Source organism: Sceloporus occidentalis, unplaced genomic scaffold (assembly GCF_023333645.1).
Source record: "Sceloporus occidentalis isolate IW3139 unplaced genomic scaffold, rSceOcc1.0.p SCAF_50, whole genome shotgun sequence".
NCBI lineage: Eukaryota > Metazoa > Chordata > Lepidosauria > Squamata > Phrynosomatidae > Sceloporus > Sceloporus occidentalis.
The window spans coordinates 3522244-3810601 of NW_028317030.1; the positions used below are offsets into that span (position 1 = coordinate 3522244).

At 38.9% G+C, this 288358-nt stretch overlaps 2 protein-coding genes across 2 annotated transcripts; both read left to right on the forward strand.

Annotated features, from left to right (window-relative positions):
• Window positions 1–27260: 27260 nt before the first annotated feature.
• On the forward strand, window positions 27261–193324 carry LOC149288665 (adhesion G protein-coupled receptor A3-like). Its single transcript, XM_089491379.1, has 19 exons — window positions 27261–27493; window positions 42756–42827; window positions 54827–54898; window positions 58943–59014; window positions 61168–61239; window positions 61669–61832; window positions 67918–68131; window positions 72329–72493; window positions 74028–74226; window positions 76224–76373; window positions 81236–81391; window positions 84135–84344; window positions 133572–133773; window positions 134463–134671; window positions 166303–166430; window positions 175122–175245; window positions 183619–183764; window positions 190833–190928; window positions 192100–193324. The coding sequence occupies exons 1-19, from the start codon at window positions 27261–27263 to the stop codon at window positions 193322–193324; spliced, it is 3909 nt and encodes a 1302-aa protein (XP_089347505.1).
• A 23624-nt stretch (window positions 193325–216948) lies between these two features.
• Window positions 216949–267448, forward strand: LOC149288666 (kinase non-catalytic C-lobe domain-containing protein 1-like). Its single transcript, XM_089491380.1, has 32 exons — window positions 216949–217042; window positions 231305–231348; window positions 232054–232146; window positions 240763–240961; window positions 241944–242002; window positions 243075–243221; window positions 243796–243913; window positions 244098–244972; window positions 245114–245228; window positions 248388–248459; window positions 248991–249052; window positions 249800–249958; window positions 250567–250644; window positions 250945–251017; window positions 251115–251265; window positions 251466–252214; window positions 253048–253192; window positions 253866–254089; window positions 254397–254803; window positions 255313–255406; window positions 256412–256509; window positions 256947–257152; window positions 258190–258303; window positions 258905–259049; window positions 259645–259809; window positions 262177–262392; window positions 263477–263559; window positions 264917–265067; window positions 265443–265565; window positions 265656–265715; window positions 266576–266733; window positions 267217–267448. The coding sequence occupies exons 1-32, from the start codon at window positions 216949–216951 to the stop codon at window positions 267446–267448; spliced, it is 5709 nt and encodes a 1902-aa protein (XP_089347506.1).
• Window positions 267449–288358: the final 20910 nt, after the last annotated feature.

Genomic DNA, 288358 nt, shown 5'->3' on the forward strand with positions numbered 1-288358 from the left:
AGGGATAATCATCTCATTTCGAAGGGCCAGTAAGCCAAGCTTTTATTCTAACCGAAAACCAAACGTATAAACACAGCTCTGTTATTTACTTGCTTCTTATTTCTTTAAGTTAGTTATTCATCTTTCTTTTCAAAACGGAACTGCGTAGAAATGTAGGTTAATAGCTTAACATTTCCGAAGTTCCTTTGCAAACAATCTTTTATAAAAGGTTTTTTTTGTTCCAGAGAAACTGCACTCCATAATTGCCATTTTTCTTTCTACTTTTTTGGTAAAATGTACAATTTCTATCGTCCTATTGATTTACTGTAATTATTTCACTAAGAGTGGCAAAGAGAAATGTAAACGGCAAAACATTTTATACAAAAAAAGTTCAATTTTTGGTTTCGCTCCGAGTATCCTAACTATTCACGGCTAGGCACTTTGTCAGATTTAATACTTTCACATATGAATATATCATAATTCACCTTTGATATTTCTTTTTTTTTAAGCTGCCAATAACATAACACGGCCTATTTTATGGCAAAGAGAAGATGTTTATGTAAACAAATACATTTCATTTCAATTAACCGAACTGGGAACGCTCTGGATTTTGCAGGCTTTAGGATGATGGATCTCAATTGTCTTTCTCCAAGCCAAAGGAGGACTGGGGAGGGGAAGGTCAATTGTCTCCTGGGCTGCTATGATACCTATCGGCCCTAATTGATGAATGCGTATTGGACGCGACTGCGTAACGGGCACTGAGAATGTTGTCTGGGTGATTTGGACCTGCAATTCTGCTTGGCTTGCCAACAAGGATGGGCTGTAATGGGGGCAGTGATGTAATTGGACCTCATGCCTGTCTAAGTTCTTCAAACCTCCAATCTGAGTGGGTGGGAGTGCAGAGGAATCAAGTGGAGTGATGTGACCCCGCACCTCACACTGTGGGGTGGACAAGGTAAGCGTGTGTGTATGTATGAGCGTTTGTTAGTATGGGCATTAGAATGAGTGTGTGTATGTGTGGTTGAGTGTGTGAGATATGGAGCAGAGGAGGAGGGAGAGGCTGAGGGGCACTCAGCTTTAGTTGCATCCGGAACCAGAAGGTGGCAACCCTCCCCTCCTTGCCAACTGGAGCTTTTCAACCTCCGTTTCTAAGAGCTAAAGGGAATTTCTGTACTTCTTCTTACCCCTTGTAAGCTTGTTATGTCCAGTCTTCCTCATAGTAAGCCGGTCTTCGGGTTTCTCATTAACTTAAAGTTCTACGTCTGGAAAAAGCAACCAATGACATTTTCCAAGCATTTGATATTATTAACCAGAATTTATCTCTTTTACCCTATGCATGTTGCAATATATACTGTATATACTATATATATATATATATATATATATATATATATATAGTAACATGTGTTTAATATGATGATTCCCCGAGTAAGCCGACACCATATATTCTATATATATATTCTGGCCCTGGCTCATCCACTGTATTTTACTCTACTTGGTTTCTGAGACACTTTTGTTTATAAATTACTCTTCACTTGATTAATTTAGGTCCCTGAGGTCTGTTCTGTACCGGCACAATTTGATATTTTGACATTCATGCTGGCGGAAAATTGCAGAATGCTTCCATTGTTTTAGCAAATGTTTTGTGATAGGTACAGTATATATTTTTAGAATTTGTCTATTAATAGTGGCTTTGATTGAAAGATGCTAAAAGTAACAGTTTTTTTGTTCGTAGCCATCTAGAATGAAAAGCAAAGTTTAGGGCTATTTTGTTTGCCCTAGTGGGGGGTGATACGCACTCGATGAGTTTCTCCTCAGTACAAAGAAACACAGACATGTTGGAGGAACCAGCACACAGTGCAATCATTTCATATAAGAAATGATAATCTTCCCTATCCTGACCCTATGTCATGACGGAATCTCTTTAAATGCATATTGTGGGTTTGGTCCTACAATAATTAATAGCGCCAGAATTTTGTATATGTGATAGAATATTGGTTTAGCCTATTTTATCTCATTAATATCCCGAACAGGTTGGTCTGGTAGAATCGCCTGGGGTCCTGTTCTAGGTCAGGCCTATGGCAGCAACCTCCATAAATACAAGAATACCATTCCCCATTCACAAACATAAGATAAAGTTAAAATATAGCGAGTGTGAGAGATTTTTAGAAGCCTGATCTGTAATTTAAGCCCTGGAAAGTGTATCTGGAGAGAAACCTCTTGGTAACTCTGTTTATGTCGAGGGAGAGGGCATCTATGTTGGTTAATCTTTACTCATGGACTTCTAAACTGATAGTAAGAAGGACTATGATACAAATCTAGAGGGCTTGTCATGACTGTTTTTTAATGGAAAAACAGATATTTGCCTCTTTTCTTGATATTGACAGCCAGTCTTTCTAACAGGCTTTAATTCCATGGTCATCAATGCAGATCTCAGCTAAGGAGGCACACTAGGAACTTCAACATTCAGCAAGCCCAGCCTAGAAGCCCAAGAATAAAAATGGCAAAAAAATAAAATCACCAGAAAACATTGTTGCGCGGTGTACACAATCTGCTCTTATCGAGCAGAAAATCCACAGAAGAAGGATTGTATTGAAAAAAAAAAGACAGGATGAAGTCTGGGTCTAAATGTCACCTAAATCTTAGTAGCTATTTCTTGAAATAACATACACCGGGATGCTTACATACATATGCAAGTGTGTGGCTGTCAAAACAGTACATTGTAAAAAAAATCACTTGTTTTTAATCAGAAAATGATAATATTTGTAAAAGCTACTTTAAAGTGGTAAATTTAAAAAAAAGCCTGTTTCGCAACTGTTCAAACATTTTTTGTTAGTAGTCATGAATTAGGGATATTTTATCTGGGGCTCATCTCAACATGTGACTGTTGGCTGATTGTCAGCTGTTATTCAGAGTACTAAAGAGCTTAGAACCCCTGTCTGTGTCAATATTACAATCACCGGCAGCCAGGTTCAACCTATCAATGTTTATTTTCACATAAATATAATCGTCCTTAATCCTACTGTCTGTACAAAAGCCCCGAGTTAAGTCTGCCTTTCCAGAACTGGCCAATGGACGGCTGTTCGAGCCCCTCTTAAAATATGACATATTTCCAATTAAAACAACATAGCAAATAAAATAAATAACCTTTCAGAGAATTGTTATTGAAGGTCTACAGACTGGATTCAAACTGCCTGATCATCCCATAGGCTTTATTCTATTACATTATTGGGTTAACAGCGTACGACCACCCAGTCAGCGCTTGTTGTACATGTTATAAAAACCACTGCTTTAATATAACAGGACAAGAACTCAACTGAACTTTATAAAGTCAATAGAATCTAATAAATCCAATTTCCACGTACACAAAAAAATAAAATGCAGCTTGCGTAAGTGCCAATCTCAGAGACTCCTACTCCATTTTCAACTAAGTCCCCCGTAAATAGCATAAAACAAATGGATTATACAAATGCCTTGAAATATTTGTTTTTCAACAGTAGAGGGTGGTCCAAACAAGCGCAAAGGAATTGTACCAGCTTAATAAAAACAAAAAGCCACGTAAATTGTCTACGGTTACAAGACCAATACTACGTCAATGGCACAGACACGGTGTGCATTATTGGAAGCACTTGTATCAAGGAGAATTAGAACAATGCAAGCACATTACTCGTCATTAGGAGTACTGTTCAGACCTTAACATAGTTCATAAGGTTGAAAAAAGACCAAAGTCCATCAAGTTCAACCTATATACATATTGTGTCCCTACTGTGTTGATCCAGAGGAAGGCAAAAAACCCTTATGAAGCAGATGCCAATTGCCCCATACCAGGGGGAAAATTCCTTCCCGACTCCAAATATGGCAATCAGAATAAATCCCTGGATCAACGTTCTGTCCCTATTAATCTAATATCCATAACTTGTAATATTATTGCTTTCAAGAAACACGTCCAGGCTCCTTTTGAACTCTTTTATTGAGTTTACCATCACCACTTCCTCTGGCAGAGAGTTCCATAATCTCACCGCTCTTACTGTAAAGAACCCCCGTCTGTGCTGGTGTAGAAACCTTCTTTCCTCCAGCCGTAGAGGATGTCCCCTTGTTATAGATACAGTCCTGGGTATAAATAGGTCCTGGGAGTGATCTCTGTACTGTCCCCTTATATATTTATACATAGTTATTAAGTCCCCCCTAAGCCGTCTTTTTTCCAAACTAAATAACCCCAATTCTGATAATCTTTCTGGGTACTGTAGTCCTCCCATTCCCCTTATTACTCTGGTTGCCCGTCTTTGAACCCTCTCCAGCTCCACTATATCTTTCTTGTACACTGGTGCCCAGTACTGTACACAGTATTCCATGTGTGGTCTGACTAGTGACTTGTACAGGGGTAGAATTATTTCCTTGTCGTGGGCATCTATGCCCCTTTTGATGCACCCCATGATTTTATTTGCCTTAGCAGCAGCTGCCTGACACTGGTCGCTACAGGTAAATTTACTGTTAACTAAAACTCCTAAGTCCTTTTCCATGTCAGTCGTCCCCAGTGTTTTCCCATTTAATACATATTCCCAGCCTGGATTTTTCTTCCCCATGTGCATAACCTTACATTTATCTGTGTTGAACCTCATCTGCCACATCCCAGCCCAAGCCTCCAACCTATGCAGATCCATTTGTAATCGTGCGCTGTCCTCTATTGTGTTAACCACGTTACAGAGCTTAGTATCGTCTGCAAAGATTGATACTTTACTATGCAATCCCTCTACAAGGTCATTAATAAATATATTAAAAAGAATAGGACCCAAAACTGACCCCTGTGGTACCCCACTAGCAACAGTCACCCACTCAGAGTATGTACCATTAATAACCACCCTCTGTTTCCTATCACTGAGCCAGTTACTTACCCACATACACACATTCTCCCCCAGCCCAAGCATTCTCATTTTATGTACGAGCCTTTTATGTGGCACCGTATCAAATGCTTTGGAAAAATCAAGATATACGACATCCAGCGATTCACCCCGATCCAGTCTTGAGCTCACCTCCTCATAAAAGCTGATCAGGTTAGTTTGACAGGACCGATCCCTTGTAAACCCATGCTGATATGGAGTCATACACTTATTTTCATTGAGATACTCCAAAATAGCATCTCTTAGGAAACCCTCAAACAGTTTACACACAACAGAAGTTAAACTAACAGGCCTATAATTCCCCGGGTCACTTTTTGTCCCCTTTTTGAATATTGGCACAACATTTGCTATGCGCCAGTCCTGGGGAACAGACCCTGTCACTATAGAGTCCTTGAATATTAGAAATAGGGGTCTGTCTATTACATTACTTAACTCCCTTAGAACGCGGGGGTGAATGCCATCTGGACCTGGTGATTTGTCTATTTTGATTTTTTTTAGGCGGCACTGCACTTCTTCCTGGGTTAGACAGGCGACATGTACTGGGGCATTTATCTCATCCTGCTGTATATTACCTGGCATTTCATTTTCCTCTGTGAATACAGCAGAGAAGAATATATTTAATAGATTAGCTTTTTCCTGATCCCCGTCTATAACTTCTCCCTCATTACTTTTTAAGGGGCCAACGCTTTCATTGTTAACCTTTTTACTATTTATATAGTTAAAGAACATTTTGGGGTTTGTTTTACTCTCTTTGGCAATGAGTCTTTCTGTCTCCAATTTTGCTGCTTTTATCTGATTTTTACATATTTTATTTTTTTCCCGATAGCTTTTTAGTGCTTCCTCACTGCCTTCCTGTTTTAGTAGCTTAAATGCCTTTTTTTTTGCCATTTATTACCCCCTTTACATTTTTATTTATCCACATTGGTTTTCTCTTGTTCCTGACTCTTTTATTCCCATACGGTATGTACCTTTCACAGTGAGAATTTAAGATATTCTTAAAAATCTCCCATTGAGCGTCTGTACTCTTGTTTTTGAGGACATTTTCCCAATTTACAGTGTTAAGGGCTTCTCTTAGTTGATCAAACTTTGCCCTCCTAAAGTGCATAGTTCTTGTGGCTCCTCTAAGAGTTCCCTTATTGAAGGACAAGTTATAATGCATCATATTGTGATCACTATTTCCTAGATGTCCCCTGACCTGCACATTAGTTACTCTGTCAGGTCTGTTGGTTAATATTAAGTCCAGTAGGGCGCCCCCTCTGGTCGGGTCCTGTACCATTTGGGACAGATAATTATCCTTACTTATAGTCAGAAACCGGTTTCCTTTATGAGATTCACAGGTCTCGGTTTCCCAGTTTATGTCGGGATAGTTAAAGTCCCCCATAATAACCACCTCATCGTGATTAGCTGCCTTGTTTATTTGCTTTAATAATTGATCTTCTGCTGCTTCCATTATATTTGGTGGCTTATAGCAAACCCCGATCAGTATTTTATTATTTTTCTTTCCATATATTTCTACCCGTAATGACTCCACATTATCATTTCCCTCACATATATTCTCCCGCAGTGTGGCCTTTAGGCTGGACTTTACATAAAGGCAAACTCCTCCCCCTTTTCGTTTTTTCCGATCCTTCCTGAATAGACTATACCCCTGTATGTTAACCGCCCAGTCATAGCTATCATCCAACCATGTCTCTGTTATACCCACTATGTCATAATTTTCTTCAGACATTATTAACTCCAGTTCGTCAGTTTTATTGGTCAGACTTCTGGAATTAGTAAGCATACTAATACCTTAGCCAGAGCTATTTTCTTTGTTCACAGTAAAAAGCCCTCAAAGGAGAATAGAATGTCTTTTTGAAATTTCTAATAAATTAGTAATTAGTGACAAATAACTGAACAGATGCATAGAACCTATTTTCCTTAGAAGAGAAGGTTTTATGTTGTACAAAACCATAGTTTTTCATTCTAATGTGGAAGGCTCAGATATGTTTGTAATTATATATGATAAATTATTGTGACATCATGTTCATAAATTATGAGGCATCTGCAAGTGGACCAAAACCCTTACGAAAATTTTTTCCTTTCGTTCTTGGTCTATTGGTTTTTGGACAAGTTTTTTCCTGCCCTTTCAGTTTGGGCAAATTTCAGAGGGCTTTTTTATTGGAATTTTTTTTTTTTTTTTATTCTTGCTCTCTTGCATACTCTCTACCTTCTCTGACAAGCGCTTTCCTATATGGATAGGGGAACAGGTTGTCCCTGTGGTCTGTGCCGGAGGCTCTGCCCTGCTGCAAAAATATTCTGAAGAGTGATGATGGGGAAGCAGAGACTGAGCAATGGAGGATGGGAAGCAGAGACAGGGAAGCAGAGACCGATGGGGAAGCAGAGTCCGATGGGGAAGCAGAGTCCGATGGGGAAGCAGAGTCCCACTGGGAAGCAGAGTCCCACGGGGAAGCAGAGTCACGGAAGAGGGTGTCAGGGAAGGCAGGGAGAGAGTAAGGAAACAAATTTCAAATGCAAAATCTGAGTTTTTTTTCTTTTGTTTTCATTGGAGCTTATTTTTGGACATTAGTATGAATGAATGAATTTAACATACCGTAATTCATAAAATTTTAGATCAGTACAAATCAAAACATATAAGTCTATAAATTAAATAGGGCAAAAGAAATCCATAATAAGTACCTTTTCTAAGCCCAGCAGACATCATTGTAAGTAGAAGTTGATGTCAAATAACCTAGAAAGGTTTGTATGTGTCAGGAATCAATTTTTCACTGCCTGAACCATGGCTTTTTTATACCTGCGGTGTTTACATCTGCTACCACTAGTGGCCACCCTCTGCCCTCTGGAGCACTCAGAACTCTATTACTAGGATCAGGTGTGCCTTGTTACCTGGGTTGAGCCCTAGTCCATACATCCAGCTGGGCCTTGTTATCTGGATTACCCTGCCTTTATGAACCTGCCCTGCCCTTCAGTCAGGGCCTTTGTATTGAAGTCTATGGACCTTCCTGCTGTGGCTCTGCACCGGTACTGTTCCTGGTTCCCTGCTTTGTGTCCTGATCAAGTGGACTCCCTGCCTTTGTGTCCTGATCAAGTGGACTCCCTGCCTTTGTGTCCTTCCAAGTGGACTCCCTGCCTTTGTGTCCTTCCAAGTGGACTCCCTGCTTTGTGTCCTTCCAAGTGGACTCCCTGCTTTGTGTCCTTCCAAGTGGACTCCCTGCTTTGTGTCCTTCCAAGTGGATTCCCTGCTTTGTGTCCTTCCAAGTGGACTCCCTGCTTTGTGTCCTTCCAAGTGGACTCCCTGCTTTGTGTCCTTCCAAGTGGACTCCCTGCTTTGTGTCCTTCCAAGTGGACTCCCTGCTTTGTGTCCTTCCAAGTGGACTCCCTGCTTTGTGTCCTTCCAAGTGGACTCCCTGCTTTGTACCCTTCCAAACGGGCTGTGTGCCTTTCGTACCCTTCCAAGCGGGCTGTGTGCCTTTCGTACCCTTCCAAGCGGGCTGTGTGCCTTTCGTACCCTTCCAAGCGGGCTGTGTGCCTTTCGTACCCTTCCAAGCGGGCTGTGTGCCTTTCGTACCCTTCCAAGCGGGCTGTGTGCCTTTCGTGCCCTTCCAAGCGGGCTCCCTGCCAAAAGACTTATTACCTGTATTTTATTTTGCCAGATGTCCGGTTACTTGCTTAGACTATATTACCCTTATTTGCTGGTACTGTTATATACATGAAATACACTGCATTACCTGGATTTCTGTTTGTGGTGTCTTTGTTTGCATAATCATGCACCGTGGGTTACATACTGAACCCCAAGTATCCCCTGCGCATGGGCTCCTACCTGACCTGATCACCCGAGTCCTGACAGTATGATGTTAAAAAAAGAACACATCGGTGTTGATTAGTATAAAATGGTAAAAAATGGTGTACGATATTAGGATCCATTGCTGCTTCATTCCTGTGGCTTTCCCAACCTGAATGGAATTCTTCCTACGAATCTCAACTCTTTTTCAAGCAAGGATAAGGGATAAATATGCAAAACCTGTTAAAACCGTTTGAGATATCCTGATATCATTTAAAAATAAATGGAAATGTTACTGTATACCAGCTCCGACGTGCTAACACATAGTTATTATCATTAACAGATGCTCTAGATTTTAGGTTGATGTACTGCACAATTACAGATGTTAACTTTAATGCCGTAAAATGCAATTTGTGCCATAAAGAAATAACTAAATGTGTGCTATTGCTATTGAACGTCTAATATAGCAGTCGTCTGATGTGCCATTTCAAAGCAAAGTAGGATATTAGGCATTGTGTTATAGATTGTTTGCGAGACTTTATACATTCTGTTATTTTGTATCGTGCTTCTGCAATGGGGAGATTACTCCATGTAAATCGCATATGCAATTCTATTATATTGTCCAAAAGTAAACGAGCATGATGTATGGATGTATCATTTGTATGTCATGCAAAAAAAACCAAACACATACAGATTTCTGTATTGATTAAATTTATGCTGAAGTTTGCCAAGTAAACCGGAATTAGAAAATTACAAACTCGCAGGGCCGGCCCAAGGCAAAATGCCGCCTGGGGGGAATTTTAAAATGCCGCCCCCCCCCCTTATCTACCCTTCCTCTCCCTCCGTCCCTGCCGCCCCCCCCATTATCTACCCTTCCTCTCCCTCCGTCCCCCCCCCTTGTACTTACCTTTCAGCAGTCCTGCGGCGAGTCTCCCTGTTCGGTCTCGGTGCCGGCTTGTAATGCTGAGCGCCGGAAATCTTCCGGCACTCAGCATTACAAGCCGGCACCGAGACCGAACAGGAAGACTCGCCGCAGAGGAGAGAGAGAGGGGCGCCGAGCGGGTACTGACAGCTTGGTAAGCGAAAACCACTCGGCGCCCCTTTCTCTCTTTCGCTTTACAAAAAAAAAAAGGGCTTGGAAGGACTTCAAAAGTGCCGCCTGGAGCGGTTGCCCCACTCGGCTCCATTGTCGGGCCGGCCCTGCAAACTCGCAGTAGGTCAATTCAAATTGGGCAGACCTTGTATCAGTTTCAGCTAAGGGTAAGCATTGGTTATACATATAGTAAAAGGGTACACATTTCATATATATATATATATATATATATATATATATAATCATCCTGTTGACTGAATTAGTAATAAATATGAGTTTATAATTTTATTTTTAACCACTTGTAAGCTTATAAGACCAGGACCCTCTTGTCCTTTTGTACCAGGGTGTCTTAATGTGTGTTAATGTTATTGTCAATTTTGTATAGTGTCAATTTTCTTGTTAAACATTTACTCTCCCTATTCTAATTGCATCGCAGAATCTGCCGACGCTCTGTAAATAAAATGTGATATAATTGTGTACAACATGCACGTGTGATAAATGAAGCTCATTTATGGCAGTGTTGGGTCCATGCGAATGCCTGGTTCATATTAGTGACAAAGGACTATAGATGGTGGACATTGGTGTCTTTCCCTGTAACCTATCTGGGAAGTCATGTGTGGTCCACATGAGACCTTACTATGCCTAGGACATTCTTTATAAAATGGGCAATCTAAACCTACACAAGTCACCACAAATTAAATACCATGTTACCTTTTGTTACAAGTTACCATGTATGTGTCAACTACCTGCATCGGCAGCAGCCACCACAGAGAAAAAGGGAGAACCCCCTCCGGCAGCCGGCATCAGCAGCCACCACGGAGGAACGGAAGGCCACCAGCCTCCACGTGCTCTCTGTTGGCAAGTCATGGGAATCTTGGCATGCTGTGTCTATAATGAGGTCTATAGCGTAAATAGGCTGGTTGGGGATACCAAAGATCTCCCTTGTAACCAGCTCTTTGAGGGTCTTTTTGAAAGTCGATTTATATACATAAATAAAACGTATGTATATGTAACCTGAATCTGTATGCAGTGCCAACACCAATCGCATCAATTCTTACAATATCTTTCATACATTAGGAAGGATGTTCGCCCATATTTTAAGAAGGGATACAAGAAGCCACTTTCTGCAAAGTTTTGTAAGAAAATACATTTTGTTCCCATACATATGTGCATTACAAGGTTTACTCCACAACATGCGTGATGTTTCAGGAGTAAGTAGAATTGCTGAATGCTCATATTTCGAGCCTCCGCTCTACTTCAGGATGTTCCCTTTAGGGACTGCATTTCACTATTTTTGTGCCCAGCACATTCAATCACAGTATCATAGCCGTTAAATCCCCAAGTTTTATGATCCTTAACCCCTTAAGGACAATGGGCGGTCCCTAAACCCATTGAAAACAGTGCATTTTGAGCCCATACATGGACAGGCTTTGTCATTAAGGGGTTAATAAAGCTTTCTCTTGCAGTCGGCAGCTTTCTGTGCCGAACTGGTGGCAGAAAAGTTCAAAAACCTCTTTCCGCAATGTCTGCGACGCTTTTGATTTTCTCTGTGCCCTGTATGTGTTCAATCATTAGCTGAGTTATATGCTACTGTCGTTTCAGTGTATACAACTAGGCTAATAGGTTATTCACAGTAAAATAACACATTATATAACTGTTATGATAAACAGACAAAACAGTCGAACCTTTGCCCTAACATTTTTATCTGAACATTAATATTGTGACGTGTGGGTACCGTTGTGCTAGGCAGGTCTCATGGGCAGTGCTGGACTAATATAAGTATTAGGAGCTGATCAGATAAACTCGTTACCTAAATCACTTTTTTAGGAGTCAGGATTAAACACATTTATCAATATCAAGTGTCAGAAGAAAGTTACAAGCCAGATCTAAACACTTAGTCAGATGGCTCAGGATTTGTCTTCCTCTGCTTATGAACATCCTGACATTGGTTGATTTGGTTGGTTGACATTGTAATGACATAAATGTCAACCAGAGGAAAAATCCCTTCTGTCCAAAGGCAGTTCAGAACCAAAAAACAAGGCAAATACCTCTGCACAAAGGCACCAACAACCCCAGACATACATTTCAGCCTTCACGGGCATTATTAGTGGGGTACAGTTTGTGTCCCTCTGGGTACACATGCGCAAGGAAGATTCACGTCTAGATTCACCTTTACACTTGGGGTGGACCTAAAGAGATTCCCGGAGGGTGAAATTACATAGAAAAAAGGTTTCAGAACAACTTGACCGAGAACAGCCAGCAATTTAATAGCCTGCCTTATGAGTGTCTGAAGTTTTCGGTCGCTTTTACCATTACAGAGGAAAAGTCACCTGATTGTACAGATCTGCGGAATATGATATATTACGCTTTATAAAAAAATAATAATCTCCACCGTCAAATTTTTCCCGCTAATACATCTTGAGAACAAAAATAACCAATACTGTAATAAGCATAACATCTAAGAAAAGCATATTCAGACCACCACTAGTGTCCGCACATAACTTTTTTTTACTCCAAACCACTTCCCTTTTGCTTTGAATACTTCTCTGGAATGGCGAAGGAGACACAAAAGGCTAATTGTCACATTTTGATCAGCAATTATGACTTATAGCCAAACTTCGGGGGGGGGGGGGGAAAGACCCTCTCTTCCACCCCTACAGGATCTACCTGCAGTCTAGTAATAATATATTTATAATATAATAATATTATATATAATATATATATATATAATATATATATATATATTATATATAATATTATATATAATATATATATAATATATTTATGCTGACATGATATAATTTAGGAGCATAGAAAGGTACATATTAGGATTATATTATAAATACCAGGTCTTATAACACATTCTCATATATGTATAAACGCACTCCATGCTTCCATTAAGAGGAAGGACTTTGGCTGACTCCTCCGGAACATGCCATGATGCCTCTTACAGCATCGTAAACAGGAATAAAGTGGGAAAGGCCGATTGGACCTTAAGAAAGACATAATAAACTTTAGCGCTGGTGTTTATTGACTGTGCATGCGGAATTGGTAGAAGCTGATGATCTGAAGCTCATGCTTCTTTTGCACCCACGTTAATGTTGTAATAACATAGTCAGTGAAATCCCAGGAAATTCTTCATCGCTTTTTATTATTCTTAGTAAACTCTACAAATGCGGTTTTCCAAAGAAGTATTTGTGATGGATTTTCATGTCTCCGTCATATGAAAATGTATTCCTTGTGGAAATATCTCCCACCGATTAATAAACATTAAAGTACAGCATCAGGTCACATTCATGGGAAAAATACTTACAAAACAATGAACCCTGCAAGAGAGCAAAGAACTGGAATAATTAACTCTTTAGGGTAAGTCTTCATTTACCTCCCAAGAGAGACTAGCAGTAATTAGCCCCAGTGAGCTTAAACTTACGATAAGGAATTGTGATTTGAACTATACATAGAAGCACAATTTGACAGCAGATAAGAGCCATTTGGTCCATGTAACCCTGCCAAGTTTTCTTTTCCATATTTGAGCACTTTGGCCAAACTTGTCTAACTTAATACAAATCTTTAGAGCAACACAGGGAGGGGTTGTTAACCCTTATCATTCTTCACTTGGGAGTTTATAAAGTCCACACACTATAAACTTGTAAGAAAACACTTTCTTTATCCCCAGTTGTAGGAACCGAAAGGTTCAGATGGCCATAAAAAAAACCTCTAGGTTTCACAAGAAAGGGAAGAGAGGGATTTCGGAATAATTATTTCGGATGACAATGCAATGAAGAATCTGAAAAGGCGAGAGGAATAAGGAGGTGGTTCTACAGATCTCTGGTCAGACCTCATCTGTATTGTGTACAGCTCTGGAGAAGGATATTGACACGTTGGAGAGTTCAGAGGAGGGCTACAAAAATGGTGAGTGGTTTGCAAAATAAGAATTATCTAGAAGGATTAGGGGACCTAAACATGTACAGCCTCAAGTTGTATGCACGCCGCGCTCAGTGGTGTAGTCGTGGAATAGGCCGCATCCATGACCTCAAGTTGTACACACGCCGCGCTCAGTGGTGTAGTCGTGGAACAGGCCGCATCCATGGCCTCAAGTTGTACGCACGCCTCGCTCAGTGGTGTAGTCCTGGAACAGGCCGCATCCATGGCCTCAAGTTGTACGCACGCTGCGTTTGGTGTCGGCCTGACAGAAAAGGCCGCATCCCTGGTCTGAAACGCTGCAAATTCTATGTGAAGTGAAGTGTTTGAGCTGTGGCGGGTCCAACTGTCCCAGACATTCCCTCATTGGCTGATATACATAAAAAAAACATGCCAGGCCAATCCTGCTCTGAAAAAGTTAGTCATCTGAAACTAATGGGAGGAGCTGGTCAACTGTAGCCCAAATTAAACTGTGCTAGGCCTTCATTGGTTGCTAAGCTGGGGTGTCTGTACAGTAACCATTCCCCTTGTAGCCCTGCTACAGCTTGTTACCCTCACTTTAATCTGCTTGACCTTGTTTGACCTCTTGACCTTTGAATTGCTTCTGGGTATCCTGTCTGTCTTCTGTCCCACAGCCCATGGCTTGTTAACCAAGTGTGTTCCTCTGCTCTGATCTTCTGGCCTGATTATTGGCCTTAGTTTATATTGTGTTATGGACTGCCTGCTTCTGGGTTTCTACACCTCCTGCCTTAAAGCTCCCAACCCAGTCCTGACAACAAGAGGTCATAATCTAAAACTAGAGGGTCAGAGGCTTAGATGTAATGTAAGGACGTTTTACATTACAGATAAACAGCCACCCAGCTGAAGTGGTAGTCACATTGTGTAAACATGCATGGAATACGCATATGGCTCCTAAATATAAGACAAGACTAAGGACTGATTAAGGTTTGAGTCTCTACATCAGGAAAAAGGGGCAGAGTAGACGTTCCGAATGGCTTTATTCTATTTTTCTATGTATGATAGTTGCCCCTTTCAGCTTTGTTGGTATTATTATTTATTGTTTTATATAGCGCCATCATATTCCGTAGCGCTGTACAATGGGTAGACAAGACATAACAAGTAGTATATAACATAGCAGGGGCCTGCTCAAAGAGCTTACCATCTAGTACTGCTAAGTATTTTGCTACTCTTGTAAATTTTAAAGGCAAGATTTTTGCGCCGGAAACTACAACTTTGTTAAAAAAAAACCCCGAAAATATCCCAAATAGAGACATAAAACCCAAGCGCCCCCGATAGATCCAATAAGGAGAGCTCAATGAAATGTGATATATTCCACCAGCATATTTCATCAGCAACAGCAATGAAACTGGCAACAGTAATTCATCTACTATATATAAAGGGATCAGATCTCTCTAGGCACAATTTGCATTAAGTATTATGTGCGCTCGCAAATACTTAGGACAATAGACACATAATAAGAAACAGCGAGACTCCAAGGAACGAAAGCTGCCGTGAAAATTATTTTCCGAGTAGGATTTCACAGGAAGATGAATATATGGGACCTTTTGGCTTCATATTTTAAAAGTGCCCCTGGGTCTGGAGATTATGGAAAATAAAATGCTCCTGTTTACTGCTTATATCACATTAGAAGGGAAAATATTTGATTTCTGTAAATCGGTCCCTTGACTGGTTATTTACACATTATAGTATGCTTTTTGAGGGGGGGTTGCTCACCATTTTTAATGATTTATTTTGAAAAAAAGACAGTTTTAGTTTTTGCTGAATATAATATTTTCAGGCAGCGACATATTATCCATTTGTATGCGCAGAATGCCTCGGTCTTAATCACCCAGGCGGACATTCTGACTAAAGAAAGTCTATTGAGGAACAGACATCCTTAGGATCAGCCCAGTGTGCTGTTTGAGCAGGGAAAGTGATCTAAAATATATCCATGGAACTTTCCCTTTCTAGTAATAATCTAGTTTATTAACGTTACATTGCAATCTATCAAAAGTAAGAGGATTTTAAATTTTGTGTTGTCAGCATGAATTGAAGAAATGGCCCCGCTCATTTGCTTTCTTTATGTTTTAGTAACATCACAGACAGAGATGGAGCGATACAACAACATGCTCATTTGGGACCAAGAGTGCCGTAAAAAGCTTTGGTCTCTGCGATTCTTTGTTACCTTTCCACCTGTTGGCGATGCTGACTTTATTTCCATAATTCTTTGTAACTCTCATGCATTCAAATATTTAATTTTTTATATTCATTTCATCACTTCCACTTTTTTTGATTATAATTCCTATCCTGAGAACCAGTTTTTATGACCTGCTTTTTGGCACCGGTTGGTATCATGACCCTGAAAGCCCGGGGATAGAAAGTGGTGGTTGTTCCATATAACGTGGCATTTGTCCCAGTGCTTGCCACCTGTATACCAGTTCTTTTGGCGTCTGCACAGACACATCCCGTATAATATTATCATTGGATCCTTGTTCTTTAAGTGAAGGTAATTTGGGGTTTGAGCTCATCTTATTGATAATGAGCCCGGAAAAAACAGAATATCAATCAAGGAGAATACTTGCCAAAACGTTTAGTACTGATATTCTCTTTCTAAATTGTCTTCAGTACCATGGTTGAACTTGACATTGAAATCATCCCTGGTATTTTAATGGTGTTGGTCAATGAAATTACGTACTATCTACTGTCTGATACCCATAGGCGTGCAGCTGCTCATATGCCCGTCATTAGGCAGCCGTTGGCCCTCAAGTGCCGGGGCCACCTATTGATCATCAGTCTTCCCTGTGTCTGTTTTTTCTCGATGGCTGGTTCATGTACTATCATCAGTCCAGGGACAATTTCTGAAAATAAATCATATGGATATGTAGTGAATATTTTTATCTTCAAACATTACCTTTCTATTCTGGATGCTGGATAACTAAAACAGATCTAACAATCAATCTCAGTTTGAGGACAAAACTACTGTACCAGAGAGTTCTCAAACCAAAAGGTTTTTGCTGGCTTTTGGGGCTACGAGTGTATTTTCTATGACACTCAAGATGAGGCAAATACCATCTTATTATCCAATTGAACAAAACTGACAGCAAATCTCAGGCAGACATTAAAGAATGAGCATGTGGCTTTTTAAGTACACACGAGTTTGGGAGTAGGTCTACATACTGCTGATAAAAAGCCAAAAATAACCAAAAATGCAGAGGATTGAAGGAAAAATATGGACAAAATATATATTTTTTTAAACTGTGATCATCTTTATTTTTATTATTAATTACAAATTAATAATTGAAAACAATAATGAAAACAAAGAAAACATTCACATGCTGCTTGGAAGCAAGATCTGCCTAAAATTCTCCTTTTTTTATATACTTCACCTTCTCGGATAGCTTAAATTGCAGGGTCTTTATATACAATGCGCAATAAAGACTCTTGAGTTTGGAACCGTCTCTTTTAAACTTGTTGGTAAAATCTTAATGGCCTTAATAAAGTTCTCAAATAGCACAAATGAGGTGGCAAGAGAAATAACACGCTACATAGCTCATAAAAAAAATACTTGGCAAGGTAACAAGAATTCATGCCCATATGGTTTCAGTTATTGTTCATTCGCTTTCCTCTAGGTAGCCGGTAGCTGAATCCATTAGTATGTGAAAGAAATTTATAGGAACCGTGATTGTGATTGTAAGATAGTATGCGAGCCAATAAGATCTTCCAGACTATAATACGACACCGGATATAAAATGATAATTCATAAAAAACCCAGGCTACACAGTAAATACCTGTATTAGGGGCAGGCAAATGCTTCTATTATTAAGGCAGGCTTTTTTTTTCTTTTTTTTTTTTAGAGCCAATGATGTCATACATCTACAAAGTTCAAATAGTGTTGAGAACTTGGAAGTTTGATTTTTGAAGCCGTATGACCTAACAAAACATGAGGGTAGAACAACCACGGGATAGATGTGGAAATAAAATCAAGAACAGATGTTGGCTTTTTTACCCGGAGGATCTGTAGACCAGATTGGGCAATTGGTTCTAATCTGTCATCAAATTTTATGAGGGCCAGGTATAAAAATGTCATCATGACTTATGTATCAAACGATTATTGTTAAGAGAAAGAAACAATGTAGCAGCCTCTAAAATCAGAAAACTTTGAAAGGTTTTATTGTTCTTTGAAGATGTCTACTGTGTATAAAAAAAATGCAAATAGAATTAAGTTATAGGCCTGTCTTTTTATAGCAATAAAATGATTACACAGTGGATTAGACATGCCCATCCAGCAAGAGGTTAAAGCAAGAGATCATACAGTGGTGAAGTATTAGAATTGCTAAGTTTAGTTTATTGACACTTTCCTGCATTGTGCTATGAATTAAAATTTTGCTTTCTCCACTCTGAACAAAAAAGGTTAGTGGGAAAAGAGGAGCCCATGCTGGAGCCAAACTGGCTAAACCTTCTTTCCTTCATTTGTCTTTAGGTCCTTGTATGCACTCAGAAAGACCTACTCCAGAGCCCTGTAAATCCTGTGGGTTGGATTGGCTAATTCATGCTAGGCTTGCGACATGATGCAGCTGGCTCATCCACCACTAATCTATACTCGTTAATAGACTTGTACACAAGGTCAAAAATCATTTTGGACAAATTATTCGTTTCGGTTTTTTGACTAATTCGAAATGTCTTTTCGGAGGAAATCCAGGGCCTTTTTTTAATAAACATGTCTCTCTCTCTCTCTGCCCCCCCAGCCTTGTCTGTGCTCCCCCACCTGCTCGGCTTACTTCTCTGCCCCTTTTCGTATCTCCACAGATTTCCTGGCAGATGCGGAGACCACACACACTTGCTAATACTTAATAATCAGCACCTGTTAGATTTATTGGACTCTGTATGCTTAACACATGTACCCACTTTCAACCTTAAACACATTTTCTGAGAATACTGCAATTTTTTTTTAATAATAGTGTGTTTAAGCCTGTGTGACCCCAGATAAAGCAACATCTTATAATTACTGGTAACCGTCCCAGAAAATGTGTGAGAGGAAGAGATCACTCATATATATACCAGGCAAACAAATGAAACAACATTTTGGCACTTCATTTTTATTAGTTTCATCTGGAATCGCCCTCGTTTTGGGGGATTTGTACGAATGTAAGAAACAGTCAATTTTCATTAAAAACCAAGTTCATATGAATTCGAATGCACAAGTATACTCGTTAAGTATATTCTGATTTAGGGCTCAGTTCTTTGCAGGATTCCCTTTGGCTGTTCTGCTTTACCATTAATACAAAACTTACTTAATGACAAGAGGGTGGTGAATGAATTATCTCAGATGTTGAAGGTTTATAGGAAACCTAAATTAATTTGTGGAACCCGGGAGTTCCTTGGTGAATGGTCAATCCCTGAACCCTAGGGTGTTAATATTTGAGCATTAAGTACAATGTTGCATAAAAAATGTAGTTAAGCATCAAACAAGAGTGGATTTTATTTCCTTCTGTTCCAAGAAACATCTTTTATCTGCAGACCTGGAGGCTGCCATTGTAAGCGAGCATGTGATATTGTGAGTGACTTTCCCTGCTCAAGCACAACATTGTTTATGACAATGCTAATAAACCACTCTAATGCGTAGATTATATATATACAAAAAAAGGGGTAAAGGTGCTGGGTAGGACCCCTGGTAGAAAGGGTAATCTTCACTCAAACAGCACATGATCCAGAATCTGTATTACTTCATCAGTGTTGATGCATTCATGCCGAAATTGGGGCTTAGCCGTGGGCCATTTTGATCATTTTTGGTCCAACATGCATTAGACGTTCTCTTTTGTCCCCTGTGGTTTTCTCTACAATGTATTGTTGATGGAGTAATAAACTGTCAGGATTTCTTATCATTTGCCCTATGATGTTCTGTCCTCTCTTTTCCTCCCTTGCATAGATCTGATTGTGCTTACAGCAACGGGACGTGCGTGGACATATTATGTGGTATGGAGAAAGTTAACCAATGGTGCCTTTTCCTTGATAGACCTTAAAGGGACACTCCAGACATTCATGGAAGGAAACTGCAGAGTCCCCCAAATACATTCGCCTCTCAGAGAGGGTTAGGGCTAATCACAGTTTATTTTAATAAGCATAGACTACCCCTTTAATCACTAGACTGAGACATTCCAAGGATTATTACACGGCAGTATGGTAAGGATTATGATAAGCGTATGTTTCTAGTAGACTGAGCCAAGATAACAAGAGCCCATATATATGACAAATATGAAACTGTCTAAAAACATACTCCAAAAAAATAAATCTTATAAAAGGGTAAATAATGCAATATGCTTTAAAATATGTTTCCATCTGATACTAGTTATGGAAGTTTCCCATTAAGTTACATTGTATTAGTTGTCCATGCATGTCATTAAGACCTAAGACTCTCTTTTTTGGAACATGCCAGGGTTTCATTTTAGGACTCACAAAATATTGGAGAGTGAAAGATATCTTCTGTGCGTTCTTTGTCCTTTATTAATACCATTCACTTTGGAGTTTATCTGAGCTTTCCACAGATGAGCTGGAGGTTTGTGATGTGTCAGATCTTGATCATATTATCAAAGGTTTATCCTTTTTTTGAGGCCAATAATGATGCAAAATACATTAGAAGGGAAAGCAGCAAAAGCTCAAGTACCCACCGGGAGCTGGAAACATTTTAAGATTTGGTTGCTAAGTGAACATTTGAAAATTGCAATTCTATCATTACTTATTAAAAGTTTTTTTTTTTTTTTATTTAAAGCTCCACAGCGGGATTACGATGGTTTTATTTTCCATGCTTGGTTTTCTATTTTGTAAAATGTAGGAGTGTTTCATTTTCACATTATTCCTTTTTTATTGTATTTTTTTCTGCTTTGAGATGAATGCACTAAAGCTGAAAAGTGTTCCGTGTCTGCTCTGAATGATGTACAATGGAACAACAATTTGACCTTTTACTCAACAATTACAGCAGTAGAGGTTATTTATGGTATCCGATTTTGTCAAGTTCCAGTACAGATCAAGTCTTCCATCTGCTGCCTCAGTTTTATATATTGCGAGCAGGGCCCTCTCTTCCTAATGTATTGGTTTGTCTGTCAGTACTAGTTTTGTCATACGCCTTGACTGTTTATATTGTAAAAATCACTGCTTAACCCCTTAATGACAAAGCCCGTACATGTAAGGGCTCAAAATCCATTGTTTTTAATGGGTTTAGGGACTGCCCATTGTCCTTAAGGGGTTTAATTGTTGGTGTTTTATACAGATTTTTTATATATATATATAAATATATATATAATATAATATATATACTTACTAAAGGAAGTAAACCCATTGAGTACCTCTACAGAAAAGGGATAAAATCAATATGTCGCACTTCATTCTCTTTGGTTATGGATTAAATCCAATGGAACCTCCTTACTGCCACTTACTTCTTAAAGCATTTTGGTTCCAATCACAATCTGGCTATAAGATACTCATTCCTTGATCTCTTTATATGTCCAGCTCACCATCTGTAGCCTTTACCCATTCATAAGAGGCCATATAAGTCAATTGAGTAATCTAAATTTTAACGAATTAAATAAAGTTTTGGAGATGCTCTGATCCAGTCGTCTCGCCATCACAAGTTGGTCCTTGTCAAAGTCACTCAGATCCTTACACTTGCCGATTGTTCCGTCTTCTAACACAACAACTTTGGGGATGAAATGTTCACTTGCTGCCTAACCAGATATCGGTGTCATAATGTTATGGCCGATCGGTGTATTTAAAGAAAATTTTAAGAAAATTGTGCACTCCACAAGGTCTACTAGCACTCTCCCTCATCACATTTGATGGCAATCTCTGTAAGCCCTTTCCAAGGCTACAGCGTATTGTAAGACTCGGAGACATACATTGTAGCTTATTAAATAGGTCTTGACGAGAAATTATACTCACTATCATTATTTTTACTGTATGCTGGTTCCATTTTTTATATGGAGATGTCTTCTGCATAACCTGCTAGCTTACACTGAGTATATCACTTTACAAATAGTTCTTGAACAACAATTCTAGTGTATTACAAAAATATGCATTTTTATTTAACATGATTCTACGTGCACAGGGAGGTAGAAACTCTGCATACGACTCTCTCACCTGTGAGAATTTTAGGTCTGTTGTAGGTGGGATGCCTTCATAGTTTGGGGAAGGACTCAAGAGCGGTGGAATTAATGGTACTGAGATGACCATGACTGAAAGTGACCAGGGTTTAGGAATAGCCATCACCATTTGCCTAGGATCAGTAGTCTAGCATTTTATATGGGAGATATGTAGGGTTCGTTTCCCTGATTAACCATTTAGTATCAGTGGGTCGTTTGTCTTGGAAGCTCTTGGTGGAGATACAGGGAGACATACCATGGTTTGAAGCTGTAAGAGACCCCTTAAGAGTTTCTTTCCTTATGAAGGGCAAGCTGCCTTTTGCCATTGCATAGTTAACCTTGACATTTTTCATAATGCTACAACTCACAGATTAGTAAATTCAGCCAGTGCTATATGAGACACGGGTCCTTTGTCAAAGCCCGCGTATCTCTAATCTTACCTTCAAACTGTGATTTCAAAATGACAATAGCTCTCGCAGAATTGATTACATCTTGGCAAACTCTCGACAAAGTACATGTCAGTTTAATGTATTTTACATTGCGGCATTTTGATTTACCTCGGGCATCAAGAGCTGAAAGGCTTTAGTTTCCTAAAGAAATGAATAGCGTTCTGGTTTTACATTCAGAAATGTGACGGTAAGATTGTCTTTTCTGTGTTATAATTTGCATGTGAATGACCCATAGAACACTGCAGTACAATAATCTCCAATTTATCTTTATCGGAGAATACCTTTAAATTGCATTTTTTTTTTTTGTCTTTCTTTCACCACAATGTCCCGGATTATATTAATGTTAATTTTGATTTGGGAAGACTGCTGGAATGATACTGTCTTTCATTATTTGGATAAAGGCGCTTTTGTTCTGATGATTTTGACAATATTGATCATGACATCCTCTTTTGTATTAGCAGGTAAAAATATCAAAGCGTAAAAAAGACTTTACATAAATGTGAAATGCTTTGGGAAAAGTATTTCTATGTTTTATTAGATAATGCTGGTGCTCACATTTTTACATGTTTTGTATCTAAATAATTAGATAAATGTATTTTTTTTTACCGAAAAATACACTAAAATACAGAAGTTACATGGCTACTGGTCAGATTTCTAGATTTGTAAGATTGATTGAACAAGGTCCTCCTAACCTTTTGTGATGTGATGTCCTCCTAACATATGTGATGTACAGCTTGACCTCTTTGGTCAAGTGGAATATGATGGCGCTATATAAATTTGTAAATAATAATTTTCATTTGTAAAATTGTATATTTTTTTAATCTGAAACTAAATTATAGGAGTAAAGCAGGGAAAAGTTGTTCCAGTCTCAGACCCTCTAAATCTGAGAGCCTTCGTGGCTCTTCTGGGTAAGGAGTGTAGGTTGTCCAGCCTCTGGCCAAAACCTGTCCCACCTCTAGCCCCATCCATCTCTGCCTCCTGTCCCACCACCTCTAACTACCCTCCACACCTCTAGCCACCCACCAAAATGGGCCTCCTGATCTGTACACCTGAAATGTTGGGCTGTATGCTGATAAAGGTATCATCTATCTAAAGGAAAACACAGAAACATAGAATGTGACAGCAAATCAGACCCATTTGGCCCGTCTAGTCTGACAGTTTTTCCTGTTTTAAAGACACAACCTTTAATCAGTCCTTGGTCTTGTCTTAGATTCAGAAGCCATATACCGGTACTTATCTCATTCATGTTTAAATTAGCCTCTATCACTTCTCCAGGGGAATTGTTTCACTCATCTACCACCCTCCCAGCCAACATAAACTACAGGCAGAAAGCAGGTCTCATAATTAACCGGTTAGGACACCAGCAGCCAATGGAGTTGCTGATAACGCCGTAACTTTCTACCAGAATGACCTTCATCAAAGTGTAAAGTAAATAAATAAGTAAACAAATAAATAAACCACAAGCCATTGAAGTGAGCTCTAGTGAATGATGCGGAGATGGATAATTGTGACAGACATAATTAGTCCTGAGCACTCATTGTTCGCTCCCTGTGCCATATCTGAGAGTTATGAGCTGTGAAGAATAATTCCGGCAGAAGCTGGGATTCACCTGTCACCGCTGCTACGTTGTATCGCCGGACATGTCTGCTATTTTTATTGTTGCAGATCACTCCACATTTATAACGCTTCCTATAGACGACGGGAAATCAATAATTCATTCGGAACATACATGGGAAATTGACAAATGTGCTGTGCATTACCATGGGATATTGATGGAAATGGACATAAAACGGACTCCCCTCTACAATCCCAGCTGCTTTTAGCGGTGACAGCGCTGTAGGCACCATTTCCGTGCCTTATGGCTAAAGGATTGCTACCACTTTGTACAATGTTTGCGCATGAGGGTCTCCACTTCAGCCAAGGTGGCATATTTATTTTATACTGTGAAGTATACACAGATCCACAAACTTATACTCCACAGAATAAAGTGATATGTGGACAAGATCGAGAGGGTAGTAGATCACTTGAACAGCCTCCCAGTAGTAGTGGTAGAAGTCAAGATCACGATCACAAATAATGGCTTGGTTTCTTTATTACACTCTAGGGGGGAAGTTATATGAGTCCCAGAAGACTTCAGAGGTTTCTGTGTCTCATATCACATATCAACCCACCGCCAACGACGCCATGAACTATTATTATACTACTATTATTTCCCTGCCAATGTTAGTGATTTTAATTTTGGAAGAAAGACTGAAATGATGGTTTTATTGTTCTGATTGACCTTGGTCATCACTAAATGCCAAAGAACTAACAAAAAAGGGGAAAAAAATGAATTGCATAGAAATCTGTGTCCTGCGCATGGAACTTTATCACAACCAAGATGGATCCATCGCAGATTCTTATTCTGATTATGAAAGCAACCGATAGATTGCGCTGTTAAGGAGAAAATTGATTTCAATGTAATGGACTATTTTACTGCTTTACTATTTTAATGACAAAATCCACATAACTAATTAAATTTCTACCCTGAACTAACCTGCTTTCAAAGGAAGGAGCAACCATATTCCATACAAAAGTGGGGAGGAATAATCATGCGCAAAAAGTGAAAATAGAAACATGGCTTAATAGATAGATATACAAATATATTGCTTAAAATATTGCAGCAACATATAAAAATATAAAAAAAAATATATATATATATTGCTTATTTGTAAATGCATTCAGCTGTTGTTCCATTAATAGCTAATTGATCTTAGCATGTTTGTCATTTTATTCTTTATTCTGAAGGTTAAGCCTCATAAAAACAGAACACACACTTGTAAGAAGCTTTTTTTTTGGTTTCTATGGCGACAAACCATCACTGCCTGCTTTAGTGTCAGATGAAAAATAAGGATTCCCTTCAAAAATATTTCATTTGATAATCATTTCTGGGAAGGTTTTGCCTTAAAGTACCTAAGCGACCTGTAATGCGTTTGGAAAAGGAACAGATCCACTTTGATATAAACAATATTCTCCTAATGCTAGCAAAAGTCTCCATTGTTTAGACTGCGACTGGGAAAGAGTCAGCGTGATACGTTGGTTGGAATGTTAAAGTTCTAGTATCAGGAGGTCAAAAATGATGAAAACCATCACATGAAGGTATGAGTTTCATTGAAGAAAAAAAAGATTTAGTATTTCTATACTGCGAGGTATAATTGGCTTTACGTGCTATTTGTACAAAACTACTTAAACACTGAATGATTAAAATACTCCGTTTAAAATATTCAACTCGCATGAAATTAGTAAAAATTATGATTATACTAATTTGTTATTCTATATATTAAAGAAGACAAAAAATGACATCTAGTGCAAACAGCACATGCAGAGAACAAAGCCAATAAAAAATCTGTGAAATTATATTGTGTCTTTATTTGCATGTTTTTACCTAATAAAGTGCAAACATAATTGCCAAAGGGTTTTCTAACGACAATTTAGCCTTTTAAACTTAATCTTGGATCAGGGAACACAACTTGTTATTGGAACACAAAAGTGATGGGAGTGATAAAGGGCCATTGGAACACAGGAGTGATGGGAGTGATAAAGGGCCATTGGAACACAGGAGTGATGGGAGTGATAAAGGGCCATTGGAATACAGAAGTGATGGGAGTGATAAAGGGCCATTGGAACACAGGAGTGATGGGAGTGATAAAGGGCCATTGGAACACAGGAGTGATGGGAGTGATAAAGGGCCATTGGAACACAGGAGTGATGGGAGTGATAAAGGGCCATTGGAACACAGGAGTGATGGGAGTGATAAAGGTCCATTGGAACACAGGAGTGATGAGAGTGATAAAGGGCCTCTGGAACACAGGAGTGATGGGCGTGATAAAGGGCCTCTGTACGCCTATGAAGATTAACAATCAGCCGTTTCCAGCTACAATAGTCATTTACAACATTAACCCCGTCTGCACTGAATTTCTGATCCATTTCATGTTATTTTAATGGAAAAAAATGCGTTTCTTATAAAACCAAGGACATTTCTAAGTGACCCAAACTTCTCAACGGTACCATATATATATATATATAAATAGTTGGTATACAATAGTATATATAAATGCTATACAGTATAATACCCTCTGTTTTGTAACTACAGTATGATACATATGTAGATATCCAGCTAACACAATCATAGAAACACAGATTCAGCCCATCTAGACTCAATGACTCAAACCTTAATCAGTCATCGGTCTCGTCTTAGATTCATGAGCCATATGCCTATCCCATGCATGTTTAAATCCCCTCTCTGTATTAGTCCCTACTGCTTCTGCTGGTTGGCTGTTCCATGTATCTTCGACCCTCTCAGTAAAATAAAACTTCCTTACATTACTAAGCTTCAGATGACGACCTCCTGTTATAACAATTCTCCTCCTTCTAACACAGCTTTTAAATCTAAACCTTTCATTGACTTTTTTTCTAAGTCAAATTGTTGCGTTCTATATTCATTCATAATTCCTGATGATCCGTTGTGCAGCTCTGCAGAATACGATGGCGCTATCTAAAAAAACAATAACAATAATAATTATTATTTTGCTAAAAAGTCTGCTTTTGACATTCACTCGATGAAACAATTGTAGCGAGGCAGTGAACACAACAGTGTCAGCCGTGGCTCAGAGTAATAAGTGTCGCTGAGATCGGGGACACATACTGGATGATGGGAAGCAAAGCTTTAAACATTCGGAGGAGGGACGGGAATGAGTGATCAGGAAAGAGGAGGAGGTGAATGAGGAATGGAGTGTGCTGCTGACAGCAGAAGTCTAACACACTTTTTCTTTTTTACAACTTTTTACCCCCTCCCCTTGACTGGTTCTGATAAACTTTAACATACTTCTCGGTTTTCTTCCAGGCGGATGACCGGAGCGAAGATGAAATCACTTTATTGCGTATGTAATAAAAATAATTCCCGGCAACTTTTTTGTTTTTCCGAAGGAATGAAATTTTGAATTCTTCAAGTTCCGAAGATGTCCTAACATGGATGGTGCGCAGCTGCTCCTTCTGTACTGTGTCTCGCTTTTAGCTCTCGCAGGCAGCTTGCCTGCTAGCCGGATTTGCCCGGACCTCATTATTGACAGCTGCCTGTGCTCGGCCGAGCGCTCCAAAGGACTCGGGAGGCAAAAACCCATCCACATAAAGGTCATCTGCAATGGAGGGGACTTAATGGAAACACTACAGCCTTTCTTACTGCCCAACAAAACAGTCACCCTGTGAGTAGATCATTATCATTCATATATATATATAATTATTATTATTAACCATTTTTTATATAGCAGCAGCGCTTCTTACAGTCCATGCATTCAAAACTAGAAGTGACAAGACAAACCGGTATATCCTGACAATCTGAAGGATATATATATATATATATATATATATATATATAGATATTGAGATTTTATCATTTGCACAACCTTATTTTTTGTTTATTTATGGACAGATCACAATGCTGGAAAATATCGGGGAAGTGTCTGTAATGTTTAAATATGTTGATTTTATTTTTTATCCTTTTACCCGTTTGCGATACCCCCTGGTTGTTTTTTTTTTATACAGGGGCAATTTTGGAAATAAAATGATGTGTGTATTTAACATAGGGTTGGTCTTATTGCCACGTGATTCATGTAGCTGCCTGACCAAGGGGGGCACTGGTGGTCTCCCCAGTAAATGGCTAGAATGTGTGGGACTAGATGTGGCACCTGCTAGGGGTGCAATAGTCTGCCACGCATGGGGGATCCACACAACAGGTAACACACGGGTGCTCTATATGGCTTGTGTGGTTAATACTCAACTGACCACTCAACTTCTTAGTGAATAGAACTGAATAACCCATTTCTAGTTATATTATAGGTGAGGGAGATATAGAAAACTCAAGACATCAGAATAGTGGCACTAGTGAACGCAGCACATAGGGAAATAAAAGATTGTATTGGTGTGAGCTCGAGAAACTCACCATAAAGTAAACGTAGAATCCTTTGAACTGGACCATGTACATAATCTAATTGGAAAATTAAAATGTTATTATAATAGTATATATTATAATATGGTATTTAAATCTAATCTAAAATAACACATGACACCACGGGAGGTTTGATAGGGGTTAACATGCCTATATTTTCTCATTATTAATATTATTAGATAATGTAACATTTTAAATAAATGAAAAGAAACTTTTAAATTAGTAGTTTTCCTCTGAGGTAGCGACACTTTAGCACGTATAAAATGGCAGGCCGCACTATGCTGATGCACTTTGGAGAAGACCATTGTGTCAGCTGGAATTATTGAGATGCAATGCTCAGGACTGGTCTTGAAAGGTACGATTGGACCTGGCACTCTAAAGCGCTATTCATGTTTTTTTTATTTTGAAGAAAAAATAATAAAAAACAGGTTAATTATTTGAAAAGTAAGGCTAGCACAGTTGAAGAAGCTGGTCTCCAGCGTTACAGGAGCTGGCGCTCTAGCCACACAGCCGGCCACATCGGCCTCTGCGGAGAATGAAGAGATGTTAAGTCTTTACCTAACAATCAGGATCCAATTGCGCAGCATGGAGAGAACGGGCTCCTGTACTGCCCGAGAGGGTCTTCCTGTTTTGTCGATGAGTCACCAGTTTCCCCCCCCAAATTGAAAGTTATAGAATTGAACTTAAATTTGCTCCATTGCTGTGGTCTTCTGTATGGTCGGGGTGATAGCCATTTAATTTGCTAATATGAGTGCTATTATTGTAAACCAATAAGAAAACTAAGCCCAAAAGTAATTGGTTGTCACATCGAGGGCCACCGACCCGTCATATAACTCTGCAGTTACATGATACATGATAACGTACATAACAACATGTATGCACGGCACCAAAATTCCACAATAAAACCAGGTGAAGTAACTGATTTTGGAATGTTGCCTTCTGACGTTGAGACTCAGCAGCCTTGCTGTTTTGATGTTCTTTATTGGCTTTGGACTTTCCGCTTCAGATATTGTGCTTTATCATTGGTGGTGTAAAAGTTACGTTATTCCGTAATTCTAAATTCTAAGTATTTAAGTGAACACTCATTTTAGTCAGAGAGCAGATATATTGGGTGTTCATTTACTGAGCCCTTGGTGGAAGCAGTAGTACTTAGTTTTGGGGGTGCCCCAGCTGACGCCAGCATTCACCTCCATGTCGATGTTCTCTGTCTGCTAAGCGCCAAGATATTACATCATATCTCGGTCCTCCACCTCTTAAGAACATGATAGACAGATGTTGTGTGTTATGGAGGCTGTTCCAGCAAGGCCACAAGAGAGATCTCTGATCTCCCAACTGACCCATTACGTAAGACTGATCGCCTAATGGGGGGGATTGGCCCACAGTTTTGTGGCATGGGGCCTACAACTGGCCAAGGTCTAGTTAGCTGGAAAATGCCCTGGGTGTTGGTAGAGAGTTACTAAAAACTAGTCTAAAGTAACAGTAACAGTAACAATGAATAACTCAAACAGCCCTGGTCTCACCGAGTTCATTCATTCACCCGTAAGCATATCGGCTTTCATACCCTCCATTTCTTATACACAACTGTAATGTTTTGGCATTAGAAGGGTTAAATTACCCCTTGTTAAAGAGCTATCTACACATTCTAAACGATAGGCATTCCAGTTCTGGCTAATGGAACTGGTGTCTCTCCGGAAAACACCTCATTTAAAAAAAAAGCTCTTGAAATGCTCTTGAAATCCAGCTGATGGATGTATATGAGGTTTTATGTCCACATAATTCATTCCAGATTTGAAAATTGAAAACAGCTGCCTAAAGGTGTTGATTTTATTTTCAGTAATTGCATATATAAAAAAAAAAAAAATGCTTTGGAATCATATATCTGTGAAATAAGATGTGAAGGAATGACATTTTATACGTCCATGGGGCAAGACAATTGCCCCCCTCCAGAGTACCCCACTTACTGCAAGTCAGCCCCAGCGCTGGCTCTTCTGCGAACGTTGCAGAGATTGAGACCCCACTGCACATGCACAAGAAGCGCTCCCATTTCTAATCAACATTAATTGGTTGCTTCACTGCAGGAACCGTTAGATCACGGAGGAGGAGGGAGGCTGCAGCTGTGCAGCTTCAGATTCTCCCTAAGCTAAATGCATATCAAAGTAAAGGAAAGGAAACAAGTAAAGTAAAACTTGATTGGCTCAGTAGAAGAAAATTTTAACCTCTTCTTCAGGCGTCTAACTAAATATCAACAGCACATACAATGTAAAATTTGTTCTCAATTATCATTCATTATTCACTTGTCATAGCCGCCGATTGGTTCTTGCCACAGGAACATAAAAGCCTTCTTAAAACTGTTTTAGTTCTTTTAATTTGATTTAAACTTCATAAAAGAAAGAATAAAATCACAGATCCGCTAAGGTTCATTTAGGTAATATAACAGAGGTTAATGTTCTGTGCGAGTGGGACAGCACCTTTAAATTCTGGGAAAGCTTTGGGCATTTGCCGTCACTGGGAAAGATGATGCCGTGTTGCGTTAGAAAAGACTGGGTTCTAAGTGAAGGTGGCAGATGCTTCCAAAAAGATACAATTATAATGTATTAGGAAACGTGGCTCTTTGATAACGTCTCATCTGCAGAAAAAAGTTTCACAAAGACCATGCTGTGTGAAGTCCTGGAAACTCCAGCCATTAGGAGAATATTACATGCCTCATTTATTTTTTGGTCCATTATAAACAAGAAAAGAAAAAAAAAAGCGTAACGGAACAATCAGCAGATTGTCTGGAAACTGGCTCCTAAGTTTGTTTTTTTTCCCCCCCGACTTTAAATTTATTTAGCAAATCAATTCAAACCAGCACCGAATGAAGATAAAATGCAGCTTAATGTACCCCGAGGGGGTAGAAACGTGGCTAACAGGATATCACTCAATCTAACTGCATTATTCAAACACAAGATTTAATCTGCAGTTTCTTGGTAAAAGTCAACAAATCGTGCTGTTTCCAATTTTTACCATTGAAAGGTTCAGGAAATTTTGTTGTAAATATAACTACATGACAATAATTACTGAGATATTGCACTCAATAGATATAATTTCAAGATTACAATTTGGAAATTATTGTTTCTTTGCCTTGGATTTATTGGGGGAGACACAAGAGGTATGAAGACATACTGGCAGGTTATACAGCATAAATCCCATCATTATATATTGAGCCACACAATGACAGTGGTACAGCACAACTCCCATCAATGCATAACAAGCCAGGCACTGACCATTCTAAAGCATAACTCCCATCATTAAATAGTAAGACTGAGGGTGGTTTGGCCTAACTCCCGTCACTATATCCTGAGCCTAAATGTGGTACACCACAACTCCTATCATTACAAAGTGATCCAGACACAGTCAGTGGTACAGCTTGACTCCTATCGTTATACTGAACTAGATACTGATACAACTCCCATCATTAGATATTGAGCCAAACAATGACAGTGGTGCAGCATAATTCCAATCAATATAAAGCAAGCCAGAAACTGACGATAGTACAGCATAACTTTCGTCATTTAATAGTAAGCCAGTCACTAAGGGTGGTACAGCATACTTTCCATGATTATATAGTGAGCCTGAAGGTGGTACAGTATAACTCCCATCAATATATACTGAACCTCACAGTAGTACACCACAACTCCCACATTACATAGTGATCCAGACACAGACGGTGGTACAGCATAACTCGAATCATTATAGAGTGAGACAGACACGTACAGTGGTATAGTATAACCCCTATCATTAAATGGCAAACAAGACACAGACAGATGTCAATATATATCTCTTACCCGTAAAATATTGAACTATTTACCACTGATTGATGCATGGAATATCCGAACAGACACTTACAAAGGCCGGAAAAGCACAAAGGACAAAGTAGAGGTAGTTTTAATAAATAAGTACGTGTTGGGACAGAGCCTCTGTAGTTTCCATCTACTTAATGCCTTGCGCCTTTAAAAGGCGGAGCTCTTGGATATGATGTCATATGACATCGCTCAGCACTAACAACGACAGCGTGTAGTAACGACGCCGGCATGGAGTGATAAGCTGGTGGCTGAAGATAAATGCGCCACTGTCTACACCTACTTCTTTTAACCACAAATAGCCATCAACATGGTTTCTGATCATTACTCTGACTTTATACTATTTTGCAGAAAGGAAATGGAATTGACAAAACCGTAGCGTTAAAGTGTTGTTTCCAATATAAATTCCCTGTGGCTCTAAAGATCTTTTTTTTGCCGGGAGAAAATATTTATTGACTTGCTAGTGGTAGCGAGCCAGCTGCACAATATGCATTGCGCATGGACAGCAATTTGCTACTTTAACTGCTTGGGAATTACACGGAGAAAGAATTTCCTCGCAGACAGCCGGCCTGTTTTCACTCACTTTTATTGGTCCTCAGAGAAGGATTTTAACCATATGGATTATAACTGTTTAGGTCTTTTTTTGTCAGGAAATAGGCTTTATAGAAAATAAAAAATGGAGCATTGTTACATTTGGGTAGCACTGCGACGTCTAATAGCTTTATTTAATAAAAAAATATTTTAGTGTCACCCAAAACTACATTTCTATCGCTTTTAACAATTTAAGAGCATTGATAGATAATTAATATGCCTAAATAACCCTTTTCTTGTCTGTGTTTATGTTGAGACGCACAGTGAATGTTGAATGCTACGTAAAAACATATAACCACGCATCGCGCCTTAGTGAGCATGAAGAATATAAAAGGTACAAGAAACATGAGCCATCTTAACGGGTCACCACTATGTTTATCTCTAAAGAGGTCATAATCTAAACCGAGGATTAGACGCAATGTAAGGAAGAATACTGAGAGGGTGGTTGATAAGTGGATCGGCCTCCCAGCAGATGTGGTAGAGGGGATTTGAACATTCATGGGATTGGCATATGGCTCCTAGATCTAAGACGAGACTGACGACTGATTAAGGTTTGAGTCTTTAAAGCAGGAAATATAGGCAGACTAGACGAGGGCCGAACGGGACTGATCTGCCTCTAAATTCAACGAACCCTATGCACAAATCCTATATACCCACCCCGGTATTCCGGTTTTCTAGATGCCTGTGAGTGTGTCGCACATTCAGAATACAAATGCCTACCGCGGCTGTTATAGCGTGTCTGCTATTTATTAGTAATGGATGTTACTGTACGATCATCACCAATTAGCATCGATGGAATGTTTCCTTCCATATGTGCCAAAATGCCTTTTTTCTTTCATGTTTACAACTTCTGCGTTGTTGGATTGAGATTCCGCATCTGCTGAACTAGGGATTAATTATCTAGACGCCATTTAGGAAATCTTTATCTAGTGTTAATTTGCAGCGCTTAATAACTCGCGTCAGCCTCGTACCCATGAGAAAATGTTTCAGAAAACATACCCCTGACTCAAGCTGCGTCAGTTCAATAAAGCAGCAGACATAAAAGTGTTGAATATTTAAAACATTTTTAAGTATTTCAAAAAATATTTATAGAAAAAAAATACAAATTCTATGTTTTGTAGTGTTCTAAAATCATGTTGTTTGTTATTTTTTTTATTATTTATTACTTCATATAATGCTATCATATGATGTTCAAAGACAACCCTGCTACATTCTGGATCAATACTACTTAATTTAACCTAGTATTAATTTTCAGTGAAAAATTAAGACCCCTGCACAGCTCTGCAAAATATGATAGGGCTATATAAACCAATACATAATAATTAATAAAAATATAAAAAAAACATACATTTGTCTTCCTGATTGGGGCATTCACTTTTGATGTATCAGAGAGAAGTCTTTAATGGCCAAACCACAAAGAAGGCATTCTCTGATAGCTCTGGAGCTGTAGCTTCTCCATAATGTCATTTTTTTTTCTTTTTAGACAATTATTATAAAGTACTTTATATGCATTCTTTTGGCAAGGCTGTGTGGGACCCTCTAATGTCTATCCGTTAATAGGTAGACATTATGTTTTACACGTCTTAAATGTTTAAGATAGCACAAACCTTTTTGTGAACATGGAATAACGTGGCTTAGTTGCAAGCAGCTTATAAATTAGATTTTATGTGTAATGATATAACCCACTTCATTAAGTCCATTTACGTCGGAACAATAAGCACTATGTATCAGATGGGATGCGTAACGGCTTCCTTCTGCCTGCAATTTAATATTACTGCAAACTGCCTATCAATAGCGTCGTTAGAATACCTGGCACTCTGAAAGCCCACATGGTTAGTCTTATTAAATGTTTCAGCATAATTTATCTCGAATTAAAATTGAATTTCCCTATAATCAGTAATCCAGTTTACAAATATTTTATTGGTGGTGACAAGATTGACAAGACATCTCAATAGCACTTTATGGAAAGCGATCATAATTAGTTGGTGTATGGCCAAATAACACTGCTGAAACACTGCTCCTAACGAAGCAGATACTTGATTGTTTAGTGGCATGAAACAGAAATTAAAACGTAGATATTAAAATTCTGTCATCATTTTCCAAGAGATCTGGATTATTAATCAAGTAAGTATTGATTAAGTAAGAAGACATTATGGTTGGCATCTCTAGTGGATAGAAAGGTTGGAGTACTCGCTTGCAACAGCGCCACCTGTTGGATGGAGACTCTTATTTCTTGTTTCTTTCTGTATAAGAACTATTATTATTTTCTAATATTTAATTATCTAATGAGTTCACTTATATTCTATTTTTCCCTTGTGAATTTTCAAGGACTTGGCAGCTTTCTCCAAAGGGAGCATTTAAATTTAATGGGTTGTAATAATCAGGCAGCTGCCAATATTTTTACTTAGGTTGGTCACTGAAACCCCTACTCCTACTTATGAGATATTCAGGACGTTTATTTAATTTACTAGGGTGATGTTTTTTTCATACCTCCTAACTGTCCCTCTTATGGACTCTCCTTCTTCTGATGCCCCTTTTTCCTAGGAACTCAAAGTGTTTGCTGAGTGTATCACAGTGTTCTACAGTCCTAAAGGTCCCAATAATGAGTACAGAAACCACATAGAATGTGTTTATTAATTTTAACACAAAAATATAGTATAATATTCTCATAAATACATTTTTATCTATAACTACCAGTGTCTCTGAGCTACACCTCCTAATTGCATCTCCTAAACCAAGTATCCCTATTTAGTTTTCCTAAATATTGGTAAATACAACTGTAATGTTCGGCTTTTTTTCTGAAGTCTTCTGCAGTAGACATCTTGAGGGCTCTGGTTCGATATTTAGAAGGTTTATACACTTTTCATAAGTTTCGAACAGTTCTTACCTTCCATGCCACAGTCACTCTACTGGTCGCCCTACTGTGGATGCCTATCCCCTACACATGGACCTAACCATTTTTATCCATGATCCCACCATAACCTTCCTACAAAACCTTTTTACATTTTCAGTATTAGCCTTATTTTATGGGGTGTAGTCATCTCTGTGCCCAAGAAAAGCCCAATATTTTTTTCCCCCATAAACCTGATAAATTATTCATGTTAAAGGGCTTTTAAATGCATAACACTCTAATATACTTCACGTGTTTTTTTTGTTTTTTTTTAGAATGAATCATTAATAAAAAAGCTTTGCTAGTGTTTGTGAAGAAGCAGGGAGCGATTTAAAGAATATAAATAATCACCCAGCTTTAAATACTCTGAAAACATCACTTTAGTTCTAAGAAATACTATTAGTGGAATGTTCGGTATTAATTAAGGGCACCAGACTGGATTGTCCTTCGTGTTAACTTCATATATTAATGAACATTAGAACATCATTAGAAGTCATCTGCAGTTTTTTTCTATAACGAGAAGCTGGAGATGATTTATGAGACAAATCGGTAGCATAATCACAGTGTTAAAGAGATGAAAGACGTGAACTGCTTGTTTTATTATTCGGATATAATGCTTTCTTTGATCTTTTAAGTTATGTAGTAAACTTGGCTTCTTGCTGCATGGTTTCTTACGCGATCTGATAAATAACAACAACAATTCAGTGATTTCTTAAATACCTTAATTTAGAATGCCCTGTTTCCTGAATTTGGATGTGTGACCTTTGGTCAAATTAAAAGGAACATCAATATTATTTTTACTTTATCAGACCAGAAAAAAAAAACCCAGCAGCAATAATGAAGCTTTGTGGAAAAAGGGCATCTGTCATGTAGTTCAGCAACACTTCTATTTATTAAACAAGTGAGATTTTTCACGCAAACTATGTGTGTATATATATATATATATATGTGTGTGTGTGTAATGTATGTATGTATGTATAAGTGTGTGTGTACACAGGCTCATGCACACCCAGATTAGGCTGTTGCCTTATGATGTCATCATGACAGATTAAATGACAGGTAACTTTTTATGCATGTTAATTTTTCAATTAGCTATGAATAGCTTAATATTACACCACACTTTTTATCTTTAAGGATATTCATCTTTCTGTCTTTAGTATTCTTTAGTATTACTCTCTAGGAATAGTCTATAGTATTAAAAAACATTTCCATCCTACAGTACTAGATTTTTCTGGGTCTCTTTGCATCAATTTTACCCAACCGTGAAGCCTTAGCTTCCGTCAAGGTGGTTTCCTAGTTGGCTCCGGGGGAATTTCCGTGTGCTGAAGTTTGCCGTTAAGTGCTGTATCTTCCAAGGTATCGATGTAGGAGTCTTTTGAGAAAGTGAACTCAGCCGGAAAGTACCGGTAGAGACACGCAGTCATAAATTATAGACATATTGTATATGTATATTTAAGTATTTCCTATTTGTTTAAAAAAATGTATTCCATTGATACATATACATGTGGTCTACACATGCTGCATACTAAGTCGTATTCATCTATAAGACTTGAATGGGAGCCGCTTTTAGCATTTACTAAAACTACTTTTTGCTTAATGTCGATATGTTTCATTGTTGTGGACACATTGAATTTAAAAGTTTACCTTCAGCCAGCATTATATAATGAATTTTCTGGCCTGAAGTTCTCTCTCTTCTACTGACTTTACCTCTAGAAAGGCTGCCTGAACCAATAAACAACAATCAGCGACTTAATAGAGAGAGATAACAAGAAGGGCTAATCATGCAGACCCTGTCAATAGGAAGTTAATATGGTGGCCCCCATAGTTTACACATAAGGCACCCGATACATTTATTTTGCCTAAACTTTTGACTTTAATCTGTGACATCATTACATGTGTTGGTTTTATGTATACATACGTTTTATGTATACTTTTTTACTTTAATCTGTGACATCATTACATATGTTCGTTTTATGTATAAGACTGAAAAATGTATTATTCTGGAAAATATGCATTGTTGCTTTCTATCTGTAATTTAAGAGATGGGAGTTTAAAGAGCTTTGAATTTAATGTTATGGCTGAAATGGGCAGCCGGTTACTAATTTAAATCAGAGTTCTGAGGGTGTTTGCTATGGTCGTTGTCATTTAATCCTTTAGGGTTTATTCACTAAAAGGGGAATTGTTAAAGAGTTTGCAAGAAAGTTGTGTTCCGGCTCCTTGACCTATACATTATGAAGAGCAAACCACAGTGAGCTCCTGCTGCAGGAAGGGGCTGGCCCTGCATAATGTATAGTAAAATCAGTGATATTTCATGTGTCTCCTCGCCCGTTCTGGACGGGTATCTTCTAGACAGTGGCTACTATGTCTGCAAGACAAGACTAGATGAGAATTCTCCTCTTTTGTTAACGGAAAAAAAAAATGTTTTGGGGCTTTTTGGTGATGTTTCCTTTCGGAATAAGATCTGACCCATTTCCTCTCATTATCGTCATTGCTGTAATGCATACCTTGCTTCTAGCACTGGGTTTCAATGTCTTTTAGATGAATGAACAACATACTGTTTGGATGGAATCCATGGCGCTGGGAAGTAACTTAATGTAGCATAAGTGACATTCACAAAGACATTTTTGCAGCCATCATGATATTTCCAAAGGCTGCATTTTGGTCTAGTAAACATTAAACGCCTATGTTAGATGTCTTCTGACAAAGTGGAAAAGGATTTTCAATTGAAATGGTGCCCAGTGGCCATTATTGATTTAGGACTTTCTCTTTTAAAAAAAAAAAGCTCAATGATTTAAAAAGCTAGATGGGACACTATATCAATATTTCCATATCCAGTCAGTTTCCCGATGATGCTAAGTAAAATTATATCATTTCTTTTTTTATTGTGGATTAATGGACTCGTTTTACTGTTAGTAAAATGTCAAAAAAACATATTTTTCTGCATTTAGATATACGGTCAACACACGAATATTTAAAGACACAGTAGTTATGAAAACATATATTTTTTTAATTCAAAGAGATTTAAAACTTTGTACCAGACTTCGCTTCAACGATAACAGCTTTTCCATCTGTTCTGCTGAATGTGACATGTTTCAAACAAAATAATAATAATAATAATTAAAAATGACAATAAATAAGGCATTGGAAACATAATTCCAAGTACTGTTAAATACCCAGACCTTAACCCAAAATGACTCTTTCATAATATATTTTGCCACATTCTTAATTTTTGCTGGGAACTCTTAATTTGTCATGTGACGCAAAAGCAGACACTCATTGGCTGTTGCCATAGAAACTAACATGACTTCTTAAGTGTCTGTGTGATTTACAGGAACAAATAGAGTGCTCTCTATGGTTTGTTTGCTTAACATACTCCAGTGCTCACTTTTATCCAAGTAAAACAGCGCCTTTAACACAAGCTTAATCCACCTGTTTTATCCAAGTTTACAGCATTTTGTGTTCTTTTAAAAATATTTGAAATGTTTCCTTTCCATATAAGGCTGGCATTTATTGTGGAGCGTTCTTATGCTAATAAATAATGCTTAGTTAAAGAGGATTTTTGACAGTAATTTAAAAAAACAAAAACTGTGTCATTCACAAAGACCCAGAATGTATCCCTGATATTTTCACACAATTTAGGAAAATATAACTGAAAAACATTGTTGTTGTTATATTATCTACTACATGTTACGTCCTGTCTACCCATTGTACAGCGCTACAGAATTTGATGGCGCTATATAAAACAACCGCACTCTCAAAATACTCTTCTAGCACTCTAGAAGAATAAGATTCAGGGCTGCGGAATATGATGGCGCTATATAAAACAATAAATAATAACTGAAATCTGTTTTTTTCTGCAAACTATCCTGATGTTAGTGTGAGGTCCTTTTTGTACAAGCCCAATTTCAAATAATCTACATAAACTATTTACATAACTATTTACATAAAATGATTTATTCGTTTTTGTGTGTTTATTGCTCCTAAGCAATGTTCATCGGATTACTTATCTACAGTGTCTGCTGTTGCTTTATAGAAAGGTCACTGAAAATCAAAAAGAGAAATGGTTTTCTAAGATTTCTTCTGGGCATTTATGCATTTGAAAATAGAAATCTTGGAATCATAAAATATATATGGGCCAAAAAAAGCATCAATAATTGATTTGGAAATATGCAGAGTGAATGTTCCACTTGGCGCTTCTTATGTTTATTGACATTTCTTTATTGTACAGTTTTGAATAGCATCGACATATAATACCGCGGAACAAAGTGCGATCTTGCGTTTTACTTTTGTTTCATATTTTTAGTCATATCCTCTGTGCGAATAGAGAGTTAAGAAAAAAAGGGAAGAAAAGAACAGAAGGAAGACAAGTAAAGAGTTGGCTACAATAACGATAATAGCAAACTCTTTACTTGTCTTCCTTCTGTTCACACAATTTAGGAAAATATAGACAGACACCAGAAGCCAGAAATCTAATGGTGCTGACACAACCTCAAGGGATCCTGGGTAGGCACATGCAAATAAGGATAAAAATTATCTCATTTTGCCTCTATATCCACTTTATACACGGACCCCTTGAAAGTAATTGTTCGTTGTACAGGACAGCCTTTAAACAAAACTCAGGTAAGAGATGCAATCGCCAGATCAACACTTATCAGACTCATCAACATGAGGTTGTGATACTGGCTTAATACTTGAGGCTTGGGGTACCCAAGAAATACCCTTACATAAGTTATGGTGGGTAAAGGTGATGGGAAAACCTTCCATTTAAATTTAAGAGGTAGTAGACGCATCTACAGACACCAGACAAGCCAGGATGCTTGTTTTTCCCTGAGAAATCTCATGGTGCTGCCACAACCACATGGGATTCTGGGTAGGTGCATGCAAATAAGGTCAACAATTTTCACCTTTTGCCTCTATATCAACTTTATACATGGATCCCTTGAAAGTAATTGCACCCTGTACAGGACAGCCTTTACACAAAAGTCGGACAGAGATGCAATTGGTTGCATGAAGTTGTGATACTGGCTTAATACTTGAGGCTTCGGGTAGCCAAAAATTACTTTTATATTTACATAAGTTATGGTGGGTAAAGGTGATGGAAAACCCTTCCACTAAAATTAAGCGAGTAGTAGAAGCATCTACAGACACCAGACAAGCCAGAATGCTTGTTTTTCCCTCAGAAAACTCACAGTGCTGCCACAAACACAAGGCATTCTAGGTAGGCACATGCAAATAAGGTTAACAATTTTCACCTTTTGCCTCTATACTCATTTCATATATGTATCCCGTGAAAAAGAAAAAAAGACAGAAGGACAGAAGGACAGAAGGACAGAAGGACAGAAGGACAGAAGGACAGAAGGACAGAAGGACAGAAGGACAGAAGGACAGAAGGACAGAAGGACAGAAGGACAGAAGGACAGAAGGACAGAAGGACAGAAGGACAGAAGGACAGAAGGACAGAAGGACTTGAGAGAAAATGCAACAGCTTGCATGAAGTTGTGATACTGAGTTAATACTCAAGGATTGGGGTAGCCAAGAAATAGCCTTGCATAAATTATGGAGAATAAAGATGACGGAAAACCCTTCCACTAAAATGAAGGGGGTAGTAGAAGCATTATTAAACACTGATCTACAGACACCAGACAAGCCAGAAGGCTTGTTCTTCCCTCAGAAACCTCATGGTGCTGTCACAACCACACTGGATTTTGGGTAGGCGCATGCAAATAAGGTCTTAATTGTTAGCCTTATTTGCATGCGCCTACCCAGAATCCCTTGTGGTTGTGGCAGCACCATGAGATTTCTGAGGGAAGAACAAGCCTTCTGGGTTGTCTGGTGTCTGTAGATGAGTGTTTAATAATGCTTCTACTACCCCCTTAATTCTAGTGGAAGGGTTTTCTACCACCTTTACTCTCCATAACTTATGTAAGGGTATTTCTTGGCTACCTCAAGTATTAAGTCATTGCCACAATCTCATACAATTTATTGTAGTTCTTCCCAAGTTATTCTCTCTAAGGTCTTGTACAGCAGGCACTTGCTTTCAAGGAATACATGTATAAAGTGAATTTATAGGCTAAAGGTGAAAATTGTTTACCTTATTTGCACGTGCCTACCCAGAATCCATTGCGTTTGTGACAGTGCCATGAGATTTCTGAGGAAAGAATAAGCTGTCTGACCTCTGTAGATGAGTGTTTAATAATACTTCCACTGCAGATGCAAACTTGGGAAGTGTATATATATATCTGCTGAGTGCCGGCACCGGAAGTTGTATACGCGTATTGTGTAGATATCCCTCGCCGGCCCCGCAAGACACCCGGGAGTCTGCTCTGGTAAGTCGGCAGAGTGGCAGCATATCTCGGGGGGGGGGAGTAGGACAGTGGCAGCATATCTGGGGGGGGGGGAGTTGGACAGTGGCAGCATATTTTGGGGGGGGGGGAGGAGGACAGTGGCAGCATATCTCGGGGGGGAGACAGAGTGGTAGCATGTTTTTTTGGTGCTTTTTTAAAGAAACAAACTTTTTCTTTAAAAAAGCACCAAACTTTATACGGGGGCGGCCTATATCCGAGCCAATACGGTATATACACAGAAACTCAGGCACAAGAACAAGGGTTTTACCACATATGTTTCCCTATTATTTTTTTTGCTCACACACTTCTTTTTTACTATTCATTTCTGTACATTTGACACATAATGGAATCTTGTTATCTTATAAAAGGCACATTGATTCAGCATTTTTTATATCATCATTCATGCATTGGGCATTGGACATGCTCAGCGGTGCTAGTATTCCAGTAAAATGCATTGAGTTCCATGAAAAATTAACTTTAACATCCATAAAAAAAAGAAAAAGAAAATAAAGAGAAAACTGCTCCTTTAAGATATTTTTTTCTGGTAAATTTAACGTTTTAGAATAATTTTATTGTAATTTTTTTTAACATTTATACTCGGAAAGGCCAGAAAAAAATTGTGAATTTTCCAGCATTGATAATATTGGTGATTTTTTGTGGTCAGTTGAAGGTTTTAACTCGTTGAATGGTTGATTAAATGAGAAATGGGGTGAACATCTGGCTGATAATAAATTACCAATATTTGTCTTGAGCAAATATATATTGACATAATTATTTCAAGTGTATCATTTTTGCACACAGCATGTTCTAATTTGTTTCAATGCTAAAAACAAAAATGCTATTTTTTCCCCCCAGGATTCTCAGTAATAACAAAATCTCACTTGTGAAAAATAGATCCTTCTTCGGATTAAACTCCCTTGAGAAACTGTGAGTAAGAATTTTATCCAATTCCCATCGCAAATGTTTTCAAAAGTTGAGAAATTGTTAAAAATATACTTGATGAACTTTTGACTCTTGTTTCCGCCTCTGATTGAGTTACACGTTACATGTACATGCCCAAATGACTTACATATCAAAAAAACGCTGTGAACCTGAAAGATCGCAGGTCGCGATGAGATAGTTCTATAAATATAAGCATAAAATGTGGTCTCGAAAATTGGTTTTTGGCAAAGCAGAAGAGACAGCATTGGAAAAATGTTAACTGTTTATTTATCTAGTTCATCTTCCATATGCTCCTTCATGGAATGGAATAAATAGAATTCCGGCCAGTTGACATTTTTTTAATCATCCGTTGTATTGGATGATTTTAAATCTTTTTAACTGTTTAAGTTGTTATTGGTTTGATATTTTTTACCCAGTGACCCCATTAATTCTTTTTTATATGGCTCTTTATCTTCAGTAAATTTCCTTCAAGGATACAAAGAATTCCAAGACAGCATGGAAAATATTGAAAGAATAAATAAAGTTATGACTAAGGTTACTGATGGTGCTTATCTAATTTTCGTCGATGTTTTTCCATCCTTATAACAAACTAATTGATCTTGAATTGTAGGACATTTTAACCTCACTTGGGACAGGTAATAGTTTTCAGAAAGACCAATATTAGAACCGGGCAATCCTTACTCATTACAATAGAACTTTGTGATTTATTGAACTTCATTCAAATGGTTATTCAAGTTAATGGCTACAAATTATATACCCCCCCCATGCCATGTCCATTGAGATTGGAGGCTTAAGTGAAATTAACCCTATGGAGACACAATCCTACTTTGCTAGCAGCTTAATGGTTAACAAATCCAATGAAAAAAGGGCAACATTTTCAGTACAGATACCTGACGAGTGATAGTTTTAGTAAATTTGTATTTTGTGTGGTAGGTGGGTTTGATATAAAATATTTAGTTTTTCTGTTCTTTACTGTTCCTTACATAGAAAGAGAACGCAGATCACATTTATTACCCGCCGTATTCCCACATATGGCAGTCATTATAATAACCATTAAAATATCTATCAGTGTTTTCAATCTCTGGAGTTTCCGTGTGGGAACCCGGCCATTACGGACATATCTAAACTTTGCATGGATACCAAAAATACGTTCTTATCTCGCGATGTTAGACATTGATTGTATTTCCAGTGGCATGACTCCAACCACCATCATTGTGAATTAACCCATCGCTAACACAATTTCATGCCCATTGGAGAATGTTAAGCGCAGCCAGCCCCCTTCTACGTCTGATACCCTTTTCTCATCCTGTAGTCACCTAACAAGTTTACTTTACTAATGCTATTGGGACAAACTGCACCTAGAACCTTCTTATAATGCAATCTGTTCCTTGCTTTCCCTGGTCACCTTTAAAAAGTAGTCTAGCAGGGGTTCCATTTCCATTAGTGTCTGGTGTATATTGTCAGGAACTCCGTGGTCGATGCTCGGAGCGCATCACGTGCATGTCTGTCATTCAGGTCACCTTCAGGAAACTGTCTGAATTGCCTTGTACCCCACTACAGATCTTCTTTTCATGTCTGGATCATAATGACTGGCTGTACTCGTGGCTGTACTATGTGCAAATATTGCATCTGATGATTGCGTAAAGTATCCTGTAGGTGCTTAAGTCATCTATATAGCGTTCCCAATAAACTCTCTTTATCTGCAGACCTAGATGCCGCCTTTGCATTAGGCAATGCTAATGAAGTCCATTTCATTAGTCAGAGTGTCCAGCTGGGTGATTAAGACTGAGTCATTCTAGTGTTTATCGCAGAGTATGTGATAAGGACTTGGAGTGTTTGCCTAGTAGATTGGACAAAGATAACAGAGCGAGAACTCATACAAATGGCTAATTTACAGCTGCGTGAAAACATTATATTATGCAAAAATGAGAACTGATTGAAAAAGTAAACAGAACATTATTGAGAATTATAAAATATATAAAACATATTTTTTATCTGATACTAATAATACAAAATTGGGGGAGGGGGGATCTCCATGAAAGTGCTGGCTGCATGAATTAGTCACATCTGCAGAGCTGCCCTTCGGACCTTTTATAGCAAGAATTGGTAGTCCGTTTAGGGAAACAGCCTTTATAATGCATGGTGTAATTGAAACAATATAATTTCTTTGTAATTGTGCGGTATAATTAGGTTGTATAATTGAAGCTGCATAATGCAGTGTATAATTGAATCCAGAACCCAAAAAGTAACAGCTGGATAGGTAGAGGAGGGACAGATTAGTGAAGGAAGAGAATTTTCTCTTAGTATAATTAAATAGGAACACAGTCTGGCATAGAATGCACTATATATTACGCACTATATATTATTGGATTATAAAATCTTCTCCAAAAATATCTGAGGTCTCATTGGTACGGTATCTTCAAGATCTGTGTAACTTAAATCACTTATGTTTGTGATACCCTTACAATTTATAACATAGCGGGTACATTATCTAAATCTAAAGAGAGAAATGGTTCGGAGACCCCGGGAAGCAATGCTTCGCCCGGAGACTCTGGGTCAAACCCAAAGAGTTCCTATAAATGGCTACTGCATATAAAGTGTGCTTATTCAAAACAAATGCCATCTACTAACAATGTTATCTTAAAATAATGTGTTTTCCTGATTATTACTCTAATGTCTGACCTACCCATGGATATTAAACATTTTGCTCCACTATTCAGATAACTTTCGTGGGCAATCATCAATTCCTTACAGCCGGCTTATATTTTCATACATTGATGTGATCCTGTTCCATTTTTTTTTTGTATTTGCATTTCTGTATTCCCTGAACGAATTAACACTGATTCTTCAGAAAATATTTCTTCATGCGCACCTATACCTTCAAACAGAAATGGTGAATTTGGCATGTGGTGAAAATGGACCGAATTACAGGGACATTCCCTGAAATTACAAACTATTCAATCCCAGTTTAATCTACAAATTGAAAATTTCAACAACTTCAAAGCACTGTATAGATGCAAAAAGGGGCATTAGATCATATATTGTCTTAATGTCTATATCTGTGTTGTTCTGGGGATTGGGGTTAAATAAGTGACTTTGAATGTGAATTATTAATGGCCCAATGTAAATGGTGATACATTTTACTGGACCAGTGTTAATCGAGTAAATTGCATACTCTGTAAACATATCACGGAGCAGGGAGTAAACATTTACATTTTTTTATATTTTCTTTCACTGCCTGTTGTTACTAACTTTCAATTCAAAAGTCAGTACTTTTCTCACCTAAATATCTGTTTAAAAATAATTGTCTTTCCCTCCTTCCTTCCGTCTCTTTTCTTTCCTTCCGTCTCTCTTTTCTTTTATTCCCTTTCTTTTCTATTCCTTCCCTTTTTTTCCCTTCCCTTTCTTTTCTATCCCTTCCATTTCTTTTCTATTCCATCCCTTTCTTTTCCTTCCCTTTCTTTTTCTTCATTTTCTTTTCTTTTCCTTCCCTCTCTTTTCTTTTCCCTCCCTCTCTTTTCTCCCAAAACACAGAAGCCTTTCACAATAATCTTCAGTTCTTGTACTATTATTGTTGCCTGCTCTTGGCTCGCGTGACAATTAAGTAGATTTTACACAAGTAAAGAATTCTGGGAAAGGTTTGGGCATTCATAAGTACGAGGAATCATGTTTCTAATACAATATTTAGTTACTTAGGAGAGTGCATGGAACAGCAACTTACAACAACCTTATTTATTAATGTATTTTCTTAGTGCAAACAATCCTGAGCAAGAAATACATCATTCATATAGGAGCCGCATAAGGTTCCAATAGACGTCTGAGCCGCGTCGAGGTGAAATCCACTAACAGTCACAAAGGGCTTTTAAGGATAGGTTGACTTGATACTTACCAGACCTCCTTTCGTCTCTCAATTTGTTACTTCTATCGCAGACTCTTTGTTTACGATTTTCCACCAGTTTAAATAATAAAAACGAAGGTCCTTATGGCAATCTATCCTTTAAATGAATGTAAAATCTAAATATTTAGCTACAATGAAAACCTGCCTTATGTCACCAAGCGATACCGTGCAATGTGTTTTCTGGTGACTCGGAATCTAACGCATTTCATCTCCCTTACAGCTGTCAGAAGGTTCCACGTAGTAGGAAACAGAGTATGGTTTTGCAAACACATTTTAAAGACGAATTTAACTGATGGGTATCTGCTTTCTTCCAAATGACAATATATTGTGGTCCCTGTTATCAATGTTTATCTAAAAATGATTCACTGATGCTTATTTTAGATCTTAACACGGCCATTTTCTAGCTGGCTTAACTGGGTTGATGAAGGTTTATTGCAGTGGTTGCTTTTATTATTATTATTATTATTATTATTATTATTGTTGTTATTATTATTATTATTGTTGTTGTTGTTGTTGTTGTTGTTGTTGTTATTATTATTATTATTCACTGTAGATAGGATATACTAGACCATAAAAATACATTCTATATGTTATAAATAATATTTAGCATCTTTTTTTTAAATATGCTAATTTTGTATTATTTGAAAGAATTTTTTTTAATTAAAAAAAAAAACATACGTACAAAAATATATAAAATAGACAAATAGCTTAGGGGGGGTGTTCGATGGAAGCAGGGCAATCTGATCACACTATATTTCAATACTTCTGCTAGTTTGAGTAATATCTGACCAATTAAATAAAAATTATTCGTGATAAACTTTTATTAAAATAGATTAATATGTGTACTTTGTTATTACCATTAATGGTTACATTTTCGACATTTGAAGACATGAGAAGGAAGGCGAGTCTCCTTAGAAGAAACATAATTTATACAAGCATATGGAGACATTTTAATCTCGCCACGTAGTCTGTGTCTTATTTTGCATAAAGCCATTAATTTTTGTTTAACCCCTTAAGGACAATGGGCGGTCCCTAAACCCATTGAAAACAATGAATTTGGAACCCGTACATGTACGGGCTTTGCCACTAAGGGGTTAAACATGCAATCCAATGCATTACATTGTAATGTGACAGACGATCCTGCATAGCAATGAGCAGAGAATGGAAAATACTTTTATGGAGCTTGTTTTGAAGCTAAACTATGCAAAAAATATTCATTATCACAGAGCTGTAGGTGAGAAATGAATACCGCGGAGTGGTATGTTTATTCATAGATTTAAAAGGGTTATAAAAACAAGCCGTTAGGACATGAATTGCTGCAATGAAAACACAAAATCAGACAATCCAAAATATTATGTTACTCAAATAAATAACACAGGTGTCATTAAAACGCTTGTAAAACAGCCTATAAAAATGATTCGTTACATTGTTGCTGGATTTTGAGTCCACTCATTTAGCAAAGGGCCCTTTAACCTGGCCCTCCGAAGTTTAGAATGCCTGTTTTATTTTTCAAATGCATTACTTTATTTTGATCTTTGTTGAACTTCAGGAACTTTAGGAGGAAAATGGGTATGCCTAAATGAACATATACATATATATATAAAAACTTCAAATAGATCTCAACCTTCTAAGACCTAACAAACCCAGATATTCATAATATTGAGGGAGCGGGTTAATTATTAAAGCACAAGCAACAGGGATTACTTTATGGGATAATATGTTAATATCCACCTCCTTCTCAGCCCGTCTTTTCATTACTTCATCCGATGATATATTAAGTATTGGCTGTTCTTTAAAATATCTTATGACGGTGGTATGTTTTGGCCTCGGCCGGCAGCCCGTCTGCCGCGTAACAACGAGCCTGTACCCTGTAGCACCAATGTTTAGCTGGCGGGTTATAAGGGTGATCACTTCCTTACAAAGAAATGACGTCATACCCTGGGGCTTAGCTGTAGGGAAGGCAGGCATGGAGGGGGCAGCTGGTGGCATCGCCCTGGATTAGGCCTTGGGCATCACTGGAGATAGGTACACCACTCCACCCAGTACCTATTAACATTTCAAATCGCCAAAGAGGGGCAATATATGAGGTGGGGTTGGAGGAATGGTCCAGGGGGGTCTTTTCCAAGACTCTTTTTGCGACGTTGTTACCTACTGACCGCTGGCTACCAAATTGAGAAAGTTTCTTAGAAAAAGTGATTTTTAAAAATTAATTAATTAATTAAGCTCTAGTCTGATCCTGCATTCAGATTCTCGGAATTCTCTATATTTGCGGATAGTTCTGTTACGACACTCTGCATAGTTTTTTTTTATTGTTCTAGGCACCTGTCTCCATCGCCTCCTGCGTGACAGATTCTGTTTAATCAAAACAAATATACATTAGAAATAGATTCATTTTTTTTTGATTTCCAGTTACTCCTAATCAGTAGCATCTGCGTCTTTACAAAACATAAACTCATTTTATTACTTGGGTTTCCATGGAAAACGCCTCCAAATAATAGCGCCTACATCTATGTTTACATTACGCTTCCAGTGATTGCATGATCTACGTGTTAATGCAGAGAACACCGTATGCAGGTGTTTAACATGATATAATGGAACAATGCATACATCGGAAGAATATCTTTAATTACATCAATGATGCTAGTTTAGGTTGGCATGTAAAACAGATTGTTTACATACTAGAGCAGGGGTGTCCTCCAGCTGCTGAAAGAGCATTATGGGAGATGTAGTCCTGCAGCAGCTGGAGGGCTGCAGGTTGGACAACCCTGTACTAGAGAATAACCTCTTTGGAACCCAGCTGAGTATTATTTTACATTGAAAATAAGAAGACATGATGGGTGATTATTGCTTTAACCCCTTCAATAGAGCCTTTGATAAATACCAATGTGGCCACGTGTAATTGCAAATAACATCTTTAAATTGATTTTAGTGGCCAAAATTCTTTAAACTGTTAACAACCATTGACATAAGGGGCACATCACAAAAAAAAATCTGTTTTTAGGGTCCAAGGACATTTTTGCTAAATCCCCGCCGGTGAACAAGAGATGGGGCTGTCGGATTGAATGTAACGCAGCTCTAATTGAGCATGGTTACATTAAACGGAGATTTAAATGCCCGAAATAGAAATTTTGGGCATTTCCTTCCAGTAGCATCATCTTTGATGATTACTGTGGAGGGAACATTTACATGAGAACTGTCTACTGCAAAGGGGAACCCTAACAAGTGATGTCACCAGTGACATCACAATTTGTCCCACATTCTAATAGAGATCCTTGGGGTTAAAATAGCCCCTGAAGTGTATCTCTATACAGTGGGCTCTTTAATAAAGAGCAGGCTGAAAAAGTAAAATAAATGTTAAAAAAAGCCCTGGTTCTTTAAAGGGTTAAATAAGACACATTGGAATTGTTTCCACAAAAGACCTTTGAGTTGCTGAAAGCGTATGTAACTTTACATCTTTTTCTATACTGACCCAACTACTGACCCTGACTAAATATTCAATTTTCTTTCGGGCTGATACGGCCAGACCCATTTCTCTTATTCTTAAAACAATCAGAATTTTGAGCGCTCTGTCTTTCTCTTCTATTTTTTTTTTTACAAGCCGGATAAAGTGGATAAAACTCATTTTGTCTGCGTCCTTGGTACAGATGTTTTCATGCTAAATAAGCATTGAGTTCAGGAAGGATGGCCCCTCGGGTTTTGTCTTTGCAGCGGTGGCAGATACAGTGACTTAACTCTGTAGTGACAATGCCGTCAGAACTTGTATCAGAGATCAAGGGTTCTTCTTTTTATCTGGAATTGGATTTTTTTTTATCTGTCTTTGGCTCAGATGTATGAAATGGACATTGCTAAAACTGTGCAGAAAAAATGTATTTAGGACATTTTCTAATTATCTGGGAACATTCCCAAGAAGACATCAAGCAGCTGATTGTAAATATATGACAGTCACACCTGGAACGATTCCGAGTTGGACCCAGAATCTTTGGGTCAGTTCCTGGGGTCAGTTTCTTTTTTGGGGGGGGCAGGAAAAAGGGTATTTGGACATGCCCATTCCCCACCCACTTCCCTCCCATTCCCCAACCACAAAAGGTTATCTAGGGCTAGCCCTGCCCCTACAAGAAGAGAGAGCGCCAGGTATTCTACCTTGGGAAGTTCTCAGGTATAATGACCGTCCTACCTTCAATACTTTCTTTTTCTATCAAATTATTTCCTTTTGGATACTTCTGTATCATTTTGTTTGTGCCTTGCTCCCTCTATGTAAAGGCCATTACAAAGCTGTCTAAAAAATGTTTGTGTTTAGAAATTGGTATTATCTGAGTCTGAGCCCAGTTAATATTAACCATACAGATCCAAATAGAGTCAATTAAATTGCAATTATGGCAAATATTTGAAAAAAAAGCATGCCATATGGACATGTTCGGCTCATGTATAAAAAAACCCAAAACCTAAATTTTGGTGAAAAAAAATTGAGAAAATTTGAGAAAATCAAATACCATAAAAAACACACAATATATTATACATGAAAAGAGATTGACAATTACTTCATGTATAATGTCACTGCCTTAAGCTTTCTGGCTGTAGTGTTTTCTGGTTATATAAAAGTATAAAAAGGTAAATCACAAATTTAAAAGCTAGAAGATTTAAAAAAAAAAAAAAATTATATGCACCTGCTGGCAGTAAAGAGATATCGTGATCCCTGAATTAAACTTTGATTCTCTGAACCGACATTTCCTGGAATTTTTTATTCTGGCCGCCGGTTCGGTACACAGTGTACAGGGATACTTTAGTTAATGATCTCTTTACAGAAGTCAAAGTTATTTCAATGTTAATTACACATTTCTTCCGCGCTCGCCATCGAGAAAGAATGCTTGGGTTTAATATATTGCGCAAGTTATTCTTTTTCTGGGCTACCAGTTTGCCAGGATGCATCTGGATAATCAGCTTATATTTTGTACTTTTACCAAATTCTCAATAAAAAAAAGTAATGTTTAAGTTTTCTTGTATAATAACATGGTTGGCCAATCAAAAAAAAACAAACAACAATTAAAACAGGCAGTCAGAATAGTAAAAAAATAAAAAAAAAAAATCCACCAAACTTTAGAACTGTACTGATCTCCGGTTCTTATAAGAAGTGTTTTTGTTGCAGAACGTTGCAGACATTTATGACGAAGGAGAATGTTCATCTATAACGGCACAAAAGAGCTAAAACCTGAGATGTTCCCGAGCGAGGACCGTTGGACGGACTATGATGTGTCTGTCAGTTCTTGTTGGGCATCTCAAACTTTTTTTCTTTGAAATTTTCATAAAATAGGTGGTTTTATACCGAAACTCGGATCAAAAACGTACAACATCTTGTAGACAAATACACTAACACAAGGTACAATTTTTAATTTGTGCATCGCACTCCCCCACATTTTTTCCTTTTGACGACTGATTGATGTAAATATAATTCCTATGGCACGGATTATTTCAAAGAGGCGTTCAAGTGGAAAAATAAAAATATCTTATATAATAATAGAGCACAGCAATTTTCGACAGCTATATTGTGAATATTCCGCTTTGTGAAAGCCTTTCCTGTGTAAGCCATTCACTCATTTCCAGAAGGCCTTTTTAGACTTTAGGGACAAATACGTTTCCTGTTGTGAAAATAATAATCCGTGTCCAAAAAATGTTTTTACTACGCGATTTAGCTATCAGTTTGTTAAATTAGCAATTGTGGATCGAAACCATTACATAAATAAACATTATTTACCAACTCCCACTGTCCACTTTCCAATTTTCTTTTTGTATAATAAAAATGTGCAAAATCATGTAAAAACAAGGAGGAATTACTGTATGTTGAGCATATAATTCTCAATTTTGGATTCCCCGTATGACTTCTCACAATGATGTTAAAGTAATTAACAGGGATACGAGAAATATAACAAATGGAAATTCCTGGAGCAGTCAAAGAGATTGAAATGTACTTTTAACATTTTGGAAGAATTTTCTTCTAAATAAATAAATAATAATAAAAAATGAATAAAAAGGGTATTTTATATTATACATATTCACGGGGAAATGGTACTTCCATTGAATATCTACAATAAGTATGACTCATGAGCAGGTTGATGTAAATAAATTATATAAAGCCAGTAAAAGGTATCACACATTTCTTTAGTATATCTTCTCTATGACCAGTTTCCTACCTTCCAACCATCGTGTTTTCACGATTTTTTTTGTTTGTCAACCAAATCCCCAAAAGTTTCTAGATGTTTCCTTTAAACTCAGGGAAGTTAACATCTGTGTCTCCAAGTCGCAGAGCTGGCATTCTATAATCCACTTCACGTCATTACGTTTTCTTTATTTTCTACATCCACAAATCAACAACAATCAGCAACTTAACAACACCGGAGAGTTAATTTAATGGAGATTCCTAATGATACAGTGACCAGGACGTCAAGAAAGACGCTCCCATCATATACACAGAAGTTTGGTTTCTAACACACGCTTTATAAGAAAGAGTGGAAATTTCTTATTTGACAAATAAAATAAAATATTGCTTATTTTAGTCTATAAATGCTATTACTTTACTTAAGAATGGAACGATGAAATGCCATTTGTGAAATTATGCAATGCTTCTGCTATTATTATTTTTTTTGGATGAAGAAATCATGAGCGTCGCTCACATCCGGTATAAATCATAACCAAAAAAAATGAATGCATCAGAAATTATACAAAGGAGGAGAATTGACATTTTCTCCCTGAGATAAATCCCCAAAGGAGCCAAAATGTCAGACCTCTCCTTGTTTCCGAAGACTTCACACATTGTTTTTTGCTTCTCCGCGTCTAAATGCTTTTTTCCGTCTACCCGGCGTTTGATAAGGCTTGTTCTCCATCTGTTATAATACTTTCATGTATGATGTGACTTGCCAGCTATCAATAACGCAAGGTGTATGTCTTAGACGCGATTGAGCTTTCATCTCAATATCCATATGCAGCCGTTGAAATAACTAATAATAATATTAACAGCTTTAGTTATCCATGTAGATTTTACTGAACTGGGTGTAAAGACGGTTAATCAGTAATATTCAGAAAATAAAATGAACCTGACCTCGAGAGTTAAAAGTTATGCTTCCCGGTAGGGTTATTCCTCTCCTAAGTGTTAATCCGCTGCTGTTGGGATCCAAGTCCTACAGGAGTTGACATCTGAGGATTTGCTTCTGAATTTTAACGAATAGTATTGCCATTGGTCTCATGAAGCTTAATGTTCAGCAACAGAGAGCGTTTAACTTTTTTCTTTTTAATGAGAGAGCTTTCAGAATAGCCAAGAGGGCTGAAACCATAACCATTACCTACACATCTGTACCCTACTGCTGTGTCTGTGTTTATACATCAAGCTATGCCGTAATTCACTCTAAGAAGTTCGGTATTTGTTTTATAAAACTGTTGCACTGATCACCGGGGCCGGAATGGGGACTACGAGATGGTCCTAGCACTTTATGATGTACAGAAGGCTTGATATGAAAGGCCGCTTTTGATGCTCATGTCGGGTGCCGGCCGCTGTAGTGATCAGTGGTCACAGATTGACCCTCTGGCACATTGGGCGAATTCCCGGTGGTCTGCCGGCCGACAACATCCCATTCCCGCCATGACTGCCGCTCCAGTGGCAGATTGGGGGCTACAATGTGAGGTCTCCGGGTAGAGACTAATCTAGTTGGAAACCTCACACTATAGCAGCCGATCTGCTACATTTAAACATTAATTATTACATTATTTTTCCCAGTCACTTGAGATAAAAGCACAATATTTCTCAGCATACATCAGGCTGTCCTTCTCCAGTTGGCCAAACACTGCGAATTCTTTTAGATCTTAGTAACTTATTTTATAGTAACATAGGAGGCCAGAGGAGCGAAGAGAACGCCGTCATTTTTTATGGGTTCATATTGCAATGATAAAGTTTAGTTGTATTTAACACTTTGTCTGACTTTAAACCCATTGTTTGTTTGTCTTAATAATTATGGAGTTAAATTAGAATGTGGGCGTCACTCGTTTATAACGGCAGACGTCCTAATAATTAATTACTGTGTCTACACTTCTGTATCTCCAGGGATCTGAAGAATAACTTGATTAGCACCATTGAACCTGAGGCATTTTATGGACTGGCTGAACTGAGACGTCTGTAAGTATTAATTCTGTTTCAATTGCTCTCTAAATTGTGTTTGTATCGACATTTTAATCCACGGCGAACTCTAATAATTCACCAGGCAATAAAAGTCTAACAACTTTTGGCATAGGATAGAAACTCTTGCGGATTCCTTTTACAAGTTATGAAGTTGAACATTGCTACTGTTCTATTCTTTAGTTTTTTTAAACCTTTTTTTTTAAATATACTGCCAGCTATGTGTCCATCGCACCTTTAACCCCTTAAGGACAATGGGTGGTCCCTAAACCCATTGAAAACAATGCATTTTGAGCCCGTACATATATGGGCTTTGTCATTAAGGGGTTAACCATCAGCTTTGCTTTCTTAATCATGGCTTCGAGCTTGGACTGGCATGATGGGCAAACGACCGGTGGGCTGGTGGGTAATTGAGCTGCATGTTTACCCTCAGTGGCAGTTAAGATCTTTCAATGTGTGACAAAAAGGTTAAAAAAAAAGTGTGACCTCGCGTACGTCACTTAGTGGCTGCTGGTCTTAAAGTGCCAAGACCACTTTTCGGCCCCAGTCCAGCCCTGGATAGCCTTATAATATCTCATTTGTACCATGGGGATTAAAGAAGAGGTTTAAAGTAATAAGGACATTTAAGCAGCCATAGAATCCATCTCTCCCAATGGTCCATCACAGTCCTGTTTATTTTGTAAGCTTACCCCTTACCCCAACAAATGTCAAAAAGCCATATTTTCCTATAAAGCCCACCCATGCTTATATGCTGCTCCTCTATATGCATCTAATGCCTTTAGCATTGCCATATCATCAATGGTGATATGCACACCACGGGAACTTTGCCCCAGACCATGTATGTACATACCCCCCCAATTGTTGTTGGGGTTTTTTTGCTATAAGACCCCCGTGCCTTTCATTTTGTTCAAGAAGAACACATTTGAAAACATAGTTAAACAGTGTTTATTAGTTTTCTTGTTTTATTATTATTTATTTAATAGTCGGTAGGACATTTGCCTCGCGCAGCTCAACAACCTTCCCTTTTATGGTCCAAGAAAACCAAAAACCCAGTTGAGCTTCAGCAAACATAATTATAACTTTAAGTTGGTTATTGCTATTGTATATGCAATATGTTCATGTATTTAAACTGGTTTATATGTTTTTCAAGCCGTTAAACGGTAGACTGAACAGTCATTGATGTTTAATTGTTCAGAGAACACATTTTATACTTGCTTTTAAAATACTACAAGTATGAACAAGTGTATGGAAGGATCTATAAGGACGACGATTTTATTTCTTTGCAAAGTCATTATCTACAGTGATGAAGTAGCAGTCAACTGTGATACGAATTATGCATTTTAACTTTATTTATTTATTTATTTTCATATGGAAATGACTTACAAAAGACATGCCATCTGGCCGAAAATGGTATGCATGCTTGAATGTTTAAAGGACATTTATTCTGATATGCTGTTCCCTAAACTTTATTTATGTCGATGATCGCTGTCACAGTGTGACCCTTTGGCACGAGCACGGAGAGAGTCACAAAGGAATAGATAATGTTCCGTCTCTCAGTTTGTTGCAACCAGCAGTATCGCGTTATACATTCTGCCACTGAATGATAAAGAAGGGCAAAGAGAGCAGAAACCCAAATTTGTCTAAAAAAATACTTTAATACTAATAATCCGACAGCTCAATTAAACCAGATGAAAGTTTTATGGTGTCTTAGAAGTTTACAAGTAACTCAGGCGTAGAGTTATTTCAGTATTCAGAGCTGGGGGTTATATTACTGTATTTAACGCTGGGGGATTATTATTGTATACAGCGCTGGGGGTTATTTTTGTATACAGCGCTGGGGGTTATTACTGTATACAGAGCTGGGGGTTATTACCGTATACAGAGCTGGGGGGTATATTACTGTATACAGCGCTGGGGGTTATTACTGTATACAGAGCTGGGGGTTATTACTGTATACAGAGCTGGGGGGTATATTACTGTATACAGCACTGGGGGTTATTACTGTATACAGACCTGGGGTGTATATTATTGTATACAGCGCTGGGGGGTTATATTACAGTATACAGCACTGGGGGTTATATTACTGTATACAGCGCTGGGGGTTATATTAATGTATTCAGTGCTGGGGTTATTACTGTATACAGTGCTGGGGGTTATATTACTGTATACAGTGCTGGGGTTATATTACTGTATACAGTGCTGGGGGGTTATATTACTGTATACAGTGCTGGGGGTTATATTACTGTATACAGTGCTGGGGGTTATTACTGTATACAGTGCTGGGGTTATATTACTGTATACAATGCTGTGGGGGTTATTACTGTATACAGCGCTGGGGGCTATACTCAAGGAGGAAAAAAATCTCTATGTGACATCTATCTATATATGATTGTTTTCATCAGTTTGACGTGAGAGATTTTTTGGAAATATTCAAGTTTTTCCCCCCTCGCTTTCCCCAAGAGGCCAACCCAGATATTCACGTTATTAGCTATCAAAACGAAAGGGACCGGTCTGTTAATTTTGTTTTCTCTGGATGAACATCTAGCAAAATGACCCATCCTTAAAAATCAACGGCTATTGTCAGATTATTTTTAGAACACTGGTTTCAGAGCTTAGTTACATCAAAAACATACATTTAAATCGGATTACCACCCATAAATGTATCATCGCAATGGCCGGCTTGTGAAATGCAGTAATATTGTGTAAGATCCTGTTTTTATTATACATCTTTTTATCTCCCTTCTTTGGCGACGTCCATTAATGTACCCATTAAAAGTTGGCTGTAAAACTAATGAACATTATTAATTAGATAATGGCTGAAACCATTAGGCTGCAAAAGCCTCTACCTATCTGGGCTTTTAAAAAATATATAGCTGTGAACCGAGTACAACACTTAATTAAGGTTTAAACAAAAAGCTTGGATTTTTAATAATAAAAAAAAAAGAACCAAATATTGCTTGATGACATCACATTGCCTGTATCACATCTCTCTGTGTCAGACATCATCTTATAAAATATGTTTATTGATTCATTTTCTTTACCTAATGGTCTTCTGGCATCAAAAAGTCTTCTACAAGTTAACGTGGAATCAAGTAGAGATTAGAAAATATAATGTCTTGTGCCTAGGGGATAATTTGTAATATACGTAATAATACGTGTCAACGTGTGACTCCTAAATTACATTACATTTATTTATAAAGCGCTGGCCGATTCCTCTTAATTAACCCTTAATTATAAAGTATTAATCCTTAATTATAAAGGATTCATCTGGAAATGTCCTACTGGTAAGGTTGTGTGGTTGGTATGTACCGTATATGCTCCTTACTCAAGCTATTCTGTTTCATGTGTCATGTCCTTAATGATGTACACATCGAGGGTCTGTACACATCGAGGGTCTGCACACATCGAGGGTCTGTACACATCGAGGGTCTGTACACGTCGAGGGTCTGCACACATCGAGGGTCTGTACACGTCGAGGGTCTGTACACATCGAGGGTCTGTACACATTGAGGGTCAGCACGCATCGAGGGTCTGTACACATCGAGGGTCTGTACACGTCGAGGGTCTGTACACGTCGAGGGTCTGCACACATCGAGGGTCTGTACACGTCGAGGGTCTGTACACATCGAGGGTCTGTACACATTGAGGGTCAGCACGCATCGAGGGTCTGTACACATCGAGGGTCTGTACACGTCGAGGGTCTGTACACGTCGAGGGTCTGTACACGTCGAGGGTCTGCACACATCGAGGGTCTGTACACGTCGAGGGTCTGTACACGTCGAGGGTCTGTACACGTCGAGGGTCTGTACACGTCGAGGGTCTGTACACATCGAGGGTCTGCACACATCGAGGGTCTGTACACATCGAGGGTCTGTACACATCGAGGGTCTGTACACATTGGTGACTGGATCATAGCAAATATGAATTGATCGGATTATATTACTGGTTTGATAAATGATGTTAAATATTTTCATAGAAATGCTTTATGTGACAAGATCTCTGGTATACAAGGGGTGTCTACTTTAAATGGGTTTCTTCTTCCAGCGATCTCTCAAATAATCGGATTGGCTGCTTATCCCAAGAAATGTTCTTAGGACTTCACAACCTACATAAACTGTGAGTACGCTAACAGCCAACAGTTGACCACATTCATAAATTACATCACATCTACACTTGTGTTGTCATAATCATGATCATTTATTGTCTAGCTACTAATGTAAAGTACATTTATATTCATGTCATTCATAGAAATGGATGGTGTGAATAAACAATTATATGTTATTAAGTCAATAGACAGCACAGCAAATAGCTGGAGCTACATCTGGTCATAATTTGCTAAATCATATTTTTGATATGTCTCTGTATTTCCTCTTTGATGTTTGTAACTACTAAGTAAAAACCATAGAGAAACTATAGAGATGCACTGTCAGGTTCAATAAATCACAGTGCATCTCTATGATACCTCGTGTGATGTCTTCGCCGACCACGGACAGCAAGACGTCAAGAGCTCCACGATTCAGGAAGTTAAAGTCAAAGTCAAAAAAATAAGACTTGGCTCATAAAGTATTGCAACTTTTAGAACTTTCAGAAAGTGTAGTGCACCCAACACAACATTGACTTATAAACATTGACTAAATTGTAAGCTCCTTTGAGCCGGGCCCTCCTCACCTGTTGTCTCTGTAAGTCATATTGTTATGTTACATACTACTTGTTGTGTCCTGTCTACTCATTGTACAGCGCTATGGAATTTGATGGCGCTATATAAAACAATAAATAAATAATATTAAAATAATATAAGGATTGAAAGGATAGACTCAGACACTGGTGACTACAGCTTGGTGACCTGACCATATTGGAAAAAATCCCATGATATTCTATGGAAGTGCCTCCTTAGTAAGGAAGAGACAGTCCTTCTTTGGGAGCTAAGTCTATCTGATAAAAATACATTCTTCTTCTTCTGAGATAGAAGCCAGGTAAGATAGTCTTTGTAATGTTGGCAGGTACGCAGGTATACTTTTTTGTATCGATAAAGTAACACGTACATCGCATTATCCTCCTCTCCCTCTGTCAAGATGACAATATTTAGCTCCTTATGGGTTTATCATACAGTTCATCGTCCCAAGCGCTCGCTGGATCCTGGAGACCTTTTGTGGTTGAACCGTGTCTAGACATGTCACTTTTAATGCAGGAGATAAAAAAAAGCCCCAACTGAATTAGGGGACTGTGTATGCTTGCTTTAATTAGAGTTTAAATCAGCTGATTAATTAGTCCCTCAATGCATTCCAGAGAGAACAGAAGGGGGCTTTATTTACTTATCAGTGTTTGCTTTCATCCAGATTGTGGCATTTTGAAGCCAAGGGAAAGCGTGTGGTTTGATACTTAATGGGCAGTAATTCTCACCCTCCTCGTTAATGCCCTTAAGCCTCACAATATGGCAGAGGGACCGAGAGAAATAGAACGCGCTCCCAAAACAACAACTATTTAAGTCCGTTCTAAACTCTTCTTCCTCTGTGAATAAACAAACAGGCTGTTCTTTATTGTGTTTAAATAATAATGACACCGGTGAACGCTCAAAATTATGACAATGTGATAGTTTATTAACCCCATGAGGACAATGGGCGGTCCCTAAACCCATTGAAAACAATGCATTTTGAGCCCGTGCATGTACGGGCTTTGTCATTAAGGGGTTAAGGGTATGAATGTTAATAGCGATTGTTATTGTTGAACAAAACACAGCTTCGAATGTGAAGACTTAGAAAAGGTAAAAGATTGTTAACAAAAAAAGAGCATAAATGGGAACGTTCTAACTGCACTGACCCCGAGACTCTTGAAATATTAACCCTTTAATAGCTCATCATGAAGATTCTATTTAATGACTTGTCAGATGGGTTAACCAAATGGGTCTAATACAACATGGAAACCTTGACTTGTCATTTAAAGATACACTTACTCCCCCGCATTCAACCAGGTATACCAACCACAACACACTGGTAGGAAAAGCATCTTAAATATGATTATAGCTGCGTAGAACCGGAAGTTCCGGACAATGTGACCCTGATTATCTGCCCCTTCACCTTGCCATTGAGGGTTTAGGTGTTTTTTCTTTTGTATTGACAATGGTTTACCATGAAAGGGTTAAAGTAACATCTTGGCTGGCAGCCAATAAACACGTGTCACTCAGATATATCACTTCCATTTAATAATGCCGTTTTATAGAATGAATAAATAAGTAATAAATGTGGTTTGATTTTGAAATTGTGTTTTTTTAGGAATTTATCAGGAAATATTTTTTCAACTCTCACCCCCGGACTCTTCCAAGAATTAACATCTTTAAAAGCTGTGTGAGTTCTATATATAAATTTTTTTATTGTGCATTATTTTATGTGTTGTAGGACATTTATATGTTTTTTTTAAATAAACATTAGATATGAAAATATTTTTTGTTGAGAATGTTTCAAATAAAGCCAATTTTTTAATTATTTTAATATTAAAAAATTGCATAAAAGCACAGTATAATATAATTTTTATTTATACAAAACATACAAAACTTATATTAACAATTTGAAAGAAATCATTGCAACATCTTCTGCTATATTACGCGCCCAACCTTTACTATATAACCAATGTTATATAAAAATATGAGTCTCTCTAATCCATGAATACACAATTTTTGTAATGTACTCCTTTTAGATTTTTGGGGGAGTTGTATCTACTGTATCTACATTCTTTAATAACCAGTAACGCTGATTGCCTGTCTCCTATTCTGCTAGATTTTTCAATTCAGAGTCGCTCATCTGTGACTGTAATCTTAAATGGATCTTACACTGGGCTGCAAATTCTTCAGTTCGAATTGGGGAGGAAACGCGTTGTGGGCACCCGAGTTCTGTACGCGGCCTGGCGTTCTGGTCCTTGGGAGACACACAGTTAACGTGTGGTGAGTTACATATGTTTCATATTCTGCAGAGTTACAATGTATCATGTGGAAAACAGATCCGGACCGGCCATGCGGCTCACCGGCCGCTACAGCCGCATACTTACCAATAAAAAGGTAACCAGTCAGCCTACTACTACTGACGCCGTAAACTATCCTTTGTGGTTTGGACAGCTTTATAGGAGATTTTTATACAGAGTAAATGCAGACGACTTTCTTCAAGATGTGGTGGTACGTCTTTACAGCGGAAACATTCTGGGGGGATGAATGCCAGTTACACGTGACACATGTGGGTCTGCATTGATTGAAAATCCGCTGCATGGTCCAACTAATCATCACATCGGAGGTTGGAAGGTAAAGGAATCCTACGATGACTAGTGATGGGCAACTGGTTTATTAGCTGTGTAGGTAACAACCTCTTTAGCCTTTTTACCGTTTTCCTTGTGGTTGATAAGTGAAGGACCTTCCATTAGTTCTTGAAGGCACCTCCTTTCATTAAAGACTGGAAGGTTGAGTGAGGCAGAATTCTCAATTCCTTACATCACTCCAATCCGAAACTCTTTTTTCTGGCAGGGGTCCGGTACACTTGTTCAGTTCTTCCCTTGGATGCTCCCCTTCTATCTTACCCTTACCCCTGTTATAAGCCCTTTTCAGAGTGCTTGCAGCCCCATATGCAAATCAACCATTCTTTAGTTTAGTGTATTTGCATATGGTGCCAGGAACATTATAACATACACATGCCTGGTGATAAAAAAAACAACATCTTAGTTAAAAATAAAATTTTCCAAAATATATTATTTTCTAAATCTTTAAGAAAATAGAAAATAGCGTAAGAGGCGAGCCATGGCTATTTACAAATCTGGAGTTCACTTTGTAACATTAATTTCTAGAAATTAACCCAACAATTAAATTAAATGAAAACAATGTTATAAACAATATTATAAAATGAAAAGCGTATGCGGTAATACCTGTACATATTAATTGTAACTAGTGCATCACATGTGAAGGGCAAGGCTGGTAGGTTTCAAACAACACTACCTCCATTCACTCAAAGGGTTAAAAATCTAGGTTTTAAAAATAGCACGTACTCGCATTCCTAGGAAGCTACATGCACCAAAACAAAATGTTTGCCCTTTATAACCTCACATACTGCATAAGCTATGGTACTCAATTTATTTCCTGCAATTGTTACTGTGATATATATATTTTGGGAAATATATTTCCTTATTTCATCTTTTGCTTTTTTTTTTAATATAAAAGAATGCAACAATTTCATTATTTTTTTAAAATTTATTATTATTATTATTATTATTTATTATTTAATTTTTTATCAAGGATCTGTATAAACCTCTAGCATCCATGAAGTTACAATATCTATGCAAAAGTACTAAAAAATATATTATTTATTGACTTATATAGCTCCTCCGTATTCCATAGCCACGTACAAAAGGCTTCATAGATCTCATGAAAATGCCAGCCTGCCGGCCAAGTGTGTTTTACAGAGTCCGTGTCAATCTGCTTTTAACAATTGTTCTTTGGCAGAAACAGCACGATTTCAGGTTCCATTTTTCTCCTTGAGAATTTGAATTGCTTCCATCGGAATTATTAAGTCCCGATCGGGTCTTAATAATTTATACTATAATCAGCACAAAAAAAAAGAATCAACATAAATTAAAGCATTAGATAATTTAGGAAGTTTTACCAACAAAATAAATAGACAGTCTGTGGTATTTTTTAATTTCTTAATTTTGTTTATTCTTAATTGATCAGCTGCAAAAGAATTGTTACTTTTTTTTCTTTCTTTTAAATACTTTTTCATGCATTTTAGGTAACTTTTTAGTTTAGCTAAAATTGTAGTTGGTCACAACTAAGCACTTTTGCTGTTCCTTAAAAAATAAAAAAAACCATCTAATCTAATCTCATCTGGGGTCTCATCTAATGTTTTCTGAAACGAGAGCCACGACAATTCTCTAGAGAAAACAAACATGGACTCTAGAATACTAGAACACCCTCAGAAAGTGCATTTTCTACCAAATACATATATTTAAGAGTTTGATGCATAAGTAGAATGGCCTTCCAGCAGATGTGGTAGATGATTGCATTTATTGAGTCTCATGTCTGGACCCCTCTTTAATGTTCTTGCTATTTTCTCACAAGCTGCGGAATGGATGAGAATGATGAGGATGATTGTATCCTGCTGACTGCTGCGTATTTACTTATTTCAAGCATAAGGGGTGGACGTTTGACTTGAACCATCAACCTTGTGCTTATAAGATCTTGCACTGACATACGTCTCGCCCAGAAAAGCTATATGGTCTCTGGGTTCTCTGTTTCTTCTTGGCATTGGTCACGTCTCACCTGTGGCCAATCAAACAATTAAGTGCTCCACAGGTATTTAAACCCATTCAGTGGACCAAACAGGTATTCTGGTGTTCTGTGCTGCTGGATAGGTTCTGCGCTTGATTACCAGTTACTCAGCGTGACCGGGATTTGTTCAATTTTTTGCTCTTAAACTACGCCTTTGGATTGTTTGCTTGGATTTTGATGATATCTGGATCTGACCTGGCTCCTAGCATTATTTTCCGCTCCTGGATTATCGTTTGTCTTGGGGTCTGACTCTTGGCAGACCTATTTCCTGATTTTCTTCTGGTTTTTCCCTTGGCCTGGTGTTTTGGATTGGACTGATAGTTGGTGTTGACCTGGCTTGTTCTCAGGGCTGCTTTTAATATTGATTGGACCCTGGGCAAGCACCGCCATGGTGCCCCATCCCCCCTCATCACCCCCAGAGTCCCTTTGCCCCCTCCATTCACTGTGCCACAGTCTAGCTCATGTAGTTCAAGTATAGATCAATTAAAGAACACATGAAGACACAGCTTTGCAGGTATAGATCAACTGATCAAGACATAGAAACCCTGTGTTTGCAGGTACAGAGCAACTAAATAACACACAAACTCAGCCTTGCAGGTATAGATCAACTGAAAAATTACAGCAACCTCAGCACTGAAGGTATAGATCAAATACATAATGCATGAAAGCCATAAATTACAGGCATAGATCACAGGTCACAAACCTCAAAGGCCAGCCCTGGCACCCGATTTTGCCCTGCATTAAAGAAGGCCCTGCTTGTTATTGACCTCCCATTTTTTTTTCTTCTTCATTCGATCAACTTTACACTTTGTTACTGAATATGTTGACCCACAAAACAATATCCCAACCAGCCAAATTCAACAGCGCATTTACATAAATGTACCTTTCAAAAAAATGTCAGCGCAGTAATATATTTTTTTATTATATTATTCAGTTCATTTTGTAAACAGCGCCTGAAGGAATACGATGATTTGTTCACAAGCTTACACCACTTAAATGTTACCTCATATAGAGTTTTTATAGTGACTCATAATTAAGACAATAATGCGCCAGAAGGGGAAACTGGCAGAATATTATGGATTATAATTGTTCCTAATGGCTTCCTGTATTTTTAAATGGTATTACTCAATGCCTGAAATGCGACCTAAATGGAAATGACGCATCCTGTGCTGCAAATCTGCAAGTTACTAATTGTTTTTGTTTAGTTGGCTGTTGTTTACAGCTTACAATTGCAATGACATTTGTGTGGTCTGAATATTTAGGGGAAATTAACATCTACTCAGAAATTCAAAAATCTCCAAACTTTATTGATTTGAAGGGGCTGTCATATCATTTTTTAAGGCATTAAATAAAAATGCATGCCAATAAGTTCTATATGTCCGCTAGTAACCATTTGTAGCTCATACTCCATATCGTCTTCTCTATTTAGTTTGATGTGAGGGCAGCAAGACCCTATAGATATCTCAATTCTCTTTTCTTATTGGTTGTAATACGTTTGTATGTGTCCTACTCAAAAGTATTTGCTTTAGAATTTTCTGTACTTCCATTATATCTTTCTTTTATTGTAGGTTTTTGTTATCCAGCTGCTTCTTTTAAATTGGGCTTCAGGTGTAACAGGAGAAGTAAACAACTCACCATACCGCAAAAAGTTGACCTGAAGTTCACAGTCTAGACATATGTATTAAATGGGCATTCTAAGTAGACTACATGTTAATCTACCCAAAATGCATTAAAATGTTAGTAGCACGTGCAGTTTTTTATATAGTATCCTATGATGGGAATGGTCCTACTCTCACTTTTAGTTTGCTATTGGCAGAAGCAGCTATAGTCTCTGAGATGAGTTCCATTGTCAATTCATGTGCACAGATTGACTTACTGCCGCTCCTGAGAAAATCCTGTAGGTCCTTGAAGCTGTTAATGGTAAACCATCAACTGTCTTTGATGTATTACGAGATAATAAATGTATTTTCTTCCTCTCGTATTCACCTAATTGGTTGGCCATAATACTCAAATTGCGCTTTCTTGTTACCCTATGTCATGAATCCCACACATGAAGAAAAGCAAGAAAGCACACCCCACTGCTATACCAAACACATGTTCGTAGTCAGGAAAACAAGCAATCAGGCAAAGACTAAACACTAGACCAAGTGACAATCTCAACAGACAAAGGGGGACACATGCTGGGGCATAAACCTGATACCCTAATTAGGCCAGTAATTGTTAACCTTATTTGCATGTGCCTACCCAGAATCCCTTGTGGTTGTCGCAGCACCATGAGATTTCTGAGGCAAAAACAACCCTTCTGGTTTGTCAGGTGTCTGTAGATGAGTGTTTAATAATACTTCTACTACCCCCTTAATTTTAGCGAAAGGGTTTTCCATCACCTTTACTCACCATAACTTATGTAATGGTATTTCTTGGCTACCCCAAGCCTCAAGTGTAAAGTCATTATTACTATCTCATGCAGATGGGTCTGATGGTTGGTTATTGTGCTGCTTCCTGAGTTTTGTATAAAGGCTGTGCTGTACAGCGGGCAATCACTTTCAAGGGATCCATGTAAAAAATGCATATAGAGACAAAAGGTGTTGATGAGTCTTTTATAAAGCTTCTGGTACCCCTTAATTTTAGTGGAATTATCACGTTTATCCCCCATGACTTATGTAGAGGTGTTTCTTGGCTACTTCAGGTATTAAGCTAGTTTCACAACCTCATGCTGACGATTCCCATGAGCGGTGATCTGGCTATTGCATCTCTTCCAGAGTTTTGTATAAAGGCTGTCCTGTACAGCGGGCAATTACTTTCAAGGGATCCATGTATAAAGTGGACATAGAAGCAAAAGGTGATCATTGTTGACCTTATTTGCATTCGCCTACCCAGAACCCCTTGTGGTTGTGGCAGCACTATGGGATTTCTGAGGGAAAAACAAGGCTTCTGGCTTGTCTGGTGTCTGTAGATGAGTGTTTAATAATGCTTCTACTACCCTTAAATTTAAGCGGGTTTCCATCACCTTTACCCTCCATAACTTATGTAGTGGCCTAATCAGGCCATGATCCATTGCTGTCGCCAAATTTAATTGATTGAATTCCTAAATCTCATTGGCATGTTGTTTTATTGAAGTCCACAGAAAAAGGCAGTTGTGTTTGTACTGGTTGGTAGTCAGAATTTTTTTGTGTTGAAGGTAAAGTCTTCTTTTCCCTGCATGCTGGCGAGAATTTAATGCCCAGAATAACATGCTGTTAACCATGGGAGTCAGGAGATTATCACAAGGAGATGGTTTTGGATTAAAGTTACAAATCATATATAAAACATTACGTGAATAAAAAACAGATGTTCCGAAGCCGTGTATGAACACTTTCCTCATGCTTTGTTTATGACATCAACCATTAGGGATTAGCATAGTCTCATACAAAAAATAGTTTCATAAAGCGAATATACTTAAGGTTTAGCCAAATACAAAAAATAATAATAATAAAAATACATACTTGTTGAGTTCATGAGGTCAACGGAGAAAAAAAAAGTGAAATGAAGAGTATGAAGCTGTTTCCCACACTAGAAAGCTTTCTTTCATTCTGAACATCAGTTCTACAAATGGAAGAAACATCTTGTAATATTAATGACAATTTGAAAGTATGCACCGAATGATTTGTATGTTTTATTTTGGTGTCTGTCGGCGTCTGTTCACATGCAGTAAAAATGTATTATTTTTACTCCCAATATACAGATGGCCCACCAGAAATCCCTCTCTTTCACATAATACCATCCCAGACGCAGATCGTATTCCGCGGAGATCGCCTTCCGTTCCATTGTACCGCCACCTACATGTCTGAAGCCACTAATATATACTGGGTTCATGATGGAAAACGCCTGGAAACTGATGAGGAACGTGGGATATTTGTAGAAGAGAGTATCATACATGACTGCTGCTTAATTACACGGTAAAGAGTAGGAGAGTTTGTTTCAAACACCCATTTGTTTTCTCTGCTTTGACTTTTTCAATACTCTATGAAGGCGTTCTAAAGGTTTAGTTTATAGCCATGGTGTGTACTGTTTCTAGGGTTTGATGCAGGTCAGTAGTTTGGGCTCTTTATGTCAAATGGGAAATGGAGCCTTAAAATAGTCTGAGCTGCCCAATTCCATCCCAGACCGGCCCTGCTCCTCCAGTAGCGGCGGAACAGCCCAACGCAGAGGAGTTGCTCCTGAGCCATCTGTGCAAACCTTGCCTATAGGTGGCACCGGCCCTGGCCACATAACCAATCACCAGATTGGACAATATGACTCCCTGGTGCGCCGCAGCTTGGGGAGATCAGACATCTCCCTTGTTGGTGGACCATATACACTATGGAGCCCCGTGCCCAGCCGACGCAGCCTCCATAGTGCATGTCCTTAAAACGCAGCACACTGGGATATGATGTCATATCTCAACATTAAGACGCCAGCTTCGGAGGTAAGTGGTGATCGGCGACTGGAGTGCTGCCCTGGGTCAGTCCTAGGGCAGGATTTTTGATAAGATACCCCTCTGCATACGCCGGCACAACATAAAGCTTACCAGTGACAAGACAATTCACGCACAAGGATTTTAAAGCACTAAGCGCAAAGTGAGTGTAGTTTTTCTAGTCGATATCTGACAAGAAGCGTGTTCATTGGTTCTCAAAGTTAAAAGAAACCGCGTGATCTTAAAAAAGCAGCTTTGAAAACGTGACTTTAAAAGATTATTGTTTTAAAATCACTCCGACTTTCCTGACAACGTCTTTATTCAATTTTGTTTCAAAACAACATTTTTGGACAAAGAAGAGAAGGTAGAACGATGCCGCATGAATCCTGCGAGCCGATCCCACCCAGTTCCCGTTATTTTACTTTGTATTTATTTTTCTGTAGGACAAATTAAAACAAACTATGATACGCTGACCAGGTCACTGTGGAACTTTTCACTGGTCTATCCAATTGTAACCAAAGCACATGTCAAGTATCCAGATGCATCCTTAAGGGGATACTGAACAAAGATTTGGTCTAAGTAAATACATTTTAGAGTGGAGCAGTTCAGTGCAAAAAAAGTAATTTTCTTTTTCTGTATTTATTGATATATTTATCTCTGCTTATATGACATTTTACTTTACTGAAAGTGTGATAGATAAGGGGAACAGCCCCCTAGAAAAAGTGGTAGAGGTTAATACAGTGAGGGAATTTAAACATGGCTCCTGAATCTAAGAGGAGACCAGCGACTGATTACGGTCTCAGTCTTTTGGGCAGGAAAAGCATGTTTTTTTATCTGCTGTCAAATTCTGTGTAATAACGAGGGTTTTGTAACAATTATACTTGTGAAACACACTGCAGACCCCCTTGGTATCTCTCCCTTCCGAGCATGCTAAAAAACAAAAAAACACTTGTTTTGATAAAAAAAGGAAGCAAAATCACAGATCGCTGGATAAAAACAGAAATGGGCCTGGCTATCACTTTACAAATTGTTTACATTTTTTTTTTTTTTAAATAAAATTGATTTCAAAGAAAATCAAAAATATAAAAGGAGACTGTCGTTGAACTTACATATTCTGTCTTTAAATATACTCATGCCTAAAATTCTCTGCATGCAAACATTTTCTTTTGTGTACCACTAGTGATCCATATCGCTCAGAGCTAAGCGTTGTCTAGAAGAGATATCTGTGAAGTCGTTGTGATGTCACTCACTCCAGAAAAATGGTTTAAAAAAAAACAAAACTAAACTCAAGTTTTAAACAATACATTCAAAGTAAAATTAATCACTAGTTCTCTTTCTCGATGACTCTGTTCTAGAGACATTTCGTTTTTTATAATCTATGTTCTTGTTGCATTTAACAACCGCATTCTTACTGAAATTTAGTTTACGTAACAATGCGGTTACAGATTAAACGTATTATGAAACAAGCCTAGCCAACGCATCGCCGGAGAAGAAACCACAACGCTCCGTATATCGCTTGCGAATCTTCATAGTCCCAAAAGCTTGAAATAATGTAACCTAATTGCTTTTGAAGGATACGTTGACCACGTTAAAGAATGACCGTATTTCTTAGTGCTCTAAAATAAATTAACTATGCCGCACGAACATGAAATATCAGTATATCGTGGGCTCTGGGTAGTTTTAGAGTCGTTGCTCCCACCTCCTAATGGGATGTCAGCAGACGGCCTCATATGCAAATTAAAGGTGGATATGCAGATATCCAGTATGGGCCGCCCATACTTAGTAATGCTTTGGCTGCGGCCACGATTATAGGTTGACGTTATGGTGTGGAATATTTGCTTTTCCCAAATCAGCATGAGTAGGATTAACCCTTTAGTGTCCAAAATAACTTTTTTTTAACAAAGACCAGGAGAACCACTTAAGTTTCTTACAATTTCTTCAAGATTTCATGCCTATAGAGTATTTAATATGCTGGTAAACCGACAAGGCACTTGCCTCTACATTGGCAGGAGGCTGGAGAACACATGCGCGGCACATCTGTTTGTGTCTTCAGCGAGTCATAGGGAAAATATACTCTTATGATCTAGGAGTTAATATTAAAATAAGCGGAAGCTGTGGTATAATGGAGTCTAGCAGGCTGGCATGATACGGTAAGAGCCTGGAGAAACTAATGAGATATTATGCCAGGAGGAAGAAGAATGTGCTTTAACCCTTGAATAAAACATTTGTTTATATGGATATGCGGATTGGGTGAATTCATTTGGACGAAATATTAAATTTTAATTTATCTATTCAGGCTGCCGGTGAGAAAGTAACATATTTTCTCGTCCGTGTAGAGGTTATGAGTACAATACTGATGTTTTTGTCTTAAAGATATGAGATATAGTATAATATAACGGAAACCTTATTTTCTGCTAATTATCGAAGACTATAATCCATCCAGTTCCATTTTCTTTGGCAGGCGGATATTTCTTAAGGATACTTAAGAAGGTGTTTCATGTTCTGTGAAAGGCTTGTATTTATCGCTTGGTGCCAATAATAACAGTTTCTAATTTTTATATAGCCAACTTCTGTTCCCCCCCCCTCCCCTGCAAAACCATCAGTTCAATGGCAAACACATCTATATGGAGACGCATTAACATATTTCATATCCAGCGAAATATTGGCCGTTAGTAACCAAGTAATAAATATGTTTAACAGGAAGCAGCGGCGGACGCGTAGAATGAATAAAACAAATATATAAAACAGAGTAATACAAAAATTTTGTAAATAGGTCTCCGTTTTTTTTTCCGGTTTACCTGCAATTCTTCTATAATAATAGAGATTTCATTGCTTAAGCAAGATATAAAATCTCAATTGCCTTAATTTTTTTAAAATGGGAAATGTGAGTCCTGGAGGGCCGCAAACAGGGCGGAATTTTGGGTCCTTTCGTGAAAACAAGTGAACTTTTCAATGAACTTTGGATTGAGATGATTGATTTCAAGATGGGACACCCAAAATATAGCTCCCTTGAGAATTCACCATGCGCACCCCTACATTATAGATTTGTACAGTATTAACCCCTTAATGACAAAGCCCGTACATGTACAGGCACAAAATGCATTGTTTTCAATTGTCCTCAAGGGGTTAATTGATATTGTTGAAAATGGGTCATCTTCTTTCAGGCATTATAGGAGAAGATTATCTTGGCAAAGGGAGGTGGCACAAAGTATTGACTGAACGGGTGCCAATAATTGTGCCAAACATATATTTAATCATTTTTTTTGGATAAACTTGTGTTTACAACTGTTTGGTATCAATTTTTTTGAAGAAACCATCAAAGGGTTAAACAATAAAGGGCATTTCCACAGCCTACTTTGCTCATATTTACCAAGGGTGCCAATATGAGTGGAGCGCACTGTATCTATGACATCACAACAAAATGTGTGCCGTCTAGTTTAAATAAATGGAAAATTAGACTTTTCACAACATAATCTTCATATTTTTTCACAACAATGCTGTAATGTGCATTCCACCGAATGTATCGGTTTGTCTTATTCTGTCAATTCTCGTCTTGTCATATCCCTTGAATATATGTATTGTAGCGCTGCGTAAACTGTTGGCGCTATATAAATAAAAGATAATAATAATAATAATAATAATAATTTAAATCATTTCACCTGCTATTTTGGTGATAAAAGGCTCTGATATTATTTTGCAGAGATCTCATCTTGTCCAGCGTTGACATTGAGGCGTCGGGAGACTGGGAATGTCTGGTGAATACAACCTACGGAAGTATTACTAAAAAAATAGAGATTGTAGTTCTGGAAACCAGCGCGCCGTACTGCCCCGCGGAAAGAGTTATAAACAACAGAGGGGAGTACAGGTAAATGCTTAATTCTGTATTTAGAGCTTTGTTTTATATAAACTTTTGTCAAATTTTAAGCATTTTCTATTGGCTGCTCTTTATTAGCATTGATTTCCCCATTCAGAGCAAAGATTTCTAGGTTGAAAGAATGCTTAAAGGGGCACTCCAGCTATCGTATGCATTTTATTCCACATTGTATTTAGTGTCCCCATTTAAATGCAGGAAGAATCCCCCTTAAAAAAGGAAAAGTTTTTCAATGTGGATTCTCTATTAATGAGGGACACTAAACTCTCTCTCTTTAAAGCTGCTGTCCCGCCTACTTTTTTAGAAAACTTTCAGAAATAAATGCAGCATTTGGAAAACATTCCGAGTAGCGAGAAATAATTATTTAGCTGTGTTAAATTTAACTAACGTATTTTTGAGGGGAAGCTTGTCCTGTGACAAAACCACAAGCACTGATTAAACTTTTGGAGGAAATGGTAAAATGACAGTTCTGTTAACCTTTTTTCACCTGTTTGGTAAATAATGAAGGTGTTCGTAGACCAGAGATGTCCTATGAAGTGTTTTTATTGTAACAAATACAGAATAAACAGAGGAAACTACGTAGTCATCCATGAGCTGTTATTGGTATATTTTTTACTACCTTACTATGTCACTTACACCATAAAATCAAGTCTCACACCAACTAACAGCTTATTTTCTCTTTCCTTTAATGATTTTCTAGCCTCAGTGCGTAGCGATATTAATGAGCTAATGCATCGACTGTTGACTATCGACTTTCCTCTGTTTAAATTCTGGAGAAAATTTCAAGTGAGCTTCTTGGTTATACACAGAATAAAATCTTTGCAATGTGGATCTGTGCTAAGCCTGCGAGGCATATCTATTGTTTCTTGATTTTCAGGATTATTCTTTACTTCCCACTTAAAGTACATTAGCTATAGGGTCGATAGCAGATGCCTGTCTTACTATAGGTGGAAAATGGAAAAGAACGATAACATCAAAACTGTTGTGGCAAAGTTAGAGAGGCTTTCTATGTCAGTAGCAGGTTGGAGCACTCTCTATTCCCAGCATGAAAGGGTTAATAGATGGAAGTCTGCCCTTTCAGGTGAATTCAGTGAGGATATGGTTTTGGGAGCTTCCAATCCATTAGGAGGTTTAGGGAAAATGAGATGGAACTCTCTCTTAAACACATTAGAGTACCAATGGCATAGATGGACGTCAACCCAGCCACCATGGGAGAAATATACCCCAAGGCTTATCACATGGGCTTCCAGTGACCGTATATGCCCAGTACTGCATTTGGTATTCCTACAAGATGTTAAGTGTCAACAGCCATTTAAGTTAACCAAGCAGGGACAGGGAAGCACAAAAATGGGGCATGCCAAACCTGGTCCAAGTCAGGCACTTGACCCAAGACTAGCTGTCTTAAGAGTCGCCATAAGAAGACACAGAGTAGCGCTTCGGGCATACCCATTTTCCAAGAACTGGACAAAACAAATGAGAAAATCTCAATAATATATATTTTAACATCATTTTTTAAATTCTTTTTTAGGTGGCCGAAAACGTTGGGTGGAATCACCGCTTTCCACCCGTGCGACGGGTTCCCATTCAGCTCAATGTTATACTCAGGACAGAGAAGGGAGCAGAGAGCATGGCGTAAGTGTGCCCGCACTGGACAGTGGGCAGAAGAAGATTATTCCAACTGCCCCTTTTCTCACGAAGTCACCAGACTTCTCCATGCATTTAGTCTGGTAAATGTCTACGGTCTTTTTCACTCTGGTCCTAAAACATATGTTAATGATTATTTTCCCTGAATGAGTGTGTTTGGCGACTCCAGATTATTTTCATACATATAGATTATTATTATAGGACTTGGTATGTGCAAAGGAAGCCACATCTGGGGATGTGAAAATGCGAATCGCGCTTACATTTCTTTTAAAAACAGACAGAATTTCAAAGAATTCTTTAAAAAAACAAATGACTTTGTCAGCATTATTCTAATGAATCTCTCTTGTGCCGAATACAATTTCACACTATGATAATATCATCTTACTTAACGTTCTTAGAAATCTATTTATTAAGGTCTAAAAATAAAAAGCTGAACTTGCAACATCAGTTTGAGTTTGAATTCGTATAATTCTGTAGTTCTGGCAATGTTAGTTGCCACGGTTGTGAATTATTATTGAAACCGTATTCCGATGAATTACAGCAAATTCCATCTCTTTCTATTCTCTGTAACCGTTGTAAACGGGTTTAATATGAGTTTGAAGAAATATGATCCTGCACAAGTGAAAACACTTATAGTGTTTTGGTTATGAAAGCAATTCTTGTCTCTCTGACCTCTCATACGTGGTTTTTGGATACTGTGTTGGAATGTCAATCACTTAGATGTCCCCCCGGGATGTCGGAAATGAATGCCTCCGGCTGGGGTGCCTACATACCGGAGTTTATTAGTGAAAAGGTGGAGGAGGCCCCGATTGTTCTAATATTGAATTCTATGACGTGGGCTGGACTGGCGACAATGGGGCAGCCTTGGTACCTTAAGACAGAAAAAGTGTTGATGATATAAGTGCGGCCGATGACTGGAAATACCCAGCCGCATGCAACATTTTAATGCACACATAAGCATGCCTGGGAGCTCTTTGGGTTTCGCCTCTTCTCAGGGTTGACACCCAAATCATCAGAGTCCTATCAGACCCCACTCCTTGCTCATTATCCCTTTAAATGGGGGTGTCCGGCGACATCAGCAGGAACACCCACCAATGTGGACCGCCCATGATGTCAGCGGGACCACCCACTGACGTCAGTGGGTAGTCTTGGCCACATCCCGCAAGTGGGGCTCCAGGTGGCCGTAGCCACCTGGAGTTCATTCTGATAGAGAAAAGACCCAGATACCGTCTGATATCAGGGAGAAGTGTCAGTAGCTTCTATTGGGAACGTCCCCAACTCTAGCTCCTAAAGCCCCTAACAGTTTAATCATTCAATTAGGGTTTGAAAACATAGAGCAGAAGAGAGCCATTTGGCCCATATCGTCCGCCTGTTTTTCTGATGTAAACACTCCATCCTTGGTCTTCTCTTAGATTCAGGAGCCATATGTCTATACAAAAACATTTAAATGTCCTCACCGTGTTAGCCTCTACCACTTCTGCTGGGAGTCTCTATCTATGTGCATCCGCCTATCATGTAAATAAAGACGATTACACCTTGCGAAAGCAGGCATCTGCCTCCTCAATTTAGTGAAAGTGATACGGCCGGGTTGATATACATTTTGAGTGCTTTGGAGATAGATAAAGTAAATACAATTGACACGGACCGGGAAGATGCAGGATAGGGTGAGAGACGGGGAAACGTGGGTGATGCTATCATTTAATTGCTATCATCTCAGCAGCAACCCTGATTCCAGGAACTCTAGGAGGCTTTATTTCATGGAATCCAGCCCTTAACATTAAAGTAACGCTAAATCTTTAATATAAGGTTCCTGATTTAGTTTTGCGTCCCAAATTCAGGGCTCTCAACTCGAAGGCTGCACCCCAAGCACTCAAAATTAAGCTCGGTCACAGAGAAGATAGAGTCCCACTGTCGGTGGTCCAACACGCTCATAGAACGCAGCATCACCTTATCTTTCATACTGCCTTAACGCTAAGAACTTTTATCTCAGTAACGTAAGAGTTTCTTCGGTAACGGTATACGATATCTTTATGTTTATGACCAGTAGTCCAATATGTGAATTATAATCATGCTTTTACAGATGCCGGTTAATGGCACCAACGTCCTTGATTATGCACAACAATTATTGGGCTACACCGGAGGAGCGTCTGACTTTACAGATAAGATGGATGTCATTCTGATAGCGGAAATGATGGAAAAGATGATAACGTTCGTGGACCAGGTCGGCCATGTAAGTTAAGAAGACATTTTTATTCCGGAATGTTTTGGTTCTGCTGCGTAGAATACTCGGATTTGGAATGGATAATTTTGGTTTTGTGTCCTCTAACGTCAACCAATCTAGACTGGGTGATCTCTGAACAGGTGGTCTCTCTGTACTATGTAACATGCAATGATCTAGATTGGGTGATCTCTCTAGACCACCATACATGTGATGATGTAGAATAAGTGAACTCTATATACTGACTAACATGCCATATTTAAAAAATAAATAAATATATATTTATTTGGTTCTACCTATCATACGCTAAGCTAGAATTTAGGATCTCCCTATTCCCTATTTAAATTCTTGGTTTCTCCTTCATGCTGTTTTTTTTTTCTTCTGCATCTTTTGTAAACACATCAAAGTTTTAAGCGTGAAATATTTCTCAGATAATAAAAAAAAATGTTGTTACGGATTTTTATTAAATAAGACCCGTCGTCTCCCTCTGTTGCCTTCGGTCACCATAAATTTCCCAATGATTTTTAAAAAAATCTGCAAAACCATGTAAAGGCAAGAAGAAACCACAGTTGTGTAGTAGGAACAGCAAAGACATCATTTCCACCTTTTACCCAAGACCATGACAGTGACTTGGGATGAGGTTGGCTTGCGGAAGTTCCACAACAACTTTCTGAGAAACGAGAAAATTCTGATAATGGGGACACCAAAATTCTAAAACAAATCCCCAAAAATCTATATACAGCAGGTATCTATATTAGCTCTGGGTATCTAGTGTTCCTATACGTATATATATATATATATATATATGTATATATATATATATATATATATATATATATATATATATAAAAATATCCTGATTTTTATTACCCTTGCTTCACTTTCATCTCTTTGCTTATCTAGACCTCTTTGAGTATCAGAAACATAAATATCTATATATCTATATTGTTCCTATCTTCTTATAGCGGGATTCATCTCGCAGTCCGTTTCTTCAGAGCATCTGATTCTTTTTTGCCAATCTTGTTTTACATAAACGCGCACATTTTCCACGCTGCAAAGGTCACCCTACTTGACTTGCAGACTGGAAGCCCTAAGCACCAGAACTTGCTGTTGGTAGAATAAAATGTTACATTTAACTGTGTATTCAAATTGCTCAATGCTACCAAGTCTTGACGGAACTGCGCATTATTAATTTTTAGTTAAAAGTGAAAGATACACAAGTCGATGATGCATTATTGATTTTCAAAAGAGCTGCTGGCTGCTTCTAGTCAGCTTTTAATAGCAAAAACAAATTAACTTACTGTGCAAGAGCGCAACCCATGCGCATTATTTATAATGTTTATGATAAATTTATTATAACTGTATATATATATATATATATACACACACACCATACATATATATAAATACACACACCATACTGTGCAAGAGCGTAACCCATGCGCAGTATTTATAATGTTTATGATAAATTTATTATAACTGTGTATATATATATATATATATATATATATATATATATATATATATACACACACCATACATATATATATATATACACACCATACTGTGCAAGAGCGCAACCGATGCGCAGTATTTATAATGTTTATGATAAATTTATTATAACTGTGTATATATATATATATATATATATATATATATACACACACCATACATATATATATACACACACCATACATATATATATATATATACACACCATACTGTGCAAGAGCGTAACCCATGCGCAGTATTTATAATGTTTATGATAAATTTATAATAGTTTTTACATTTCCATATTTTCTAAAGCTTTTGTTTTTATTGCTCCGGTTTATGTTGATAAGGCACCATAAATAATTTCAATTAGGTCCCCCACAAAACCTTAATCCACCCACACTACTATCTACAGCCCCCTTGTGTTGTGTTACTGTACACTAGGTGGCGGTAGGGACTAGCATGGGTGGATTGAGGGGGGTTATTTTTTGGGAGGGGGGTTAATTTAACTAATTTAGGATTAGAATAAGAAGGAAATATGTTAGAGGAGATAATAATCTAAAACTAGAAGGTCAGAGGCTTTACTTTTTCTGAGAGGGTAGTAGATGAATGGAATAGCCTTCCAGCAGAAGTAGTAGAGGCTAAAACTAACTTGCTCAAGACACACTTGCTGTAATACCCCAGTTTAGTCAAAATAACCATACTTGTATCAGCGAAAAAATAAATACGTACATAAATAAAATAGACGCCCACAAAACGTTGTATACTTGCTTCTGTTTCCTTCGTAATTATCAGATTATGGCTTCGCTGCTCACGCTTAGAACTGGATTCACCTCTCATTCCGTGGGCTCTATTTACAAACATACCGTGTCTGTTTAGCTAATTAGAGCGCCAGACGTTATCAAGCGGTTATGCTTTCTCCTACTGAGAAGTAGGCCAAGTTCTTGCAAAAAATTAGCAAGAGGGAAGCAAACATGATATTAATTAACAGTGGTTTTTACCTTCTTGATTGCAGTTAACTGAGCTACCAAGATGTCATTATTTTCTGCCAGTCTCTTGGCATTTATTAATATTTGTCAGCTAACTGCAAAGCTAAGCTAAAAAAAACTCAATCATATGTACCTTAAAATTACAAAGTTTACATAACTCCCAAATATCCTTTTTTTTCAGTCGGTACTTTATGGGACCTCAGAATGTTTGTAAAAGTCACCAGAATTGGTTATATAAACAGAAAATGTAACTAGAAATTAAATCCAAACAATTAAAGGCGCTGTTAGACTTAGACAAAGCATTCTTGATACAGTCAAGACGTTCGATCTCTGATCATGGACCGACTCAGGGAGCTGTAAAATCGATGGAGGTCTCCACCATCACTGCTACCACATGTTCTCCTTGCAAACCTTTTGAAGTTGAGCGCTGGGAGGTGGCTCGTTGGGCGACCTGGGCGAGTGGACGCACTTCTAGTCCTTCCTACTTCTCTCGCTGACCCCAAACCCATCTCTTGCCACATCCCAACACAGATATTTTGGGGTATGTACTGATCCATGATGAGCGCACACCAAATATAATCTTCATGGCTTGGGTTGACATCTTACTCTTAAATTCCGAGCTAATTCAAGGATACGAACCGTAAGCATTTAATACAATGGCTTTTTTTTTTAACTAAAATAATGTTACCCTTGGAAAATAAATTCCAATAATGTAAATTCACTATAGATTTGCCGTGGGCTACCGTTCTAGAAATAGAACAAACTACTCAACAAAAAAACGTCAATGAATTTGGAGAAGGTGAGCCCGCTGTATGCAGAACAGATGGTCAGGTCAGGAGATAATAGAATTATTATAGAAAAAAAATTCAATGGACCCATTTCCAGAGCCGAGCTGAAACAAATCTATCATAAGAGGGACGCATTTACATATTTATGTTTTTTAACAGGTCATTTCTCAACGGGAGGATGCGCTCGTGTGCATAATCAGCCATCAAGGGTCCTTGGGTGTCCATTTAAATACAGACAGCTACATCCATGATTGTTTGAGTGATTACTTAAACAAGGAACAGCCTTTTTTAACATCTTTCCTTTATGGTTAATAGTGAAGGGTATAGCCTTTCTCCACTCCGCAGAGCATTCCTGTAAGAAATGGTTTGGCTTCACTCATTCTCGATTGGCAACATTCTATCCCCTTCGTCAGGCTTAGTTTCCACGGATGGACTTTTTACTTTTAATAAGGGAGTGGTAGATATGTGTAAAAGCCTCGCAGTAGACGTGGTAGAGGTTAATACAGTATATAGTCAGAGTAACATACAGCACTGTCCTCTACCCCAGAGTGGTTTAGTATGCCTACTCTTTAATACTTTAATTATATGCTTAATTTTCCAAGAGCCAGCTGTAATTCTGTATTTAGTATAGTTAGAGAATAAAATTGCTATAAAAATTATTTTTTTAAAAAGGTTTAGATTTAAAAAAACATTATTAGAAATTAAAATTAAATGTCTAACTATAGAATATACTATTTACATAGGAACCAATACACGTAATAGAATTCTGCATTTTTTTTTTTACAATTTATACAAAATAAATACTTTATTTTAGCACAAAAAGACCTGATTTTCAGAAGGAGGAGTCACCAATTAAATAATATTTCAAAATATTGATTGCTGTGTCATCTTTTGTATGGGGTCCTCCTTTCTAAGTAACTCACAGCTTCCCTAAGTACCCCCTGGTCCATTATTGCCACATACCATATTACCCTTGCCATTCCAGAACCCCTCTACCCCACCACCCCTTGTTTGCCATTCCCTCCAGTTCCCTTTAATTTAATTTACATTATTCTATATCAGTCATGGACATGTCCTCTGGGAGACCATCAAAAATGGGCCTCTTTTTAAAGTAGTATGTTTTAACCCTTTCAGTACCCAGGGGTTTGGTACCATAAGGACTGTGTTTTTGGCCATTTTTACCATATGTCGGTGTAGTCAAGGTTCCTCTTTTCTGTGTTTGATTCTTTTCACACAAATTAGACATTCGGGAGAAGGGGATTTGTTTTGAAACCATAGAAACACACAAAACATAAAAATTAGGTGGTAGTATGCAAAAAACCTATACAAAAATATATTTTTTTGCAATTTTTTTTTCTGCACAGTAGGTGCTACTGTTAAACTATTTATGTTCGGCAATGTTCTCTGAATGCCAATGTCCAATGAAATTTATATTTAATTCATGTAATAATGGTGTACCTAGTGTCAATGGTATATTTAAGTGATTCATTATATTGAAGTTGTAGATATAGGTTTCTAGTGCAGTACAGAAAAAAATTACCATGCTTCAGACATTCATCTTCAATGCTAAATTATTTACATTTTTACACGTTTTACATTTCTACAGCTCGGAGACGCATTGATTGAAATTGCAAGTAATATCATGTTAGTTGATGACCACATTCTTTGGCTGGCACAGAGTGAAGCAAAGGCTTGCACCAGGATCGTAAAGTGTATAGAACGTATATCAGACGAGTCACTAAACAGTAAAGCGTCGTCAAAGGTAACGGTTACTCGGCTATATGACTGTAATCATATCTGTATTTATAGATCAATTAAAACAGAATGTGCTGTGAAAATGTTTGGCACTGGATGAAAAAATACTGTTGATTTGGAAGCCCCCGGGATACATGCATTTTTGTAGGAACACTATGTTTATGCAGGTGCATGTGGCTTTAAATTATGCAAGTTATAGGTGAGGGTATGCAAGTTACAACTAATTTTTTTGATTAAAGATGTTTAGCAATAAAAAAAAAAAATGGGTTCTCTATGCCAAATCTCAACCAATGGGAGCCAGGAAGGGACCTCTCTCCCCACACTACAGCAAAGTGGATAAATGAATAAAAAGTTTGAGGGTTTTGTTGTCACTGCCATAGGCCTAACCCAGGGCAGCACCACATGCCACCCTTACTACTGGGTGTCAGGATATGATGTCATATCCCAACGATCCACTTTTAAAGGAAGAACAGTGCTGAAGAAAACAATATTAAGGTTGGGGACATCAGAGTCCTCTCTTTAAACTGACTCATTGAGTTGCGGGGAGCAACCTGCCACCTTTACCTGCCGCCATCCCATGGATTAAAATATATCTTAAACCTCTAACTTTTTAGTTTAGTCCTCCAAATCAATTAAGATTGGAAATGTGTTACAAATAAATACTACCACTACCTTTTTCATTTATATAGTGCAGGTGATATGTTATCATTTATTTGTGCTCTTAAAAATACACATTTGCAATTGATTTGTTTGCATTTAAAAACAATACTATTTTATAGCAAGCAGAATTTAAACTATCTGTAAAATCTTTGTTTTTATTAACAATTCACACAAAATAATATAGATATTTTTTAATTTTAGGCACCTCCCTTAGAACCTTACTTAAGAAAAAAAAGCCTGGCTTCTATATAAGAATTAGAACAAAAATAATGATAAAAATACGAAAAATACAGCAGAATGCCAAAAGTTTTCTTTAAATGTCAAACCCCCAGAGCCATTACTCATGGCATCCTATCGTGTAGCGACATTTCTTTTCTGCAATTATTCTGAAATCAGTTTTCCGCTCGCAGTATCTCATTCTGATAGGGCTTTCCAGAAGGGAACATTAATATGCGTGTCATTTCTGCCGGTATACGACGTCTTGCGTCATTCTACAATACTCAGCGTCTCCGGCCTGCTTGGACGCTAGCCATGAACAAAAATTACAACCAGCCAACTGGCTAATTGAGAACGCTTTGAGGGCTGTGTCTGAACACGGCGTAACTGTCACAACTGCTGAGTCTTTACTCTTTAAGTTCAACCTGTCTGGTAAAATCGCCTGATATTTGGAACGAATATATCAGAAGCTTTAGCTTATAGGCAGTTTAAGATCCTTCAATCTCCAGAATCTAGTAATAGCGCTAAAATTCTATATAGTCCAAAGTCAACTTCAAAAACAAAGCTGTGCAGACTACTCCTGTGGCGCCCCCCCATCCCAAAAAAAGGAAAGGAAAAAAATCTCCCTTTTCTCACTATCTACCACCTCTGCCCCTTCTCACTGCCCCTTCTCACTGCCTCCCCCCCTCTGCCCCCCCTCACTGCCTTCCCCTCACCCCCTCTCCCTACTTCTCATTATCCTTACTTACCTTGTTGAGTCCTGCGGTGGGAGCGGGAGGTGTCCGTCTTCTCGTTCTGCCGCTCTGGATGTTAAATTAAGTTAAAACAACAAAAAAACCCGATGCTTTAATTTAAGTCCCGGGCAGGGGCGCCGAGCGGTTGCTCGTGAAGTTTTCAGCAACCGCTCGGCGCCCCTCACTCTCCGTGACTCCGTTGCGGTGCCGGCGTTTCATGCTGAGCGCCGGAATATGACATCATATTTCGGTGCTCAGCATGAAACGCCAGCACCATGTTAAATAAAGTTAAAAAAAATGTTATTTAACATGGAGGATTTAAATAAAGTAAAAAAAACAAAAAAACCCCCTGATGTTTTAATTTAAGTCCCGGGCCTCTGTTGCCATGGCGCCCTGTGCGGCTGCACAGGTCGCTCACCCCTAAGGCCGGCCCTGGTTGTCTTGCTTGAGACACAATGTGGCAAGGAATCAGCGCACACAAAGCAAATACTATCTAAAATCGTAAACATTGGGGATTCCGTCATACTATATGGCCATATAGTGCTTAGCGCCACTACATCGAAGTACGCCAATCGCGGTGAGTCCCATCTATTCCCAACATGGCTTCATTGCTCACCATGAGGTTGAATCGCTGGGACTGCACTGTATTTTCACCCCATTGAGACTTTTATGCAATTTAAATCCCTCTTCGGACACCATTAATGAGGCACCTGTCGGGTACGAAGGAGTATTTAACCCAGAAGTCTGGTCAAGACCTCATATAGACAAAAATATTTAAAATAATAATTTCCGCAGCACCCCGTAATTTGTATTATTATTCTTGTTGTGGTGTTTATTGAGACAGGCAGAATTGGGGCTGTTTTCTGGCATTCTCTTAATGGCTTCTTATAAGGTATAATATCATAACGTTTTAAGCTTTTGATAAATTCCCTTTTTTGGCATAAACTGAACGGTAATAAACTATATTATTTCAAGAAGAGCTAATTAAACAGGTAACTTGTTGGGTTTTTTTTAACTGCCCTGAAATATGATGGTTGAGCTAACAGATGTCCGCACGGCCTCCCTAAATAATGTCATTTTTGCGTGTTGATTTCCCCAAACTCGTTGGCGCTTTACCAGTTCTTCGATGTGTTGTGGCAGGCTTCCCCAAACATCGCACTGGAGGCTGTTATAATCAGCCCGGCAAGCTTCATTGGCGTGACTTGTGTCGCCTACCAGAAAACATCTGTAAATTCGGAGGAATCATTGATCCACGGTAATGGGAACGGGAAGAGCGAAAGTACTCAGAATTTAATTGTGAAATGCAATTCCGGCAATCTCAGTGGCTCTCTGCTAAACTGGTCTGCAAAAGTAAGTGCCCGTCGCATCATATATCTTCCCTTATTAGCATTTATTTCTCGTTATCTACGTATGTTTATTCTTGTTGCATTGCATTTATTTGTAAGCGCTCTAAAGGCTATACAGTTTCCGATTCAGTTTGGACTTTGGCTTTGAAAGAGGTACTCTGGTTTCCAAACCGGAAAACTATTTTATCATCAATTCAACATATCATAAACTGTAAAAAGGTCTGGAGACAGTGCTAAATATATTTTAATTGACTTATTGTTTTGGGTATGAATTGCCCTGAACTTGTATGTTGGGGCAATATATATGTACACACACACACATATACATTTTATCTGTTATGTCTTCAGATTATAAATAGTAGCGCGTTTCTTTAGAAGCTCTAATTAGGACAAGTCAACAGTTAATGATGTCTTCTTGCATTTTTGGACGGTCGTGACAAATGATGTGTTCCACTTCCCTGAATAATGCGAAATTAGCCAGTTTATACTTATAGTAAATGACTATACATTTCATTTGCCAAAAAAATCCTAATTGGTGGTTTTGCGTTCCAGAAAAACGCACTTTGATCTAAAAACCTTTCTTCACCTTCGAATTTATCCTAAATTAGTTTTTGAATTTCACATTATTGACAAGTTACCCCTAGATGCCAAAATTTAGCTTTGCGCGGACTGGGTAATCCAGCCAGGGAATAGTTGCGTATCCTATTTGACTACTTCAACAGAACACCTAAACCAGTGTTTCTTAAGAGGGGTCATGGTGGACACACGCCGCCATCGTACTAGAGAACGTGTCTCCTTGGGGCTACTGTTCATGCCTACCCCCCATCCAGATTCTACCCAGACCTGCCTACTCCTGCTCTCTTTTTTCCCCTCCAAAGTCTAGCTGGTAATAGCCCTGCTCATATGTTCTGCTAGCCCCGTCTCCTGATTATAGCCCTATAATAGCCCAGGAATGGGGGAGCTCTGGGCAGCGAACCATGGGAAGATTCTAGGTATCGTGCCCACTAATCGAGTAGTTTGTAGCCTAAAGTATTCAGAACCTGGACTTCATGTATTTATGTGCAAAGGATAACATGTATGAATGCGCAACCACAAGAACATGGCTGTAGCTGCTTAGGTGGCCTCCAAAACAAGTTTGTGGTCACCAGAAAATGACTATAGAACAGGATTCTGGCCACATAGGTAACCATCAAATCCTACATGTAGCTACAAGAACAGGACTGTTCCTTTTTGACTCTAGACTTTTGTCATAAAAATGAATCCAGCGTCGCTTTGTCCAAAAGTCTTCTCTCCGTTTTCTAAGTCGCATTTCTTGTAGGTTTTAGTTTGTTAAAATATTTTGTTCAACCAAATGTGGTAGCAAATTATGCAACTACATCGAAGTTACAAAATGTTTGAGCGCCTTAAAATTTTCATATGTAAAAAAAGGAGTGATGATCACGGTCATAGACTAGGAACAAAGGGAAGATAATGTGTGGTGAGTGAGTGCGTTGATTTGAGGGGTGGTAATTGAGGTGTATATTTCTTTCTTTCTATATATATTTCTATACTTTATATTTATAGTGTTCATTACTTCTGTCTTGTTAGCGTAGAACACATAAACCAGCAAAAATGTTTGAATTCTATGAAATGACAGAAAACTTTTATATCAGGGAGAAAGCGTCAGCAATGTAGAGCGCTAAAAGAAATCTCCAGCTGCATAGAAAATAAAGAATTTCTAACGTTACCAGGTTTTCTTGTTGCAGGCAGCAGTAGGGGGTCTGTTTCATATTCATTTCCATTTATTTAAGATGCGATGAATGGTAGTTAATGTGTGCCAGGCTGCGTAGAACAGGCTATCGCTCTCACATGTGGTTAATGTTAGCCCTGCCTTGACAAAGTAAAAGGAGGCAGTTTGTACCGAGCTGTTAATTTTAAAGTAGGACTCCATTAATCGTGTTTGTTTTCTTTGTACAAACGATGGGAATTTACGACAGACGAGGAACCAGTGGCAACAAAAATAGGACATCTAGCACTGAAAAGGCAAATTAGTAACACTTTTTTCCCGAGGACTGTTTCTAGTAGTATACTTTCATTGGTCTATTATGGTGTGTGTGTGCGTGTGTGTGCGTGTGTGTGCGTGCGTGTGCGTGCGTGTGCGTGCGTGTGTGTGCATGTGCGTGTGCGTGTGCGTGTGCGTGTGCATGTGCGTGTATTTGCATGTGCCTTCCCAGAATCCCTTGTGGTTGTGGCAGCACCATGAGATTTCTGAGATTGTCTGGTGTCTGTAGAGGAGTGTTTAATAATACTTCTACTACCCCCTTAATTTTAGTGGGGGGGTTTCCATCACCTTTACCCTCCATAACTTATGTAATGGTATTTCTTGGCTACCCCAAGCCTCAAGTATTAAGCCAATATTCCCTTATGAAAAAATTACTGCAGTTTTTCTGAAGCGAGGGAACTTGGTATTGTAGTCTGGCTTCTGCTGACTTGTGCACAGTTGCAGCACCCAGGAGCACGCCCCTCGGGCTCCAAAAAAAAGCAAAAAAATAAAATAAAATAAAAAGCTGCAATACTGCACATTTACTGCAGTTTTACTGCATTTGTACTTCACTGTACTGCAGTTTTACTGCAGTTATTTTTCTACGCAAGTACAAAAGCTGCAGTACAACTGTAGGTTTGCAATATATAAAAAAAGTGAAGTGTTGCAGTTTTTTCATGTCCAAAAAACTGCAGTGTTACTTCAGAAAAGCTGCAGTAATTTTTTTGTAAGGGTTGCAAGCTCACGTAACTAATTGTGCTTCTTCCTGAGTTTTTCTTCTTCTAAAGGCTGTTTTGTGTAGTGGGCAATTACTTTCAAGGGATACAGGAATGGCTAGCTCCTACTTTTTTGTTATTTATCATTCCTTTCTGCACAAGTGCCTATTAATTAGGATTGATTTTCACGTGACTAAATCCATGGCGAGGCCATCACTTCGCTTTTGAACACGTTTTGGCACTATGTTTTTTTTGGTCACTGTTTTTTCTTTTGAGCAGTGAAGCTTGTCTCAGTTGGAGGAGGTGTAGGGAGCCTTATAGAGGGAAGGAACTCTGTCTGGGTTTTCCCTTCGGGGGAACCCAGAATAGTTTACAGGATTCCGCTGCTTCCTAAGCACGGATGCTGCACCCAGGAGCACCTCGGGCTCCAAAAAAAAAAAAAAAAATACTTTCAAGGGATCCATATATAAAGTGGATATAGAGGCAAAAGGTGAAGCTTGTTGAACTTATTTGCATGCGCCTACCCAGAATCCCTTGTGGTTGTGGCAGCACCATGAGATTTCTGAGGGAAAAACAAGCCTTCTGGCTTGTCTGGTGTCTGTAGATGGGTGTTTAATAATAATGCTTCTACTACCCCCTTAATTTTAGTGGAAAGGTTTTCCCTTCACCTTTACCCACCATAACTTATGTAAGGGAATTTCTTGGCTACCCCAAGCCTTAAGGATTAAGCCAGTATCACGATCTCATGCAACCAATTACACTTTTTCCAGATTTGTATAACAGGCAATTATTTTTTTAAGGAACCATATATAAGCTGGATATAGAGACAGTAGGTGAAAATTGTTGACCTTATTTGCATGTGCCTACCCACAATCCCTTGTGGTTGTAGCAGTACCGTGAGCTTTCTGGCTTGTGTGGTGTCTGTAGATGAGTGTGTAATAATACTTCTACTACCTCCTTAATTTTAGTGGAAGGGTTTTCCATCATCTTTACCCACCATAAGTTATGTAATGGTATACATATACACGCACGCATGCATATTTATGCATATATATATATATATATATATATATATATATATATATATATATATATATATATATATATATATATATATATATATAATACATACAAACTATGTATACATACATACAAACTACCATTCAAATGTTTCGGGTCACTGAGCTTTTTTCATAGAAAACAAGGAAATTGCAAAAGGGTTTCTAACAATCAATCAGCCTTTTAAACTTACACTTGGATCAGCGAACACAACATGCCATTGGAACACAGGAGTCATGGGAGTGATAAAGGGCCATTGGAACACAGGAGTGATGGGAGTGATAAAGGGCCACTGGAACACAGGAGGGATGGGAGTGATAATGGGCTATTGGAACACAGGAGTGATGGGAGTGATAAAGGGCCATTGGAACACAGGAGTGATGGGAGTGATAAAGGGCCACTGGAACACAGGAGTGATGGGAGTGATAATGGGCCATTGGAACACAGGAGTGATGGGAGTGATAAAGGGCCATTGCAACACAGGAGTGATAGGAGTGATAAAAACAGAGATGGAAAATAAATAAGCCAAAGCCATAGATAGTTTTAGTAATTCAATTTAGTTATGATTCTCTTAATTTAGTTAAAGTTCTCTTTAAGCCATTTGGCTAGCACAATGTATACATAATTCTTGAGATTTTACACTATGGCATTTAACGTGTAATTGGAGCGGATGTACGGAAAATGTATTAAAGATTTTGTATTGAAACATTGCCTTTGCATATTGGGTTGCATGGTGCTGTGTATTGTGTTGATTATGTGCCACAGCCCTGAACATGATATTGATTATGTGCTTAAAATAATAATGAAAAATAAAAATATGCCTTCTCCACATTTCCTCAAATATCAACTGCATTTGTATTTATATTTCAAATTACAGCATATTCTGAACAACCATTTTTAGAAATGCTTCTCGCATTCAGTGGTTTAAGTATTATAGTTTCCTAAAGCCTCGTACTAAAACAGATCTGTTTCTCAAGCTGCATACTGAATAATGAATTCTACATTCTACTAGAGTGACTAAAATGGGCAAGATATTTTTTCCCATGAGAAAAGCAGATCTAAAATGATTTTGTTTTTGCTCTTGTGTCAGACTTTGGACCTATTCTGATCAGCAGTATTATTCGTGAGATATAATTCCTGGTCCTACAATTTCCAAGATGACTATTGTAAAATTAGGAGAAAATGAAAAAAAATATTTTAAATTCCATGATTCTGTGACCTATATTTTAGCAAATGGAAAGCAAATCTAACCTGCTTATTGCCAAGGAATAGGAAAATCAACAGTTCTGGGATAGTCTACTCCTAATATAATCTGATGGTCCAACACAGGGGCCGCTAGGAAACATCACAAGTTATTGCATCACACGCCAGATGAGCATGAATGTGTATGCGTGTCCGCATGGATTTGTATGTGTTTGTGTATGTGCATGGATATGTATGTTTGTGAGCATGAATCTGCATGAATCTGTATGTGTGTGTGAGCATGAATGAGTATGTAAGCATGGATGTGTAAGTGTGTATAAGCATAGATGTTTAAATGTTTGTGTTTGCGCATGGATGTGTTTGTGTATTTTGTTGTGTGAGCATGGATATGTATATGTTGGTGTGTGAGCATGGATGTTTGTGTGTGTGTTAGCATGGATATGTATGTGTGTGAGCATGGATGTGTGTATCAGCATGGATGTTTAAAGGTTCGTGTTTGAGCATGGATGTGTAAGTGTTTGAGCATGGATGTGAATGTGTAAGTGTTTGCACATTGATGTGTAAGTGTGTAAGCATGAATATATATGTGTGAGCATGTGTGTGTATGTGTGTGAGCATAAATGTGTATGTGTGTGTGTTAGAGGGAGTATGTGTTAAATTGAGTGTGAAGGGTGTGTTTTTTAGTGAGTGTTTAAGTCTATACAAATGTTAGCGTGTGTGTAAAAATGTGTGTGTGTGTAAGTTACCGGAGAGAGGCAAGGGTCTAATGAGGGGATGCCAAATACGAGATCTGCCCTGTGGGCCAAATATCCTAGGCATACCCCTGCTCGCCTGTCCTTGTTGCAACATTTCAGAGAAAGCTGGTAAGAAGAGTAGTAATCATGATAACGTATCCTGTAAAATGGGACACTCTCAGAAGGTGATTATTTGTAACTTATCGACCTTGAACTTACTCTTCTTTTTTCATATTGATTTTTGAGCATGTTTTGGTTCCGTATCACATATAATCCTCACACCGGTTTTATTAAAATAAGAGAGAAAGAAATAATAAAAAAAAAGAATGAATGAATTGTCCTTGGGTTTTACACATACCTACAGCGACTATCGTCTGCGTATAACTCTTCATGAATTTGTCGCTTTTTACATCTTTTTCATCACAATATATCCAGAAACACACACTGGTATACAGAAAGCATTTTATACTCTTTGATTACTTTTTTTTTCATCCTGTAGATTAGAAACCTTTAACACGTCCCGTGCCAAAGTATAATCAAACGCAGGCCTTCCTTGCTCTGATGGGGTAAACATTTGTCAGGTTCTCTTAGAAAACCGCCAGATAGGTTGATAAATGACTTTGTAATGTCAGCGGCCATATGGTAAACATTCCATTCAGATTGCCAAAATATTACTTTTCTAAGCAAAGACTCAATTTATATGTCAATAATATATAAAAATGTCAAGGTTTTAATATAAGACAGTAGAAGTGGAGTTAAATTTAATATGTAAAATTGGATGAGGGAACGCAAGATGTAAGCTATGTCCGACGGAACCAAACCTTTGAAGCTGGCATATGAGCTGAAATGTAACCTTCTTGGCAGACAGAGGTCAAGACGTTCTACCAGAATGACAGCTGGAACAGGAGCTCACACTTGACCCTGCGACCAGCTTGGCTCTTGCTCTCCTTCCTACATAGCGATCTGAGCGAAGCGTCTGAGCCCACACAGGTCAACCTAGGTCTAAGAAAATCTTATTGCCTTATGGACTGTGCCGAACGGCCACAGCCTCCATAGCTCATTTTACCTGGGACAGGCCTAGGGCAGCACTTGGTATACCTCCGTCAATGTCCTCAACTTGGTTTGCTTGTCTCTTGGTGTGCTACTAAGCCAGAATTGACCCAAAACGGCATTTAAATGAAAAACACAAAACTCTTTACTAGTTTTAGTTTTCCAACAACAACCTGGGATAAAAACAGGTGTGTTTTATAAATATAATATATATTTAACAGTAATTGCAAATGAGTAATTATCTACCTTGTATTCACTGTTAATGCTAACTTTGCTGTCTGGAAGTTCTCTATACTTGACCTTATTTAATATTTATATTGTAATTATAATCTAGTAGTATGGAAATATTTCTTCTCCCATCACAGAAATTATGTTGAATTCATTAACTAATTAAATGTTTCAGCCTCATCTTTGAAATGTTCTATGTGCTACTTTTCACAGTAGGTGGAAATTATAATACGCATTTTGTAGCATTACTAGTGATTTATGCGATGTCGCAATAGATAAATTCTAATTATTGTGTATATTTCTGCAACGCCCATGGAAAGAATGAGATAAACGTGTTTTACTCAAGCGTGTTAAGTTATCATTTTGCTTCTACTAGAATAAAAATTCATAATAATTAATATTTTCTGTAATACATATGGGTGTTCAGAGTTTTTTGACACTTAAATGGCGAGGAGACACCATCATCATTATGAGTGAATCTTAAGGGTCTAAATCATTCTTGGCACCTAGCTTAGAAAATTCTGCTATGGGGCTATGAAGTTAACCGTAGGGATGGATAAGGTAAACTACATTAAGTGCAGTTGCAAGAAGTCTGGTTTACAATAAATATACAGTTCCTTCTGCACCTCCATAAGAAGCTTTAGTGGCCTTCTGGATGTAATCAAGATCCTCCTCTGAGGAACAATACACCAGGGTTCTCCGCAGCCTCAATTTATCTTATAATCTCTGCATCGCTATGAGAGTTGTGTTACAATAATTCTGAAACTCTACATTTGTACTAAGGGGAGTAAATGTTCAATTTCTAACTGCCCTTCCCATGTAGGACATATATATCCATACCAGCACAGACGATAACTCTTTATAGGTCAAGGGCAGTTTATTTATCTGGGTGATGAAGGTGTTGGGTCTCTACGAAGAGCCTTTGATCTTCTTAGGGTCCTTTCAATGCCTAGAGAGACTTTGAGGTTTAGATGTAATATTAGGATGTTTTGTTTTACTTAGAGAGTGTTGAGGCTAATACAACGAGGGGATTTAAACACACATAGTATAGGCATAAAGCTATCCTGAATCTAAGACGGCACCAAGGACTGATCAAGGTTTGAGATAAAATGGGCAGACGAGATACACAGAATGGGTCTTATCTGCTGTCAGATTCTATGTTTCTATGTATCGAGCAGAATTGGACTTAGTGTGTCACTCTTAATAAAATATTATTGGGACGTGTAGTTGGATTTGCCAACACTGTAAAAGGAGCCAGAGCCTTCTTTTGTAGGGAACTTGTTGAATTATAACCCCAATGTCTAACTGACAACGACAAGATTGAAGTTCAACGAAGAGCAAGTATATAACAACCAAGCAGGTAAAGACGACGAAATGGAAATTCAAGTCATCGTTAGCCATGAACTGGGCTGCAAATGGCTGCTGTTCATTGTAGCCGGTTTAATGCGCAGAAAGCCCCAATTCTATAGAACAACAGTGACATCCTGTGGCCTTTGTAACTTCTCCCAGGCTGTAATGCTTTATGGCGATCATATGTTGTGTCCACCAGCCATTTCTGATCATACATCTTTAATAACCGAATGATTTCATACTTCTTAAATCAGCTGGCAGCTGCGTTCAGGTAGCCACCGGCAATAGATGTTTTAATAACATTTCATTCCAATACATTTTAAAGAGCTAATATTAGAATTTTATTGGTTTAATTCCATTCTTACTTTATATGATAATTATATATATAATATATGATATCATATATGGGATATATATATATATATATATATTCTTATTCAGTAGAGACAGTTGAATGCTGAAGGTCATTTATCATTGTTTACGTAGAATTGAGACTGTTGATCAGATTGTGTCGAGGGAGATTCTGCATAGAAGGCCTCTGAACCTGCGATATATTCACAATTTATTAATATATTGTGTAAAATGGTAGCATTTTTCTATTTATTATGCCCAGTCTGCTCCAATAATACCAACAGGCTACTTCTAAATTTACTTGAACTTAAAGGGACGCTCCAGTTGGATGGTTCCTTTAAATAATATTTTTTTTATCTCTTTGTAAATTTATGGAAGGTTTTTTTTTTTTTTTTTATACCTACTTACAAAGGGACTAAAAGTGGAACTAAATTTACCATAAATACCTCAATTGTGTTTTATTATTCACTTTTTCCCAAAGAAAGTTAATATTAGCTATTGTTTAGAAACTAAGTACCCAAAACTGCATTATGGGTTTTTACGTCTAGAAAGAGTCAATTTACAGCATAGTTGGATTTCAACTGATGGACTTTACTTGTACATTACGCAAGGCCAACCTCTGCAAAAAAGACGCTGAACTGGCATCTCATAATGGATAGTTAATTCTATTAAGCTAATTAAGACGTCATATAGGAGAACTTTACTGGAGGTCTGGTCCTTTAAACTGACTTCATTACACGATATAAACTGCAACTCTCCTACAAACTTCTTATTCCTCCATTCGTTAATAAAGATCTATAAAGTGCCTTGGCCTCCTTTACCTTCCCATTGTTTCTCTTTTTTTAACTTTACTTCTACCAAATGAATAGGGTAATTTATCATTCAAATGAGGTACACTACCTTCCACTGTACTATATATACTGGATAGTAAAATAGAATATACTGATATTGTATCACTTTTGAGATCAGAATATAGACTAATGAAAGCAAAATACATCCCTCGTTATAGCCTCAAATATTGTGTTTTCTTTAGCAGTTATTGTGAAGATTAATAGAAAATGTATCGGTTTAAACATCAATGTCCATAAATGTCACAGACCATCAGCTGACTATGGATCACCATATGAAATGTGTAAATAAAATATAATTATTCTATTATCACTTTATAACCGACATTCTGATTTTGGATTCTCTTCGGGAACTGGCATAAACTTCACTATAATTAAACAGTTATGACCTAAATGGTTGATGATTCCATGGAGTTAGGTGATCTGGGTAGATTTTGCTAATAAACTACACCCCTAAAGCAAAAGTGCCCCTCTTTTCCCAATGAAAATATTGGGAGGCATAAGTAGTTTAGATTGCTTTGTAGCATAACTTTTTTTCTCCGGGTTCTCTTGGTATATTTTTTGCCTCTTGGCTTTTGCCATGCCCACTCCCCTCCCACTTCCTATGCACTCAAACGCTGTCTGGGGCTAGCCCCACCCTCATGCTTGGCTAGCTCCTCCCCTTCACTCAGCTAGCCTCGCCCCTTCATGAAGCCACTCCTCCAGAACAAGGAGAGCTCAAGGTAGCCTACTGATGGAAGTTCATTGTTTACTTTGTCTTTGACAGCTGTTTTATTAAACAAAAACAAAATCCCATTATATTTAATAATGCATGAAAATACATTTTTATTGCAAACAAAAAGAAATCAATTAAAACAATTAAAATCCACTATTTGTATTTCCCAGGAGAGAAGAGATGGGTTAGAAATGGATCCTTTTTGAAGGGTGGAAAATGTCTTGCATGTTCCTTTTTTTTTTTACATTTTGATCTAGAAGCCGTAAGATAAAATGCGTAAAATGCATGAAACACCCAAGAGTAAACTTGAAAATCAATTACAATAATTTACATTTGTTATGGAGTATGTAAACCACTGTGCTAATTATAAATGTGCATATTTGCCTTGAAGTCAATATTTTTTTGTCTTTTTTTTTAAATTAATTTTATTATTTTAATTGTACATAAAAATACCAAATATGAGTATTCATGTTCTGGTATTTAATGCTCCTGCATTATCCCGAGTTTAATATTTAACCCATTTTTTTGCATGTACCTAATGGAGTTTTTCTTGTGAGTTTTCCCATTATTATTATTATTGTTTTTACAGTATTAAACTATGTGTTTATCTTTTTCTTTATCATAGTGGTTTCTTTTGCAGTTCTTATTATTAGAGGACTGTAAGAAGGTTCAGTACTTATTACCCACAGCTTTTTCTGTAAGTGCAATACTTCATATAGCACTTTCGGGTATTTTCACAGGTTTTATGTATTATCCTGCACAGGGTTATTATTCTTCCTCTCTTTTATGTATAAACTAAGATGACACAAGGTGAGCTAAGGAGAAAATACGTAGGGCATTGAAGTCATTCTCGTCATTTTTGGTATCGTTTGATATAATACATGCTGTGCTCTACCATATTAATATGTCTTTAGCCATTAGTCTTCTCACCAATTATTAATTAAAAGAAATCTTTGAAAATCTTGAACACCCACATATTATTTCCACGTTTATGAAAGAATTTTCACAAGGCACACAGGCAAAATTTTAATTTTAAAGCTTAATAGTTCATTTTGGGGATTTTATTATGTAATTTACCGTATGCAACTTATTTTTACCAGAATTTATTGAAAGCTTAGAGACTATTGCAATGGTATTTTTGTCTAAACTTGTAAAGCAAATCCGCGTCCTCGTTATGAATTCTCCTCTTTTTTTCTCTTTAACAAAGATGTCAGACTCAATAAGCCAATGAGCAAATTAATGGGGAGGGATAAATAAAATAAATACTAAAAATTAACTGGCCTCTCCAGTGTAAAATAAACACAGTACCTATTACGACAATAAAAGATAAAGTCTTTCTTTTATTTTCTTCCTTATCAAAGGATTTGGTTAGTTCTAAGTGGAATCTGATGAACAAGTCTGGAAATCTAAAGATAACCGGAACTATTTTTGGTTTTCTGACCGGTAGGCTAAACTAATTAGATATTAGGGAATTTGAGAAGGGCTCGTTAGGTGGGGAAGAGAGCAAAGAGCCAACTCAGCTAAAATCATACTCACTTCTATCATCCTTGGGTCATTCCATTAGCTAAACACCATTATCACCCACCCTGTATATGACCACAGGGGTTATGTGGGAATTAAATCCCTAAGCATACAATATCAATATACATAACATTTAAAATTAGCCTTTTAGACTTTGTGTATATTGTCATTCCATGATTCCACAGATCTCTGCCTACTTTAGCATTCTAAACATATAAAAAAGACACAGAGAATGCATGGAGCAAGTTTTTAATGAGTGTGTTAATGTATCTAAACTCAATGTTTTACCTATTGATTTTAAAGCTTGCCTTTAGCGTTTTCTTTAATTGTCTACTGATATCAATCTCAATTTAATTACTCAATCAGGATAAGAAAAAAAACAAATGATCTACAGGGCCGTACAGAATTTCAAATAAAGTTGAAATAGGTAGAGAAATACACAGTGGTTCCCCTTGATCTATACTTTTGAAGAATATAGTGAGATACAAAGTAAAAGTAGCCTGTAATATGTTTTTAAAGGGAACAATAAAATGTATAAATGTTATCCATTATGGTTGTTTATCTGAAGAAAAAGACTTATTTTAAAATGCAGGGTGGATTTAAAAAGCAAAGGTATGGTTACAAAATGTTATTTGGCAAATAGGGGGGGATAAGGCATATCAGGGAGGCAAAGTGGCATATAGGGGTATAAGGCATATCTGGGGGGCAGAGCGGCATATAGGGGGTATAAGGCATATCAGGGAGGCAGAGTAACAAGCCGTGGGGCAGATGTGCATAACTGGGGGGCAGGTTGGCAAATAAAAGGAAATAAAAACAAAAAAATGCATTTTTCTCAATCATATTATTTTTATTAAATATGACAAAATAGTTTACATGAATTAATATTTACTAGTAAAACATTTTTCTTATAGGGTAGTCAATATCTAGGCTTTTTCTCTATATTAATATTCAAATTTTGGAGGGCCATCTTACAATCGTGCAAATACGGGAAGTTATTTGTTTTAGGCTTGATAGGTATCCGGGGACATGTTAAAATAGCATTTGGAGACAGCAGTTTCTGTCGGGAGATTATCCTGTTAAAATGTATCTAGTCAAACTGATTTTAGAAACTTGTATCAATAGAAGGGTCCATCAATGGGCATTGAAGGTAGAAGATAACTTAGCAGAAGCTTCATAGAGTGCCCAACGTTTCTGTTAACTCTAATCCAGAAGTAAATATATATTTCTGTTTTAACAGGCATAAAATGTCCCATCTGGTACCTGCCCATTGTCTTTCTGCTCAAATCTCCTCGCTTCTTCATATTGAGCACCTGGAAGACCCTTTGGCCAAACTGAAGGTTTAATTCTCTTCCTTGTTTGCCTTTCATCATAAGTACTTTCCCATATTCCTCTAAGATACTTATTTCCTAAAGCAAACAAATATTACATTTTTATGTGATAAGACATATGGATCTACTAGAAACGGTGCCAGAAAAAATATTTTATTTGGTTTCAAAAAGGAAACATTTTGTGTGTTTTTTTATTTTTTTATTGCAATCTCAAGTTCTACCCTTGGTTTTTGGAATCTTGGTTACATAGCTCATTGTCAAATTTTTAGATTGTTTATGTTATACAGAAGACGAATGCTTTCCTTTCTCTGCGTAAGAAATCTCCTATGAGGATAGAACCATCTGGTTATTGAACGCTCTTGTCTGTTTTTATCATTAACCATAATTTTTGTGTTTTTACTCATGTAGATTTCTAGAAAAACAACCTTTCGCAGATCATATTTTTCTTAAACTAGATTTGGAACTCTGCTCAATTAAAGCCCTGAAATGCCGAAGTGGATAAAGAATAAATAACTGTTTTGCAGGTCGTAAGCCGGGCATCAAAACCGGGGGAAGAACTATTTCTTCATTTCACGCACGTCATTGCCATACTATTAAAACCGCACATTAAACAAGATGTGGCTTTCCACTAGCCTTGCAGTATGGCCAGACAGCTGTTCTTCAATTAATTTGTTAATTTTAGATGTTCCAGCATATAATTGAAAAAATAATTTGATCTGACTTTTTTTTTTTAATCAAATAAACCCTAAACTGGAAATATTTTCTGTACAGATAACATTTCTTGTATATATAGCCTTTATAGTGCCATAGCTTATGTGTAATAAGTGCCATACGTTTCATATATTTATATAGGTTTAATATAGGGAACGGACACCTTCATAACCATTAGCATAACAAATGTATATATTGAAACTGCATTTTTCAGTTAGTTGTTGGCCCCAAATCTGGCAGCATTTTTAGTTCAGGAACTCAATTTGTTGCTTGGGCCAAAATTCACTCACTCTCGCGCATTCTTGTTCACTCACTCTCTCATTCTCTGTAAAATGTTTCCCTACGATCTCTGTTAACCATTTCCTCTTCTGCCCACCACTTTCACTTCCGCATCTTCTTCCACATATTCTTATATCTTCTCTCTTCATGTTCTATCTTCAATCTGCTACCTTCATCATGGCGGTGCTTGAGTGCTGTAGGTTCCTCTTCTTCTTCGGAGCAATGGAGGAGATTGAGAGTAGTTAAAGAGGTCTAGGGTTCCATGTCCTCTAGCGAGTTTTCTATACTTCTTTTCTTTATCAGTCTGTATGAAGTGTTTACCTTTTAGATTTCACCATCAATTCATACCAGTCATTCTTAGAACCCCTCTATCAGCCCATGTAGGTTAAAACACGTGTTCCCGTCACTCTGTATATCTGTATATATATAGAATAAAGACTGCAAGACATTCCTAGAGGAACACTTTCCTGCTACTAATTGGCTGCTTCCACCAAAATTGTGAAGATGTAGGATATGCAAAAGTGACAGATCTGCTTTAAGTGTGATGCTGGGTAAACCCTTCTAATGGTCCTTTCAGAGACGTCATAAGCCTCACAGCAGCCATAACCATCCTTTCATTCCAGCTTTCCCTCACTGTCATTTAGCTTGTGAAGAAGAGTCCTCTGTTGTGTTCTGTACAGGGAGTCAAGAAGTCTTACTTCAATGTCACAGATGAAAATAATCGTTTCCCATCCTCACGGGGTTATAGAGTGCCGAATAAAAAGCGTTCTGTTTTGGGAATTCATACGATGAGAGCTTTTCTGCCCCTTTCAATAAAAAGCTCAATGTCTACCTGCCGTGCATCTCTGAGGGGTACGGTGCTTACATGGTTAAGGTGGGTGCTGTATCCCGAGGCACAGCTAATTGTGCAGCCTTTAACGTTGGATTTGTATCCAAATGAGATCGCTAAGGATTAATGTGTGAAGTCTCTGTATCATAGACACCTGTTCTTGTTTTGCTTGTCAGGCATAATTAATGACACCCTTTTAATAACGAAGGGTGAAGGAGAACTATTAATTGAAAACATTGAAAAAATATTGTAGTGTCAAACAATTATGCGGCAACAATATATATATATATATATATACACCGTATTTGCTTGATTATAGGCCGTACTCGATTATAGGCCGCACCCTAAACGTTTGTAGATATTTTAACCCCTTAACGACAAAGCCCGTACATTTACGGGCTGCCGTTAAATAGCTGCATCGCCGCAATCGCATGGCACCAGGATTAATCCATGGACGTCGCACCTCGCAACCGACAGGACTTAAAGGATCTGCTGCTAACGTCTTAGTGCCAGATATTACTACGCACCTTCAGAGGTCTAGTGGAGTACATGACTCGACGGGTCAGGGCTGTTTAGGGGCAAAAGGGGACCTACAAAATATTAGGCAGGTGATCATAATGTGTCAGGCCCCATTCGGGCTGCAGAGCTGCATGTCTTTAGCTTCCCTGTCTTGCTACAGTTTCCCAGGTCCTTGCTATAGTTCTCCCTTTGCAGTAATCCATTCCTGGATTTCTCTATGCTCTGTCCCCCTTTGCTTGCTCTGTCCCCCTTGCTTGCTATGTTTCTCCTGTACTCTGCTCAGCTTCCCTACTCCCAGCCTGCAGCATCCTGCCCATTTCTATGTTCTGTTATGTCTCATACCTGCTCCAGGGTGCCTGCAGGTTATTTCTTTGTTTTGAACTGGACGATATCCGCTGCTATGTCAGGGTGCTGGTATGTGGCTGCACAACCCTGGGTGCTCAGCGCCCTGGAGGGTGCAGTCGGCCTGCATCAGGCCCTGACCACCCCGCTTCTGCACAATAACCCCTGCACACCATCTTTGGGTGCTCTGGGTCATGGTAGCCGTCTGACCACGGACCCGGGACCTTACATAATGTTATGGCTGATCAGTGTGTGTAGATATATATATATATATATATATATGTTAGTAAGTGCCTAAGAAGCTAGGAATCTGAGTCAAATGTGGGGTGTTTATATGTTTTTCGATGTGTTGGATTGGTACAGACAAATGAAAGGATGCTATAAAGCAAATAATATAGTACCTTATTACTCAACATGTTTTAATGCCATTTATTGTCAATCCAAACTACACCACTTTGTATCCGAAGAGCGTATGTAATAATTGTTACTGTAAATAAATAAAAGATCCATAGGTGTGACCGATGCTGACGTGGTCACCAGTAATGATTCTCAGAACTGAAACATATCATTCCAAAAGAAAACTGACATAGTTAACTGTGCCATGATAAGCCCTATTAGGTTTTTCATTTGGATTGCACAAACCTAATTAGATGGAATCACAGTTACATCACCTCCACTGGTGGGTATAATTGATGTGAATTCAAGTGATTCTAATAGGTTTTTATGTCACCATCAGGAAAAAAAGTTCAGGAGCCGAGAGATAAATCCACAGAAGCTAAAGTTAGAAATACCCACACAAAACATATGAAGAATGGATCAATCATTCACAATATAGTTTAGCTTTGAGTAGAATCTCTTACATACAAAAGGAGTAGAGAATTTTGATAAAATAGTATTGAAAGGCTGTAAAGTGACTGCCAAACTTTCACTAATGGGTTTTGTAGATGGTTTTAAGAGGTCATATGACCTGTGTAAACATTGTAAACATGTAAACAAGTAAATAAAAAATATACAATGGCTAAACAAATGATAGTACAATATATATATATATATATATATATATATATAATTGTCTTATTTTTTAAATAATATATTGAGAGAGTCACATATACACATCCTGTATCTTATATACATTTTTATATTCTGTCAAAGAGGATTATGTGAGTGAGCTCTGGTTATTTTTTCTGTTATGTTTACTATTGTTTAAATGTTCACTTTTACGTTAATTCATATATGAAGGTTGATAATGTGATTGAAATTTGTGTTTTGATGAATGAGATATGATGGCATCTGTTTTTCATGAGAGTACGAATATCGCATTGTCTTCTTCGATATGAGTTTTCTTGTTAAAAATTATTATTAAAAAGGACTCGTTCTTGTGGATCATATTTTTATCATAAATGTGAATTTCTATTTTTTACGATATTGAGAAAGTGTTCAAATAAAAATGTAATGAAAAAAATACCCACTTGGACAGCTTGGCACATCTATTTTGTTTCCTAGCCTTGGGCAAAAACTAATCGCTTACCCTTCTGTCTGATAGATGCACATAACTGGATTTAGCGTCCATGGTCAATTTGCTGCTAAACTCCCTATATCACAAAGACATCGTTTTATTGTGGGCAATGTTTGGAAATGTCTTTGTATACATCAGATTAAAGAATTCCAAAGCTAATTGCTTGTTTAAACCAAGTGGCTAGAAATGGATTGGATGGATCAAGCCGGTTGCCAGTTAGATACTCTGTCCAGTTGTATCGAGATGACAGTAGAGGTGGCATAGCGGGCTCCTACTCACATGGAGCAGGCAACCTCCCCTCTAACCAAAGTGGATACAATGTGGCCAGTAGATAAATGTCATAAGTGTCATGCAGGCCACATTTTACAATATGCTGTGTTGAGGCCAGTTTGATTTCTACATAACCAACAGAAGAAAAAAACCAAAACGGTTTTGTCTACGGACTGTGGTCTTACCCCATTCTGATTGGGTACCACTGTAATTTGGAATTGTTACACCCCATTAATAAGGTTCCGGTTCTTCATTTGAAAGACTTTAGGGGTTCATGGTCTGGCATGTGACATACTTTTCCCAATAAAGTACACTTTGATGCTATGGGAAAATTTAAGATAAAAGCCCATTGATACATTATATCTATATTTAATTACATGAGGGCTACCTTCCCCCCATCACAGCATACCTAGAAGGGCATAATTTCTTCACCACTTCCAAGAAGTGTGAAATCCAGCATAGTGAGCAAAAGTGTATTGAGAATAATACAAAGTCATCTGTTTTCTATCGATAACAAGGATCGATAAAGATATATATGTGTTCTTTATTTCTGATATGTATTGTTCTTAACAGTTTATTGTTTTTAGATAAATTAAAGGTGTTTGGATTTAGGAATACTTTATCAGTTGTCATGGTTTTCATTGTTATATATAGAAGCAGGGATTAGTAATTTAAATGTTCTGTTAATGGTTTTTTTCATTAGTTACTATAGTGATAATATCCAATACTTTGCATATCTGATCAGTTTTATTTGCAACAACTTCGGTTTAATAAACTAATGGATTGACTGGCATGTTGCCAACAGTGTTGCAAAAGTCAGTATTAGTAGAAATCTTTTACATTTTCAGCCATATTAAGTATTGTCTTTTTCTATAACGTAAGATGATGTTCAGATAAGATTTTAGTAAAACAAGCTAGAAATCATTAAAAGGGTATTTTAATAGCATGGTTTCAGAATCCTATAATACGTGTTCCTTGTGACAATGGCGATGACCTATTAACATTTTGGTTGCTCAATCAAGCATGCCAGAAATGTCTAAATGGGCCAATTGGTCCCTGTCTACCATTAAATTCTTTGTTTATAAGTGGGCTTATTGATGAAGCAAATTTGTTTTTAACCCCTTAATGACAAAGCCCGTACATGTGACGGGCTCAAAATGCATTGTTTTCAATGGGTTTAGGGACCGCCCATTGTCCTTAAGAGGTTAAATATGGGACAGAAGCTTCTGGCTGCCATAACTCATATGGTGAGACTATCCAGCTCTGTGTTACACGTGGAACAACTTCCCTTTCTTCTGCCCTAACCGTGGTGTTAAAGGGACTCTCGCCCTTCAGTGCCTTTACCACATGGGTTGGTAGCATCAAAAATGATAGGGCTGTCAAGAACAATATAATATTGGCCAATATTCACATGGAAATATAACAACAAAACAAGGAATGCAGAAAAACAGACAATCTTAAATATGGTAGACAAGAAGGCATTACTTGTGTTTAGGAAATAATGAAGTGATTGATATTGTAGCTGTTTTTTAGTTAAACAAGATATTTCATTACAGGATGATGTTATAGAATGAAATATTCATGTGATATTGCTATTCCAGTGTTTACTAAGAAAAGCTAATATTATAACATTCTTACTGATCACTGGGGTTATCACAATACTTCTTGTTTATTCCCACAGTATAAGGGACCAAAATGACTTCCTAAAGCAAATGTGCTGAAGAATACAGATGGTTGTGTTCTTCAGCACATTTGCTTTAGGAAGTCATTTTGGTCCCTTATACTGTGGGAATGAACAAGAAGTATTGTGATAACCACAGTGATCAGCAAGAATGTACCAGAGGTGATATTCATTCCCACAGTATAGGGGACCAGGGTAACTTAGAGGTATCATGGTAACCCCAGCGATTAGTAAGAATGATCTAGTGGTGATAGTAGACTTGGTCCCCTAAACTGTGGGAATGAATAAGAGCTATAGTGAGAACTCTGGTGATTAGTAAGAATGATACAGAGGTGATAGTAGCCTTGGTTCCTTATACTGTGGGAATTAATAAGAGGTATCATGGTGACTCCAGTGATCAGTGAGAATGATCCAGAGGTGATAGTCACCTTGGTCTCTTATACTGTGGGAATGAATAAGAGGTATCACCAAGGACAAAGCAGAAGCTTAAACATATTGTGAGTAGCACATTTATTGGTGTTCTTGTATGCATTAAAATAACTGTTATGATGCAAATGTGTTTACTGGTTAAAAAAACACAAACTATGTTTATTAAAACCCACCTGAAAAACACCCAAAGTACGTACAGTAGGAAATGGTACGTTAATCTACATGATTCATTCATGCACCTTCTGCAGGGGTGGAGGAGAGAACTTCAGGACAGGAAATTGATAAATTAATGCTGGCTCTGCCACGGGCTGCTGCTAATCTCAGCTCCCGCAAAATGAACATTAAAACTAAATATCTCCAAAACAATTAGTAAGATTGACAAACAAAAAGTACAAGCTAAAGGTCATTTCAATAAATGAATTTAGTTTTGGCTCCTGGACGAAACCCAGCAAAATTTTACATTGCATTCTGACTACTTGTGCCGGAATTAAATGTGACAACAATCATTGGTAATGCCATAACTGTGAAATTGTCCTCGGTCTCAGGATGATAATATATAGCAGGACAGAAAATGCAGAAAAAGAGAACATTTGTCTCCTTGAAGTGGAACTCCCACCTTTTTTTATTATTAGTATCAAATAAAAGTAAGTTTTTCTAGACTTTGCATAATAGAAATGTTTTCAGGCAGCTGCATCTTAGGCATTTACTCTGTTATCTGAGCCCCAATCTACTAGACAAACACCCGGACTCCTTATCATACTGCCTGTGCGAAACAATAGAGTGGCTCAGTCTTAATCACACAACCTCACACTGTGACTAATGAAAGGTCTATGGAGGAAGGGACTTCATTAGCATTGCCATAAAGCATCAGCTCTGTGTGGTGATTGTGCTGGGAAAGCCACTCAAAATATCACATGACTGACAACAATGGCGGCCTCCAGGTCTGCAGATAAAGGGAGTTTATGGGAAAAATATTTGTCAATGCCCACCTACATTACTGTATACAGCCCTGGGGTTTTATGCTCAAGTTGAAAAATATGTTTCCCACGGGAGTTTCCATTGAAACCTGCTCTAAATGTATGCATTGTTTATATTCTATATACATAAAGCATCCCAAGGATAACAACTCATAATTGTGATATGTGAATAATTTCAAGTGACGCCAGCATTATCACTAACAAACATTTCCTTTTTGCTATTATTTTTTATTTATTTTATATTTTGTGTAACAAATAAACAGATTTGGTTTCTTTCTGTCTTTCTGCCTGTTGAGAATCTTTCAAACTTTCATATATCCTCAGGTTTGTTCAGCAGATGACAGATCTCAAAGGCTTTGTGTTTCAGTGATGTAGAGTTCATCTGTCCGATTCGATTACCGTGAGGTAGGCTGCGTGCATGTCCACACGCTTCAATGAAGTTCTCGGCCGTACTCTACCAAACAATTAGAGATCGGTATGGTTTATAGAAAATGGAGAGAAAGAAAAAAAAAACATAAGCAAACTGCCTAATTTGTTCAACGTACAGCACTGTGCTGTTAATATACGGCAAGCTTCACCCAAAACAGGTCACTGTAACTAAAGAACCTTCTTGGAACCTTTTAATGCCTCCATCACAGTAACTCCCGCGGGTTTAAGAATGCCTGAGAACAGGCCTGGACTGGCCATTGGGCACATTGGGAAAATGCCCGGTGGGGGGAGGGGCGCTTGCCGATAGCAACACACGCTCGCCCCATCTCCCATTCCAGCGGCAGACCGGGTATGTCTGGAGGCGCACTACACCAGCATAAAAAAACATAGATTGGCCACGCATATCCAGACGTTGACCGCGTGACAGGGCCACCGCGTCACTGCCCGTCCGACCCTGCTTGACACCAGGTTACTTATAATATATGGACTATAAACCTTTAATACAGCCTGATGGATGATTTAATACATTAAGCCTCCAATGAGTTGAATATAACAGCACGTCGCAAACGATATATAGCAAATGCGTGTTATTTATTCTCTTAAAACATCTTTTTATCGCTGTCAAATCGCAATTAAGTAAAGTTTTTAAAAGCCAGTGCCCCCTGAATTTATTTAGTAAAATTGAGGAAGCTCACTTATCCAAGCCCGACTCAGAGCACAACCTTTTATTTATTAACTTCCGAAATTATTCTGACAACATGAGCCCCGTAGCAACGGCTGAGAAGCCTCGCCACCCCGTGGTGTGTCTGTTGGGTCTCGGCGTTGTCACAAATGCTAAAAATTCACTTTTCAGGCCTTTGGTTCAAATGCTACCATCTGGAACGCAAGGAATGTTATTGTATGTAGCAGAACTAGGACACGTTCATCCGACTGTGTTTCTGTTTGTAATTACAGATTCATGAGCTGTGTGATCCAGTGGATATTGCCAACTAGCTATCAAATCAATTCAACATTCCAATTAATGACCTTCAACTGCCCATTTAGAGGCCAATGCAGTTTAACCCCTGAAAGCAGGTGCCGCATGAATTGGGTCACTCCAGAACTGGGAGACTGGAAATAAACTATTTAAAATATATGGTATAGCTTGGGAAGACATTGATATGTTTCCTTGCTACCCCCTTGGCATTAATGCTTCTTAACCCCTTAATGACAAAGCCCGTACATGTACAGGCTCAAAATGCATTGTCCTTAAGGGGTTAATATAAGTGATTAACTTCCAGATGCTCTTTAATTCAGCTGCTCAGCTTCAGAGCAGATAGGTGGCTACCTGTGGTAGAGCTTGACCACCATACCTAGGAACCTTTGGACTTCGGCTACGTGGAGCCTACCCTTGCGTGACATGACCAGGACTACCCGCTGATATCAGTGGACTTTCCTGGTGACATCAGTGGTTGTCCCAAGAAACACCCCCATTTAAAGGGAAAATAGGCGCGGAGTGGGGCATGTCAGGAGGATTCGGGGGTCGACCCGAAGAGCCAACACTCAAAATGTTTGGAGTTCGGGAAATATACGAAGTGGGAAGTTTAGATAGAGGAGAATGTTCTAAGTTGTACCAATGTACTTTCTATTTTTGTTTTGTTCAAGGGGCTAGACGGATTAAATACATATCTCATTAGGTAACAGTAACATCATGTTTGGTTTTCCGCACCTGTTAGAGATCAAATTTTCATATTATGTTGTATTTTTATAATAAATGCCTAAACTGTTCTTTGTAAGCAAAATGACACTAAAGGGTCATCATTACCGTAAGACTGTAATTTTGTTACTGATGGGCAGATGGGAACATAGGCTTCAGTCCCCTCTGTATTATTTGATACAGTCGAGTCCTAGCGGATAGCTTAAAGGAGGATAATGAAAAAGAGCATTGTGCCTATCAAATGAATCATAGCAGAGAGCGAGAGGTCTAAATGTGTCCCTGGGAGGAAGGAAAAAAAAGTATTGCGTAATACAAGAAAGATACAAGGAGATAATGAAGCACTTCTGGAAGGTATTTAAAGGATTCTGTTTGGTTATAGTCAATTCTCATTAACCATCTTAACGCACGACTCACCCCAAGTCAACAAGGTTCACATAGAAAAGTCAAATAGTATAAAATATTGAGAATAAAGAGTGTCTCAGGAAAAAAAATTAAGAGAGGAATTAACAAAGAATGGGGAGGTTATCACATTCTAGATTAACTCAATCCTAACTCATATGCCTACAGTATAAACATATTCCCGTAATTATCATTGCTTTCATCTAAGTAATATAAAGAAACACTATTTTAATTTCCATTCTATTGTGATGATAAAAAAAAAACTTTACAGAGATTCTGGTCATATAGAGAATCAGTTGTAAACGATCTATAGATTGAGACATTCATGCACTTCTGCTACAAGCAGGCCTGGACTGGCCATCCAGCACACTGGGCAAATAAGTCAAATAAGTCATCTATGTCATCAGGCAGCCACTGGCCTTAAAGTGCCAGGGCTTCCCGTCATTGCCAGTATGGCCATGGTTCCAAAAAAGCATGTTGGCTACAGAAAGTGGGTTAGAGCTTTCTACTTTGACAGCAATATTCCATTGCAACTTTCACTGAGATATCTTGGCAGCCCATTGCTTGGTCAATTTTGTCTGGTGGATCCCAATAAAGGAGAAAGTATTGAACTGGGAACTTTTCATGCTTTTCTGAGACAGCCGGTCAGTGTCTTCAATCTCGGTGATGGTGATGTGGAGCGATGTTGGGTCTCAACCACTACTCGGCCAGGCTTTGTCCATTCTCCACCACTCCTGCTCCTATTCATGGCTAGCCCTATCCCTTTATCATGGCGACCTTCCTATGAGCTTCTATAAGCAGCTTTTCCCAGGTATGCCACATTATATGTACATAGTATTAGGGTTAAGGTACCTTAAACTTGCTGTTTCTTCAAATCTTGACCTACACTCTAAAATTCAAAATTACTACTTGGACGTTTCTTGGTCCTTGACTTATTGTAGAATCTTTCTACATTGCAAAAGCGCTAAACAGATTATATTAACAGCCCTGGAGAAACTGCCCTTTTACCCTGTAGATATTGTTTTAGCAGATAAATAATATATGAAGTTCACTTCTCGGCCTGGGTTTTTATTGTATTATAAATGTTTCATAATCAGTTATTGCATACATCTATAAATGAAATATTCTCACTTTTGCAGAATCACTCAGCATGATGATAATTTGTGTTATTTATGTGTACCCAGTGGATTGTGGGAAGTATCCTTTATAGTTATTTGTGGTGGTTTATGGGGTATGTCAAAGCAGTTTTATGTTTCCAATTACTTTAATTGATTTCAATCAAATTCAAAACTTTATAGAGGATATAAAGAGCCCATCAATAGATTAAAAAAGTCATCTGAAGTTACAAGTAAGTATTAAATGTGTGACTTTTTTTCTTTAAAGATTAGTGAGCAGCTTCGTGTTTTTGGATAATTGAGTGAAATTATGAAGTAATACACAGACAAATGTTATAGATACAATTTTAATATTTTATAAATTTTATGCGATGACTGGTGATGTATTTTCCCCGTAAAAATTTAATTTTGTCAATTTAAGGACACTACTACTGCTCGTAAACATTTAGGTCTATATGATTTAAAGCACAGCACCCGCATTTGATCCAAGGTGGGGAATTATAATTTACTTAGAATGTACTAAACAAGAATAATAAATAACAGAAAAAAATGGCCGGTTGGAGAGTGTGATTGTTCCTTAATAAAAAAAAAGGCAGATTTGGTAATCGTCCCCACCGACTGCTTCCATGTCCCCATCTCCTTTTCTGCAGCTCTGCTTCTTCTCTTGCCACTTATTGTTCTTCTGTCTTCTTTCTTCTGTCTTCTTTGATGGTGTGCTTCTCCCCGATATCAGCTCCATTGACCAGTATCTCTTAAACACATATTTCTACGTTGATAATATAATTACGTTTTTATTGCCAAATACTTTTGGCCTTTCAGTGTTTTGATTTTTGATTAGATCCGTTCTAATATATTTAATTTATTGTTTGGTCCAATAAAGTATGTACGGCGTCTGAAACTGCCTTCCACGTCAAATATACATGTAGTTTGCTATTAAGCACATTAGTACTTAGTCTTAATTTAAGCTTTTTTTTCCGCAAGAGAAATAATATCAAAACGAAAGATTTTTTAGAGAATAGCCTGTAATTTAAAGATAATGAAACAACAAATTCATCTAAAATATTTGAAAGGTCTTTTAAGCAAGATTAGGTGAATAGTCATTGCCTGAGTAAGCAAGTGCTATTTATACATTTGTAATAATGTTCTCTTGTTTCTTTAATCACAGAGGAGAATTTTTTTTTTGCAAAATGAACTTTAGTTAAATGATTAAAAATGGTAAAGATTGCGGTGTTCACCCAAGCAAACATATCGTTAAGTAGGTTTCATAGACGATGATTTGATAACTCAGTTTCTCAATTAAGTAGTGACATAAATGGCTCCGTTACCAATGGTTTTTTTTTTTTTCTTAATCCTGTTTTGTTCAAACCTCACATCATTATTTCGGCTGAAATTCTGCCAGTTGTTTATCACAGCTGGTAGAACTTCATTTTAACCAACTTAACCCTTCCCCGGTGTACATTGTTTCTAGCAGCTCTGGATGAATAACTCAGCTATATATTTTTATGAAAGAACATGAAAAGATTTTGTTGCTCACATAGATGCTAATTACTTAGCAAATCGTAACAGAGAAATAACAAAGGAAGGGATCGAGAATCTAAACAAGTGTTGCTAAAACATAGCATTTTCTCAAATATAATTGTTTCTGATATTTAAAGACAATATTTTTATATATATATATATATATATATATATTCAGTGTACATATATACATACATACCTGGTTACCCCAAGTTTGACCCAGAATCTCCAGTTGAATCGCTGCTTCCTTGGGTCTCCTGGCCACTTTCCTCTTTCCCTGGGACAGGAAAGCAGCATTTGACCACGCCCATTCCCTGCCCTGTTCCCGCCCACTCCCAGCCCCCACATATAAGTAGCTCTGCCTCTATACGTGTTTAGCTTTACCACGTAGTGACGTCCAGAAGAGGGAGAGTTCCAGGTAGCCTAAACTGTTAGGAAAGATGGAACTTTTCTATAAATATATATAATAAAAAGAATAATGCAAATACTGTACTGACTTGGGAAACATTCCAGGTTAAAACATTTTTGAGGAACAACTAGAAATGGTGTCAAAAAAAGAAAAAAGCATTATTTTTTTAAATATATTAGAAAACATTTTTTGTGTAGGGATCATCCAAAGTTCAAAGCTATGTATGCAAACAAGGAAGCCTATATAATTGAAGGCAAGGAATGAAAAGGTGTCAAGGGATACCTTATGTCGTTACCTGAGTGTCTCCTATTAGAATTATTCAAGTGCATCAGAAATCACACATACCTTTTAAATACAGAGAACAATTTATTTAGAATAATTGACATGAGTGTGTATTGTGTTACATTTTTTATTTGTTTTTTTCATAATACACAGCTGTATAACTAAATTAACGGATATGGCCTTACCATATACCACCAGATGCATGCTTATCATTTAAGCATGGTCGCATCACTGGAGACTTCTGAATGAACAGAATAATTGACATCTCAAGGAAGAGTATCTTGTAATTGAAGCATTATTAATTAAGCACCATGTTTAACTGGAAGTTACACATTCATAATGGTATTTCTTTTTTTTATTTATATTTTGCAGTTCATTATTTTCTGCTTAATGAGCTTCGCGAGACAATCAGCTGATTTAAGCCAATGTAAAATAAGATGATAAGAGAAATGTATTTTGTAAATACCTTGACATATTGACCTTGATTTATGGATTCCCCAGACTCCTTTTGAACTAATTTCAAATTAGAGTTGATGTATAAATTATACTTTGATGTTTTCTAAAAATCATGCATTGCTAGGATTTGCACTGGTTTGACCGTGAAATTCACGATGATGTATTGTGACTTTGACTGTATGAGCATAAAAATGAAGTGATGCTTACGAAAATACTACAGCAGTTTTCCCAAATTCTACATTTTATAGCTCTATACGCGATGTACAGATTAAAATCAGCAACATGTATGTATCAGAAAACCTCAATATCTAAAAAAATATCAATATCACAACGTTTCGGGTCCCCTCTTCCAGGTGGACTACACACCAAAAGAGGAGGTGGCATCTTCTCATGACGTCAGATGTGGGAAGCAGCGAATTGCCTGAGATAATGCCACATTTTGTAGACTTTTTGACAGTACGTGGTTTCCATATGGGATGCTGGATGACATTTACAGTAACAGTGACTTGTGCTACGTTGTTTGAAACATCATCAGCGTTCCAAGCTCCAGGATGAATGGCTAACTGAGCGAAGTGGTTCAGTTATTAATCTATTAAAGTACCCAGACATGTAGAGGTAGGTAGGGTATCATCTTATGTGCTGAAAAGGTTTTGATGGTACTATAGCTAGTACAAGTGGTGGATTTAGTTATATACAAACACAATATGTAGTATTATTGTTTGTTGACTAATACATTATGATCATATAACATCATGCATTTTTTAGAGTCCCGCATAGACTTCAATAATAAGGGCCCTAAGCAGTTCCTTAAAGGGACACTCCAGTTTCTCAGGCAGCCCATTAAACGTTGTATGTACTTTTATATGCATTATGTAAACCTAAGAAAAATAAAATGTAAGTACTTGCCTTTTGGTGGAAGCTGCAACTTCAAAGCTGTAGCTTCCCCCTCTGCTCTGTGGTCCCATGATTCACACCCCTGATTTGTTGCTTGAAGTAGCCAATCAATTGGAGCACTTACTGCACGTGAGCACTGGGGTCTTGTTGGACTGGATGCAGTCACCGAGCCAGCACTGGAGTAGACCAGGGGAAAGCATATCACATGCCAGGAGGCATGTTCGGCTGTACACATGTTCTCCAGAGCATATAGCTGGGGGTGAGGGGATAAGGAGAGGGGTAAGTGAGTATGGAAGGATTCTACAGATCCCCCCATGAGTTTGCAAGGTGGACACCATGTAAGTTTAAAGAGACCTCACCTCACCGCCATCATATGATGGCTGATGGCTTATCTAATTTGCATATCGTAGTGCAAATTGCATCCATAGGCATCATACATGTCTAATGCTAGTTGAGACCCAAATTATCTGCCCCACGAGTTGGTTTACCCATGGTTACACTACCTAAATCCTTTTTAAGTCTTTGACATGTTGGAAATGGAAGGTATAATGTGTGTACAAATATGCTCTGTCATTCACTATAAATTACAACGTGTTTGAAACAAGAGAAACCTACTAATTTAATCTGAAACCCTTCATGCAATAAATAGCACTAGCTGTCTATCAGTGCGTTGCCACAGCAACTAATTTTCTTTCTGCAACAGGTCGCATTAACGCAAGGATCAGTAAAATAAAAAAAAATAGAATTGGCCGGTAACGCTAGCTATTCTTAGGGAAAAAAAAAGATTCTATATAACATACGGGCAACGACCTCACATTACACAGGAATTTTGGGATGATGCATTCTGTTCTACATAACGAGCTTAGACATGCCGTACCTTAACCTATGATCACCTACTGGTTTTGAGCTTTTTTCTATTTTCTGTTTTATGTCTGACTTTCCTATTTGCTTTCCTCAGTATATATTTTTCTTTAGCATTAATACATGTACCAAAACCAACCCAACCAAAAACAGACAGCTGATTAATAGACTGTCCTTCGGTGCGTCACAAGTTTTCTCGTGGGCCTTGTCAGTGAGGTCCGGTTGATAGCCTTGTAGACGCACTGTAGGGCAGGCTATTAATCTGCTCGGGGTTACGTTGTTCTCATGTAATCATGAGCCATGGACCTCCTCGCTCACTTGTTCCTAGATGGATACTGGCTGCACTCCTGTGATGAGGTTAGGGAAAGTTGAAGAAGATGCCTTGGGTTAGTGGTTTTCCAAGTTTATTGGTAGAAGCTATATAACACATTATTAAGGGAAAAAGGATAAAACTGTTTAAAATTGATGTTGATTTTCTCGTCTATAAATTAAGGTTGTTGGCTGAATCAGCAGCTGAATCTTGAATGCAAGTCTATCAAGTCATTACTCAAGTCTGTTAATTAAAGTGACAGTTAATTTACTTGTTGAGTATTTCTATTGGGAGTTCTATTGGGAGTTTTATTGGGAGTTCTCGGTCAACTACTAAGGCGTAGAGTTAATTTAGTTAATATGAAGTCCTTTTTTAAAACTTGACTGCAAACCACTTAAGTGGAATTTCTATGATGAGAACAAGTTGTGTGTTGTTTTTTTTATCCCTCTCATTTTATTTACCAAAAAAGTGGTTTTTAAGAACATTTTGATTTCCTCATGCAGGCCAAAGGACTAAATCTATTAGAACCAATATGAAAAGTAGAATCATAGAAGGGTCTATTCAATAAACTGAAAGCGTGAATCCGAGCTTGGCTGACTCCGGGTGAAGCGCCACTTCTCGGGATCCCTAATTATCCCCCAAGCCCAGTGAGCCGCTGGGTAATTAAATTCAGCTGCGATTGGAAAAAAACCCCAAATATTCTAATGAATATGCAAATTGTTTTGCAAGTGTTGGCTTCTGCTTTGTGGGGTTAACCCCTAACTCGACTCATCACTTGACTTTTTTTTAGTGAATAGTCTCCAAAGAGGCATTTTACTTCAAAAGAACTTAATTGTTTTATTGTTGACAATTCAGTGATGTACAGAGGAGGAAGGGACAAAACATTTAGGCACAAATGTATTAGACTGAATTTAGACTCCTTTTGAATATTTCTATCCCTAATGGAATTGCTGAAAAACAAACAAAAAATAAACGAGGTCTGATAATAAATGGATGTTCTTTATAAATCAAAGCATGATTAACATTAGGATTTAATTATTTTTAAACAATGGGCCCATTCACAAAAAACACTTGTGCTGAGGTTTTATTCAATACATTAATCTGGCCATATTGATTAGACGATGTCCCTTAAGATTTGGAGATGATTTATGAACCTGCAATTAACATGATTGCTATTATAGCATATTAACCCCTTAAGGACAATGGGCGGTCCCTAAACCCATTGAAAACAAGGCATTTTGAGCCCGTACATGTACGGGCTTTGTCATTAAGGGGTTAAACAATTGTAAAACAAACCCCGAGACCCGATTCTCATAAATGACTCCGAAACTCATAAATCATTGCGACGTAAGGACTTTAAAATGAAATATGCATTAAAGGAGTGTAGAACTACATATTCAGCTACGACAACCAAATGAATTACTAGACATTACTTATATTAAAAAAAATATACCAACAAAATACTCAAATTGCAGAACATAAACTTCGTCTGGATTTGCATTGCTTGCTTAAAGCTGAAATTCTTACATTTAGCTTTCATTTTAATTACTGTAAGTTACTGATCCAGGGAAAGGAAATCAAAAAGCAATAATGTATGAGTGCAAATTTTCTTATAATGAATATTTTGAAATAACGGGCTTGTCTAACATTTAGACTTTACACTAAAAATGAAGATCGCGCACTAAAATCATGTAAGCAATTCCCAGGTAATAAATCCAAAAGCAATCGCTAACTACTCAGATGCTTGTATACATTTGGTTAGCAAATGTCATAATCACGCATACAGCTTGAGATTATTCTTTGTTTGCATTCTAAATCTCTGTTGTTCTTGGTAACATTAAAAGGAAAAATTTGATTGCCTCAACAGAAGCTCATTGCAGCCAACTGGTAAAGCCAGTAGCCAGTGAGCACATATGTTTGCTCATGTTTGTTTTGGGGTATCTTTAACCTTTTTTTAAAATAAATATTAAGTGGGTAGTGAGTAGAAGGGCAAGTGGAAAGAGGGTGGATGTGGCCAAACTGCTGCCTGGAGGAAGAGTCAAGTGACCCGGAGACTCCGAGGCCGAAGATGCAGAGTTCCCAAAATAACCAAATTACAGAAAAATAAACTACTTCTGTATGTGTGTGTATATATATATATATATATATATATATATATATATATATATATATATATATATATGGAAAACTTTTGAAAGTACAAACAAAGGAGACTCTATTGACTAAAATTAAGTAGATCCATTAAGAAGAAAGAAATTAAAGATTACATTTTTAATAGATTCCGCATAGATGTCTTGGGAATGTATTGATTGAGCCATTTGTTAAGAAAATGAGCTTGTAATTGCTTTGGAGAAGCTTAGTATCTTACACTATTTTCATTAGATTTTTGTAATAATGTCTACACGCAACATGGAAATAAAACAAGAGAAAAAAAATTGTTATCAGTTAATATGAGAAGAATATAGACAAAATACTTAAAAAGAATGATAGTTTGTAGCTTTATGGGTCATCGACTTTGTCTGCCAGAATACCCAGCCTGGAGATTAAATAAATAATTTATGTAGCATTACATGGGGAATTTAATACCAAACTTTATAATATCACATAAACAGGTCTGTTTGCAGCAAACCAACATATTGGTTTTATCTTCCTACAGAAATAATGGTTTTGAACACGTTTTTTTCTAAATGTTTTGTAGGTAAAACATCTCACATTTGCTGGTTTAATAAATCTCTGGTGGAAACTGTGCTTGCTCAGATGAAATTATACCCTACGGTTCTCACCGTTAACAGTCTTTTCTGTATTTCGGCCCCTGATTCTATCACGGGTAGCTTGTGAATCACAATGCTGCTGAAATGAATGCGGCTGGGTGTTTTATAGAATATTATGGTATATAGTCTTTTCAGGAGAAATGCAATAACTCAGACTGCAAATATTATAATTGAATAAATCTATTTATTCATCCATTGACTTGAGTACAGTTGGCTCAATATTGAGTTTACAAAAAAACAAATTAACACTATTTAGCTACATAATTCCTCTAGTTTTACAACTTTTTAACCCAATTTTGCCCCTTTCCTTTATATCCCGAATGTCCTTGAGCAATCAGACACATGAGGAGAAGGTCGGCTTATATCGAAAACCCGAGTTAACGCGAAACAATTGAACATCACTTCACTATGTCAACTCGAACATTGTCTCATCTGTTTATTATTAGAGTTGCTGTGCAGTTTATGTTCTTGTATTAAATTGTGTTGTTTGACTTAATGGCTGCCTACTTGCTGTTGACGGTAGTTGAGTTGGCAGTCGATTGAAGTCTAGTCTTGTTTAATTAAAACATGAAGTTGGCGGTTGAATGAACATTTGTAAATAAATAGTTTTCCATTTTAGCTAACGTGATGGCGGTGGACTGAGCAGCTCATCTCAACTTTTAACTCAACACAACCGAATATTATGAGAAAAGAACCCGGAGAATCGTTCCGTGTAACATGGGAATAATAATGTGAAATTGTTTTCTCTACTACACATCTTTATTAAGGTGTATACTTTGAATATAATGCAGCCTACTCATTCCTTGTAGAAATCACCATCGTATGTTTAACAAAGATTGAAATTACATCTTTCTTTAGGTTTTCATGCAATGAATTCCATGTCAACATTTGTGAAATCCTGCCATTTTTGTGAAGCCGTGAGGTTCTGTACATTGCCTTTTTTTTTAGATCAGTGTTATTTTTTGGATGTACAGATATTTGAAATAAGTGTCACTAGAAGAAAATTAAATAAAATTTCAAGGAGCATATTAATCCTCGAATTCCCTCCTCCGCCATTTGCCAAAACTCACTAAAAGGGAGCAGTAACTCAACAATGGATCCGACTCCAGACATGAAATGAATATGGCTGCTCCTGTGGTATACATATATGGTGGGTTCCTGATACATTTATGTCGCTCATTTTCATCTCTAAAGGGTTTTGTGGAGCATACCGAACTGTGAAATTAAGGATTTGTGAAGAGTGGGCAATTAAATGTAACGATCAATCAAGAAAGACCAATCCTTTAGCGCTAACCATGTAGGAGGAGCTCAGTCGGCCGTACATAATACATGTTTCATTTTACCCTTTTCTAACCCAGTATTGAGATAGGAATAAAATTGAGCTCTGTGTCGAAATCTGTATTCTTGTCAACTGAACTTCTGTCTCCCACGTTCAGTTTGACTGCAAATTCCCTCCACATCCTGCAGTTCATATATATATTTAGAGTTTCGAAACAGTTGGGAATGTTCTGAAACGACTTCACAGTAAGAAAAGAAGACAGACATATATATTGTAAGGCGTCTTGGATGCAGCAATTTTGTTAGTTTAAGGCAGCTATGGGATCAATGCGATTTCACTATATGGTTGGGTTCAAAATACCTGTCTGTCACCAATAACTGATATGTCCTCTGCGGTCGGTGATTACGCTAGACTCGAATTTGATTCTTCTTAATGCATCATTCTTCAAGATAATTTCTGTTTAGCGTTTCTTTACGCTTTGTCCTCTGGCAAGTGTTTCAAAGAATTAAAATTGGTTTGACTCGATGAGGCTGGCTACAATATAAATCATTAGGTTCTATCATTAGTATTGATTATAGTTTTTGCTAAGAGCAGAAAAGTCTGATTATGCCGTTACTAAGTATCCAGTCAAGCTAGAATGCCTAATTTACATACTTTTTATTCTTCATTATTCATTTTAACATTTTTTTTCTTTTTCCTTGCATATATATTTCTGTGTATATATATATATATATATATATATATATATATATATATATATATATATACAAAGTATATTAGCATGAAAATTGGGTTATTTTGCTATTGGTTCTTGTAAAAAAAATCTTTTTTTTGTGTACTTTTATTCTGGAAGTAACTCTAATCTTCGTTACTCTCTTTGGTATGATCTATTACAGTTTGATTTATTAGATTATATGTACGCTGCTCAGACACAGGCTTTGTGATACCGTTTTGATAAGTATACATGGATTGATTTAAGTATCGGAGCTTTGTAATAGTATTTTTTGAAAAACCCGATTTAACCCCGTGGATCAGAATGAATTTTGACGGACTTAATGTTTGTTAGCAATCGGTCTGCACAGGCTTAAACTGATGCTATACAGGGAAGACAGTTGGTTGTCATGGAAACTGTAGTTCGGTTTTTAATTCCACTTTGTGAGTAATGTTAACACAACAATGACGCGTTCTCCACTACAAGTATCAGCCTCTCTAAATGTCAGATTACATATCTAAAGAATTTAGGACTCTCCATTTCCCATTCTTCAATCTGCTTCTATTTAGCATAGTTTAACCCGCAACCTTGCAACCGCTTCTCTACATAAAACAACTACTAGACCGGTGATTGATGGAGTACTCCGATATTCCTTTCTGATAATTGCCAACTCAATCGTTCAGTTTATGCAACATTGTTTTTAACACTGCAGTTGGTTCAACTCTCAGAATCAAGACTGGGGATGACTAAGTGACCGTGGCATTTTAGGGCCAGTGGGCGACTAAATGACGTACATGAGACCATCAGACGGATAAGTGCAACCACATGTTAGCCTTTTGTACTCTTGCGGTGTGTGATCACTCTGGATCTGCTGGAGAGGCAGTTAGGGTAAGTATGGGGGGTGCAATCGGCCAACCGCCCACCAGGCATTTGCCCAATGCGCCAGATGGCAGGCCCAGGTCTTCTCAAGATTGTGTATCCTTCTATGGTCCATATGACACAACATCTGCATGTTAAAAACTTCACCAACTTCACTATTCTTCAAGAATATAGTAAGTTTCCTTAGATTTCCTTGGACTAGGCCAAGGGCAGCATGTCCATGGGGGGGGTTGTCCTCTTGAGCAATCAGATCCCCCAGTGTCCCGCTGCTGAGTGGGCCAGTTATAAGGCAGATCTCTGATCTTCTGAAAGGCCTATTTCCACCATGGAAGACTGTGCCATTTGAGACATGGAGCATCAGTATATGACATCATATCTCAGCAGAGAGAATGGCAGCCATGGAGCGGGCAACTGAGAGTGCTGCTCTGGGTCACCACTGTACATAATGAAAGTCACAGTTTAGTAAATAACCCTTATTCCACAGACAGGAATCAAAGCAGATGTGTATATGCTATGCAGAGGATATCTGCATTTTTCAAGATATTTTAACCCTAATAAAACATTATGAGGAAATCCATTTTTTAAAAATTATATGGACTGCTCTTCATATTTTCTTTTTCCTAAAAATCGCTCAAATTGAGTTGAAAAATATCGACCTTTCTAATTCTTTACTTGCAGCGCTTCCAGTAAATGATGCGTTTCTCTTAGAATTACCTCTCCAGGGAAATGACCTTGGGTACACGCTGACATTTAACAAACGAAAGCTCTCGTCTGATTTCAGTGGTATCCTTGTTTCTCGTTCCGCTTCGGGCATGCACCTTTAACCCCTAGGGATTACCTGTTCTCCATGCTTCATGTAAGTTGTGCCCGTACTACAGTGTGTTTTATTAAGCTCATGATGGGGTTCTATGTTTACTTATCACCCAAGACGCAATGGATAGGAAGCTTACGCCATTCACATTCTAGACTATAAATGACAACTAGCAACAATGTTTCCTTGCTTCATTCTAAATGCCATGGACCTGTACGATAAAACTAATTCTGGACGTCACTGTCCGCGTCTTCCTGCAGCGTCTTCGGGTTATTCAATTAACGGCTGCCACTTGACATCAGTCAGCTGTATATTTGTATATGCGACGGCTACACTTACAGGTTACCTTTATAGGTCTAGTAAAACTTCTACATCTCAGCCTTCGACCCTCTAGTTTTAGAGTACGACCTCTTGTTGTGGGTAGTTTTTGGGTTAAATAATTTCCCCCCCTATGGTTTATTTTCTTGTTCAGTTTATTTTCTTCTGAATTCTTGGAAATCCCAAGTTACGTTGCACCAAACTGTTTTGTTGTATTCCAAATTTGATAGAAACCCGACATCGTGTTTCGGCTACGAGTGCATTCAGCGAGGTTACGCCTCTAGAAAGCTAAAGATTGCGGTTTACAAAGCAAAACAGTAACAGTAGGTTTAGATAATTTGATAAGTTGCTTGCTGAGCCGCGGAGACTAACTGCCCACATAGTTAAATCTTCTGCTGGGAGACTAGTAAATCAAAGCGTAATATCTTAATGGTTTAATTAAATGCTGGTTGAGCAATGAAACCGTCAAGTGTGGCTGTTTGGTTAATGAAAATAATTTATACGGTTATGTTTTTTGGCTTTTTTACAGACATAACACAGAGGGTGGAATTTTGGTCCTCAGAGGTAGCTGACTGTAGCTTAAAATGGTGTAGATTTGCACCTAAAATTCTTTGGTAAAAAGCAATGTATTAGTGTGGGGTCTAGGGCAGCACCCCAGCTTCCCTCTGCTCTCATCTCTGCGGTCTCTGGGATCTCATAATCGGGGGCATCATTCAGATAGACAAGCGGGGCACAGTTGTCCATAATGCATATGGGCCTGTTGAGCAGATCTTCCTTGGAACCGGACCATTGCGCAGTTGCACACTTGGGAGTCTGATGACCTCATAAAAAACTGTGCCTTATTTTTGATGACTGCTTTTGGTTTTGGTTTTGAAGACCAGATGGACTGCTGTTGTCTTGGACCTGCAGCGTGTTCACATATCTTCTGTCTTTCAGTAAGATAAAACCTAGTGATAGTAACACCAGTAGGCCATTACATCTATGCTGTTAACCCTTTAGTTTTAGATGATAGCCCCTTGTCCTACTATTTTCCTTCTCTTAAAAGTACTGCCCCCTCTATTTTTTAACCCCTTTATGTATTTGAGTGTTTCCGCCATATTCATATATACATATACATATTAAGATTCTTAGTCTATCTTTGCATTTTTTGTTTTGTGGACCATGCACAGTTTTAGCAGCCCTTACTCAGACCGTTTCCAGAATATCTTTACATACCAACATTTCTTTCCTGGATCCTGGGGCAGAGGGGCGTGGCCTAAAGGGGGCAGGGTCACATACTCTGCATGACCATACCTGGGAACTCTGGGGCTTTGCACCACTTCTCCGGTTCTCCGGGTCAAGACCCGAATCCTCCGGGTTGTGGGAGCGGGGTCTTGAACGCCCTGCTCCTCTACCCATTTTCCCTTTAAATGGGGGTGTTTCTCGCTGACATCAGCGGGAACGCCCCCGACATCAGCAGAAACGCCCCCAACGTCAGCTAGACCTCCCCCTGATGTCAGCAGGACCGCCCACTAATGTCAGGGGAACTCCCACTGACGTTAGCAGGACCTCCCACTGACGTTAGCAGGACCTCCCACTGACATCACGGGACTGCCCGCTGATGTCAGTGTGCAGTCCTGGCCACATCCCACAAGTGAAGGCTCCGGGTAGCCGGAGCCCAGAAGTTCCCAGTTATGTGCATGACCCTGCAGCATTGAGCTCTAGGCTACCCGGTACAGATACTGGGTAGTTTGAAGCTCATTTACAAGCGTTTAGGATGTGTGTGTCCTAGACATACCCAGTTACAACACAATGTTGCCTGTACACACGAATTTGATGGGACAGAACCCCTAAAAAATGGGAAATTCTGGACTGGTATATCTTTATTCTGGAGATGAGTGTCTAGACATGTACTTTGTGTAATGTCTGGCCAGAGACTTGCAATAAAGTAGCAGAACCACATCGCCCATACATCTGCTGTATGTACCATGTACAAAAAGAGTAAAACATTTAGAATACAGTATGTAAGTAAGTAGAAAAAAAATGTGCTTTTCCGTCCACCTGTATAAAACCCATTGTGCATGATATTTCCGGGCATCATTAGCTATTAATTCCTCCGCTACTGGAATTGCATATTTTAAATATAAATACCAGCCTTATAAAGACAAAGGTCACAGCCATTTTATTCATACAGTCCACAAATAAACAATGGGGATTTCAAGTGGTTTTGGGTTTAATTACCATTATCCATCATATTCCTAGTATACAATTTACAGAAGCGTAACAAGTGCTTTAAATAACAGAATAACCACTTTTTACACACAAAGCTCATCAATGAGAGTCTCTGTCACCTAAACACCTTCGAAATAGCTGTCAAAGCTTTCTCCGTTAGAAATAATGTTCCCAGCTGCATCTGTGAATGCGGAATGCTGCTTCATACGAGCCTATTCAGCCAGAAAATACATCTTCATGAGGACATTTAGCATAAACCAAAAGGTTGTTCCTTGTTTTTGTTCATGCACTCTCTAAAAGCTTTATAAAACATTAATTCCTACTCACATCTCTATCATATGCAGTCGTCGGATGACCTTTCTTTTATTAGAATGTAGAGAGAGGAATTAGTTCTATTAATTCTTGTAATTTATCTAAAGGTATCTACAGATTACCTATATAGGCGCTGTAGTGTTGCCTCCCAATTAGGGTACTACACTCGGTTGGACAAATGTCCCCAGTTTTGTAAAGCTCAGGTGGAGCGAGGCTCGGACCAGATATCTGGCACACAAGGCAAATGCCTGACGTACAGCAGTCCGCGTACTCATGTCCGGCGGCAGTTCAGATAAACCCTGCCACACACTACCTAATGTAATTAGGCAGCCACCAGCCTTAAAGTGCCAAGGACGCCTCGTCCTCCCCAGTCTGGCCCTGATTGGAGCCATACTAGCCGTCTAGACTAGCCTGGCTAATCTCAGTCCTGGACTTGGAATTAAATGAAATGCAATCATCCTATAATGCACAGTCCATGTATCTATGCTTAGCTACTAGCACATAGATAGATAGATAGATAGATAGATAGATAGATAGATAGATAGATAGATTGAATGCAGCTGACCTGGGGTATGTGCCTAGGTTATCGTGCCTAGGGGCAGAGCCCCTTCATCTACAGCTGGGTCCCTTACCTTACAACAGCAGAACATTGCTGCTCACAATGTAAGTTAATACAGCTGCACTTGACCTTTTGTAGAGAAATGTGAGAATAGAGCCCCCTTTACAAAGTTTCCCACGCGTCCCACCATTACTAGTATGTTTTTGGTTACCCCAAGTGGTGGTCACAGAATTTTTGTAAATAGTCTGTAAAGGTGATAATATCTTATGGTTACCGCCATCATTTCTTTTTATGAAAAACAGTAATAAAATATACATTTCATCATGAAGGCAAAATCGTCACCTTCATGTGTTCGCGGTCCTGCTGCTGTTCTCTCGTGAAGTGATTATTTATTCCCCTAGGCTATGAAGGATATATATTTTTTCACCTTCTTCAATCTGACACATTTGCTGTTACTAACCCCCAAATGATTGCAGCTATTGGTAATTGGAAATTCTTTTTTGTTTCTCCAAAAAGAAATGCAATACATTTTAATTATCTCCTACCAAGACTTTTTCAATATTTTACTTATTTAGAGTGTTAGAAACGAAACACTTGTTTAAGTGTGATAAATAGCTACTTTTTGTCTTTAAATGGAAAGCAATACATTGTTTCTTCCTTTGTCTTTTGCCAAAAATTGAAATTCTCTTCTACGATTCTATCCCAGGCAGTAAGGATCATGCAGAAATCTTACAAAAACTGTTTGTAATATACTCCCATTAATGATCTTCTGAATGATTCCATGTGCTTATGGCAGTCCCAATTTTAGGACACTGTTCCTCTGTCCCGGGTAGCTACCACACTGTCCCACTTTTCCGGGCAGTGGGGAGCATGAGCTGGTTGGAGTGGTCCTTTGATCTCTCCATACCAGCCCAGAGAGCAGTTGTTGTTGCTGGTGAGGTGGCCATACTTCATGCCCTGTCCACTTCTGAGACCGAGTCTTCTCTGCTTCAGTCCTGTCCCTCCCTGTCGTTTGCCGCAATGTCCAACACAAATGTGCCAATTTGGACACCTGTTAGGGGTGGTATGGTTGTGACAAACTCAAGCTCTAAATGGAATGGGAGAGAAGAGAAACACAAGATATAGAGGTGGTGGGAGATTTAGCTAGTTCCACGGGTGAAGATGGTATCCATGGATGACATTTGGCTGAATATATTGAAGTGGAACATTATGGTTAGTGACCTGCAACTCTGGATATGGTGGTGGGTAGTGGCCTTCATTGAATGACGCTGGTTGACTAGATGGTTAGTACCGCAAAGCTCTCTGACAAGGTCCATAAAGACATGGTTGGAGGAGCTTGGGGTGGAAAAACTTGACGGGCCGCACAGAGCCCTGACCTCAACCCCATCAAAAACTTTTGGGATGAACTGGAACAGAGATTGTGAGCCGGGCCTTCTCATCTACCATCAGTGCCTGACCTTACAAGTGGGGTAAAAGAATTTTCTCTACAGGAGGTGGAACATTTACCCGTTCATCTTTAAAATATTCCGACATCATGTATAAACTTTTACACGTAAATTTCAGTGGAGTCCTATTTTATAATTTTAAAGTTAAAGACCTTTCTGCTTTATACTAGTGTGAATAAAAACAAAGGGATATCCAAGGGCTGTTCCTCAGTGTCTTGTAAGACTTATTAAGGTGCTCCTTGGAGGAAGAGTAATGACATTTTGAATGTCAGTGGCTTTGTTTTACCACTGATTTATCTTTCATCTTCAATCTCCCATATGCTTTTGATGTAAAATCACTCAGAATCACATTTCTTTGTAAACAGCTGAAGTGGTTTTAATGAACTCCAATTTTATATAGATTGTATAATCCACCAAAAAAAATAAAAAAAATTATGTATATCACGTTCCTTCAGTTTATCAATATGCTCTGGCATTCTTTTATTTAATAACTACCCATCAGTGCATTCATATATATTTTTTTTTTCAGAGAGGAATCATAATGTTTCCCTTGTTTAACCATAAAGCAAAATCATCGAGTCATTAGTTTTATGGAATAACATTTTAAAGATTTCTCTCCAGTGATCTGGACCACAAAGTCTTTTTTAATGTTATTTTTAAATCTTTTTTTTTTTTAGTTTTTTTTTTTTAAAAGAAAATCTCAATGATGTTAATTGCACAGCTTTAATACAAGGAATGCTTGGGGACTAACCAAGTAAATCCATATGGAAAGAGCACATATTTATATTCAGACTATAAGTTATAAATTTATTTTTTTTATATAAATTGAGTGCATTTGGAATCCTTTGATGAATGGAAATAAAATTAGCAATATTGTAACAACGCAGTGTAGTTTCCAATGGATGGACCAACGGGCTAAAGACCGTTTCAAAGCCCTGACTGCTGGCAATTAACGGCGTCATCCGAATGGCTCTTGAGACCTAGACAAATACTGATTTTGCCATCTCTTTCCACTTATGATTTCCTTAAGTCATGGCATGGCTCAAGAAATTGTTCAGCTCTGTGACATGCCAAAGTTAGACCTTATGGATAAGCTGGTCATAATAATAAGTTAAAGTCTTCTGAAGTCTTTTGCCGGCCGAAGCTTGGAAGATTGATCAACAGAGCAAAGGCCAGGGTAGGCAGCAGAGAATTATAGCTCATACAACGAACGGGATCAGGGTAGGCAGAAATCCAAGAAGCCAAAGATTTTATGAAAGAAAACTATAACTTAAAACAGATCCATATATAACACATTAAGCTGGAGTCAGTGTCTCAGATAAATCATAAGGAACTGAATAGCAATCTTTCTTCAATTACTTGTTTTAGATCTTCTCTCCAGCCCTGAATCTGTCCAATTGTGCACTAAGGGCTCAAAACTGCTAGGTTTGTTCTTTAATTTACCAAATTAAGTAATACTGAACAATACATTAAATTGAATCAACATTACAAATAATGTTTCTTGATCCCTGGTCCCTTCCCCCGTCTAGCCTTCCGAGAGTTAAAGGGCCGTTCCAGCGACTCTATTAGTCGCCTGCAGGGGCCTTCTCTAGCATCAACCAACAAATGATATGTCATATTCGCCAGAATGCAGGCGTGCCGTCTGCAAGTAGCACCCTGCAGCCCCTGAGGTTCAGGGGGACCCCGAAAGTCTCCATGGTACACGAGCGGATCCATTAATGCTGTCACACGTGCTGCTAATCAATTCTGTACCAGACAGGGCAAGGTGTGTGTTATCATATCTTATTTATGTGAAATGATGGCAGAGGGCGACCCCTCAAAATAGCTGGGCCACACAATTTAGTGCCTCTGCTAGCACAGTGTATATAGAATGTATTATCCTTGCCTGTGAGCGAACGTTTGCGGATGACTGGTCCACTTTAAGTTTGCCGCAATGGCTGTTATATTAGGAAGGCCACATGCTTTCCGCATGGTTGTGTCTCAAATGGACCCCTTGTCTGGTCCTATTTTCGCACCACTGATGCAGCCAATCAGCGGCAGGAAAGTGTTTCCATCGGAATCAACGGGATCACTTTCTGTGCATGCGGAACTCTCGCTGTTCTATCGCTAGAAGTAAGAACCCCACATGGGTGCTGGCAGCAGAAGACGTGTTCAGCCTGATGCATCTCCTGGAATCCCAGAGAAGCACATTCATAGCGGACCTTCTGCAGGATCTCCTATGCATTTCCAAGGGGAACCACTCGGCCAGCATATGCATTAAAGTATGATGACCGGGGTGATCCCATATCAAAACCAGCAAAGCATTTGCAGAAGAATGTGGGTCCCGGTCAGAGAAGTAATCACTTCTGATGGTTTTGTCTCTAAGTGCCAAGGAATTTAGCTTTGTTAAGAAGCTTTGACCCAAGGAGAAATCTGATTGCCTTTTTTAGTCAAGAAGGAGTTTTTTTCCCCTGATGGCAGAATTCAAAGTAGCTTAATTAGGGGGTTTTCTTACCTCCTTTTGGATCAAGAGTAGGAAGGTTGGGTAGAATGGCTGAACCTGATGGACTTAGGTCTTTTTTCAACCTTATATATATATAAATATATATGTTAGGGAGGGCCGTATGCTACCTTGTGTTTAACTGTAAATAGGAAAATAGGAAAGATTCCAAAACCAGCAAAGCATTTCGAGTTTTAAGATTTTCAAAGTAAGAAACCATTAAATGATGTCACTAACATTCATCGACGGCACATGGTAGCTATATTTTCAATATTTATCCGATAAGACTGGCTAAAAAAAAATGATATTTAAAGGATATTTTACAAAAAATCCCAAATTGCCGGGTAGGGAGTGTATAATCTTGTATGTTGATTCAATATGGTGAATGATGTGCATTAGTACATTTTCCAGTCTCCGAAGACTGAAATAACTATATTTATCCAACAAAGTTGCCAAATTACTGAAAGGAATCAAATCGGCCTGCTGTAAATGATACATTGATATTTGTTTCTGGATGACGCTCCGCGCTTACCTAAATTATAAACTCCTTTGAAATTGATTGACCAGATTTGCGAATGTTTGTTGTGTGGGTGTACTGCTAATATTTATGCGTAAGCTTGAAAGCTGTCTGGAGAAGGAAAGCAAAGACCCGCTGGCGATTAAGTAGCGTGGCAACTGTTTAACAATGCATAGACATCGAAGCTGTTTATGTATTTTTTTCCTCAAAATACCTGGCTTGTCCGCCGATGCAAAGGCTGATCCCACATTGACAGCTTGAAATTACAAACTCCTAATTTATTAGCTTTTCCTGAGCAGCTGAGGGCAAAATACAAGTTGTTGCCCATTTTTGGTTTTCCAAAAAAAAAAAAAAATGATGGGCATACACAGGTGTTCCATTCAAAGTGCCGCAACATTGTGTCAATTATTACGCCGGCGATTTGTGTTGATGCTCAAAATGTTTTATTTTGGTTAAGCGTACATTTAAAAAATAGCTTATGGAAGAAAATTAAACAAACTCAGAAATAAAGAGAGATCCTGACATATGCCTATTTTCGTTACTCCTTTTCTTAAAGGGGAACTTCCACCAATTTTCTTGTTACTAGTATCAATTTTTTTTTCCCCCAAAAATGTTGTGCTTTTTTTTTTTTTTTTTAAACCAGTTTTAATTTTTGAATAATGTAATGCTTTCAGGCAGCTGCATATGAGACATTGATATGTGTTCTCGATCTGTTATCTGAGCCCAGGGGTAGGCAAACTTCAGCTCTCCAGGTGTTGTGGACTACATTTCCCCTGATGCTTTGCCAGCATTATGACTGTAAGAGCATTATGGGATATGTAGTCCACAACACCAGGAGAGCCGAAGTTTGCCTACCCCTGTACTAGACCAACACTCATACTGCCTGCGGAAAACAATGGTATGGCTCAGTCTTAATCACCCAGTCAGGCACATTTTAATGAAAGTGTATGGAGGAACGGACTTCATTAGCATTGCCATAAAGAATCAGGTCAGTGAGGGGGTTTCAACAGAGAAAGTCGCCCAAAATATCAACAATGGCAGCCTCCAGGTCAAGGAAGTTTATTGGAACAAAGCCAGCTTTTGCCATTGCCGACCTACAAAAACAATTACAGCACTTTATTAGTAGTTTATTGTTTCTTTTCCTATAGTTTACATTAATTTACATTATTTATTTATTCCTAAAATCCTTTAGTGGAATCTAACACGGTTCTCGTTTGTATCTCCATCTGAAAATAACTATAGACGTTTCCATACTTCTTTCACATATTTTAATAAATTCATGTACGTTGTGTGTTTGGTATTTAGTCTCCATGCAAAAAAAGACTTCCCAAAAAGATATTTCTTTTTTGTATAAAATCTAATTCCACCTCGGCTGCATAACAAGCGAACTGAACTGCGATTCTTGGAAATTAAATTCATTGTATCTACGCCCTGTTGATAAACTTGCTGAATAAGACATCTAAGACAGTCATGATTGTAAAAAGGCAAAGAGAAAGCGATGGTTATTTAAACGCAGCTACAGACGGTGAAAGATAAGTTTTAAAGTTGCTCGTCGGCTAGCACTGGAACAAAGCTTTCAAGTCGGAGGCTCCCACCTCCTGATCAATAATACAGATTCCGATGTAGCAGCCGTTGATGAATAAGAAGGAGCTGTCCGAGGTCCTGAACGCTCTCGGGCTATTACGTACAGACTGCTGTCCCTGGTGCTGGACGCTGCATTCATTTAAAGGGAAGCACTATGAAAATTACATGAACAGAGAGAACTCGGACGTTATAGCCTATGGGCTCCCGGGGTTTTTTTTTTTTTAGTTACCAATAGTTCTGTAGGTTTTTTTTTTTTTTTTTACATAACTGTACGAATGTGGTATAGAACTTGTTTGTTTGTTTGTATAGAACATTTGTATGTATGTTTTGTTTTCTTTTGTATACATTTATATATTAATAAATAATAATAATAATAAAAACAATAGTTCTGTAGGTATAAGAGAAGTGTATAACTTCATGACTGGGATCTACAAGTTATATAGATAGTTAAATGACAGTTTATGCTACATAATCATCTTATTTCCAGTAAGAATGGGAGCAATCAAATATGTAAGTAATTATATGGTTGCATGTAATTATACTATAGCCAATGTTAAACGATATGGCAGCAGAAAGGAGTAAAATGGTTAAGTCTATTTAATCGCAACCGTTTGTAACGAAAGGGATGAGAAACTAAAAGAAGCGCTGTCTCGGCCTTTAACACAACTTAATCCATTTGTTACATTTTCTATGAACGTTAGTTTGTCAATCAGCGTCATTGTCTTGGAAATACGTAGTTTCAAAGTTTACCTTTGGACAGCTGAGATCTGTGGCGGATTGTGGCGTCATATAATGACGTTCTTGTTCTTAAGTTCTCTCCCTTACAAAGACTGCCTGAATCTATTAAAAGCCATCAGCAACTTAACAGGGAACATTATTATTATTATTTATTGTTTTATATAGCGCCATTAAATTCCGTAGCGCTGTACAATGGGTACTTAATGGAAAGAATAATCATGCAGGTCACGAAGTTACATTGGTTGGTCACATGGTTTACTTCTAAGCTGCGTTACTTGTTTATATAGGGTATTTAATTTTAATTACCGTGATCTCATTGGGCTCCTTTTTTTCTCAGTCCATCTCACTTCTTTATTGTTCTTTCTTCCCTTTCTCTTTCTTTCATCTTCTTGTTTATTATCCCCTCCTGCCCAGAAAATAACACCGGCAAGCATCCACCAGCCACTCTCACTACCTGCACACAACACTATCGAGGAGCTCCTCACCCCACCCGATGTACAACACTGTCCAGCAGCTCTTCTCAGCACACAACAATAATGGCCAGACACTTGTCAGCTTGTGACTTCGCACTCACACTGGGGAGGACATACATCAAAGATTAAATCATCGTGCCCCTCACTTTATTTCCACCTATTCAGTTACAGGGAACCTCATCATCAAAGGTCACATTAGGCTCTTCAGAAATATGCAAGTTTATGAGTAGAAAACAAAGCACAGACTCAGCACATACCCAGCGAATACCATTCAAAAAACACAAATTTGGGGGTTTTGGTAATTTTTGTTCTAGCAGCAACCCAGGAATCTGAATGTCTATGCCTTTTATGCTTTTCAGGTTATGTGCTCCCCTGTCATCATATTTTTTTTGCTGTGCATGTTTGCAAATTTAAGGGTAACTTTCAGAAGCCAGTGGGAGTTTATTTACTAAACGGTGAGATGCTTTACCTGTACATTAGGAAGAGGAACGGGGGGGGGTGAGTCTCTTCGGAAAGAAGACTTGAGCCTATCATTTATAGATACAGCGCGAGGAGATAAAAATGTGTCATCTTGCCTACCGTTCACTGCTTAGTGAATAAACCCCAAAGAACATGAAGAGGGAATTACTATCACCGGTATTACTGCACAGAGCGCTACACAATAGGACCTAATGGATTAGACTGTGGATGTAGAATGAAATAAAATGTCACCTTTATGCTGTCGCATGCAGCAATTTCAGCTTTTGCATTTATAGTGAATCCCATGTCTCTCTCTTTTTTAATTTATTCATTTATTTATTCATTTGTTCTTTTCCGTTACCAAACAGAGGCTTCCTTCCCAAAATAGAGTTAACTCAGATTATGATAAAATTCTTAATTACGGCTGCAGCGTAACTTTATAACTGATAAGTAAAGGCCAGGTATTTACTGCTCGACACAAATGGTTAAAACACACGTCTGTGATAATAATCATTACTGACGCAAATGCCGAGAGAAGTATTTCAGCAATATCAAGAAGATATTTTAAATAAAATTAAGTACATTGTATATATTTTTTAATAACAGCAAGGCAGACTCTGTTTGACAGCAAACCAAAGAAAGTACCTTGTTCTCCGTTATATTCATTCATTTATGCTGTTTTATTGACGCTTCCACTTGATTGGGATTGGATGAGACAATAAACAAAAAAAATCTGTAATAGGGAATGGATCAATAGCTTTGAGATGCTATTTATGAAGCCGTAAATATGGCACCTATGTAATGGACCGAAGACACCGCAGTAATTATAATATGGATATCTACCTAGCCTCGGCAGCAGTAACAAACCCACTGAGAGAGGGCAGAAGCTATGGGGCAGCTTCATTCCTTGGGGAGTCCCTTTCGATGCACCAACACTCCCATCCTTCCTCTCTGATTTCATGTCCAAGTGCCCCTGATGTCTTGGAAAGGCGGTGGGCAAAGATCTGTACTTCGCAGGGGTAACTGCATTGGGATGTGATGTCATACTTGGTGCCCCAGATGTCTAGGAAAGGTGGAGGTGAGGGCAAAAACCTGTTCTTTGACAGGGTGATGTGGGATGTGATGTCATACTTGGTTTTCTCAATGCCTAGGAAATATGAGAGTAGGGGCAAAAATCTGTACTTTGCTGGGGTAAGTGCATTGGAACAAAATGTCACGCCTAGTGCCCCAGATGTCTAGGAAAGGTGGAGGCGGGGACGAAAATCCATCCTTTGCCAGGGTGACTGCATTGGAGTATGATGTCATACCTGGTTCCATCATTGAGATGAGAGAAAGGAATTGCAGCCGGTGCATAGAAGCCTCTGCTGATCCTATCTGCACCCTCATTGACCCCAATAGCTACACCACCCAGGCGTTCTCAAACATCAGCCCCATAGAGACATCACAATGTGCATTCATATTTAAAAAATACATATGAGAGACAGCGAAGCAGAAGGCATTTAAAGTCTAAAAGAACACGGGGGGCAAAATAAAGGAAACCATGGAGGCATTAGGAAGCAGCCTCATATAATCATGTATGCATATAGATGACTACTGTTGCACCTTGGGGGACTTCTCCTTGAAATGGAATGTGTAAACTCCGTAATTATACATAATGACAGAACACAACAGATAATAAAAAAGAGAGCTTAAAAAAAAAAGGAGTGTCTCATATATATATATCCATCGCTCAGCTACTAATGTAAATTGTGTCTGAAATACCCCAATTCATTAACATTTATTTCATGCTGTGCACCGACTTGTTTTTAGAGGTTTACCACTTGTGACGTTAATCAACAGAAAGCTCTCTGTATGGTTGACATAAAAGAAAGATTAACTCCTTAAGGGCCATTGTTTCTGCAACGTTTAATGGAATCGTGTGATCTCTGCGATCGGCCATGAAATATATCCCCACGGGGAACTCGCTGTATTTGCTTGCTTTCTCTAATTAAAACGTTTTATTTTTTTTATTTTTTTTTATCATTCTCCCTTCTTCCGGTGGTTCAATAGTCCATCCTTTTCAATGTCTTTTTTTTTTTTTTTTAAACCAAATGATGTCTTCTTTACAAATGTGTAGTTTTGCATTCTCCAGTTCTACATCACCCAGTACTTTTTAATATTTCAGTATTTTTCCCCCCGAACGGTTTTCACCCCCCCCCCTTTTTTTTGTGTGTGGTTACAATGCTTTAATCTAAGTTGTCTGATTCTGTATTAAGTGAAGGAGAAAATGTGGCGGAGGTTGTCTCTTTAAATCAGATCTGCAGTGTTGATGGACCCTCTAGCAGGCATGGTAAAAACCATTCTCACCTCTGCAGCGGGGAACTTGACCATACCGACTCACACATGCAACGAAAATGCCTTCCCTCTTAATATGCACTCTACCGACCTTATTCCCATGGTTACTGCTGCTGCTTGTTACCGTTGCTTCCATCCTGCAGGAAAAAAGGAACTAGAACACGTATTCTTAGTGCCTTACTTTAAAACATAATGAAAGCCACCCTGTTGTGACTTGCATTTTCAATTTTTTTTTTTTCTCCTTTCTCCTTTTTTTTTCCTTTTTTTTCTCTCGCTCTCTCGATTCTTTCTCCCTGGCGTGGCAGAACACCGTAGCTGTTGCTTCTCTCCATTTGCCACGGTCTGCTTTCGCACGGTCCCTGCAATCTGTTGATAACTCCACTCGCAAGCTACGGGTTATCGTCTTTCGTAATGGTAAACTCTTTCCTATCGCCGGGAACTCATCGTATGTCACAGATGATGGTAGACGTCGGCCAGTGGCCACGCCAGCTGTGTTTTACAAAATAGGTAAGTTGCTCTTTTTATTTATTATTATTATTCTCTGTTTTTATCTGCAAATTTAAATGCCTAGCCCCAGCTAACAAAATGCAGATGTGCATGAATACTGAAAAGGAACCTGTTAAATAAAAGTAAAGATTTTAAGGTATTCTAAGCAAGACACCTTTCACTTATGACCTGGACAGGGTATCGTACGTCGATCACGCAGGTAAAGCTTTTTAGCCAAATATAATAATTCTCAATGATTGCAGTGACAATATGAATGGTGCTTTTTTTGCACTCTGCACGTTGGTGTTCATTCATACGGTTCTAGACACGAACGTCGAATCAGAATTTTATTACAGTAACTGCAGACGGCAGAAGGAGAAATCTCTTCTAGGGGATGTTTCTTGAATTCCTTACATTCTTAAGAACAAAAACGTAAATCAAAGGGATTTTTGCCTTGGTAATTAACAATACCATGGACTGCTATTTTATGGATTGAACAACAGATGCAGAATGATGTCTGTGTTTTTGAGAGAGGCTACGATCTCTCCCTAGAATGAAACACCCAAGATAAATAATCAAGAAACTTTCAGCGGATCCACTAGGATTGTTTTTTTTTTATTTTTTTATATATATATCATGATTACCGGTATTCTGTGATAATCGTGATATATTTCCCGGTTTTTCCACCGATCATTTATTTTATCTTATAGATGGATACAGTTTTGGGAACCTCACCAACCCAGTGACAATTGCCCTGAGACACTTTACGGAGGGTGTAGACCCCATTGCTGCATTTTGGGATACTGACCTTCCTGGTGGACATGGGGGCTGGCGTGGAGAAGCCTGCCACCTAATCTCTTCCGTAGCCAATATTACCACCATTCAGTGCGACCACTCCGGTAACTTTGCCGTGCTAATGGTGAGTATGTAAAGTGAAATCCGGGAGGGGGGGTTGGGGGGGGGGTGAGGAATTCAATAATTGTGCGGTGAACTATATGTTAACGGGAATCCCTTGAGAGTAACTCAAGCTTGAAATTTGCATGTCTTTAGGGAAAAGTTAAATGAAAAGGTGATGAAAGATCAAGCCGGAGGGTTGCATTAGTTTAGTACTTAACCCCTTTTTCGAGAGCGGTGACATCAGAATTCTGTTGGTTCGCATTGTTCGGCTGGCTTTAATTAGCTACGAGACCACATGGGCCTGTCCCCTACCCATGAAAATTGGCTCTAGAGAGCAGACATTGGATTTATTGCTATCATGGACATTTACATTTGTACGACGGCAGTCCAGGCTTCTCTCTCTCGTTCTTCTGTATCAGTTGATTCCGAGAAGGCTGTCTGCTTGGTTTCTGTCTTGCTCTGTGTTGATCATACTAATTAGTTGAAGGGATACCGCAATGTTGAATCATTTACATGGAAGGTGGTAAAACAGACCGTGTCGAATAGGATATGGCTTTGAACCGGGATTTTTATTATTTTTATATTATTCTACCTCAACAATGATACTCCTCCATCCATATATATCATTGCATTATTTTAATATTCATCAACAGAAAGTTGACTCGGGAATTCTACACTTTATATATATATTTATAAAAACAGTTTTTAGATTTATTTTTAATGCTACAGAACCTACTGGCGCTCTGAAAATAAATGACATCTTTAACAAGGATTTTTTTTTAAATAGATATAAATTGTAACAATGTGACAAATATGAAAAATAAGCCTGTGATATCATGTTATAGCCTATTCACAGTGTAGCTGTTGGTTATATATTAGGCACATGCTGTTTACAGCAAAGGCTTCCAAGTTAAACCTCATATGCATTTGAAAAAAAAGCCCAGAGACAGTGTGGACGTGTGCAGAGAATTCCAAGCTGCTGCAGTCAGAGAGAGAGAGAGAGACCGCGGACGTCAGACAGTCACGAGAGGGAGGGGAGAATGTGTTGTTCAACACTCTAGACGATATCCATGTAAATTCTCATATCCGCGCTATGAGAAACCAAACTGATTCACCATTACTTGGCATGGTTCATATATAAACCCCGTGATATATGTGACATTTAGAATTCTCACACCCCCCCAAAACAATTGCCTTTCCACGTCTTTTCTCAGTTTGCGTTAGATATTTTCACGACAATGGAACTTGCGAGAGTATGTTTAGGAAGATCCGCTATATTTCTCCCTACGAGCCAAGGAAATGTATCCGGCTTACGCTCCTCGGCTGTTGGTTACAAGCGTTGCGTTTGATGCATTGAGATGAAGCTCTAATTTCTTAACGTCCACGATGCGTTTTTTTTTAATAAGGAAGTGATATTGTTGGTAATTTAAAACCCCCAAGTTGAAGATAGGCACATGGCTAATTAGCATAGTGAACATGGGCCGTTTGGTTTTAGACTTTTCATAGAAGTGACCCAAATGGTTACTTATTACACTCAAAAAAAAAGTTTAAACGAGACGTCATTCCTTTCTCTTTAAAAAGCCAAGGTTATCTCTCAGTCTATCTGTCTATAATAATGTATATGTTGTAAAAGCATATGGCGGTTTCCATTGATGGTAAAATGTCATTGCGTCTATAAATCTTATGTTACAAGGGTTACGTAACCAATTTTTATTTCTCGCTCGGGCACCTCCAGCATCTTAATGACTTCATGACCTGTCCCTCCGGTGAAAAATTCCGCACGGCCTAAAAATCCTCAACTAAAAAAAAAACGCCAAGTGCTGTAGCTGCTACGTCTTAAACGGATGGTGTAGAGATCAGAAAAATTGCCAGAGACATCCATCACGAGGTCCTTAAAAAAGGTTAAGCCGCTAGAATTAGTTTCAAAGGGAATCTCTGAGAAAATACATCAACTGTGCTCAAAAAATCAGAATGTACGTCAAATATATACATATATATATGGTATCATAAAAAAAAAAAAAAAAAGGCATAGAGTAACAAAAGTTACTGACCCGAGTCTCAATCTCATTTATTTTGTGAAGCATGAGATTCTATGATATGCTCAAGGAATGAGAATGGGATTTTAATGCAGGGACACTATGGCTGCCGGGGGGGGTCATCCCACACTATGGTAATAAAGCCTATAGGGAATGTGTACATTGATACTCAGCCAGTCATATAACTACAGCCCAAATAGTTACACAGTAAAGCTGTATGTGATCACCTCGATTGTAGATTTACTACAACTCGACTGTAAAGCAAGCAGGTAGTGCAACAAAGTGTCGGGAAAAGCAAGCGGTATGTCTGGAGACATTAGTAGCAGGAAGAGAGAGGAGGTTCTGCCACTTCATAGATCTCTGATCAGACCTCATCTAAAGAATTGTGTTCAGTTCTGGAGACCCCGTCTTCAGAAGGATATCGACACGTCGGAGAGAGAGGAAGGCAAATAAAATTATGAATGGTTTACAGGGTAAAAATTATCAGGAACTGCTAAGGGATCTTAATATTAAAACTTGGAGGACAGAAGAGAAAGCAGGAGAGAGATGTGATGGAAAGATTTAAATACTTACAGGGATTTCAGATAGTACAGAAGGTAAGTTTATAGCAAGAGAGGAGATATGTTAGAATAAAAAGTCATAATGTAACTCTAGAGGGTCAGAGGCTTAGATGTGATGTAAGGAAGCTTTACTTTATAGAGAGGGTGAATGGCGTTCCATTCGAAATGGTAGCAGTGAATACAGTGAGGGGATTTAAACACATATGGGACAGGCTTATGGCTCCTGAATCTGAGACGAGACCAACAGCTGATGAAGGTTTGAGTCTTTACAGAGTCTTGATTCTTTTATTCTATGGATGTGTGCCATCGGCAGATCTTTAAAATGGATGTCAGTGTGAACCTTCACTGGAAATTAGGAGCAACAAGAGGAAAGCATTTCTACTAAAGCCTAATATTATGGAATCTTACAGTGAAGGTGACTAGAAGTGTTTCCCACTAATTAACGCTTAGGACCCATTCATTGTCCAGGATTTAGAGATTACTGACTTGTGTTCCTCTAGAGATATCCACAAAACATGAACCGTCAGTTGTTTTTAACTTCGGGATTGAGAAAAAATGACCTATCCCAAAACCTATTTTTTGGTGTCCAGGAGCAAGAAGTATTTTCTCAGGATGAGTCCAACTGGAGTCCAACTCAGGATGAGTCCAACTGGAGAAGACATGTGCAACAGATTCCGTAATCACAATAACTTGTGAAAATAAATATTTATAAATGAAATGATTATAGGAAGGGTAGGAAAACAGTTGTGACTACTAATGGTATTCTTATTCAGCTGTTCATGAAGTTACTAAGTCCACGGTAACTTCTTCACTAGGACACGATGGACCAACCATAACCCAACAGGATCACGTGTTTTTGGCGGCTGGTTTAATGTTCTTGCTTCACCTGGTGTTTCTTAGATACAGAGAATCAGATATTGATTAATCTCAACTAAAAGTAGACTAGTAGTAAGTGCAAAATTGCCGGCATAAGGTAATTACTATGGTGTGTGCGGAACCACGAGAATACAGAACCAGTTCCTGCAAGTAACATCTCTAGGTAAAAATCCATTGTCTTTGATAGCTGGGTATAGATTGAGTTTAACTTGGCCATAATGTTGGAGATTTTATCTGTTAATGGGTGTTTAACAGCAAAATGCTTGCCATAGAAGTCCCCCTGGCAGAGGGACTGCTGGGTCTAATTTACAAATTTGCGGCAACTACCTAAAGCGGCTTTACCATGTTGACTGGATCCTTTTTCTGCACCTTCTACGAGTGTTCTGCATGGCTTTCTTTTTGTGAATGTGTTTTAGACAGAACTGTTTTTCTTCTTTTTGTGGAAATCAAATTACATTTTTATAATGTGCCCCACAAAAACTATTTCTACCTGTGTCAAATGTTAACTAATACATTTATGGTATTTATCAAGTTAACAGATTTAATAGCTTTTGGGGTGGCTTTGGTCCATCAACAACCCAGCAGTGTGGAATTCGGTCGTTTGTGTAATTTTGATGTACATTTTTCTTTTCTGAGATTGTTGATATTTTACTACTTTCTGCTCTCAGTGTTTAGTTTATTTGTTTCTTATGCTTGAAAAGAAGATCAATCATTTGGCAATATTTTTCATTCATACAATAATTGAAACTTACTGTATATTTAAGTTGCACTTGTGGGTTCAACATATATGGATAATTTATATGTCCTGATTACAGGTTTTAGGCATTTGACCATTGTATCCAAGGACTAGTCCAGACTAGCGATGACAAGGCAAACCTGGCACTTTAAGGCCAGTGGCCGTCTGATGACGTAAGTGTGGCCGACGGCTGGATATGCGCAACTGCGGCACCTGTCCTGCCACTGGAGAGGCAGAATGGATGAGTGTGTGGCACTGTCAGGTAGTGGCCAACTGGGCATTTATCCATCGAGCCAGATGGCTAGTTTGGGGCTGTCTAGAGCTGAATTTGACATCCAATAATTATATGGTTGTGGTTAGGTTAGAGTAACATAATATAATTACATTGATAATAAAAAAACTAAATTCATTGCAAAACAGATGTCCTGTATGTCGTGGATATAACTATTTTGGATTTTTTAGGGCATCTAATATAAAAAGTTGCACTAAAGCATTTACGCCAATCAGGGTAATTGGAATGGAGAACAATATAACCAATTCGAGTTTGCGGATGGGGAAAAGGGTTACAGCCTCTGTGATCCGTTGTTGTAATATCTCTCGTTGTTAAATCCCTTTCTGCATTTAATGCTGCAGTTTAGTATTTCGCGGTAAAATCTGTTTTATTAAGTGAGCATCTTGGTAGTGGGATGGCAGGGGGCTCACTACACAAAATGATTCCATATTTTAGACATTCTTTATAACTTTAGGTATAACTCTTTAGCTGTGGTAGACATTCCTCAGAAGCTTATCCTATAAATATATATTTTTTTTACTATTTATAGAGCAGGTGTATACAGAAAATAATGGAAACCTTTAATGCCTCGCTGTCCTTCTTTGGTGTTTATTTTGATATATTTTTTGTCCTTTCATTAACCTCTGAAATATCCGCCGGAGCTGTTATTATCTCGGCTACTAATTGTGTCTCTCTGGGTGCCCTTTACTCCGATGTGTACACAGAATCAAAGATTTTTTTTCATCATTACATTACTAATTATCTCGAGTGTCAGACTCATCTATTTTACTCAGACGGTATTTACAGCTGATGCAGATGTCCGAATAGTAAAGCAGCACGCTATATGTATTCGCAGAGGTTGACCTCCTTTGGTAATTTTAGTATGGTTCTGCTTTCAGGGATATCTGTTAATATATATATTTATATATGTCATATTCTTTTTCTCTCTAGTATCGTCCTTTGTTACAACAGAGATGTCAGATCTCGCCGGTCGGCTTATTTAGTAAGCAGTGCACCAGGTATCCTGATTGCTGATAGTGGGGCTGCCATTCCCCCCTGGGCCACTCTAGGTCTAGTCATCCTAGGCCAGAATATGCCACTGGTTTCCCATGACTTTCCTTATACCTAGGTGGCCCTGTTGGTGTTTGAGACCCAGGCTCAGCATGACAGGCCTTAGGTCAAGGAATAACTCGGAAAATGTGGAAACAGTCATTTTGAGTCTTGAGACTCCACATTCTGCTACCAAGTGAAGCATAGGAAGCCCAAGTAAGCCATCATTTACCACCAAAATGTTTTGTCTGAAGATAAGGTGCAATATTATTAAGTCGCCATTTCTCCAGATCATTAAGTTGAGTTGATTTCTTTTGTAGAGTGTATGAAGGATACGCACAGTGCTAACAAAGGAAAAACTGCGAGCAAAGAGGGGGCGATAGCTCAGAAAATCATGGGAATAGAGAATCTGACGGCAAATCAGAACCATTCGGCCAACAGACCTTTATCGGACGTTGGTCTCGTCTTAGATTCAGGAGCCGTATGCCAATCCCATGCATGTTTAATACCCTCACTGTATTACCCTCTACCACTTCTGCTGGGAAACATGTAACATCGTGATAACGCACATAACAGAATGTCTTCAATAATCCAAATGGGTAGGACATTCACTAACCACAAGTGGCACCCATCAAGAAATGAATATTTCTGATAAGATATTGTAGTGCGAATACCTTATCAATATGATAACATCAGAGCCAGGCGTTACCCACACATTGATCAGTCATCATGGAAATGAGACGATAGACGATAGGGACACATTTTTTTGACAATTGCCACAATGTTACATAAATCATTATGATTGTTGTTTTTTTTTGTGATAAATATAACAGGCACGCAACCGCTTAATGACAATGAGCGCTCATTTATTCAGAAACGATCAGGCCTGTTGATAATAATCACCCCTATGAATATGCAATCAGGCATTCATTTACATGCACACGCGTGACACTGCCAGTACTGTTGTCACCAAACTTTGGAATCATAACTGTTACGAGACGGCTGCCCAAAAGGGGATGTATCGGGCAAAATGTATAGTTAGAATTCCGTGGCTAAATACTGAAGTCTAGTCGGCCTTGGCCAGCATACGTCACTGGTCATTATTGTTAAGCCTTTCTAAATATGTATATATCACAAACCTCTCATTTATATTATGTTTATATATTTGTTGCCAACTTTATTAGGGTGAGAAGCGCAGACAGTATTTTGTTTTTTGTATACATTGTACAGCCAACACACTGTATTTGCAGCATGCTCACACTGTTTGGTAGGCCTCATATTACGCATTTGTATTATTTGAGCCTGAGACTAGCTCAGCGCACCGACATTTTTTCTTTTCCCTGTTTGCACATATTTGAGGTTGTTGGCTCCTCATCAGTCTGGTTGCAGCTTGCTGTCCAGGGGTTAATAGGGAGGAGGTTTAATTGCACCTCCCCCAACACATTAATAAGGTTTTGGTAGCAGTATAAACTGCTTTGTGTGCCCACTATGTAGGAGGTGAGCGTAGGTTCTCACCCTATTGAGAGTGTGCCTTGACGTGGCGGGTGAGCTTAATTATGCTTTGGCCAATTCATATAACCAAAACCTCTCATTTATATTATGTTTATATATTTGTTGCCAACTTTATTAGGGTGAGAAGCGCAGACAGTTTCTGTTTTTTGTATACATTGTACAGCCAACACACTGTATTTGCTGCATGCTCACACTGTTTGGTAGGCCTCGTATTACACATTTGTATTATTTGAGCCTGAGACTAGCTCAGCGCACCGACATTTTTTCTTTTCCCTGTTTGCACATATTTGAGGTTGTTGGCTCCTCATCAGTCTGGTTGCAGCTTGCTGTCCAGGGGTTAATAGGGAGGAGGTTTAATTGCACCTCCCCCAACACATTAATAAGGTTTTGGTAGCAGTATAAACTGCTTTGTGTGCCCACTATGTAGGAGGTGAGCGTAGGTTCTCACCCTATTGAGAGTGTGCCTTGACGTGGCGGGTGAGCTTAATTATGCTTTGGCCAATTCATATAACCAAAACCTCTCATTTATATTATGTTTATATATTTGTTGCCAACTTTATTAGGGTGAGAAGCGCAGACAGTTTCTGTTTTTTGTATACATTGTACAGCCAACACACTGTATTTGCTGCATGCTCACACTGTTTGGTAGGCCTCGTATTACACATTTGTATTATTTGAGCCTGAGACTAGCTTAGCGCACCGACATTTCTTCTTTTCCAAATATCTCACATTGGACAACTTAAAATAGGATCTGTATAATCAATGGGTTTGAAGATGATGATGGGGGTTGCAGTTTCATCCATGATAGAAAGCTTTTTTTTATTGAAAAGGTGAAATTTTGGATATCAGGAATTTTTTCCCCCTGTCGTTTGTAGTATACAGAGGAGCAATGACATTTAAACCCCTTGAAATATGGAAACGGATCACAAAATCGAATTAAAATGTCGTTGTGCTTAATTAGGCAGAGGACTGTGTAAACCAAAATATTTTTTTTTGCAAAAAATAAATTACATATTACGGACTGTTTTATTTTTTTTTAGAAAATCATTACATTTTACTTAGTCAGAAAAACAGCCACGTATGTATAAATAATATAAGATTTGTCCTTAAAATAGAAAGAAATTTGTTTTTAAATATATTCAGAATATATTTCTGAAAGCTCAGTATATGCACAAAGAATATTTATTTATATAAATAGCCCCCATCACAAATTCTTCAAATTAAAAAGGATAGGACGCAAACTATCGACCAATCAGCGAGAGGAGATCAGGTATATTCTCGGAGCTCTACCCCTTCTGGGGGAGTGACTTTGTGTTGGGGTGGGGCTAGCACCAGCATGTTGGGCGGGTCTAACCCTTAAAGCCTTTAATGAGAGGGAACTGGGCGGGGATCAGGGGGAAAAATGGGCATCGAGTAAGGGCAAACGGCTCTTCTGCTGGTAGATAGAGGATACTGACCCGGAGACCCTTTATCAGGAGACTCTGGGTCATTCCTGGAGAGTTCCAAGGTATGGTCGTCTGTGATTGGCTGATTATTCTACTTGTAAAATCGCAAGCTTGTGGGACAACGTATGGGACTAGAAGATTGTTGCCCAAAATCTTTAATATATATACATATTACATTGGTATCAATGGAGATGCTGGCAGGTTTCGCTTTTTCAATCGCTAAACTAAGTCGCTTTTGCATGCTTGCTTTAGCCCTGTGGATTAAGATGAAAAAAGAAAGCCTTGCTAGGACGGTGCTTCGCTTTTATCATGATGGCCTAAATAATTCATTCCCAGTTGGTAACACTGCTTTAAATCTGAAATGGATTCGTAGTAGGAAGCTAAAACAATCAGGTATTGAGCCGTTCTATTGCTACACAACAAAAAAAAACTGTTTTCCATGCTTGAATACTCTGTCCTGGGTATCCGTAAAGCCAGAAATTCTTGCTTTAAAATAAAAACAACTATAAATACAAGACGTTATTGCAGAACGCCATATTATAGGTCACTAAAGAGATATTCTTTTGGATAAAAATCGCTCATACCTGCCAGTAGTCCTAAAAACGGCCAAATGTTGTGGCTGTTAATAGTTCTGGCAGCAATAGACTCGGTTAAATGAGAAAAAGTTTACTTCATAAATGGGAATCGTACTAAACTACTAGAATCAGATAAAAAAATAAAAAAAACATTGTTTAAAATAGTTAATGTATTGTTCTCAGGCAGCTGCATATTAGCCATTTGTTTGTGTTCTAATTTGTTTAGCCCATTCTACAAGCCAAGCATCGTGGCTCCTTGTCATACTGGATGTGGTAGACATTAGACTGGCTCAGTCTTAATAACTCAGTCTGACACTAGTCTGACACCAATGAAACCAATGACAAGTCTTGATAAAAGTCCACTGTGTAACCTGACACATCGATCTATACATCCACTACAAATACATTGCCTCATTTTGTAGAAATATATTAATATATATATATATATATATACATAGATATATCTATATATATATATATATATATATATATATATATATATATGCATCAGAGGTTACTGTTTTATCTTATTTTTCACGCTGTTTTACATTATCTCATTTTTTTGATATATTGCAACAATACAACTAACATTTTATCTCTGTTTTCCATTATTTTGTGTATAATATATACAGTTCTAGATCCACATTGAGTAGAGATACGGAGAGTTCTGTCTGTAGAATTCTCTGTAATCTAGCAAATTGTACATTAGCCAGAGATAACCCCATACTCCATACAGAATGTTCCACTCATTGTCACTAAAGGTAGAGCGAATGGATCTTATATCAGGAGTAAAGAAAGGTATGTATATATCATCCAACAGTATATATCCCTCTATTGGTCCCAAATAGGCTAGCCTCTGTAAATTATAGTAACAACTTACAGGAACTACATAGGAGTCTATTCACCAAAGGTAGCGTTGAGTTTGCATGACACCATTGGATGATTTGGACCAAATGTTGCATATTCATTAAAGTCAGCTTAACCGCAAACTAAACCTGAAAATGCAAGACGGTCAACTGAACTCTACAGAGTCCTAAATTAAGTGAAATTTTAATGGAAAGCACAGCAACTCAAGCAGTTGAGTTGAACAGAAGAGGAACCCGAAGTTCATTAAACTCAACAGGACTGAAAGACTCGACAACCAATTGGACCTTTGCACGACTGCTGACTCAAACGAAAGTTCCGACTGAAAGGCTTTATCAGCTAGACTAGTAGTAGACGTTTGGACAAATGTTTTGTTTTTGATTCATTAGGTTTCAGGCATTAGGTTTCATTCAGGATTCAGGCATTAGGTTTCATTCAGGGTTCAGGCATTAGGTTTCATTCAGGGTTTGGATGAAATTCAATGGACTTTTTTGATTCAGAAACGAAATATTTTTTTTTCTTGTGTTGTGATAAAATGAAGCTGTATACAGTGGTTTCTTGTTTGTTTCGTACAAATTCGTACGAATTTTAATGAACAAGTCTTTCCCAACTCAGTCCTCACGCCAGTGGTCTTACTTGTATGAATCGCCCTGCTGTACTAGAACGTGGTAATTACTAAACCCTGACATGTTATAATGCCTCGAGGACTGGGTGGGCAAACTAGCGAGCTAGACAGCAGTCAAGTCACATTCAACAGCTATAACGTCAAGCCAGATCAGACTGAACTTGCCAGGAGAATCAATCACAGCCTCCAAATTGACAGCAATCGACTCAATATCAGCTTTACCGGACCGACAAGGAGCTGTTCAGTGTGACTTGGTTGAGTGCTTGCCGGCAGTTTTGAAACGCCACTCAAGTTACATTTGTAAGACAAGCGACATCTTAAAGTTTAGTGGATAGTGCCCTAAATCACAGACTAAGATGTAGAGTCATATAATCTTTTAAGGCATTTAATACAATGTGTTAAGTTAACCCTTCAACACAAATGGCAAGAAGTAAAGAGCTTCTTCAATCCAAAGGCTCTTTTTTTGTACTGGAAAATATTTTATTGAAGACACGGAGGTGTGCGTTAGTGCGTTACTCCATTTCCAAACAATTAAGTGACACAATGAGTGGTGTTTCAATAATGATTTGTGAGCTACACAGGAAAGCTTCTGCTGCAAGAACGCATTTCATTCTAACCCATGAGTTATCCTCGTTTCGCTCATAAGTTATCTTTACCTCGCTTTTACTCAATGCCACCGATTAGACATTAATTGGGTAAAAATATATGTCGCTCGTCCTTTGAATTCTTGAATGAGAGCAGCTGAATACTGACAAAATCCACATTTTATACAACTGCGTTTTATACTACCGTATTTGCCCCCCCAAAATTAGAAATATAGTTGGCTGGCATATCTAGTATTAAAAGAAAATCCAAAAATATTAAATTTAATATTAAAGATCATTATAACAGTCACACAAATTGTTTTAAAAAAATGTTCAAAATAAAAACACACAATGCTTAAATTCCTACGCAAAGATATAACATTGAATTATTACTAAATTTCTGTAAAATACATTCAATATGTCGTACAATTTGATTTAAAGGTGTTTTCTGTCGCCTGTGCGCTCTATTCTATATGTTTATCCTCTAAGGCCTAATGCTCCGCTGAGAATCTACCCCACCTCGGGCCAATAATATCTCCTGTCGGGTATTATATATATTTTTTTTTATTTCTTGGCGCGGCTGCCATCAGAAACAAAAATGTTTAGTTTGTCCCAAAGCAACATTTGCAAACTCTTCAGCCTCAGCTGGCAGGAAAACATCCTTTTCAGAAAATCTCCATTTACACAGATCATTTGTAGATCCTGCATCGAGGCATGAGATACAAAGGTTTGGGATTTTTTTCTTCCACGCATTCTTTTTTTTTATTCTAGAAATCAGCAGGATGTGAAAAGATTTCCAAAACCGCTTATCCTCAGTATGAGGCTTATTGTAAAAAATTTCTTATTGTCAGATATTGACGATGTTGTAGGAACAGGCATAGTCCCCTTATGATTAATCGTAAAGGGGGCATGACCGGGTCTGCGGGATGGCAAAAAAGTTGGTTTGTTGGGCTTGGACAGCACACAAGGGCCGGTTTTGGAATGGTTGGAATAAGTGTTTAAAAGGGCCTGCTAGACAGGGGCTACCTCCTTTTGAGTGAGTTATCCCCTCCTCCCTCCTTAGATTTATGTTATGTAAGGTCAACTGTTAGCCTATGACAGATGGCATTTAGGGGGTCAGGTTAGCCCGTCTGGGGTGGGGGGCAAAGTAGACCTGTGGTTGATTGGAAAAGCGCTATGAAGAGTGACCGATAGTTGTGGAATTTTGGTGGGTAGTGCCTGACCCACCGGTTGGGCTTTGATGGCAGCCGGTGGTATTTGGTGGGTTATCACTAAAAAAGAGGTTCAAGGCAGGGGCTTTTTCCTCATGTGGGTTGTTGTTAATCTTCAAATATTGACATCACATTCTAAATACATAGACATTAATATGTAGTCGGTCCTCCTTTGCAGTTATAACGGCTTCCACTCCTCTGGGAAGGATTTCCACAAGATTTTGAAGAGTGTTTCTGTGGGAAGTTTTGCCCATTCATCCAGTAGAGCATTTGTGAGGTCAGGCGCTGATGTTGGCTGAGAAAGCCCGGCTCGCAATCTCCATCCCAGTTTACCCCAACAGTTTTCAATGTTCCCAAACTGTTCCCACAAAGTTGGAAGCATAGCAATGTCTTGGTATACTGAAGGGGACATGTCAAGACATTTTGGACAATGCTCTGCTTCCAGCTTGGTGGGAACAGTTTGGGGAAGGCCCTTTTCTATTCCAGCATGACTGAGCCCCGGCGCACAAAGCAAGGCCCATAAAGACATGGTTGGATGAGTTTGGTGCGGAAGAACTTGACCGGCCGCACAGAGCCCTGACCTCAACCCCATCAAATACTTTTGGGATGAACTGGAACGGAGGTTGTGTTGACAAAGAAGTACCTGTTTCGTCTCGATTTTCCCTGGGGATGGACAATGCTCCTTTCCACCCATTTCTGTAGACTGGCGATTATTTTATTTTACCATTGCATCTTGAAATATATATATCATGATGGGAATCACGGGATGGCCCTGGCACTTTAAGGCCAGCGGCCGCCTGATGGTCCTTGGCTGGATATGTGTGGTCACCAGGCCCGGACTGGCCATCGGGCACAGCGGGCATTTGCCCGGTGGGCCGGGCCGCGGCAAGGCTGGATTGATTTAGGGGCTGATGGAGCTGCAGCTCCAGGCCCCTACCTTAAAATAGGCCCAGTCAGGACCGGACTGATTGGGCCTATGCGGCCTCTACGGCCGCATTAACGCAGGGCATAAGGGGCACCTGCCCCTTGAGCCCGCCGCAACTGCGACCGGGTCCGCCACTCTAAGGGGCCGGGAAGCCCCCACCAGGGCCGGCCTTACGGGTGTGCGATGATGATACATGTAAGGTATATATGATGCTTGTAGAGTAGTCATATAATGCATATGTAATTAGCGTATAAGCAATAATCTAGCAAACATTCTGTTGTTCGGTACCTTGGAATGTGGCCAGCAGTAAGTCCGCATACAGAGATGAGACATGCAACCAAATATTTGTTGATGACAAGGGAATGACACAGACCAAGACTGCAGGGTTACTGATCATGAATACCAGATCCCCGCTCGTCCTGTGCTCTAACATTGAAGATAACGCAGTCTGACATGTAATGTCACCCATACAAAAGAGATGGAAGTGTGCCAATTAAAATGTAGATTCTATCCACCCACAGACAATGCGGATTATGGATCACGGTGACACTTGATGCTTAAAACGTCTCCGTGGATAACGGGTTAAAAGATGCAATCTAGAACAGAATTATGTAGTTGGGAATTTCTATTAACTTGGTATAGTTTATTTTATCTATCAGTGCCATACTACCAGCAATTTATTCCTGCCCGGCACCTTTTGCTTTAATTACTTAGCTTGCTTTGCTCTGCAACATCTGCAATTGTACATTATTTTTTTTCTACATAACGATGTCAGTTCTTGGCTCTAATCTAAATTTTAACCTATCCACTGCCAGGTACTTTTGTCATTTAAAAAAAATGAAAATTCCCAATCCATATGAAGACTATTCTGATGTCTGATGTCTGAGAAAAGGAAAATGCTTTTAGAAATTCATAATAATTATTATTGATTTACATACCGCCATCATATTCCATAGCGCTGTACAGTGGTTGGACAGGACATAACTAATAGTATATAAAATTCTCGTTATTGCACATTGCCTGATGGCTAAAGATGACGTGTTATTTTCCCTAATTGAACTGAAGACATCCCTGTCAATTATAGAGACTAGCATTTCTGTGTTTAACATATTCAATTGTGCCTTCCACATATATTTCCTAGTTCATTCTCAGCGGAACATGGTTGTATTTGTATATATTAACATTTTTGAATGTTTTATGTGCACCTCATATAGGAGAACAGATCAATGAAGCTGATCACTCAAAAATATTTGGTTAAAAATAATTAATAAGTATAATAAGAAGGTTGTCAACCTCACATGACATTAATACAAAAGTTAATGAATCACCTTCTTCTTGTATAAGCCAAATACGTTGTAGGCTCCATTTAAAGATTACAAATGGTCAAAAGAGAATGGCAGAATAGTGTTAAAGAAGGTGGGACTGGAATTACCCCATTGGGAACCCAAAATGAATTTCTTGTTTCCCTTATACAAAAATGGTTATTGGTCCCAATGGGTTTTTAATATCTTTTACAGCATCAACATCCGCAGAGTAATATGTAGGCTTATTGTTTTCAAGACATCAGACGTGTCATCCTTGGAATTCTACTTCTCATATTGTTAAAAGATATTTCTACACTAATAATATTAGATTATATTATATATACTAAAATATCCGAAGGCATAATGACTTCTCTAACTAATCTGCTTATGTAAATGGCAACGGTTTCTCATGTAAAAGGTGTATTAATAATACCCCTAATAGACCTCACAGATACAATGTAACCCACCTTGTCCTGATCTGTTAGTAAGTAGGTGGTTTAGATTAATGTTAACCCTAGCAGGAAAATAACCTCTATTCTTGATCCTTCTCTTGTAATATATAATGTCTCCTGGGGTTAGCTGAATGTAGAAGGCAGAAACCAAATAGATGTTCCAACACTGATCTGCTTTCTTCGCTATACCTGTCAAAGACCTTGTCACAGATCATATATATATGAATTCATCTACTGATGAGCTGAAGGGGAGAAATAACATCTTATAATGTCCCTATATACAAAGGTCAATCTAAGCAAGTGGCTAATGTACCTACATAAACCTTCTCGATATTTAGATGAGGATCTCTAGATGTTGGATCATTAGAGGTCCAGAAGGACCTCTCACTTTTGACATCAGCAACACAGCACAGGGAAATTTAAATCTACAGCATTTGGCAGACTGCTCCTGCTATCTTCTGTGTTTCATTTCTAAGTTACAATTAAAGAACACGTGCATATATTAATATATCTAAATGATAAAACTGAATGTCATCGTCATTTTAATTCATGTACGGGATTCGTGAAGAATCAGTCTTAGGAGGTAGCACACGGCAATGTCACAGCATATACAAACTGTTTTCCCTTAAACTTTTTAAATTGAGCCACAAATAAACACATTTTATAGCTTTATATTGGGCAAAAGCTTGTGAGATCAAAAACAAGAAGTGATATTGGCATCTATAAAAATTATACTACCTTTTAACTTTAAAGGATGAGACCGCTGCCAGGGAAGGTGACTGGATTGATTTTTTTGTTTCTTTTATCCAGACAAGCTGGCAAAGACATCTGCATTTATGACCATTTAGGTTGAAGAAAGTCCCAAGTCCAAAAAGTTCAGCCCTTTACCCATCCTTCCTGCTTCTGATCCAAAAGAAGACAAAAAAACCCCCAAATTGATAAATTAAATCGTCTGAGTATTATGTGGAATAATTACAGATATAAAATATATTTAAGTATTAGTAAAGCTTTGTTCAGAATATTGTGTTGGGCGGGTAAATCTTCAGATTTTGAGTTATTTTGACCCTCGGGGTAGCAGGACTGTATGATACAATTGTGTATAAATTAACCAACATTGTTGTGATTGTTACAAAAGAGATGAATACTTTATATCACTATTACTCACCAGAAATATACACAAGACGGTATTCCACCAAGTATTCCATCCAATACCTGGCAAAGTCCTAAACTACTGTCTGTGGATTATTATAACTCAACTCTGGTTAGTAGTGGAGCGGAGTTTAGCTGGAAACGTGATAAAAGTGAGAAAGCTCTAGGGAGGAAGATTAAAAAGCAGGCATAAACATCGTCCATAAAGCCAAACACTCATACCTTTCATACCTTGCCCTTCATAAGCGCCAGGTCCACCTGCTAGGTTTCTCCAGCCTGACCATATCTGCAGAGGTGTACCATTTGTGAATATCTCTCGCTAAGTACAAACGAGGACAGGGAGTTCGCGGAACTGGGCATGGAGTTAAACACAGTCAAATGACATCCCCCCCCCCACCTAAACTTAAAAGCCGACCATTGATGGATGGGTAGAACTTTGTTTTTGTTAAGTTTGGTAATTGAGATCTTGAGGACACCACTTGCGCTGTTTCTTCCGTATCGTTCTCCTCGAGTATGGCCCAGGCTGAAGATGAAGATTGCGATGAAACTAATCAAGAATTTCCAACTCAGTGTATCTAATAAGTCTTTTGCTGGAATAGCCAAAACAACACAGTTTTCTGGAGTGCCTCTCTATCTGAGATCATATAGAGTACATTTAAAAGTATATTGCAATATTCATAAAGCTGTTCAACTCAAGGATTCTTCGTAGCGACTAACACATCAACTAGGCTCCTGAGCTTAAATACATAGGGAAGCATCTTCTTTTTTTGCTTTATGGTATAATGAATGTCTTCATAAACTTAAAAACAAAAAATGCTTTATATTTTTTTTAGAAAATCTATTATATATATATATATATATATATATATATATATATTTTAACCTAAATATATATAAATCAATATATTAATTAATTGAGTAAATTGAGTGAATTGAGCTATTTTTTATATATTTTTTTATTTTAGCTGTTTATGAAATAGTATAAAGCAATAGCATAAGTTATACTAGTTCAACAGAAAAAATGTTGTCTAACAAAAATATCAATTATTGTCACATTCAATTGCAATAATGTTATATTTAAGGATAGTGTTAAATAAAACTTACCATTGACTATAGTAAATGTTATTAATGCTGTAAAAAGAAAAAAGTTGCTTTTGAAATGTAATTTACTTCAGATATAAGAGGGTTTAAGGGGTCAATTCCAGGTGAATTCATTCTTCGTTGTTCATAATTGATACTTTTCACTAGTCATTGGTAACAAAATGAATATATATTTTTGTTAAAATTCCTTGCTTCTATGTTCACAAGATGACATTATTTCCTTACCCTCCTATCAACAGTCTAAATTTACATCATTTTCCGATGTTCGTAAAAAAGTTTTTCTCATTCATACTAAATGAACTCTGGAAGACACTTCTTGTCTAGAATGCAGTTTGAAACTTCCTACTTTGGTTGACATTGCCCTGTGCCAGTTTCTTCTTTCTTTGGGCTGGCCATGCTCGTTCCACACCCATGTTCTTCATACTTTTCAGCTACTTTACCCTAATCTTTGCCCACATTCACTCCCATGAAGGCACTCAAGGGTTCCTCCTCAGAAGAAGATGTGCCCCAGGTGACCTGCCCTGGGGAGGTCCCATGTATGATCATGAGAAATAAGAATAAGTTTGCAAGGAATATCCTGGCTAGTGGTTATGCCATTGATGGATGTTCGATGTGATGTCAGAGCTTGAAAATATACATCATGATATCTTAAAAACACAATGTTAAAAGAAAAGTATTGGTAGACTGTAAGGTCGCATGATGATCAACCCAGAAAGAAGAGTTATAAAATAACGCTTGTATAAAAACGCTTTTTTAAGCCTGTAGAAAAACAATTCCCATATTTGCTTTTATTCATCCCCCACCTCAGGTCTTTAAAGAAATAAACATTGAGCACTAACAAAAAAAGGGAAAAGAATCTCAGATTCCTATGAATAGTAATACGTCTGGCAGATCTTAAATGGTACTCAATAAAACAATACATTAGTTCCAGAGTGGGAACAACGAAAAGCGTGAAGAACAAAACTAAATACCAAAAAATACATTAAAAATGACATGAAAAAAATACCAACAATACATTAAAATAAATATCAAGGTCTTCAACCGCTGTCGTGGCATTAAATCAATTGTTTAAAAAAAAAAAAGGGCAAGATCAACAAAAATATGCTTTTAAAATTCACAAGATTTGTAGTTAATTATTAACTTGCTGGCAGAAAACAGTCAACTTGGCAAAACACCTTTTAAAATGAGGACAGATGTCTATAACGCATTCACGTGCGCATTTATTTCTAGAGCTAAGGAGGCTCTGTATGGGCTATAAAGAAAAAAAAAACATTAACTTAGCGTAAAAAAATACTCTATCCAAAAAAAATTAAGAAAAATAGAATTTACATGTATAAAGTAGGTGGAATACCATTAAATTTAATGAATCAAACATCACGAATTGTGCCACAGGACACCTCCGTTATTTTAATTAACACTATCCAGCTTTCTTTCTCCAATGCTTATTAAAAAGTTGGATGCAGTTTTGTTTTCTGTTATAGATACGGCTGTATCACGATTCATCATCAAAGTGACCTCATACAGAATATCGCTTACAGGAAAAAATATAGGGTAATAATCAGGGTATGATTCACCCAGAGAAAATAGTAATAGCTTTCCAGTGAACTGCTGTTATTACGCTGGTGATTAACCCAATTCTTGTCTATGGAAGTTCTTTTGAGACTCACTAAAGATTGATGTTGAAGGATAGGTTCTAAATAAGTTATCAGTAGGCTTTTTACGATAACTAGATGATTATAGCTGTAAACTTTTAGGACGGCACCTGGAATTCCTAACTCTCTCGTGATGATAAAGTTAGCCAAGGAAGAGGATTGAAAATTGAGATACAGGGTGATATTTGTGAGTCATGGAGGACAAGTGTCTCTGAAAATGGCCAAATGGTTGGTGTAACGGTGATTATTTGTCAGGCTCTATGACAACGTCATGGACAATTTCCGAGGATGTACATGATCACAACTGTGAATGATGCAGCTCCTGAGAACAGAAAGTTAAGATGTCAGTTGTAGTTCCAAGACGGGTTCCTCATACGTATGTACATTGCTTACATTAATCTTTAAGCACAATCACATAGGTTTATTTAGTACCTAGAACTAAAAATGAAGGACTCAGGAAACTTGTCACTTTAAGGTAATGGATTTAGGAGTCTGAGTAGAGGATTTAGAAAAAAAGTGAGGAAGAATATGCTTATTACCAGATAAAATGCTGCCCTCCAGTATGTGTGATGTATAGACTTATGGAAGGGAGCCAATTAGTCAGTTATACATTCCCCATACGCCCTGGCAGCATTTTATCTGGGCTGATCAGCAATATGTAAAAACATGGCGGATGTGGTCACCCTACATGTAGTCAGTTGTGGTACATGAAGCTCCAGCAGATCCTGGACATGGTGGGATGGTAATGAACCACAAGATCTCCATCGTCATCGAGCTTTCTTCTCCAAGCCAATACAGTCTTCGAGTTGCTGAAGTTGTTTTTTAGCCAAAAATCTTATAGTCTCTACATTTTTGGGGCTTATGGCAAAAAAGTCATAGAGCTGTAAACCAGTGTGGAGTGGAGTGGATTCCACTTAGAGCATTAGGTTCAACAGCACAGGCCACCCGTTGATTGTTCATAGGTTTAAGGGTTTAGTTGGGAGTACTGAAAGCTTCAATTGGTTACATTGTCCCTGTTACCGTTATACTGGTTGCAGTAGGCTCCTAATTCTGGGTAAATATTTATTAAAATGTTCACATCAATACAGATAAAATAAACCTATTTCCATTCCCAATAAAAATAATGAAACATATGTACATATGCCATAATTCTTTGTAGATTTAAGATTGTTTTAAAACATTTCCAGAAACCCACACACACACATATAACGGGAACCGTAGTCATGGCGGTCTTTATTGTTTGTTGATGAGCATTTTAAAATGTTATAAATACTTGATTGTCTTGATTAAAAATTCAACATATTTTCAAGAACATTATTCCTCTGTTTGCCATATTAGCCAACAATTTACTCATCTCCACTGTACGGTAAAAACACCGGCCCTAAATCTAAGAAGTAAAAATCTGTAGCTACTTAAAACAATTGATGAGCGCTTGTTATTTAAAACACTCTAGTGCATTGTCTTTTAGAACACTTTACAATGAGCCGCAAACACAGTCAGACCTCCGACTGACGATACAGCGCGGTGCAGAGAGAAAAGTGGCCACTTGATGAATTTGGAAATCGTTTCCCCGTAGTGAAAAATCAGCATATAGATTAGTGCTTTGGGAAAGTCTTGCAAGCCGAAGATAAATCAGCAGGTTCCGCAGAGACGTACAAGGATAAGAACAGACTCCCTTTATAATGGCTGTCTATATATATTGATGGGCGCTGGAGTATGTATCATGTATACGTGTCACCTAATCAACCACAACTGGACAAAAATTGTGTAATAGAATAAGCGCAGGAGAATTATTTCCTATTTTTAGGAATACAATGTATGCCCACAAATGTAGTTGTAAATTCTTCCGTGTATATTTTTATTTAGTTAGCACCAACAGATCAGCCAAAACATTATGACTGCCTGCCTAATATTGTGGAGGTCCCCCTTTTGCCACCAAAATAGCCCTGACCCGTCGAGGCATGGACTCCACTAGGCCTCTGAAGGTGTGCTGTGGTATCCGGCACCGAGACGTCAGCAGCAGGTCCTTTAAGTCCTGTAAGTTGCAAGGTGCGGCCCCCATGGATGTGTCCGGGTGCCATGTCTTCTCCAGGTAAGCAACGCACCCGGCCATCCACGTGATGTAACAGAAAACGTGATTCATCAGACCGGCCACCTTCTTCCAACGCTCCGTGGTCCGGTTCTTATGCTTACATGCCCATTGTAGGCGCTTTCGGACGTCAACAGGGGTCAGTTTTGACCCAGTATATACATTTGATTTGCCCTGGGCAACACAGTTTAACTGATTGGTTTTAGTGTTATGAACCCCCCCCCCCGATCATGAAGTATTAAATCACAAAAAGTGAGTTCCAGAAGATACGTTTTCCAGCAACTCAAATGAACCCATTGATGTTCTTTTGCTTGATCATTTGGGAGGATAATTTATCTATTCCTGTGTATTCAGTTAATTTATGTAGATTGCTGTTAAGGTTAAATGAGGGTGATTTACTCAGCAGGAAAAGGTTGCGGAGTTTTACACCCAAATGAAAATTCCCGTTTAATTCTGTAGAGCTTTATTGGAAGATGATAAATAGGGTCAAAGGATTAACACAGGAGATTTGAACCAGTTAGTTAATCCGTTCAATCATAGGCAGAGGAAAGTCATGTTTTAAATATGTATTCAAAAAAATTACATTTTAACATATTTTCAAAAATAACTTGATCTGTGTTCTTCATATTTATATAGATAAATATAATTACATAATTCCTAGTACTATTTGATACTCAAACTCCTCCCAAAAAACAGTCTTTATGTAAAATGTTGTCATTCATACATTTTTCTGGGAAAAATGAATTGTCATGTGACACAGAAGCAGGAGCTGATTGGCAGACCTGGAAACTTTATAGGTTCGGCTACCGGAAGCCCCCCTTGCAGGAAGTTCGGCTGATGTCGGTGGGCGGTCCGGCTGATCTCACAGGCCAAGCCGCTGTGTAAGAGGGAAGTGGGCGAGGAGTGGGCGTGTCAAAATGTTGCTCCCGCGACCCAGAGTTTTCTCCCAGATATCATCACAGGAAACTGGATTGTTTAAATCCTTCTTCTGCTTGGAGGCTGTCCTTCTTTTCTACCACCTTCTCAAGTAAACTTCCTTACATTATATTTAATCCTTTAACCCTCTATTTGAAGATTATGAGCACAGGTTGTTACATTTCTCCTCCTTACAAAGCAGGACTCTTAGTCCATCTCCTTCAATAAAATCTGTAATGAATTTATTGAAAAACCATAAACAATACAGTCAGATAGAATAATGTACACATATATCACAGTGATGTACATTATTGATTTAAATTGCTGTAGTGGATATCATAAGCGAAATAACATTGGCCTGCACTATATTAGAAAAATATAGGGGATTAAAAAATGGTCATATCACCATAGCAACCTACGGAATGGTCCAATCAACAAGAATATTTCATTGGTTGCTTTCAAATGTTAATAGAAAATTGATCTTTATAAACCATGTTATGTTGATACCTTACCATATTATATGTATTATATATATATATATATATATATATATAATATATACATATTATTATGTATCTCCCGGCACTTTAAATATATGTTCACTATGCAAAATAATCTAAAATATTATGTTTTTTCCCCTTAAATCAAGTATTTACAGGAATAACCAAGTGTTTTAACATGACGTTGAGCGTTTCTTTATATTCTTTTATTTGGTAAAATGATTTTGTATCTTGAACTGCTCTAGACCATTAAATATCCCTAAAATGCTATAAAGAATACCTGTGTTAACAGAACAAATGACATCTCTACTAAAATTCCCCGTGTACTCTCGGTATGATATATTGCTGTGATTTTAGTTTCTTAGTATATGGAGAAAGAGACGTGCATGTAAGCTGAGTATATGTTGTTGTTTCTGCAAGGTTTATGGTTATTGATGGTACATTGGAAAACTTGGTGAACATAAATGGATTAATTTAGCCTGTGATAAAGAGTTAAAATTACAATAAAATACAGCAATAATTTTTCCCAGTTAACCACTAAATGTCCATTGCCCGGTTAGGTACGTCACACAAAAACGGCCACTTAATGACCTATGACGTGCCGACACGTCATTTCATTAAAACAAGTTTAGAAAGTGACCTACGATCACTTTCTTTGCTTAAACAGTGTTGCTGTACTGCCTCGATGTCAAGGCATTCAGCAACACCGAGATCGGCATCAGGGAACATGTCTGGCCCCTCCTTGGGGCATCAACATCCGCCATACACTGCATGGAGACGGACGTCTGTTTTATTCTTATGTTAAGTAAACCCCTAGGAGCTACAATGGACTACAAGGTCCGTTTGGCTAAGAACGTTAGTAGTTATTCTTCATTGCTAATGTGCAAGAAGTTAAAGCTGATTTCCAGATATCCTGTAACGAAAAAAGGATGAAAAATGCTAAGTGCTGACATTGTAATTGTTAAAAAAACAACCATTTCGAAAGTCTGAATATAATGAGACTATGCAAATAAAATGGCTGTATTGAAGCAAGATCTGACATTTGCTTTTGAAGGAGTATTCATGTGTAACTAAACTCGCGGCTTGCAACGTTACAGCTGATTAAAGACAATCTCCCACTATTATAATATATATGTTTTCTTTCAAGATGCCGGTGTGGAGTGAATTTAAATGTCACCGTCTCTTTCATTTGCGTAAAAGATTAGCTTCAAGGTAATGAGAAATGGGCTCGTTTTTATTTTAAGATATGTTTATTGAATCGTAGACGTACATCTCCTGTGCATTAACCAGCCACGTATTTTCCTTACCGTACTTCTAGGTACATTTGCTTTTTGTTATGTATCACGGGGGTAACTGCCGTCAAGACTAAGGTCATCAAGTTAAAAAGGAAATGAATGGTGATTTCCAATGTGCCACCTTGGATCAATAATCTTTTATGCAGCCGTGGAGAAGTCATTGTGCTGTCATGAGATTAGATTTATACCTTCAATATAAGAGAGACATGGGGGGGGCTTGTTTCTGGGTGCTTTAGCTTCCGTCTGGCGGGGCTACATATTATCATTCAAACTAATCTTTCAGGTTACAATTGGCCCAACTGCTCTGGATTAAGAGGTTTCTTCGCTAACCATAATTTGCAGTGAACTGAGGCGCGCCACCTCGCCAGCAGTGCCCCGTTTGCCTTCCAGGCCACTGGTGCTACCACGTGTGAACAAAACAAAATCATTAATATGGCTTCGTACAATGGATAGCACGTAAATAGAAGGGGAATACCCCTTGGTTAAAATCAGTGGAACATGGTTGGAAACAGGTAAAACAGGTAATGTTCCTGGGAACCTGCTTTGACCCAGAGTCTCCAGGGGGCATTTGTCTGATATGTCGGATGGCCAGTACGGGCTTGTGATGGATCTGTAATGCTATGGCGTAACTTCCTCCAACATTTCAGGTGTCTACATCAGGACACCTGTGTTGGGGTATGTGGCTCCAGGTGGGTAGGGACAGGGCTGACGTTGGGAGTGGGCAGGGCTGGCCGCTTCCCTTAGCCAAAAAGCCACCTCGTGACACAGCTTTGTGAGGAACCTCCATTTACACCCCTGCAAGAAATCATAAAATCAGGACTGCGAAGCAAAAAATGGCACACTAAGGAGGTATGGGGTAAAATGTTACCTTTTACATCGTAACGTTTCTACCGTGATCATTTCCCTTTGATGCTCTCACAATGGGTAAAAAGATAGGGGTGGAAAAACTGCTCATAGGGTTGGTCCATCTTTTAAATGAAGTTAAAATCAATTCAGCTAAACGGCGATCTACCCGTAGACTGTAACGGAAAAAAGAATAGAAGCGAGAGGTCTATATCCGGGATTACATCCAGCCCAGTGTTACTGATTTAAGTATTATGATCCTCTCACAAGGACTGGCATTGAAGTAATTTCATGTTGTGAAGCATTCATTCCCTACCTGAATATTAATGATAAGAAAGGGCATGATAAGAATTCTAATAAAAAGCTTGTATGAAGAGGAAAGGGGTGTGGGGGGGGTTCTACATCTGAGTAGAACCATAACTGAACTTACCACAATAGTAGATCAGATCTAGGTGTGTGTATGTATCTGTGTATGTATATGTGTGATGTGTTTATATATATATTTCTTGAATAATCTGGTTTGTGACATTTCCACTTTAAAGTCATCTTAGCTGAGAAGAGTTGGCGATCAATAATCAATGAATATGATCAATTGCTTTTACCACTCAGAAGGATATTTGCACAAAATTGTGATCTGCTTCGGTGCCTTTAATGTTTAATGTAATGAAGGGAATGCCTCGGTTTTTAACGGCGCACACATTTACATATTGTAATTGCATGCTAAGCAAATCAATAAAGCCGCGGCCCTAAACACTGAACTACGGAGACGCCGTGTTCATCAGCGTTAAGCCATTAGGTGACGGGCATGTTGTTTTAGGCATGATGTGATAGGTCACGTAGTAAAGTAACCATATTAAATAGAAAGTCAAGCTAGGTCTTTTTTATTAGAAGATGGCAAGGAAAAATAATTACTGTATGAATATATCATGCTAGCAAGTTTCACTTGCAGAAATGAGAAACGCAGAAAAATAACTCACCAGCTTTTAAGTTGAATTTGCACTTATATTTCAGAAAATACTGAACATATCCATATATATATCTATATATATCTATATATACCGTATATATATATATATATATATATATATATATATATATATATAGTATTTTATACTATAGTATAGTTTAAGTATTTTTTAATTTTTTTTAAGGCAGCAGATTTGTAACAGTTACTTGTTGATGTTCAGTTAGAAGTGGACTTGATGAGATCTTTAATTTGTGGACTTTAACTTCCACCATGTTTCAGCTTTTTCAGGAACTTTATTCCTTTGTTGAAAATCCCTTGGTTGTTTATTACGCTCGGCAGATATGCTGTCACGGATTGTATATGTTTGTTCCAGAGACATATAGTTATTCTTCAGGTTGACAATTTCCTGATCGATGGTTCAGACGCAGGAACAGCATAGTCATACACTTATGCATTATTATCCTTATTCACTCATTCAGGGCAATGTGGCACTTTTATCCGGGAGTATCCAGTTCACGATGCTTTATGGTAAATACATAAACGGTATAGCTCAATTCCTATTACAATATTTTATCAAAGAAGAATAGGAAACTGACCGTGTTTCTTCTGCAGAAAAACCTTAACACAAAATATCGAGTCGCTTTAACCCTTTATACAGTAGATACTCTACTGTATATAGCTCTACCACTTACTCGTGGAGGGACAACACTGTCTAATATATATACTATATATATATAGTAGTAGAAGTATTATAAAACACTCATCTACAGACACAAGACAAGCCAGAAGGCTTGTTTTTCCCTCAGAAATCTCATGGTGCTGCCATAACCACAAGGGATTCTGGGTAGGCGCATGCAAATAAGGTCAACAATGATCACCTTTTGCCTCTATATACACTATATACATCCCTTGAAAGTAATTGCCCGCTGTACAGGACAGCCTTTATACAAAACTCAGGAAGAAGTACAATAGCCAGATCACCACTCATGGACAGCTGTTTCACCCTTCATGGGGCTCATCAGAATGAGGTTGTGATACTGGCTTAATAGTTGAGGCTTGGGGTAGCTAAGAAATACCTTTACATAAGTTATGGTGGGTAAAAGGTGATGGAAACCCTTCCATTTAAATTTAAGGGGTAGTAGAAGTATTATTATTATTAAACACTGCAAATATTAAACACTACAGACACCAGATAAGCCAGAAGGCTTGTTTTTCCCTCAGAAATGTCATGGTGCTGCCACAACCACAAGGGATTCTGGGTAGGCGCATGCAAATAAGGTTAACAATTATACCCTAAGCCACTATCACAACCTCATGCTGACGAGTCCCATGAAGGACGAAATAGCTGTCCATGACTGGTGATCTGGCTATTGCACCTCTTCCCAAGTTTTGTCTAAAGGCTGTCCTGTACAGCGGGCAATTACTTTCAAGGGATCCATGTATAAAGTGGATATAGAGACAAAGGTGATAATTGTTGACCTTATTTGCATGTGCCTTCCCAGAATCCCTTGTGGTTGTGGCAGCACCATGAGATTTCTGAGGGAAAAACAAGCCTTCTGGCTTTTTTGGTGTCTGTAGATGAGTGTTTAATAATACTTCTACTACCCCTTAAATTTAAATGGAAGGGTTTCCATCACCTTTTACCCACCATAACTTATGTAATGGTATATATATATATATATGAAGCCAAGGATCTTCGGTGTCTACTTTTTTTCTCTCGGTTGTATCCAAAAACTAAGATTTAATGCTTATAGCAGAAGAGTTCACAGACCTTAAAATTCTCCTTGACTTTGGTATATGTTTTAATCTTGAGCTCCATCCATTAGCTGATTTCACACCAAAGATGACTGCGTAAACTTTTTACATTTATCTTTTGAAGTAGTATCTTAATGAGGATAAAAGTTTTCTGAAAACATTCTGGGGAAAAAAATGTATTTTCTGTGGTCTATTTTAAAAATAAAACTTATAGAAATAAATATTTAGTAAAATTAAAGTAAAGATACATTGAGATTTATTTCATATTAAAAGCAAAGCGACCACGAAATATTTTCATAGAGGATCATAGAATCTTAAGAACATTGAACGACATATTAGAACCATTCGGTTCATCTAGTCTACCTGTTATTTTCCTGATTTAAGAAGCCTTATTAGGTCCTTAGTCTTATCTTCTGTTCAGGATAATCTTGTGTCTACACCTTTTCTTTTGGTTTATTTGTTTTAGCGGAAGTTAATACCTTTTATTTGGTCAACATAGAAAGAGACATCAAGTTACATCAGCTTTTGGGAGATGTTCTTCAACATAGCACTGGTTTACTTTTTACTGAATGTGTAAAATTGTCCCCTTGCATTATCTCTTTCGTAGCTGTTGGTGGCAAACATGCACATGCCGAATGTTCAGCGTGTTCATTTTAGTTGCTCAGTTGGGTTCAAGAATTGGGAGGAAGCCATCGCAACAGAGTTCGCGGGTGAATGAGAGCATTTTATGTTTTTCCACTGGTCTGAAAGATTGAAAACCCATGTGGGGGTCACAGGACCAGACACGTTGATTCTTTAAGGCTTGCGTGTTCATTGAAGTTGCGGTCACCTGCCACGTTTCTGGTTATGAAGTGCTGGTAACAGGTGTTAGGAAGGTATTCCCGAGGATGAAGATGTAGTGACTTTTTGGAATTTAAGTGAAAGCAAAATGCAAGGTTTTCCTGGTGTTTCCATCATCCACCGGCTTCTTCGGAACTGATAATTGAAATTGCTTTCCAGAATGTATATATTTATACATTCAAAGTTCTATATCATATCAATAATGTGGTCTGTTGAGTTGTCAACAGTGACAGAGATGTCAGAAATTGTGGATGAAGAGATGCTGTGGAGATGTTGAACTTCAGGTAATGGGACGTTATCAGCGATAAGATTCTGGACAGTCAGTTGGCGAGATTAGTTAGAAGAGACGGTGAAAAGTCGGAAATGTAGATTTGGGTATCGTCCGTATATTGGTGATACTGGAAGCCAAACGAAGATATTTGTTGCTGTAGAAAAATATGCAATACTTACCAAGCTTTAAAAAATACAACACAACATAACACAAAATAGTAAAAGGTACCCTTTGTCTTAATGGCTATGCCATAAATAAAATATTATTGCCAAAAAAGATGGTTCAAATATTTTTTTTTGTCTTTGAATGATTTGAGTTTACCTCAAAAATGTGTTCGTGAAACGTCGTTTGTTCATTTCCAAAAGGACCGAGATACAGAAAGATTTCAAGGAAAATGATCAATTTGTTACAAATTAAAGCTAATAAAAAAGGCTAATGATTTTTTTCATTAGTTTAACATTGAAAAAATTGTAATAACCGAATGTACGACTATTCTGGTCATATCCTGATGATCACCAGAATTCAGCAAGAATTTTCTGTATCAGGCTTTTTTTTTTTAACATGGAGTTTAAATCTTAGCAAAACATTGTGAGGGATGGAGATATATCATTATATAATAATAATAATATTATTTAATGCCTACCGTAATTTCTATATAGAATATGGAATTCGAATGGCAGAGTTCTAAATTGGAATATTCTGTGGAGGATCTTATCATTACTGTCAGGGTACCTGCAAGGGCCAAAATTGCTGAAGTTTTTCTACAAATAGTCTTGAAGGTCACTAAAGAACTAGGATGACAGCCCCAGAACTGGGAGTACTCCTGCCACAAAACTGGTGGCATATGGCTCTACGGGGCAATTAGGTTCCCCAGTGTGCTAATGCTTTCACATATCTCAGATCATGTTCAAAATAACACATTATGGCCTCCTGTCAGACCAACAAAAAAAAACATGAACAGGGGCCCTTTATTAACAATATCGGCAAACAACGGGTGCGCTATGCAACATACGATCATCCATCATAATAGATTTTTACTTGAGATTCTATTAGACAAACCTGACTTAAAATACACCCAAGGCTCTGGTTAAGGACATTTCAGATCACAAGAAGTGTCAAGCGTAATATTTAATTAACCTTGTCTAAAATATTCTTTGAACATACTGGTGTTACTGCCACTTAATATCAGCCTATTGGCCTTACGGAGTTATTTTAATTAAGCTTTGTCTAACTGCTGGGTCTCTCTTGTGACAATCGTTCTTTTTTTTTTTTTTTTTTTTTTAATATTGATCGTATTTCTGCCTATTTTCCTTGCCCGATAAAATAAGTGGGTGACACGATTAGTGGCCTGTGCTGTGTGAAGACATTCTGATGGATGACCTCCAGGTTCGGTCTTCATCATGCATATGGCTCACAGCTTTGGCGGATGTTGTCCTTAGAGTTGCGGTTTTAACCCTCTCACTTCACTATTCATCACGAAGGGCCAACACTGGCAGGTTTCTCCAGCAAGAGGGGCTGAGCTGGTCCTGAATAATGTATAATTCAATGGATGAATCTCATTGATTTAAGTATACATCACACAGGACCATCCAAGCTCCTCCTGTAGGAAGTCAACTCAAGCGAAGCAGTTGAAGCTCTAACTCTCCTGCTAACTCTCCCTCTTTTTGAATGAATCCCAAGTTCATTTTTTGAATTGTTCTGATTTCTTTTAGTACGGGACACTATTAAAGTGGGAAAAGTTAGAGTTGCTCTGACAGCTGTGGGTTTGCACGCCACGCCATGCTTTGGAGTCTGCCATTTGCCCTAGTTAGGACTGTTCAGGTCACAGTGGGATTGTTGGTGACTATGTATAGCTAACATCTGGCAGAGGGTGTTTTGAGTGTAAATGAACAGAGCGATTCGTCGGAATGCCCTCTGTGGGTTTGAGTTGTTTCACTACCCCCACAATTTATTGTTTCACGCCCAACGATGGTGCTTAATCATAGGCAGCCGGCGCTGGCTTGTGTGAGATTTCCAGGGAGTCTTAACGAGACCCTCCGCTCGCATTTGCAGAAATCGTTCCCATCGACTTAAACCGAAGGGCTTCCCTGCCAGTGACTGGTTGCTTCATGTAGCCAGAACTGCAGAATTAAGAGGAGCAGGAGGTGAACGGCAGCTGTGGCGCCATATTGGTTTTACAATAGGGTTAGTTTTTCCAACAGGTGAATAATGCGTATTAAATTGCTTTGATTATTTGTTGGTTGGGGCGTTACGGGACATTATACTTTCCCTTTAAAACTCCACAGATATTTAAATGTTACCCTATATGCCACCAGGAAATCTTACTGACTATCCCCAGGCTTTCTTTCACTATAACTATTCAGATACACACTACTGATCAAAATGACATTTCTGGCTGTAACATAATTGCAAAAGGGTTTTCTAACCATCAATTAGCCTTTTAAACTCAAACTTGGATCAGCGAACACAACGTGCCATTGGAACACAGGAGTGATGGGAGTGATAAAGGGCCATTGGAACACAGGAGTGATGGGAGTGATAAAGGGCCATTGGAACACAGGAGTGATGGGAGTGATAAAGTTCCATTGGAACACAGGAGTGATGGGAGTGATAAAGGGCCATTGGAACACAGGAGTGATGGGAGTGATAAAGGGCCATTGGAACACAGGAGTGATGGGAGTGATAAAGTTCCATTGGAACACAGGAGTGATGGGAGTGATGGGAGTGATAAAGGGCCATTGGAACACAGGAGTGATGGGAGTGATAAAGGGCCATTGGAACACAGGAGTGATGGGAGTGATAAAGGGCCATTGGAACACAGGAGTGATGGGAGTGATAAAGGGCCATTGGAACACAGGAGTGATGGGAGTGATACAGGGCCTCTGTATGCCTATGAAGAGATTCCATTAAAAATCGGCTGTTTGCGGCTACAATAGATGTTTACAACATTAACCCCACCTGCGCTGGATTTCTGATTCATTTCATGTTATTTTATTAGACAACATTAGCTTTTCTTTCAATCTTTTGAACAGTAGCGTATATGTATTTTATTTTTTTTGCATCATATCACAGATAAATGCAGTCGATAAATTGTTACAGATACATCCGTTCTCGTTACAAACCACAAAATGAAGTAGAATACGGTTTTAAGACAAAGCCCCCCCCCCCAACCTTAAACCGACATGTTTCTGCAAATTGAATCCGCGGAAGCGATGATGGATCCATAATGATGTTTTACTTTCTTTGGCAGGATTTGAAGACGGTTCTGTCCCTGCAGCAGTACCCGGGGGAGTTCCTGCACCCCGTGGTTTATGCCTGCACCGCTGTGATGTTGTTGTGTCTGTTTGCTTCTATCATCACCTACATTGTGCATCACAGGTAGGGAGCCTTTTTTTAACATTACTTTCACATGTGTAATTATGCCATTTTCTAGAATTGTCTGTTAAATTGCAGCGTTTCTTCCGCGCAAGGAACAATGGTAAGGACCCGGCCCGCTGCTAGTCTTCAGTATCTGACGCCGCTACGCCGCTGCGCGGAGATACATTATCACAAGAGATGTTCGTTGTTTTCTATTCCTAGCGTCTGATGATTGTTGACAATTTAAAAGCATACTGAATTTTTTATCACGAAACAATATTTTCATCGCCTTGGGTTTCGTGTTGCCTTTTTTTTCCGCCTAAATAAAACTTTAACGGCTGCGTTCGGGAAACTATGAGTTTTTTTTTTTGTTTGTTTCTGCTAAAACTGAAATACGGACATTTTTTTTTGATAAATAGAGCGTAAAAAAAAAAACTTTACGAACAAAATTATGATTTATCATAAGTACTAAGCTTCATCATTATTTGTTACATCATCAATTTTTACCCCATCAAGAGAGAAAGTCCTCGACTTTTCATTTATACCCACTGAGAAATGTGTGGCATATTTATGAAACTAGAGAATTTTGAACATAAAATAATAAGTAACGGTCAGTAGAATTGCTCCATATTCAGCACATTTGAGTTGACCACTTTTATTACTAAAGTCTGTCCTCTGTGGGGAGATATTTTACATTGTAGAGTTGAAATATATGTATATGACATCATCAACCCAAGATCAAATAGATCATTTATTATTGACTTTGTTAGAAAATAACCAAATCCGCTAGCACAGAAAGCAGAATAAGGTCATCTCATGTACTATCCTTAGACATGAAAACAATGGTGGGTTCAGGCAGACAGACTTTCATCACCTTGGATCTCGGGTCCTCATATGTTTATTAAGCATCTAGTCAAAAGTCGTAAATGGCGGTGGGTCACACAGGCCAAGCGATTGATTGATGCACCAAAGCAGGCAGATGTTGGTATGCTAAAGTCCACATAGTCCATTATTATGGAGGTATCTCTACATACCGAACTCAACTGCATTAGACAGTCAAACCCAAATAGGAACACATCGACTTGCTAAAAACCAGTATTCTACTGCGTTGAGCTGGGTGCTGTCTGAAAGTCCGGGTCTTCTGTCAAGTTGACGTGAGCTGTACTCGGTGGAAGTTAGGTTGGGAGTTTGATTGGCGGTCGAACTGCTCACTATGTTTGATTTACTAAAAGTTTTGGGTCAACTCAAACCCACCCCCGAAGTCGATTAGATTTTGTAGCCTTCTTCCCCTGTTTTTCATTTCAATTCAAGGGAAACTCACTTGGTCAAGGGGACAGCTGAGTTGACTTTCATGAGTGTGCAAGTTCATCCATTAAAGCCAGTTCAATAAAGCCACCATCATCACCCTCTCGGCTCAACTGCCATCTCAACTAAATTAGATTGTTAATGAATAGACCCAAGATTATGAGCTTGTCAATGTTTAGAAACTTTACAAACTATTACGTAATATTACGGTAGGTAATTTGAGTTTGGGACTGAAGATTTTTTGTCAGGTGTGCCTCAAGAGACATAAATATGTGTTTGTTGCAGCCATTACATTACTCCCAAATTCTTTATTGAGCATAACTTAAATGGCTATATGTCTTTCAATAAACCATCAGCTATGTCACGCACGTAATCATTTTGCAAGTACCGTATTTGCTCGATTTTAAGAAGATGTTTTTTTCAGAGCAAATGCTCTGAAAAATACCCCTCGTCTTCTAATCGGGGTCGTCTTATAATCAGACCTCAAATACGTCTGACTATGAGATTAAGATCCAGATCCCCCGCAGCGCTGCTCTATGAAATGCTTTTTAACCCTCCTATATGTCACTCTGCCTCCAGAAATGCCTTTTTAACCCTCTATACGCCACTCTGCCTCCTGAAATGCCTTATACCTCCCTATATGCCACTCTGCCCCATAATATGCCTTTTAACCCCCTAAATGGCAGAGTGGCATATAGGGGTATAAGGCATTTCTGGAGGCAAAGTGGCACATAGGTGGTCAAAAGGCATATCATGGGGCACAGTGGTATATAGAGGGTTAAAAGACATATCATGGAGCACAGTGGCATTTAGAGGGTTAAAAGGCATATCATGGGGCACAGTGGCATATAGGGGGTATAAGGCATTTCTGAGGCAGAGTGGCAAGCCTGGGGGCAGATGTGCATAACTGGGGGGGCAGGTTGGAAAATAAAAGGAAATAAAAACAAAAAAATTTTTTTTCTCAATCATAGCTTTTATTAACATTTACTGGTAAAACTTTTTTTCTATAGGATTGTCTTATATTCAGGCTTTTTCTTTTTTTCCCCCTAAATTAATATTCAGATTTTGGGGGGTCATCTTATATTCGAGCAAATACGGTATTTACTTCGGGAGGCATTTGTTTCTTCTGAAAGAGTTAAAGAGCTCCGAGCAGGAAACATGTAAAAGCCTTTATACCTGTTTACCTCTATTTATTTATTTGTGTACATCGTTTGGCCCTTTAACTCTTTAAGTAAACATGCCTTCCGCTCCTTCATCCCACGTTTCAATCTGCCCATGAGCTACTTGTAGCAGACATAGGTACAGAAGAGGCAAGCTTTATAATTATCTTTGATCGTAAACCACAAATGCCATATTGAGGGCGGATGAGGTTTCCATCACTCGCTTCCTTGTTGCTAAGCAACCATTAAGTTACGATTTTGTGTTTTTTTTGAACCTTTTGATCACTGTTCAGTCACTCAGTCATCCTTAGCCAGCAGCCACACTTAAAGGGTAACTGTCACCGTCAAACCTTTTCCCGTAAATACATCCATTTAGCAAAACCACCCATCGCTTACACTTGTTTTTCAGTCAGAGTGATTGTTTTGGAGATATTTGATTTTTTTTAACTTCTAGGAAGCTGAGATCTACGGCAGAATCGGACACGTCGAGCATGTTCATTCAGCTTAATCAACCTGTCCGGAAGTTCTCTCCATTCCCCTTATCCTAAAAAGGCTGCCTGAACGAATCGACAGCAATCAGCAAGTAAACGAAGGGAGAGAGTTCTTCATGGGCAGGAATAATCTTGCAAATCCCCACAACAAGTAGTTAAGATAATATTCAGGATTTACAAATGATTTATGGGCTCCCTAACCCTTTGTACAGCTGGCCCCACCAATCATTTCGGGGCCGGACACTGGGCAGGGGGCCGGGGAAGTAGGTACTTAGTAGGCAGAATGAGTGTGGCCATACACTGCTCCTCTGCCTGGAGAAGTTACTAACTGACCATAGGAACCAGGACTTCTCGAAAAGATATTGGGTTAAACCCATAGAATTCCCAACTACGCCCACTTATATGTCTGATATTGTTGGGAATATAGGAAACGTGAAGAACAAGTACTCAAAATGACCAAAGATTTGTCTACATAACACACTATTCAAAAAAGATTTGAGGATACTTTTACCATTTGTTAGAAAGTCCTTCGCATCTCTCCGCATATCCACAGTATTATTTAGCTTTGTTTCCGTGAAGATTTAAAAATGCCAAAAATGCCCTTTTTTTTGTTCAATTAAATACTAAGAAGTTGAGTGGAACAAAAAAAAAATAAATAAATAAATAAGTATTTGCGAAACAAAATTGCCATGGTCGTGATGTTTATTTGATGTGAGCACACATGACGACACAAAGATCGCGAAAGCTTCGCCCGTTACCATGGAAGCAAGCGGAAGTGTGAGGTTTCACTGGTAATTTCCACATTTTTAAACTTTCACCAGCGCTAATCATAGTATCTCGTAAGGTGTGATTGCTGGACTATTGGACAGAGCTGTCTTCTTCTAGACCCCAATATGCCAATTTCTTGCTATAGTATTAATTAAATACTTTGTTACCAGATTCCGCTTAGTTTTTACGGGGGAAATAGTGTTAGCCTTAATTAGCAGTTCCGAACAAATGTTGAAGTTAACTGTCGTAGACTTCTGTCTGAGGAGGAGACGGTGAAAGCGTTTCCTCTGGAATAAGCTACTTTTTCCCGTAGGTATTGTTTTATTATTTTGACTTCTGCATTTATGGGAACAAAACTTGCCAATTTCGTTAATTCGTACAAAGGTACACAAATGAAGAGGAACCCCAAACGATACAGAGAGCTCCGAAAATGTATCCTTCTTCCCACTTACTCTTACTCACACTCTCTTTTGTGCTCTCTCACATTCTTACTCACACTCTTACGCTCTGCCAATGTCTCCCTACCTTCCCCGCAGACTCGCATCTCTGCTTCTTCTCTTGCATCTTCTTGTTCTTCTGTCTTCTTTCTTCGCCCGCATCTCCCCGATATCAGCTCCTTTAATGAAGCCTCTCTGAGAGTTTCCAAAAAAAGGCTGCCGCAGACCCCCGCACACCCTATCCCCCTATTGGATGGAAGGAGAGAGGCTGTTCCCATAGGGTCCTCTGTGACTCGGCCCTTTTGCGGAACTATTCCAAGAGATTAGAACTATGCCAACAATAAGTAGTTATTTATAGTTTCTTTTTTCATGATTTTTAAGATGCGACATTCAAGTAATTGTAGCGGGATCAAGATTAAAGGATAAAATGTTTGGTAAAATAACAAATTCATTTAACAAAATTCTAACTGGAACAAAACAAAAACATTATTTCTTTTTAATGTCTATATTATAAACCTCTTGTTCTTAATACGGATGCAGCCCTCACTGCGCAGGGGCCCGTATGGTATTGAATCTGCTTTTTTAAGTTAAGGTTTTTTTTTTAATTTAACTGTTTAAGTCCTGATTGTGTAATTACGAAGTACAACTTTTTAGTAGAACATTCAGCTTGATTAACTGCTTTTTCCCCCACACCAATTTAAATCAGACAGTCTGACATATAACATTTGACTACATTAGAATATGCATGTTAGCTGATTGCACCTAAAATGAAAATTATCTTGTTTTTCCCATTTTTAGCCCCCTTGGCTGTCGATGATAGCATAAACAAACCTTTAAGCATCTGAGAGAGGGGGGAGGTAAATCACGTCCACCATCACACTACATTGCACGATACGGTGTCAGAAATGGGCAGTTTATATAACCCAAACCCTTATATTTATGTTTTTGTTGGCAGCCATAATGAGATTATCCCAAACTGCCCCACCAATGAAGAACGCCCATTAAAATACTTTGTAAGCTGGGGGTGGGGATGCAGGGCAAATGCGTGGAGGGTATTCTGATGAGTTCCTTTGACACTATATATTGGCTGAAGTTTCCCCTTTTTCCATTTTGTTCCCAGTGTCAAAATATTTTTTTTTTACCGTGTTACATAGTTACCAACAGTCCCAGTTTGGCCTGAGAAGTCCCGACCACCTGATTGTCAGCTGTACTGACCACATACTACATGGAGAATCTATATATTTTGTGGTTATTAGAAATAGAAAGTACCCATGAAACATCAAAGTTTTTTTATCTAATGAACCGAAACATCGACCGCCCCAGGCAATCATGATTTTTTATAATAAAGAAGTTTTATTCCAAGAGTCCGCTTCCTCAGATCGGAGAATCTTCCCAATGAGCCCTTGATTCCCACTTTCTATATGGGCAGGACGGGGGGGTCCTGACTGTATTGGCAGGAGTCAGACATCATGCCCCCTTTCCTATCAGTCCAGGAGGTTTTCCTCAGCCACAATATACAAAAATCCTGCGTATACAGTGGGAGATCTAGAGTAACTCGCATGCCCTTTCCTGAAACTGCCAAGATAGAGAGGAGATCAAGTAACCAGTCATTAGAAATTCCGAGGTTGTCAAAATGCAGCAATTCCCAAGATGAAGGATTGGCTGCAAGAGAAATATACTGACACATCTATGGAAGCGTCCAAAACAGATATGTGGCTGGGAACAAACAGGCATCACAGAGTCATTACATCTGTCATACACTAAGGTATCTGACCGCGTATATGGGGGCACACGGCACCCACATTGTCGGAGAGAGGGAGCAGTCCCCTACACTATACATGGTGGGGTGAGAGTGCCCCTTTCCCTGGTCCTGCAAGGGGGTAAAAAGGTTAGCACATTTTTTTTAGCCATCCCCTTGCACCTCACCTTAGGTCCTCTTTTGTCACATCGTATCATGAAAAATATCATTTTAGAGAAAAACTTTTCTATTATAGACACCTATTTCATAAAACCCTTCGCCATAAAAAATGCAATAATGTTTTTCTTGTCTTTCCTGTTTTTTTTTTTTCTTCTCTCAAGACATATTTTCTCCAAGAAAATAATGAAAAATCTGCTTTGCTGATACAAAATGCCATTCTGCTACGAATATGAAGTTCTCATAATTATTTTCTGTTGTGTAACGATAGACGCAATGAGTCAATTTTCAGTGCGTGAGTCAGAACTGTAAAGAAACAGCAATTTGTTGTTTTTTCTGTCACAGAAAACATAAATAGAATTTCGCATTAACGCGGCATTCAGGTGAAATGCGTTGAAAGACGGCGTAGTGCTTATAATACATGGGCTAGACTTTCGCTTGACACTGCTGAGATGTTTTATCAACACAGGATTCCACGGCAAAAAGTGTGATTTGTATTTTATATATTGTTTCAGCCATGTCTCTTTTTGTCAAGCAGACATAATTTGGCTCTCACAGCCGGGGGTTTCCCACTCTTGGACTTTAAAACAGGGTTTACCAAATCCCAGGAGCCCGGTAGCCAGGACTCCTAGATTTTAACCCCTTAAGGACAATGGGCAGTCCCTAAACCCATTGAAAACAATGCATTTTGAGCCCGTACATGTACGGGCTTTGTCATTAAGGGGTTAAATGCTTACACCTGCTCATGTTTGGTCTGGCAGGTGAAGTCACATACAAAATGGTTCGAGAGCAACTCTACCGAGAAGAGACAGTGGCTTATTAACCTATCCTATGGTGGTCCTCACATGAGAGCATCATCGGTAGAGTGTGGTTGGTATTCCTTTAGGCAAGTGAGCAAGGAGGTCCATGTCTTGACTCCCCTTTCCACTGGGGTGGATCCCAAGAGATCCCTGAAGGGTGGAATCACATAAAGAAAAGATTTGAGAACTCTACCGAGAACAGATGTTTTGGGCACAGCTGAGTAAGAAGTTGTGATTTCACCCTTCGGAGATCTCTTGGAGTCCACCCTTGCTCCACTCCTTGCTCATAGTTTTCTAGACAGCACACTTCTGAAGGGTATTTTTGTGCCTTGTTTATAGTCCTCACATTTTATGTTCTGTTATTCTGTGCTGTTTGTTCTCACATTTAGGAATTCACTTCAACTTATTCATGAAAAGTTCAGATGTTAACATTCTTTTTAGCGTCACCAATAAGTCGTACTTTCTGGTTATTCTAAAGTGAACACGGAGAAATATAGGATTTAACGGCTGATAAGAGGCATTAGTCTGCCCATTTGTCCTGATGTAGGACCTTAATCAGTATTTAGTCACGTCTTAGATTCAGAATTTCGCTCGCTGTACTATTCTCTACCACTTCTGATGGGAGGCTATTTATTGTTAAAGTCAAACTTCCTTACTTTACATCTAAACCTCTGACCCTGTAGTTTTATATTACGGCCTCTTCTAATAGTTCTGCTCCTTTGAAATAAACTTCCCTCCTGTACTTTGTAAAAGTATTTAAATAGATCTTTCCTCCAAGCTGTAGATGTTGAGACTCCGTAGTCTTTTCCTGATAACTGTTATTCTGCAAACTAATTACCGTATTACTAGCCCTCCTGTGAACTCTCTCCAATATGTCAATATCCCTGTAGAAATGAAGTCTCCAGAACTGTACACAATACTCTAGATGAGGTCCGACCAGAGATCTGTATAGCGGCAGAACCTCCTCTCTCTATCCCTGCTAAAATAAAGCCTCTAGCTATACAACTCAGCACCCCGCTTGCTTTTTCTGATGCTTTGACATGTGTGTGGGATCCTGATCCCAATTCCTCCTTTGAAAACAAAGATCAAAAAATAAACCTAGCACACTTTCAGCCGTCGAAGGGTTTATTGACTTTTATTCCACCCCAGAGACAGAATTTTTCAACCTTGCCAAATCTTCCCCATGGCTTTCTATATTGGCGGGCCAGCCTCTTGACGTGGCAAGAGCCAAGGTGTGTCATCCTCATTGAACCACAAAGACGGATTCAGGTCTCCTATTGGCTGAGATGTTATCGGTGTCCCTGTGGGGGTTACGCTGGGACCAAAATACTAAAGCGGAAGAGATTGAGCCGCCTCTCACTTCTCTACTCTTGACGAGTCGGCTGAAACCTATTCCGCGGTGTTGCGCAGATTCATTATTTTATGCATTTTATTACCTCTAGCCTTGTATATATTATTGCTACACCTTTTAACCCCTTAAGGACAAGGGGCGGTCCCTAAACCCATTGAAAACAATGCATTTTGAGCCCGTACGTGTATGGGCTTTGTCATTAAGGGGTTAACCGTCACGCACATTCCAAATCTTGTACGTGAAATAAAAAATAACATAAACAAAACATATTTCTATAATAAAAATGAACAATGTCCTTTAGAGCTGTTCTGGAAGTCAGTTAATAGAATTTATTAGAAGCTGAGCACAGATTATCAGAAATCAAGGTCTCTAGAAATAGCACTCATACTGAGGCAAATGCATGAACGGTTTTTTATCATTATGTGTGCTTTTATATTAACATGTGCTGATAGCCCACTCTTAATCTGTTTCTGTTTCCGTTGCAGCGCTATTCGGATCAGCAGAAAAGGATGGCATATGCTGCTCAATTTCTGTTTTCATACAGCGCTAACTTTTGCCGTGTTTGCTGGAGGAATCAACAGAACAAATTATCCAATAATATGTCAATCCGTGAGTATTATTTCCAACCTGCTTGAAAATCACCGAATGTTACCATGTTGTCTGTGCTTCCGGTAAGCCGCTCATACGTTGGGATTGTCGTGTTCATCGGCATCCTAATGTTTGATGACGTATGTAGAGTGACCACGTGCCTTAGACTCAACTCTAATGTCTCGGAATTCTCACAACTGCGCTAGGATGTCTCCTTGTGGGATAATTAATGGTCACACAAGACAAATGTTTGTGTTCCTGGAAGACTAGAGTTTTCAGATGGAATACCCATAATAACTTTTCATCTGCGTTATTAAAAGCAGCGCAGTTTGACTTGGCTGGAGTTTTTGGGTTTTTATTAGTATCTAAGGTCTTGTTGCAAACATTCTACTGTTGGCAGATAGAACCTGCTCTCTTCCCCCATGCCCAGTAAAGGCATTGTAGGGTTAACCTGTCCCTGTGCTTATGCTAAGCCTGCCCAAAATGTGCAGCTAGGGCCACCCAAAATGATCATACTTGACAAGTCTCCGGGTTTCGCCCAGGCACTCCGGGAGAAGCGCTGCTTCTCCAACTCACCGGAAATAACTCTTTGATGCGAGAGCGGCGTTTTTACACTCCCCACTCATTTCCCCCTGAAACAGCGCCGTGTCCCAAGACATCAATAGTAATGCCCACTAACGTCAGCAGGACTTCCATGTCCGCATCCCGCAAGGGATGTTATAAAGTACCCAGGTATGATAATGATCCGCTCACCCAGAAGAGGGAACAGCTCTCCCCAGTGGTGTATTCTGTCTTAGTCGACTATGCTTAGAGCGGCAGGTCCGTGTGTGTGGGGGCTGACGTCAGCTCCTCTACCGCATAACAGCGCACGGTTTCCTAGCCCAGAGCCGCTCAAAAAGTGGATCGCCAGCATATGACATCATATTCTAACACCCAGCACCCCTGCCCTGAGTGAGGCAAATACGCCACTGGCTGTACCCTGGGAAGTTCCTAGATTTGTTTTGCACATCATACTAATCATTAAATACAAAACAAGGAAATGTCAAATAGTGTAAATCCATAAATATTTATTACCAAGCGCAATATCACTGACATTTAAAAACACCCCCTCGGGGAAACAACACACATTGATAGTCCCAGAACACAGAAGAACTCCTTCATCTAAACTCGTAGTAATTGTAATAAAGGAAAGGGAACAGACTCCTCACAATATATATATATATATATATATTTATTTATATATATGATACGCCCTTCTATCCTAAGGCAGGGTCAAAGTGCTTTTTATGCGTAATTAGTTACTGTATCCTTCCCGGGGTCAGGCCTCGGTGTCCTTTTTCAGCCTGCCCTGCGTCTGCCGGGTTCATAAACCAGCATTAGATGTGTCGCGGCTTCATGCATTAATAGCTCCCTGCTTTTATTATAGTTTCGCTGGGCTCATTTTGACTGGAATTCCATTATTATTAAAATATCGCTTCTCGTGAATGAGAATGAATACTCCCTTTTTTTTTTTTTTTTCTTTCTCTGTGATAGACATTCCTCCCGAGAGTCCCAGCATCAGTAGGACAGTCTCGATTGTCAGGCACTGTTCTGAGTAGCTGCTTTTGAGGGGCAGTCGGGGAACACTAGCGGCAGATTACGTGTATATGGGGCCCCGATGGAATTCAATAGATGGGGAGACTTGGGGTACTGTTAGAACCATTCTTAAGATACAGTCAAAGCAACAAAAAAAAGACAGTTCCTTTAAGTGAAAACAAGACATTGCATACCAATATAATAATTACAAAAAAGGGGATTTCTTCAATGAGACGGCTCCATTTTAATAATATGCTTATGATAAACATAACACACCTTTAAATCTCCGACCAATAATCCTATCAATATATTTGGGAATTTCTGATTAAATCAAAGAAGCAATCTTGTAATCCCCCAATTTTTTTCAGTAAAGATAAAACTGTATGGAAAATGTAATTGTCGAAAATAGTCCAAAGCAGGCCCTTCAGAGACTCCGTAATACTAGTCTGTTGCCCACCGGTCCAAATCTTGTTTGTATACCGCTCTAACATGAACATTCACCTATGTTAGTTGCAGCCACACCCCCAAAATAATTCAGCCCAATCAGCATTCAAGGTAATTTGAAGCTCTCAGAAAGCAATTAGGGGCAGTTGTAACGAGGGGAGCTCACAACATTAGGCGGCCCAACATGTAATAAATTAGGGTAACTTTTTAAAGAGAAAGAAAGTTGCAAGATGGACAAGGTGCCATATCCCACCAACTTCCAAAATCTGTCCCAATATACTATCTATTTATCGGATTTGTATTAAAGAAGGCAACAAAGGCCTTTTACATACCTCACCCAATAGCAATAAAGAAGCGACATCGAACTTTACTCATGGCAGTCTTATGCCCGTGGATCTAAGCCCCATCTTTACAAGGTGTCTTTTTATGGCTAATAGCCGTCAAAAAGGCTCTGTGTCACAATATCAGACTGATTCCACCGGTATAGACCTCCAAAATACAAAACAATTTCCCTAAACCAACAACGCGACCCCAAATGTACCCGTTCAACGTGTATCGAACCAGAGTCCGGACGAACGTCAGATTGAGAAGTAACGTAGCAGGGAGATAACACCATGAATTTTCTCACCAGAAACCCATTACTATTATCTTCAAGCTTCCAGACAAGAAATAACCAGGACAACGTCGAAACGAGAAGAACAGATTCCTTTTGTAGTTTGACAAGCGGAGCTCAGAATGGGCAGTATAGGATCAAAATAACCAAGCCAGGCATAATACAAATGATGATAATTTCACCGCTATAGGTCAACGGCACAAACAATGCTTCTTATTATATAGAATTTGCAGACGGACCTGTAGATCGCGGCCGTGCTTATATGAAGACCTTCTAAAAAAAAAAAACAGGAGTCAGAAGGTCACAATCTGGTTGAAGAGGAAGAAGACAGACAGTGATAGATGTGATGTAAAGAACCTTATTGAAAGATTTCTGTGTAGAAAAAAATCACTTTTGATGTGCAAAAAAACCTTTTCACCCTATTTCAAGCAATGAAAAATAAGACCAAGGGGGTCATGTCTAGCCTTGGAAAAAAAAACCCCATCTTTATTTCTACATCTTCTGCCGGGTACATAATACTGTGTTGGAGCAAACAAAAGAACGATTCCATGCCATCACGTCGAGCTTCTAAAATAAGTACATTTTGGAATTGAGGGCATGTTCTAACGCGTCTTCGGAAACGCACTGCGGTGTCCAAAATTGCTGTTTTCTATAACATATTCCATGAGACAGTTTGGAAACAACTCAAGTTATTGTAATATTCATTTCAGCCTTTTTTTTGCCCAGAAAACAGCAATATGTATTTGTTGTTGTTTTTCTGTACATACCAGTTATATAAAAAAAAAAGATTATCTCTGTGTATGAAAGATTATATTATGTGAAAAGGGAATTGTTTGGAAAGAACAGCTGGGTAGTGCGCAAAGTGGAAATTATATTCCATTCCGCTTTGCAATTGTTGCTTTTTCTATGTACTGGGGTGGTTGCTATGGATATGTGTTTTTTTTGTTTTTTTTTTACGAAAACCATGCGTTCCTTTTATGGATGACATTTCAAGTAAAAGAGATTTTACAGAATGTACATTCCTATAGGTGATTAAATCCACGATATTATTTTGTTGGATTTCAGTTAAACATCCCAGACATGCCAGTTGTCCCGTGACAACCGACGTACATCTAGTCCAGTCCTGGGACAAATCGTGACAGCACAAAAAAATATTTTGTTGCATAAAATTATCCAGAAATATCTATTTTCGGGGTTCAGTGAGTATTTAGTTGTAAAAATTGAGGTTCACTCCATGAGAAGGGTTATTGACATAAAATGGATACATTTTTATGCAAATACGAAGTATCAGGAACATCTGATGTAAAGTCAGTATGGATGCTCCCCTAGTTTCCGTTATCCATACCTGGACCTACAGTATGTCAGGACATCTGGCAAAGGCAGAACCAGATTCCCAAGATCCCAAGATCTTCTAGAGACGAACTCTAACCCAAACCCTAGCAAATAAATAAATAATGGGCAAGATAACCAATTGAAGAAGGCACCATCAACGTGTCCCTTTGGGCCTTCAGGAGGACCACCTAACTAGGACAGGACTTGATAGAACGTTGAAAATCATATATTTGTTTAGCAGAACCTCCACTGGGTGTAAAACAATGACAAAAACATTCCGTTTCGCTGCGCTCATGGTTAATTCAGCACATTTTGCTATTCGCTCTTTGTCCTTTAAATCCGTCTTAGAGCTAAAAAATTTATAGCGAAACCAGGATGACACAATACATTTATTTTGAGCCGTCCGCTCGCTTTAGGTAAAGAACGGTCTCGTCCTGTCACTTTGGCTTTCTGTCAGTTCAGCGCACAAACCCTAATAGTACGCAGTTTCTCTTCTTATACATTAGGCGATGTGGCTGGACGTTACAGAATAAATATACGGTTTACAAATAAAATGAAATCTGATTTATTATCTTTATTTATTTCCCAAATGGAAACATTTTATGAAACACAACCTTATTTTATGCAGTCGGATGAATTTGTAAAATGAAAAAAAAAAAATAAAAAAAAAAAAGGTACATGTTGGATGAAATTCTAATTGCTGTTTCCATAGCGACAGCTAACAATTACCCTCTGAGCACGAATGTTGGCATCCTATCGTGATATTTTGATTTTTACATTAATAGCCTTCATAACAGGTATGAAAGCATAGCAAGGTTTGAGCAAGTGATGTCTTCTCGTGCCAAACGCCACAGTCCTGGTTCTGTCTGCAGTGCAGGTTCCTCTGTGTTGACATGAAAATGTCGATGGGCAAAGTTTGCCTCCTACTGTGACGTTTTGGGTTAGGATGACCTAACTAGAGATGCGTGAATTATAAATCTGAAATAATACAAACAAAAATGTATGGATAAAAAGTAAATAAGCAAACATAGAAGTTGATGGGGGATAAGACCCATTTGGACCTAGTCTGCCCATTTTTACCTGCAACCTTAATCACTTGTTGTTCTCGTTTTAGATTCAGGAGCCATATGCCTATCCCGTGCATGTTTAAATCCCCTCGCTGTATTACCCGCTACCATGTCTGCAATAAATAAACTTCACTCCTTTACTTTGTTTAATCCCATTTATATATTTTAATCTTATTATCATATCCCTCTTTATTTATACACTATATGGACAAACGTATTGGGACACAGTTTAGGGAAGACTCTTTTCTATTCCAGCATGACTGTGTCTCAGCACATAAAGCAAGGTCCATGAATACATGGTGGGATAATTTCGGGTGGGTAAGAACTTGACCGGCCACACAGAGCCATGACCTCCACGCCATTCAACAACTTCGGGATAAACTGGAACAGAGATTGCGAGCCAGGCCTTCTCACCCCACATCAGTGCCTGACCTCACAAACGCTCTACTGGATGAATGGGCAAAAATTCCCACAGAAACTGCCAAAAATCTTGTGGAAATCGTTCCCAGAAGAGCTGTTATGGCTGCAAATGGGGGACCGACTACATATGAATGTCTATGTATTTAGAATGTGATGTCATCAAAATCCCTGTTGGTGTAATGGTCAGGTGTCCCAATTCTTTTGTCCATATAGTGTGTATCGATATTGCGTAGTCTTTCTTGATAAAAGACACCCTTAAATTATATGAGAATACTAGAATAGGAGATACAGAAAGACATGCAGAGGAAGAGTTCTCCTCATTAGGGTACAAAGACCCCTTCATCAGACCCATTCCAACCAGATATTATTTACAAATTACTATAATCAGGGACTTCAAATAATCTTGATAAGATCTATGTTTGATAAAGCGAACGAATCTGTCCGTAATGACGAGTTCCTTTCATAACAAAGCAAAATAGAACCTAATGGAAAGTCTAGATTTGTCCTGAGGGTTATGGCAGCTGATTGTTGGGTGAGAAGCCTCCAGGCAATGGATGGAGGGGCACTTAGCTCAATTTGCTTAGTTTCCCCCTGTTTCAGCCTATAACGCACCCATCCAACACACACTTAACCCCTTAGTGACCTTGACATTAGGAAGATGTAAGTTCACAGATACGTAGTTCACCAATTACCCCACAGCCAAACCTAGCGGAACATCTCAACTCAGACCATCTTCTCTTCTGAATATTCGGGACCAGCCATCAGGATTTTATTGTTATGCGAAAGGATTAATAGCTGCTGTGTTTATTTGAGCACTTAACCCCTTGGGTGCCTAGAAATAAATCCAGATATCTTCTAAAGAAAGTGCTCCTTAGATTTTAAGGGGAACCTTCTCCTGTAGCTCGTATTAATGCTGATGGATGTAATGAGACATGACCCACTTCATGCACTAAAGAAAGGTTAATTGGAGCATAGACTTGGCTCTAGAATAATCTTGCTAAGCATCTGGACCTGTCTCATCGAGTCGTCTTGAAGGCATGGCTGACTGTCAGTATCCCTCGGTTTTGTCTCTTGTAATTGTTGAGGTAATAGGACGGTTTTATCTCCATTTCATAGGCATACACATTTTTGTAGCATTTAAATTTCACCGCTCAATAAATCCAGACCCATTTTATTAAAACCCAGGCATGTGAGCTCTAATAGTCCCCTAGAGATGTGAATATATTAATAAAACATGTTTTTTTAAAAAAAATATGTAGTATATTTTAAAACTAAATTCAGAGTTTTAATCTTCTGCTTTCTCTTATTCTGACATTTAAAATAACAAATTAATTTAATTTATTCTAGTTTAAGAAAAAGACAAATAATAAACTCAAATATGTATGAACGGATTTACAATTTAATATGTATAATTAAAATTAAGACAAAATATACAGTATTGTTAAATAATATTTACATTTATTTGTATAGCGCCAGCATATTCCGTAGTGTTGTTACAAAAGGTTCAGTCAAATAGTTTAACATCACACACAATAACAAACCAGTACAAAAGGAAAAGAGGGCCCTGCTCCAAGGAGCTTACAATCTAGTCAGCAGTTAAGGGAGAAGGGAAACAGTAGGAGAGGACTGCTTGGTTGGGGATGAGTTGGTCGAGTCCGGATCATCTGCAGAGGTTGCTGGTCATTCAGATGGCTTGATTAAGATGCTGGCTGAGAGTGTTAGGAAGAAAGGTTCTATGCTGGGTGGGTACATAGCGTTGGGTACATCATGGATGACCAACCCCCACACGGAAATAACTCTTTAGTTGGACGTCAAGCTTTGGTCCACCCATATTTTCCTTGTGGCTGCTTAATTTCAGTCTGTAGTCATGTGACACAAAGGGAGGCCGTTGATTGGATCACAAACGATGTGTCCGCAGCCGCAGAAAACACTTCTTAACCCCTTAATGACAAAGCCCCGTACATGTACGGGCTCAAAATGCATTGTTTTCAATGGGTTTAGGGACCGCCGATTGTCCTTAACGGGTTAAAACTTGCTGAGCCTTTTGTTCCATATGATGAAAACATATCGATAATAGTAAACTTATCAAAACTGTTAATGAGGCCAATACTTCTAATAGCACCAATGGGTTCAAAATATAAGTTCAGGTTTCAGCGGGACTGTCAGTACCCACAATTTTACGAACCAAACTGAAAGATCGACTCTTTTTTTATGTAGAGTTTTATCAACTGTTTGTTATGATTTATAAATGACAACAAGTCGAGATTAAGTACTAATTGGGTCTACTATACTGCAACGTTTCCACAGTCGTTATCGTTTGATGATGTCCAACACGCTGCCTGCATCGGTTTTCACATTACTAGCTCATAAATGGGGTCAATTAGCTAAATAAGTTGTTGTTCCTTCCATGCCACCCAGGCTAGTTGCTTGACCAGAAACAACTTTGATATTAAAAAAAGTCAACGTGGAGAAAATTCAGTAAGGAGCCAGCGGAAGTTGAGTTTGAGTTGACACAAACAAATAGTCAGTTTAAAAAGAAGAAAGACCTCCATTTTGTTTCTTACAAAATATCTTGTATTGTGAAAAATATGGTATTTATTGTGTAATTGTAAATCATTTTGCAGGCGTTTTTAGATATTTGATGAGACATCTGCCCCTTTTTTATATCTATGAGTTTACACAGGTATCCTAAAATCATAATCTGTACAAAAAGCCCATTTCTAGTGGTTAACAAGTCAACTGGGAATGTCGTGTTCTAAAAACGTTAGGACACCCTACTGTTTGCTTACCACCCCTTGGCTGTATAACGAGTGAGAACGTTAAGTTGCCACTTTTTTTAGTGGTAATAAGAAGTCCTGACCTCATATAACTTCATAACCCCACCACCCTTTGGGTTTGTAACCTTTTTTCCAGTTGTCTGCCATCTTCTCCTTTTTTTTTCAGGTCGGAATCCTGTTACATTACTCTAGTCTATGTACGGTGTTATGGATCGGAGTGACTGCAAGGAATATCTATAAGCAAGTGACAAAAAAACCTCAGCAGTGTCCAAATAGTGACCAACCTCAATTTCCAAAGCAGCCAATGCTCAGGTATGGAAATGATTTTATATAATGTTGTTACCTTTTTAATTCAATCCGATACCAGTTGCTAGCACTCACAGAGCTGACTCAATAAACTGGCAGTAGAATGATGGGACATCGTGTTTGATCCACCGCACAACACCGAGCTGACCCTACTTCAAATGACAATAAATCTACCTTGTCATTTCCGCTAGAGGTCCGCAGGTACATTGTTACTATTAATATATATAATCTTCAAAATGTCTTAATGATGTTTTTTAATAGAAAAATGTCTGGAAGTATTGATGCCCTAGGGCAATATATCCATTCCATAAATCAATCACTTGTACTTTTCAGGCACCGCGAAAATGAAACTAGATTTGCTCCTCTTCCGCAATTGATCTACAAATTTTACCTTTTCTTGTTGAGTTTTGCCTGCGTATTTTCTTGGAGGTAAAAAAAAACACATTTGTTTGGGAAGTGAAAGTTCTGAAAAAAATATGTAATGAAGATAATATAAAGATGATAACATTAAAAATAATAAGGAGATTATTATATTTTTCATATTGTAACGTGCTGTACGTGCTGGTTGTCTGCAGTTTTTTTTGTACATAATGTGCTTAAGTGTTACAATTGTAAGTTGCATGTGTTCTTAATATCTATAATTTTATAATTCTATAAAAGACCTAAACTAGCTAAAATATAGTAAAATAATACATTTTTAGGGTACGAAAGCAAGGGAAAAAGAAGAAAAAAGATATTCTTAAGTCAATAATAAGAGCTTAGCTGCACAGAACTAGACTTAGCGAACAATTCGCATACCTGAGAACTTTATGGCTCTGGCAACCTGGGGCGCCCCCTTGGGGAGGTTCCGGGGGGTTCCCCTGACATCGAAGACGTTTTTAGCTGACGTCAGTGGGCGTTCCCACTGGCGGCACAGGACACGTCACTGGTTAAGGGGTTAAATTGGTGGGGAGTGGGGCGTGTTGGAACGCCGCTCCCGCAACCCAGAGATTTCCTGTGCTGACCCGGAGAAGCAGTCCATCTTCAGGAGTCTCCAGGCCAAACCCGGAGAGTTCCCAGGTTTGGTAATCAGGCCAAGGCCTGAGTTTACCTTAACCCTGGCTCAATTTTGGCCTTGATCCACCACCAACCTCAACATCCTAACTGTCTTACATGACCAAGTCATTATGTTTTAATGGTGACAATTTGATGACCAACGTACCAGAAAACCAAAAAGGTCCCACATAATATGCAATGAGTAGGAAATGTGTCGCATACGAGTGTATACTCACTCTCATCCCACCTTCCTTCTTAGAAGAGAAATTATTATGTAGGACACATTCTATAAGAATTTGATTTCCGGAGATTTTTTTTTTTTTTTTAGTACATTTTGTACATAGCAATCATTGAGCAAAGCTGTGATATCAACTATCTCTTTTAAAAACTAGATCCGGTAATCAACCCATAACAGGAACAAAACTTATCATCAAGACTTCCAGGATCCAATCTGGCATTATCTGCGAGCTCCTCTAACCCAGAGGTTGATTGCGAACCCTGAAAGCGTTTTATCGGCTGCTGTAAAATGTAATCATTATGGTACGCTCGGCTTTCAGTGGCTTCGACCCAAATACGTTTTATTCTCGGAAACGTGGTGAGAAGTGCACAGAATTTCCCGTAGTTCTGTCGAGACCCACTATAGGGATTATGGGTAATGTTATAAAATGTAAAGGGACGGTCTAATGTCCCCTACAGCTCGCTATAGAAGAGTGCACATTAAAGTACTCTGAGTAACCCTAACCCTGTGTGAGCTCTTTAATACCCTTTCTTCCAAAATAAAAAATATTTTAAAAAATAAAGACCTTCTCATCTGCATTCTTCCTCCATGGTCCCACATTTCTTGCCACTGATCGTCTGTTTAAGGAGGTGTCAATCAGTGGCAGGAAAGTACTTCCATCAAAATCAATGGAAGCGCTCTCCTGTCAACGATCGACAGCTTAAGTAGCCAATCAGTGGCAAGAAAATGTTCCGACTGAAATCAGTGGGAAGACTTTTACAGATGCGCACTGGGTTCTAAAAAGACCCCCCGCACATAGCGTTCAGCAGAGCCAGCACAGGGAATTTAGTTGGGGGGTGGGGTGGAAAGGGGCAAATGCATTTGGAGAGATTCTGCAGAATCCCCCCCACTGACCCCTCACAAACAAATTCTTCGCCACATTTCATCAACTCCATTGTCTCTTCCAGAGGTGCAAGCAATAGAATTCTGTTGAATAAAATAATAATAATAATGATAATAATGATGATAATAATAATAATAATGTGTTTATTAATAATAAGATATTGTTTAATACATTTTTTTATCTTTTAGCATTTTATTAGAGCTGATATATATATATTTGCATTTTAAGTTAAAATGCGGTATATTTCAACAAATATGAGAAGTACGGATGACATACTGTTCTTGCCAGAGTTGCTTCAGTATCTGTTCTTGAGTTTTATTAAACTGCGCTCCCTTAGGGGCTGAAAAGAAACAGTAATTAAACCGTTCAAATACAGTTAATTATTTTCTCGCACCATTTATCTGAATTATGACGGTAAACTGCAGAGCCTCTTTAGTTGAGAAATCCTTGTGTATCTATGGCGCTCGGTTCAAAAGTTAATAAAGTGTTTATCTCTGGAGAAACCGGGGATTGCAATAATTGATCTGCTCGTGGCTTTATCTCGTGGACCCAGTTTCTACAAGGTCCTTGCTCTCGGTTTCTGTAGAAATACTTGGATTTTATTCACGGGTCAAAGAAGCCCTCGGTAAGCAGGCAAACAGCAATCAATCATATTACAAAGTGCCTGCGTGTCTAGAAGCCGATGACTTCAACGGGATTTCAGCGGCTGTTCTTCATTTTGCAGAGTGAATATTGTGGGTTTTTGTGTCCTTCACCACTTTTATGATATCATTAAAATATTCTATAATATGTTCAAAATTTTCAATATAATAAGGAGGAGCGATACTAATAAAACGCTTAGAAATAGGTTTCTAGTGCCTTGGGCAAACATTGTTTCTCCTGCGTGCTTTTTTTCCCTTCTTCTAATATCTTCTTCATGATCAGCCTTATAAGCAGCTGCCTATTTTATCTATAAGCCAGGGCCAGCTCAGAAATTGAGTTTTATTCCGATGCATGGATACGGAATGGAGTCCCCCGGGTGAAGTGCTGCTTCCCTGGGTCTCTGGGTCACTTTCCTCTTTCTTAGGGGAGGGAAGCATTGTTTTGCCCCTCCCCACATATGCTTAGTCCAACCCCTTCATGAAACCACTCCCCAGAATAAGAAAAGCTAGCCTCCCTTGAGGAGCATTTGGAACTCCTGTATTCTCGTGTAACTCTCAAGAATTACATTTTATTTGACAATATCACCCCTGGTCCCAGGCTTCCTGACAACCCCCCCACCTGCAGATCTGATGCCAAAACAGGTAGTTTTTAGGATCTTGGAGGAACTAATATTTATGACCAGGAGCATCTGGGATTTAAATACGAGCCGTAGTATTATCACATGATCTGTATTTATTTGATACATAACATATAATTAGATTTATAGACCTGAATGGCTATTTTTGAAGCTCACACATTATACATTTTTTTACTATGCAATTGCCCTATTTTCAGCTTTTACCTTTCACTGAAAATGCATGCAAATTCCAACCTTTTTGTAACAGTGACAATAAAAGTAAGGCTTGTGAAATAGTTGCTTAATTTAAGATCCGACATTGAATTTTATGCGCAATCTGTTCTTACTTGTAAGTTCTAGATTTGGTTCTGGAAGGCATTGTGACCTTTTTTTTTTTGCTTAAATTGATTATAAACTCGTTTAGGCAGGAGCCTCCTCACCTTTTAATAAATCCAAATGCACTACTTGTTACCTATTGTACTGCGCTTCAGAATATGATGGCGCTATATAAATAAATGAATATCAGCTCGAATATATTGTATTGGTTGGTGGTATCTGTGTTCTTATATTATTTGAAAAATAATTATTTTTTATTATTATTATTATGGCAATTATTATTTAAGGCCAATGACAAAACTACCAGCATAAGCTGCTTTTCATCGCTGTTAACCCTTTAGTACCAGCTGAGTAATTTAACGAGCCAATGGGGTTACTTTAAAAGGTGTCGCAGGTGGGAACGATGCAATAAAAATCTGAAATTCCAGCAAAGTATAAATAGTTTTATAACAGACTTTTCGAGAATGCAACAGACACAAGAAAAACATGACTTATTACCTAAAATACGCGCAGTCGTAACCATAAGTAGTTAATACTTGCTGAGCTTTTGGGCTAAAAAGCAACATTAGTTGCCACATCGCAGAGTGATTTTAGGCATTGCTTCCATCGTCCACTTGCCGTGTGTTTATAGATCATATCGAGTGTCCGGTTTTATAGAACTGCTGAATCTAGGAAAAAAATATCAAAAAGTATTAGTCTACCGAATCTCAGACAGTACAGTTGAACCAGCTCCTTGATAAATAAAAGAGACCGGCTCCGTTACCTGGAATTGTTACAATTGCTTTTATAATCGTTTGTCGTGGCGTTCTAACTCTGGGCAAAAGTAACAAGCTGTAATATGCCTTATGTCAGGACTAGAGGCGGGCAAGCAGCCATACCTGGGAACTTGTGGGCTCCATCTACCCAGAGCCTACTCTTGCGGGACGCGGCCAGGGCGGCCCACTGACGGCGATGGGCGTTCCCGCTGATGTTGGTGGGCGTTCCCGCTGATGTTGGTGGGCGTTCCCGCTGATGTTGGTGGGCGTTCCCACTGACAATGCAATTCCCCCGAGGGTTCTCTGGGACAAGTCTAGAGAGTTCACAGGTGTGGCCATGACACGTCAAGAGCCGGGCCATCCCGGGTCACTGAGCTATCCCGGGTCACCGAGCCATTCCAGGTCACTGAGCCACACTCAAACTGAGATGGACTCATACTAGTACAAATTCACAGGTCTCTCTAAGCGTGCTTGGAGTTTATTCACTAACAAGAGAGTTTTGTTTCAACTCCTTGACTTCAAGGGTCCATCTCCAAAAGGCTTCTGCTGCAGCTAGAGCTTGGCTGACCATATATAATATATAGTCTTGGCACAGGTTGAACTACACATTATACAGGGCCAGCTCAGCCCTTTTGTTGGAGAAACTTACCAGCGTCGGCCCTTCATGTATAGTGAATTAAGAGTGTTAAAACCACAACTCTCCTGCAAACTCTCTCTTTAATGAATAAGCCACCATAAATCATGCTAAGTGGCGCTGCCACAGTCGGGTCGCTCTTCTCTCTGTCAAGCCAAGTCGTGCAAGACATCGAGTCACCTAAATGCCATAAATCAGGTAGACTAAGAGTGTGGGGAGTTACGTGATTTAATCTAGACTAGGAGTTCAGAGGCTTAGATGGAAATTTTACTGAGAGGGTGGTAGATAAATGGATCAGCCTCCCAGAAGAAGTGGTAGCAATTCATACAGCAAGGGGATTTAAACACGCATTGGGATAGACATACGGCTCCTGAATCTAAGACGAGACAAACGGCTGATTAAGGTTTGAGCAGGGAAAAACGGGCGACTGGACGGGGGCCGGGTGGGTCTGATCTGCCGTCATAGTCTACGTTTCTATCTAACCTCAAACTGTAGACCTATTCGTGTATGGCCATGCGGGGGGGGGGCGATTATTATTTTTGGGTAGAAGATTAGAATCAGTGTAACAAAAATGACATTTCATGCATTACTCAGAATCGCAGAACATTTTAAGGATTGTTGAACAAAAATGTAGAGAATGATAAGGCAAAGGCTAAAAAGCCAATTAGCATTTAGATAGATGAAGAACCAGTTTCTGAGATCAAAAAGGGGTGATTATTACAGGTATTCCAGCTGCCAGCGATATTACCGCTAAAAAGTGATTAGTTTATACAGCACAAAGACAGTGATCATAATTAATGAATTATGCTAGCAGATAATTACATGGCCAAGATTTTTTTACCTAGATATGAATATATTTTTGCTCCTCTTGGAGCAAAATGGTGAGATTAGACTTTTACTGAATATAAATGTCACTAGATTTTTAGTTCTTAAATTATTATTATTATCGTTATTATTTATTGTTTTATAAAGCGCCATTATATTCCGCAGCGCTGTCCAATGGGCAGACAGGACATAACAAGCAGAGCACCAAATAACAATTTAGATTTACTGAAACAAAGTAACGAGAATCACAGTGAACGGGTCATTTACAGTAAAAAGTATGTACTTTTGTAAAAAGCAGATAAATCCAATAAATGCAGGTCTTTAGCAATATCTAGCAGTTTTCACAGGGTCCTCTTAAACCAGGTTCAATAGACATGGCATGGCATGGCAATTAGATGTATTATGAGGAACTTTAACTTTACTGAGAGAGTTGTAAAAAAGTGCAAGGACCTCCCAGCAGAAGTGGTAAGAGGTTAATACAGTGAGGGCATACCTGGGAAGTCTTGAATCTAAGACGAGACCAACGACTGATTAAAGTGAGTATTTACAGCAGGAAAAATGGGGGACTAGATGGGGCCGAATGGGTCTTATCACCCATCAGGTTCTATGCTTCGGTGTTTAAGGTCACAGTATGGTGAGGTTATAATGGAAATTGTGGGTCACCAAGAGCCTGATACATTTAGGCCCCCAGGCACCTAGAAACTGGGGTGCCCCTTAGGGTCATGTAACACTCGTTAGAGACCCCTGTTCACCTGCATAGGGTGGGCTTGTTCAAAAGCCAAAGTTTTATATGTTAAAGTAAATGGTACGAGACAGGAAAAGGCTTATAAGCCCCTAAAGCCTAGCGATGATCCCTTGTACACGCCAAGACGTCTAAACTTTGGAATTTTATATATATATATATATAATATTTAATATTTAATGAAATTATGTGATTTTCCACTAAATGGGGTTTATAGGTGAGAAAAATTCTCGTTTATATCAGTATATTTTATTTCTGCTGGCGTGGAATGTTCTGTTTAGGTTGCCCGTTTCCCAGAGTTTGCAACAATCCATTGAATATTATTAATTATTATTATTATGAATAATATTCTCTAATTCTATTTGCAGGTTCTATCTGATAAGCGGAGGGGTTCCCTTCATTATATGTGGAATAACCGCTGCTACAAACATGAAACATTACGGGAACGAAGGCAACGCAGCATAGTAAGTAGATATCATTTTTTTTTTAATAATCAAAATATAGAACGCAAAGTTTGCATTTTTTATATTTATGTTGCTTTAAATCTCTCTAAAAAATACACTTACAGCTCTGAGAATATATTTTCTAAAAAGCTTATAAGATTTCATAAATGCTAACAAATGCCAGCACGGTGCCCCTTATTTCCCTTGGGTGCTGCCTTAGGGGTGACCCAGAACATTGCCCCCCTGGGCCGCCCCCTCTTAGCCGCCATCGCTGACTGCTGAGCGACGGGCTGTGACGCCACATCCGGGGGCTCCGTCTCTGAAGGACACGCAGCTCCGGCTACCGCATACTATAGAGGCTGTATGGGTTAGACACAGTCCTCCATTGCGTAAAAGGGCCGGTTGACGAGATCAGAGAGGAGGAGCGGCACACCGGAGGGCCAGATCACCCCCAATACACCTAGAATCATAGAAAATATACTAAAGGCCCATGGTGTCATTAATAGAGGTGGGCATCCAACGAGAGTATTTGCTCCAAGTCTACTCGATTGTTTCCGATGAATCATATGACCCATTGTTGGAGGGTTGGCGTGGACGCCCCGTTGGCACAAGCTTCGGCGGATACGGGCATTACATAGAACTGTTTGGAAAAGGCTTTGGTTTTTTTAATGGTCGCAGGCGATGGATGATATTTTGGAAGGACTTCTGCCCCCCCGGCTGTATCCCTTCTGTGTTGTTAATGTGAAAAGTGTTTATGTTCGTAAGATCTGGGCAATTTGGGAGCACGGAGCTAGCTGGCAGGAGCTGCTCTCTGCTGAAAGTTGCCAGAATACCCCTGGCAAGAGACTATAAATACTAAATATAGAAAAGGACAAGGACCGTGCCTCCTCTGCATGTGTCCTAACAGTTACAAGTTAGAAAACTGAACGTTCTAATGCAAGGAAACAAATTCCTTAAAGGAGAACGGCCCTAATAATACCTTTTTATCGGGCTAACCTTCAAAGGACTGCTTTTGACTTGATAACGAGAGGTTGCTACTCCTCAAAGGTAGAAGGAACACATAAAATAAAGAATAGGGTCAACACAAAAAGGGAACGATTGCATAGGGGCTGAGTGATGAAAGACAGTTTTTGCTAAAGAAGAATTATATTCAATTATATTTTAATTAGCTTTTTGTATTCCATCTTCGCAGCTGCTGGATGGCCTGGGAGCCGAGTCTCGGAGCGTTCTACGGCCCCGTTGCGTTCATCGTGCTCGTCACCTGCGTATACTTTCTGTGCACCTACGTTCAGCTGAAACGCCATCCCGAACGCAAGTACGAACTGAAGGAGCGGACGGAGGAGCAGCAGCAGAGGTTGTCGGGCGTGGAAATGGGTCACAGCCATATCACCGATGTTGGGCCAGTTTCCCAGGCGACTTGCTCGATGATTTCGTCTTCTCTGTTGGAAAACGAACATTCGTTTAAAGCTCAGCTACGGGCCGCTGCTTTCACTCTCTTCCTATTTACCGCCACGTGGACTTTTGGCGCCCTGGCAGTGTCTCAAGACCAATTCCTGGATATGATATTCAGCTGCCTGTACGGAGCCTTTTGCGTAACTCTTGGGCTCTTCACCTTGATCCACCACTGTGCCAAGCGAGATGACGTTTGGCACTGCTGGTGGTCCTGCTGCCCGTCGAAAAGAAATGCCTACGCCGTGCCGGCCAACGCACGCCAAAAGGTGAACATCAATGGCGACGCTCAGGTGCACACAACCTGCATTCAAGACTCACCGTGTCCTAATAAGTCCCCCATGTACAACCACCCACCGGTGGGCCACTGCAAGCTTACCAACTTACAAGCTGTTCAGAACCACGTCAACTGCCTTTCGCCGGTCACACCGTGTTGTGCAAAGATTCACTGTGAACAACTGATGGAAGATGACACTCACGTCCACGTGCACAACGAAAGTGCGTTCAGACCCAACATGCATGTGCACAGGTGCCTGAAAAGCAGAACTAAACCCCGTTACTTCAGTCGCCACCGGTCCGCGGCGGAGAGGGAGTACGCGTACCACATTCCTTCTAGCATTGACGGTAGCATCCACAGCTCACACACAGACAGCCCGCACAGCACCCAAGAGGGCCAGACGGGCCACCGAAGGGGCTGCTGCGCCGGTGGCGATCCTTACCCTACAATCAACCAACCCGAAAGCAGCGACGCAAGTACCGCCATATTTAGTTGCGGCAAAATGCCAGAAAGTGACGCTGTGCATCATACGACTCACTTTGAAATGCATGCGCGGAGACAGTCATACCCGTTCAACACCACGAATCCTAGCGGTATACTGAAAGGGAACATGCACGAAGCCATGATCTATAGCTCGGACAGTACAGGAAATATTAAAACCGGCCCTTGGAAAAATGAAACTACTGTGTAGTTAATCGATTTGTTCCATTTGTCTATCCACGCTGATAAACATGCGCTGTGTTTTTAATTTCACCCGTTAAATGTTTGTACGGCACACCATTACATTGTAACGTTGTAAAACGCTTGGCTCTGTATTTTTTTATGCAAAGAAATTTACGAAATAGAAAGATATGGCAACTGTACAGATACATTGCAGAGGATTAATAACTTTACTTGTTTGCAAAGGACCGCGAAATTGATCAAAGAGGCAATATCCTGATTCGTTTCAATCATTGTTGTTCTTCTTTCATGTTGTTTTATTTGTTTAAGTCTGATAAACCCCTTTGCACTTCTAAAACAAATAGATATGGGGCAGATGCGATACATGGGTGGTGTTACAGGGATAGGTAACCTCTGACACTCCAGATGTAGCAGAATAAACCTTTCGTGATCCCGCGGTCTCCGGTTCCTCCGATGTTGAGCCATCTGATATGGACTGTGCCGTGAAGAACGACGGTAAGGGGACCAATCCTAAGAAAAACATTGGAGCGTGATTGGTTTACAGCTCGATATATTCATGAAAATAAATCAATGCAGCCAGCATTTCTTCTATTGATTTCTGACCTTTGATGAGCGTCTGTATGCATTCTACAAGACTGGTAAGATTCCGTTAGTCTTCTGTGTTTGGCCTGCTGTGTTATTCTGATATTGTAGTATAGCTGTGTGCCTTCACCTGACTCACCAAGTGTGGAGAAGTGGGAGTCAGCTCAAACTCATACTCATGTTAAGTAGTTCGGTCCTTCGCAAACAGCCAAATTGGTTTGGCATGACCCATCTCGGCTGCAACACTGGCCGGCCTTTTCCATTTGCTTGTAGTCCTCATGATTACATTACCCTTGATTTATTGAGCTCCAGCAGATTCTGTAGCGTTATAGAGTAGAGGTTTCCTATCCCTGAATCTTACCTGAAATGTTTAAGCGCATTATTAAATAGCATGAATTCCACAAATTATCCACTAAATATAAGAATAAATTTACGACCTTTTATAACTTGACCCCCCCCCGTGATCTACTGTTACCCCAATGAAGTGATATTGCCTCCGATCGCCACGTGCACTCCAGACCCTTGTCTTGTCCATTTAATGTTCTCGTTCCGATGTCGGAGAGAATGGGAAGCAGCCGTTCTCCTTTCACATCGACAGGCGGTGTCTTGCTGGTTGTTCTTTGCATGGCGCAAGTCAAATGTTACATTGTTTCAAACTTCAGTATTGTAAAAGGCTGTGAGATTCATGTTGGTTATTAACCTGGAACTCAACAAAAAACTCCTCTCCACGATGGTGACCCAGCCCTTCCTATGCGGTATTATAACGTTTGATTAAAATTCACTCGGATGTCTTTGCAAAGCATGCACTACTCATTATATGTAACACCGCGCAGTGTTCTAGCGCTACCACTACCTTGTAACGTCTGCCTCGGATCCCGTCAGCTGATGACTCTGATGGTCTTTCAGCTGCCACTTGTATAACAGTGCTCATTAACTCTTTGAGGACTTAAGTCATATATTTTATTTTATATGTCATTTTAAGAGCCTGAGTTACACGAGTTCCCCCCGGGTTCTGCAATAACTTCTGCCGGAGCAAAGACAGGTGCAAAAGCAGATGGAAATTACCAGTTTCCGCATACTGACCTCATGTATGACATCATGACACTTGTGACGGAGCCTCAGAAATTATTATTTTTTTTTCTTTCAAGAGTGTTACTTTCAGACGCTTTTTGATCATGGTTAAATCTTTTTCACTGGAAATATTGTCATAACTAAAAGAAAATCCCCCCCCCCAAAAAAAATTGGTTATTGGATATCTTTTTTGACTGCAGCAATGTGTGTTTTGTCTGTAAAAACCTATTTTTATTGGTGGAACAAGAGGTGGGATACGGTGGTGGGATACGCAAGGTCAAAGGCCATAAAAGTATCTTTAAAAATTGCCATTTTTTGGAATAATTTTGCCCACCCCAATCCATAACACATTTCTGTGTCGGATCACTATTTAGAATGATTTGTCTACCGTCAAGCAAAACGTTTGCTATTTAAAAAATAGTTTAGCTGTTTTTGCCAGCAAAATAGAAAAAAAAAAGTAAAATATTTTTCCGGATTAAAATGAAACATTTAAAAAATTAAAATGTAAATAACTAATTTTAAAAAGATGTTCATACTGCAACTTGAAGACAAATACAATTTCAAAAATACATAAAAAAAACCTGGTAACATTTGCAATATAATTTTTTTTTTGTTTGTTTTATCACACCAACAGAGTCTGAAGGGAAACCACTGGGGTTTTTTTTTATAGATTTTACCAAACCACTGTTTTTTGGGTTTTTTTACAGATTTTACCAATTTCAAATATATATTTTTGTTTCATACTTAAGAATAACTATTTCTTTTAATTGTGGATAGCACTTAATAAATAGAAGCTAAAAATATAAAATGGGTTTAAGTTTTGCTATAAAACAAGGTATTTTTTGCTCCATATTCGTTCTGGCTAAATAAATACCGAATAAAAAATATTTAATATATTTTTTAGTATTTTAAGTATATATTTTTGCACAAACCAAAACACAGTACGTAATACAGAGTATAAATTGGGCTTTATAACACTCGGTATTCCATGTTTAAGTTTATGCGAAGCCATTCTGCTTGCGGGGATGCAAGGAATCTCAGCTTAGTTCACCTTATCTTTTACAAAACGACGTCAAACCGGAGGATATTTACTAAAATTCATGAAGTTACGGAGATTTATGCTGTGTGAAAATGACAGTGTAATGATTTGTCGGCACAGTTTAATGACGGCAAATACGGTAAGGAGAAATCACTCGATGTATTCGCCATTTAGTTAATCCTCCCCTATAGTCCCTTGTGTTTATCCATACCCCAGTAATTTTAATTGACGTGATTTGATCTTTACATTCTACTGATGTACAGAAATTGTACAAATGGTAATGTTCAATTCAGAAATAATTTGAAACGGAGAAAAAAAATATTAACGCAGCAACAGCCAGTGATTTAATAACGAGCAACAGGCGTTGTATTATCTAATCTCCTTTATTGCTGACTGCATTGCCAAGGATTATAAACTAACCTGCCCTATTTTTTTTTCTTCTTCAATCGCAAAGTTAAGATGAGTTTTAAACTATATTAATATATGTGAGGACGGGATTTTAATCTTTTGACTTTTTTTTAAAAAACTATGAATGTTATAGGTGGTAGTTAGTACTCAAAGGGTTAATGCTCGGTATCTGAGTATGAGAACTCCAATCTCTGTATCTATATAAATCCTAAATATTATATATATATATATATAAATTATAAATGAAGCGGTGTATATATTCACTCCATAATATGTGTGTTTTGAAAGGAATTTTTAAAAAAAAAGCTAATTTAAAAGAAGTTTTCACCCAAATAATTTTATTTTTAGGTCATTTAAGAAAAATGTATTAGCTATGTGCGGTTTATTACTGAGAGCAAAAATATAAATTAAAGAAAAAGCACTTTTTTTTCCTAATTAGTGTAATAATGTGTGATAGGGGTCAGAGGTCGCCCTCTCCTTCACCAATTGTACTGTGGTATAATATAGTTTCCTAGGATCAAAGAAAATTGACCCGCCTGAGAGGGGACTGGAAAAAGTCATAAGTGCCTCAAAAGTGTATTCCTCCCGCTCCCCCTGCTGGAAACACCAGGAAGGATTTAAATAGATCCTGCCACTTTAAGGCCAGTGTCCGATACATAATGTACGTGTGTCCGTGTGTGGCTCTGGCACTTGTAAGTTAATGGTGCCTTCTGGCCCTGGCCCACTAGGCAATTTGTCTTGTTTGCCAAATGGCCAGTCTGGGCCGGCCAAGGGCACTGCGCCTCCTCTAGACCCACCTAGAGAGTCTGTACTTGGTATATAAAACATTGTTCTTGGGAGTTGTTGAGTAACAAGTGGCTCTTCTGGCTTCTGAGGAGTACGTCCACTACTAGCCTCTGTTGTAATGTTGGGGTGATGGGACAGAGACGTAGAAATGTGTGAGAGTAAACTAACCTCTGTTCCAGGTCATCACTACTGTAGGCTGAATGCTGTAAAAAATGTTTTTTTTTTAATTTCACTACATTTATACAGATAACAGAAACATCACTGATGGAAACCTCTGTGTTATTGTTCAGTGTTGTCCCACTTTCTAAATGATACATAAGGTTACCTTTCACCATTTAGTCCATCCCCGCTCAGCAACTACAGAAGTCGGGCCAAAAGGTTAAATAAAAAAATAAAAATAAATAATCAGACGGGACTCCTTGCTCTTTAATAGTATTACATTTTGTCCGTGATAAAATTGTGTGTAATAGACAGTATGTCTGATGATCCAAACTTTGAGAGCCTTAAACTCATTGACCTGTACCGTTGGCAACTGTTTTAGGTGCAAAAAGGACATTATGTATGACCCAACTCTGGTGGAACACTAGATAATTCTTGCATTCTAAATAGGGATAGCTTTGGAATTTGGTCCATTGGATGGATTCTTGTATATTGTTGACATCGGCTCCTGGCTTTTAGTTGGTAGGACATATAAGTGCTTGTGCGTTGCCCAACAGACCAAGAACATTACAGTTCTCTGGGACACGTCCTATGGCACGAACTACACAAAGATAATAGTCTTTCCATCTCCTACAAATCATTGAGGAATTTCTCTTGTCCATAACATTTTTTGGGCAAAAAACACAACCATAAAGGTTCAATAGCTTTAAACTAATATTGTTTGATGATGATTTTGTTTTCTATAAAAACAATGATGTAATAATGATGTAAAAGCCGGCCACCAAGTTGACAACTCAACTTACTATAATGGTTCCTTATAGTGACCATTTGGCCATTTCCTTGCGACCTGGCAGACATTCACATGTCTCCATCACTCTGTATCATGGACATCGTGGACAAGTGAGGAACATAACCATGGGATTAACATATATTTTAATTGTGTGTCTGCATAGATCAGCGGTGATGTTTACGCTGCATTCTACACCAGCAATTATTTAACGACCAATCTATAAAATGTTATACTCGATTGAACATTCACAATTCAATAACCTCCTCCCGGGGAATGGGGCTTCTTGCTATAAACTACTCAGTAGGTAATGAAAAATTCAAAAAGCAATCAAACGGATAATAAAGTTGACTTAAAGATCTCAATAACATAGAAGGAACAGGAGCCGGTAAATAACATGCCTTACTGCTTTGGGTGTATCTTAATTAAATCAAGTATCTTAAATTTGTACAACTCTGACTGTATTAGCCCCTACCACTTCTACTGGGAAGCTGTTCCACTTATCTAGTGCCCTCGCAGTAAGATAAAACCCCCGTACCTTACAACAAAACCTACACTAGCGTCTATAAGTCATTTATTCTCCATCAAGGTAGGTCTTTCAGAACAAAACAGTGAGACACCTTTATTTATCGGTCTTATTCTCCATGTAGAGTGGATGGAAATCATTGAAGCAGACAAAGACAACTAAAGCTTTATAGGCAGAGGAGCTATAAAGGTAAAACAAAGAAAAGGTTCATCTGAAGTACACATTGATTTGTTTTTGTACTTTTCCCCTTATTTCCATGGATTGACCATTTCGCGGCGAGATTGCTCTCTCTCTGGAGGAACAAAGTGCTGTATATTCGCAATTATTGTTTCATCATCACAAGAAACGGGCTTCCAGCATAATGCGATTGAGCTCTCCTACAAGGGTAAAGGTAAGGACAGGTTCACACTGGGGACTTGGCGCAATGCTTCTTTTAGTAAAAAAAAAAAAAAAAAAAAGTAAAGAAAATTTTTATTTTATTGTATTTTTTTTTTTACAGACAATGGCTTTTCTTCCTAGTTTCTTAATTTCGCAAATCAACAAATGCGATATCTTTGCAGTTGATAAAACAATAATTCGGCCAATTTAATTTGTGATAAATAACCAGAGATTGGTCAGGTATGCTGACCATACGTAACCTGCAGAAAATTACAGTTACTAAACAATTATTTATCCCAAAATATTGTGGATTCAATGCTTTCCAACCAGCAGGGGAAAGGCTGGTAAAATGGATGGGGGGGTGGCTCTTGCCCCCCAGACTACTCCAATGTAAACATCCTGGGGCGCTACCTAAAGCTTTTTTGTTCATTTTTCTTATAGTTCTATACAAGAGTGTCTAAAGGTACAACGATGTTATACAGCATTTACACCATGTCTGGATCCTTTCTGTGTTATTATTTTGAGACTCCCTGTTCTATGCAGCCCTTCTTTTGGTGAATATATGTAGGACAGGACTGGACACCATTGTAGCCTAATCATGTTCTGATCCACCATGTTGATGGGCCACATGGCTTGGTTTGCCCCAGGCCAAATGAAGCCAGATCTCCAATGCCAACCAATAAAAAGGTCTACTGTTGCTACATTGGGTTAAAAAAGCTACAGTTTTCTGGTTGTTTAGTGATAGTTTTGTGACCGGTCAGTTCTAAATGTATTGTGTCATGTGTTCCTCAAACAAGGACCTGGAAACACTTATATGGAAGACATTTTTATAATAGAAGGAACATGTGTAAGCTATATGCGATGGCAATAAATGTTAGGTCTCTTGATGATCACCACTTGGGCATGAGTTTAACAGCTAATGGTAGATTCCCGCGTCTCGGGGCATCCCCGCTGTCTAATTCAATCCATTTTCTGGCTCTTTAGAAGGACATTTTTAGGTGCTTCTGTTCGACTACCGGGCCAACATTTCTGGAAATATACTCAATGATGGTAGCAGACTTCTAGATGATAACATGTCAAGATTCTTGAATACTGTACAGGTTAGGAGTAATGATTGTGAAAATCAGTATTATTTAGTGATTTATATAGTACCATCATAATTCCTCACATTGCAGTATATCACATAAGAAGTTGGACTTGAATATAAGTATGGAGGACCCTGCTCAAAGGAGCTTTCAATCTAGAAGAAGGTCGGGGTATCACACAAGAGGTTAAAGTACAAATGTTTCAGGTGGACCTTCCACCGCTCACCTGTCTGGTAAAAAAGGAGGTCACCTTATGGTCAAACCGGCAGAATTCCTTCGATTGCTGATTAGTACCTAAAGTCTCCATTTTCTTTTCATGGTAGGTTCGGTGGAATCTTTATTTTGTACAGATACAGGTAGCCGAACGTGTGAATTTTAGCTCATATATATGATTTGATAAAAAGCCATAATTTGAAAAGATACAACGCCAATAAATTATATTTAGATTACAGAAATAACGATGTTAGCACAGTGGGGTTTTGTCTTGTCTCTGTGAGCTGATAAAATCCAGTTCTGTGAACATCTTCTTTTTAATAAACCAAATATGTCCCAAAACAGTAATCTGCATTATGTCCTCCAAAAATTGCTTATGAAAGTTGGGCTCAGATGGAAACAAACAAACAAAAAAAGTCCTTCTTCTTCCTCTTAATCCCAGCGTAGTAAATCTCTTTATCTTTTCACAGCTCTCAAAACAACGTAGCCAAAGCCAAAAACTTTTTTCTTTTATTTTTATCGGCAAAATGTTGATGAGATATTACTTATTTTTACTTATTTTGGTATTGTAGTATAATCTACGATTAACCAACTGTGTCCATGCATTTGGCTGTTGGCTTCATGCAGCCAATCAGTGATCACCGTACCTAAATTAAGGATATTTTTCATTACTCTTTTTTTTAGCAATGCACAGGAATGGACTTGTTTTCATTGCTCCATGGGACCCTGTAGTGTCCCAAAATGATCCCTCCTTCTCAACATAATTTATCTCAGCATACTTTTATCTTCATATAATAACAGAAACAGGTAAGGATTCCACCAGTAGTCTTAAGGACATTGTTGGTATCTGTAGAAGACAACCTACCAAAGGCTAACAAAGGATAAGTAAAGCACTGGGCATGTTGTGGAGAGACCTGAACAGAACCTTTCCATCAGCGCTCATCATCATTCATTCCTGCGTTTCACCTGGGATTTCACCTTAGAGCTTCTTCTGCTTCAATAACAATGTAACAAGCATTCTTACTATGCTTACTATGACCAAGGGAGACATTTGAAGCTAGTTGGTAGCTGAATGTTTGGAAATGTCTAGGTAATAGAACTGCCATTGCTTCACTTAAGGATGGTGGGACTGTTGGTTGTCATTGAAGTGGCGTTATCATCACTGACTTTTATTGGGATGGACATTTAAGGCAATAGACTTTATTTGGAGTTGTGAGGGCAGTATTGACAATGCTGGTCCATCTAGAGTCACTTACAGTGACAGATGGCCAGTTAGTCCCACCTCTGCTTGGTACAACATCTTGGTCCTTATTTCTGACGAATGCTAAAAGGTTGGAATCTGGAATGGTGTGCCGAAAAATTAAAACAGTTGTCAGAACGTGTTGAATTCAGAAGAACTGACCCCATCTGAAGGATACATGACAGATGTAGCTTTGACCCAATGGGCCAGGCACAGCTCAGCTACCCAAATAACTAAAACACCAACACACAATATGGGATTGAAAAGGCCACAGCCGTTTTATTTAAATCATTGAAAAATAAACATAGATGCGTTAACAGAGACAATGACTTCACCAAAACCAATCTAGCTTGCCAAGTTATCCAGGTACCATACCACACACCAATTTTGTGAGGGGACATGGATGCCCCAACCCGGACCTGAGGTTCCGAGCACCACTTCTTGCAAGGAACCTCCCACCAGTAACGACCACCAATAATCATACCACCACATTAACCCCTTGGATACCTGGCAAGCTACCGCCCACGACTGTGACTAATGTAGCAACACCGCTCCACAAACTCAACCACATAAGGGGAGTGGGGTGGCACAAACACCAGGTAAGGTTAAACTAAAATGGCTCCCTACCCCTGTGACCTTAAATATCCTCCTAAAATACTCCCCTAAATTCCACAATTCCCGTCTTAGCCTATCCCTGCTGAGCACTCTGCCAGGGCCCCCTCTAGTCCATTCTGGCCCCCGTGGGCATCGAGATCACCTGCGACTCCACTTGGGCAAAATCTACCGCCCCATTAAGGTTTTTTTTAATGAATTATCCCCCAAGAACAAACTTGTTTCCCGAGCCAACCTCGATGAAGATCTCCGCTCATCCTCCTTCATTAACGAGAGTTAGCAAAAGACAGAGAAAATCAACAAAATCTAATCTTTAAATGGTGAGCCTTTCCCGTGCATGGCATCTCCGCATTATGCTGATCTTGTGAAGCTTCCATGGGAATGTTAATCAATGCGTACGGATCAATGTCATGGCAAATTACCCTGCTAGGGTTTTTAACCCTTTCCACTGTCTGAATGGTCCAGCATCCTTTGTAAAGGAAAGATACCGAGCACTTACCATGAGTTAATGGAGCTGCTAAGGCATATAAATATGTATTTCTAGGGTGATTTAAAGGTTGAAACCCTTTTCTTTCTATGCCTCAATACTAAGCCAAATAATTTATACCCCTATAAACCTGCTTTTGTTAATAACGATCATTAAGAAACTCCCTCTACGGAGTACGGTTAGTATTAACACACTAAATCCAGCCTCTCTGCATTTCGATGAGCGCTATGGATAAAATAATAACTTCTTTTCTTGACCACAATGAGATAAATGATGTCATCGAATAAAATGCTTTTCAAGATGTTGGGGGTTCTTTAAAGGTAAAACTAAAGTAAAAGTAAGGAATCATGAGTGACTAACCCCTCAGATCAACTGAGCAGGGAAGAGACCCTTCAAGGAAACGTAGCCGTTACAAAGTAATATAATTGGGAAAGATTCAAGACTCACCGATGAAGCAAACTAAAGTACTTTATGGAGAAGCTGCAGCTCCAGAGTTGCAGCAGAACCCCGCCTCTGCGGTCCAATGTTTGGACTCACCAATGAAGAATGCATATTAAAGTACAGACAAGTTGTTTGTGGGCAATGGTGGCACAGACTAGCTGTTGTAGTTGGGGGCGCCCAGGGCAATTTTCTCACCAGGGCCCTGTGGTTTCTTATTATGCCCCGATAAAGCCATTTAATTCTGTTCAAATCTATTTAAGGTGCCTGGAAATTCATAATTATTTTTTTTTTTGGAACCTCTATTTTAACCCCTGCATATGTCTTTAGACTTGGAACCTTTGAAGCTGAGTCTCTACAACTGTGATGGTATGGACTGAAATCAAGGTCTACTCAATTGATTAACACTTGCCAGGACAATGTGGGGGTGCACCAAACATCCCTTTGGGGAACGCTGCAATATAGTTACATAGGCTGAAAAAAGACATGCGTCCATCAAGTTCAGCCTTTCCTATATCTGTTAATTTGTTGCTGTTGATCCAAAAGAAGGCAAAAAAACCTAGTTTGGCTCTTTCCAATTTTTGCACTAACCAGGGACAAAATTCCTTCTTGACCCCAAATTGGCAGTCAGATTTCTCCGTGGATCAATATAGTAGACAATATATGCCCATAAACCTCCTGAAGGCTTTCCATGGAATAGTATGAGGTCATTGAGGGATAACAGTAACCATCTCCAGTGTTGCTTCGCCCAGTTCTGGACACCCTCAAAAGAGTTTCATCGAAAGACCTCTGTGACCTTCAGACAATACTTCCATAATACAGAAGCAGGAGATAATTCATAGATAGACAATACTATATATACAATAAAAGGTAATAGAAAAAGGTTCTCGTCACTATGATGCCTACACAACGATGACTCCCTCATCACCAGTCATGGTTACAATATCCTAGAGGCTAAAGAACAAAAAGGGGAGAGAAAATAAATAAAAAAAAAAATAAAATTAAATAAAAATAAAAATAAATAAATAAATAAAATAATAATTAAAAAAAAAGAACATTATGTATCATTACTCTTAAGGATCTGGTGGCACAAAAGACAGGGAGCAGCAACTACTAAATTTATGACCCACAAAATGGGTTTAGATCCTTGCGTTTAGAGATGTACCTTGAGAGAAGGTTATCTTTATCCTTCTCTGCTGATTTGAAACCATAAGTCATAATATTTTCCCAGGATATAAATTTGCTAATTTTACTAAGAAAATACATCTTCTTTCCGAAGTCCATCATTTTTCATTAAATCACTGTTTCGGATATCTCTGCGGAGAATTTAAATCGCTCTGCTTCCTACTATGCAATAAACCTAAGCGCTTTCGATTTTATAGCCCCATGATCTGAATATGTCCTTAATGAAATGTTTTTTTACCATGGTTTAACCCTTTCAGGTGAGCCGCTGTTCTTCCAAAAAATATATCCCTTGTGCTTTAAGCGTTCGCCGACTTAAACATATTGTGTGTCCCTGTAACGTTCTAAAATAATATAGTTCAAAAATTAAATATATATATATTAACATAATTCTTTGCTTCTGACACTCTATACCCTAAAGCTGTCTTAGAATTCATCATCTGTACTGGCAGAAATTAGAATATATTGCTGGCGTATAATTAATTAGCTGATCTACGAAAAATATATTAAAACGCTGATTTCCCTTAATTTTTTTTTTTTCTGTAAGAGGTTGAGTAGTAAAAATATTACTGAAATATTTGCATTTTTTTTTTGTTTGTTTCATTAGTCCAAATATGAGACAATAGGAAGATAACAGACAGTAATTACTTGGTTCAGCAAATACCGCAATTAATAATGGTACGTCTAATAATAAATTCAATTTTACGCAAAGCTGAGCAGTCTAACCAGTTGTACGTTTAGAAGTTTCTGCCTGGGGGGTTCTGTGATGCCACTCATCCACAGCCTAATTTAGGTGCAAGACACCCACCCGGGCTGAGTTATACATTGAGTATATGGATTTAATAGAGGGAATTTCACTGCCTGCCTTACATCTATGGCATAAAGAGGGTAAAATTGTTAAAGTTTAGAAGTATTAGATTTCTTTATTTATTTTTTTTATTTTGGGGACATTTGGGACATTAATGTTAAGGAGTCTTGTTCCATGTTTTTGGTGTTGCCCTCCAGTACCGGTGGCCAGGACTACTGGGGCGCCTGTGCAAATCCCAGGATGGCCCCGAGCGGCCCGTTAATACTGATTTCTTTCTTTCATTTCTTTTTGGGGATCGCCACCATGAAGGCGTTCTCGAGTTTCTTTTGGGTGTGGAACTGTGTCCACGTTCTCATTCTCAAGTTCAGCCTTTCCTATATCTGTTAATTTGTTGCTGTTGATCCAACATGGACCAAATGCTGTAAGCAAGACACTTTGGGGCCTCTTCACTAAAGGGAGAGTTCACAGGAGAATTGTGTTTAGCTTCTTGCCTTCACTATACAATAGAAAGGTCCTATCCCAGGAGATCTTGGTGGCCCTGTGTTATCACTGGCATGTTTTGGCCCTTCATAATGAAAAACAAAATGAGTCCAAACCACTGGGTGATATGGGAGCCCGCATAGGGACCCACTTGGTAGATAAAGCCCCTCTCCTGTAACAGGGCATGTGTATTTCTCCTTGGCTACCTGCCCCTGCCATTGGATTGTCATCTGCCTTGTTTTTGGGGTCTCCTCTTGGTTGAGGTCTCATACTTTTACAACTGCCTTCATCAGTTTTCTGTATGCAGCTCTCTACATATTGGGCTCCAAGCCAACCCAAATGTAGCCGTTCTAACCCAACATTTGGCACTCTACTCGCATTGCTAGTCCGACCTATAATAGACTCCGTATGTGTTCCGATACTGCATATCCCATAATAGATCATAAGAGACGCTCTTTTATCTGTTTAGTTTCATTAAACGAATACACCGAACACATTAACAAGATATTTAACAATTGCAGAAGCGAACGTGTGTTGATGTCAATTGTCTATTATGTAAGATCTTTTTTTTTTTTTTTAACTTAAATCAAAAGCTTTCAGATTCTAAACTTCCTACATCAAATTACATTCGCCGAAACCTAATCGAGTCTCGTGCGGCTGACATTTTTCTCTGTGATAGACATCTTTTTTGAAAAGTGTCTGTAAGGAATGAAATAGTCGGCGTTAAAAAAAAAAAAAAAAAAAGTTAATAGAGAAGAAAGACAGGAATTTTTAAGTAGAGATAGTATAATGGATATAACATCTTTTTTAAATGGATAATGAAGGAACGCATGGGAACGCGCTGAATGGGAAGACGGAAGTGTCTGTAATGTGAAATATACATAATTCTTCAAAGTATTAGGAAGCAACATGAAATACATCCAAAAAAATATTAGAACGTGATTAGTTGCGAATTTGCTTGCTCGAGCAGGAAACGGCGAAAACATTTGAGATTGAATGAATTGCAATCTTTAAATACTTTGCTGATCCTGTACTTTTCTTAAAAAGCCTTTCCTTATTGAAGACAAACCATCTGTGCCGGGTTAGATCATTTACCGAGGCAGAAACAATTGCACAAGACAAGAGTTCTAGCTAATAAAAGGTGTAGAGGGTCAATTATTATCCCCTTAATGACAAAGCCCGTACATGTACGGGCTCAAAATGCATTGTTTTCAATGGGTTTAGGGACCGTCCATTGTCCTTAAGGGGTTAAACATGGCTATATAATGTCGGAGACACTAAGTAGAGACATGCTTTGCCAAACCGATTTGCTTGCTTATGCAAGGCAATCTTTGCCCATTGATGGTACGTCAAGGAGAAACATGGTGCTTTGCTGCACTGCAAAATAAGCCTACAGAGATATTTAATAAGGGATATATATATATAACTGTTCTAGTTTAATATACTGTACATTCATAAAAAAATAATTCATGCCTGTGTGGTTTTGGTTGTTCTTCGCTCTAATAATAATAAGACGGATGAATGAAAAGTCAAGAAGCTTGTAGATGTCTTAAAGGTAACTTTACATGATGCTGTCTTTTTCTCAAAGCATACAGCAAATCTCACCAGCCCCAGATCTAGATTAACGCTCCACTGGGGTCCTAGGCAAAGTACCACCACCCAATCACTTTACATACAAGGCAATTTATCCCTGCGCCAAAAGACGCCGGCCATGAGCTTCTGCACCCAGGCTGGGATGGAGTATGTGGTCAACAATACAATACTGATGTCCACTACGAGCAGCCATTAATTATATATATCTAGAGATATCTAGAGATGCCTAGAAAATAAGCCCAGAACTAAAAATTGAAAGCCATTATTTAACAAAAAAATATAATGAGATTTATGTAGGAGGAAGAATGCTAGGGAGAGAACCGTTATAACCATATAGTATGATCTACTGTTTATTTCTATACGTGTATGAAAGATTCCCGCAATTGCCCACACTTGGGGGAAACTCAAGTTTTAACTGCCTTGTGCCGTTACACAGGAAAAACCTTGACTACATGAGCCCGATTCTGCCCCGAGGGCAGCCCAGAACTGAAATGCAGGGACATTTCAGCTGGCATCCCACTAAACACATGAGAGCAAGGAGATCCATGTCTGGACTCACCTTTACACTTGTGGTTGGCCCTAAGAGGGCCAAGATAAACTCCTAGAGGACAGACAGCCGCAGCCAGTCCCCCGCTTGGATGTACCCCAAGCCTTAGCTCTCTTGCACCATCACAGATGAAAAATCTCATTCTGATCCTACCACAAGGACAGTCCAGAGGCAAATTGGAGGCAAATTTTCCTCTTGACAAGAGATCTAAGAACCCAGTGAGTGTAAAGGTGAGTCCAGACATGGAACTCCTTGCTCTCTTGTCCCTTGTGGAGTGCCAGCTAGACTCTACTGATGAGTCCCATGAAGGTAAAACACTCTACATCTGGCGGTTTTGCCTCCCTTTTTTGTTTTTTGGCCCACATTTGATATGTGACGATACTAAGCATAGTACTTATAATTTCATATTTTTGTGACAGTGGGGCATATTCACTTGGGGAGCTTGCAAGAGAGTTATGGTTTGGACTCATTTTGTTTTTCATTATGAAGGGCCAAAACATGCCAGTGATAACACAGGGCCACCAAGATCTCCTGGGATAGGACCTTTCTATTGTATAGTGAAGGCAAGAAGCTAAACACAATTCTCCTGTGAACTCTCCCTTTAGTGAAGAGGCCCCAAAGTGTCTTGCTTACAGCATTTGGTCCATGTTGGATCAACAGCAACAAATTAACAGATATAGGAAAGGCTGAACTTGATGGACGCATGTCTTTTTTCAGCCTATGTAACTATGTAACTATACTATGTAACAATGTAACTATGTAACTATACTATGTAACTATGTAACTATACTATGTAACTATACTATGTAACTATGTAACTATGTAACTATACTATGTAACTATGTAACTATGTAACTATACTATGTAACTATGTATTTTGCGGCGCGGAGTCGTGGCCGATACTGAGCTATACAACCTGTTTAGCAAATGACAATACTGATGACGGAAGCGGTGATTCTACGATCTATACATCATTATTTCCGCTTGTCGAGCAGCGTCCCCCAGCATGCGCGCGCCGTGACCCCCTCTGCATTGTAAATAGCCAGAGAAATGTCGTCTCGCAAATTGTCTGCGGCAGCTGAATGGAGCGGATTGCTGTTTATGGCGATCGTCTCTCGTGTACGGTGCTTGTTTCCCAAGGTGTCCAAGCGTAAAAAAATAAAAATAAAAAAATGAGTATTTCTTTGATTAAGGCAGGGCATTAGGTTTAACCCATGCAATGCCAAATGGTTTCCTTTTATTCTGCTTCTAGCTCGTGAAGGGTTAAGGCTATTGTTGATTCTGTCCTCTGAACATTGTCATTTTGTATCAGGACCTTTCCATAATCACAACCAGTGAAGTCATTACAAGTAGCCTAAAAACGCAGAGAAAATTTTAATTTTTTGCCCTCCAAGCATTTTTCCAAGGTTACTGCATACATTATTTTATGAGATCACTGATGCTTTTTTTTTTTTTCTCTTGAAAACCTTCAGGCTTCATAAAATTTCTATCGGTGAATTTTATTGCTGGCTCTATTTTACTTCCATTCACCTTTTTCTTGCCATACTCTGGCTGTAGTAGTAGAACAATTAACCCTTCTTTTACTGCATGTTATACATCAACTTCAATATTATTCATTACTGGCTTTTACAGGAGAAATAAATATATATTACAGGACCTATACACATAATAAGTAAAAAGTAGCAACCTTTGCCAAATTAGCCAACAAAAAAAACCCAAGATGGTGGACGTAGATGGCTGGGGCAAACATAAATTTGTCACTGTGGGGTGGACACTGGAGCAACATTGAGGGTAAGTATGCGGCACTGGGGGCCGATGGCCTACCGGAAATTGGCCTAACTCACAAAAATATTCATGTACATTGAGAAAGATCATTTTGGGGTCGTAGGGAATTGAGCACATCTGGGAGCTGTCAGGGTTCGCCTCGAGTCGCAGCCTTTTAAGCCCAATTTAAGAAAGAGCGGCCGAATCCTCAAGGTCACACGTTCGGGAGCTGACCTCTACACGTTCTGCTGTGATTTCATGATACTTGAACGTCTCAATTAGTGTTTTTCTCGCAGATATATCGCAGTAAAATCCCCGTTTAAATCCTGGTGACTTACAGACCTCCTGACAAGTTTTAGACCATTAGGAGCCATTATTAGAGCCATTCGCTTTACAACAATAGAATCGTCACAATGGTTTATTAAAGGGTTAATATTTCACGTGACTCAACGATGGCTCGTTAGAAAGTTCCCTGGTATGGTCACATTAAATATAACGCGGATTTGAAGGGAACTGCCCTGAATCCCCGATATATGGGAAATACACCCCGGCACCACCACCCAGGGGGCCAGGTACCCCCCAATAATTCACTTAACTCACTTTACGCTGCCCTCAATAACCCCAGGGTAGGTATTTCCGCACGACATCACTGTTCAACAGGAGTAAAAGGCATGTGTGCATATAATATCAAATACACGTGTAGATACAACGACATTATTATTATTATATGTAAATATGTGTTATATACACGCGTGTACATACAGAATCCGAACATGTGTTTGCTGACTGCTGTAAACCTATAAAGCCATAAGGCTCTTTCGGGAATATATCCGGCTCTGATAAGGTTCTAAAGGCAAGCGGATCCAGAACTGCACATCGCAATGAGATGGTATCATTGAATGTCACGGGACGATACACGGCTTCACCACGCTTTCCCATGGCGTGAACGCGATTGGTAATATCTACAATAAAAAGGTATTTGATTACGGCGCAAATAAAAAGAACTCGACTGGAATTGTCTCAGTTCTAATCTCATCGCACAAAGTGTAGGTACCAGCTGTCCTGTTGCGTTGAATAAGGTTGCCATAGAAACAATACATTGTGATCAATAAGGAACGCTACCGACCTAATCATAATTATGACAGGGGCCGAGATGGATGTTATCGTGGGTAGAAAATGGCGTGCAACAAATATTTAACTAAAGTATCCCCTACCAACCAAAAAATGGATAAAGGAACATATTTTTAACCCTTAATTAACCCACTTGGGGGTCAGTAATGCATTGTGATCAAGTGACGTAAAGGTTACCGGCTGCTAATATGTTTTTCAAGAAAAGGATGAGAAATCGCAGAAGAATGAAGGATAAACCCATTTTGGAACCTGGAGAGAAATTGAATGAAGCAAAACACGCAGGGGTAATTTTGACTAAAATGACATTGCGGAAGCAGCTTCTTGGACTCGAATGCCCCAGAGTCACCGACTAAACTAGTAAACTATATACCGTCATTTATTACGCTGACAGCTCGTCCATATAATATAATTTTACCCACACACCAAAATGAATCCATCTTGCTAAAGACAACTCATATAGGAAGCTTGTCTTGTGGCAATGAAGGTTTTGTTTTGTTTTTTGCCAAACGGCGTATCAGGGAAAGCTACATTTCTTAACAAACGCTAATAGAAAACCAAGTCCAACGTTAAATGTTAAAGGAAACGGTTAAAAGTCTCGACAAAGGATCGGGTGGCCGCACCACTATTTGTCGAATGAACTGTAACTCCCATAATTCCCAGGGCTAGGTGCCCCTATCCCCATCAAGTGTTTGATGCCCTCTTCCAGCTCAACCGGACCATCGTCGTAAGTTCTCCCAGGCTTCGTTGGGGATCACAATGTTGGCCGTCATGGAATATCCCAGTGCTGAATATGTTTATCCCCTTAGGGACAATGGGTGGTCCTTAAACCCATTAAAAACGATGCATTGTGTGCCCGTACATGTACGGGCTTTGTTATGAAGGGGTTAATATTAAACTACAACAATAGTTTCCATATTATATAGATCTCATATATATCCATACCTGGGAACTCTCCGAGTTTGACCCTCTAACACTTCCACCGGGAGGCTGTTCTACTTGTCCACCACCCTCTCAATGAAAAAACAATAATTTTTTGATTAGGATGAAATAAGGACAATATAATATGTGGTGAAAACGATTAAGGAGGGCACGATCTCTTCGGGACAATAAAGCGCTGGAAAGTAGGAGGCTGACCTCCGTGAAGTCTCTAGTGTTGCTAGAAGCAGAATTTCGCCCTCTAAGGATATTCTGTCTCCTAAAGCAATGTTTGCCGCTGGCTGTTCTCAAAGCGTCTCAAAAACAGTTCTGAACAAAAAAAATAAATAAAAATGTGTGACTGATGGTTGGGTTAACTGCAGGTTATCGTTTCAGGGGAAATAATGGATGGAGATGTTGAAATGTATCCCTAACGTCATTAAATATTTCTTAATGGGCCTGCCAGATCGGTGGAGATACGGAGAGGTCCGCAAGGTGTTGACTGTGACCTCTGTTTATTTTTATGATTCATTTTTGTACCAGTGATGTATTATAGTAGATAACCCTTATTACTATTATTAATAATTATTATTATTATTATTATTATTACAGTCCATACATTCGAAGGGTCTGACAAAACTAGAACTATATGTTTCTGGGTGTAGAACATTTTTTTTTAAGCTTTGGTATCTTTAATACAAACATTAAGGAATAATTAACAAGTTTGTTCCTCACGGGCATCTTCTGAGACAAAGCCTGAGACATGTTTTAGTTTTTTTTCTTAACATAGGGTTTCAGCCTTCTGATGAAATTCTTCCTTTAGTTGACAGAGTCTCTTGAACATCACAATGTGATATTTTCATTTGCACATTGAATTTATGCACCAGACTTTGTGGCCCTTGCCAGTAGGGCCCAGTTGATATCCCACTAGGCACAAGAGAGAAAGGAGGTCCACGTCTGGAGTCACCATTTTGCTTGGGATGGGCCCAAAAGACCCCTAATGGTTGAAATGCCATGAAATACTAGGTTGGGGTCGTTGGTTCCCTCTCGCATAGGAAATCTGCCTCACATTATTGGAGTGCCCCTGTGGCAGAATTATACTGATATGTTGATGGAAATGTTCCTTCTATAATAAGACAAGAGAGCTAAAACTTGAGTAGAACCCTGAGATGTTCCTGAGTAGGGATGCCCCCTAGAACAGGCTATTGAGCAGTTGTCTATCATCAGTGAGTCCATCTCAAGCCTATTATGTATGATTTGTGCAGAAAATTATTAATGGAAATTAAAAGATAAGACTTCTACCAAGACAGTCTGCGGGAGAGGCCGTTAAACCCAACGCCAATATGTATCTCCCCGGTACACCTTATCCTAAGGTCTTTTTTTTTAATCTAACTATCTCCAAATCAAATATAGCAATTATCAAACCAAATCAAAAAGCTTCAATCAATGAACTAAGCCGTGCCAAAGCATTTTATTAAAAACGTTCCGTTTCTTTCTTTGACGAAGAGCTTCATACAGTTTATACAAATGTATTTTATCTCCGGCAGTTTATTTACAGTGACATAGAATTCATCACAAATCACTATTTCAAATTTGATTGACTTTACAGCAAGTTGCCTTGTGAAGCATAATATCGAATTATTTATTATCTGTTTTTGCAGATCCGATATTTTCAGTGTCTTTTATTTTTATTTTTACATTTTTTTAAGAACTGTTGTACTTTTTCCAGACTTTTTTTTTTTTTTAATACGCATTGGTAGAGAATATTAGAGATACTAGGATCAGAGTCACCCAATGAGTGTATCCATTCGGTATCACTAAGACTGTGTGCCAAGGACACTTTAAGTGACAAATGGAAAAGAAATAACGTTATAGTGAAGTTTTCTTAATAAACCTGCATTTTCTTTCACAGTCATGGAGATCATGCCAGAGGGAATCATTGTATCCGTCTTCCCCGAAGATTAAGTTGTTGACTTGAATGTTGATTCTCTTGTTTGGCAGTTACTTGTCTTTGTGTTTCTGGTCACAAGTTCTGTTTCTCCTGGATTAGGTTGTCGTTATTCTGGATGTGCAAAACTAAACATGAACTTTTCAAATTTAACCGTTTATTAACTTTTTTTTCTAACTGAGACAGTTTATAGCATAGGTGCCAACAGTCCTGAATGTGCTAGGTTTGATTGCTGTTCCGGCAACCTTCCTATTTATTGGGACTGTTGGCAGCTTTGGATGAATACTGATCATATCACCCAATGTGCATGCATGAGCAGAACGTATGGAGTGTCCCATGGGTGGAATATGCGTTGACATTGGGACTCCACCGACTTGTCCCAGGAAAGCACCCCAAGCAGCCCTTTCACTGGCCGCCATCTTGACCGTGGACGTCATATCCTGGCACATCCGTGACTTAAATGTACGCAGTGCCTTTGAATGCAGTCTAATGAGGCTTTACTAGATCAGCAAAACATCTATAGTGTAAACGAGCCAATTACGGAGATCAGAGATCTCCCTTGTAACCGGCCAATGTAGAAGCGATACACCAGAGGGCCTAATGCCGAAGAGGGACTACCCCCTGGATCTAGTCGGCCTAGGTCACAATATAGGCAGCTGGATGTAGAACAGCAAGAGTGCTGTAATACAAACATTAACTAAAAATCAACAAGTTTGTTCCTCACAGGCATCTTCAAGGTCTGATAAAGCTTTCATAGTCTGAAGATGAAATGCTTCCCCTGGTCACAGTAAACAAGGGTTAAAAGAGCCTCTTTTGGATTCATTTCTGAAATAGACCTTTATGTAGCATTTAATATGGATCATTTTATTGATATTCAGGTCGGGGAATATAATAATTCTATAGGTAGCTTTCCAGACCATTGGACATCTGCATACTGCCTTAAAAAATGAGGCAAAGTAAATTTAAACATATTTTTAATTATTTCAGAGTTATTGACCATAACCTTTAAACATTATTTTATGAAATAGATTTGTGTAGAAAATTATCCATGGAAATTTAAAGATAAGACTTCTACTAACACAAGGCAGTCTGCGGGAGAGACTCTTAAACCCAACATCAATAAGTATCTTTCCAGCACACCTTATCCCAATGTCTTTTCTTTTTTAATCAGATTAAACAGATCCTATGGTAGCCAAATATAATATTAAAGGGTCACCTTCCTTGAAAGATGTATTGCTTCCCACCAAACAATGTGAGCGACAAGATTACAAGATGATATCTACCAACAACTTGCTTGCCGATAATAATTTACATTTAATGCGTAGAATTCTGTGTTGCCTTTCATCAATGTAATGATATTTACACATTAAAATAAGTGATATATATAAATAGAGACCTACTTTATTTGTGTGCACATGCACTTCATTGGTTGATGGCAGACGAGCCCCCTGCCGGCAACCAATGGAGTCGCTCGTACAGACCTTTAAAACCCTGGTGCCGCAACTTGGCCGGGGGAGACCACTGATCTCCCCGCTCCAAGAGTTAAAGGTCCGTAGAACGACCAATAGAGTCGCTTATACGGACCTTTAACTCTTGAAGCGGGGAGACCATGGTCTCCTCAAGCCAAGATCCGCCATCAGGAGTTAAAGGGCCACGCGAGAGAGTCTATCGGTCATTTTCATGTTCGCCCCTATATGAATGCACAAGTCTAGTAATCAATATGTTATTATCTTTTTTTTAGCAATTTAATCAATAGCACAGGGGTCACATTTGATATTTCCTGCCTCTTTTTCAGTTGCTTGCAGGAATTATTCAAACGTGGTACATTGGCTATCCTGTAGAAGAGTAACAGAAATAATAATGGATTTTTGATTTACAGCACTGTTCCATGACAAGCTCGGAGGAGCCAGAGTAGCTTCTCCGTATTAATCAAGATGATCTGAAAAACATACAAATCAAAATTTAGTTGTTAGGTACATTAAATGCTATCACTTACCATTCTGGATTAAAAAGGAACATCTAACTCAAATTTTAAAAAGAAAGGGCGTGTATGCAGTACCTCTACTGGATAAGAAAGTGTTAAATGTTGGTTTTTTTTCCCATTGAATTCCTGAAATTATTTTTTTTTAACAACATTGTGCATGTTTATTTTTAAAAAAAAATTGGATGGTTACTATTTTTTTTCTTTTTATTCACAATTGTAATGTATTTAGAAGCTTTTTTAAAGGAAAAAAAAAAAATTTATAATTGCAAATAAATATCCCAGCAGAGAGAGACAGGTATCAATATTTACTAAATTATAAAAGATGATGAGACAGATGTTCAACCATGGAATATGCAGAAAAAAGGCACTCTTTGGCACAGTGGCTGCATCCATAAAAATGTTAAGAATTTAAATATAATTCATTAACATGACACAATGAGCTCAAATGCTAACCTCTAGCGCCACCTGGTGGTCACATCAATATAATGCAACATTGATGATGGAGGAATGAAGTCAATGGTGTTTAACTAGAGTTCATAACTTAAAGGGACACTCCAACCATTATATACACTTTAAAGCGGGGGCGTCCAACGTGCGGCCCTCCATCTGCTGCAGGACTACATCTCCCATAATGCTCTTTCAGCTAAGGGTCTGGCTGAGGAGTATGGGAGATGTAGTCCTGCAACAGCTGGAGGGCTGCATGTTGGACGCCCCTGCTTTAAAGCATATGATAGCTGAGTGGTTTCTTTACATTTTCATGGTGCCCCCCCAGGAACACACAATATACTTATCTCTAACCAGCTCCAGCGCTGGATCGGCAAGCATCCCAATGGGGGTATAGAGACCCGCCATGTGCACTTACAAAAAGCACTGCCATTGATTTCAATGGGAGAGCATTCTTACGACTGATTGGCTGCTTCAAGCAACCAATCAATAGTGCAAAAAACATCTGAATGAGGAATTCGGCTTCGCTAAAGAAATGTATTTCAGGTTTAAAGAACGCGTGTTAAAGTAATAAAACACCAGTTTTAAGCACCCAAACCATATCTGCATGTATTTTACCCTATTTGCACATGCCCACCATATTGTACAATGAACGCCGGAATAAAAGCATTCATTGATCCCACACATTAAATCCATTTTCATTGAAATCACCAAATTAAAGGGTCGCTCTAGTCCCGGTACTTTTATTTGCTTTCTTTAGCCTCGAGGATCAGTTTCCAAGATGAAACCCAACATAAAAGACAGAAGTCAGCTGGCGTTGTTATCCCTTTAACACATGAGCTGAATGTCTACTTCTTTATTTCGCCTCCACGTACGGATGATGACTAACAGCATATACCTTTTCATTTATTATTGAGGCTATAGCTACCAACGGGTTTTTATCATGAGTGATAGAAAGTTATGTGTTTGCACAACAGGGGCAGATATGAGATGAGATACATCAGGCTTTATCTGATAAACTAGAGCCATGGAAATCAGCCGTCGTTGTATTAATCAGCAGGGACAGAGCGATTGTGATAAATGGTTCTTTCAGAGCCGGCTCCGCGTGGATTTACCACTCGGTACATTTTTCTAAAGCACTTTTTAGAAGTGAGTGAAGATGCGCTTATGAAAATTAATTGTAGAATAGATATGAAAGGTCAGTCCGCATTACTAAATAAAATGTTATTGTGTCAAAAGCGTTTAATAATGGCAAAGGGGCCAAGCGATTCTGCCAGGATAATCCAGATCAACGTGATTTATAAGGATAGAATATTGGCGTCCGTACTGCTCGGATATAATTCTGTCGGATCGCATTATGTTCTTATGGCGGATTTTGTAACAACTTTTTGGTTGTGTTGGACTAAACAAACATCTCCGCCTATTAGACTCCTTATGCGAAATGAGCTCAAAAACAGCAAGAATGGTATTCTGTAGGACTTAATTAAAAATACGCCTGATGAATTTATTTATGTTCCCATTTGGACAAAGATTTGTTTTTTTTATTTAGATATAAAGACAACCCGTGTATAGCACTGCTACGTATCTTTAGTGTTGGGATACACTCAATATTAGTGTGTTCCATCAACGTTAAGAGGTCCAGAGCCAGAGGTTTGTTTGGATGTTTTGTCATCACAAACGGGATTTGCGAGTAGTCCGGTAAGACAATTGGTAAGTATCGTCAAAAAAAGGTCAGGGCAGGCAATTTAGAAAGCATTAGGTGAAGGATGCAGGAAAAAGAAGGGATGGAACACACGGTCTCTCGGACGTGAGTACCTGTGAGAGAGCCAAAGCTCGATCTTTGGCTTTAAGGCTGAGGACTCAAAAAGCCCGAGGTGCCTTCATGGAGCCCCAGGTTAGATCCACCTGGGAGCTCACCTCTAGTGGCGTTCTAGGGGTTCACCTGGCCTGGCCTATGGTTGATCAAAGATGATTCCATAATAGCAGCCATGGGCTGGGGCCATATATGCCTTTTTTTTTTTTGTTTCCCTGTCCCATATACTTTTTGTGTAGTGACAGCACCCTTTTGTTTTAGCTTGATTGAGGATATTCGCTGGCCACTGATGACTTTTTGGTGGAGAATATTAGTTGACCTTTTGGCTCCTACATCCCCTTGAAGACTTGAGTGATTCACTTATTTGGAGGGGGGAACAAAAAGATCCAGCACTCCCTTCGGTGATTGTGGCCCCAGAAAAAGAAGATTGCAGACTAGATTGGCACAGACTCCCTTCGCCATCTTCATAGTTGTGCCTCCCTACCTAATCTGTAGTTGCGTATATCAATGGACACGGCCGTGCTTTTTCGTGAATGAAGTCACACGCACGCATCACGGAAACGTACATCATGCCTGATATTACCATGTATACTGTATCTTTAAGATTCCATGTCTGCTCGGTACGACTTATCGTCTATAATCCGCGGTGTGTGGTTCACCCCTCCTTAACCAAAGGCGTTATTATTTGGACGTTGCGCTACATTAAGGAGAAGGCAGTTAGTGTTCAGACCATCTTGCCCGATAAACAGATGCTCGTTTTAAATCCCCCAAATGATATTTAACGTGTGATTAATTTCTAAGGATGAAACGAAAGCATCTCAGTTTATTAAGTGAAACGGATTGGATTATAAATTGCCTGGTGTATTGTCACTGGTCATATTAAATTATGGCAATTTACTGCTTATTGTTAAATACATAGAGCCGGTCTGATGTTTCATTTATTTATGCAATTCTTTTATTTCTGTCCCGGAATCTTAATATTACCTGATAATATTCTGATAAATCTTTTAAGGCTGTTGAAATGGTTTAGTAAAAAGAGCATGTTTAACGTATGCCTTACCCTAGGCTTGCCCCAGGGCAACACACCCAGCTACCTCGTTCAAAGCAGCTGCCTTCGCTGTGAAGCTCTAGGTTGGACATCACAACCCGATGCTCCATGACATCATAACCCAGTGCTCCATGACATAAAGGCGTGCAGCTCCATTTAAAGCTGGATTGCATATTCCTTCATAGTATAAATGGGCCGGCTGGGGAGATCCCCTTGTGACCACCCCACAGAGCACATTGGGGCAGTCTGATCGACTGATGTGCCCCCTCCAGTTTTCCAAAAGGGAATTGTCACCTCCGTGGACCTTGTTGCCCCAGCCCAAAGTACATTGCTGCTTGTGACGACAAGTGTGATCACTGAAATATGGAGTCCGGTAAGCGAAAAAAGGATGAGAATATGAACGGCAATCCTTGTATTTAACATTTTTCTTCATGCCAAAGTATAAAGACGATCGCTTATGTTGCCTCACTTTGTTTCTATGAAAGTTCCAAGGGTTTGCTGCTACTTCTAGGAACCCTGGAATAAAGTCAATTGATACTAGAGTTTCAATTCAAGTTTTTGGCCAAGGCCCCCTAGGGCATAACTAACCATGAAGACCTTTTGCATTATATAGGAGGTGCAGCCCAAATCATCACTGAGGAGAACCAACGACCATCCAGTTTTCTATGATAATACTTCATATGCCCCCAATGACCCCGGTCGCCCTCTCCTAGGACACTTGTCCTGTAAAGCCTTAAGTTCTTTGCATTGACTTTTCTCTGAGCTGAAAAGGAGATATGAAATATTTAACCTTGCAGACCCTCGCCTTTTATTCCTTGGATTTTTTTTTTCTCTAACCCATTTCTCCTTTTATCAAGTATCTTCTTGTAATGTTGAAAAGCTGTAAATCATTTAACAGAGTTCACGAGTGCTATTCCCCCTTCAGCACGGATGACAAAAAAGCAGCAGCTGACTTACTACAGAAATTAACATGCTGTTCCTATCTGCTGATAGACATATATAGGCTGTCAGAAAGTTAAGAATTGGATCACTTAAGGTCTTTCAAGCTGCGGCAATAAAATTTGTGCTATAAAAAAAAAAAAAAAAAAGGCGCTCATGCTGAAAAAAAATTATAGGTCTCCACAAAGGATATAAATTACCGTTAAAAATAAACCACTTTTACTCTATTATATATATTAATCACTCTTAAAACACAAAGGGAGCGATTTATAAACTGTATGGCAAACACAATGCCCAAGATCACACCTGCCACATACTATGTACACACGGTATTATTAGATTTTAAACAGATTAATGTAGTGGATGCGGTACTTTGTACGTGGTAGTTTGGTTTTTATGGTACATAGTGTACCCCATGAAGATGTATGGGGGGGAACTCTGCAGAATGGCCCCCAGTACACATTTGACCCCTTGCCCAAACCCCAGCTATTTTCCATGTAGGCAGCCGATCAGTCGTGAGAATCACCAGACCATGGAGGAGGCAGGCAGCTTCATAAGGGAAGTATTATGTTTTAGTATTTACTTTTAATCATGCATTTTAAGGTATTCTTTTTGTGAGGCTGACATGAACAGTAAACCGTCCCGTTAATATGTATAAGCATTTGGTATAAATCTCGAACAAGGAATGCAAAAAACTCTACAGGGCAATCTGGTTATCAAAAACAGAAAATTAATAATATATTTTTGAAAAAAAGATTGATGAATAAGTTTAATGATGCTATTGGATAGTTAAGCTGAGCGGAGAGGATAAAGCACTGCCTCTAATACCCACATACACACACTAACACTCCCTCCCTGAAAAACACACATACACACGCTAACACTCCCTCCCTCAAACACACGCTAACACTCCCTCCCTCAAACACACATACACACGCTAACACTCCCTCCCTCAAACACACGCTAACACTCCCTCCCTCAAACACACATACACACGCTAACACTCCCTCCCTCAAACACACATACACATGCTAACACTCCCTCAAACACACATACACACGCTAACACTCCCTCTCTCAAACACACATACACACGCTAACACTCCCTCCCTCAAACACACGCTAACACTCCCTCCCTCAAACACACATACACATGCTAACACTCCCTCAAACACACATACACACGCTAACACTCCCTCTCTCAAACACACATACACACGCTTACACTCCCTCCCTCAAACACACGCTAACACTCCCTCCCTCAAACACACATACACACGCTAACACTCCCTCCCTCAAACACACATACACATGCTAACACTCCCTCCCTCAAACACACATACACACGCTAACACTCCCTCCCTCAAACACATGCTAACACTCCCTCCCTCAAACACACATACACACGCTAACACTCCCTCCCTCAAACACACATACACACGCTAACACTCCCTCCCTCAAACACATACACACGCTAACACTCCCTCCCTCAAACACACATACACACGCTAACACTCCCTCCCTCAAACACACGCTAACACTCCCTCCCTCAAACACACATACACACGCTAACACTCCCTCCCTCAAACACACATACACATGCTAACACTCCCTCAAACACACATACACAGGCTAACACTCCCTCACACATACACACGCTAACACTCCCTCAAACACACATACACACGCTAACACTCCCTCCCTCAAACACACATACACACGCTAACACTCCCTCCCTCAAACACATACACACGCTAACACTCCCTCCCTCAAACACACATACACACGCTAACACTCCCTCCCTCAAACACACGCTAACACTCCCTCCCTCAAACACACGCTAACACTCCCTCCCTCAAACACACATACACACGCTAACACTCCCTCCCTCAAACACACATACACATGCTAACACTCCCTCAAACACACATACACAGGCTAACACTCCCTCACACATACACACGCTAACACTCCCTCAAACACACATACACACGCTAACACTCCCTCCCTCAAACACACATACTCACGCTAACACTCCCTCCCTCAAACACATATACACACGCTAACACTCCCTCTCTCAAACACATATACACACGCTAACACTCCCTCCCTCAAACACACATACACACGCTAACACTCCCTCCCTCAAACACACATACACACGCTAACACTCCCTCCCTCAAACTTACATACACACGCTAACAGTCCCTCCCTCAAACACACATACACATGCAAACACTCCCTCAAACACACATACACACGCTAACACTCCCTCCTTCAAACACATATACACACGCTAACACTCCCTCAAACACATATACACACGCTAACACTCTCTCCCTCAAACACACGCTAACACTCCCTCCCTCAAACACACATACACACGCTAACACTCCCTCAAACACATATACACACGCTAACACTCCCTCCCTCAAACACACATACACACGCTAACACTCCCTCCCTCAAACACACATGCACACGCTAACACTCCCTCCCTCAAACACATATACACACGCTAACACTCCCTCAAACACATATACACACGCTAACACTCCCTCAAACACATATACACACGCTAACACTCTCTCCCTCAAACACACATACACACGCTAACACTCCCTCCCACAAACACACATACACACGCTAACACTCCCTCAAACACATATACACACGCTAACACTCCCTCAAACACATATACACACGCTAACACTCTCTCCCTCAAACACACATACACACGCTAACACTCCCTCCCACAAACACACATACACACGCTAACACTCCCTCCCTCAAACACACATACACACGCTAACACTCCCTCCCTCAAACACACATACACACGCTAACACTCCCTCCCTCAAACACACATACACACACTCATGCTTACTCAAGACCGGCCCCAAGAGAGGCTGCCTACCGATTAATTTCCTGGTATCCTGGCCAACCAGTCCGGCCTGCTTCTCATCATCTCTACACCTACCCTTTATTTACCCATCATCTCAATGCCCTTACCTCAGCCCCCCCTTCATATTCATTCAATATTAAACAATCATTTTCATGAATTCATACAATTTCACATGTTAACATGTTTCTCCACTTACCTCCCCATCTTAGGCTGCCCAGTCTTAGCCAGTCTGGCCCTGTATATAGTACAGTGCCCTACAGACCTTTTGGGGTAAAAAAAAAAAAAATATTTTAGGTGAAACAAACTCAAAATGGTTCAACTGCAATATTTCACTATTTTCTGTGGTTAATACTGTTTCAAGATGTAACCCATCTTTCTCTTCTGCCAGGGGTGTGATATTTTATAATTAGGTTATAAATCGCGATATATACCGTTTGTCAATGTGAAACTGCACAAAAAATAACAAACAGTGATAACAATGTTCTACTCATTAATTCAACAATATATTTGACGCCAGAGTTTCATAGAACAATATTAAAATGCAGCGGGGAAATGGTATCCCTGGCCAGAATTCATATTCACCTTCTAGTGTTAAAGCACATTCCATGTAAGTGGGGTAGATATAATATATAGAATATATAGGTCACAATCCAGACATCAATATTATAAAAGAGGAATGTAGTATGCAAAAGAAATCCTAAATAACCCACATTATATCCCTACAAAAGAAAAATCAGTACAATTCTGCATGAGATATTAAATTATGTCATACGGATTATATATACCGGTATATATATCATTTTCTGCCATAAATTCATCAGGTTCTGATGCCAAAAGAATTTCATATAGAGGGCAGAGCTGACCCATGGGCATAAATGGTACAAATTACACATTTTTTAATCTTTGAGCGACATCTAGTGGCCAAATAGGAGTATGGCAGCATTGCAGAAAAAATAAAGAAATGTAACGATGCTCAAAATTCAAAATAAGAAATCTTTATGTATTAAAACCTGCCCTGTATACCTAGCATACAAGCAGGCATCTGAACTTCATGTTCTGAGGTTATGCATGATTATATTTTATAATAATCTGTAACTGTTCACGCAGAATTATGAAGCTGGGTGAGGAAATCTCAACTTCCTACAGATAAACACTAAATATCTTCAAAAGAAGTACATTACCTGAAAAATAAAAAACACATGCCATAGGTACAGTTTTAATAAAATAATTAATGGCTAGAGTGTTCCTTTAACTAAAAATAAAGCACATTTAAAATTTTGTCTCTCTCTCTCTCTCTCAAGGGTCCTTTTTTCATTCTCTCTGCATATATGATGGGGCAGGTGAGTTGAGTCCTATCCATTACAAAGGGTCAACTTTTTTTTTTTTTTTTTTTTTTACATACACAATACAATTTGAAAAAAAAATATTTCACTTTAGCAATGAATAAAAAATAAGGTTGGTTTTCTCCATGGGCATAACCCCCAGCGCTGTATACGGTAATGTCAGACGGAATGAAAAAAACCTGGTTTTATCTAATTTTGCTCCAATAAACTCCCTTTATCTGCAAACCTGGAGGCTGCAATTGTTGTCAGTCATGTGATATTTTGGGTGAGTTTCCCAGCACAATTACCACATTGAGCTGATGCTTTACGGCAATGCTAATGAAGTCCGTTCCTCCATAGGCTTTCATTAGTCAGTGTGTCTGGCTGGTGGTTAAGACTGATCCATTCTTTTAAGTTTGTCTAGAGCTAAAATGGCTAAAATACAGCTACCTTGAAACGCTATATCATGAAAAGACTAGAACAATTTAAAAAGAAAAAACACACATATATATATATATATATATATATATATATAAAAATAATACAAAAAGTTTTTAATTTGGTACTAGTAATAAAAAAAATATATTTTTTAACATTATTGTGCCTCCACACATCTTCATACTGACTATTAGCCCCCAAGAGGCTACAGCAGTCGCAGGACTTCCTAATGATACCTAAAGACACCAGTTTCAATCAGCTAATAAACCTGAAATAAAGTGAAGTTTTAACAAAATATTTAAGCTGAAATACAGAAAATTGATTACCGGTAAATATGCTATTTTGCCACATCCATTTCTCAGTTTGCAAGAGGCCTACTTTAAAAATTACATTGCTTTGTTTATATGAATAATTATATAAATAAATATTTTTTTTTTAAATGGATTTACCGAGCGAAATATATAGATAGGAAAGTTTCCAAGCAGAATACTTTTGTATCATACCGAACATACCCCGCACCAGACCTCTCCTCACTGACAGCTGGGGAAGGTCTGCGATGGACGCAGATAACCCCCGCTGCTAACCGCACCTCCTTCCGGCTGCAGCGGAAGTTGTCTACGCGAATCGCGTAGACATCTACACGCTGCCCAAGCTACACACCGGGGACTCAGAAGCACCGGTAAATGGGGGCTTGGATGGGGATGAGTTAATGAGGTCTGGGTGATCTGTACAGGTTAAACAGATGGCTTAATGATGGCTGAGAGTGATAGGAGTAAAGGTTGTACTCTACTCAAAAAAGATGTTTTTTTGGAGAGCTTTTTACCGTACGTTTTTGCCATTTTTACCACATGTGGGTTCAATTAAGATTCCCCTCTTTCTGTATTTGATGCACCCGCACAAATTATACACCAATATTCCACAACAAAATAGGGCTTTCATTTGAAATCATAGAAAAATGCCCAAAAAATTATAATCATTTTGAGTTCTAGTATGTAAAAAAACCCTGAAAAAAAACCTTAAAAAGAAAAAAATACCAAAAAACTAATGATGTCCCTGCTGTTATATGAAAGTCAGGACATACTGGTACGTCCTACAGGGCTTTATTATCCGCATCCATGATATGGAAATGGTTAATCACTCCTTGGTCTCATCTTAGATTCAGGTCCAAAAATACTTGGTCTATAAGTATCTACAACCTAAGTAAACTCACCTGCCAGATAACTTAAAATGAGCCGATATAAAATCTTGGCGGAACATCAGGACAGTGCCGAAAAACAGGGACAGTTGGTAGGTATACAGCAGCCGGGGATACAAACAGCTCTGTAGAGTGTTTCACATATAAACAATCTATACAGTAGAGAGACTACGTGAACTTAACCCCTTAATGACAAAGCCCATATATGTACAGCTAAACAAGTGGCTCAGAAGCTGGTGTAGGAAGGAGGGGTTTGGGTTCATGGAGAACTGGGCCGACTTCTCTGTCGGATACAGGCTCTACGGTAGGGACGGGCTGCACCTCAATGGGGAGGGTGCAGCTGTGCTTGGGGAGAAGATGGTCAGAAGGGTGGAGGAGTGTTTAAACTAGGGAAAGGGGGGGAGGGAAACTACAATATAGAAGGGGAAGATAGTGTAGATAGAGAGCTGGGGCTTATAAATGTACCTGGGGGTGGAGCAGAGGGAGGGGTTAGAATAGTTAATAGGGATAGGCTTCATAGGGAAAAAAACCATACACCTCTAAATTGTATGCTTACTAATGCCAGAAGTCTGACCAATAAAACTGACGAACTGGAGTTAATAATGTCTGAAGAAAATTATGACATAGTGGGTATAACAGAGACATGGTTGGATGATAGCTATGACTGGGCGGTTAACATACAGGGGTATAGTCTATTCAGGAAGGATCGGAAAAAACGAAAAGGGGGAGGAGTTTGCCTTTATGTAAAGTCCAGCCTAAAGGCCACACTGCGGGAGAATATATGTGAGGGAAATGATAATGTGGAGTCATTATGGGTAGAAATATATGGAAAGAAAAATAATAAAATACTGATCGGGGTTTGCTATAAGCCACCAAATATAATGGAAGCAGCAGAAGATCAATTATTAAAGCAAATAAACAAGGCAGCTAATCACAATGAGGTGGTTATTATGGGGGACTTTAACTATCCCAACATAAACTGGGAAACCGAGACCTGTGAATCTCATAAAGGAAACCGGTTTCTGACTATAAGTAAGGATAATTATCTGTCCCAAATGGTACAGGACCCGACCAGAGGGGGCGCCCTACTGGACTTAATATTAACCAACAGACCTGACAGAGTAACTAATGTGCAGGTCAGGGGACATCTAGGAAATAGTGATCACAATATGATGCATTATAACTTGTCCTTCAATAAGGGAACTCTTAGAGGAGCCACAAGAACTATGCACTTTAGGAGGGCAAAGTTTGATCAACTAAGAGAAGCCCTTAACACTGTAAATTGGGAAAATGTCCTCAAAAACAAGAGTACAGACGCTCAATGGGAGATTTTTAAGAATATCTTAAATTCTCACTGTGAAAGGTACATACCGTATGGGAATAAAAGAGTCAGGAACAAGAGAAAACCAATGTGGATAAATAAAAATGTAAAGGGGGCAATAAATGGCAAAAAAAAGGCATTTAAGCTACTAAAACAGGAAGGCAGTGAGGAAGCACTAAAAAGCTATCGGGAAAAAAATAAAATATGTAAAAATCAGATAAAAGCAGCAAAATTGGAGACAGAAAGACTCATTGCCAAAGAGAGTAAAACAAACCCCAAAATGTTCTTTAACTATATAAATAGTAAAAAGGTTAACAATGAAAGTGTTGGCCCCTTAAAAAGTAATGAGGGAGAAGTTATAGACGGGGATCAGGAAAAAGCTAATCTATTAAATATATTCTTCTCTGCTGTATTCACAGAGGAAAATGAAATGCCAGGTAATATACAGCAGGATGAGATAACTGCCCCAGTACATGTCGCCTGTCTAACCCAGGAAGAAGTGCAGTGCCGCCTAAAAAAAATCAAAATAGACAAATCACCAGGTCCAGATGGCATTCACCCCCGCGTTCTAAGGGAGTTAAGTAATGTAATAGACAGACCCCTATTTCTAATATTCAAGGACTCTATAGTGACAGGGTCTGTTCCCCAGGACTGGCGCATAGCAAATGTTGTGCCAATATTCAAAAAGGGGACAAAAAGTGACCCGGGGAATTATAGGCCTGTTAGTTTAACTTCTGTTGTGTGTAAACTGTTTGAGGGTTTCCTAAGAGATGCTATTTTGGAGTATCTCAATGAAAATAAGTGTATGACTCCATATCAGCATGGGTTTACAAGGGATCGGTCCTGTCAAACTAACCTGATCAGCTTTTATGAGGAGGTGAGCTCAAGACTGGATCGGGGTGAATCGCTGGATGTCGTATATCTTGATTTTTCCAAAGCATTTGATACGGTGCCACATAAAAGGCTCGTACATAAAATGAGAATGCTTGGGCTGGGGGAGAATGTGTGTATGTGGGTAAGTAACTGGCTCAGTGATAGGAAACAGAGGGTGGTTATTAATGGTACATACTCTGAGTGGGTGACTGTTGCTAGTGGGGTACCACAGGGGTCAGTTTTGGGTCCTATTCTTTTTAATATATTTATTAATGACCTTGTAGAGGGATTGTATAGTAAAGTATCAATCTTTGCAGACGATACTAAGCTCTGTAACGTGGTTAACACAATAGAGGACAGCGCACGATTACAAATGGATCTGCATAGGTTGGAGGCTTGGGCTGGGATGTGGCAGATGAGGTTCAACACAGATAAATGTAAGGTTATGCACATGGGGAAGAAAAATCCAGGCTGGGAATATGTATTAAATGGGAAAACACTGGGGACGACTGACATGGAAAAGGACTTAGGAGTTTTAGTTAACAGTAAATTTACCTGTAGCGACCAGTGTCAGGCAGCTGCTGCTAAGGCAAATAAAATCATGGGGTGCATCAAAAGGGGCATAGATGCCCACGACAAGGAAATAATTCTACCCCTGTACAAGTCACTAGTCAGACCACACATGGAATACTGTGTACAGTACTGGGCACCAGTGTACAAGAAAGATATAGTGGAGCTGGAGAGGGTTCAAAGACGGGCAACCAGAGTAATAAGGGGAATGGGAGGACTACAGTACCCAGAAAGATTATCAGAATTAGGGTTATTTAGTTTGGAAAAAAGACGACTTAGGGGGGATTTAATAACTATGTATAAATATATAAGGGGACAGTACAGAGATCACTCCCAGGACCTATTTATACCCAGGACTGTATCTATAACAAGGGGACATCCTCTACGGTTGGAGGAAAGAAGGTTTCTACACCAGCACAGACGGGGGTTCTTTACAGTAAGAGCGGTGAGATTATGGAACTCTCTGCCAGAGGAAGTGGTGATGGTAAACTCAATAAAAGAGTTCAAAAGGAGCCTGGACGTGTTTCTTGAAAGCAATAATATTACAAGTTATGGATATTAGATTAATAGGGACAGAACGTTGATCCAGGGATTTATTCTGATTGCCATATTTGGAGTCGGGAAGGAATTTTCCCCCTGGTATGGGGCAATTGGCATCTGCTTCATAAGGGTTTTTTGCCTTCCTCTGGATCAACACAGTAGGGACACAATATGTATATAGGTTGAACTTGATGGACTTTGGTCTTTTTTCAACCTTATGAACTATGTTACTATGTTACAGGCTCAAAATGAATTGTTTTCAATGGGTTTAGGGACTGCCCATTGTCCTTAAGGGGTTAATATATTGCTAATATATAAAATGCCTAATTTAATATGTTTAACTCCGCGCTGCATCCATTAGAGCTCCACCCTGTGTTACGTTATCATTACAACCCATCTAGTCCATAACCCACTCACAGTGTCGTTAATAACAGCAGAGAAAAGGGGACCTGCAGTGTGTGTAGGATATTAAAATAGATATTAATGATAAATTCTTAATTATTTGCATTAATAAAAACAGTTTCATGCATTAAAAAATTAAATAATAGAGTATGATGCCCATGGGTATTCTGTAACATTTTTAATACAATCTAGCCGGTCGCTCCGGTAATGAAAGGGTTAATTCTGCTTAAAAAATAGAATAATAATGAAAAAAGACTTTCCTTCCTAAAAGTGCAGTTTGTGCTCCCGCTGCGGGAATGAACCTCTTAGTACGTCTGGTTAATGTCTGAATTCCCAATGAACACTGCCCAGTACCGTTCATGCAGATAACCGCTGTGTCAGTAGTTCCGTGCGGGACTCGTATGAGAATTTTTAGGATAGAGAAGTTTTAATGTTTATAGTGATCGCAAAACCTACTTTCTTAATTATTATTAATATTTTTCTATTTGTGTTCATTTAAAAGGCATATTAAAGTACTTTATGAGCGAGTCTAAACCTTTTACTTTAATATGCATTCTTCAAAAACAAAAAAAAAACCTGATGAAGAAGCTGCAGCACTGCAGCTGCCCTCCTCCTCTGTGGTCTTATTCTTGTCACTGATAGGCTGCTTAGAGCACCCGATCAGTGACCAGAAAGTGCTCCTTAGAAATCAACGAGCGTGCATATGATACCGGAAGTGTGCTTTCACCTCCTAGTTTTAAGCACCTAGTTTAGATGATAAGCCACAACCCACAGCTTGCAATTTTGGGGCATTTTACGAGGCATGCCATAGTTCTACAGATGTGGATCCTCCTCGGCTGGTCTCGTCTGTAAAGACTCTACCTGACACTGCGAATGTTTGATGTACGTTGCGATGATGCCCGAAAGGTAGAATGTCTCGGCATGTCTAGGCGAGATGACGTATCACCTTGTAAAAGCATGACATTTATTAATACGCTGCCTCAATGTTGTGTTAACATTTTTAAACACAATATGATCACCAAAGCAAGAATTCAGCGCACGCCCAGCGAATACCACTCAAAAAAACATCTGTGGCGTAAATACTGGGGATTCGGTCACACTATACGCACATATATTGCTTAGCGGAACTACCAAGTTTGGCGAGTTTGTCCAACTTTTCATAGCTAGATTGCTTACCAAGGAGCTGAATCAGTGGGACTGCAACTTAACCCGCTGAGACTCGCAAGCCACTTAAAGCCCTCTCTGGACACCATTAACGAGGATCCTGTGTGGCAGGTGAGACGCTTAACCCTAAGGGTCCAAACCTGCAAATATATATATACAGAAAAAGGTATACAGAAAGCGGAGCGCAGCCTGAAAAGCATAAACATTCAGATTCCTAGGTTTTTGCCCAACAAATACGGTTCAGAAAACACCTAAGGCATAAATCCTGGGGTTCCGTCACGCTATATGAGGGCCACGCGATGTGATGGAAAGAATTTGCTTTTTCCTTCCATGTCTGCTCTGCTAAGGATGTGATTTACTCCAACATGCAGAAGACAGACGCTTCCTAATTCACTTCTGTCCCATAAGGGTACAGGCTGAGTATCCCTTACCCGAAACACTCAGTATTTTGGATAACGGATCTGTCTTCTCACCTGGGTCCCCGCCGCAGTCCATGTTTCTCCCCGCGGTCCCAGGGCGCTTCCGGCCCCTCTGAACGACACATCGGACAGCAGGGAGAAAGGACGCACCGACTACAGGAGCATACCTGGGAACTCTCAGGGTTTGGCCCGGAGAACCCCAGGAGATGCGCCGGTTCTCTGGGTCAACACCCAAATCATCCGGGTCGCGGGGTCCCGACACACCCGCTCCCGGCCCATTTCCCCTTTATAAATAGGGGGTGTTTTTCTGCAATTACAGCGGGCGGTCCTGGCCACGTCCCCCGTGAACCCAGAGCCCACAAGTTCCCAGGTATGTGAAGGAGACGTCCGAGACCTCTTCCTCAACCTCTTATCTGAATGCCCTTTCTCTGAAAGAAGCAATCGGCCTCTTCCACCGCACTCCCAACCCAGCTTCTCAGGTGTCTGAATACTGGGACTGTCCTGTGGAAATGGGGGGGCTGTATGCAGGTATGCTGGATGTATACCCGAGTACCTTTATACCTCCCATAGACTGCAAGGGGCAGCACTTCACCCGCGCTGGTGAGCAACATATAAAATGAACGGGACACGGTCGCCCTCAGATCAAAGCCTTCCGCTCATAACGTTTTCAGTCTACGCGATAGCGTTTAATATAAAATTTACCCTCGGAAGCGCAATAATAAGTTACACATGCCACGCGTGAACGATTAAACCGAATCTGGCACACGCAGACTCCAGCAGTCGAATCAGAACAAGCGCTCCGAACGAGGTTTGACACGCACAGAACAGTTTACGTCATGGAGGCGTGGCTACTCTAGAAGCCTGCGGGCCGCCTCGCGTCATGACGTTGCGCCCTGGTGCGTTGCCATGGCATCGCGTACCTGAGCGAACGCTTTGGGGGAAAGCGCGCAAGAGAGCGGCTGAGATTCATTTAGATGCGAATCGAGGGATCGTCAGCCTTCCTGTCTGCGGGGCCGGTGCTGAGACCCAGGCGGTCGGTTATCCGACAGGTGGTCGGGTGATGAGGCGCGCCTGTATCGGAGCGGAGTACATGTCATCCTGAGATTCACAGCCAGGGCTTCGTGAGCGGCCCCCCAACCCGGACAGGTGCAGGGATGGAGGAGGCCGGAGAGGTGGATGTGCAGGGGTATTATGAGGAGGAAGAAGAAGAAGTGGAGGAAGGAGGTGGAAAGGAGTTCTATGATTTTGAGCCTCTTCCCACACTGCTTGAGGATGAGGTGAGTGCAACCTGATAATAAGGCAAATCTATATATATATATATATATATATATATATATATATATATACATACATACATACATACATACATACACACACTCCTAGAGAGTATGGAGTCAGTACATTGTATTGGCTCATCTTAAAAAGAGAAATAAAGTTACATAGGCGTTCAGGATCTCAGAGGTCTCTTCTTTATGGGCAATCATTCATCTGAAGAAGAGACCTCAGAGATCCTATAAGCTTATGTGACTATATCTATCACCCTGATAGCTGTCGATGCTGGTCCAGCAGGCCCAGAGAGGATCATTCTCTTTAAGTAGATCTCAAGGCTTTATATGCTGCTATCTTAAGCCTATAACACAGTTGAGGGGGGTCGTGATCAGTTTTGGGAGCCGGTCGTCGGCTGGTATCCGGTCCAGAGGCGGGTGCTCTGCAGATGTACGGGGTTATAGTGGTAAAACCCATCATTTTGGGCACTGGAATAGACTTGGGATCTTCTGCCTCTGTGGAGCCGGGGCGGATGGGAACAAACATTTTAACATCTTTAACTATTTCGCATGTGGCTAAAAGTGTCTGACAGATCGAGGGTCCGCACATAAACCGGGGGACCAATTTCATGTGCCGCAGCCACTGAGGTACTAGATGGCATATAGCCCCCGAGGGGCAGTAGTCAACGTGGCGCTCTCTTGCATGGGTTGGCTTATGGGCTCACCTGATTAAAATTTCATTCTCCAAACCACCATCTCTAGACGAGATTACATCACATCTCCCCACCGTGCCAGTGGTTAGCAGGAGCAGATGACCCAGTGGAGGTGGTACACATGGAGACTTGGAGGCATGTTGGGCTGACTTCTACAGGAATAACTTCAAAAGCGCATCGGTTTGGAAGGAGACGTACGCCATAACAGGGCTGCCAATTAAGCATCTTTAGGTGTTAAGGAAGCATCTTGTTGGCTGATGTACTGTCTGCGATCAGTCTTTGCGCTTTAATCATATTTGATTAGCCTCATGTATTATTTAGCTTGCTGTTCCACTGAGAATTTACCTGGATCGTGCATCAGAGCTAATAAACCGCTGCCTCTCCTGCTGTTTCTGCCCTAAAGCTCCTATGATCCTCAGCCGGATGTCGTATTAGGAATGGTTGCGGTTATCTTTGTAGTTGAACAAAAGCTGGAGTCTTAAGAAATCTATTTTGGGGTTATTTTATTTTCTATTAATTAAAAAATCCTTGGGATATGACTGTAGTCAGGGGCGTTTGCCAGACAAAAATTGGGTCATAGTTCAATTTTAAGCAAATTTGCAAAACAATGTTTTTTTTCTATTTTACTGTAGTTCTTTTTTTTTTACTTAGTATCACTAATAATTATTATGTTTTAAATCGCTGTATAGGTTATGCAGGTTCATCAAATATATGGTAAAAAGAAAAAAAAAACCCTCTAGTCCTAGGGTATGAAAAGCCACTGGTCCTAAAAGGGTTAACGCGTATATGAGCCAGGGAAGCAGAGTCTTAAGTGTATGCTTTTGTGGTCCAACGTGTTCCAAGATCTTTCTCAATTGTATCAGGGAACAATAAGACTTAGTGATGTAACTGAAATCAGCTGATCCTTTAAACGTGTTAAAAGTTGTCACGTGGAATATGACACAAATACTCATCTTAGGGACCTGCAACTGTATAGGAACATAGAACCCGATGATAGATAAAAGGCCCATCAGTCTTTAGTCTGTCTTAGATTAAGGAGCCATACGTTTTTCACGTGTATTTTTACATTCCCTCACTGTATATCCTCTACCGCTTCTGCTGGGAAGCTGTTCCACTTACCTACCACCCTCTCGGTAACATAAAACTTCCTTTTAGTATTTCAATGTTTCTGTTACAGCCCCTCTCCTCTTTCCCCAAGATGTAGATCCCTTAGTCTTTCCTGATCAATTTGATCCTGCAAACCATTCACCATTTCTTTTCTTTCCAAATAGGATTTTTATTGAAAGTATATTTAGTGTTGGGGTACAGAATATACAGGGTACGGGGAAAAACAAACATATAAGGATGAGCAAAAACATCAAATACATACGCATTGCATACAATGTATAAACGTACACATGTATAAATAATACTATATATGTATATAAATATCTATTTTATTAGTACGCCTGACCCATCAAGAACATAAAATATATAACAAAGAACATCTAAACGTAACCTTGGCATTTTACTCTCCAAACTTCTCGCTGGTAAATAAACCCTGTCTAGAAATGAAGTCCAAATCCAGTTTTTTTTTAATAGAGTATGATAAGCAAAAACCGGTGTGTATGTTAACATTAAATAATGCAAAACTACCTTTATTAAGAGCAACTGCTAGGTGCTATAGTTAGTTTTTGAATATAATTCATCCGTTTCCAGTGAACAGCAGAGGGCTCGATAATAAATCCAAAATTTTAAGTACTTTAATATGCATTCTTCAAAATGTAAAAGAAAATGACAGTGCTTACTGTTATGAGAAGCTGCAGCTTCAGGGTTTGCCGTGGTCTCGTTTTCTTGTCACTGATTGGCTGCTTCAAGCAGCCAGTGAGTGGCAGGAAAAAACCCTCCAATTAAAATCAATGGGATCACTATCTGAGCATGTAGACCCCCACAACCATTATTGAGACAGAGATGGAGGTGAAGACCAAGTAGCTTGAGGGCAGAGAGGGGCAATTGAATATGGGGGGGAGGTCTGCAGAATCCCTCCATTTATTTGCAAGGGGAATCACATGAAAATTTAAAGGAACGACTCGGCTGGAGTGTCCCATTTAAGCTGTGTGGTTCTGCATTACTTCTTATGCTTCATTCAAACACGCATTGGAAGGTCCACATGTTATCAAGCATTACAAGTTGGCAGCAAGTGGAAAAATGTAGTACTTAGCATTGGGAACTCTAGATTTTTATTATAGAGCACTGTATAGATGGAAGTAATGCGCTATGTCATCCACGAACATGCTGACTGTATAGGGGGCTTTGTAACGCAAAGCACAGTAGCCCCGCCGTACCCACTGACATCCATTGTCTTGGATTATAAAAAGAGCTTGTGTGTTTCAGATGTAAGCAGCGCTTGTTTTTTTTTTTTTTAAGTCACAACCATAATGTGTTTTTTTTTACTTTTAAGCCCATAATATGCCGGTCTTATGCATACTGGTATTATTATTACAGCAACGTATAAAATTAACAGGATAGGTCACAACTTCTACAGCTTGTGATGGCCGCAGTTTCCACAGAAGTGTTGAACAATTCATGGGCAACAATAAAAGCATTGGGCCATCTCATAAACGGAGGCATTGGAAGCATGTATTCCGACATATCTGGGTTCAAGATTGAACCATGGAGTCACCCGCCTGTACCTGGCAGACATCAGACGGGCTACCATGCCATCACACCCCCAGGTCTTTTGTCCCATAGAGCATTGGCTGGTTAGACCTCAATTAAGGAAGGTCCCTCATGCCGTTGGAGACTGTATGGCAATGAGACTGGGTCTGTTCCATGCAGAACATGGAATAATAGTATTTTATGAATTCTTCGAATTTTGTTTAGGAATATTTTTGAGTGTCCGTGCGTAATTTCCCATCTGTACCTCGGAATTCCTTACCAGCTCACCGAGTTCTGACTTACAGCGGTTGACCCCGGTTAATTCTCAGCATCACACAGTCCGAAGCGCTTGATATTAGAATTGTATTTAATTTCTCGCTGCTGCTTCGCGGCTGAAATACTAGCTTGGACACATCTGACCTAATTCAGAGTGTTTGCCTCCCGACAAGTAATTGTATTAATACAGACTATTCTTACTGCTTTCTAGGAGACGCTGCAGTCGAATGTTTGTGATGGATAATTAGGAGGTTAATATTTGAAAAGTGTCAGGGTCAGTTCGTTTAGAAAGTCACCAGGAATGTCAATGACCCAAAATGCTCCTAAACATGAGACGGCATTAGATTCCACCTTGTCAAGAAAGGCTGCCGGTAGAAGTGCTCACTCAAGCAAGATCGATTAGGATATCAATCAATCAATGAATCCAGGGTCCACAGAGCTGTTCTAAAATACGTTTCCACTTGTGTTTCTCGAGATGTTGGGGTCTCCCCCCCCCCCCCCAAAAAAAATTAAATAAATAAATAAATGAAAGCGTGGCTTTGGTCTTTCCTTTCCTCCCCGGCCATTCAAGTCAAGTAAAAAATTTGGAGTTAGACTGAAAATTCTTCTGACTAGCATGATTTTCTTTGCCAAGAATGGATACATCCACAGTTACATAAAACTGACGACACATCCATCCATCCATCCATCCATACATACGTAATATAAATGGATGTGTGATACAAGCAGGAGCAGCTCCATCAGGAGCCCAAGAGTTGTCTACCTCATGTTAGGGATAGGAAAATATGAGTTCTTAGCTGGGTTTTCTTATGTACGGATGGATAAATGCAGATGTCCAGCTGTGTGTGTACCTCCCAATTGTCCCTCCTTAGAAGGCCCAATCGTTCTTTGGGCCCCAACTCCCTCTATCTTCCCCTGATGCCCCTCTTTTCCAGGAGCCCAAAATCTTTGAGGGTATTACAGGGTTCCACAGCTCCAAAAGTCACAATCGTGTATAGAGACAGCAGAAAATGTGTATTAATCAAAATACATTGTTCTGTGAATGTTACCCAATTACGTAAATACAGCAAAAATCACGGAAAGTCCTACAAAAAGTTGCGGTAACGTGAAGAACGCGTGGTTTGAACTCCTCAACTTCCCCATTATGTTGCTATCCTTATGAAGGGCCAACCACGGTGAGTGGTTGCAGGAAGAGCTTGGCTGGCCCTGTATAATGTCTAGGTAAATCAATGAAAGTTCTTTGAAGGTGCCTCACCTATTTAACTATACATAACTCAGGGCCAGCTCACCACTTGAGAACATTTCCAATGTTGGCCCTTCATAATAAGTAGTGAAGTGAGTTGAAAACACAACTCTCCTGCCAACTCGCCCTATACTAGGTAAGCCTCTGTGTGCCACTGTTTGGCCATTTGGGGGGAGGGTGTGTATGTATAGTATCAGGGCCGGCCCGACAATGGAGCCGAGTGGGGCAACCGCTCCAGGCGGCACTTTTGAAGGGGCGGCACTTTGCCGCCCCAAGCCCCTTTTTTTTTTTTTTTTTTTTTTTTTTTTTTTTAAAGCGAAAGAGAGAGAAAGGGGCGCCGAGTGGTTTTCGCTTACCAAGCTGTCAGTACCCGCTCGGCGCCCCTCTCTCTCTCCTCTGCGGCGAGTCTCCCTGTTCGGTCTCGGTGCCGGCTTGTAATGCTGAGTACCGGAAGATTACCTCATTTCCGGCGCTCAGCATTACAAGCCGGCACCGAGACCTAACAGGGATGACTTCTGAAAGGTAAGTACAAGGGGGGGGGGCGGCAGGGACGGAGGGAGAGGAAGGGTAGATAAGGGGGGGGGTAGATAATGGGGGGAGAGGAAGGGTAGATAAGGGGGGCGGCATTTAAAAATTCGCCCCAGGCGGCATTTTGCCTTGGGCCGGCCCTGTATAGTATGTTTGTAGAATGTACTAAGTTCTACTTTTTTGGGAAATGATACTAAAAGCTTAAAACCATTAGTGATATCAGACTTTGCCATCACAGAAGCAGACACAAAATGGTCATTGCCACAGAAACCAAAAATAAGCTTTTTAAAAGTTCTTTTTAATGTAATTAAACCATCAGAGGAAAGAATAGAATGACAGATCTGCTTGTGAGCCGTATTCTGCAGGGCAAATAGCTGCGGGGGGCGGGGGCAAAGAGGCAGTGTGTGTGTGTGTATATACACCCCACCCACTAAAACCTGCCCCTACACGCAAGCAGCCCCGCCCCATCACAGCGCCACTCCCCCAGATGGGGGAGAAAAGTTCCCGGGTATGATAATATACTATACACAGTGGCAATAGGAATACATACCGCAATTAGAACGTGGAAGGAATTCATTCTGATCGTTGGCTGCGCCGTGTGTGCGCATGCATTCAGCTCGCAGGGATCAGAAAATAACTACAGCTGAAAAGCCGGTTCTTAAGGAGAGTCGCGAAAACCTTAACAGTTATTTATTAACACCGTCTTCAGACAAAGTGAGCTACTTGAGATGGTGCCAAGGATCTGCATTGAGAAGGCAAGACGTTAGATGCTCATCTAAAGACATCCAAGGGTAGAGTTCAGATGAGGAATGGAGCTACACAGAGGCTTTCTGAAAGCTTTGCACCGGTTACTGATCCTTTAAGCATCGTTATCTCGGAAGTGTAAATAATGAGTAGGTAACAAACTGCCTTATCTCTCATTTATTATAGAGTAAGCAACTTGGAATGGCCTTAAAGAAATCCCAGATAAATACAACATAAATGATCACTGAAATGCTTTTGGTCCTCAAGCTATAAGCATTTTTAGTACATTTTAGTATTAGTATTTTGCATATATTACAAAAGGTAGACTACAAAATTACCAACAGCATTACAGTTATATTATATTGATAATTAACAATAATATCAACATATGGTACGGCATACTGTTACGTAAGGAGAAGTGATGCCCCCCCAATACACTAACTGTTGGTGTAATTGCATCGTTATAGCGTCTAAAATTTTATTTTAAAAAATAAATAATGCAATAAAAAAAATCTGGTATGTAATATAAACCATGTTGATGTTTGAACGACATTATGAAATTATACGACATCTTCATATATCCCCAGAAATATTTTTTTTCACTGGACCTTAACAACTAGAAAATCTATACATAGTATGCGTACTAATTGGTTATATGCAAACCCCAACCTCCCATATATTACATTTTCTGCTACACCACATGTAGAATGAATACTGAATGAATGAATGAATGAATGAATGAATTAGAAAATGTAAAAAAGAATTATCTTTTGATCTTTACATTTACTTATAATTTTGCTTGCAAGCTTGTAGTTCACGCTGTGTGTACTGGTTATGTCTCTTTATGGTAAGTAGGGACCAGTAGGTTGGCCCTTGATTTCCATCGCTATACTTTTATTTTGCATGCATAGGGATAGTTTGTTCATTGTTGGCCTGTTCTTGGCTCCTTGTAAGTTATGAATGATTTCTTTATTTGCCTTGAGTAGCCGTTCCAGGGTTGGAGTGTATATGATGTCACTGAGCAAATCTTTGAAAGTGTTATATGCCCTCGCTACCCGAAAGCACAGTAACACAAGGAAATTAGTCTGCAATAAATATATGGTGCACATGCCCACACATGTTTAATCTTTAAGGTTTTCCCTGTGCATGCGTAATTAGATTTGTTTCAGTAAGCAGACATTATAACAAATTTGATTCCTTGAATTATTTTTATGCAGGTTTTTCTGCTATTATGGGGTATAAAATTATCAATAACTTTAGTGAAAGTGTGGGATAAAGATTTTTTTCTCTGTCAGGGATTTTTTTTTTTTTTTTTCGTTAGTGTTACTGATACAAAACAATTTTTTTTTTTTTTTTTTGCATGGGCATCCAATCCTACATAGGATTAATTGCGTTATGGTTACTTTATCTCATAACCGAGACAGTTTATACTTTACCTCTTTCAGGAGGTAGAAGTACGTTGGGATCAGAGGCGAAACGTGAATATTGGTTGACACAGCTTGGCTTGGAGGTGTAACTTTGGATGTTTCCACATACTTTTGGCAACTTGAAAACCACCTGCTCTGTGTCTAAGCGAACGTGAGCAGCTCTGTATATTTGGATGCCGAATCTTCTTTTCTGATTGCTGTTGGTTTCGTACGGATAACTAGATTGGGCAACACAGAGGTTTTGGGCCAGTCATTCAGGGTATGGGGCAAGCCAGTCCCCACCCAGCCCTGAAAGCCAAGTCACGGAAGGGAACTGGCTCATGCGACTCCCATTCTCATGTGTTGGACTCAAGCTCATACCTGTTCCCCAAGCTCCAGTACAAGGGAGCATTTGGAGGCTGCAAACAGGCCGAGAACTCTTTCTATTCATATAAAAACAAGTAGTTAAATCACTTTTTGATTGAGATACCTGTGCTCAAGCAGGGCAATCCAAAAGCTGTGGAGTTGTTTGCTACCATCAAGTATTGGAGCTGCTCACGAAGCTCTGGTACGGTGTTGCGACACCGGTAAAAGATTATTTTAATTTTTTAGTAGTTTATCTATTGAAATAAATATATATATATATATATATATATATATATATATATATATATATATATTTTTTTTTTTTTTTAATGTTTTACTTTTAATTTTCTTTTTCACCTGTACCTGGAACATTTTATTCTGATAATACACCTACATTTTATGTCATTTTCTATCATTAAAATAAAGCAAGTATTTCCATTATATCAGACATTCTTTCAGCAAACAAAAAAAAAATAATAGATATTTCCCTTATACCCCTCTTAAGTGTGCTCCTCACCCGTTCCTTGTTAATAAGATTCTTTTAACGTTCCACACTCGATGCATGCCAAGAACAGATTTGTATACGCTGGGGGTGAATGTCTTCAAAAGCTTTAGTAGAACAAATTAGTGGGTCTGTTTAGTAAGGAAGACGTCGTTAAGCGCAATGTATTTAAACACGAAACCGTTAACAAATGTCTGTGAAATGTCTTGGCAGGAGAACGTGTCCTTGGCTGATATTTTGTCGCTCCGAGATAACGGTCTTACGGAGCAGGAGATCTGGGCGATATGCCTCGAGTGCTGCTATTCCATGAAGGGTATCTGTCACTCGGCCATCTTCCAGACGCTGTGCGTCACTCCGGACACGCTGGCGTTTAACACCAACGGCAAAGTCTGCTTTATGGAGCAGCTCAGCGGTACGTATTTCCTCCACCAGCCGGAGTCCGGGTTGTTGGTCAGGATAGCTTTATGTCCATCCCATTTACCACTTCTGCTAGTAGATATATATATATATACCGTATTGGCTCGGATATAGGCCGCACCCTAAAAGTTTGGTGCTTTTTTAAAGAAAAAGTTTTTTTCTTTAAAAAAGCACCAAAAAAACATGCTGCCACTCTGTCGTCCCCCCCCCCCGAGATATGCTGCCACTCTCCTCCTCCCCGAGATATGCTACCACTGTCCCACCCCCTCCCCGAGATATGCTACCACTGTCCTCCTCACTTACCGGAGCAGACTCCCGGGTGTCTTGCAGGGCCGGCGGGGGACATCTACGCAATACGCGTATACAACTTCCATATTGCGTAGATGTCCCCCGCCGGCCCCGCAAGGCACCCGGGAGTCTGCTCCGGTAAGTCGGGGGGGGGGGTCAGAGGTAAAACGCATCGTGCCGGCACAACCAACCCCCCCCCCCCCCGTGGGAAGTGCTGGCAGGGGAGGCTGTCTGAGCGTATCGGGGATTAGGATGCAGGTCCCCTGCACCGCTGCGGGGGATCTGTATCCAAACCCCGCTGCCTGCCCGACGCCTGGGACTGCATGTCCCAGGCGTCGGGCGCTAGACCCCGAATATAGGCCGCACCCCCACTTTAAAGACTTAGTGGGGGGAAAAAGTGCGGCCTATATTCGAGCCAATACGGTATATATATATATATATATATATGTATATGTGTGTGTGTGTGTTGTGTAGTTTTACACTCAATGTGATTATTTAATAAAAATGTTGCGAACATTTCGAATTCTGTGTGATGTTTTGTGTATGCCGCGCCGTCATTTCTTTCATTTGATCTCTTTATAACAAGTTCACATGTATAGAAGAAGATGTATTTTTGACTACAAAGATTTCCGCAAACCAATTATTGCAGCCGACTGACGCCTTTTTTTCCTCTCTCTTTTTCGTTTTAGATGATCCTGAGGGTGATTTTGTACCTCCAGAGTTTGATCTCACTGGCAATACCTTGGAGGTATGGAGGTTACATATTTATTTCTAAATTTCCTATATATGTACGTATGAGTATTGGTGAGCGGTCTGTATCTATATATCAGCATTATAAATGTCAATGGTTTGCGGCCAGTATGTGTCAAGCAGGGCAGATGGCTTTAACTGTGTGAATATATAGGGATGCATTTACTAAACTGTGAATCTGCATGAGAACTCAGTGTTATTGTCGGCATGACATTCTAGAACATCAGACAACAGATGAGACCCGTTTGACCCATCTTGTCTGCTCCTTTTTCCCTGCTAAATAAGGCCAGCATGCTGACAATTTGGGGTGTTATGTGGGGATCAGTCTGTGCTAAAGTCCATCCCAGGGTTATTCCATAAATTGTTAATAGAGTTTAACTTAAACTTGACCAAAGTGGCTTTTATTCACTAAATGGAGACTCCTCACATCACTATTCATTATGAAGGGACAGCATGGCTGCTCCTGTATAAAGTTACATTTCCTCACCTATTACATTATACACTACACAGGGCCAGCTCAGCACTCCATGCTAGAGAAACTTGCCAATGCTGGCCCTTTTATATAAAAGAATAAATAATAAAATACTGAAGTGTGGAAACTGGAGCCAACTCGTCTACAAACTCTCCTACCAACACTACATTTAGTGAATAAGCCCACGGTGTTGGATTAGACGATCCATCCATCATATATGCACCATGGCCAGAGATTGCACACAAACCACAAATTCTGAGGGATCTGGTCCAGAAAATGACTTCTTAATTACTTAAGCTCGGATAACAGTTTAGAACAGCAGTGAAATAAAGCCGCGGGAATGTTAATTATACCCTGCTGCAAGTAAACAGAATACAGAGGCAAATGACCATATGAGCAGAGGTGCTCTGTAATTAAAGGGCAATGGAGAGGTCCAACTGGATGTATTGCTCTCCTAAATTCTACATGGTTTTTCCTGGCCCTGCTCATTGATCTGGCAAGGTTTGAAACATGGATTGCTCTATCAACAGAATACAAGCAGGGTATTTCATTCTTGTTTTTGTCTTTTGTTCATTCAGTTTTATTTTGTTTTTTATAGGCACATATATACTCACTTGGTGCCACACTGAAAGCTGCAATAGAGTTTGTGATTGAACCAGAGATGGAGACCGAAATGTGTCAAGATGTCAATTCATTGCTGGACCTTATGCAACAGGAAAGTCCAGCCGACAGACCGGATATTGAGGTGAGAGCTACTCAGACTTATGGATTTACTATGACTTGTCCCCTGCTAGGTGCAATTTTGCATTCCTACGTTAGACCGGCCGCACAGAGCCCTGACCTCAACCCCATCGAGCACCATTGAGATGAACTGGAACGGAGATTGCGAGCCGGGCGTCTCGTCCAACATCAGCGTCTGACCTCGTAAATACTCTACTGGATGAGCGGGCAAAAATCCCACAGAAACTCCCCAAAATCTTGTGGAAAGCCTAGAAGAGCGGAAGCTGTTATATCTGCAAAGGGGAACCAACTTAACATTAATGTCTATATATTTAGAATATGATGTCATCAAAGTCCCTGTTTGTGTCAGGTGTCCCGATACTTTTATTACATAGATTATACAGTATATTATCTGTCTAACTATTTAGATGGAGATCATGGCTGTACTGTCTTTGAGCTTGCAATCTATTGGGCTGTTTATAAATTGTTTGGGTTTTTTTGGTTTTTTTTTATGAGTAGAGCATATTATGTTTCTTTAATGATAACCCATTTGTTTTTTTAATTTGTTTAATTTGTTAATTTAATATTTCTATACTCAGAGCATTATATCGCTGTGTGAAGAGAAACTGGGTAGTAGTTCTTCTTACATGATTTGTCGAAGTCTTTCCTCCATTGGAAGGAGAGTGCTCTCTATTGAGTCTGTCGCCGCTTTACAAGGTAAATGCTGTCTGATCGATTAAAACAAGTTTTGTAGTGTAAATAGGCCAATATAATTAAATAGAAATGCAATTAATATTATAAACTTTTCTGCCAAACTGTTTTAGCCAAAGTAGACTTGTTACTACATATATACTATACAGATATGTGTGTCTTAAAATTCTTAATTCTTTTCTTAATGTAGATGGCTTGGAAAATCTTTGGAAAGGAGCTAATAAAATGGACAAGGGTGTAAAACTCCAGACAGGTGAAAAAGATCCAAAACATGTATCGTGTGTCTCACGCTGTTCAGACATCTACCACGATCTTATTGCATCGCATGCCAAGGAGCAGCAGAACGGGTGGCGAGAAGCTGAGATTAATGCGGAGAAACCACGTACGGGGCCGCCTTCTGTGTTCTTAAATCACGTTAAAAAGCACAGAGGAGAAAGAACGCATCCTTCCGCTTTGGAAAAATATGATCGCAGAGAGAAACCAAATGATGAAATGTCAAGACTTTCTTTAAAGAGGTATCACCGAAGCAAGAACCATCCCATTGACAATACATTGGAAAAGAGATCTCTCTCTCTGTCTCCGCCAGCCACGGGACGAGCGACTCTTAAAAGTTGGCCATCGGTACCTAGTTGTCTATCTCCAAATGACTGTGTTGAGGACCAGGAGGATTATTTAGTCGACAGAGACCAAAGGAAGCCAGAAAACGTGTGTTTTGTGAATTCAAAGATCAACGATAATTGTTTTTTTCCTTGTAATCCTGCTCCAAGCCCCAGAAACTGTAATTCTCCTCTGGATCCGACTGAATTCCGTTCTCAGGTTTCCTATGAAAACTTAGTCGCTGCTTTCGAGGTAGAAAACATGCGCTCTTTAAGCAAAGACAAAAACACAACAGAAGAACGTGCATCCTCTGGGGAAAGTCGTACGGTATGTAACCCATCTAACGGAAGTGAACACTCAAAAGTACATGAAGGGCCAACATCGTTTTCGGTTTATCATGATGACAGTGCTCCGGTTTCAAGACGTAATTCTCTCGAACACGATTATGAAGACAAAATCGACCAACAGGTAAGACTTCTAATCTGATGTTTTACGATAAATCGGGTCTATAAGTAATTTTGATTTGCATTTCTACTATGTATATTATTCCAAGCCTTAATATTATTCCCGCTACCTTGTAATAATTTTTTATAATGTCTTACTTTGCAGTGGATTCCATTGAAAGATATTCTAATAAGATACGGACAGCCCCTGAAAGAAGATGAGCTGTGGGCTTTGTGTCATGAGTGCTTATATACTCTTCAGACGTATATAGATTTCCCAGGTAATTACCTGCTTTATTTTATTGTTTCTAAACAATCAAACACAGTACATGCCTGAATGATTTATTCGGAGGCAGCCCTTGTCCATATTGAACAATGAAAACCATTATGTGGGGTGTGTGAGGCACAGCCCCGAATTCTGAATCTCTACCAGGTTGGGTCAATCTCCAGTCAGCCATGGCTTCTAGATTTTACATATATCTTCCAAGCTTTATTTAGGACATCTTATTGATTCTTGTGGGCATTTCCTCCCTGGCTTTTCTGAAATGGAACGATGATTTCTTCATTTTCAACCCAGTGACTCTTTCTTGTTATTGAAAAGGACGTGGCCTCCTAGAAAGGATTGTGAGGCAAAGCTGTCAAGTGTAAAAACGAGATCAACGCTCGAGACACGTTGGTTTTGTGGGAAGAGCGTTTCATCCTTTTAAAGGCATTCTCTTTCCTTAAATCAAAAACTATATATTACTGTATTTGCTCGATTTATAAGACGACTGAAGAGTTATTCTTCAGGCAGAAAAGGAGACAGGGACACGGAAGAGGTAGGCAGAGAAGGTAGAGGGAGACATTGAGTGTGAGAGAGCATGAGAGAGCGAGCGACGGTGTAACAGAACACGAGAGACAAGCCGTAGATGTGAGGTCTGAATAAAAGACGACATCGATTATAAGACAGGCGTTTTTTTAGATGATCTTGGCTTCTAATCGAGCAAATACGGTAATTGAACTTCGTAAGATTTGTCCAGACGGAGCCAACATACTGCAACTTTGGTCAACACAATCCTTTACTTCGTAAGTATATTGATCATGTTTTTTTTTTATAAGAAATCCCTCCATGGAGGAAGAATCCTCCATCTAAAAGTCAACAGGAACCTTCACCAAGTGTCACCAAGGCCAGCAGCTCTAGGAAAACCACATAAAAGAAAGAAGTCCATGTCTCGCATTAGCGTTGGTGGCTATCATGTGAATGTCCAGAATGGAAAATATAATAGTTTAACTACTGTCGTTTCATCCAGAGAAAGACATCCTTATTACTCCGGCAGCAATGACAGAGGGCATTTGTGCAGAGAACACAAAAGATCTTTCTTGTTGGCAAAAATAAGCTACCGAGCGAAGAAGAACTAAATGAATTTGGACGTAATCTCATTCATCACTAGCTGGGCTTTTCGTTTCTGCTTGTGTGAAATACATTGTCCATAAATTGGCAGAATCACTGTACTGTATTGTGTCTAGAGGATATCTGGCTGATTTTTATATAAATTTCTATTTTGTCAAGTTTTTTTTTTTATTTTTTTTTATTTATTTTTTTTTTTTTTTATTCTTTTGTAACACATGACTATGTCTGTGAAAAGTCCATTTCTAAAATTAATGTATTGCCATTCGTTCCATATGAACACAATTTAATGTCTGCCAAACATATCTAATGAAATGCAATCTGAGCCGGCCTTCTCTGGTTAAAAATAGAATTTTTAATGATATTTAGTTTTAGATTCCGAAAATTGCTTACCCCAAAAACCCCTAAAATCTAATATTTCTCTTTAAAAATCTTAAAGGGGAATGACGTATTTTAGATAAAATCATCCGTATAATCCAAAGCGGGAATTATCTGCCGCTTGTTGTATTAATTTTATTTAATTTTCCTTATTTTCTAATTAACAATTGAGAGATCCACTAAAAGGTATTAGAGAATTTCATTTTTTTTCCTCCTTTTCCAGAGACGTTGGATGTTAGACTTGCGTGTGAACAAAATCACCCATGCTAGAGATAGTTTGTTCATAATGATGCCAAAAAAACAACTATTATCACAAAAATGTAGAAGATGCGTCAATTTAAACAATTGACAGCAAAGATGGCGGCTCCTGCATTCAGTACAATAGAGAAAAAAAAGGGTTATGTTTAGATTAATAGTTAAGTGAAAAGGAAAGAAAAGATGATTAATATTTTTGTATAGGTATTTAGTATTATTTGGGCCATTGGTAATCTGCAATGTAACTGTTCCCCCTTAATGGGCACCCCTAACGTTTAAACCGTATTCCCATTATTCAGTTGCAGGGGTTCTGGATTTTATTTCCCATTTTATTTCATATATTTTTGTGTAACGACAGCTTTGTTTTCAGAGTGGCTTTGAATGAAAATGTTATAATATTATTGAATTTAGAACCATAAGGCTAGGTTTCCACTTGGGTTTTTGTCCTGCGTTTTTTTTCTTGATGAAAAACGCCAAGAAAACTGCCACTGCATTTTCCTGCGTTTTGGCGTTTTTTTCTGGCGTTTTTTCTGGCGTTTTAGCCTTTCTGTGGAAATTGCTTTTTTTGACCTTAGGCAGTTTTTCCAGCCTTTACAAGTTAGAGGTTTCACCCAGCTAAAAGGGATTAGGATAAATGGCAAGTATCTGCCCCCTGATGTCATTTACTTGGTAGAGTTCTACTTAAACGCCCCGGCGGACCCTTTTGTCACTTTTCTGTGGTTTGTAAGGCATGCTTTATTCCGAATGTCTGCTCCTCTAGGAAGATTGGCCCCAAATGATGGTGCAAATTGTTTGCTGTTGCTTTTGGCACGCAGGATCCAGTTGATGTGTCGCGTATGTTTGTTTGTAATGGCATGTTTGTTCCAAATGGTGTAGAATTCAATATGAACTTTGTTTTGTGTGAAACTGTTTGTTTCCCGCCTATTTCTCGTAGGACACACAGATACTGGGTCCATCCTCTGCATTGTAACTGTGGAAAAAACGCCATAAAAAACGCCAAGGCAATAAACCCACATGGCTTTTTCATGGCGTTTTTTCTCTCCCATAGACTTCTATTGGAGAAAAACGCCAAGATTTCCTTGCAAAAAACGCCAGAGTGTCAACATGCTGCGATTCTGAAAAACTGCCACAGAGCCCAAAAAAGCAGAAAAACGCCAAAGAGTCCTGAAAAAACGCCAAACAGAAAAACGCCAAGTGGATCTGGCATTCTGCGATTTCCTATTGAAGAACAGCTAACATCTGGCTGCTGCGTTTTTTCACTAAAAAAACGCCAGGTGGCGCTATTGGCGTTTTTATGGGCGTTTTTAGCAAAAAAAAAACCAAGTGGAAACCTAGCCTTAATGTATACATTGGAGTTTTACCCTATACATATGCTGCCATGTATACAAGGGAATGACAACCTTTTTTTTTATGTTTTCAGCCATTTTGTGTCTAGAATCTGTGCTTGTAGACCCCAGCGGAGAAGTCCTCTTCGTTTTTCACCCAGATGAAGGTAAAATAACAACGATTGGTGCTTTTGTTGGGCTTATAGATCCTTGTTGAATTTTAAAACGCATATAGAACGCATCTAAGTTTATTTTCTGACGTTAAGTACCATATATTACAACATGAGTGCTCCAAAATATCTATTTCAAAAAATGTTGGGGTTTTTGTTTTTAACCAGTTGCAGTTTTTTGCATAATATAATGTTTTCATGGGCAAACGCAGCAACTCTTTATCATACTGCCTGTGGTAAACAATAACCAAAAAGTTATATATATATATATAACTCCATATAAATGATATAAGAGAGGAATAGCTAAATTATATCACTGGAGGGTTATATTACTGTAAACAGCGCTGGGGGGGGGTTATTATATATATATATATATATATATATAATCGCGCGCTGGGGGTTATTACTGTATACAGAACCAGGGTTTTATGTTCAAGATAAAAAATACTTTTTTCTATGGCGTTCCAATGGACAGTGTCCAAACTGATTTTTTTTCTTGTTTTCCTGTTTTTTTATCTTATTATTTAGAGCCTTATGATGCGTTTTGTGTGCCCCCCGAATTCGATCCTCAGGGATTGGGAACAGAGAAGGTAACCGCTGTGTTTGATGATTGTTAAAACTCTAAAGAGCCGTAGAGGATCGGCCATCCCTAACGATGCCGTGTCACGACTTGAATGGATTGAAAACCCTTCATTAAAACGATGCTGCCGGAGGGCTGCTAGACTTTTACTATGAATGGCAAAATGTGTTTGTACTTTAACCCAGTCAATGCCAGAACACCCGCTGCATGTTCCAGAGCGTTGTACGACTGGAGGTTTCAGGTCACATACATCCTTTCGATCTGGGTGCATTTCCCATAAAATATACATTTATGTGTAATTGGTTCCTTTCTGCTGTCCCTATCTATGTATATATGTGTTAATATTATATTCTTTGCAGGCTTTAGATTGCCATAACATTATTTCTTAGTATCATTTCAATATCATTGTTAGAAGAGAGCTCTAACTGCTTTAACCCCACCTTTTGCTGATATTGTGTTTTTCTTTTTAAAATTATATTCTAATTTTTTTCAAGCTTTCACATAATGTTTTCAAACATCGGTATGAGTTCTCGCTCTCTCATCTTAGCCCAATCTACTAGACAAACACCCGGACTCCCTATGATACTGCCTTATGGTGAACAATAGAATACATTTTAACAGAATATCAGAATTCTGGCATTTTGAATTTTCTTTTTGTTTTATCACCCCAAAACTGTCGTGTCTTTATTTGTGTTTGGCGTTTAGCCGTCCTTCCCGTTCCTAAAGAAATGAATGTGCGTACATTTCACTTTTCCAGGCCTGTGTTTACGGGATAGCTGCGATCCTATGGTCGGCCGCCAAACTCAATTACCCTTCAAATCACAAACTAGCGCTGCCTAAAAAACTCAAGAAATTCCTTCTGCACATGGCAAAGCGGAACGCCGAGGAACGACCTGGTTCAGCTGAAGCTCTGCAGGTACTTATTGTGAAATACCAGTTTTTATTAAGGCAGGGTGTGCTTTTTGTTCTAATATTTGTAGTTACAAGCACTTCTATATACTACCTTTCAAACATTTGGGGTCACTTAGAAGTTTACTTTTTTTGTTAAGAAAAGCAAATTGTGTCCATTAAAATAACATGAAATGGATGAGAAATCCAGCGCAGACGGGGTTAATGCTGTAAATGAATCAAAGCTTTACATGTGTGCTTATATATATATATATGTATGTGTGTGTGTATGTGTGTGTATATATATATATACACGCACACAATTGGCAAGATATATTTTTCAGATGTTACGTTTATTTTTGTCAAAGGAATCCCCAAAAATTTAAATCGTTGGCTATTATGCTCCTTCTTTAGTCTACCGGTAAAATATTTCAAATAAGCTGGCTTTAGATATGTGGGTTTTCAATTTAAGAAATGATTCATTTCGACATAAATCATATAAACTGCTGTATAGTGACCTGAAACAGCATGAGGATGAATTAGTTTTGAGCTTTGTAATAAAAAAATGGATGTGCTTTTCTTTTATCTGTTTTGGTTTTTTTTTTTCTTCACATTTAGCTTTATTTTCTTGTTCAGGTTTGCAGGGATTATCTGGTACGGAAAGGTATAGATAGTAAAGTTATTTGGGCGGACATATACAAGTTTACGTATAAGGTGAGAACATTAAATATACATATGTGTCCGTTTCTTGTCTACATTTTCACTGTTGCCAAGTGTTTTCAGGCTTCCTATGGTGGAAATTAAAAGTAGTGATTTCATGAAATGAGATAAATTTTTTGTGGGGTTGTTCCCCCTTAACCCCTTAAGCACAATAAATTGTCCTTAAACCCATTAAAAACAATGTATTGTAAGCCCGTACATGTACGGCTTTGTCATGAAGGGGTTAAACCACATGATTGATGATTTATACGTTTGGACTTGCGCAATGTGATATATATATTTCTTTATGTTCAGCCCGGTCCGCACACAGGGTATGAAGAACCTCTTTCTACTGAAGACCCCAGAGACTTTCCAGGTTCTTCTTCAGGTACTACATCTAGAATCTGTCAGAAGCCCAAAAATGTCAGTAAATGAGCTGATAACACAGCCACGGTTCTTTCCTTTCAATTGTATTTCATTTACAGGGTTTATTCCAGTTTCAACAACCAATAAACTTATGGCGGTGAAGGGACCGGTTCCATTGAAGAATGAACGTTCCAAACTACCGGCTGCGTTCACATCTCCTGCTACTCATTTCAAGCCCATCATTCTGATGCAAAACACAGAGAATTGCAGGTAAGTTCTCACTTTACTGAAGGGGTGGTAGATAAGAGGAACATCATCCCACTGAAGTGGTAGAGGCTAATACAATGTGGGAATTTAAAACTGTTTGGGGTAAGCATAGGGCTATCCTGGATCAAAGAGGAGGAAAAACAGGCAGACTGTTTCTTATCTGCCGTCAAATTCATATTTACAAAGACTTTCACTTTTTTCAGTGAGAAAAATGCCAATTCATCCTCATGTAACGAAGAATTTGAAGATGGGACATCAAAGGCGGCTCCGGGTCAAGGTATTTCGGGCAGCGACGTGGAATCCCATGAAGATAAGACATCCCTAATTTACTCCTGCGATATTCCTTCAAGAATCCAAAGTTCAAACCCGCGTGATTCGAGCATTTCGTGTTGTTCTTCTGATCGGAAAGAAAACATTTCTTCGGAAGGTTCTGTTTCCTCCAATTCTTCCACGGTACTGAGCAGTCCGGTCGTTAACAACTATCTGCTCAAGCAGGATCCAAAGACGGGGAGCCTGAAGCTGGTCCGCGTTCAGCTTGGCATACCCGAGCACATCGCGAGCGTGTCTTTAGAAACGGAGCCTGTACCTCGATGTATTGGGACTCCCGCCACCGCAGCAAACAATGACGTTAGTAGCTATGACATCAAACACTGTGAAGAACTCCTTCTGCCCTCCCTTGCCGCGTATAGAGAAACACAAACCAAAGTTAATGATGTCACGGGAGAACTTCCGTTATCTAATGGGATGCTTGCTCCAAGTTCCAATGGCGATCAGACTCTTCCGGTTGTTAATTATAACAATGACGCATCTGTGGCACAACTGAATGCTGCTAACGGAGAACCTCAGGCTAAAAGGACAATATGCTCCCCGTTGCTAAAAATTATGCACCTTATACGAGATGAATTTTCCTTCGATGGATATTTGGAAAACGGAATAGAAGATCTTGCGATGGGTATATACTAAACTTTGTTGAACTATGATTTATTGGTGACATTTCTCAACATATTTACATGTAGACATAGGGTTCTTATTAATAGTATTGGCAACTTCCTTATCCGAGCATATGAATCAAATATATTCTGCGCAAGATCAGTAAAACGTACTTGTATACGGATCTCTGATATTGGTGTATTTTGACCCTTAGCTTTGGAACGGTAATCCAGATTTGCACAGTTCGTGAAGCAGGGATTTCATGTCGGAGACGGTTTCTCATCGGCATTTTGCAAAGGTTTTCTTACAAAGCTCGTACGCGTTCTCACCTACAAAAAAAATTAATTTTAAGATACATAAAAATAGTTCTTTCCCATAAACCTAAACGCAATCCGCTTGCTATGGCGGTTGCATTGAGCATTAGACGAATACGCTAATAACTAAAATGGCGGCAGGTGGCACCATGTTAGCCATGGAAATACAGGGAACAGGTAGCGTCAAGGTGATACCTTTTTGTACAATTGTGTAGAATTAGATTGCAAGCATTCTGGACAAGTCTTGTAACATGCCTGAGGATTAGTTTTTTTTTTTTGTTTGTTTTTAACTCATTTTATTTGGTTTCTATGGTGATAAGACCGCTTTTCTTGCTGCCATGTTTTGTACATAATTCCAGTTTAGTCCTCGAAAGGCGTTTCTAAGGTATTCAAAGCTTATGGGACTCTACATCATGTTCTTCGTTATATGTTGGTCAACTAAAAGCTTTAAGAACCTTCCGAAGAAGGCATGATCGTATTGTAAAGAATAACCCTATATACGCAAGTAATCGCTTTTCTGTGTCTGTATAAACACCAACAGGTGAATATATCTTCTCGTTGGGTGGCCTCCAGTATACTACTTTCTGTGGAGCAATATGTGAGAAGTTTTGTGACCTTTACTGGGATGATCAGCTGCTTGAAAATCTCTACCAGGTTGTCAACGGGAAATCTCCCTCGTCCATCAGGTACGTGCTTCCTCGTATAGTTATTCTTTCTGCTTTAAAGAAAATAATCATTGGTAAACCAGTTGGGTAGGATCAACCTCCAATGATCACCTTCCTATGTGATAGTTTAAGGGGTCACACGCTAGTAATTACCTTTATACTAGGTAGGCAGATGATGAACAGGCACAGATTGTCATCATACCACATACGCAAATGAACAGTAGGCAATGGGCACCGTTATATACTGGGTTTGGCAGCAGCCATTGAGTTTATTCTTAGGTGGGCTAGCAAATGGACACAAAGATATGCCAAGGCAGCCCATTGGACCCTATGCATGTTTTAAGTCCTTAGACCACCACATTGGTAGACCCCTTAAAATACAAGTATTTGAATTAGTCCTTATGATGATCACCAATCCTGGTTTTACATAAGGCTCAAGTGACAAACCGCATAGTAATGATACTTTATAAAGCAAATAGTAATGTATATTAAGTGTTTTTGTTTCAAACACATTGATCCACCTGGATACGGCTTTCTTGTATGTTTGAAAGAAATAAAAGGTTGTACAGAGGTGCCGTGCTGGACGTTTCATCATTTATCATAAGATATTATAAGCATCATATTGCCTGTTGGCTGTAACGTGCTGTGTAATAAGTTATTATTTTTATTAATATTATTATTATTTGATTCACAGTACAAACACAAAGGACGCTTCCAATCCCTGTATTGCTACACAGATGCTAAAGAGAGTGCAAAGAAAATCAAGAAAGTACAAAAAGCAAGAATGCAATTCGGCAAATGAACAAATTAACAGCACAAAAAGTGAAGAAATCAAACCAATCGCTTCCGAGGCTCCCGTGACTCCAGAACATCAAATATCTTCTGAATCCCAGAGTCTCACGTCGTTTTCTGACGCAGGTACTACATGCCTGACCAGGCAGTCTGTATGAACCATATCATGCTCCTGTGTTATCAGCCTATGATAGACAGACAGGTAGAAAATCACCTTAACTGGCGATCTTTAAATGAATAATATACCTTCTATATGAATGTTCTTCAAAAACTCAGACATCAGCCAGTGCATTTTTGGTTGCTTGCTATTAAAGGGTTCTTCTTATAGCTTGAAGGGGTGCTGGGAGTTTGTGGCATTTCACGCTGATCTAAAATAAAAATGCAGCATGGATTTTCCTACACCTGACCTTTTACTTTTTTTTCCACTTTAAAGGCACTGAGACGCAGGTGGTAGCTGAGGATGGCAGACAAGCTTCATTTGAAGAGGGGGGTATGACTGATTGCTTGCCTGAGACGGCAGAAACGAATGAGCAGTCCCCAACCTCTGATGTCGCAAAGCGGTCTGAAGGGCACTGCGCGTACAGAGCGCTTTCCGACTGTAAACATTTCCGTTTTAGCCCGGATTTTACCGATGAGAATGAAGACAATCTCGAGGTAGTGAAGCCGCGTGAGGGTGGCTTTACAATGTCCATCTGCCCGGAGGAGCTGTACAAATGTAGCATGGGCTGGAGCAGTGCTTTCTACGGAGCCCAGCTCTTTGACGCGGAGGTTCAACGTTATGTTAATGTACTGGGCAGGCAGAAAGATAAGTGCTCGGAAAGCATTGAGGCCAAGAGACTGGTAAGTGCTTGCGTCTATATAAATTAAGTACCCTGTTATGCATGCGCCACGCTTGTCAAGGAGTTCTGGTTCTAGTAGCCCAAGCTCTCGGCTCTATCATGATGGTGATGATTGTGGTCCTTTCATAAGATGCACGCTTGGGCACCACAGTTCTAGCAACGCCATTGACTAAGCCCCATCTATTTATTTTGGTCAGTTGCCACTATACAGGAGACCACGAACCGTTGAGAATCATGGGCTATATTTTCCTGAATATAAGAAGCAATAAACTGTTTACTCATTGGGGGGGAACATGTATCCGTTAGATGGCTATAGGTTATGGGAAATCTACTAAGGTGTCGACGTACCCTAAGTGTATATATATGACGGTTACAAGAGAGACCTCTGGACCGTAGAGCAGTAGCTGGGCAGTTGATTACTCAACATCGTTAAAAAATGGTGTTTAACTAAAAGAGTCGTAGAGTTAGATTATTGAATGGAAAACGGTTTTGCTCTTTGTCTCCTTGAAGGAACTTGAACAGCAACTTATGATTGAGACAAAAAATTACAGAAAAACCATAAAGCTCTACCAGAACCTACTGCTGAAAGGAAAGAGAAATAAAGGTGAGTGTGAGTTCAGTGTACCCCCCAAAATATTGTCTATACCGACTTTCACTCGAAGCATTACTGCGCATTTGTCATTGGTTGTGATATAGGAATTATAGACTAATCTCCAGATCTTGAGGGGCTGCGAAAAGGCCACAATTTCTGGATATCCCACCTGGATCATGTCAATTTAGATGACTTGTTTTCCGGCAAGCATACACAGAGATCCTCTAACGTCGACTGAAGGTGTCAACCACTGGTCTAAAAGATATATACATGCAGCATAGGGCAGGTCTGCGGGAGAGAATAAGATCAGTAAATCTCTTTTGGATCAACGCTCAGGTTCGGTTATACCGCAGGTAGCTAAGCTGGCTTTGGCACTGAAACTCTCAAGATGATCAGCTGAAGGGGTATCATGAAATGAGGTTGCGCAACAGCTGGAGGGCTTACCTCTCGGCTTCCTGAATCATATCTCCACTTCACAGGGATCATGCCTCCTACAGCTAGTCATTTATTCTTCCATATACAATCATGACGCAGAACCGTGCCTGTTAAGGCTACATTACAGTATTTAGCCCACAATAGGACTAAAACGCTTCATTTGTTTACCATCACATTACCCAAACGATCACATTTTCTCATGGTCTATTCTGCAAACGCATAGATGGGTTCTGCAGAATCCCCCCGAATGCATTTGCCCGGTTCCCAACCCTCCAGTCAGTGCCACCACTGTTTAGACCCCGGTGCACGCGTGTCACGTCTTCCCATTGATGTATTTTATTGCCGCTGATTGACAGCTTAAACAGCCAATCAGTGGGCAGGACACACTCCTGTAATTCATTTGTATATGGACTTTACGTTTGGGACGTCTGGCTACATCCTAGTGGTTTCATTAGCCTTTAGCTCAACTATTGCTGTGTAATTTCTGTTCCCTGTGGGTTAGATGTAAATGTGTTTTCGGTGATCCTGGGAATGACTTCCATTTCACTTGGTAACTTGTGTTTTTATTTTATTTTTTTAAAGGTTCTGATGTAAAGGAATTGTTACCCAAACTGAAAGGACACTTGGAAGAAATGAAAGCGAAGGTTCAGTTCCTTGAACTGTCCAAAAAACTGCTTCAGGTTGGTAGTTTATTTCTTATTCTATATGTTAGAAATAATTGAGTCTGCATTACTCGTAGTTAATATTTAATTGCAGGCTAATGGGCATTAACGACTCAAACTGTAACTCTCATGATTCTCAGCCATCGTTGCATAAGTGTGTGTATAATAGTTTGTGTGGGTTTATATTCATGGGATATCAAAGGAACCCCATTGTATGCAAAGGAAAAAGTAATGCTTAAGCAAACTATTTTAACTATTTCAGCATTGGGTTACTCACCTTTGATGGGTAATAAGTCTGTCCTATGAGGTCACATCACCAAACTCAACTGCCAGCGCGTTGTTCTTGTTATTAAAAATTACCGTTTTGCTTTGTCCCTTCAAACCCCGCATTGAAATGGTTAAATCTGTCTAGATGAGTATTGAACGGTGTGGTCTTGTCTTCTGTACGCATGCAGGTGTCGCACGCAGAGCAGTGGGGTGTTGAGCCGTCGACGTTGCCTTCGGTTGCCACCCTGGCGAGGTCAGAAAGTGTCCTAAATCCTGACGATGATCCCGCGTTTCTTCTCATCTATAATCACAAGGGGAAAGCAAGCCAGAACAGCACATCAAAAAGTTTACAAGCCGGGACCCCACTTGGGCTTATGGTGTACCTGTACTCCTGGTATGGCCCGCATCGGATCATTGTCCTAGTCTGTGTTTCACCGTGTTCATATTCATCTAGCTGCGTTATAATCATAATATTAACGCACTTTAACAAATTGAAGGTCTGTGTCTGGAATAGGTTGGCTGGTTATTTGACTTACAAAGAAATGCAACCAGACGCATGCTAGGAGGAACAAAGAATTAATGTTTATATCAATAATATCAAATAATATCAAAATGATATAGGGGGGGTCATGGGAAATTAAGCAACGTTTGCATGAAAACACCCTGAATGTGCCATCTGAGTAAATTAGAAAAAGAACATGGAAAAATAAAAACCATAACATAACTTTGCTTCATTATAAGAGGACCCCCCCCAAGCTTTGGCTCTTATTGAAAGAAAAAGAAGAAAGAGGCAGAATATAAGATTAGCCTTTGGGGAAAAAGATCAATATACAGTAGTCTGGGGGTAGTAATGTGGGGTGCTAATTAAATCCATATTTTAGGTGCGCAAAATCTTGTTTACCCACCTAACTGCAAGTCATCTTTAGGAACTACGTGTCCCATGATGCTCAGTCAATCTCAAGGCAGCCTGAGAATCATGGGATACGTAGTCCACAATTTAAACCAGAACTACTCTCCACAACTTTGTGACTTTGTGGGAAAGTGTGCCGCATTATGCAGCATACACTTCTTGAAGATCGTTCCTTAGTGACGGGGGGCATGCAGGCGCACGCCATTACTGACGTTACCCTCGGCTTACTGTTCAGGGTCTGGCTAGTGGTATATAATCACGCAGATCTGAGGTCTGAATAAAAGATGACCTTGAAACGATAAGGTCGTTCTTTTCAGATGATTTTTGTTCTGAAAAATCTAGTCTTATAATTGAGCAAATACAGTAATCACACAACTGCTAGATGTTTCCGTGCTTGATTAAGTTATGGTTATCTTTTCAGCAATGACAATTACCTTTAATTGATTAATATTGGGAGCATGTTTTTCATTAAACAGTCTCATGTTAACATGTATAATAATACCTTTTTATTATTCTTTTAGCAATGCTGTGCTGGATGGGTATGTCCAGCAGTTCCTCTACACGTTCAGATATTTCAGCTCCCAAGATGATCTCCTGCAATTTTTCATCGACGCAATCAGTAGCACTTTTCCCAGGTAACGAGCAAGCGGGCAAACAGCGCTGCCTTCGGACAAGTTATCCATACAAAGTCTATAAAGCAAATGACGTTTTTTGGAATTTACCATGCCAAGAAAAATTTAATGAACTCATTGGAATTACCTGGTTACCTGCATTAATTGTTCAGAAAATTTCTCCATTTCACCTACAAAACCTGATTGGACTCCGAGTTTACTAACTCCTGACTCCAATTAGCTTTTGTTGAAGTGGTTAGCCTAGGGCAGGGGTGTCCAACCTGCGGCCCTTCAACTGCTGCAGGACTCATTTCCCATAATCCTCAGCCTGACCCTTAGCTGAAAGAGCATTATGGGAGATGTAGTCTTGAGGGCTGCGGGTTGGACACCCCTGGCCTAGGGGGTTCACATACTTTTTCCAACCCACACTGAGTTTGATGTATTCAATATGGACACGAACAATACAGTAATTTGTGTGATTAGTTAAAGCAGGCTGTGTTTATTCTTTATTGTAACTTAGATGAAAATCTGAGTATTTTAAGTCAAATTTATACATAAATACTGATAATTGGTTTGGGTTTTTACGTCACCGTTTCCAATAATAATTTTTTTTTTCTACTTCTAGGGAGAATACAAATTCCTCGCCTCTGGATGAAAAAGTCTATCATCGCTCCCTCGTTCTCCTACAGATGTGGCTTGAGGATTGTTACATAGACTTCCTTGTAAACCCCGATCTTCTAGACAAATTGGAAGAATTAAGCAATTCCCAGGTATTACGGTTTAATTTGAAACCATGTATTCATTATAAATTGTCCTAAATAAATCATTTCAGCTGGCTCCGATGGCACAGTGTCTCCGATGAGCTAATTAAAGACAAATTAATTTATGGTTTGTTATGAGACCTTTTAACGAAAAACCTAATTTAGATTGCGTCAGATTTATGGCAACAATGGATCTTTTGGGCCAAGTTCAGAATTTCGATCACAAAAACATAATTATTCAAAATGGAATTCTGAAGCTGGTCTTGATACATGATTGCCCTTATTGTATATTAATATAAAGCTCTAATGTGTAAAGTGCCATCATCATCGTCATCTATATCTAAGTGTTTCAGGTAACTGGTCCTCTGCTGGAGTGAAGAATGTAGTTGGTGTCTTTTTCTGATTATTATCTGTCATTTTTGGCTTCTCTAACAAGCAGTGTAGTAATCTTTAAGGATGTTTGAACATCTACATACTTAAATAAGGTTATTTTGCCCCAAAATGTATGCTTCCACCTTTCTCTGTGAATACCCCGCATCTATAAGTCCCCCCCCCCAAGTTCTTTTAGTGTAGCTGGGTAATTCATACATCAATCTGCTTTCAGATTCTTCCAAAAGATGAGCGTGGAGACCACCTGTTATCACTCCTGCAAGAAGTGTCCAGTAGGAAGTATACGATTTCTTCTCCAAGTGCCAGCGACAAGAAGGACGGTACCAAATCTTTACACTCACTGTGCACAAGACTATCGGAAGACAACGTTTCCAGAAAGGTTTGGGGGTCTTTTTAATGTGCATATCTTGTAGATATTCACAGCTAACAAGAAAAGGGTTAATCACAAACACCTTGTGATAATTGGCTACAACCTGAACACAGCTGCATATTGTATACTTTTATGAATTAATTTTCGATATTAGTAGGAGATATTTTACCAGGCTAAAGGGGTGTTAAAGTGGTGGTTTATGGTCCTATAGAGCCCCAGAAATTAAAAATTCATAATAAGATACTTTAAGTACTTTATTAACTGTAAAAAAAATAAAAATAAACACTGGAGCTTCAGAGCTATGCGCTTTAAAGTGCATATCATGGCTGTCCCTTTAGTGAAGATATAGGATTGTGTGTTTGTTTAGCTTTCAAAATAGGCTGCAACAGGTTGAATTTACTGTTCACCAAATTCTTTTGTCATGATTATCTTTCACCACTAGGTGGAGCTGTTCCAGTGGATTAGCTACTAGACATAGTTACTGTAATCAGGCCAGCAGTGGCGACTCTAGAAACAATATATAGGGGGGCACACAAGATACCACAGTCAAACTGGGGGGGCATTAATAATTTCCACCATTAAATCATACCACTGAAAAAACATATATAATGTGCTATGGAATGATACTTTTGTTATTAGACAATACAATACTTGATCATTCAACATGGGAAGCCTAAAGCCACAATTTAGTATGACTAATCATTGAAATAAATATTATAGAGTAAACAACACAATACCTTAACTTTTCCACTACATGATTTCAGGGCCTAATATTAGACCCTGCTGCCGATATATATAAATATTAGATCCTGCTGCGGATATATATATATATATATATATATATATATATATATATATATATATATATATTAGCCCCTGCTGCCCATATATATTAATGTTAGCTCCAGTTGCCGATATATATATTAATATTAGTCCCTGCTGCCGATAGCAGGTATAGATCAACACACAAACCCAGCTTTGCATGTATAGATCAATTGAAATTCACTTGTGATCTCAGCACTGAAGGTATATATCAAATAAACAGAATCAGACATACAAATCCTGTATTTGCAGGTATACAATAATAATATATGAAACGTAGCATACCAGATATGGATCTACAGAATAACACAAACCCAGCTTTGCAGGTAAAGATCAATTGGAATTCACATAAAAACGGCATTAAAGGTATATTTAAAACCCCTTAAATTACAGGCATAGATCACAGGTTTCACTTCCCAAAGCCAGCCCTGGCGTCCACACTGCCCACATAGAACCTGACCAGCACCCAGATAACACACATAATATATGCCATCTTTGTCCCATATACACCCTGCCTGTGCCATCTTTGCCCTTCCACAATTATACATCTATGATACACACAAACATATTAACTCATGCTCTCCCTCATTCAGACAATGCATCTCAATCATTCACACTTTACTTCAATTCAATATTCTTACTGCCCTCTTTCTCCTTATGTACCCCCACTCCCTCCCTTATCACTTTCTAACCATTCTGCCTCCCTTATCACTTTCTAACCCCTCTCACTCCTCTCCCCCTTTGTATTTCACTCACCTTTAAGTCCTGTGGCCGGAGAACGAGGCTTCCATCTTCCTGCTCTGCCGCAGCTGCTTCACTGCTGGGCGCCGGATATGACGTCATATACCGGCGCTCAGCATGAAACACCGGCACCGTGACGGAGGTAGAGGCCTCGTGGAGGAGACTGAGGGGGGCCGAGCGGTTGCTAGGAGCCCCTCTCTTTCCTCCATGTCAAAAAAAAAAAAAAAAAGTGTTTGAGGCTGCCCGGGACTTAAAGTCCCATTGCGGGACTGTCCCGGGCAATTTGTTTGGTGGTTCCAAATTCGGCGGGGGGGCAAGGAATAACCTAGGGGGGGCAATTGCCCCCCTGTAGCGACGCCACTGCTGGCCAGTGCGCTCCATGCAGCAAGCTCTCCCCTGCCACATAGCACATGCAAAACAGGACAGGATAATATAATTATTATTATCTTTTATTTATATAGCGCCAACAATTTAAGCAGCGCTTAATACGATACATAAATTCAAGGGGTCTGACAAGACGAGAATTGACAGACTAAGACAAACCCATACATTAGGTGAAGAGGGGCCCTGCTTTCAATTTACAATCTTGAAGATATAGTGGGAGTGGAAATCTATATGCCATACAAAAAGTGCCTTGTTACCCCAGACTGTAAGGACCATATGACCTATTAGGGGTCTGTTGTTGTAAACAGGTTTTTTGAGTTGATAAGTCTGCTGTCAAAATATCATGCATGGTATTCTGGGCCCTTTAACCTTCACAGAGCAAAGAGTTAAGAACGTGCATCTTAATTTAACATTTATATTTTTTTACAGAGTTTTAACTGGAAGCTGACCAGAGTAAATGGGCCCAACGCCTTTCACCAGAAGGACAAGCAGTACAATATCTCCTTGGCTTTGCCTCGTCCGTGCTACCCTAATTTTGCTGAGGATTTCTCGCTGTCGTATATTAAAGGAGATGAGAGTGGGACGTATTCTATACTGGAGTGCAGCGTTCAGCACATTTCATCCCAGCTGACGTTACTGCAGGAGGTGAGCGCGCTTTACTGGCGATATGTTGGCAGTAACATGCCATGACTTGTGAGTTAGGGAGGGAGAAGGCCACTCCTCGGGCCATTCATTAAAAAGTTTAAAAAAAAAAATTGTGCTGGGGGGGTGCGAGAATCCGTTATTCACAAGTCCCTTTTGTTTTATATTCCACGTAAAGATTCAGGTAAAGTGTTCAGAATTTCTTACCCTGTTATAATGGTTTGCATTAAGCCTATAGTGTCGAGGTTATTTATTTGTACCGTGTTTGCTCGACTATAAGATGACCCTGATCACCCTACCCTATAGGTACCCTATAGGTATACTAGTAAATATTAATTCTCATGTAAACTCATTTTTCATATTTAATCGAAAATATGATTGAAAAAAATGCATTGTTTTTATTTCCTTTTATTTGGCAACCTTCCCCCAGTTATGCGCATCATACAGACATCTCATCTGGATGTCTGTACGATGCGCGCAGACAACCTCCGCTGCTTCCTGGGACTTCTGTCGGGACTTCTATGACTGAGTACCGGAAGGTCTCGTCACGCCGGCGCTCCATCATAGAAGCCCCGGCAGAAGTGTCGGGTAACAGTGGAGGATCTGGGTCTCCTGCAGCTATGCAAATTAATAATATTTGAAGGAATCCAGTGGTTTCTTCGTGACATCTTCATCTTCATTCCCTGGGGAGTAAATTTAATTTTCACCACCGGAGGGAGCCAAATCCTACAGATCAGCACAATCGGCCCCAATTAATTATTCACCGTTATGTATTGAAATATGTTTTAAGTTAGTCCCCTACAGTCCCTCTAATGCCCCCCCCAAAAAAAAAACAAAACATATTAACTATAGTTTCTAGTTTCTTATCCTGGCCAAGGCATATTCCAAAATGATCTTTAACCAGAATGAGTGCGCTTGGACAATATGTAACAATAGAAGTATTTATGTGGGCATATGGAGTCACGATGATCAGTACTCCTCCTCCAAAATCTCCTTCCAGACCATTTCACTTCATAAAATGCCTTTTTGACTTTGAAACCGTTGAATTATCCCCATCAATATCCTACATTTTTGTGTTTATTTCTAGGAGATGTTCCAGAAGTGCCATCCTGTCCACTTTCTTAATTCAAGAGCTCTGGGGGTTAAGGATAAATCAGCTAATGTATCAAAGTAAGTCGGCATTATGACCGTTAATCAAAGCTGGTGTAAGAAAAGACTACAGCGCCCCGACACAAGAAAGAAATCCGGAATAAAGCAACAATCTATCGCAATATAAGAATAAAAATAGCAATGTTTACTGCGCTTAAGACTATATACCATAAGCAAAAAAAATGCTAAAAGAAGATGTAAAAACAAATTATCAATGCATTATTTACCAAAATATTACATATATCTTTGCTCCTGTGTTACCTGTATCTGTACTGGTTTGTACTTTATGGTTTTGCTTTTGTATAGTTTTTTGGTAGTACAGCAGCCATTGCTATTTTGGAGCCAGTACATCAAACCGGTCCAAAAAGAATGTAATAAGACAAAGGTAAAAAAAATTCTGAAAGCAAAACCTGCAGGGACCGCTCATGGGGTTGGGACCCCTCAGTCACTGTAGAGGATCATTGCTAACAGTGTTATTCTATTAAACAGCTTGATAGCTAATGGTGTTTCTTCCTGGGAGGTTTGGCTGCAAGATTTACTGCTCCGTCCTCTGAGACAGACAAGTGGCCTCCCGTGGTGGCCTAATTTGGGGCAATTACAGGAGTCTGACAGTGAGGTGGGGGTCCGGCCACAGGCCTGCTGCCCCAGCCTGTGATTGACCTGGACAGCTGTCTCAGACCATTGATCCAAAGTGGAACGGATAAGGCTGTGTTTCATGTAGCCTGATCGTGTTTATGTTATATCACATTTATTTATTCGGTGATAATTGTTACATAGGGGACAGTGGAAATATGTAATAATATAATTGGAATTGAAAGTAACATTCACACACATTGAGATGTATTGGTACCGAATGAGACGATGGCTGGGAGCTTCGGAGGTTGATGGGAATGACAAGGACTGCATGGCGAGGATGATTTGATTGTAGCGAAGGCGATGTGAATAAGCTAGTGCCCTGGTGGTCTTTAAAGTTGGGAACGACGGCTACTTGCAGTGTGTATGGATGGGGCTACTTCATGTCTTCCATTGGCTGACAGGGAGGTTTTGGGTTTGGGGGTAGCTGCTGGTTGCCGTACTGTAACTTTGTTTGTCAATTGGCTTCCAAGTTCGCCCACATCTTCTTCTTCAGAGGCCTCTGACTAAGCTTTTGGACCCTGACGCAGACCCTAAAACAAGGCTCTCAATGTATTCTGCATCGCCCTGCCGCGGACTACCTTCCCCATCGTCTCTCGCTCGTGGATGTCTCTTCCCAATCACAAACCCTTATAGTTACTTTTGTATTCACCACCAAATCTGGCCTTTTAGTTACCTTATTGCCATTTCTCTGTTAAACCAGAGGCTTCTGCTTAGTCAATGTGTGTAAATGTGCGTCCAACAGGAATTCTTACGCTGAGACCCTTCCAGCTGAAATCGGGAGTCTCTTTTTGCCAAACTGCGCTCAAGACAAGTATCTGTTACAGCTGCTGCGCTTCGCGGATAATGTCAGCTCTTGGGTTGCCGCTGAAATTGTGACGAGTGCAACTCCCAAGGTAGGTATCGAGTATTAACCCATTAAAAAAAACTGAACCCTACGCGCCTCTTCTGTGTTACGTAGAACCATAGAATTTGCCGGCAGATAAGACCTATGCGGCCCATCTAGATTGCCTGTTTTTTTCCCCCAGCTGTAAAGCAAACCTTAATCAGTCGTTGGTCTTGTCTTATATGTAGGAGCCGTATGTCTATCCCATGCATGTTTAAATCCCCTCTCTGTATTAACCTCTACCACTTCTGCTGGGAGGCTGCTTTCCTTATCTACCACCCTCTCAGTGAAGCACAACTGCCTTCATTTTTTATTATATTTTACTGTTTTCTCAAGCTGTTCCCGGTTGTTCCGTGCTTTTTCCTGATGTGTTTCTCCTCTTTAGTTACAGGCAAGCGTACTGACCAAATTTCTCCTTGTTGCGAAACTATGCTACGAGCAGCGAGACTTTGCCGCTGCTGTTCAAATATTAGGGGGGCTAGAAAACCTAATTGTGCGCCAGCTTCCGGTGAGTATCAGCACTTTGTTGATTAGACCGATTTTTGGGTTATAATAGGCAAAATTTAAAAATAATAATTTTTTTTAATCGTTTCTAAAGGCCTGGAAAAGTTTACCCAATAAAGTGTGTGAAATCCTAGAAGAACTGAAAGCTGTGGAGGTAAAAACAATTCTCCTGAATTTAGTTTTCTTTTTTTCCTATAAAATCTGCCAAATTACCCCTCACCCCCCACGTTGCTCGTCACTTATCATAGAAACTAAGAATTTGATGGCAGATAACCATTTGGCCCATCTAATTTTCATGATGTAGAGACTCGGACCTTAATCATTAAGTCATTGGTCTTATCTTGGATTCAGGGGCCATATTCCTGTCTCATGCGTGTTTAAAGTCCCTCGCTAGCCCTCATTACCCTCTACCACTTATGATGTAAGGCTGTTCCATTTACCTACCACCCTCTCTGCGAACTAAAACTTTCTTACGTTACATTTAAACCTCTGGCCCTCTAGTTTTAGAGTATGACCTCTTTGTATGTATTTAAATGTTTCTATCACATCTTTCCTCCAAGCTATATATTAAGATCCCTTTGTCTTTCCTGATAATTTCATTCATCATTTGAGTCGCCCTCTTCTGAACTCTTCTGTATATGTCAGTGATGGGGTCTCCAGAATTAATACCCCAGGCGAAGTCTCACCAGAGACCACCCCTTCCTGCTACTAATGCCTTTCGCTATACAACCCAGCACCCTGCTCACTTTATTCTGAGGCTTTATCACACTGTCTGCTTACTTTAAAGTCATCAGAAATAATTACTCCTAAGTCCCTCTCTTCCATTGTCACTGACAGAACAGCAGCCCCCAACGCTATGCAATGCAATGAGATTTTTACATCCCAAGTGGGTTATTTTACATTTATCAACGTTCAACTGCAGCTGCCCCACATGAGTCCGTGTTGAAATAATGCTGTGCAGTATTAAGGTATGCAGGAATCTTGTGTTGAATTTTCCTTTTTTGATCCCTTTAGGTGTTTTTAAAGAGTGACAGCTTGTGTTTAATGAAAGGAGACAGATTCAGAACATTACCCACAATTCCTTCCGCTTACCTGCTGGCCATGCACGTGCAACAACTAGAGACTGGCGGGTTCACTATGGCCAATGGAGCCTATAAGTGGAATAAATTAAGGTGAGTTTAAAGGTTTTGGGCCAAGCCTTTAACCAAAAGCCCAAATCTATATATATTAAATTGTGTGTAGTGATCCTGTACAAACTATACCAAGATCGAATCTAATAAAGGTCTAGTCTAGTACTGGAATAACAGCACTTTTAGAGCTAGCTTTTTTTAATTTTGCATTTTTTTAATATATATATATATATATATATATATATATATATATATATATATATATATATATATATATATATATAATTTAAACATGTAAAAAGACGAGGAATTACTCATGGGCTGGACTTCGAAATGTTTAAACTTGTCATACTGATATCAATAACTGATAACTATTCATTTTTCTCATCTCTTTTTATCAATTGATTTATTATTTTTGTTTTTTTTTGTAAAATTGTTTAGAATTAAGCAGTGTATAGTAGAGATCTTTGTAAATTAAAAAAAAAATGGAAGTTTATTTTTTTCTCTCTCTCTCTTTTAACACAGAAACATTGCAAAGGTTGTAAGCCAGGTCCACGCATTTCAAGAAATCCCCTACTCCTTTGGCCCTGACCCAGAACTTCAGTTTTACCTCCGACAGCGAATTGCGCATTTCAGCGACGCGGATATCTCTGCCCTGGCAGCGGCTAATAATACTAATTTCCATCACATGCCGTCGGAGAAACATTCTCGAAAGATACAAGACACCCTTCGTCGAATGAAGGCGACGTTTCAGTAATTTCTAGCGATCTAGAAGCCGCGGTTTGCCGTAACCTGTTATCCTAAGCTACCAAAGACCAGATGAAGTAAGACGACGCGTTACGTATGCAAGCCAGGATTGTCACGTCTCATAATATAATAATCAATTGACCCTTTTGACTGTTAATATCCAATGGATAGAGGCTGATGCTGTATTTAGATGGCATGCCTTTATAGTGCATCGACCACAGCCTGTCTTGATGTCCTCCAGTGCCATTTGTTGACCTTTCCACAAGAACGATCTGCAAGTCCCAATAAGCAGTATTCACCAAGACGTCTTTGACCAGTAAAGAGACATTTCCCTCCATCCCGCAGTTAATTTATTTCATTGGGCAACCAAGAGGGATGTTAAAACCCAAAGAACTGGCTATCTTCCCATAGAGGAGTACTGATGTTTACAAATGAAAGCGATTTAAAATCGTAGTGTCTCCTTTTTGTAACAGTGACCCGCTTTTTGAAGCGGAAGAGGCAGCTGTTATGAGATAACCAGCTCCTGATTAGGTCTGTTCCAGGCCAAAACTTGGACAGGGATTATCAAAGCTGTATTAGCCAAGAATGATTAACTGGATCCGGTATTTTTTTAAAGTAAATGACCGGTTATTACGACTACTGATAACTTCAGTATTAAAAAGTATGCCCTGTGTTGTAGAGTTCACGAGACCAGGAGACATGACTACAGGATTAACTGAAAATATATGAAAATATATTTATATTATTAAATATACAAAGGCCTGAAGGAAAGGATCTTGAAAAGACTGTTTTAGTCTTACATTTTTTTATTTACTTCACTTTTCAGAACATTATGAAAATTTCATATTATTTAAGAACCCGAATAAACCCTAATGTATCAGAGCGCCGTCTTAATCACTTCGAGTATAAAGTGACCGCAGCAACCATCAGGGTAACCAGGATTGCCCAGCATGCCCACTGTTGCTCGGTTTACAGACCAGTGTCTCAAGCGGTCTTTGATGATGATGAATAGCCACATGTTTTAACTACGGAGTTAGCTAAAACCGCACAGATTTTCTATTTGTCCCTGCCGAGCAGGATCCTTGCTGACAAAGAAGACCTGAGGTTTCAGCTGAACACGCTGGAGATGTTCAGCTGAAACTACAGCTCTATGATGAACTTGGGAAAGTCCGTTCTATCGAGGAACCCTTCCATGTTCAGTTGCTAAGTGCAGGGGCTTTGAGGCTTAGTTTACTTTAAATTGAATACCTAAGTTGATGATTGCTGTAAGTTCAGTTGATGTCCAAGAGTAGCCATCAGACGTTACCGTCTTGATGAGACCCCCTATTCATTTAACGGCAGCCAAATTGCGGCCACAAATTGGGCAGATGTATCTTTTCTGATTGCCTAGCTTGGGTGTATTTTGGAAAACATGGATATTTTGAACATGTTAATGAATCAAAACCATATATCTGAAGACCTTCGATAACCCATCCAAGGTACCGGCCAAAATGGCTATGGGTGTCTACTCTATGCATATAGTTAGCACCAGAATGGGATGTATAAATGTCACACAAGTTTGAAGTCTTTATTTATGGTGCTAGGATTTTACACCCCAGACCCTAGTATTCATGAAAAGTCACAATTTTGGGTTCCTTGTCACCTAAAATTTCTTCTCTGTATTAACAAATTGAATGCCAAATCTGTACATATCTTAGCAAGTCCAGAGTCTCAAGAGTGTCTCAAGAGGCTTATGTTGATCCTTTAAAAGCAGTCTATATATTTATCTAGGTCCCCCTGTATTTGAGATTTCAAAAATGTTAATTTGTGAACTAAACTGTTAATTTGCACAACAGGAGAGACGGCCAGGCAGATGCAGAGGAATCATGGAGTCCGGTATCTGTTAGACTAAACAATATAGCAATATAGCAAAACCAGAAATCCATACGGACACACGAGACTTACTCTAATCAGACCTCGTGACCTTTAGCAACCCTGTAGGCTATACGTGGTCCATTCTGTCCAAGATTTACGTTTGGACTGACTGAGTGGGACATTTGGTCCGTGTCTGTAAAGATACAACTCATGGACGGTGTTCAGTAAACTAGAAGTTTGCAGGAGAATCAGACATTTCAACTCCCTAATGACCCCGATGACGTGCTCCTAACATGTCTAGAGCCGGTTCTGATGGGTGGTTGATGTGAGATTGGGCTATGTCTTATACTGGACCCAAGCTCCTTGTTTAGTCCTCGTTTACATCATAATGTATGGTGAGATTGGTGAGTTGTTCAACTCTCCATCGAACTTCAACTTTAGTGAACTTACCAGCGACCCCTGTATTATACTTTTGTGTTGATCTTCCACGCTTTGAGGTGTCCAAGAGGAATAACTATTGTGGAATCCATGTATTTTTCTTAAATACTATTATATGACAAACCTTTGCACTCGAGATCACTTATCTGATAGGCCATAGGAAATCACATGGTGCTTATAACCTCATATGCAATACAACAATTTACCGAATTAGTTCCGCTTGTAGCAATATTTTGTACCTACTCGCTTTCCGTTGCCATGTTGGCCGTGCAGATGGATACAGCGCTAACCTGACGAGTTGGTATCAACCATCGCGCTTCTGTATTAATATGAAATAAACTGGACATCCGACGGTTGCATCTGTTTTAATATTTTTGCCGTCAAAAAAGTCTCCCCCGTTTATTTAAATTGTTTCTGGACAATGTCGCGTGTTACGTGCAAGTTATGTTTTATATGTGTGCATTTTGTTGGAGAAATAACGACTATGTATGGCCAAGGCCAATTCTTGCAGCAAATCTCTGTTCTGGGGATGTTTTTGGTTTTAGAAGGTTGTGTTTCCTCTTGATATGCGTTTTCTCCTCTTCAATGATCCTCTGTAGGGTTCTATATTGCCGTGGGGAAGCCTGCTTCATGCCACCTGGCACAATCACCAGGATGATAAGTCGCTGCTCAGGAGACCCTTGTTGGGTGAGATGGATTCATTGATGGATAGTTAGGGTCAAGAGAAGGAATGGTTCCACGACGTTTAAATGTCACTTCCAAGAACTGATCGCTAGAAACTTTTTCCATAAAAAACAGCTTTTAAGATAATTATGATGCAGCTCATTCATGGAAAAGTCCTCAGTATCTCTTGAACAGGAATAACCAACGTCTAGCTCTCCGGATCCTCTGCTAGATCGTGTCCTGGCACTCGTTTGTTAAGGAACCGGAGAGCTGTTGGCTCCGACTGTAGACATTAAGGTTCTCCCCCAGTATAGGTCTGTTCTTGTTGGTCACCAACACTCCACTTATTCCCGCTCTGTTGTGTTATACGAGTTGAAGCAGTGCATGTGCCGTTGTACTTCTTTACTGACTAAAAACTGACATCGACTGTTTATTTTTTTTAAAATCAATCCATACCGGTGTCGAGTACAAGCAGGTAAAGCAGAAACGTGGCTTCCTACGGTGGCAGTGACTTACCAAGGTTTGCTAATTACTCTTACGGTAAACAGGAGATATATATTTATATATAAATATATATATATATATATATATGAGAGATCTATAACGAAAAAAACTTTAAGCCTGTGGCCCCCAAGACCTCAAATCTCCGGTTGCCTACACCAGCATGGCTCGAGATGTTTCCGAGTTCAGTCCCTACTGCTTGATACTGGACAGCAGCATGGAGCAATGCCTGCACCTGGCTTCTCTCTGTCAGATCGTCTCCATTTAGATCACGCTGATTTGCACTGTACCTGGTAAGGTGGACATCTGTGCACAGAGACTGTTAAAGGGCACCTTATGAGAAATGCATCCTGCAGGGTTGCATTGATTCCCCCCCCCCCCTTTAACGGCTGTGCTGATCCCCTTGCGCCTGGCATCGCAGTTGAATGTCCCATAGCGAGCCCCATTCGAAAGGCCATCGTTTACATGGCGGTCGTGAATTAGTTCCACTTCTGGCTTATGCTCCTTTTTTGTATCGTTTGTACTTCATGTTCCATACAATTTGTTGCGTTGTTTTGGAGTCTTTGTGCGATAGTCTGGTGGCGTGGAGCTTGCTAAATCTGTTATACCTGCAATTATGTGTTGCACAAAAAAAAAGCATATTTTGCTTAACCCTAATGGAATGCTTGTTTAATATAAATGCTAAATAAAATGGAATTTGTTATTTTCTGCATATGTGTTTGTAAAATAAACATATAAATAGTTTGATGTAATATGTGTTGGATGTGTGTCCAAAGTGGGTATAAGTAATGCATTTATTTCACAAGATCTGGTACTGTTAATGCACTACATACATGTTACATACATAAGCTACATGCTACGGTTCCTATAAAGTTTACATTTGGATGCAGGAATTTTTTGAAGGGGTTTAGCGAAGTCGCCCCTTCCTGCCCATCTGGCTCTGCTCTATTAACAGGTTAACCTGTCGTATGAACTCATGTAAAACCAAGTGGCCTCTTTGGTTCAATTACAACCCCCACAATGCCCTACTGGTGAACAAGGTGCATCATGGGAGTTGTAGTCCCACAGTAGCCGGGTGATTTACTTGTTGACTACACCTGAAATGATTTCCCTTTTTATTATAAAATATATATTATATAAATATATAATTATAGGCAAAAGATAGATTTTCTCAATAATTTCCATTGATTAATCAGCATTACTTATTTTTTTACGTCTCTTGGAGCAATATAACGACGATAATAAAATAAAAAGTTTTAAAAACCTGATTTCCTAAGCATCAGGGGAAAAAAAAGTGGCTTACGCACTGTGATAACAGTGTATATTTTGTGATTTAACAATTTTTTTTTACATTTTATTATTGGTGCAGAAATCAGTTGAGTTGCTGGGGTTAGAGGAGTGCCCAAAATGCTCATGTACATTTTTTTTTAATTTTTTTTCCATACCAGGTAGGAAATTAGTTAATAAAAATTATCCTTAAATCTGATGACCAAATAACATTTTTATCCGATCAACATTTATTTTTGTGTATATTGAAAATCCATTTAGGTATATGCATATAATGCCTGGCTAGTTGGATAAAGCCCCCCTGGCTTCCTTGGTCTTCTGCCCCCTTATTACATCCGTCGTCTCCAAGTAATAGCAAATATTAGTGACAAACTCTTGACCTTTGTACAGGAGGAGCTCCCGGATTAAGGGCCCTACTTTAATTAGGGTTATTGTTAAAAGGGAGCTGTTCAAAGAAAGGTTTAATGGAGACATTATCTTATCCTAATCACCCAAGATTGCTGGTTCTTCTCTCCTAAATATTGACCGGCCTTTGTTTCAAGCAGATATTTTTAACAGATTGTAGTGGGAGATGCACACCCTATGATCAGTGGTATATTCTGCCCTAGGCCACCAGGTCCAAAGGGGTATTAGCCCGCCCCCCCGCCACATAACGGGAGGGGGGTCCACAAATGCCACTGCTCCATGGGACAGTTAATAGGGAGATCATTGATTTCCCCAAATGGCCCACTCTAACTATGGTCCTCCATTTCTTCCTTTGGAGCGCTGAAGTATGACGTCATATCCCGATGTCCAGGTATAAGAAAAGCGGCAACAAAGAGGTGGCAGACGGCAACGCAGATAAACACGCTACTGCCTATGATGCTCTATAATTTTATTTCTTTATACTGTGCCTACGATCTACCCAGCACTTTTTACATTCCATACGTTCCAAGGCTCTGACATCACTAGAATTGACGGATTAAGACAAAACCATACATTCGGTTACCGGGCTCACAGGCTTACAATCTAGAGTTGTACGGTTCTCCTTTCTCCTCTGGCTCTGGAATAGGTAAACACAACGCCGCATAATGTGTGGCCGCCGGTTTCTTGCGCTGTACGCAAAGTTCTCTTTCTCTGAAAGTCGGGCTCGACCAAGGTTTCTAACACTTGTTTTGTTATGCGGAATATCTTTAGCGCGACCTTTGTCTTGCAAGATCGCTGTAATTGTGCGGGGAGCTCGTGCTAGTAGAAGGTGCAATTATTTCTATGTGTTTGTTTAACTGTTTATCAACCCCCTTTAGCATTTGTTGTGGCTCTGATGTATTACAGTGTCACCAACACCTGGGTAGTAGATTCATTTGTCCCGTGCCCCTGGTTCCTCTGCCTCCCATAACATGGTGAAACATAGACTGATGGCAGATAAGAGCCATTCGGCCCCATCTCGTCTGCCTGTCTTCCCTAATGTAAAGACTCACACCTTAATCAGTCGTTGGTCTCGTCTTAGATTCAGGAGCCGTATGCCAATCCCATTCATTCCTTCACAGTATTAACTGCTACCACTTCTGCTGGCAGATTGTTCCCAATATCTACCAATAAAAAAGTTATTAGTAATAACATTAGTTTTGGTTGAAGCATTTCATCTCACAACATTAACTATGCTTTATGGAGCAGCTGCTCTGGTGTTTTTGTGTTTGTAATATTTTATATATATATACATAATTCTATCCACAATCCAACAGAATGAAGAAGTCAATACAATGAATTACCTTGTTGGTGGTGCCCCCAAAATGCTGCTCGGGATCCTCCTCCTTACCTTCCTAATGTTGGTGGTCTATGGGTTATGCCATTGTAATCCAACACACTGAACCAAAAGATTCATACATGAGTAAATATGGATAATGGTACAGATCTCATTCCCTAGGGTGCATACTGTGGGACAATAGTATGTCCTAACAAAAATGCCACTCTGGACCCCCAGGTAAAAAATGGCTATTGGGGGGAGGACCCTTGTTATGACACCACTGGTGGTCAAGATCTTCAAGTTATGGTCATGGCCGTTGAGCGCATCCCAAAGGAGGATCGTCATTGGGTACATATATTTGGATAAATATTGATATTTAATGAAAATGTAGGGGAAAAACTTCATTCAAATCCTAGACTTCTACATAAATCGATACAAAATATAGAACAGTGATAAAACGCATTATTGATTTATATGGGAAAACAGGAAGATGGAAGATTTTTTTGCTCTCTAATATATATATAGACTCTGTGTATTTTTACCTTGTTCTACTCCAATGCAACAATGGTTATTTTTAAATGCATCAATTCATAATTAAATCATTCAAAACAAGAAAAAGGGAGAGAGAAAAATACCTATGTTAATACCTAACACTATTAGAATCACTAATGATGAACTGGTGATAACTACTACACCACAAACAAAACTGGTTTTGGGTCAGCAAAGTGTACACTTCCATTAACCCAACATTGGTTCCAAATGTATTTTATTGGGTAATGTATCTAGATTTTTAATTGTGTTAATTGGTATGACACCTGACCATTCATACATGCTGTTCTTATTCTGATTTCCTCTTAAAATATACATACAACCTTCATGTTTTGGGTTTCAGTAGACACCATGGAGATGTGTCTGCTCCTTTTATGTACTCAAGAGGAGATGCTTTGTCCAGACATCTCCAAGCTGGGAGTGTCCTCTTCAAAGCCACCCTAATTGAATACTAAACACAGATCAGAGATATCGGATTCACATCTCATCAAGATCCTGTTGAGATGTTAAATAACTCATTAACTACAGCAGATTATCCAGAACTGTAAAGCTCTGCTTTGTGTTGAAAGGAAGATGTCTGGAAAACCAAGTGTCAATTAGCAAGTCTATTTGTTTTCCAATGTAGCATGTTATCAAACGATTAGTAAAGAAATCTTTAGCTGAATGATCAATCCCACAGCAACTACACCACCACTTCACTTTTTTTTGGGGGGGGGGAGGGTTGGAGTGCTGACTACACTTTACAAGACAAAAATATTTTTCATAAAACAAAAAAAATGTGAAATAAAGCATCAAGCTGAATTTTATTTTTAGTATATATATATGCAATTTTTTTTAACACAAACGTTATAGCAGATATAGCCTGATCTACTATCTTCTACAGGGCTAAATCTCAACACGTCCTATTTGAGTTAAATATTGTAAAATCAGATAAAAAAAAAATTAAGGAAAACTTGAACAAACTCTATCTTTTTAGGAAAACAGCTAAATATTATTCGATTAAAACGTTCGTGTTATTAAGCATTATGATGACTGCATTAGCTAACTAAGAAAATCGTAAATGTTGAGGTTGGAAGGGTTAAAAAGATATATTTTAAAAAATACTTAAAAATCCTATTTAGATGAACCATAGAATATTTAAATACCTTTTTTTTTATTTAATGTAAAATTCACCTAGGGATTTGTTGAAAGCTCTGCACCCACCCCATGCGTGTCTCCCATGATATTTGCACTGGAGAAGACTATAAAGCCACCTTCTGTTGATCTCAGCCCTCCTTTGATTTGCATTTTTTGGATTATAGGTGCTAAACACTTTGGCAATTCTAATCTAATGTCTTTGATGTAAACGTTTAGAAAAGGAAGTGGTTTTGCCTCACCCTCTGCTCTGGTGAAATCCCTGGCGCCAGTGTCCTGGGGAGAAAGGCTGGTCCATCAAGGAGACATTTGCATTAAGAAGTAAGAAGGAGGTGATAAAAGTTGAATTGCTCTACAGTAAACACCTGTCACAAAGTAACAATGTACTTATTAAATATAATGGTCATCTAGGTGTTCCTGGAAAGACAGGGCAAGGGTGTATCTTCTGCTAGGTCCTGTAGACAACATCAACTGGAGATGAGTTGCATGGAGAGATCCAAAGACCAAGTCTGGAGATGATTACTATTATTATGTAAGACTTCAAAAAGACTCCTTAGGAATGTCTGGTGCAAACAGAGGTCCTAATGAAGCCAATAGTTCAAATGCCATTTAAAGGGACACCTTCTGGGCAGGAGGGTCTGTGACGTCCTACTCTCAGGACCTTCTGAGATCCGAGGTTTAAGAGTTATAACATTGAAATGGTTACAGTATTAAAGGGTATGTGGTCTGATATGGCTTGAATTTGAATGAGTTACTATACAACCCAATGTACAGTATACAAAACATAGTGCTGGTAACATCACAATAAGGGATATTACCATAAATGTGTTCACTATATCCAACATTACAAAATAGATGTCCATTTGGAGATCCATATGGCTATGGTGTGGGGCACAATAAAGACAAACTGCTAGAGAATTTGGGCTAACAGATACTGTAAGATTCTCATTATAGTTTTGTAAGTCCTCCCAAAAACAATGGGGTATGAAAAAAAACATAAGATAACTAAATTTCACCAATAATATTGTGCTTTCAGTTTCTTTTGTGTGAAATTTGCATTCCCTTGTATTGTTTTCAAATTGAGTAGAAAGCAAAATAGTGTTTGACAACAACACTGTTCACACTCTTACCTATTAGTTGGATAAAATAATTGAATGTGAATAAAGCACGTGGTGCAGATGACACTTTAACTTTATAATATATTTCTATGATGTAATACATAGAATGATGTGAATCATACTGAGCCCTTATGAGTTTTCTGGCTAAAATAAACCTTTAAAACAGCTCTGTTTTATATTATTTCAATGAACATTTATATATATTTCTATGTATTATTATATATCATGTCCAGGGGGGGCTACATTTAACATAATTAGATATAAATGTTTAAAGGGTTTATTAATCTCCACCTTGCCCTGGGAGGGTTTATTTTCAGATCATTTTTAATTGTCTTTTTATAGATTTATTGTTGTAGCTATAAATCACTGATAAGTATGTATTATAACATCAATCTAATTTCATTTTTACAAGGCTAAGACAATGGTAGCTACAATTTAGAAAATCCAATACATTTAAGTAACCCATTGCAAGGGCAATGGTTCCCAAAAATACAATTATAGCTCCATTTTCCTGGATCCAGTAACAATAATGAAAACAAATATTTAAAATTACAATTATTCTAAAATAAATAGCATTATTTAAAATTATTTGACCTACACACAGATAAGACCTATATCAACCTATATTTTTATATTTCTGCACTATATAGGATAAATAGGATGGGGTGATAATAATTATTATTATGATACTGTATTGGTGCAGATACAATGTTACATTCTCACGATGTTCTTTGGAGCTAATAGTCTTAGTTTTTTTTTAGATCTGCCATATGTGGGTTTCTGATTTGTAGTGATATAGTAAAAATACAAAGATTTGGGAACAAATTAAAGTATTTTGGGCGTGAATATTTCACCATTTTAGGACTGTGAGAGTGTGGTTGGTCTGCTACGATTTACCTTTTTCACCACTGTGTTCAAGTCATCAATTATCAAACATATCTAAGTTTTAAAATGGACATTTTTAATTTAATATTTCTTATACTTTGGGCATATTTTAGTGTTGTATGTTATGTTTGTGGGAGTAAAGACAGGACAAGTTGGATAACCTCAACAGCAGAGGATATGAGGTTCATGTAAATTAGGTGCAACTGGGTAAGCCAACTGAAGCCAGACATAGTGGAGCCAGCACCCTGGGAGACTCCCGACATGTGAATAGAGGGACACAATCCCTTTTCTTTGAGGTAATTGATAACAATTAGATGGCACTAATCTCTGTCTTTGATGTGTGTTTACACTAAGCAGTGCCTTTCTCCCAAGAAGCTGTATAAAAGGCAGACCCTGACTCTTGCCTCTCATATCCCAATACCTCCTCATCCTGACAACACCATGACCCCTACAGGAGAAACCCCCAAGACCTTTGCTTCAGTTGCATGGCTTTCACAAAGCAGTCGGATTCCCGACTCCGAAAGGCTGAGCAGGATGGACCCCAGGGTAGCCCAGCTCATCATGGACTCTCCTAACTTGGTAAATTCATGGAGCTCAGTACCTTTCCATCAAGGGAATATCCAAATGCATCCTCATCAGGAAAACCCAGGGAATGAGCAGATCGCAAAATACCCAAGAAGTGCCGTTTTAGCCCCATTCCAAAGGAGTAAGCAGCCATCACCAGGTCCACAGAACATCCAGGCACATCAAAGGAGCAACTATATGGAAGTTTCTTATGCTACCGACAATGAAACATCTTCTATGGACAACTATAAATTGTCCATGCCTGTATATGAACCCATCAGCCCTGCCATGGATGATACAAACACCCCAAGATCTGCTCTATTACTAGCTCTTCCCAGCAAAAGCCAAGAAGACCAGGCAGACACCCAGACTAACCCCAGCGAGGACATGGCTCATTCTGGTATGTGTAGCACTATATCATGTTTTTGTAGATATTTACTGTACTATCTTTTTTTTATAATATAGTATATTAAATGTTTAAGACAAGTATGCCCAGTTCAACCCATGAAGTTACAATGTTATTTTTTTGGAAAGTTAGAACTAAGTTTCTTTTCTTGATACAGCTTGCAGTTCCAATGCTGACTCTGGGTATGAGAGTGAGACCAGTCGCTCCACATCTCCAGACCAAGACAGAGAGTCTATTGATGTCTCAGACGAAGAAGGAAAAGTGGGTCGCAGACTAAGGACAGCTTTTACCTGCGAACAGATCTCTACCCTGGAGAAGACCTTCAAGAAACACAGATACTTGGGCGCATCAGAGAGACGAAAACTGGCAACCAAACTCCAGCTGTCTGAAATTCAAGTAAGTTCTGCTCCTACACAAAAATTGGGTTTTAAAGAAATGTGAATCCCACAAGTAACAGGCAATAATGGCCATCTAGATGTGTGCAGAATTCCAGTGTAGAAATGATTTGTGAATGAATTGACCAACAGATAAGTAACCATATTCCTCTTATTTTCTTTCCTCAGATCAAAACCTGGTTTCAGAACCGCAGAATGAAATACAAACGTGAAATTCAAGACTCCAGACCCGATGCATTTCACTCAGCTCACATGTTTGGGGTATACGGATACCCACCTCAACATCAAAGCAATGCTTATCACTATACCCACCCAGTACAGTGTGGACCACAGCCCATGACATACTCCCACCCCACACTGGTGGACAACATGCCTGGCAGCTTGTCCTACTCCCTACCTTCTCCTACCCTGAACCCAATTAACCCTTTCAAGACCCCATCTCTTCCCATGATGTACCTCCCTCAGCAATCTGTGATGCACACTACTGGATATCATGACGAGAGGCAGTTTGTTAGATACTAAACTCTGAGCATCCAAGAATAATTATTTTGAGTCTGGGCTATACTCAAAAAGACTTTCACTGAGAACCTACCAGTTCTTTTGCTGCTATGAAGAAATATATTTTTTTGCACTGTTGATTGATGGAGATTGATTTGAATTAATATGTGTGACATATTCCATAGTTTTACTTATTCACATTGAATAGATAAAGATTTTATATTTTGTCTTCTACAGATGGATTAAATTGTCATTTGCCTTGTGCTATTGTGAATATCTTTTAAAATTTATTTAAAGAAGAATACTTTAAAAAATAAAAGTTGTTTTTTTAATGTTACCATGAGGTTTTGGTGTGTTGAATACAAGTATACATGTAATTATATAATATATAAATATATAACACAGTAGTGCTATTATTTCACTTGGTAAAATGTTATTCAATTAAAATGCCAAGAGCCAACCATTATACAGAGAAAAACAGAATAAAATTTTTAATCTTTCAAAAAAAACAAAAACATTCCAAGTTTATTGTATGGTCACTTACTACATATACATATTTATATATATATGGAAATAAATTGTGCTATACTCACAAAAAGACACATTATATGATTATGATTATATGACAAAATGGATGCAGCTATATAAACCCAAGAGAAAATTAAGTCAAAATTGATACCCTCCTCATCTGAGAAATACACCTCTGTGGCTGCATAAGCTTACATGACATTATAGTAGTACAGTTTATTGGTGTTTGTAAATCTGATACAGCCTACCATTCTACACTAGGAGCAATTGGCAAAAAAACATTCAAAAGTATTTTGACTATTTCATCAGGATTTGCCTTGATGCATTTGGCCCAGATAATTAATTATTGTATTTTTCCCAGCACTATATGGCTGTGGTACACTCAATTAACAGCTGGAAGTAACTGTTTATTTTTAGTATTATTAGTATTATTATTATTAATGCCTTGGGGACTACATGGTGTCACCCCCTCCCTTCTGCTTGCATTGTCTAGTTTGCAATTTTGTATTGAGGGCTCTCACCACCTTCTTCAACATGATTTACCCCACTTAGTTTGCGGTAAACCATGGTGTGTATGGGAATGATAAACCTTACTCCCTGCACTTCTTCCAATCAGGGCTGCCATCAGGAGGTACGGCCAGTACCTGTGTTTTATGGCCCAGCGAGCAAGGGGGCCAGTCTCCCTAACCTGTCATGGGCCCCATTTAATGGCCCTTGTGGCCTGCTACCAGGGGTCCTGGCAGGTATTACGGTCTAGTGGCCCCTTTCCAGTCATTAAGGCCTGGCAGTCTCATTGCGAGCTTTAGTGTCTTGGGGCCGGGAGGTGAAAGGCGTCTGGGAAGTTTCATAGTGTGGGATAGGTCAGTGGTAGGCCAGTCTTTATATATGTACCAGGTCTCAAGATTTTTAATGGTGGGCCATTGCTTGCAATATCTAAAATGGCATTTGGTCAGTGACTAATAGAGCATGTATGGCAGTGACTATATGGCGCCGCTCTTGCTTTACCTGAGTCCTGGATTCAGGAATTGTAGCTGGTAACTGGCACCATAAAAGCCATTGAAGAGAGGGGGCAGTTTTAACATTTTTACTTTTTTCAATAAATTATATATTTTTCATTATTAGTTACAATTGAAAGTGATTTTTTAATTTCATACAATAAAAAAATGTAGAACATAGAGGGTGAAAGATGGGTCAGGTAAGGTCATATCATAACTCCAGTTTTTACCTTTTCTTTGGTATCACCTGCTTCAAGATCTAGAAAAAAGTAATATTTTTAGAGTTTTAACTGGGACATTTTTAATTAGGTGCAAGTCACACAATGATAGCATGCTGTTCACTGCAAAAAAAAATGTAATTATACATTTAAATATTTTATTTACAAAATATATAGATCACAGCATGAATCAATTAACCCCCCTTTGAGACATTCTCTTTTTATTTGTATACAATGTATCCAATGCATGATTGTTGGTGGATACTGGGATAGCCTGCATGGCTTTCATATCACTCCGGCTCCTGTACATTGTCTGTTCTTCATCTAATTTATTTTTTATCCTTACCTCGGTAAGTGACGTATAAAGCTGTCTGAATGAGTTATTGTATTTTCAGATAGTAATTTTTTGCCCACAATACAGATAATGATTTTAATAAAGAATATTCTTGGGCAAAAAACAAAGCAATTTTAATAAAAAAGTATGAAATTAATCTGTGACATAATAAGAAATTATATAAATGGAATTAATAAATATGACCTAAACTAAAAAGGGAACTAAAAGTGAAAATGTACATATGTATATATATATATGGACCAAATGGTTCTTATCTCATGTATATATATATATATATATATATATATATATATATATACATGAGATAAGAACCATTTGGCCCATCCAGTCTGCCTGTTTTATCTCATGTAAAGAGACCTTGGTTTCATCTTAGATTCAGGAGCCATATGTCTATCTCATTCATGTTTAAATTCCCTCACTGTATGGGCCTCTATTGCTTCTGCTGGGATGCCTTTCCATTTTCATAAGTAAGAAAAAAAGCTAGATTTGGTGGGGCTTTTGCTAAAGTTTGTTGTTTAAGGTAAGAGCCATTTATATGTATACACAAAGGAGTATATATATGGAGTTTGAGTTGGCCCTGTAAAAAGTACTATATATATATATATATATATATATATATATATATATATATATACACAACTCCCTATGCCCTCTATGAATCTTTTGATTTAGTTGGCATTCAAATTAGGATAATTTGCATTAGAATTGATGTTAATGATTTTAGTATTTATTTGTATTTATAGGTCATTATTATATTCAGAAATTTACAGCTAAAAAGGAGTAAGGTGGGAATAACAAAAAAGCTGGTTTACTATAAACATAGACAAGTTTTGGTCTATTATACAATATTCTTTTCTCATAAAGCTCCAATAAGGCAGGTATTGGGGTAACCATGATCTCCAAGGGGCACTGGGCAGTGTATTTATTTTTTAATCTAAGGATGGTTTTATACAACATACAGCTTTCTTATCTTAGTTTTCGAAACTATCTAGGTTTCTTCTCCTTCAGAAGAAGAAATCTGTTATACATGAGTTGCCCAATAAATGTATTATCTTTACTAAATTCCCAAGCTCTATAATATTCATTTTATGGCAAATGGAATTTCCAAATGTTAAATGCATACAATATTTCTTAGTGGCCCCTTAAATGATCACATATATCCCAATATTATACTCTTAACCCCTCAAATCATATAACATATATAAATCACCTAGAAAGGGATATATGAATGCTATAAAATAGAAATGTCTGTAATATAGGATACAAATTAATCAGTAAGAACATCACATGTCCTAAGTATGTGTATATATATATATATATATATATATATATATATATATATATATATATATATATGTATATATATATATGTACATATATATATATGTACATATATATATATATGTACATATATATGTACATATATATATATGTACAGATATATGTACATATATATATATATGTACATATATATATATATATATATAGAGAGAGAGAGAGATATATATACATATACATATAGATATATATATATACATATACATATATATATATATAGATCTTGTAGCACAGACTGGAATATTCCCATCAGATTTCAGGAAACCCCTGGCAGACAGAATGGAGCCAGAAAGCCATAAATTTGCAAACCAAAGTGATTCATCCTAATCTGGTGAGATCTCACACATTTTAAACATTAGATCTTATTGCCTGCCTTATCTTTTCCTTTTGATGACCAATTAGATCACAAACAACAAATAAAATAAAAGAAAGCTTTGCATTTGCTGTTGGTTTGTTTGCTGCCAGGTACACAGCATGGGAGAGGAGACAGCCAGGAGATGTGTCCTTACTGGAAAGAATAGTCATGGGGGCTTGGGGTGTGACGAGCAGCAGAGGGGGCAATAAAATTTGGGTGTATCTGTGATGCGTGTCATCTCATCAAATCCCATTCAAAGACTCCGACATTAACAACTGTGAAACAAACACTCCTGCTGCCACTGTCTTGGAGACTAGAAGTCCCATAGAGTTTGCATTATTATTATTATTATTATTAATATTATTATTTTTACCTTATGATCTACTAATATAGTAAAATAGATGTAGGTTTTATAACTATATTAGTGTGTTAAAAACAAAAATACATAGCTTACTGGAATAATTTATCTGCTGCATTATGTTACTAAACAGGATTGTTTAGATTAAAACAAACCCCCCAATCATCATTTATTGAATATTAGGCAACAAGGAATCAAGGTTATCAATAAGATAACATTAAAAAGATCAGTATTGTACTATGCCTTGAGTCATTGTGACAGCAACAATTGTATCACTATTCGGTTTATAGGATATTCTGCCCAATCTACAGTTTACAGAATCATCCCACAAAAGCTATTTAACAAGAACAAGCAATGGGGCAAAATATTATTTGCAGTCCACATTGATTAACCCTTCTGCTGCTGGAAGGCACATTTATTGGGTATTTTATTTATAGCATAATGCTTCTAAAAAGTGTGTGTGATGTATTAATATTAATTTAATTGTAACCTAACACCATCTACTAAGAAGATTAAGGACTTTGTAAAGACCATTTAAATAAACCTGTTACCATTTCAAGGAGGTGGCTGAAGAACTACAAACAGCCATCAATTTCCTTATCAGTCATATTAAAAGGAGCCTCCCATTCAGGGCAGATAATTAGGTGCGACTCTAAGTACCCCAGCTAATGCCCTATTCCTTATTGTCTGCTCTTGGAGACAATAAAAGGCCAAACAGGATGAGGTGAGAGTTTCCCATTAAAGGCTCCTTTGATCCCCCTGCCTGTTTTCCAAACCTTTGACAGATAATAATGTGGACCCCATACATCCTTGAGTGGGTTTTCTTTCTTTCTTTCTTTCTTTCAATCAACTTGAACTTTCAATTAGCCATGAGTTAAAACAGTCTCTGGACTGGGCTGATAAGTTTAAAAACAAACAAACAAAAAAAAACAATGCTAAAATGTATATTTTAAAAATCAAATTTTTTCTTAATAGAATTAATAAAATACAAATATTTAGCATGTTTTAAATTTTTTAAATACAACATAATGTAATGCTGAACTACTTGTTTGAAGGGAAGTTGCAACATTTCAGGAACTGTTGGCCACACATGAATTAGAATTTTTCATTAGTTATTTATAACCCCAGCAATGTATATGATATAAAATAGAATATGTATGAATGTAATGCATTGATTGCTTGCAAGTGTAGTTTATGTATGTTTTGCACTCACTTTGTTGATACAGAACAAGAAGGTCCTGTTCTTGGGAGCTTGCAATCTATTGTATGCACAAAGTGTAGATATTTTTTTCTGTTGTTCTCATATATTATTACTTATAGATGTTATTTGTTTTACAATGTTGGTTTTCTCCAGAATGAGGTTGGCTCAGGGGAACTGAACCCCTCAGGTGTCTGTAGACTGCATCAAAGTCTACAGGCACCACACATCATTAGAGCTTACCTGTTGCATTTACATATTGTATAGGGATGTATCATATAGGTGGGCAATCTGAATGGAGCCAGCCCTACTGTAAATAGTAGCTCATTGAATTAAAGGGCCAGACCCCCCTTTCATTAGTGTTTTCCAATTTCTCCTACGCATTGATTTTATTTCTGTAATTCAAGGTGTTTCTCACCTGTAAGCTCTTTAAACATAACAAAATATCCCACAGTTACTTGAAAAGGATCTCACATCTACAGATGTTTTCTTTATCATTTAATAAGCATTTGCTCTGTGATTTCCGTGGGGGTACCAAGGAGTAAAAGGGCCACACAATTCTTAACCCTCTCAGTCCTGGTGTAAATGACTCCTTAACTGTATTTTGTTATATGTATACTGTCTTCCAATATATATATATATATATATATATATATATATATATACACAGTACCACTCAAAGGAACAGCTGCTTAATGTTGTAGCTGTTTATATTTATTCCGCCTGCACTAAAAGGGTTAAAAGGCATTGTCTTGTTTTCTATTTTTGTAACGTAAGTGTAGTACAGACTTTGAACCCTTAAAATAGTGTTTATAATGTAAAGGTTATATAGGGATTCTGTACTCATCTCTCAGAAGGACTCTCCCTGAAAACTGTACTGCTACTATTATTAAGAGTATACTATCAGGATGCTACTTACTTAAGCCATGAATGAGTCAAGATATGACTCCAGACAGAGGCATATCTTAGCACCTTGATAAGGATTCAAATCCTGATGGGTAATTTGCTGGCTGACATTGCCTCAGACTCACCCGATCTGCCATTACAGCAGCGTGTGGGGTGCAGCAGTGTGGGGCTGCTGGCTGGATGCTACATGGGCATAAAAACATAACGTGCGGCTTCTTGCGTCCAGCCATCACCTGCAATGATGCCATCAGGTGGCTTTAAAGTGCTGGGACTGCCTCGTCGTCACCAGTCCGGCCCTGCCTTCTAGAAGAACAATAAACATATCAACAGTTATAAATAGCAAGATGAATGGAGGGGTTCGTAAGGGAGGCAGGGGGGCAATTGCCCCTTGGGCTGCTCTGATTTTGGGCCACTGCTTGAAGCTTTATTGCGTTTTACTTGCAATCTCAAATATAGCCACTAGATTAAAAGAGTAGGATAAACCTATTCGCTGTCTGAATCTTGTGTTTTGACTATTTCTTGTTAAACTCCTATGGACGATACTGGGTTTGTATACATTGGGCATGCTGCTTCCAAATGTGCTTCAGGCCGCTGGGCCACTTGGATGATTTTACCCCGGGGCTATAGGTTGCCAGTCCTCCCTTCCTTCTTGAATTATAGCCCACCAGCAATAGGGGAAATGTGTTTTTTTTTTGTCTGTGATGCAAACAATTTAATAAATCCAGGTGTTACGCATCTGTGTGTTGGTGGAAATACTAACAAAAATGGGTCTATATTAACCTATATTAATCAAGAGTGTTATGCAGGGATCCCTGAAATATATAACCTAATCCATGTCTAGAAAAAGCACATTGGAAATCCTTAAGTGTTATATATGAGAAGGCTTACATGTCAGCCCATAAACTTCTCAACTGGTTTCTAAAACAAATTCAAAGTGAATGCCACTGGATTCAAATGTTAAGGACACAAGCAGGGAATGGCATTAAACATTTGGTTGGAAACTGATCCCATGGGAGGCCGGGAAAAAAATTGTAGTTTTACTAGAGTTATAGTTTGATCACTATCTTATAAACAGCTTATGCTTTGCCAAGGAAAACATATACTTTTTTTCCTCCAGTATAAGTTAAGCTATTTGAAGATGCCCAGTTTAGGCCAAACCATGCATCATATAACAAGATAGAATAGGTACACCATCCTCTGAAAAACCAAAATGTTATTTCTCACTATTACCCCCCCCAAATGGAAATAGTTAAAATGATGGAAATTACATTTATCCAGCATATGTGGTCATACATTTATGTAGATCATTACACACACAGCCTATGTAGGTGAGCGTATACAAGTTATCTCCTACGTAGCTCTGTAGTCTTTGGAGTTCTTCTGCCTCACTTAAGTCCTTCCCTAGCTGTCTACTGAACACAGGGAGCATACCAAAGTATGCTACTTGCACATGCTCAGTAGTAACAGTAATAGCAGTAATAGCAGCAGCTAAACAGACATAAGCTTACATACTAATGCTTCCTGGTTTCAGTAGAGGCTGTGGGGTGTATAAAAGTCCATCATTGTATAGGCCAAGCAGATTTTTCGTAAATCATTATTTTGGTACAATTAGATGTCCTAGGCCAGGGGTGACCGACAGGTAGACCAACTCCCATGCTGCTCTTACTAGTTCATAGGCTAGTTAAACATAATTTGAGAGGTAATCTAGCCAAGAATATCTGAAGCCCTGTCTGTCCCTGTTTGTTGCAGCATCCCGCCCTGGCATTACCTGCCCATTTCTCACCCCCTCTATGTGCCACCAATAATCATTTAAATCCGTTTTTATGACATGTAGTAGGATTGGCAGACCCTGCCCTTAACTATAGAGTCACCCAACATAGTTATGAGAAATTATACTATTTTTAAAATCATTGCTGTCCTGCATGGTAGGAAGGTTAGGTAGAAGGGTTGAACTTGATGGACTTAGGTCTTTTTTAACCTTATGTACTATGTAACTATGGTAACTCCACTCAACATAAAAAACTATCTGGTCACCCTACCACCGAAGCAGCTGCTCATATTTTACTTACAAATGAAACCAAACAAATATAAAGTTCTCAATTAAAAAAAATCAAAATACTAATGAAATATATAAATATATATATATATATATAGATATATACTGGACACATTTTTATATAATAATGCAATAATACAACGTATACACTTAGAGTAACAGTATAGAATATATTTATTCTCTCATTTGACAAACACCACTGCTAAGGCAATGTAATTATTACAAATGTTATGTTATGTAGACATATGAAGTCTACCAGAAAGTCCTGCAGGAAACCTACAATTCTCAAATATGTCAGTGATGAATATGAAATACCCCAGTCATCAACTCCCTGACAGATTCTGGTTAAAGTGGAAATTTGCTCACTCATATTTATATATACTTAATTAATTATTAATTATTATTATTATTATGTGTTCCCAATTATGTCAGTGATAATTATTAATTGCCCCAGAACTCAACTCCATGACAGACCCTGGTTAAAGTGGAGATTTGTTCATTATTTTTATTATTTATTAAAGTAATACATATCATAACTACAAACTAAAGTTATTATTTTCAGTACACTGCAATTATAGAAGTATCAATTTAATATAAC

Bases quoted from the DNA above. Each gene is read 5' to 3' on its own strand.
- LOC149288665 (XM_089491379.1), top strand. From the start codon at position 27,261: ATGGATGGTGCGCAGCTGCTCCTTCTGTACTGTGTCTCGCTTTTAGCT. The intron at 166,431-175,121 runs GTAGGGAGCCTT...TTTCCGTTGCAG, and splicing joins ACCTACATTGTGCATCACAG to CGCTATTCGGATCAGCAGAA. The intron at 183,765-190,832 runs GTATGGAAATGA...TTCTATTTGCAG, and splicing joins CCAAAGCAGCCAATGCTCAG to GTTCTATCTGATAAGCGGAG.
- LOC149288666 (XM_089491380.1), top strand. From the start codon at position 216,949: ATGGAAATCAGCCGTCGTTGTATTAATCAGCAGGGACAGAGCGATTGT. The intron at 249,053-249,799 runs GTAACCGCTGTG...TCACTTTTCCAG, and splicing joins AGGGATTGGGAACAGAGAAG to GCCTGTGTTTACGGGATAGC. The intron at 263,560-264,916 runs GTAAGTCGGCAT...TGCGTCCAACAG, and splicing joins AAATCAGCTAATGTATCAAA to GAATTCTTACGCTGAGACCC.